The 288,358-nt window shown below is 39.2% G+C and overlaps 3 protein-coding genes, 1 long non-coding RNA gene and 1 pseudogene across 8 annotated transcripts; 2 read left to right on the top strand and 3 right to left on the bottom strand.

The window, feature by feature from the left end:
- Positions 1 to 1,604: 1,604 nt before the first annotated feature.
- Positions 1,605 to 3,926, top strand: Polr2k (RNA polymerase II, I and III subunit K). 5 transcript variants are annotated; one of them, XM_046464933.2, is made up of 4 exons: positions 1,605 to 1,726; positions 2,354 to 2,420; positions 2,823 to 2,915; positions 3,528 to 3,926. In XM_046464933.2, exons 1-4 carry the CDS (start codon positions 1,610 to 1,612, stop codon positions 3,548 to 3,550), a joined length of 300 nt encoding a protein of 99 aa, XP_046320889.1. In that variant the 5' UTR covers positions 1,605 to 1,609; the 3' UTR covers positions 3,551 to 3,926. The 5 variants fall into 5 exon arrangements, with proteins under 5 accessions (XP_046320889.1, XP_058441625.1, XP_058441626.1 ...); XM_058585642.1 differs by having other exon boundaries at positions 1,671 to 1,722; XM_058585643.1 differs by having other exon boundaries at positions 1,684 to 1,730.
- A 3,314-nt stretch (positions 3,927 to 7,240) lies between these two features.
- Positions 7,241 to 70,045, top strand: Spag1 (sperm associated antigen 1). Its single transcript, XM_046464768.2, has 19 exons — positions 7,241 to 7,337; positions 9,763 to 9,904; positions 11,462 to 11,621; positions 15,846 to 15,971; positions 19,681 to 19,745; positions 20,720 to 20,829; positions 21,695 to 21,800; positions 25,076 to 25,206; positions 26,557 to 26,663; positions 32,856 to 33,015; positions 48,121 to 48,480; positions 48,862 to 48,961; positions 52,911 to 53,063; positions 58,015 to 58,181; positions 59,883 to 60,024; positions 61,921 to 62,047; positions 67,343 to 67,507; positions 68,561 to 68,932; positions 69,013 to 70,045. The coding sequence occupies exons 2-19, from the start codon at positions 9,765 to 9,767 to the stop codon at positions 69,142 to 69,144; spliced, it is 2,823 nt and encodes a 940-aa protein (XP_046320724.1). The 5' UTR covers positions 7,241 to 7,337; positions 9,763 to 9,764; the 3' UTR covers positions 69,145 to 70,045.
- Positions 70,046 to 78,114: 8,069 nt separating this feature from the next.
- Positions 78,115 to 120,181, bottom strand: Rnf19a (ring finger protein 19A, RBR E3 ubiquitin protein ligase). The gene is made up of 10 exons (XM_046464674.2): positions 120,043 to 120,181; positions 100,923 to 101,690; positions 95,089 to 95,297; positions 90,523 to 90,667; positions 89,567 to 89,729; positions 85,269 to 85,383; positions 84,656 to 84,817; positions 82,528 to 82,741; positions 80,897 to 81,040; positions 78,115 to 80,285 (listed from the first exon to the last, which is right to left on the bottom strand). Exons 2-10 carry the CDS (start codon positions 101,594 to 101,596, stop codon positions 79,595 to 79,597), a joined length of 2,517 nt encoding a protein of 838 aa, XP_046320630.1. The 5' UTR covers positions 101,597 to 101,690; positions 120,043 to 120,181; the 3' UTR covers positions 78,115 to 79,594.
- A 71,570-nt stretch (positions 120,182 to 191,751) lies between these two features.
- On the bottom strand, positions 191,752 to 197,608 carry LOC131424950 (uncharacterized). Its single transcript, XR_009228651.1, has 3 exons — positions 197,528 to 197,608; positions 196,598 to 196,766; positions 191,752 to 193,882 (listed from the first exon to the last, which is right to left on the bottom strand). It is a non-coding gene; the product is annotated as an uncharacterized LOC131424950 (long non-coding RNA).
- A 24,397-nt stretch (positions 197,609 to 222,005) lies between these two features.
- LOC124107032 (60 kDa heat shock protein, mitochondrial-like) lies at positions 222,006 to 226,580 on the bottom strand (annotated as a pseudogene).
- Positions 226,581 to 288,358: the final 61,778 nt, after the last annotated feature.

Genomic DNA, 288,358 nt, shown 5'->3' on the forward strand with positions numbered 1-288,358 from the left:
TATTACTACTTCTCCTATTAATATTATTATTAATTGCAGTGCTGGGGGTTTGAACCTAGGGCTTCACACATGCCAGGCAAGCACTATACTATTAAGCTACACTTCAAGTCCTGGAAAATTTTAAATTAGCATCTAGGAAGACTATAAAGATCAAGTTAAATCTCTCAAGCTGTTCTGTGGAGATGCAACCACTGGAAGTAAAAAGTGAAGCTCAAAGTTCTTAAGATGCTGGATGGAGAACTGGAAAGGAACATAGCCTGCTTAATAAGATAATAAAAACATGGTGCATGTCAGGAGAAAAAAAGCCTACAACTTTGATTAACTTTATAATGGTTTTTAACAACTGATTAAGATACTTGTGGCCAGGCGCAGTGGGTACGCCTGTATTCCCAGGACTCCGCGAGGCTGAGGCAGGAGGATCGGGAGTTCAAAGCCAGTCTCCGCAATGGTGAGGGACTAAGCAACTCAGTGAGACCCAGTCTCTAAATAAAATACAAAAAAAAAAAAAAAAAAGGCCTGGGGATGAGGCTCAGTGGTCTAGTGCCCCCGAGTTCAATCTCCAGTACAAAAAAAAAAAAAAAAAAAAAAATCTCAATTCGAATTAACTTCATTTTCTTTGCCCTACTAACAAGTATAAACAGAATTTTCAGTGAGAACTTTTATTTTTGAAAGAATGCACCTCCACTTAACAATTTTGTTATTCTGTGGATGAACACAAGGGAGGGAGAAAGAGAAACTAAGGTGATCAATATCTCTTAGATTAGAGAAACAGCTGAGAGAAATAGCTGCCCTCATGGGGTCTTTGCTTTAAAAGGGGCCTGAGACAAAGCAGGAAACCAAAAACAAAACCAGGCGAAGGATGGGAAGCTGCTGCAGCACTGCCCGAGCACAGGTCTCCAACATCTGAAAAACGTAACTGGAAAGTGTTAGGTCGGTGGTGGCCACTTGGTGGCAACTTAGAACAAAGCAGCCCACACCGGAATGCTGGCGGAAATGCCTGTCAATCAGCCAGATCTCCTGACTAAGGCCTGTCAATCAGCAGGACCCCCTGGCCAATCCTGGAGTTCAGCCAACTCCCCTGACCAACTCCAAGGGGGCAAGGGACCCTAAAAACACCTTTTCCTGTCCCAAGCCCTTCCCTTCCTGCTGTAAGCCCAATAAAAGTCCAGTCCGGTCGAGCTTCCACGGGGTTTCTCCTCAGATCCTTCTCCTGTCCCCTCTGTGGGTCTGATCGAGTTCCACCAGGGAGTGATATCTCAATAAAGCCTGTTCAGCGGCCCTTTTAAATCTACCTCCTTGGGTCGCTGCCTGCCCCGCCTGATCTGACAGAAAGTGCTTTTATATGTGAAAAATACTGGTAGTTCTTTCTAAGTAAACTAGAATAAAGGCTAGGTTGGGTTCCACCCGCATTCGTCATTTTCTCTTCTATCCCTCTGCCCTTCTAGAAGTTTTACTTCCCTACCAACTTCCTTAGTCGGAAACACAAACCTCTTCGGCTTGTAAAGCCATTAAAATGCTTTGTTTCCTTCAAAGACGAAAATAGCTACAAGCGAAACACATCTCCATCAACGCTTTACCGCCTTTGCGCAATGCGTGTTCCCAGGCCTCTATGAGGCGGAAGAGGCAGAGACACCTCTTTACGTCATTCGCCGGCGCCGGAACTTGGCTGAGACGCCCCGACGATAGATGTTCTGTTTGGAAACGCGGGGAAAAGTCTGCGTGGTGTGTAAGTATGTTTCTTGGGGTTTTGGGGGTAGGTATTTGGGCCAAAAGTTTTTGGTGTCTATATGCTAAAAAGATCTCGGGTGGGATCAGTTTTGGGCGGGGTGCAGAATAAAGTCGATGCTGCCGTCATTTCTCTAGTTTCTTTTAGTTAGCTGTTGGGAGTTATTGTTTTCTCCCTTCGGTTAGACTGTTTCTCTGTTGACAGTTTTTTTTTTTTTTTTTTGGTTTTCTTCCAGCTAAAATTGAAAATATGGAACGTATGTCAAATGAAAAACGCGAGCTTTCAGTCAGCTGAAGCTCTTTGCCGTTTTGTAGCTGAGTGATGGATTCTGCGCAAATTAATTTTCTAAACGGCAACTTTTTCATCTCTAAAACAAGAGGGATACATACTAGCATTATTGTGAGGATTATAATGAAATAACATGCATAAAGTGTTTATTAACGTGTGAGTTTTGGGTGACGTTCAATACTTTGTGTGTTTCATCCTTTAGACCTAATCTGTAGTATTTAGGAAAGAAGCAGAGATTAGTAATTGACATCATCTTTTTAGCTTCAGGGAAAAATGGGGATTGGTTGTTTTTTTGAGAAGCCCCTTTGAGATATTTAATATTTGAGTTTGTGATTTCAGGTAGGAATGGACACTCAGAAGGACGTTCAACCCCCAAAGCAGCAGCCAATGATCTATATCTGTGGAGGTAAGAGTAGCATTTAGATAAAGTAAGAGTGTTTTCCTTATTTTTTTCCTTGAAATTATTGCATTTATTATTTCCTTAAATGGATTACTGGTCTTTAAAGTTATAAAGTAGAACACTTTTTATTAATCCTATTATCTTTTGGTGGGGGATGAGAGAAAAAGAAGGAGAAAAAAAAAAAAAAACCCCAAACCTCCTGTTAAGACTTCATGTTTTCACCTGGAAAAAGTGCATTGCCCACAACTCTTCTTACCTACTTACTATATTTAGTAATAGCAGCCTACTCTTCAGTTTTAGTATATCTTAGTTTTTTGGGTTGCCTTGGATAAAAAATAGAGTTAAGATCATTTTCTTGTTTGCAATGTTTTCCTTTTAGGCATTGATTAAGTGTGTTTTCTTTTCTAGAATGTCACACAGAAAATGAAATAAAATCCAGGGATCCAATCAGATGCAGAGAATGCGGATACAGAATAATGTACAAGAAAAGAACTAAAAGATGTATCCTTTTAACTATGGTTTATAAATATGGTGAGGAAATTAATAATGTTGGGGTTGGTACATACTAAGTTCTGCTAACATAGTAATAACTTTTGGATTACTTCGAAAACAAACACAAGTAACTTTTTTTATACCATTGTATAGACTCACAGTATTCAAATACCAGTTGATTTTGGTTCTCATAAATATTTTTCAGGGATTCTAGTGTTTATAGAAGTTCTCGAGCTTGAGTTTATGGGCAAACTAAATTATACAAGGATAATAGAATTATTGTATGGAAAAAGTGGAACATACAAATTAGCCCAAATACTGAGAGTGAACTATTAATGTAATAATGAACCAGTTCTTAAAAATCAATGTTATCACCTTTAATGTTGCTTTAGTATTTTTTGATGTATTAGTCTTTTACATGGAAGAAGTACTCATAAAAATTGAAGAAAAAATTTAGATAATTTTCTGTTGTCATAGTAATTACTAAATTCCGTTTTATTTTTGGTATATTTTACATTAAACAACAAATAAGCTTATTGCAAAGAAAAAGTGATTTTCTTGGAAGCCTGAATCTTATATAACTTTTAAGTATCCTTTTGTCCTTAACTTACTTTCACACAGTGGTGGTTTTTGATGCTCGATGAAACATGGGAATTCAGAGGAGTGTCTTCCTTTGTATCTGGATTTGACCCTTGAATGTTTCTCGTTATTATACAGCTTTTCATTTAGCACACTTATCTTATGAATACAACTGTATACATATAATTTCATTTTATTTCATTTTCCAAGTCAAATTGTGTTTAGGTATCAGTAATTTGTGTAAAGATTGTGTAAATTAAATGACTTAATTTTATTTTATTGTATTATGTGATCAGACACAAAATGAAAAATTAAAATTGCTTCCCCAAATCACACTTTTAATTAAACACTTTTAGAAATGCAAGTTTCTAAAGTCCTGTAAAATTCTGATGAAAGAAGTTCCTTGGAAACCATAATTATATGTTGTGAACTGTTGGTAAACTCTCTAGCATTATTTGGTACAGATTAAATTAGTCTACTTGCTCTCAGTATAAAGATATAAAAAAATTCAAAACTAGTAGGTAAAATCAGAAATGAATAGACATAAAGGAATAGCTGAGAATATGTAAAAACAAGTTGCTTCTTCACATATACAGGGTCATATGCATGCCTACCCTTCTGAAATAAGTTCTGTATAGAAAATTAGTCAAAGTGGAATAGATACTTGAGTAGAAGACTGAAAGATTAGAAGGAGCATTCCTGGAATAGGGGAAAGAGCCAGTGTAAAAGCTATGGGGCAAACTGTGAACTTACTTTGTTCCCACTTCAAAATGAAGCGCATGTGACTTACACTTCATGAACAGTGAGATAGTGGAAAAAGGTGAGGTTGCGTTTTTGTCACTGGATGCCACCAAGAAAGCATTGTTAGAGTCTTCCTACTACCATCATCTCTAAATCAGAGTCCCCAGAGCACCTGAACATCTGCAGAAGCTATTCATCAAAGGACTGAGCTTTGAAACAACTGATGAGAGTCTGAGATGCTATTTTGAGTAATCAGGAACACTCACGGACTGTGTGGTAATGAGAGACCCAAACATCAAGTGCTCCAGGAGCTTTGGGTTTGTCACTTATGCCACTGTGGAGGAAGTGGACACAGCCATGAGTGCAGGACCACACAAGATACATGAAAGAGATGTGGAACCAAAGAGAGCTGTCCCAAGAGAAGATTTTCAAAGACCATGGGCATACTTAACTGTGTAAAAGACCTTTGTTGGTGGCATTAAAGAAGTCACTGAAGAACATCACATGAGATTATTGTGAACAGTTTGAGAAAACTGAAGTTATTGAAATCACGACTGACTGAGACAGTGAAAAGACGAGGGCCTTTGCTTTTGTACCTTTGGATGACCTCTGTGGATAAGATTGTCGTTCAGAAATACCATACTGTTAATGGCCACAACTGAAGTGATGAAAGCCCTGTCAAAGCAAAAGATGGCTAGTGTTTAATTTAGCCAAAGAAGTCCAAGTCTTGGAAACTTTGGTGGTTATAGAGGTGTAGAAATGACAGTTTTGGTCTTGGAGAAAACTTGAGTGGTTGTGTTGATTTTGGTGGCAGTGGGGATGGCTACAATGGATTTGGTAATGATGGAACCAATTTTGGAGGTGGTGGAAGCTCATTTAATTATTTTGGCAATTACAACAATGAGTTATCAAATTTTGGACCCACCAAGGGTGGAAACTGGAGGCAGAATCTCTGGACTCCTTGGTTTTAGAGGCCAATAGTTTGCTAAATCACAAAACCAAGGTGGCTATGGTGGTTCCAGCAATAGCAGGAGCTATGACAGTGGTAGAAGGTTTTACTACTGCCAGGAAACAGCAGGACAGGAGAGCCAGAGAAGTGACAGGGAAGCTACAGCTACAGATTTGTGAACTTATCTAAGCACAGTGGTAACAGGGCCTAGCTGCAACAAAGAAGAAATGATTTAGACAGTACTCATATGTATAGACAAAAAAACTTGACTGTATTTGTGATAAATTGTATAACAGGTCATCTTAGTTTCTGTTCTGTGGAAAGTGTATTCTATCAAAGATTTTAATGTAGACTTTTTTCCCCCGCCCATGCTGTTGATTGCTAAATGTTAGTCTGATCATGATACTGAATAAATGTGTCTTTAAAAAAAAAAATGAGGTTGCAGAGGTGGGCAGAGGCCAGTTCATTTAGGGCGTTGTGATAGGAATCCGCTGGGACAACAAGCAGAAGAGTGACACGAGACTTAAAAAATCATACATACTTGGGCTGGGGTTGTAGCTCAGAGGTGAGCACTAACCTTGCACGTGCAAGGCCCTGGGTTCGATCCTCAGCACCACATAAAAATAAACAAAACAAAGATATTGTGTCCAACTGCAAATAAAAATAATATTATTAAAAAATTATACATGCTGTTGTGAGAATGGACTGCATTAGGACATTTGGCAGCGAAGAAAACTGGGCTGGGGTGTTAGCTGTAGGGAGTGAGAAGTAGCTGTGGGACATGCTTTGACGTTGAGTAATAGAACACATTGATGGATTGGATAGTAAAGACCTCAATATGGGAATTTGTGTAAGGCTTTGGGTACAAATACTCATACTACCCTGTTAGCTGGCTATATCAGGCATATCTGTCTCCTTGTTTCTTGGATATAATATTTTAATCTCTAAAGATTGTAATGGTAATTTTCATTTTCTTACCTAGTCCATTTTCTTCAAGTTGCTTGTTTACTCAGCATGCATCTATACATAATTATAACCAGAATAAAACATTAAATATGAATGAAAAGAAAATTAGAAGGCATGTGAATTAAAACCATTCCTCAAATCTTAAAAGGATTTTTTTTTCTCTGCTGGAAATACAATAATATGAAGTTGCAGTGGGCTGAGTAAGATTTAGAGCATAAATTTTTGTTTCATTTGTTTTTTGGTTTTGGTAACAGAGATTGAACCCAGGGGCACTTAACCACTAAGCTACATCCCTGCTTCTTTTTATTTTTTGAGTTTGCTGGCTGGAGTGAGGTATGAAATGACTTCACAGGACCTGGAACATGTGATGTGTTCATGACAAATAATTTAATAAATGAGCCTGCAAATTATTGTAAAGTTGGAAGCTATGTCTATAAACATGCAAATTTAAGATTCTCCAGCACTACCAATGGAAACAATTTAAAAAAATCAAAGATTTAGTATTAGAATTTTTACCACTAACAGTCTCTGCTATGTCTTTAAGTGCAAAAGGAAAAAAGATTTTTTTTTGAATTTCTGTAATATGCTACACATTGTACATTTTCCAACCATTTTAACTAGTCTGAAATTTATTTTTTAACATTTCTCCACGCGATTTCTATTGTTTTATTAATATGACTCGTATTATGTCTTATTGACCTTTGTATACCAGCACTCAGTGCCCTACTCAGCCGGCACTCAGAAAATGTGAAATGCATAAAAAGGGAATCTAGTCTTTCATTTATTCTTTAAAAGAGAGGATATAATAGGTTGCAATGCAGACTCTAAATTTTTAGTTACGTTTTTATAGTTAAGTAGGAGTAGATACCGATTTAACGTAGGAGTATAGTAGTCCAGGATAACAGCAGTAACAGCGTTTTAACTCAAAGGAGGTGGGGGAAATAACCTCACATTTCAACTTGAGCTCTAATGGTCCTTTTCCCCATGAGGAGTATGAAGCTGGGAGCTGTAAGGCCAATCGTCGGGATGGCAGGTGCAGGGCAGCCAATCATACTGCAGAGGTCCTGCCGATGGCCCGCCCCTCGCCTCTCGCCGTTGGGTCCGGGCGCCAGCTACGCCCCCCTTTTGTAGCTCTGGCTTGGCATGGCTGCAGTGTCCGCCGCAAAGTGCTGGATCTGAGACCCGGTTGAATGCTGGTGAGTACCTGCCCATCAGGAATAACGTACATCTTATCACAGCCCTTCCTCCGGGAGCGGGACTGAAAGGTCGAAGCAGAGAACAAAATCCCCCCTCGCACTGGAGTAAGGAGCGTGAGGAGAGATGAACGTCCTTCCTGGTGGGGGGAACAAACCCGAGCGCTTTCCAGGTCACCAAGCGTGATGGGGGATGTTGGGTCGGGGTCTCAGGACGGGAGTTCCTGGAGTTGGCCAGGCACTTCAACCCTGATGGTCAAAGCCAGGGGCTAGACAGCAACTTCAGAGGGTTTGCAGGTTGTAAAGCTCCAGGACCAGCCCCTAATCCGGCTGTGCCTCCGGCCGCGCGTACATAGAAACCGTTGTCATGGCTGGAGGATGCCGTTTACTTTTGGTCTCCGGCTGCAGGGGGCGCTCAGCCTGGTGAAGGCTGAAAAGATCGTGCCTCGGTGGAAGATGCCCAGGTTTTCGCGTTGCTAGGGTTACCACCAATCCATAGTTGTTTGCGCTGGAGGTATTACACATAAACTCATTAGGAAATGTGGAAAGTGGATGTGGGTCATAAATTAAATGGATGTGGGTCAAAAATTAAATCCAGCTAGGACCAAAGATTTTCCTAATCGAAGACAAAAACTGCAAAGATGTGCAAGTTCTTAAGAGAGCAAATAAAGTATCATGCTTTTCAGAACTTGAGAACATTTAGTAATCCTGAGAACATGTATCCTACAGAAAAAAATTGAAAAAGCATGTAAGACACAGAGGAAAGTCACACTGAAAGAAATACTTATATAAATTAAAACTACTTGTTTTTAAAATGGTCACTCAGTAGGTTTTAGTGCAGTGGTTTTTTTTAAAAAGTGACCTCTAATATATTTTGCTTTGCAACCATAGGCATTTATATGTGCACATAATTTTCATTTCATAGACATGAATTAAAAATTTTTATAAAACAATACTTAAATGTTGTAGTCCAGGTAGTACTTTTAAAAATTCAATTCTATCTCATGTATCAATACTGATTATTACTCATTAATTTCATGAGTTGACACCTGCAATTTGAAAAGCACTAATAGGATGGTATGTGGGCTCAGTAGTTAGCCTACTTGTATTCATATCCTCAGTTCACTTGTCAACTTGTTTATCTGTAAAAGGGGAGCAATTATTATTATTATTTTATTTATTCTTGGTAGTTTTGGGGATTGAATCTGGGCCTTCACATATGCTGGGCAAACACGACCATTGAGCTGTCACATCCCCAGCTCTGGGAGTAGTTATTATCGTCCATCATGAGAGTAATTTTGAAGATTAAGTAAGATAATCTAGGGTACATGGTAATTTAACCCCATAAATGTTAACTGTTATTATTGCTCTTTACTTCAAACCTATCTGACATAGTAGTTGAAGGACTAAATAAGGTAATATATGTAGAACATGTCCATATACCTAGCATGTTGCCCAACACATTAAGAACTAAGTATTTGGGCTGGGATTGTAGATCAGTTGGTAGAGTGCTTGCCTGGTATGTGTGAGGCACTGGTTTCCATCCTCAACACCACATAAAAATGAAATAAAAGTATATAAAAAGGAACTAAATATTTGTTGCTATTTTAGCAACACTATAATAGCAGCACTATTATCAGTGAAAGTGTCCAAGAACTCCTTATTTCCAATTCAATTCAGAAAGTCTTTCTTAAGGGTATACAGCACTACTTGTATTAGTCCTAAAGCTATGAGGATGGGTAAGTTCCCTTACAATTTGGGTGGGAAGATAAAGAAACATAATTAAACTATGTGCAATGTTCTGTAAGAGTAATATAAAGAGTATTTTAGAACACAATACTGGGAGCTGTTTATTGACAGAAGTGAGTGGTAGTGGTGGAGAATGTAAAGAGGAAAGGAATGGAAAAGGAAAAAAACTACAGAAAGGATATTATTTATGTTTGCACTGAGTCACAAACAATGATTGGGATGTTAACAAACAGTATTTACTTTGAGCACCAACATCTGCTTTGTCATTGTGTCCTAGCTTTACTTAAGATAAAGTGAGAGAATCCATGTATGGCACATAGTAATTTGGCTCTGTAAATATTAGCTATTGTTATAAAGAAGAGAGAATTCAAAATGAGTAACCTTCCTCTTTGGAAAAAAACATTCCACCTCCACTGGCTGTGGTGGTGAATGCCTATAATCCCAGCAGCTCAGGAGACAGAGGCAGGAGGATCGCAAGTTCAAAGCCAGCCTCAGCAAAAGTGAGGTGCTAAGCAACTCGGTGAGACCCTGTCTCTAAATAAAACACAAAATAGGGCTGGGATGTGGCTCAGTGGCCCAGTGCCCTTTTCTCTCGGAGTGTCCAGATGGTTACTACTATCCAAATTGAGCATTATTACATATGTTAGGTTCACATTTGTTTTCCTATGCTATATTTTAGCCATGACTGCCAAAGATTATCCGTCATTGTGGGGCTTTGGAACAACGAAAACATTTAAAATTCCCATTGAACATTTGGATTTCAAATATATTGAAAAATGTTCAGATGTTAAATACCTGGAAAAAATTCTTTGTGTGCTCAGGTAAGCATTTAAAAACCATATCATGCTTTATTATGCCAGTTTTAACTATGCTGTGGCCTTCTAAAAGTTAAAGCAACAATAAAAATATTGAGGAAAGTTTTCAAATATTGAGATGATTGTTTTTGCCTATGGTGGTTTTGACCCTTTGGTTAGTTTGGAGGGTTCCGGTGAGGTCTACTTACAGCATGAGACTTAGCTAATTGGTATCCAAGGGGGCATTTTTTCTTGCTTCCTCCACATCTACTAGGGAAAGGTAAGGCAGTTGTGAAAGTAGCCATTAGGAGGTAAGTTGTCTCACCAGCCGCCGCTGACACTTGGTACTTTCCACTTCTGTTCTCTGACAGCAAAGGAAGGTGACTCACTGTAAGCTGAGGATGGTGGGGAGGTCCAAAGGTGAGATCAGAAAACAGAGTTATGGTCTTCCTAGAATAGATGATTTATCAAATTTTAATATACATACATGTGGTTGTCAAAAATTATAAGTTTGAGGGTCTTGTTCCCAAAGATTTTTTTTTTTTTTTAAAGAGAGAGAGAGAGAGAATTTTTTAATATTTATTTTTTAGTTTTCGGCGGACACAACATCTTTGTTTGTGGTGCTGAGGCTCGAACCCGGGTCGCACGCATGCCAGGTGAGCGCGCTACCGCTTGAGCCACATCCCCAGCCCAACAAAGATTTTGTTTTAGGAAATCAGGGGTGGAACACAGAACTAAGCGAGCCGATTGATTGTCAGGCAGTGGTCAAGGAACCCACTTCTAGAAACACTGCCCTGTGGAGTAGGAACCTGGGACACCTATTTGAATTTCTTGAGGTGTTTTCATTTGGCGAGCAGAGCTCTGTTGCAGAAGGCACCTGTGGAGCATGAAACCTCCTGTTCAGGACTCAGTAGTATTCTTATGGCTCTAGAGTGGTTCTTGTATTTCTTGCCTCTGACTCTCATCCTTCACTGTTCGTTCCTTTTCCTCCTTCATCACCTTTAGCTTCCTGTCCTCCCTGTCAGAGTTGATGTAATAACCTTATCATTTTTTAAGTAAAAAGATGAAAAATCATATTGTTTTCCCCTTTGTTTTTCTAGGTAGAATATTGTCATATTTGCCTAAATATAAATATAAATATTTGAGCAAATAAGACAATAAGAAACTTATGAGATGAGGAAATTTGAAAGCTACAATTGTAAAGTTCTAAGAAATTCTGTGAATAGCCCACATTCTTCCTCTGCTTGTTTCTAGTATTGAATTTACATGTATGTTTAAAATTGCTTCATATACAAAATGAACATGTGTATTAAATAGGGGAGAAAATGTTATGTATTCAGCTTACAAAGTGTGTGATGGAATTGGCTTTCTTTGGAGTTCCTTTTTTCCTCTCTGAGTCACTCCGAAGATCAACAAATAAAACGTGGAGCTTTTACTAGTTGAGATAGCAGACCAGCCTTCAGCCTTGTACAGCTCCTGAGATCTCCGCAGAACATCTGGGCTCCACAGAACCCAGCTTGAAAACCACTTGTCTAGAGGATCTTTAAATAAAGTCTAACTCTAAAATTATAAATATTTTTAAAGGTCTGGTGAGGAAGGATATTATCCTGAACTTACAGAATTTTGTGAAAAGCGCCTTAAAGGCTTGGCTCCTAAAAGCAGAGCTTTGAGGAAAGATAAGCCTGCAGCAACAGCATCCAGTTTTACAGAAGAAGAATGGGAAAAAATTGATGGTGATATAAAGGTATAGAATAACACCAGTGTTTGGTAAATATTGTGGTTGGCATTGTCTATATGTCAGATATACTTATCTGAAGTCCTAGGCTTATTGTTTATCAGTAAAGGTCTTTTAATGGTAATTATGTAGAAAGTATTGTTTACTTCTTAAAACCAGAAAATACTTTTTTGTATGTGTACAAATGCAATTTAAATGGCTGGGTAATATTCTATACTATAAAAGAATCATAATTTAATCAGTTTCTCTAGATAGTGCCATGTAGACATGTTTGTTTATGGTGTTTTTGAACATTCCTGATGAAATTGTAAATTGTTACAATTCAAATTGCTTAAACAAAAGATTTGAAGATTTTTAAGGCTTTTGAATTAAATTTCTATGTTATCAGAAAAGTTTTACCTTCATACTGCCCCACCAGCAGTGTATTATAAGAATGCCCATTTTCAGGTATCTTTCACTGGATACTGTAACGATTTTTAATCAGTTTCATGATTGAACAATTATAGGAGTTTACTTTTTTCCCTTTTGGGGGGGAATGCTGGGGATTGAACTCAGGGCATTGTGCAAGAGAGGCAAGCACTCTACCAACTGAGCTATATTCCCAACCTGGGGGAGTTCACTTTATGATTAATAGTAAAATGGAATTTTTTCACCTGTCACTTGAATTTTCTTTTATTAATGGCCAGTTTGCATCTTTGCTGATTTATTTTAATCAGTTTTATTGAGTATAATTTATATTCAATTACCAACTTTGGGGCAGGGGAAGTAACTTGATGGTAGAGCACTTGCTAGTAGCACAAGGCCCTAGGTTCGATCCCCGGCACTGCCAAAAAGAAAAAAAAAACAAAACACCTATATAGTGTACATTTCTCTGAGTTCTTACCAATGTATATGATACATAATGTTTCCATCACTCCAAAAAAGTTTCCTTCTGCCCTTTTGCAGTCCGCAGATCCCATACCCTCTCCTCTGATATCACTGAATTGCTGTCAGCATATTTTGCTTTTTCTAGACTTTTAGATAAGGGTAATCACACAGAACGTTGTCTTTCGTGTCTGTCTTCTTTTACTTAACATTATGCTTCTAAGGTTCATCTATATTGTTACAGGCGAATATTGAGTAATATTGAATTTTATGGATATCCCCACAGTTTGTTTATCCATTTAACCTATTGATGAAGATACTGCCAACATGTTTTCCAAAGTGGCTGAACCATTGTGCAATCCTGTCAACAATATTTATAATTTCTAGTTATTTAACATCCTGATCAACATTATTTAATATTGTCAGTGTTAACCTTTCTATTAGGTATTTAATGGTGTCTCATTGTGATTTTAATTTGCATATCTCTAATGACTAATGGTATTGTTTCTTCATTAGTTATTTTCCATCCATCTATTTTCTTATTTGAAATATTTTTAAATTCTTTGCCCATTAAAAAAAATTGGAGCCAGATGTGATAGTGCATATCTGTAATCCCAGAAACACAGGAGGCTGAGGCAGGAGACTGCAAATTAGAGGCCAGCTTGGGCAATTTAGCGAGACTCAGAAACTTAGTAAGACTTTCACTCAAAATAAAATGTAGCTCAGAGATGAGTGTCCCTGGGTTGAGTCCCCAGTACCAATAAATAAATAAATAAATAGATAGATAAAAATTCAACAATTAGGTTGTTTGTGTTTTTATTACTGAATTATAAAGTATGTGTCCTTTATTAGATATATGTTTTGCAAATATTTTCTTCCAAATATTTGATTGCCTTTTTAAAAAATATTTATTTTTTAGTTTTAAGTGGACACAATATCTTTATTTTTTTATGTGATGCTGAAGATCAAACCCAGTGCCTCATTCATGCTAGGTGAGCACTTTACCACTGAGTCACAACCCTAGCCCAGCTTGCCTTTTTATTTTTATTTTTAAATAGTGTATTTGGAAGAGCAAACGTTTTTAATTTTGGTGAGATCATTTTATAGTTTGGGATTTTGTTCTATTTAAGGAATCTTTGTTTATACCAAGATCCTTAAAATTTTTCCTAGAAAGTTCAGAGTTTTAACTCTTATATTTAGGTCTATGATCTTTTTTATTTGGCAGGTAATGTATATTCAAGCACCATTTAATAAAGATTATCCTTTCCACATGGGGCTTGTTGGTACTATTGTTAAAGGTCAGGTGGGGGCTGGAGTTGTGGCTCAGCGGTAGAGCACTCGCCTAGTGTGAGTGAGGCCCTGGGTTCAATCCTCAGGACCACATAAAAATAAAAATAAAGGTATTGTGTCCAGCTACAACTAAATAAACAAAATATTTTTTAAAAAGTCAGTTGACCTTGTGTGGGTTTATTTCTGACTCCTTATGTTTTGCTATTCTAAATGTCCATCTTTATTTCAGTACTTCATTGTCTTGAATGTAGTATTTTTACAGTAAGTCTTGAAATTCCAGCTGGGTCCTCTTTCTAAGTTGTTTTGGCTAGTCTAGGTCTTTTGCTTATCAGTTTATATAAAATAACTTTCTTCTGTTTGGGTTGAGATTGTATTGAATCTGCGGATCAAGTGTGGAAGAACTGACAAAACCATTGAGGTTTCTGATCCATGAACGTTGCATATTTCTCCATTCCTTTTTCTTTTGTCTTTATTTATTTATTTTGTGGTGCTGGGGATTGAGCCCAGGTCCTTAAAAATGCTAAGCACTTGTTCTGCCACCGAGCTACACCCCAGTCCAGGTCTTTAATTTTTTACAGAAATGTCTTTTAATCTTGCATGTAGAATTCTTGAAATTTTTGTTAAATTTATTCTTAAATATTTTCTTTTATGTCATTAATTTTAATATTTTATTTCACTTCTTTTGCTCCATGAATATCACCCCAGTTATGAAATTTTATTCTTTTTTTTATTTGTAGAACAGGGCATATAACATGAAATTGATCATCTTGGTTTTTTTTTTTTTTTTTTGATTGTCATGATCCTGGGGATTGAACCCAGGGCCTCACACATGCTAAGCAAGTGCACTGCCTCTGAGCTACATCCCCAGCCGATCTTAACCATTTTTAAATGTAGCCCAGCAAATACATTGTTGTGGGTCCACTCTCCAGAATTTTTCCTCTTGCTAACCTAAAACCCTGTGCCCATTAAACAACTCCCCATTTTCCTTTGCCCCAGTGTGTCCTTTCTCTTCTTGACCACTTCTGGAGTTGTCACCTTCTCTCCTAATTTCTCCCATGCTTTTTTGGCCACTTTCCTCATTGCATCTTAGTCTCCTCCTCCTTCATAATTCCCCTTCTTTTTAAATTGCTTTTATTTTTCTCCTCATATTTCTCCTCTTTGCCCCTTTCTCATTCTCCTGTTCTCCTGTATGGTTTGGACAGATAGCATAGTTCATTGCTGAATCCCAGTGTTTATGAGTGTCTGACAAATATAAGAACCTTTGGTAAATATATATATATATATATATATATATATATATATATATATATATGTATATATATATGAATAATAAATAATAGGCTTTCACAGATAATTTCTTCTTCAGTTTTCTTCCTGGCACCTTGATAATTCAGTTTAGTAAATATTGTTAAGAACCTAATATGTGCCAGACACTGAATCACAAAGATGAAGTTAAGACTAAGATTCTGCCCTCAGGGAGCTTACAGTATGGAGAAAAAAACTGACAACAAATATATGACATGTAATCTTTATGCTAATAAGTAGAATAGGAGCACTTTTAAACCAACCAGGAAGTTCAGGGAAAGCTTGCTGGAAGGGATGATAATAGGATCTTGAAAGATAAATAAGGTAAGACAGACAACAACTATGTGATATTCTTAATAAGACTGTACAGTACACTTAAAATGGTTAAGAAGATAAATTTAATGTTATGTGTATTTACCATAATTATAAAGAAAAAGTAGAAAAGGTGTTCCATACACTTGTAATCCCAGGGGTATGGAAGGCTGAGGCAGGAGGATTGCAAGTTCAAAAGCCAGCCTCAGCAACTTAGCAAGGCCTTGTCTCAAAAAAAAAAAAAAAAAGGAGCTGTGGATGTGACTAGTGGTTGATTCTCCCTGGATTCAATCCTGGTACAGGCCAAAAAAGAAAGAAAGAAAGCTATTCCACATAGAATGGCATAATAAAATTGTCATCTAAAAATTGAAGTCCTAAAAAACTATGATGTATAGTTCTTTATAATGCTTGGTTAATTATTTCAAACTGTACATTTACCCTCTTTTTCTCCATCCTTATCAGAGTTGGGTGTCAGAAATTAAAAGAGAAGAAAGTAGAATGCACTTTCATGAAACTGAAACATTTCCAGGAATGAAAGATCATTTGCCTCCAGTTCGTGGTTCCAACAGCTATCTTCACGTTGGCCAGGTAAACATTTTTGTTGTGGGGCGGGGCTGGTAGGTGGAGGCAGTAGTGGCCATTGCTTAAGGAGCTATCCAGTCCAAGCAGAGTTGCCAGAGAGTGATGTCCTTCAGGAGAATTGGAGTTGTTTCAGCTGGTGTGTCTGTTACCTTCAGTTTTCCGTATCTCATTACTTGAAGATGAAACCAAAGTAGCATTCTCCCTTGAGGATTTGCATCTTGGATTTACTGCCTTTCCTCTTTTCTTTTGCTGTCTTCTGTTTTACTGTGACCAGTTTTTACTAGCTTAATAAGGTCCCATTCAGTGTGTGAGATTTTCAGGGAAGAATTGAATTTATCCAGTTGAGGTACAGAGGATTATCTTGTGTCATTTAATTAACTAGCAATTTAAAATAATAGCAGGTACTTTCAAGTTTGTAGATGTCATTCCTGTTTAATGCTTCTCTGTTTTTTTCTTTTATCCCACTTTCTCTTTGGTTGGTCCTTGCTTTGTCATGTACATCTCTCCTTTTTAACCCATGGTTTCATAAAGAAGGAGCTTTTGGGGGTTCTGATTGCATCTACCCAAGCTCAGGTTGAAACTGGGCCTCTTGGGATACAGCTGACCTTGTTGTTTCTGAAAGGATGGCTATCCGAGTCTTTTCATTCCAGGTTAACTCATTTTTGCTATTTTTGTCTTTGAAACCTTGATTTTATTTAAAAAACATCCATAGCTCTTTATCATTATGCTCTCTGATAATTTACCTTTCTGGACTTTACTCCATATTTAAAATTAATCTATATCAATTAATTCATATTTATTTTCATCATTTTTTATTTTTGTATAATGTTTTATGGGAGTATTTTTATTTAAATTTGGAAACAGGACAAAAGGTTATAATATCTTAGTTTCATCTGGATCTTTAGCATAAATTACTCCATTTTGTTTTGGTTTCTTGGAGCCTAGTGTAGGAGCTAATTCCAAGTCAATGGCTACCTATTAAAGTTTTTTTATTTTTAAAAATAAATTTATTTTTAATTGGTACAAAAAAACGTAAAAATTGTACATATTAATGGAGTAATGTAATGTTTTGATGCATGTATATATTGTGTAATATTTAAATGGGCGTAAAAATATCTCTCCTCACTTACCATTTCCTTATGGAAAACTCTTTCTCTAGCTTTTTGAAATATACAGATTATTTTTATCTATGATCATCCTAGTATGCAGCAGCACACAGAGCTGTTCTTAGCTGTAACTTAGTACCCATGAATCACCCTTTCCCTATCTCTTCCTCTTCCCACTTTTCCCAATCTCTGATAACCACATTCTACTCTAAAACTGAGTTTAAATTGTACCTGTGATACAAAGACTTCACCAAACAACTTTTAAAGTATTATAGCTGGCATAATATTTTAAACAATCTTCTATTTTTTTCCTCACTGTTTTCCCTCCATTTTCTTCTCCCTATTCAAGCAAGCAGTCAATTTTAGGCTCATTGTCTCAGAGGAGGGATGTAGCAGGATGGGAAATAGATGGGTTGCGAATGTCTCCAATATTCACAGAGATTCAAAGAGAGCCATAAAAATGGAAGGGACCATGTTATCAGATAATGAATGCCATATGAACAACCCAATTGTGTGAACTGGACCACTCCTTGTTAAACATACCCCCATAAGTCCACAGAGCCTTGGCATTTCACTAACTTTGGGAAAAGGTAAAACTAAGATTGAGTGTTTTCTACTAGTCCATAGAATGAGGGCTTGAGGTAAAAAATTGTAGTAGAAGATGTATATTTCTTATAATTCTGAATGTATGGATTGGATTTCCATTTCTCCTCTGCTGGGAGTTCTTTTCTCTGTCTTGGTATATTGGAATTTTCCTCATCCTTCCCATCCTGGCTTCAGCAAGAAATGTAAAAATTGCTTGATATTATTTTATTATTATTAAACATTTTCAGGGATCATTTTAGATCTCTCTCTTTCTCTCTCTCTTTATATTTTTATGTATATATGCTCTTTAAATAAATAAGGCCCTAGCATGCATGCATGATATTACATGTGTCATATTGTACATCATATATAATTAATTGTTACATAAATAAGGCCCTGGCCTACATTCTTTTTCTTTCACTCATTAACATATGGTTAATATCAATAAAGAGAATTTCTACATAGTTTCCAATTGCAGCATAGAATTCCATCATGTCCTGATTTATTTATATCATACCCTTTTCTTATGATTCATACTAACTTATGTTAGTAGATCTCAACATTTAGCTGATAAAGCCTTACCCCACCTATAAGTTTTACTTAACATATTCCAAAGACTTATGACCTATGTGGGTATTAAAAATGTGATTTTTAAATTACATAATGAAATTTGTGATTGTTTAAAAAATCTGCATAACTCCAAATGACCATAAGTGTGAAAGTGTCATGATTCCAAAAAGTTTGAACCCCACTGATAGCATGATATGAATGAGGATGGTAATTATTGGGTGCTGTGGGAATATGTGGAAGGAGTACATGTTCTAATCTTTCAGAGCCAAAGTGCTTTGCCTCTTTGTATAATATATTAATATGATACTGTTCAATATGTGGTATTCCATGTACCTAGTTTGTGTCTTGAGACTCTTATTGATGTCCATTCTTTTTACTTATTAAATTATTTTCTTTATTGAGTTATGTTTGGAAAATGCATATTGTACATTTAATATGATACTTATACATAGTAATGACTGCCACAATTAAATCAATTTATGTTTATTTTTAAAAAATTCCTCAAGAGGGATTGATTCTTTGTCAAAGGTATGTCACAGAGCCACATTGAATTTAAATACCCTTTCTAATCAGTGTTAAAATTAAGTTGTCCTACCTGTATTAGTTTCCTTGGGCTGCTATAATAAAATAACACAACATGACTTAAAACAAGAGAAATATATTCTTTCATAGTTCTGGAGGCTAGAAGTCAGTCTAAAATGAAGGTATGGGCAGGACCATGCTCCCTTTAAAACCTATGGGGGAGGATCCCTCCCTCCTCTTAATTGTAGGTACAGGGAAGAGTCTCTCTTTTTCTTCTTTGATGAGGAGGCCTGTAAGATTATAATTCCAAACTGATGTGGCTAAGTTTCCTACTACATAGAGAATGTAAGTTGCTATAGAGAAAAATGAAATTAGCAGGCAGAAAGAAGCAGAGGTAAAGGCAGGAGAGAGAGAGAGGACGCTGGAGAAAGGGCCCAGGAATCCCTTTATCTAGAAGTACCCTACCTTTTCTTAAGTTTGTTTATATATGCCAGTAATTTATTCTTTTAAAACTGAATTAGTCCAAAGTGGGTATCTGTCATTACAACCAAACAATAGAGCAAACTAGTGATTCTTGTTTCTCCAATGCCTAGATTTTGCAAGAACGCATCAGAGTTTAGTATCTTTTTATTATAAGAAAATAATTAATGATCATGTGTGAGTTTTCAAGTTATGTGTGTGTGTGTGTGTGTGTATGTGTGTATGTACGCTTAAATGTCTATAGATTTTCTCAGAATTAACTAAGAATTTTAAATCCTTTCTTTTGAGTGCTGTATATTATTGTATTAGGATACCATAACTTCAGGGGTACTATTTTTCTGATCCCTTCCATTTGCGTATCTTAATCTAAGACTTCACATTATATTTACACTAAAACCTGCTAATTTTAGATAACATACGTCTCATAAAATATGAGTTTTTTTTTCTTTTAGGAAAAACATTCTAAAAATAGACCAGCTAAAAAGAAAATTCCAAGAGATTATGCAGAATGGGATAAGTATGTTTTATATTTTATCTTTGAAAAATTCTTTTCCAATCAATACTGTAACTTAAGACAAATATTATGTACCTAAATATCTCAAGGGTACCAAATTATTTTAGTAGACTACAAAGAATATCTAGCCTAAGCACTTCTGATCTTGTTTTTCAAAGGAAAATAAAAAAGACTACATCCTTTTGTGTATAAAATCAACCAAAAATAAATAATGCTGTTTTTATACTCATCAAAAAAAGTACAAACGTTTTAAATTGAGAGAAATTACTCACAATTTTAATTACAAGGTTCCAAACATATTTCATCTGATTAATATTTAAATCCTTACTTAATAGCATGTTTTCTTAAGAAGGAATGTAAATGACTTGAAAAACAAACCTATTATGCATTTTTTGCATATGTATCAAAAAGACACAAGCATCCCTAATGTGAAAAGCTCCCAAATCTGAACATTTTAGCACTGACATGATGACTCACATAGAAAATTCTACATTGTAATACTGAGTGTCATGCACAAAATTATTAAAAATATTATATTAAGCGGGGTGCAGTGGCTGAGGCATGAGGATCTCGAGTTCAAAGGCAGCCTCAGCAATTTAGCAAGGCCCTAAGCAACTCAGTGAGACCCTCTCTCTAAATAAAATACAAAATAGGGCTGGGGATGTGGTTCAGAAGTTAAGTGCCTCTGGGTTCAGTTCCTGGTACCAAAATAAAAAAAAAATTATGTTCAGGCTATGTGTATGAGGTGTATATATAAAACATAAATAAATTTTGTGTTTTTTCTTGGGCCCCATCCCCAAAATAATTCCATTATGTATATGCAAATACTTCAAAATCTGAAAAAAAAATTTGAGATATGAAACACTTCTGGTCCAAAGAGATATTTAGCCTGTAATACAAATAAAGAATATCAATAACAATTTTATTTTCTTACTTGTATTGTTATTTTCTCAGTTTTGTTTTTTTTCCCATTTAAGATTTGATGTGGAAAAAGAATGCTCAAAAATTGATGAAGATGACAAAGAAAAGACTATAATTGACAACAAGTCACATTTGTCTAAAATTGAAAGAAAAGTAGACACAGCAGGTAATGGGGAAACATAAGAATAATTTAGTAGTCTTCAATTTTTTTAATTATAATAAAAACTGTTCCCCTGGAAGATATTGTCTTTGAGTGCTACACAGATTTTCATTAAAAATTTGTGGATTTTCTTTATCAAGTTTATTTCTATCTTTTAACTACTTTATGTGAATAATAGTTATAATAAATAAATGTAGTAAGACTTCAAAATATAAATGTATTTTTCTTACTGCAATTTTTTTTTTGTTTGTTTGTTTTTAGTTACAGATGGACCCAATACCTTTATTTAATTTATTTATTTTTATGTGGTGCTGAGGATCAAACACGCCAGGCAAGCGCTTTATCACGGAGCCACAACCCCAGCCCTCTGCAATTTGTTTTTGTTCCTTTTTTTATCCTCTCTTTCCCAGAAATTTCTCACATTTTTCTTATTTGCCCCAAACAAAAAGATAAAAGAGTTTTCATTTAAAGTCCATAGATGACTTTTAATGAAACCAATTATAAAAATAGGGGCTGGGGATATAGTTTAGTCGATACAGTGCTTGCCTTGCATGCACAAGGCCCTGGGTTCAATCCCCAGCACCATAAAAACAAAAACAAAAAAACCTCTAAATCCTCAAAAATGCTGAATTTCTAATTAAAAAAGGGAAAATATCCTGAAATTTAGGAAACCTTTTATTTTATTTTATTTACTGTTTCTACTTCAGTTAGAATAAGCACTCTTGGTGGCCAGGGGTAGTTCTGTGGTAGAGCACTTACCTGCTATGTGTGAGGCTCTGGATTTGATCCCCAGCACTGCAAAAAAAGTATTCATGGATTTAAACCTTAAAACATTATACTTTCACATGTAGCACTTAATATTTATTTCTAGGTCTAAGTGAGAAGGACAGGGGTTTACTTGCTATTCGTGAAAAAGAAAAAGGAAATGAAGCTTTCAACTCGGGCGATTATGAGGAGGCTGTGATGTATTATACTAGGTTGGTTGTGGTTTAAACTTACCATTTTAAAAAATGCTAATGTTTTAATTATTAAAACAACATAAATAAGCTAATTCTATTTCAGAATTGCTCAAGGTATTGTACTTGTGCCTTATCATACATTTACTTTTGTTTGTCTTGTTTTTTCAATATTTCCTCAAACCTCTCTCACTCTCACTCCATTCCCACCTTTGACAGATCACCTGGCTTTCCTATTTTACAGAGAGAATAGAAACTACCTGAAAGGAACTTTGCAGAAGGTCCACTCAGCATAAATGTTAAGAACTTGTGTTCTGTAGTCAGACTGCCTGGACCTAATCCTGGAACTTATGATATTCCCTCTGACCACAGGGGCTTTGCACATTCTGAGTCTTCTATTTAGAATGGCCTTCCCTCTTCTCCTTATCTATTACATTCCAACTTATCCTTTAAGACTTAGCCTTTGCCTTACTTCTTTGAAAAAGTCTTCTCTGAACTCCCAAACTAGGTTAAATCTCTACCCTACTCTATGCCACCCCCCCCCCAAGTTTATAGGCCTTTATAACAGTCTTACCTCTCATTTGTAGTACTTGTTAAAGGAACAGTGTATGATTTTTTTAAAACTTTTTTTTAGTTGTAGATGGACACAATACCTTTGTTTTATTCATTTATTTATTTTTATGTGGTGCTGATGATTGAACCCAGTGCCTCACACATGCCAGGCAGGTGCTCTACCACTGAGCCTCAACCCCAGCTCCAGTGTGTGATTTGATACTAACTGAACTGTCAGCTTGTACGAGCAGAGCCTACTTGTCCAATTTTTTTTTAAACACCATTGTATCCTTATTTCCTAGCAAAGTTTCTGGTTCATAGCAGAGTTCAATAAATATGCATATGAGCTTTTGAATTTCTTATATTCCATTAAAAGTTGATGAAGATCCTAAAGTACTGTTACAAACAGTACTCAGAATCTTTAAAGCTACCTTCAAATTAATTTCTGACCAATCTTCCTTCCAATTGTAATGAGAAATTGGTTTTCAGTGTTGTGTCTCTAAAGAAGTTTGTCTTTGTTGAAATGGGTACAAGACAAAAAGGATATTTGATGGGTGGTTCATTCAGTGCAGCCTCCCTTGTTCAGTTCTGACACCTTTTTCTTGTTTATTTCCATCCGTGGAGATTCTCTTGTCCATATGGGGAACAACATTTTCCTTACCTTCCTTTAAGGAGTCATATAGTGAAAGAGTTAAAGTGGTGTGGTATGATGGTTAGGGAACTCAGGCTGCCACCTCTGACTTTATAGCCTGTCTTGCCTTGGTTTCCCCAGTGTGAGACAGTTACAATAGTGCCAACTTCAGAGCAGCTTGAAGATGACATAAGACAAGTGTCATGAAGGCAGGATAGCCCCGCAGTAACAAGAGCAGACAGGTGCGAGTCTTGCCTGTACCCTTTACTAGCTGTGGACGTGGAACTTCACAGAGCCACTCCATTTCGTCTGCTTTCTCATCTGCAAATTGGAAGGAGCAGCAATACCTCCTCTATGGATTGTAATGGGGGTTCAATGACCTGTGTGTGTAGTGTGCTCAGTGGCTGGCCAGTGGGGAATGCTCCGTGTCAGGCCTTCCTGTTGTTTACCCTTACATGTATTTTCCATGTCTGCTGTCTGTCCTACCATGTAATGCCTCTATATTCATCCTTAATGATCTTGTTAAATTGACCCTGTTTATGACGTTTCCATTTTCACATTCTATTTCTCTTCTGGATTTAGTAAATTCAATGTACTGATACCCTTATGTTTCCCATATCTGGGTATTCATTATTTCACAGCCTTCTATACCCACTTTTGAAGCAACAGCAGATAGATTTTTAAGTTTTTCCTTTTCATTTCTACTTCATTTTGCACTGATATCCTTAATCTAGCAAAGTTTGTTTTCTTATGTTTGTATTCTTCATCCCACTAACTACTCTCCTGTTCCTTCAATTAAATTTCCTCAATTAAATTACTTTATGATCATCCTTAGAATTAAATCTGTTTTAGTTACAAACTGATTTGTTTCTGTTAACACGATAATAGTTGAATAAAGACTATCAATTGTGATTGATTACTTCATTTTGTTTTGTTCTATGAAATTGTTTCCAAGAATTCAAAAAGTGCATTTGATATTTAATGTTAACTGACCTACTTTTGAAAGTGACCTATGGGTATTTAAATTCCTATGTCACCTCTAAAGTCTGAGTTTACTTTAAGCTTTAATTAGATTTTTAAGCATTTGTCTAAATGTGGATTTTATATATTAAATTTTATTTTATTATATTTGATGATTTAGGCTGTGTCAGTTTGCTAAGGTTGCCATCCCAAAGTACCACAGAGAGAGTAGCTAAAACATGAGTAATTTGTTTTCTCACAGTTTTTTAATATTAATTTTTTAAATTTATATATGACAGTGGAATATATTATAATTCATATTACACATATAGAGTACAAATTTTTCATATCTCTGGTTATATACAAAGTATATTCACACATGTATGTCTTCATACATGTACTTTGGATAATGATGTCCATCACATTCCACCATCATTTCTAACCCCAAGCCCCCTCCCTTCCCCTCCCACTCCTCTGCTCTATCTAGAGTTCATCTATTCCTCCCCCAAGCTTCCCCTCCCTACCCCACTATGAATCAGCCTCCTTATATCAGAGAAAACATTTGGCATTTGGTTTTTGAGATTGGCTAACTTCACTTAGCATTATCTTCTCTAACTCCATCCCTTTACCTGCAAATGCCATGATTTTATTCTCTTTTATTGCTGAGTAATATTCCATTGTGTATATATGCCACATTTTTTTTTATCCATTCATCTATTGAAGGGCATCTAGGTTGGCTCCACAGTTTAGCTATAAACATTGAAGAAGTCTGAGATCAAGGTGTTGGTGGAGTTGATTTCTTCTGCAGCCTCTTTCCTTGGCTTGCAGGTGGCTGCCTTCTCCTATATGTTCACGGGTGTGTGCGTGTTCTGATTTCTTCCATAAGGGCACCAATTTATTGGAATAGGGCCTACATCACTTATCTCATTCTCACTTAATTACCTTCTTGAAGTCCCTATCTTGAAGAATATTCATATTCTGAGGTACTGTGGGGGTCAGGACTTCAATGTAGAAATTTTTGAGAAACAGTTCAGCCCACGCATGGGTTATAAAATTGTTTAATCTACAACTTTAGCTGAAGTGGTTTTTTTTGTGTGTGTGTTCTTAGGTTTACTTTAGGCCTACTTGTTACCAACAATTGTTTCTCTTATAGGAGTATCTCAGCGCTTCCCACTGTAGCTGCCTATAACAATCGAGCTCAAGCAGAAATCAAATTGCAGAACTGGAATAGTGCTTTTCAGGATTGTGAAAAGGTCTTGCAGTTAGAACCTGGAAACATAAAGGGTAAATATTCTCTGATGCTTTTAAATTTATAGCTGGGTCTGTTAAAGACCATTTGTAGATACTTAATATATACATTAAAAATATTTCAGATAAACTCAGATTTCCATATGTGAGTCATCCCCTCTGTAGAGTTACTTTTAATTTTTACTTGAATTTAAGTCCCTGATTATTTGTTTTGAAGTATTTAATAATCCCAAAAGATTGAATAAGATTTTCGCATTAGGGGAATCTGAGTGAAGATACACAGGGACTCTCTGTACTACCTTTGCAACTTTTCTGTAACTTTCAAATTTTTCAAAATGAAAAAGTTACCAAAAAAAGATAATTGTTACAACCTGGATATTTGAATCTGAATAGCAGTGGCAGTAGCTAAAGCATGCTTAAAGCACAATGCTACAATTTTGATTAAATTTATGGCACAATAATTTATCTCTTTAGGTTTTCATGGCTAATTCTAAGACTAAAATCTAACTTCTTAGATTTATATTTTTTAAAAGAGGCATATTAAAATATGTCAGATATAAATTTCTCACTTTTTAGATTACTAAGCCTGATATTTTTCAAAATATTGAATTATTACATTAAGTTCTCTCAGTAGTTAATGGATAATTATGAGACTAGAAAGGCATTCGTTGTTGCAGTAAATAATTATAAAATTATCCATTGAAGCTTACCAAAAAAATCTAATGCAGACTACCAAAGGGCTCAATTTTTTTCTTTTTTTTAAATTTATTTTTAGTTTTTTTTTAAGGTGGACACAATATCTTTATTTTTATTTTTTTAACGTGATGCTGAGAATCGAACCCAGTGCCTCATGCATACTATGCGAGCATGCTACACTTGAGCCACATCCCCAGCCCCCAAAGGACTCAATTTCTGAAGCTAGCTGACTTAAATCATCAGATACTCTCAGTTCCCTGTGCTAAGTAACTCTAATCATTTTAGAGATGTCTAAAATAGATTTTACTAGTGTGCCATATTCTGAACATTTAATAGTATACTAAATTTCAATAAGGAAATTTAAAAATTTTTAGAAAATGATAAGAAAATATTAATGGTGTTTATAAGAAGGAAAGCATTGTTTAGTGAAAACTTTCCCAGTACTGCAACATAGGGTGTTGCTTTTGAAGGTATGCTAAAGTATGGAGTCTTTCAGCCTGTGGAAGAGCTGGCCAGGACCTTTTTTTTTGTTTTTTTTAAATGTGTTCAACATGAAAATGGGTGTATGTAAGCTTTGCATAATTATGTCTTAAAGTGTCCAGTGCTACCTGTTTTTTTCAACTTGCCAAATAGTTGTAACTACAATATGATATGTTAAAACATATAACTTTTATTTTGGTAAATTTTCAGCTCTTCTCCGCCGTGCCACTACATATAAACATCAAAACAAGCTCCAGGAAGCTATAGAAGATTTGAGAAAAGTACTGGATGTTGAGCCTGATAATGATTTGGCTAAAGTAAGTGTAGGAAGTGATTTCTCACCTAATTCTATAATATGCTATTTCTGAATTTATTTTAAAATGGTATCAGGGGCTGGGGCTGTAACTCAGTGGTAGTGGACTTGCCTAGACATGTGAGGCACTGGCTTTAATCCTTCGTACCACATAAAAGTAAATAAATAAAAAATAAAGGTATTAAAAAATGGTATCAGTTTTGCTGAATAAATTATGTTGAGGATTAGGTCCCAGCTTTAAAAGAGATATCCCAGACATCCCAAAATGTTAACATCTCTTTTTTTTTTTTTTTTGCTACTGAGGATTTAACCCAGGGGTACTTTACCACTGAGCTACATCCCCATCCTTTTATTTATTTATTTATTTATTTTTGAGACAGAGGTTCACTAAGTTGCTGAGGGCCTTGCTAAGTTGCTGAGGCTGGCCTCCAACTTTCAGTTCTCCTTTCTCAGCCTCCTGAGCCACTGGGATTACAAGAGTGCATCACCATGCCCAACTTGAAAACAGGTTCATAAGAAAAAATTGTGTAAAGGTATAAGCCTATCTCTCAGCAGATGCAGGCAGTACTTTTCTCTGGGGTAATCTCAGTTTATCATGCAGCATCTGTATTAAGGCCTAAACGGTAGAGGTAAGTGTTAGGAACTGGGAAGGGTCTGAGATTTTACTCTACTTGTAAATTAACAAGGTAGCTCAGCAAAGGATACCAGATATCCTGGATCAGACAGAAAGGTCTACTCATGGTACACCGTGCGGATGAGCTGCACATTCAGGTCAGGTCCCTTTGTTCCTGAGCCCCACAAGAGTGATGTGGAGTGACCCAGATGGATGCTGCACTTCAGTGGGTGTGTGGGAAGATTGAGGAACTGAAAATAGGGGAAAGCTCATTTTTTTTTTTTTATGATGGGCTGTAAACAAACTGCCTATCTTTGCTTCAGAGAGAAATATTGTCTTCATTATATTGCAGAGTAAATAGACTTGCCCTGTCATTTTCAGGGAAATGCTATTTTTGTTTTACAAGCCTGTTCGCTGTACAAACATCCTTAAATATAATCCGGAACAAAGGTGATTTAGTGCTTCTGTTCGCAGTATGCCCAGAAATAGGATAAAATTGTGGAGAATTGCCTTTCCACAATAAATTGTCCCTAAATTTCCACACACACCTATTGGATAACCTGTTGTACTCTCTCTATGTCCTTTGTATAATGGTTATAGTGATTAAATGTTAATTTAACAGTATTATAAAATAAAAATTTGAAAAAGAAAAACCACCTATGATATTACTATCCAACATGATTTCATGTTTACACATTAACTTTAAGTCCTTATCCAAATACATTTTTATCTTAACCACATGGAATTAACTCAAATGGACCATCTACCTTAATGTAAGACCTAAAATAAAAGTTCTAGAAGAAAACATAGGAGAAAATCTTTATGATGTTGGATCAGACAAGTATTCTTCAAGTGACATGAAAAGCACAATCCATAAAAGAAAAAACTGATAAGTTGGATTTCATCAAAATTAATAATTCCTGCTCTTAGAAAGGCACTATTAAAAGAGCGAAAAGATGGCTAGGCACAATACAACAAGACTGTAATCCCAGTGGCTTGGGAGGCTGAGGCAGGAGAATCGAAAGTTCAAAACCAGCTTTAGCAACTTGGTGAGTCCCTAAGCAAGTTAGTGAGACCCTGTCTCAAAATAAAAAAATAAAAAGGGCTGGGGATGTGACTCAGTGGATGAATGCTCCTGGGTTCAATTCTTGTGTCAAAAAAAAAAAAGAGAAAGAGGGAGAAGAATAAGAAGAAAAAGATAAGCAAGTTACATACTGGGAGAAGATATTTTTAAATCATATATTCGACAAAGGATTTGTATCAAAAATATGTAAAGAACTTTCAAAACTCAGTAATAAGAAAATAGGCAGCTAATTAAAAATAACCTCCTCCCCGCAAGGATGGGGATCTTATCCAGGGCCTTTTGCTGGCTAGGCAAGCTCTCTACCACTCTGCTGTATCCCTGGCCCCAAGCAAAATATTTGATCTGACACCAACCAAAAGAGACACATAGATGGAAAATAAGCACATGAAAAGATGCCCAATAACATTGGTCATCACTGAAATGTAAATTTAAAATCACAAGAGATAAAAAGAGTGAGATTGGAACTGGTTTCCCTCTATATGTAATCTGATATTTTTCTCTCACAGTCTTTAAAATTCTATCCTTATTCTGTATGTTAGGCATTTTCATTATAATGTACATTGGGTCTGTTGTAATTTTGTACATGTGGGGTCCTATATTTGATTTTCCATTCCATTCTTTAGGTTTGGGAAATTTTCTGATATTATTTCATTGAAAAGATTGTGCATTCCTTTGGTTTTTATCTCTGTGCCTTTATCTATCTGAATAAATCTCAAATTTGGATTTTTCATGTTATCAATAGTTCTTGAAAGTTCTATTCATAGTTTCTTAACATCTTCTCTCTGTGGTCAACTCTGTTTTCAAGATTATGTATTTTATCTTCATTGCCTGAGGTTCTTCCAAGTGGTCTGGTCTGTTGGTGGTGCTTTCTTTTTTCTTTTTTTTTTTTTGGTACCGGGAATTGAACTCAGGAGCACTCAGCCACTGAGCCACATCTCCAGCCCTATTTTTGTATTTTATTTAGAGATAGGGTCTTAGTGAGTTGCTAAGTGCCTCACTATTGCTGAGGCTGGCTTTGAACTCGCAATCCTCTGTCTCAGCCTCCTAAGCCACTGGGATTACAGGTGTGTGCCACTGTGCTTGGCCTGTTGGTGGTGCTTTCTATTTATGTATTTATATTTGCAGTGCTGGGGATTGCACCCAGGGCTTCATGCATGCTTGTTAAACATTCTGCTACTGAGCTACATCCCCAGCGCTCTGCTAAATTTTTAATTTGATTTATTGTTTTTTTCATTTTGAGGATTTCTACTTGTTTTTTTTTTACATTTATTTTTTTCGTAGTTGTACACAATAACTTTATTTTATTTATTTATTTATTTTTATGTGGTGCTGAGGATGGAACCAAGAGCCTTGTAAAGCGAGTGCTCTACTGTTGAGCCATAACCCCAGCTCTGTTTTGTTTTTTTTTAATAGATTTTCCACCTCTTTATTGAAGTGATCTTTCTCTTCTTGTATTTACTCTCTGATTTCACTTCTTATTCCATCTTTTAATTTGCAGATTAGTTTAACTATGTACATTGTAAACTCCTTTTCTGACATTTCTTCCACTGTGGTGTTGATGGATTCTTGGTTTGGGGTGATTTTTTTCACTTGCTTTTTCATGTTGTTTGTGTGTCTACCCATTTAGCACTATTGATCTGAGGCATCAGAGTTTCTACCCGCTGGACTTATAGTGTCCCTGAAGGTTTCCAGTATCTCACTGTTTAGGGGGAGACAATAATAACAACAGCCAATACAAACAATATATAGCATTTAACCAAATAGTTCCTACAGTGTTAATTATCACAATAAACAGAGATGATATGACCTGTTATTGCCTACAATAAAACCAGCAAGTTTGCAAATGGGTTTATAATTTCAAATGGTGCCAGCAAGAGAACAGAAATTATATAGGATGTGATGATTATGAGGGAGGAAGAAAGAAGAAGAAGTAAAGAAATTAAAGGAAGAGTGAAAGAACAAGAGAGATTGGCTGTTAGTGAAAGAAAAGAGGATCAAGGGAAACAGGTAGGATAAAAATATACATAAAGTAAAAATTTTAAAAAACTAAAAATAAACAATTATGAAACAAAACCAAAATATATTAATTAAACATCCTAGTTCACAGAAAACTAATGCATGAAAAATAACTGGCTTCAAAAATGCTTAGAAATGAGAGAAAAAAAATATGAATACATATAAATGTTCATGTACCATTAAGGTCACAATTAAACAGAATAATAATAATAATAATAATAATAAAGATCCCCATAAAAAGTTAAGGAATTCTTTCTGTTGGATTCAAAAGATTCTCAGTAGTTTTAAGTGGAGTCATCAGGAGTGTGATGCTCCACCCTCTGGATTGCTGGAGTGAGAGAGGGTAATCCCTTAGGCAGAATTCCTGGTGGCAGGGTTTAGGCTTAAGTGGGCTCTACACTCTTTACTGAATACTAATTGGTCTGAAGATTTTAAATCAGGGCACCTCCAGGGCCCAGTACTTGCTGGTCCACATTGAAAGACTATACCCCAGGGATCTTCCCTGGGTTTCACTCATGTGGTGGAGAAGCCAACTTTTAGTACCCTACATCACCTCTGGACCCCACGTTTTCTGGACTCTGGTTCAGTCTCCAATCTCTTCTACCTCCTGCCTTTCTGCGTTCCCAGCCAGATGTCTCTCCCAGCTGGTCCTACAAGCAGCAGGATTGGAGGGGGAGAGGTTGAGCTGGGTGGGTTTCCATGACCAGTTGTCCCCTGGGTAAAGCTCTCTCCATGTTTGATTTTCTCTTGGTCACTTAAGCACACTCTATGTCATGCAGTGTATGTTTACTGGGCCTGTATTTTGAGCCAAACTTGGGTTTGCCAGGAATTGGCCCCCTCAGCTGCCAGCCCCTTTGCATTGGCTGAAGAATGGTTCCTTCCTTTGTCCTCTGCACAGTGCTGGGAGAAATGGTGCCCACCCCCCCCCCACCAACACCAGTGCAGCATGTCTTTCAAGTTTGTTGGGCAATGTCCTTGATTTCTAAATGCTCTGTATCCAGACATGCCACGGGCCTCCTAAAAATGCGGGTTACTTTAATTCCTTTATCCCTCTACTGTGCTCTTGGAGGGACCACTCTGTCTGGAGCTTCTGGCCCAGTCGTGGCCATGGCTATGTTGCTGGGGATGTCTTTCTTATTTTATTATATCCAACCTCCTGTGTCCCTGATCTGCTTTGAATGGCCAGTTTTAAATTCCAGTAAAGTTCCCCGCTTTTTTTTGTTGTTCATCAACCTTGTGGAAAGGCTGCCTATGTGCTTTCTTTGTTTCACTGGCATAAAGCATTTTAGAACGTCCAACGTTATTCATTAAAAAAAGCACATGTGCACAGTAAGAGACTAATAGTGTAAGGGTCCGGCGAATGACAGAGGAAGAGACCACCAAGAAACCGACTCATGCAACCACAGAAGGGGGTTTATTGAGAATCCAGCACGCTGGGGCTCCATGCTCACTCAACAAGGGAGAGTGGCCCAGAGCCCCGAGCAGGGGTTGAGCAGTGCTTAAGTACACTTTTTGGGGAGGGCGGGGGCTCTGCATACATCAGAGCAAATCATCATGAGGTGTGGGAAAATCAAACAACAACTCTCAAACATGATTAGTTCATTCATTGGCGGGAACAGGTCGGGCAGGAGTGATAGGTGAGTTCTAAGGAGGGCGGGTACATTCAAACTGATTGGTTTGGGCCCTGAATGCCTACGTGCCAAACTGCACAGGGTCCAGGTTATTTATCTACTGGACAGTCCCGGGAATTGTTTTAACAGCTACAGGAATTTCAGGTTTTGGGTGTAGCATAGGAACTTAACAATACCTGGTCCTTTACATTTTAACTCAGGCTTTGCAGCTTAGAAACTTTACAATACCCAGTCTTTTACACTTTAACTTCAATTTCTTTTACTCTTACAATAGCAATAATTAATAATAAAATATGACAGTACAGCAATATGCTATATATGCAAATGTCCTCTCTCTTTCGCTCGCTCTCTCTCTCTCTCTCTTTCTCCCTTTCTCTCTCTAGTTGAATGGATCTTCAGTTAACTGAAACAGCAGACATCAAAATGCTGGATAAGAAAGTTTTGTGATTGTTAGAAAATATGAACAGGAGATAAATAAATAAATATTTATGTAATTTTTACTAGATAAAAAATTTAAAAAGCACATATAGCATGATTTTATTTGTGCAGAACTATACATTTTTGTATGTCTGTATGCCTAGAAACATCTGGGGAGATTATAAAAAATGTCAGTGGTATTACTTGAGTGGCAGGATTTCAGGTGATTTTTTTTCCTTCCTTTTTTATACTGTTACTCTAAGCTTTTTACAGTATATATAGTTATAATCAGATAAAGCAATGAAGTAGTTTTGAAAAAAATCATCATAAAAAGCCTTGTGTTTTATTAATTTCTTAATATTTTCTTTTTCTTATCTGAAAGAATGGTTGTTTTTTATTAAAGAAAAACATTGTCATTAATGTTGTGATTTACAGAAAACCTTATCAGAAGTCGAAAGAGATGTGAAAAATTCTGAACCTGCATCTAAGACCCAAACTAAAGGGAAAAGGATGGTTATTGAGGAAGTAGAAAACTCAGAAGATGAAGATGAAAAGGGAAGTGGAAGAAAACATGAAGATGGCAGTGGAGATAAAAGTAAAATGTCTTCTCTATTTTGGTTATGCAGAAAACTACCTGCTTATATAATGAGCTAGCTCAGTTTTTCTGTTTGTACAGAAATTTTAAGTCTGCCAGACTTTTTCTGGCTTTACCGTGCAAATCTACAAGCAAATTTAGCTTATCTTTTTCTTGATACATTTTAGTATAATCTTCCCAATGCTTTTTTCCTCTTAGTCTGGCACTTTTTTCCTAGTGCTCAATTTAATTCCTAATTATCACCTTTTAATGTAAACGGCTGTGTCTATATGACAGTAATCATTTGCAAATTGACCTTAAATCTGTCTCTTAGGTGATTGTGTGTAATCCACTGGGTTGCAAACAAATGTATTGGCTTCAAGTAAGGACTTGGGTGGACTTGTTTATATACCTAAAATGAATACATTTTTGGGAAATTCTTCTGTCTCTCTCAAAAAATTTAAATATGCAAAACAAATGTTTCAAAAAATGAATATAGACTATATAAAATTTCATGGTTATAAGATAAAACAATGAATGGGAAAAGATTTGTGTACACGTGCATTAATATGCCATTGTTCTTTGTTCCATAATTTTACCTTTTCTAGAATGAAATCAGAGTGTGTGTAATGTTTTGAGATTAGCTTCTTTCACTGTACATTGTCCCTGAGATTTGCTGATGTAGTTGCATGTATCATTGGTTCATTCCTCTTTTTTTTTTTTTTTTAGTTAAAATTCCTTAATTTTTTATTCCTGGTACCACACCACAATTTATAGGGCAATATATTTGATATAAGGGAAAAAAAAGACTATGATTCAACAGATAAAAGACCTCAGGAATGTACATCTGATTGACACTGTATTAACCAGTAACTACATTGCATTAACCAATAGCTACACTTTTTGCAAACTGTGGCTATGACATCACAAGAAGGGTTTCCTGTTTAAGCTGCAATAACTCTGACTATGGATCATCATTTCTTCTGTGTCAGATTTTTGCAGTTATTCTAATGTTTTTGTGATGATTGTCTCAAAGTAACCTGTAGCTTTTCTGACAACTCCTCATTCTCTCTCTTACTAAGAACTGTAGCCTTTTTATACTGTTTTAAAAACCTTCTTCCACATTCCACCATAGTCTCCACCAGATCCATACCCACCAACACAGGGACTGCCAGAGCTGCTCTTATCAAAACTGCCTGCCTTCATGGGTTTATAATTTGATTTCTGTTGTTCACTGTAATTTCCAAAATTATTATAGCTCCAACCACCACGGTGGTTAGTAATACCAAAAATTTCTCCTTCATGTTATGATGACAATGAGGCATTGTAACCATATGACTTCCTTCACTACCACCATATCCACCAATTTGGTTTCCATATCCCAGTCTGCCACCACCACTTCTCTACTATACCCAGAACTGCTACCATAATTGTTGTCATTACCTCCAAATCCACCTCCACCACCACCACCGTAGCCTCCTTTTCTGATAGAGTTTCCACCATGGCCAAAATTACTTTTGCCACCTCCAAAGTTTCCTTCATGATCCATAAAGTGCCAAATCTACCCCAAGTTGCTGCATCTATGTCTTCAACACACAAGTCACAAGACCTTGGAACATTTACCATTATCAAATAATTTGTGAGTGTGCCCTTTCTCAATATGTTCTCTTTAACTATCATCTGTAGTTTCAGACTTCAGACCACTAACAAACAGCTTCCTCAATTGTTGTGATTCCCTTGGATCATGCTCCCCACAGTAAGCCCACAGAGGCAATGATGGTCAGAGTTCACTTCATTCCTCTTTATTGCTGAGTAACATTCCACTATATGGGTGTACCAAATTTGTTTATCCAGTTTGTTCAAGGATATTTAGGCTGTTTCTGGTATTTGATAATTATGATTATAGCTGCTATAAACTTTCATGTGCAAGTTTTTGCATGAAGGGTAAATGTCTAAGTAGGCTTGCCAGCTCATATGGCAAGTGTATCTATAACTTTATCAGAAATTGCCAGACTCTTTTCCAGAGTAACTGTACCATTTTTTCATTGCTATATGAGAGTTTACGTCACATTCTCATCAATATTTGGTAAGACCAGGTTTTGTTAATCCATTCTATTAAGTATATAGTGGCTTCTCATTATGTTTTTTTTTTTTTTTCTTGGTACTGGGGATTGAACTCGGGGGCACTTGACCACTGAGCCACATCCCCAGCCCTATTTTGTATTTTATTTAGAAACAGGGTCACACTGAGTTGCTTCAAAGCTAAGGCTGGCTTTGAACCTGAGATCCTCCTGTCCCAGCCTCCCGAGCTGCTGGGATTACAGGCATGTGCCACCATGCCTGGCTCATTATGGTTTTAATTTGCACTTTTCCTAATGGCAAATGATGTTGAACATCTTTTCATGTGCTCATTTGCCATCTCTATATCATTTTTAGCAAAAGGTCTGTTTAAATCATTTCACTAATTTTTTAAAGTGGGTTGTTTTCTCACTGTTGGTTTTTTGTTGTTATTGTTGTTGTTGTTGCTGCTGCTGCTGTTGTTGTTATTTGGTACCAGGGATGGAACTTAGAGGTACTCCACCACTGAAACACATCCCCAGCCCTATTTTGTATTCTATTTAGAGACAGGGTCTCACTGAATTGCTTAGGGCCTCACAGTTGCTGAAGCTGGTTTTGAACTTGCGATTCTCCTGTCTCTGCCTCCCAAGGTGCTGGGATTACAGGTGTGTGCCACCCCGCCCGGCCTTACTGTTCAGTTTTGAGAAATCTTTTTGTATTTTTGATGTCTTGTTGCAATCCTTTGTTAGCTATGAGAGTTGCAAATATTTTTCCCTGTCTCTAGCTTTTTAAATTTCTTTAAACATTGTTTTCAACAGAGCAAAAGTTTTTAGTTTTGTTGGAGTCAAATTTACACATTTTTTATTTTTCTGTTTTTTAATTTTTTTTGTACCAGGGATTGAACTCAGGGGCACTCAACCACTGAGCCACATCCCCAGCCCTATTTTTTATTTTATTTAGAGACAAGTTCTCACTGAGTTGCCTAACACGTTGCTCTTGCTGAGGCTGGCTTTGAATTTGGGATCCTCCTGCCTCAGTCCTCAGCCACTGGGATTACAGGCTTGCCTGGCAAACTTACACACTTTTTTAAAATGAACTGTGCTTTTGACCTAAGGATACTTTGCCTAACTCAAAGTCCTGAAGAATTTTCTCCTGTGTTGTTTCCTTTTCAAAATTTATATTTTGCAAACATATTTATCAATTATGGGCTGATTTTTATATGGAATGTGAGAATTAGATTGAGTTTCAATTTTTTTTTTGCATATTGATGGCTAGTTGTTTATTGGAAACTATCCTTACTTCTTTGAATTGCCCTTGCACCTGGCAACATTGGCAGATTTATACATTTCAACTTTTGGGAGTTATTATACATAGTATTTTTTTAATTTTACAAAATTAAAAATTCATGTGTTCATTTTAGCCTATAGAAAAAAAATCAATTGGCGGGGCTGAGGCTGTAGCTCAGTGGTAAAGTGCTGGCCTCGAATGTGTGAGGCACTGAGTTCAATCCTCAGCACCACATAAAAATAAATAAAGGTACTTTGTGTTCATCTACAACTAAATAAATATTAAAAAAATCAATTGGCCATGTTTGTGTGGCCAGTAGAATCTAATTTTGGCTGCCATTCTGTTGCATTGACTTAAGTGTCAATCCTTTCATCAGTACCATACTGTCTTGATTCAGATTGCTTTAGAGTTAAATCTTAAAATCAGGTTGTGTGATTCTTTCTGCTTTATTTTTCTCTTACAAAATTATTTGACTATTCTAGCCTCTCTGCCTTTACATACAGTTTTAAAGTCAAAATTTTTGGAGGTTTATTTTATTTTTTCATGGTCTGCAATTCTTTCATTTAATATTCAGTTATATTTCTTTTTTCAGTTATATTTATTTATTGTATAAAATTACTGAACAGTCAATCAATTAACAATAAGATCACCTAACATTTGATGATTGTTTTACCACAAGTCTTTATTATACTACTAAAATGTACTATCTATATGCTCATTGCAAAATAGAAGTGATTTTCTCTTGTCCATCATTGTAATAAATAGTAGAGTATAATAAAAGGATGGCAAATATGAAGCAGTAAAATCTGTTTCTCTAGATATAAAAAAAATCATACTGAGAATTTGATTGGATATTGAATTTATAGATAGATCAATTTGGGGGAGAAGTGACATTACAATCATATGGAATTTTCTAATCCATGAACATAATTTGTCCTTCCATTTGTTTAGATCTTCTTTGATTTTTTTCATTAGCATTGTATGGTTTTCTACAACATTGGCAGATTTATACATTTCAACTTTTGGGAGTTATTATACAAAGTATTTTTTAATTTTACAAAATTAAAAATTCATGTGTTCATTTTAGCCTATAGAAATGTGATTTATTTATTTATTTATTTTTGTACATTGACTTTGCATTGTGCGATCTTGCTAATTCACACATTCAAGGATCCTTGGAATTTTCTTCATGGACAAATATGTTGTCTGCAAATAAGGACAGTTTTATTTTTTATTACAATTTGTACATCTCTTTTTCCCTCTTATTGTACTGGCTAAAAAGTAAAATGCTGAACAAATGGTGAATCTTAGAAGGCATGCATTTGGTCTTTGATAATCAGACTGAATGTTACCTTTTGGTATCTAATTGGTTCCCTTTGTCAATTTAAGGAAATGGCTTTCTAGTTATAGTTAGTTGAGCTTTTATTTTTAACTGATGTTGAATTATTTCGAATGCTTTTCTGCATCACTAGATTTGATCATATAAATTTTCTTCTGTAGTAAGTTACTGTATTAGGTTACATTCTTTGGCTGAGGTTTGAATGTTGAGCAGGACTTGAATTTTGAGATAAACCAATTTATCATCATATATTATTATTTTTATTTATTGGTGGATTTTATTCATTAATATGTTATTGAAGATTTTTTGCATCTATTTTCATAAGAGACATTCTAGCCTTGAGAGATTGATTATAGTCTTCTTATCTTTCTTTGATTTTCATTCATTCACTCATAACTGTACTTTTCTGGATTTTGATTTATCAGGGCAATGCTAGCCTCATAAAATTTGTTGGGATGTTCATCCTTCACTTCTATTCTCTGAAAGAGATTGTGCAGAATTGATGTTATTTCTTCTTTAAACGTTTGATCAAACTTGTCACTGGAACTATCTGGCCCTGGAGGTGGGGGCAGGTAGAGGTAGGTGTGTGTGGGGAGTGTGGGTGTGTGTATGATTCTAAATTAAAAATTCATTTTCTTTAATAGATCTACAACTCTCCAGGCTATTTTATTTCTTAAGTGAATCCTGGTAGTTTGGTAGTTTCAAAGAATTGGTCCATTTCACTTAAGTTGTTGGGTTTCTCTTCATAGAATTGTTCATAGCACTCCCCAAGTGTTAATCAGTTTTTCATTGCTGTGACCAAAAATACTTGACAAGAACAACTTAGAAGAGGAAAAGTTTATTTTGGCTCAGTTTCACAGGTTTCAGCCCTTGATCTGCTGACTCCATTGCTGTGAGCCAGAGGTGAGGCAGATCATTATGGTGAAGGAAGTTGCTCAACACTCATGGCAGCAGGAAGAAGGGGTGGTGAGGGCGGACAGATACACCCTTCCAGTGCACGCCTCCAGTGACCTAATTCCTTCAATTTGATCCCACCTCCCAGCAGTCTATTCAGCTATCAATGGCTTTAATCCAGCAAATGGATTAATCTACTGATGAGGCCAGAGCCTTAATCCTTGCCTAAAAGCCCCACCTCTGAATCTAGCTGTATTGGGGATCATGCTTCCAACCTATGAGCTTTTGGGGATATCCCCATCCAAACTGTAACATCTTGATTATTGTTTTAATGTTTAGTAGGTCTGTAGTAATCTCCTTCTTTTCCTGTTGTTGGTAATTTGTGTGTTTTCTCTTTTTTTCTTTGCCAGTCTGGCTAGAGATTGATTATTGTTACTGATCTTGGCAACATACCAGCTTTTGTTTCACTTATCTTTTTTTCTGCTTTATTTTTCTTTTTCAGTTTCATTGATTTCTGCTCTTTGACGTTTCCTTCCTTCTACTTGTTTTGAGTTCACTTTACTCCCCTTTTTCTGAGGTAGTTTCTCAAACTAGAAGCTTAGACTATTGACTCCAGTCTTTTTCCCCTTATAAACATCTGATGCTGTAAGTTTTCCTTTGATCACTGTTTTAGCTGCACCCCAAACATTTTAATATGTTGTACTTTCATTGTCATTTATTTGAAGGTATTTTATGATTTCTTGTGAGGCTCTTCTTTGATCTCCATAAGGCATACTGAATTTCCAAAAATTTTGGAGATATATAATTTTTCTATTATTGATTTCTAATTTATTTCCATTAAAGTCACAGAGTATATTTTGTTATTTAAACTTTGTGATGTTTAAATTTTTTAAAGCTTGTTTTATGACACAGGATATTTTCTTTCTTGATGAATATCCTATGTGCACTTAAAACAAATGTGGATTTGGATTTTTTTTGGTAGAGTACAGTATAAATGTCAGTTAGCTCTAGTTGGTGAATGGTGTTTCGAGTTCTTTGTCCCTGCTGATTTTTTGATTGTTTTGTTTGGTTTTGGTGCTGTGGATTGAATACCTGGGCATTTTACTACTGAACTACATCCTCAGTCCTTTTTAATTTTTTATTTTCAGACAGGGTCACACTAAGTCACTGAGGCTATCCTCACACTTGTGACCCTCTTGCTTTGGCCTCCTGAGTTGCTGGAGTTAGAAGTGTGTGTCACCCACCACTCCTGGCTTTCCTTTTATTTCTCTCACTTCTTGCTTCTGGTGTTTTGAGGTTTTGTTTTCACATGTTTTTACATTTAGGATTTCTGTATCTTCTTGGCTAATTGATCTTTTTCAAATTATGTAATGTCCCCTCCTATCTTTGGTAATTTTACTTATTTTTAAAAGTCTACTTTGTCTTATATTAATATATTTACTTCAGATCTTTTGGATTAATATTTGTATAATATGTATTTTTTCCTGTCTTTTCACTTTTAACCTCCTTGTATCAGTAAAGTGTGTTTCTTTTAGACAGCATATGATTACATCTTGTTTTACCTGCTCTTATTAACTCTTATAATTGGTATGTTTTCCCCAACTATTGGTATGTTTATATTTAAGTATAAGTATCGATACTTTAATTTAAACTTTAATGTTTAAATATTATTTGTTTTTATATATATTTTTTTCCTCTGTGTTTTACATACCTTCCACTTTGCTGTTTTCTTTGGAAGGATTTTCATATTTTAATTTTATTATTATTTGTTGTTGTGATAGTGGTGGTGGTGGTGGTACTTGGGATCAAACCCAGGGGTGCACTACTACTGAGCCCTTTTTTTTTAAAAAAGGGTCTTGCTAAATTGCTCAGACTGGCCTGAAACTTGCAATCTTCCTTCCCCAGTCTCCTGAGTAGTTGAGAATACAGGTGTATGCCATCATGCTCAGATAGTTTTTAAATTTTAATTTATTACTTGAGGTCTTTTTTTGAACCATATTTTTAAAAAATATATAGAAATTGTCTCTATAGGCTGTAAACTACACTCTGCTTAGAATTAGTATATAACTACTTAAAGCATATGTAAAAACTTTATTGTTTTTTATTGTCTCTTTACCCTCCCCCTTTATATGGTAGCAATCATATATATATTATACCCACATTCATTGAAAACCCATCAAACAATATTACTTTTACATTCAAATAAATTGAAAATTTCTATATATTTTAAAGAAAATTTTTTTTTTTTTTAAGAGGAGAAAAACAGTCTATCTTATTTACTAAGGCACTTATTTTTGTTTGCACTTCCTTCATTCCTGATGTTCCTAGTTTCTTTCTGGTATTGTTTCCCTTTCAGCTGAAGGATTTTCTTTGGCACTTCTATTTTTCTTTTTGCAGTGTTGGTGATTGAATCAAGGGCCCTTGGTCATGCTAGGCAAGTGCTCTACCATGGAGCTATGCCCTCAATATTATTTAACCTTTCTTTTAAAGAAGGTCTGCTAGAAATGAACTATTTTTGTTTTTCTTGATAGAGGATGTCTTTATTTTATCTTCATTTCTGAGGATAATTTTGTTCTAGATTGAGGGCTGAGGCTGTGGCTCAGTGGTAGAGCGCACGCCTAGCACGTGTGAGGCCCTGGTTCGATTCTCAGCACCACATAAAAATAAAATAAAGATATTGTGTCCACCTAAAACTTAAAAATATATATATTTTTTTAAAAAGAATTCTAGGTTGACAATACCTGGGTTTGACAGTTAGTGGGAAAACAGGGTGCAGTATGTTTACTCCTTACTGTTTTTGTGTTTGAAGGGATGGATAATTAGCACATTTGAAAAACTATGGGTGTGCTTTACATAGATTGTTTTGGTAATCCTCAAGGAAGCTATGATTACCCACACTTTTATAGATAAGGCAACAGAAGTTTAGAGAAGTGAGGTTACTTGCAACATTGTACAGGTTAAGTCACACAGTTGGGATATGGCCCAAGATATGTTTGACTCCAAATCTATATCCTAAAAGTGGTTACTGATATCAACTAAGAGATTATACATTCTACAAAACCTAGGCCAAATATCACCAGACAACCTTGTCCAAGAATAGATAAAATCCACTTTAGGGGTTGGGGTTGTGACTCATTGGTAGAACACTTGCCTAGCAAGTGTGAGGCACTGGGTTTGATCCTCAGCAACACATAAAAATAAATAAATAAAATAAAGGTATTGTGTCCATTTATAACTAAAAATATATACATTTTTTAAAAACCACTTTAATGTTCACTGATGTACCAGAATTCTTATCAATAACAGCACCAGTTGAGGAGCTGATGAGTTAAAGATGAGTGTGATCATTTATGAAACTAAAAGCCTTCCTTCCAAATAGATAAACAAACAGGAAATGGCTAATATGTTTTTTAAAAAATAATTACTTCTAATAATACTTCTGTGATTAGAAATCTGAATCAGGATAGTTATTGTGTATATCTGTTAACCAACTGATGTTTCTCTCTGAGGTAGGCAATTATCTATGAGTGTAATAGAGAAGCAGTGTTCCCATTCAAATCTCCAGAGCTTTAAGGGGATCATTTTTCTATTGTCATTAATATCCTCCCATAATTATTTTATAGACTAAGGAATATATAACATGTATGATTCAGGAAACCAAAATTCTTGATAGAATATAAATTTTATCAGGGAAGCAAATCAACATGAGGTGGATAACTAGCTGGAAACTCCTTTTATTCTTAAGGTGACACACAATCAGTTGAACTAGCTAATGCTCACCTCTGTCAAGATACATTGTTGGATGATATGTAAAAGGAGGTCCTAGAGCCTTGGATGTGAGAGAAGCAATCCAAATCACTTGTAGGAAAATAAATGTTACCCAGAAGGAATTTATCTAGTTGGAATTTTGCATGTTGTTTTCCATCCCACCACATTCTGAGAAAGAATTCCTAGTCATTATGGGGTAATTCCAGGGGGTTGTGAGGATCATGGGAAATGCAGCAATTCATGTTTTGTAACCTTTGCTGATATTGCTTCTCCTTTATAAGCTCCACTTGGATTGATCAGGCCCAATTCATCCAGACTGAAGTACAGCATAACCCATGGATTCAATTAACAACTGACAGTTACTGAGCACCTACTCTGGCAGGTATTGAAATAAGACAGTTGATAGGCTTCCTTCATCTGTTCTTCTAAGGACTAATATTAAGAAACACCTGACTACTTGCCAGGATGATTAGATCTGGGGATTTGAGTTCATGGGCTTTTTCTCAGAACCTCCCCATCTACTTGTGTTTTTTCTTCCCTAATGGGGTCAATAAGAAGAAGTGGATGTCATCATACAATTGTAGCTGTCAGAGACTTTGGTCCTCACTTCCACCTGTCACCTTACAGAGTCTGTGAGAAGCAATCAGAAGAAAGCCAGTTTCCTTTGTGGTGCTGTTGCTCATCTCCCACTTAAAAATGTAATGTAAGAAAATTAAACAGTCCTTCACAAACAGAAGAATCAAATATAAATATTTCCCTTGCTCTAGAATTGGCAGAATCAGGAGAGCAGGGATCTAAGAATTAAAACAATAAACAAAATCATAATTATTTCTGATTAGGTAAGTATGAAAAACCTGTATACATTAGGTGCCATAAATAAAAAAAAAAAAAAAAAAAAACTAACTATAAGGCAAATAACAAACTAGGCAAAGTGGCTGAGGGCTCATACCTTTTAATATAAAGAATTTTTAACAAAACAATAAGAAAATGATGAAGAGCTAGTATAAAAATGGGCAAAACATATGAACAGACATATCACTAATAAAGAAGTATAAATGACTGATAATTTTTTATTCCTAATTAAAAAATAAAAATTAAGGGCCAGGGTTGTGGCTCAGTGGTAGAGCTCTTGCTTAGCATGAGTGAGGCACTGGGTTCCATCCCTGGCACCACATAAAAATAAACAAATAAAATAGAGACATAAAAAAATTAAACATGGGTTATTTTTATTTTACCAAAGTATCCAAGATAGGAGGGAAAAGTACCCTTTGTGGTCAAAAGTGAGGTGAAATCTTTTTTTAAAAAAAATTGAGATGTAATTTGTCCTTTTAAAAGAATGCTTTAGTTGTAGATGGACACAATACCTTTTATTTTATTTATTTTTATGTGGTGCTGAGGATCGATCCAACCCAGTGCTCACACATGCTAGGCAAGGACTCTACCACTGAGCCACAGTTGCAGCCCCTAATTTATCCTTTTTTGAATTCAGTGAATTTTAGTATATTTAGTATATTGTACAGCTAATCCCACTGTCTAATTCCAGGACATTTTTATTACCCCAAAAGAAATCCCATGCCCATTAGTAGTAACTCCTCATTCTTTCTTTTCCCTGGTCCCCTGTGATCATTAATCTTTTTTTTTTCCTCTGGGGATTTGCTAATTCAAATTTTTCATATAAGTAGAATAATATAATCTGTGCCTTTCAAACCTGTCTTATTTTACTTAATATAATGTTTCAGGATTAATCCATGTTACAGCATGTATCAGTACTTCATTCCTTTATTTACAAATACTATGCCATTGTATGGATAATACCACGTTTTCTTTATACATCAGTTGATGGATATTTGGGTTGTTTTTACTTTTTGGCTATTAAAAATAATGCTGTCAGAACATTTATGTACTATTTTTATGTGTGTGCATAGATGTTTTAAGTTTTCTTGGGCATGTACTTGAACCTAGAGTTACTGGGTTATGTGGTAACTATATGTTTAACTTCTTGAGGAACTGTAGACTGTATTTCAAAGTGGCTACATCGTTTACTGTTCCCACTGGTAATATTTAAAGGTTCTAATTTCTCCAAATTTTTGCCGACAGTTCTTTTTTTTAATATTTTTAGTTGTAGTTGGACATAATACCTTTATTTTATTTGTTTGTTTTTATTTGGTACTGAGGATCAAACCCGGGGCCTCACACATGCTAGGCGAGCGCTCTGCCACTGAGCCACAGCCTCAGCCCTGCCGACACTTCTTATTGTCAGCCTTTTTGATTATCCACTCTAAAGGGTATGAAATGGTATCTCCCTATGTTTTTTTTAACTTTTTTTTATACACATGACAGTAGAGTGTATTTTGACATATTATCCTTATGGTTTTGATTTTCATTTCCCTAATGATGATGTTGACCATCATTCTATATGCTTATTGGTTATTTGTTTATCTTATATGGAGAAATGTCCCTTCAAATCCTTTGCCCATTTTTTTTTTTTTTTTTTTTTTGGTACTGGAGCACTTAACCACTGACCCACATCCCCAGCTCCATTTTGTATTTCATTTAGAGACAGGGTCTCACTGAGTTGCTTAGTGCCTCACTTTTGCTGAGGCTGGCTTTGAACTTGGGATCCTCCTGCCTCAGCTTTGCCAGCTGCTGGGATTATAGGCAAACACCACTGTGCCTGGCTCCTTTGCCCATTTTAAAGTGAATGTCCTTTATATATTCTGGATATTAGACCCTTATCAGATAGATACATGATTTGCAAATTTTTTTCCCATTCAGTTGACATTTTACTTGGTTGGTAATTTCTTTTGAGGCATAAAAGCTTTAGTTTTGATGAAGTCCAATTTATCTGCTTTTGTTTGTTTTTGCTTTGGGTGTCATGTATAAGAATCCACAAATTGTACATTATGAAAGTTTGCCCCTATATTTTCTTATAAGATTTTTATGACTTGAGATCTTTTCTTTTTTTGATATTGGAAATTGAACCCAGAGATGCTTTACCACTGAGCTATATCCCCAGCCATTTTTTATTTTTTATTTCAAGACATGATCTTGCTAAATTGCTTAGTGCCTCTCTAAGTTACTAAATCTGGTCTCAAACTTGTGATTCTCCTGCTTCAACTTCCAAAGTCGCGATTAACACGTGTGTACCACCATGCCTAGTTGACTTTAGCTCTTACATAGAGGTCATTGATCCATTTTAATTATTTTTTATATATGGTGTGAGGTGGGAGTCCAACTTAGTTTTTTGTTGTTTTGTTTTTAGCATGTGGAAATTCAGTTGTCCCAGCACCCATTTGAAACTGTTCTTTTCCTATTGAATGGACTTGGCACAATCATCAAGAATCTGTTTGGGGGGCTGGGCTTATGGCTCAGTGGCAGAGCGCTCGCCTAGCACTTGTGAGGCCCTGGGTTCGATCCTCAGCGCCACATAAAAGTAAATAAATAAATACATTAAAGATATTGTGCCCAATTACAACTAAAAAATAAATAAATATTAAAAAAAAGAATCATTTGGCCTTGAAATATGGGCTTATTTTTGAATTCTCAATTGTATTCCATTAGTCTGTGTGGCTGTACTTATGCCAGCACCACACTATTTTGATTACTATAGTATTTAGTAAGTTTTGAAATTAAGAATTGTAAGTCCTTCCATTTTGTTCTTTATTTCTCAAGATTATTTGGCTGTTTTGAACAATAAACACATGTGAATTGAGGGTTGACCCTACCATTTCTGCAAAAAAGTTTGAATAGGGATTGTGTTTAATCTGTACATTGCTTTGGGTAATACTGACTCTTAGAACAGTTTTCTAACATGATCACAGGACACCTTTCTATTTATTTGTCTTTTAATTTCTTTAAAATTTATACTTAGATATTTTACATGCCATTATAAATAGAATTATTTCCTTGATTTCCTTTTTAGATTGTTCCTTGTTGGTATATAGAAACATACTAATTTTTTGAATGTTGATCTTGTATCCTCCAGCTTTGATGAATTTGTTTATTAATTATAGTAGGCTTTCCCCCATCCCCTAGTGGATTCTTTGGGATTTTCTGTATTTATAGGATCATATCATTTATGGATAGAATTTCTGATATTGATGCCTTTTATTTCATTTTCTTGCTTAATTGATTAGGCTACAATGTTTAGTATAGTGTTGAATAATAATGGTGAAATTGGACATCATTGTTGCTGATCTTTGGTGGGAAAGCTTTCATTCTTTCACCATTAAATATGATGTTAGCTGTGGGCTTTTCACAAACATCCTTTATCATGTTGAGAAATTTCTAGTTTTGTGAATATTTCTATCATGAAAGGGTGTTGGATTTTGTCACATGCCATTTCTTTATCAATTGTAATGACCATGTGTTCTCCTTTGGCATTGACTTTCCAATGTTGAACAATCTTTGCATTCCTGGGATAAATCCCACTTGGTCATGGTATATAGTCCTTTAATATGGAGTTGAATCAGTCTTGTTAGTATTTTGTTGAGGATTTTTGCTTCCAACTATTCAAACTACGTTGCTGAAGATCATACTGTTGGCCCTTCCTTCTTTTGATATTTTTTTGTGAATTTTTTTCCCTACCCACGGTTTCTAAGGCAGTACCTACCCTTGGTTCTTCTCTCATTTCTAGGCATTCTTCCATCTACATTGGAGATTCTTCCTGTGCTCATTCTTTGTCAGTATTTCTCATATCCTCTGGAGGCTCTGGTAATCCCATCCATACCCAGACTTGATGATCCTTTATATGCTCCCAAGTCCATGTATCTGGAAAAGGCCATTTCTCCTGAACAGCCCTTCTCCAGTATCCCATGGGATATTGAGCCCCTTTTGATTGGTGATCCAAATGGAATGTTATTCGGTTATATTGAAAACTACTAATTAATATGTTGTTGTTGCTTGCTTTAGAATGATAGGTCATCTACTGATTTTCATTGAGATGGTTGTAGTTTCTGTTCCCTCTGTTTTTGCCCTTCAAATCTTGGCTTTACAATTCATGAAAGAGAATGGAAAATTATAGCTACTAAAAATCATATTAGAACTTGTTAAAAGAGAATGCTTGGAAATCTGAATATGTAAGTGCTTTTCAACAGTATCTTGACATGATTGTTTTGTTTTAAATATTTATGAATATTTAAATTAATGAAATATAAATAATTTTCATTTAAAAATAGATTCAGTAATTATTGTTAAAGTTAATGGCAGAAATCTTTCAATCAAATGCAAAGTAATTTTTAATTTGAATAAGGCATTAGAATGGAAAATTCACTGTTTTTAATGGTCCCTTTAAGTATAAATACTAGGTGCCTGTTTTATCTCATGTGTTTGCTAAATCACTTTGAAATGACTTAATAATCACTTTGACTTTTTATTTTAAATGACCTTTTCCGCTGGTCCTTTAAAATAAAGGGTGCCCCTAACGTTGGGTGCAGTCCTTGTGTTCGTCAAGTTCTAGTTAATTCATCCTTAAGTTGTAAATATGTAAGATGAACTTCAGCAGGTATGGCCTGATTGTGGACACGGTTTTCAAACGGCTAGTTTTCGGCCGCAAGCCCTTGACATTAAAGGGTTAACTGAGGGTCTAGCCTCCTTCGCGCGAGCCCGGGGGCGGGGACTCGGACGCGCCCGGGAGGTCCGGGAACCGCGGCTCCGCCCGTGGGGGCGGCGCCCGGCTCGGCTTCCCCGTGAGCCCGCCCTCGGCACCGGGCACCTCGCGGCCTCCGGGTCGTCGGTGCTGGTGATGCAAATACTCACTTCCCGCATCCACTTCCCCACAGCGGCCGCCCCGCGGGCGCGAGCCCCGCGCACCATGGGCAACATCCAGAAGAAGCTGACCGGCAAAAGCGAGGGCGGCAAGCGGCCGGCGAGGGGCGCGCCGTGGCGGGGCCGGGCGCCCGGGCCCGGCGCAGAGAAGCGGGGCGGACCACTGGCCCCAGCGACGACCGGCGACGGCGCCAACGGGCACTCCAGCGGCGGGCGGGGTGCTGGGGACCCCAATGAGACCGACGCGTCCCCGGCAGGGGCCCGGCTCGGCCCGGACGGCCTGAAGAGTCAGGGCAACGAGCTGTTCAAAAATGGACAGTTCGCTGAGGCCGCCCGCCGGTACTCTGTGGCGATAGCGCAATTGGAGCCTGCAGGTAGGTGAGCTGTTCCCGAGACCGACCCGGGCTACTCGGGCTTTCCCAAACCTAAGGGGACTCGTGTGGGAGTGGTGCAAGCCGCCTGCTAGGTGACAGCCCTTGCCCCCTTGCATTCCTTCCTGGTGACTAAGTGCGCTAAGACTTGACCTATGTGAGCAATACCTTGGAATGTGGAACGTGTGCCCTGCCAGGCACGGTCGCATTGGTCTCTGCTCGGCTTTCCTTTGTGGCCATTGCAGGGGTAGCAGCTCCAAGAGCTCTGCATGATGAGCAGTCTGTAGCACTGCAGTGCCATTGAGACTGCAGTTGTCTTTTAATTCTGGTGAACTGTGATTTTGCTAATGGATTTTAACTGTATTTAATTAAATGTGATTTTAGGAAGTGAAAGTGCAGATGATCTAAGTATCTTATATTCAAATAGAGCAGCATGTTACCTAAAAGAAGGAAACTGCAGTGGCTGCATTCAGGATTGTAACAGGTAAACTGCACGTTTTCAGGTTTGTTAAGAGATTGTTATAATTTCAATGTGGTGAATACATATTCTCCTAAATGTTCTGCATAAAGGTCCAGTTTCTTAAGACAGCTTTAAGGTATGTTAATTGATTAATACTGAAAGGTCCTAATTCTCCACTCATACATGAACTGTTTTTTTTTTAATATTTATTTTTTAGAAGTAGTTGGACACTACTTGGTTATTTATTTATCTATCTATGATTGATTAATTATGAGTTGCTGAAGATCGAACCCAGGACCTCCCACATGCTAGAGGAGCGCTCTATCGCTGAGCCACAATCCCAGCCCCACATGAACTGTTAAACTTTTTTTCATTTTCCTTGCCCCCACCCTAACGGATGCTATTTTCATATCACCTTTAGACTATTGAAGAATCCTAATAACTAGTTCCAGTTCACTGTGGCCACAGAATAACTTCTCCTGAAGCATTATTTTGTTCAGCTTGTTTCCAGAAGGTCTTTAATGGCTCAGTATTGTCTTCCAGACAATTATAACCTACTGTGACACCACAATGCCCCCAAACAAGCTTCCTGTTCCCATTTGGTCAGCTGGACCACTTCCTTACACTCATGGCCCTGTCTCCAAGCCTTTGCCCACTTTGTCCCCAGTGTTAGTAATGTCTTCTCCATATCTTTCCTCCTGAAATCCTTGCTCACCTGTCCTTCTGTCTGCTTTCTTGATCTCCTCAGGCTCTGTTTGTACATCTGTAACACCTAAATTGACACTTGGTCACACCTATAAGTTCCTGTCATTCACTGTAGTGGATTTAAACCGTTTACAATCAGGAAAGCTCTTTTATACAGCTTTGACTCCTTCAACGCACAATATAGTCACCAAGTCACCTTGCCAGGATGGATTAATAGATTACATGAATGAAACATACTGTTTTCTTTTGCCATTAAGTAATAAGCCTACTTCAGAAGCCCTTTAGCAAGAAGTTACTGTTAGTGCATCTGAAAAATAAGTCCTCATTTGACTCACACAGCCCTGGTTTACTTCTATTATCACGTGTAATTGTTAATTGTCACTGCTTTTTACTCTAAGAAGGCTTAGTTTGGACAACAGATTATGTGGGCACCATAATATGAATACTTTATTATTTATTTCATTGACAGTGCCAGTTTATCTATCAATAGGGCAAAATTTGCTAGGATCTGTGCCTACAATATAAAAAAGCCTTAAGGCACTTGGATTTTTTTTTTTTTTTTGCTAGTTTTATATATGTTCAGATTTAACATGAGTATTTATATTTGGCCTGACCCATGAATAGTTGTGCTGGTTTACACCAGCTAATCTAACAGTTTCAGGATTTTGTGAGCTGGTTGATAATAAGTTGGTAGCTTGGACTCTGCCATGGTGTGAGCACTGATACCATGAAAACTGGCAAGTGCCACGTCGCTCGGCTTTCAAACCTTTTTTGTTTTCCTAGAGAGGCCATCCTTAAACATTTAGCACTGCCTGTAATTGACAAGACCATGTGAATTTGTTAGATACCAGGCATGTTGAGATATACAGCTAGCATCCTTCCAAGCTCCGGTGTCTGTTTTTGATACATTCCCTTTCAGGTTAGTCATAGGCCTTCTTAAATGAAGCGAGATCAGGATGTTTTAATTAAAACTTGAGACTCACTTGCCTACTGTGAAACAGTGGATTCACTTTGCCCTTAAGTGAGATTGTTTTAGGAGGCAGGCATTTACTGGCTAAAATTCACGTGTATCAGTGTAACAACCCAGGAGGAAGCCAAAGATGGGACTCCAGCCATGGTGTCCAGGGAGACTAGAATGGGGGCTGGTCCTAGGGGAGAACAGGAGCTGGCCACTGAGGTGTGGTTTTAGGTAGGATGTCCTTAGACAAGAGCTGTGTTCTAGGCCAAGGAATCTGGCTTTGCTGGTCAGTGCTGACCTCCACAAAGGCCTGCCGACCTACTTAGATATTTTCTTTGATAGCTGGTATGTGAGTCCCAGCAGGAGGGGATTGGAGATGATGCCCAGTGGAGAGTGACATCATTCTAAAGCTGTGATTCTCAAACTTGTTTCTATGCCAGAGAAGCCATGCTGTGCCTTTGTGGACATGCTGAAATATGGATGTATTTAAATCTCTGTGAACTAGAAATAATTTATTAACAGACAACATGACTATCTTTTTACCCCCAAAAGACTGCATACATTTTCAAGGAAGCTTCCCTTTTAGTTTTTCAGTTAATTATCTTGCTCATTGAAGATTTCTTTGAGCTATCATTACCAGACAAGTGGTACCATGGGTCAGATATTGACAAAGGAAAACTATGGGGACAGAATTTAAAATATTAAAAATTAAAAATTGACCCGTGAAAATAATGTTTTATGTATCTTAGAGAAAATTTGCTTTTTAATTTTAAGTATCTATGCTCAGGATCTTCATTGTTTCCCAGTGGTATGTTTGAGAATCGCTAGGGGAGTGATGGAGGTGTTTGAGATATATAAGGGGCCCAGAGCCCTGCCCCTCTCCACACCATCTGTCTCCATATTTCTGTATTACGCCCTTGGGTACAAAGACATTTTGATGGCTAAGCAAAGTTTGAGAACCAATATTCTAGAAATTTTTTATTCTCAACATTTTTTAAACACCCCCTCCCACAAAAAAGTTTCCAGTTGGTCAGACAAAACCCTTTGGGGTTATTTAAACCACACCAAAAAAAATCTTTGGGCAACTTTCCATTGAGGATATTTTGACAGACTAAATACAAATGAGTGTTGCCTATATCCTCTGCTTTTGCCTGTCTTTGCTATTTTCTGCCAGACTTGAAATTAGGAGACTCTTTAGGGTCTTAACTGTGTTAACTTGAATGATAGCCTCTTTTGTAAGCTCTGGTTCAGAAGTCCCCTGTATTCATGGTGGTTTTTTTTTTTTTTTTAGAGACAGGGTCTCAATGAGTTGCTTAGCGCCTTGCTAAATTGCTGACACTGGCTTTGAACTTATGATCCTCCTGCTTCTACTGCCCAAGCTACTGAGATTACACTTGTGGGCCACCACACCTGACCTCATATGCAATTTTGAGATTGTGGAAATAAAGAAAGTTGCATTTACCATGCAAAAATGTACTAAAAGTGAAATGCCTTATCAATTATGGAACCTAAGCTTGGCTGTGGGCCATCTTGATCTAATGAACAGCACTGCGAGCACTGGAAGGCTGCTGTGAAATGGATATAGTCAAGTGGTTGCGAGAGGGACACATTTTTAGTCTCTGTTCTCCTAGCAAGGCCCTCAGCAATATACAGTCTTTTATGTTCTATTTCGGAGTAAAATAAAGTACATGAAGTACTGAAGTAGCTTTAAATAGTTATTCAAACAAAACAAAGAACACAGCCTTGAAATACATCTTTAGTGATATTGGAAGCACTTCATAAACTTAAAAGTTCAAGATGAAAAATCATGGCATACAAAAGATCATTTTAAGTGTAGTTCCTTGATTGCCTTAGTCTATCTTTGACACTTTTTTGCAACAAGTAAATCATAATGAAACATAGAAAGTTTTAGAGCGCTGATTTTCAAAATGCTATGCAAGGTTTTGTGATTTCAGACTAAAGTGCCTTATTAAATACAGTTGCACTTAATGATTTTTGTTTTACTCTGTTAGTAACATGAATCTCTTACTCTGTGCATGGGGCCATGCAAGGCTCCCTGAGGGCACTGGGGAGGCTGAGGCATGCTGCAGGGAGCTCCCGCCTCAGTGGGCAAAGAGTAAATGGTAGAGCTTTGGTACAGCTTCAAAGAAAGTAACCACAAATTTGATGGCTCTGCTACTTTGGTTTTGCCTTTCTTTTATGTTACCAGGTCTCCAGAATGAAATATTAGATATGTACATATTTGAGTCTAATACTGTATATTAAGGAGTGGCTTTCAGGATCAATGATATGTAATATTTTTGTCTTTAGGGCTCTGGAACTTCATCCATTCTCAATGAAACCTCTTCTGCGACGAGCAATGGCCTATGAAACTTTAGAGCAGTACGGGAAAGCTTATGTTGATTATAAAACAGTGTTGCAAATAGACTGTGGAATCCAGCTAGCGAATGACAGTATTAACAGGTAATCTAATCTGAGTCAGCTAACTAAAGTCTGTTTGTTTTCTAATGGAATTGATTTTTCCCTTCCCCCCCTTCAAGAATGATGTCGAAGTGCAGATGTGTTCTCAGTTATTTACTTTATTTTTTTTTTTTTTAATTTTTTTTATTGGTTGTTCAAAACATACATGAATGATTGCCTTCTTTAAATTTCATGTCACTTCATTAAACTTCATATCTCTCTGTCTCTCTCTCTCTCTAACTTAATTTCTAACTAACCCTTCATATATATTGTGGTCCTCTCAGACCTTTATATTTGTTTCATGGTCCATTTATTACTATTCTGTGAATTTTTTTAAAGCTAATACAGGGTATAGTTCATACATGCTGCTTAAATAACCTGTGATATTAGGAAGGTGTTTTCATTAGTGTCATAAATACCAGAAATGCATCTTCTCACAGGGTCAAATCTTCTCACAGGATTTCAAGGTGTTTATTGGCACTAGGTCTGTTGGCAGAGGCATCTGTGTGGAGTGTTTTTGCTCAGGAGGGTGGACATCTTCATGACCCAGCTAGATACTTGTCTCAGATCCTTGTAAATTAGGAAGAGTATTATTTTATAATGGTGAAATACCAAAGAGTTTGGATCAAATTGATATTATGATGATCTTACCCTGAGTGAGAATGGGAAGGTAGGAGTTTCCAGACTCAGGCTGGTGCTGAGGCTCAGTGGTTGCACACATGCTCAAAGCTGTGGTTCCAGGTCTGGGGTTGTGGCTCAGTGATAGAGCTCTTGCCTAGCATGTATGAGGCACTGGTTTTGATCCTCAGCACCACATAAAAATAAATAAATAAATAAATAAAGGTATTGTGTTCATCTACAACTAAAAAAAAATTTTTTTAAAAACGCTCTGGTTCTATACCCGGTACCTGCCCCCTGCCTTGGGCACATATAAGAAAATCTCTAGACTTGATAATTACTTTTCAGGTGAAATTTGAAAATTATGAGTTGGATGACATTTCTAGTATGTATAATAATTTCTGATTCCATTTGTCCAAAATATAACTTCTTGAATATTTATGTGCTCACCCTGTACCCTATGCTGGTCTATTAACTAGGTCCCACTCCCCTTAAAAAAGCAAAGAGGCGAGAAATTACTTGGTCTCTGTCTTTCAGTAAATTAGAATATAGAAATTATGGTGGACACTTACATAAGACAGATTATCCCCAGGTGGGACATTTGTTAGATAGTAAGATCAGGGCTGGGTGCAGGCCACAGTCATTGAAGAGTACATTTGAGGAACACCAGGAAAACCTTGAGCAAAACTTAGAAAATGAAAATGGCATGTTTTATGTTAATTCATTTTTGAAGCCATGCCCTGCCTTCCTACATGGCCTTAGCCCACTGTGGAGAAAGCTGTTAGAAAGATCTATCTATATGCAGAGCTGAGAGTCATTCCCTGGAGCTCCCACCTGGTGGTCACATGAAACCTGTCTGATCCCAGCTTGACTAACAGAAAGGGATATACATAGGTTGAGCATCCCTAACTCTGGAAATCTGAAATCCAAGGTGCTCCAAAATCTAAAACTTTCTGAGCACAATACCATGAGTATTCCACACCTGACCTAATATGACCATCACAGTCAAATACAGATGCACCAAAAATATTGTATAGGATTACCTTCGGGCTATGTGTATAAATAAGGCGGCTTATAAAATATAAATGGATTTCATGTTTATGCTTGAGCCCCATCCCCTAAATATCACCTACATATATGGAACTATCCCAAAATCTGGAAATAAAAATCTAAAATCTGAAACACTTGTGGTCTCAAGCATTTAGAGTAGGGGATCTCAGCCTGTATTGGTTGTTTGTGGCAGAGTGGGAAGAGACCCAGCCTCAGCATTGGCAGCCTCCTTGATTGTGAGCTGTTAGGCAATCTTACCTGGTGATGCCCAACCACCTTACTGCCATTTGCCATCTCATATGTGCCTGAAGGCCTTGTCCTCATTTGGTCTGGTAAATTCCAGGTCACCCTTTAGGAGAGGACTTGCTTCCTTATTCTAGGAAATGCCTTTCTCTGACCCACCGACACCCCCTCTAAACCCCCCCCTCCCTCGTTCGTGAACCTTAGCTTCCCTTTCTCAGTGCCCCATAATGCTGGCCTTCTCTCATTACCCACCCATATTGTTTTTATATTCTTTGTGTCTCTTTTTATAAAATTCTTCTGTCATTCTGCTGGGAGCTCCTTGAGGTCAGGAATCATGGTGTTTCCATTTTCATAGCTGCGAGTAGATAGCTGTCCTCAGCAACAACGTGTCGAATGAGGGTGTTCTCCAGCAGGGGAAGCTCAGTGTGCTCCTGAGCTTTGGGGCTCTGTGTTTAGTTGTCTCCATTCTTTGCCTGGCAGTTTTCTGGTTGGAGAAAGGAGGATCTTGTCACAGAAGCTCTTCTGAAATATGGAGTGACATATGACAGAGAGGAGGAGCCTGATAAAAAGATATTTCTGGAAAACTAGTGGTAGTGTCAATGGTTTATGGTAGTAATCTGAATGGTTTGAAGGGAGAACTTGTGTCTGAGATACTGTGATTACTCTTTCGGCATTTAATATTTAATTAAAAATTGAGATAAAATTCACATAGCATAAAATTAACTACCTGCCTTGAAAGTGTGCAATTCAGTCGCATTTGGTGCACTCAGAGTGTGTTGCAACCATTGTTTCCTTCTAGTTCCAACACATTTTCATTATCCCAAAAGGAAACCAGTAGCCATCACTCTTCCTTCTCCCTTTCCCATCCCATACCAATCACCAATCTGCTGTCTTCATCTGCTCTGTATATTTCATATACATAGAGTCATTCACTATGTGACTTTTTGTGTTTGGCTTCTTTCATTTAGTGTAATGTTTTCAAGGTTCATCTATGGTGTAGCATGTATCAGTACTTCATTTCTTTTTATGGCTGAATAATATTCCATTATATGTATGTATATATCATGTATTGTTTATCCATTCACCATTTAATGGACATTGCAGTTGTTTCTACCTTTTGGCTATTGTGAATAATGCTGTTATGAACACTTATGGATAACTTTGTTTACATACCTGTTTTCAGTTCCTTTTGGTATATATGAGCAGAATTGCTGGTTCACATGGCTACATTTAACTTTTTGAGATTTTTTTATATTTTGTATATATGCTCAAGGTTCTTTCATACCAAGTGACTTTTAAGACTATGTTATTTTTTAATTGAATGGTTCTTGTTGGGATACTTTGCTATAACAAAGACGAGAGGAGGCTTTCTCTGGTTTTGCCATATATATTTAATATAAAAGATCCACTTTTAAAATTTTGTTTTTTTTTTTTCATGAATCCCATATTTATGCTTGCTTTTCCATCTGTTTCAGCTCATCATGGAAAAGTAAGCATCAGCAACTTGTTAATTTTTTTTAATTTAAACATTTGTGCTTATTTTGTTTCTGTCTTCCATTAACCATATTCCTCTCTTCCTCTCTAGGAATCTTACTATGTTAGATTTCCCTGCATATACTTATTCACTCCCTGGCAACACATCATCTTTTTTCAGCTGCTTCTTCCTTCCTCTCTACTGGTAATATAAGTTTTGCTTAAAAATTCTTTTTTCAAAAGCTTCTTTTTCCTTCTGCAGTTGTGGGTAGTTATACATTAATTTTCAAGTTTAGTTTTTTACATTCAATGAGACTTAGTCATCATAACCAAAGATTGCTCTTGAAATTTCAGGTTAGAAACTGTAGAAAAAGTGTGTATATTACAGTTGTCTGCATATAATATACAGATTCCTCACACAAAAAGTATTTGAGGGGTTGGGGTTGTGGCTCAGTGGTAGAGCACTTGCCTAGCATGTGTGAGGTACCGGGTTCCATTCTTGGTACCACATATAAATAAAAAAATAAAGTTCCATCAACAACTTAAAAAAAAATCTATTTGAGACTGTAGACTTAGCTGCTAACTTCAGTGCATTCTGTTAATTAATTAGCAATAAACCTTCTCAGTCTTGGGAAGTGCCTTTTTTAAACCAGATTCATCCCAAAGACATAATTCAGTTTTGTTTTTAAATCCGTGTGACATTTTGTTTGTTTAAAACAATGAGAAGGTAATACTTAAGGATGTTAACCTGAATTTTATGATTGTCATTAGTAAGTGTTAATTGTGTAAGGACCTTTATGGTAGACTCCAATATCCTATTTTTTCATCTTTATTCATATGAAAAGAAAATAAATATATGGATAATTTGAAAGTCAAAAATACAAGGTAAGACTATCTTAACCTATGATTTAAGAAGCGGTGTTCCACATGACAGCTAGCCATAATCACTTCTAGCACCAGTCTTGCATACCTGTTGTCAACCACTGTAGTGCAGTTTGTGCCAAGAAATTCTAAAGTACTTCTGATTATTCTCGAGCAATACATTTTCAATTTAGTACTTGCATTAAATATTGGGGAATATTTCTTTTAGGTCTCCTAAATTTTGGTTTCATATTTCACTTTTCAAAAGTTAAAATTTAATTGTGTACATACTAAAAAAATTAAATTAAAAATGCTATTTTTCTTTTGATTAGAAAATGGTCTATCTGGGCACAGTGGTATATACCTGTCATTCAGCTACCCAGGAGACCAAGGCAGAAAGATCTCAAGTTTGAGGCCAGTATGGGCAGCATAAAAACCCTGAATCCAACAAACAAACAACAACAAAAAAAAAAAAAAGAAAAGAAAAGAAAGAAAGAAAAAGAAATGGCCTGAATTTATATCATTAATGGCAGTTTGTAAAAGTTCTTTGAAAACATTTATTTTATGTGGAAAGAAAATAGCTCAAGTTTTATGTTTTCTATAAAGAAATACATATAATTAGATATAGTGTTTGTCAGCCTTACTCTGACTTCAGTAATGTAAAAAGTCAAATTGCATAATAAGTAAAGAACACTCATTTTCTCTTTAGAATAACAAGAATTTTAATGGAGCTGGATGGTCCAAATTGGCGGGAGAAGCTATCACCTATTCCTGCTGTGCCCACTTCTGAGCCCCTTCGAGCTTGGCATCCTGCCACACCCATGACCCCAGACCAAGGGGGAGATCCCAGCGGCCATCACTCACCAAGCATCACAGGTGGGGAAACCTGTACTCATTTCCTCTGAAGTTATCCTGAGCCATGTTCGTATTTCCACAGTGGAGTAGTGAAAAGAGACTGAACTCTGGCATCAGACCTGGGGTTAAGAGACCCTGTTCTGCTTTTTGACTGTGTGGTCTTAAGTTGTTTCACACTTAATTGGATTGGACTTCAAGTTTGGAAGTTTGGATCTGAAGCTTCCGTTTTCCTTAGTGAACTTCAAGTCTGTCTAGGAAGCAGGTTGTTAGAAGAGTACCTGGATACATAATGTGAAATTCTATGGTCTTTCTCAGCCCCTGACTTTCCTGACAGCAAACAGTGTATCACTAGCTGGATATTGTACCAGGTCTGTTTTGTAAAATTTATGTTCAGTGGGCATTCTGTTAGGGAATTTGATTTGGCATATGTCTCATTCCAAACTTCAAACTGTGTTGTTATCCACACTATAATCATACCCAAGATGTCTCTACATGATACTAAAAATGTGAGTATCCACAGAGGTTTGGATACAAATGCTAAGCCTATTGTGATGGATTGGAAATATTCACCATTTCTCATCCTGAAAATAAAATGAACCAGCTGTGCATTGTTTAAAAAAAAAAAAAGAAAGAAAAAGAAGTTGTTTCATACCTCCTATGTCCAAGTGTATAGGAAAGGGGGAAATATGAATATCTCATGAGGTGGTTTCTCAAGAAACAATGAAGATATGTATACATGACATGTACTGAGTGTATAATCGTATAGTATCTGCTTAATAAACATTAAATTAGCATTATTATTGAGAAGAAGAATTAAGCTAACCAGTAGACCATGTATGTGACAGGAATAAAGGAATAAAAGTAATACAGCATAAATATTTAACAGGAAATTTGTCATGCTGGTTAGATATCCACTTCAGGGTTAAGAGGTTTCTTTGCCATTATTTATGAAAATGATTATTGAGCCGAATACTGAAGGTGTTTGTATCCCCATTTCATAGACGGATCTGCCATTTTCACAGCTTAATGAAACGTCTAAGGTGCCCTATACTTTTGTGAAAGTGCCATACAAAGTCTCATGAATTGAGGTTACAGAAATCACCATGAGTCTTGCCAGTTAAGATTAGCAGTTATATTTGCGACTCTAGCTCTTGTCCTTGTTTGGACTATCTGTCAGGTAGTTCTGGCTTGTTAAGGTTTCCATAAACCCAAAAGAAATCATGCCAGTATGGATAGAATGTGTGAAATTACCTGTATTTTATTTTGTGATTTTTTTTGTGTGCGGGGGAGTGGTGCTGGGTTTTACACCTAGGACTGCATTACCTACCACTGAGCCACATCCCCAGCCCTTTTTGTTTTTTATTTTGAGACAGGATATCTATAAGTTCCTGTGGGCCTTGCTAAGTTGCCTTGGACCTTGCTAAGTTACTGAGGCTGGTCTCAAACTTGTGATCGCCCATCCTCAGCCTCCCAAGTCACTGGGTTTACAGTTATGTTCCCCCATGCTCACCTTATTTTGTAATTGAAAAGTTGTAGTTTTATAATTACATAATTATTTTTATTTGTAATCAGATTATCTTTTTAGTTTTGTTCCATTTAGACAAGCTCTGTATTGTGTGTGATCAAATTAATTAGCAACATTAGATTTACCTGTAGTTATACTTAGGATTTTATAGAGATATTTATATGAATATCTCTTTCTTTTTTTTCTTTGTCCCATAGAAGCTATAGAAGAAAAAATGTTTGAAGTGCTTAAGGAAGAAGGAAATGAATATGTAAAGGATAAAAACTATAAAGATGCTCTTAGTAAATACAGTGAATGCTTGAAGATTAATAACAAGGAGTGTGCCATATATACAAACAGGCAAGTTCTTTGTAACTTCATATACTTCTTATGTTAAGATTTCTGATTATTTTAAAAGTAATAATTTTAAAAGTATTCTATTAATTAGTGCAATTAATTTACAATATGGTAATTAGTTGCCAGTGTTTTGGGGTCATGGTTCTAGGAATTTATATGTCAAGTTGTCTTCTGAGTGTTTCTGAAAGAGATGGGACTATAGAGGTTGCAAAGGGATTGGAAATGTGAGGTGTGGGAGTGACGGGTCCCCTTGAGCTACAGTTGCTGCTTGGGCTGGTGCTGTTTTGATTTGGCACTTCCTGACTTCCTGGCCTCTGCAGCTATCTGAGCTTGGCATTGCCTAGCGGGGGAGGAATGGGAGCCAATGACTTTTCAAAACAGTGTCTTATGGAGCAGTGCGCTTTTTCTTCTGCAGTGCTGAGGGAAAGAACCAGTACCTTTATAGTGTGCAATAGGAACAGGAAGACTATTCTAGAATGCTGCTTGGTTGCCATATGTTGTAGACAATCTCTCTCTAATAAGTGGTGATTTGGGGATTTTCAGGGAGCGGTTAGAATCTGGGGTGATAGAGTAGGAGAGGATAGTTGCAGGCTTTCCCCTCTATTTCAGATAACTTTTTGACCTAGCCTATCACCATGTTTTTGAATGTTTTCCTCTGGTGACAATCTTTTAGCCAAAAACCTTATCACTAAATTCTTTGCCCTTCTGTCCATATTATGGGAATGGGCATCACTGGCTGCGCGGTTCTTAGTGAAGACCCTTCCTACCCTGGCTGCAGGGACAGACAGCTTCTCTTCTCCCTCAGCCAGCTTTTCTTATTGTGGTATCTCAGGGTTCAGGAGCTCTCAATCCCTTTTTCAGTTGACTAACTGTTGGGGCCATTTCATCCCCTCTCTCAGTCAGCTCCATTTAGCACTTTGCAAATGTGTCTTTTGAATGTCAGACCCAAACACCCCCTTCCTTCTGTATCAGGGCTGCTCATTACCCCTGACCTCTCTGTTTCAGATGTCAGCAAGCTCAGTGGTCCTACTCTCTACATATCCCTTCAGCGTGACCTGTCTGACCCCTTCAACATCACTCCCCTTCTCTGTGCCTCTGTCGTCTCCTCCAAGATCTCTAACACCCTCCATAGTGTGCCTTCATGTTCATGTTCCTGCTTGTCTTGTTCTCCTAAGTTCTCTTATCTCTGCTCCAGGTAGCTATGGTGATCTTCCTAAAACCTGGCAAACATGTCAGCCCCCATTAAGTCCCTGTAGCAGACCTCTGTTAAGCTCAGAATACAGCTCAGCCTCCTTGCCCTGATTTGTAAGGACCTTGATCTGGCCTGCCCATTCTTCTGGCTCTGCCCTGCACTGCAGCCATGTGGTGCTTTTCTTAATTCATTAGGAGCCTCATGCTCTCTCCCAGCACAGGTGTGTACACATGCTGTACCTTTAGCCTCCACTGTCCCCTACCGTCCCCTTCCGTCACCTTGACTCTCTCAACCTAGTGACTTGGATCATTCTCACTTCATACGCTGCATTTCAATTTAAATGTCACTTATTCCAGGAGGTCTCCGCTGCTGTCCCTCCTGACTCTGCCCTGTGTGATCTGATGTGATTCTTGGCTGTGTGCTCCCAGAACACCTGTGCAGACTTTATTACATTTGCTCAGTTTACTTCTGTCTGCACCTGACTGCACCCTTCTTGAGGGCTTTCTTTGCAGTTGTATTGCCAGTGCTGTAATTTCATGCACTGCAGGAGAGTTTCACAGCTTGGAGTCATGTGTTCAGTTTCAATTGAAACAGCTTTAGTGTAGAAACTGACACATTGAACCGTTCTCTGATTTTTACTAGTTGTCTCAGTTTACAGATATGCTATCTTTCCTTTGCTAATGCTGTGTTCCCTTGCATTACAACAGAGCTCTCTGTTACCTGAAGTTATGCCAGTTTGAAGAAGCAAAGCAGGACTGTGATCAGGCGCTTCAGATAGATGGTGACAATGTGAAAGCATATTATAGGCGGGCACAGGCTCATAAAGGACTCAAGGTGAGGACATCTGCATTTTCATGTGTAAATTTCTGCTTTGAACATATCAGGTGTTTTCCATGAACATAAATCTCAGGATCAGCCTTCACCATGTGGCATGGTGGCACACATCTGTAATCCCAGTGGCTTGGGAGGCGGAGGCAGGAGGATCATATAAGTTCAAGGCCAGCCTTAGCAACTTAGTGAAACACTGTCTCAAAATAAAAAAAAAACAAAAAGTGATAGAGATATTGCTCAGTGGTTAAGTGCCCCTCCCCTGGGTTCAATTTCTGGTACCAAGAAAAAAAAAATCATAGGATCATGGAATGGGAATGAGATGATCTAAGATTTAGTCCTAGAACTATATTAATGAGTCCTAAAGCCTTAGAATAGGTTTCAGATTTCACTCCTAACTATACTATGGATTCCTTCCAACTTTAAGTAAGAATTATCCTCTGCCTTCCTGAGGAGTTTCAGCAGGTTGACTTTAGGAGACCAAAAGGTTGTTACTGAATTACTGAAAACCACCAGCAGTGCCACTGGTTCCTTCAGCAAAGATTGTGGTTGAGGTAGGGTGGGGGAAAGCATCTGAGTGGAAGATGGGTCACCCAGTAACACAATGACATATCAGAGATGTAAAGTACATAGTGATGTGAGCCTGAAGCTGGCTGATGGTCTGTGTGGGCTCATACCAGCATTTGACTCAAAGAAAACCACACCATTAGTTCAGAATAAGGAGGGTGTTGTATAATTACACTTTTCCTTATGCAAATTCTGCATGGAAGCTTAATGAATGAGTGTTCCTATATGTAGAAAATATAGTAACCAGAAATCCCAGAAAATATCAGAAAGCTTCCCGAGCCTCTTTGCTGTCTCTTCCCTTTCCTCTTTATTCAATTTCTATTTTCATAACTTTGCTTGTTTTGACATCACCATAGAGTACACTATTCTTTGGGGTTCTTTTAGTCAATATAACCTGAGATTCATTCATTTTGAGAGTATCAGGAATTGTTTCTTTTATCATTGTTGTGTGAATATCACAAGTTGTTATACATACACCAGTTGTTTCTTGCTTGGGGCTTTTATGAGTGAAACTACTATGACATTCTTATGCACATGAACTTGTTCATGAGCTATACAGCTGAAAGTAAGTGGGAGTGATGATGGATAGAGATGGTCAGATCAAGAGAGGCCAGGCCAAGGAAGTTAGGCTTGATCCTGCAGGTGATGGGATCAACCTTAGGGGATAAATACTACGGTGACAGATCCAATTTCGGGACAACATAGAAGGTAGATCGGAGAGGGGTCTTTTAATAGAATAGGAGTGTAAGTGGGAGGCCACCAAGGTGAGAAGCACATAGCCTAGAGGAAGGAGAGAAGGTATACTTTACAGAGCTTCTGTAACAAAGTGCCACAGATTGAGTGGCTTAAACAACAGAAATTTATTTTCTCACACTCTGGAGGTCTAAGATCATGAAGGGATGGTTTCTTCTGAGGCTTAATCTCCTTAGTATGCAGATGGCCATCTTCTCTACATCTTCACAGTCTTCCCTCCCTGTGTGTCTGTGTCTAACTTTCCATTTCTTTTAAGGGCACCAGTCACATTGGAATAGGGCCCACTCTAACCAACTAGTTTTAACTTAATTACGCTTTTCAAGACTGTCTCCAAATATACTTATATTGTACAGTATTGTGGGTTAGAACTTTAATATACAAATTTTGGAGGAACAGATTCAGACCATAACAGAAGTTGGTTCAAGGTTGTTTGATGATAAAGTTGGCAGGACACAACAGTGAGATGTCTGGGGTTAGAAGGGAGTGCCACCTAGAGACCTAGGAGGTGCAGTGTGATAATGGAGGGTACCCAGGAAGTGGGGACAGGCTTGTGCAGGGAGTAGTTTTGACTTTTTGAGTTAGAGATAGTTCTTTTAATCCCATGCCCATCATTGAAAGGGAAATACCTGGATTTTGCTGGGAGTCATGTTGCTTAGTGTACCAGATGAGTGTCATCTGTGTGCGCAGAGTAACCAGGCATTTCTAGATCGCAGATCAGCTCAGACTGCAGTAGAGCCATGTCTGCGCTTCCTGCCAGGACCAGATGCCTCCTTCTGAGAGAGCCATGCAGCTGCACCATATTTACAGTGCCAGTGTCCAGGTGACCCCGATGACCCCTCCACTTTTTTTTATAGCTTTTTTTATTCATTTACTTTTTATGTGGTGCTGAGGATTGAACCCAGGGCCTCACACGTGCTAGGCAAGTGCTTTCCCACTGAGCCACAACCCTAACCCCCACTCCACTTTTAGTTAGCAAAACTGTTTTGTAAACCTAATGTCAAGATTTCTGGGGCTGGGGTTGTGGCACAGTGGTAGAGCGCTTGCTTTGCATGTGCAAGGCCCTCAGCACTACATAAAAATAAATAAATAAAATAAAGGTATTGTGTCCAACTACAACTACAAAAAATAAATATTAAAAAAAAAACCAGATTTCCTCGATGGTGTGTGGCACCATGAATTAAGAGAGTCCTTCAAAATTTACTTAACTCTTGGAGCTGATGGATTTGGGTAAATGAGGATAAATTTGCTTGACTCATGAATTTATATATGGCCAAACTCTTAGACCAGGTCCACCTTGTACTGGTTGCTTCTTTAAACCTGTTTAGCTGACTCAAGATCAGAAACCACACTTAATAAAGGACTGGAATTTTATCCTTGGAATGAATTTTAGAAATTCTATTATGATGCAGAAAAAAAATCCCATATTTGAGTAATTTTGTCCCACCATATTATGAGACTGGTATCTTGTTCTCTTTTCACTTTTCATAGCTTGATTTATCTGTCCAGTAGGTTGAACTGTGTGCCAAGTGAATTTAATTTTAGAATCTTTAAAGGCTACAATTGCTTATGAAATGTGTCAGATTTCACACCTGGATCAGTTTGCTCAGGGTGAGTGTAACCAGGAATTGGCACAGGTGTCCTGTGCCTCCCACTGCACATTCTGCTTTCTCTGATCTTTTTTTCTTAGCTGACTTTAGTAGTTTGTGTATGTGTGCAGTTTTGAAAAGTATTTACAGTTGCTCTTTACAAAAAAGGTAATCAATATTTTGTTTTTATTTCTCTTATTATGTTTATGTTATGTGGTAGGTTATGTAGTAGGTGTTGTTAGTATAGAGATGAATAAAACAGGGTGCCTACTTAAGGAGTTTACAGCCAATAAGGGATGCTACAAGGCCAAAAATATCAAGGTGAATAATACACTATAAAATAATGATCAATTTTATAGTTTAAAAATGTCTATTAGGGTCTGGGGTTGTGGCTCAGCCGTAGAGCGCTCACCTAGCACATGTGAGGCACTGGGTTTGATCCTCAGCACCACATAAAAATAAATAAATAAATAAATAAATAAAAACAAAGGTATTGTGTCCAACTACAACTAAAAAAATAAATATTAAAAAAATGTCTACTAATAGTAAACATTATCACCAACACATATGATTATACTCTTTTTTTAAAAGGTCTACGGAGGTTCTTAGCAATTTGTAAAGGCCTCCTTTTGGCCAGTGCCACACTTTATATACGCTCTGGTCTTCCCACCACTCTGCATGGCTGCTCTCTCTTCAGGTCTTGTTCTCTGACAACTGTAGCAAAAGGGATCCCCTTCCTCCCTTGTGGGTGTCTGGCACAGCCTTTTCTTATTTATCATGACAGTTGGTAATTATTTTATTTTTTCGTGTTTACTTCTGTTATTGTTCCTTATCATTGGATGTAAGCTCCCACAAGGGCATGACCCAGCTTTGTCCTGCCACAGTATTCCCAGCTGCACACACAGGGTCAGCTGAGTGACCACTTGTAGCAGGGCGTGGACACCCCCCCGCACTACCTCCTTGCCTGGTGCTGTCCTCTCCTTTCTTGCTGCCCTGCCCTCTTCCTGCCTCTGTGTTAGTACTTACCCACATGTTCTCGCATTTCCTCCAACCAAGCAGACTGCTTTTCAGGCAGACTTTCTTGAGTGAGTGAAAATGACCACATCAGCTCCTGTAGGTTGTACTTCCATTTCCACGCTGCAGCTCAGAGCTCACACTGTTTATCACCTACCTTCTAGGCACTGCTGCTGTGATCATCTCTTATTTCCTTACACCAAAGTTTCTTCATTTTTAAAGCAGGAACAATGAAAGTTAATATTAACAGAGGTATTGTGAGAATAAAGTCAGCCTTGAAAAATGCTTAGAATGGTAAAAGTTTGCTGTTACCATATTCACACCCACTTAGGATATAAATACAGTGTCAGTTTTTTTTTCCCCCTAATAGGTTCCATCTGTGCTGTTGCAACACAGTAGCATGGAAATTTATCACTAATAGTATATATTAGTTCGTAAACAATTTACCTTTTTTATAAATTAGAGTGGATTTAAGGTTATCCCTTTCAACATGTTACTCTTGCTCTGGCACATTGCTGAGAGAAGGGGTAGGGCTATGGCATTACAGGAATGTCATATAACCACAAACGGAGCTCATCTGTGGCTCAGTCTCCAGTGCATGCTGTTATTAATGTGTCACATATCATTACAATTCTTTGCCTCCTCACAATTTGGTTTAATTAAAATAGTTTAAAGTTCCAGGACATGGTCTGTCACAGCAGACTGATTTTGTGGCATCTGTATCTGATACCAGAGTCAATGGACACATTTTGTTATTGTCTCTTAGGTTAAAGGTTGACACCTATTTCAAACAGTAAACAATTTTGAAGGGTTTTATGAGATAACAATATAATTACTACCATTTATATATCTTTATTGGTTTAAACTATTATTTATTAATTTATTCTTTGGTATAGCCTTGTGAAAATTAGTATAGAGTTTTTGTTATATTTTAAAGATGAGAAAACTTAAGCTTATCTCACTATGTTGCCCAGGTTGGTCTCAAACTGCTGAGCCTAGGTGATCCTCCTGTCTCAGCCTCTTGAGTAGTAGGACTGTCACCCTGCCCAGCTTAGGGTCTTTTTTTGAGTTTCACTACAAGGAGGTAGCCAACATGAGACTCTTGACTCTTTTGTTTGCTTATCGAGATGGGTGCCTACCAAGTGTGAGAAAGAGGAAAGCTGTAGTGACACAGAATAGCACGTGGATTTACTAATTCCAGATTCTGTGCTCTTTCTTCAATAGAGGGGTTTGCTGTATAGTGGGTTATACTCCTTTAGCTGCAGACTCACACACAGGCGCTTTACAAGACCCCCTAGGTACACAGTTTACTTTGTCACACAGGCTTATGGAAGTTTTGTCTTTTATTTATGAAAATTATTTGTTGTCTTTCTATTTTCAGAATTATCAGAAAAGCTTATCTGATCTCAATCAAGTTCTCCTATTAGACCCAAATATTGTTGAAGCAAAGATGGAATTGGAAGAGGTAACCAGACTCCTCAATATTAAGGATAACACAGCATCATTCAACAAAGGAAAAGAGAGAAGGAAAATTGAAATTCAAGAGGTATTGTATTTGATTATCTTTGAAAGTACTCTTTTGGAGATGTTTTACATAACTAAGGTCATATTCCTTTGACTTCCACAAAATCTTATTCTGATGATCAGGGAAAATTTTAGCCAGTGATAAAGACAAAACTTGTCCTTTGCAGTCATAATTAACCATTGTGATTTCCCAGGGTGGGTCAATGGCTGGCATCGTGTTTCTTCAGTTCTTCCTTTCTTTGCTGGCCAGTCTGGCCTGCTCGTGGCACTGCTAACACTCCATGGCATATTGGAGCCACAGCCCTTAGCCATCAGGCTTTGCTTCAGATTAGACCTGGAGAATCCTGACAGAACTGACTTTAGTTTCTGGACCCTAAAAGCCACACCCCATGGAGATTTTCCAGATTTTCTCAGACCTTTTTTAGCACTCTGAAATAAGATTGGCTCATTGGAGATTTTGGACTATCCCAGGATCAAACATGGCTTTGTGATTTCCAATAATTCAGATGTTTTGCCCTGCCATTAATGAAGAATGCCAGGCCATGAATCCCTGTACCTTCATGAATACCAATTCTTGGTCTTATATTTCCACTAAGAATAAGACGCTAATAGGTGAGAGAAGCCAGAAGTTTTCTTCCCTTTAAAGAAGGAAGAAAAAATCTGTTCTGAGAGATTGAAAAATGTAGTGAACTTCTGTTAAATGTAGTGAACTTCTGTTAAATGTAAGGAAATAAGAATAATGGTAAAATTTATCAAGAAAAAGAGAAAAAATGTTTTAGGTTTTCATTTTGTGCAACATTTTTATTCAAAGAAAGTTCTGAAAATAAAATTAATAATAATTTCAATGTAAAACGATTTTAAAGTAGTATATATAGAATACATTTATGAATTTGGATTCTTAGAACCTAAAATTCTCTTCCTAAAGAAATTATAGATTTTTATTACAAATTACATACTTCTGACTTAAAACTCAAGTACAATCTACTTGTGGTTTTCAATTTCCATTTTCAAAGGCAACAGAGTATGTGTGGTGACTGTTATTCAGTGTCACTGTATAATTTTTTTTCTCATGAAGGTGAATGAAGGCAATGAGGAGCCTGAAAGAACCTCAGGGGACATCTCAACTGAATGCCTGGCTCCTGAGAAGGGAGGTGGAAGCAGTTTTGGGACACTAGAACACTCCGAGAGACTTGAGATTTCCATGCCTACTAATGCCTATGAATTTGGCCAGGTTATAAATGCTATCAATACAAGGAAAGATGAAGAAGCCTGTGCACACCTTTTAGCCATCACTGCACCAAAAGATTTGCCAGTGTTGCTGAGTAACAAACTTGAAGGGGATACATTCCTTCTTCTAGTTCAGTCTCTGAAAAATCATCTTATTGATAAGGATCCCTCCTTGGTGTATCAACATCTTTTGTATCTGAGTAAAGCAGAAAGGTTTAAGGTAAGTGATAAAGTGTTTTATTAATGATATCAGTTCTTTCAGGGTTTCTTAACTAACTTTTTGCCTTTTTTTTTTTTCAGATGATGTTGACATTGATTAGCAAGAGCCAAAAGGAGCAAATTCAACAGCTGTTTGATGATCTTTCAGCCACACCAAACCACCATTTTACTTTAGAAGACGTACAAGCCTTAAAAAGTCAGTATGAGCTTTAACTCAAGGTTACTGTTAGATTTCTTCCATGCATGTGTGCTCCCGTAACACCGACGAATGGTATTGTAATAGAGTTGCATGGATAAAACCTGGCTTAGAAAAGATCCCTTGGTCTGGACTGTAAAACATTTTACTTATTTTTATACACAGAACATGTATATTCTACAATCTGCTTTTTTTTAAGTTGTAAATATTTTCTTATGTGCCAGAGCCAACATCTTTATATTTAAAAAGTATGTTTAGAACATGTTAAAAATACATTTTAATTTATAGTACGCATTTTCTTTTAATAACTTACCTGTTAAAAACTTGAGTTAAACTGCATTTCTCTGAGCTATGAGGAAGTTCTATTAAGTTTGATAGAAATGAATTTCTTTAAAAATTTTTTTTAAAGTTAAAGTTATGATTATTCACTTTATATCTTAAGATACATATAAATCCCATTTTATACTACTAGTGAATTAAAATCAATTAAAATGAAATGCAACACTGAAATCTATGATGAGGTGATTATTAAATAAATTGTGTTTATCAATGAGAGCCATAAGAGAAACTTATTTTTTCTAATAAGGAAGTATTGCCTAATGATTAAGAACAAAAATTGCCAAAAGTTTCTACCACTTTTTACTAGATTTTAAGAAGTGACTTACTCTTATATATATTGCTTATGTAAGCAAAACATCCATTATATAAAAGCAAATTAAGCCTGCATTTATATTTGAATTTTTTCCCATATTTTTCTCAAACATTACATGTTCCCTTCCCCTTTTTTGTTTTCTGCTTTTGTGACTGTATTTATCCCTGTACTATAAAAGGAAAGTGAAGAACTCATCGTATTGAAAACTCTTTGTTAAGAAACACCTTTACTTTGGCCCAATTAACAATAAAACATTCAGGTCTCAATCAATATGTATTGTCATTTGTTCCAGTGTCTACAGTTAATTACCTTTTTGGGGGTGTTTTCTTGTATATTTAAAAGTGAAGATGAAAGATTAATATCACTTTCATTATTTCCATAATCACTGTTACTTTATCTAATCTTTTATAATTGCAGAATATTTTCAAAATCATCAACAGAACCTTTCAAACTGTACTTTTATGAGTGAAAATTTATAACCAAAAAATGTTTCTTCTTTTTTATGTCTAGTTTTTATAAAAGTAAATGATGGACTGTATTACACACTGGTATACGTACACATAACAGTGTATCTCATATCACCTAGGATGTTGTAGATGTTTTAGTTTGTGCAAGGACACTCCATGTTGTTCACACAACAAAATTACCTCCATTTCTTAGGCTATATTCCTATCATTAAGTGTCGGTTGATTAACTGCTTGCTTTCTGTAAGCACAATGATCTCATCTATGTGGTTGGAAAGGATAAAAGAAAACTCTTCAAATACACCTTCATATTTATGCACATTAAGACCCCTCTGGTATTATAGCCAGAAAGCAAGTGGCTGTTCCTTGAGCTCTGGTGGCATCTTCTGGAAATTTGTCGTGTTACAACAGTTGCACAGGACTATTTTTTTTTTTTTTTTTAGGGTGGGGGATACTGGGGATTGAACCCAAGGGCACTTTACCACTGAGCTACTTCCACAACCCCTTTTAAAAATTTTATTTTGAGACAGGGTCTCCTTAAATTGGCAAGGCTGGCCTCAAAGTTGGAATCCTGCCTCAGCCTCCCAAATTGCTGGCATTATAGTATGCATCATAACTATGCCTGGCTTATATAGAAACTACTTGGAATAGCAAGCATCTTTCTTCCCCAATTTGTTTTTGTACTGAAAGTGAGTACTATTGGAGCCTGGCACAAGTAGGTAGATACTTTGTCTTCATTGAATGAATCTAGAGGACACTGCCTTAAATATGCTAAATCCCAGCCAATTCCATGAAACCTCTGATAAGTGGGGTGGGGGTTGGGGGTGTCGGTAGGGAAGAATGAAGGAACTTTGGTTTGTGTAGAGGGGAGTGAGGGAAGGGGAGGGGCTCCAGGGATGGGAAGAATGAGACAGTCATTATTACCCTATATACATGTATGATTACATTGCTGGTGTGACTCTGCACCATGTACAGCCAGAGGAATGAGAAGATGTGCTCCAATTGTGTACAACATGTCAAAATGCATTCTACCATCACTAACACTAAATAAAACAAAATTCCTAAAAAGTGCTCATTTCCAGAGCAGATTAGAAGTTCCTATTATAGAGAAGCTGCTGAACATTTCTCAGTCATTCCTGGTATGTTTGCATAGTCACTTGGGAATCTTAATATCTAAAGTCTAGGAGGTTAGGAACCTAAAAAGAGGAAGCTGAAATTTGTGACCCAGTGGCCTAGAAGCTGGGCTGTGCAGTAACTAATTAATATATGAATTGTATAAGCATTTTAAATAAACTGAAACTATGTATATGGCTCCCTGGGGAGCTCTTACCTTTAATAAACTTATACTTAATTTGGGGAAAATTGTCAGTAACACCAAGCATCAATGAAATGCTCAAAGGTCACAGGTATTAAAAAGGGTGAGATAATAAGAATATTTTCTAAAATCTAAGCCACATCATAAGAACAGCTCAAGAAAACTGGATTACTTTAACTATAGAATTTCCACAAGAAATTACTATTAGCAGGTAGATGGCAGACAAGAGACTAACAAAGCAATTTGAATTGATTTTTTATTTTTCTATAAGGTTTTAATAGTGTCCTAAAGTCACATCCTAAGTATGAAAATTTACTCTTAAAACCTGCCATTTGACCTCTGCAATAGTGCAGCTGCTTTGGGACAGTTTGTCAGTTCCTCAAAAAGTCAGAATTACCATTTCACTCAACAATTTCAAAATTCTTGGTATCATATCCAAGAAAGCTGAAAATGCAGAAATTTGTCCATCAACTGATGAATGCATAAACACAAGTTTGTGAAATCCAAGCAATAGAATACTATTGAGCCATAAAAGAAGGAGGAAGTGATAGTGCTGTTTGTTCCATGGTAAACTTTGAAAGCATTAAGAAGACAAAGCTACATTTTATGATTCCATTTATATGAAATGTTCAGAATGGATGCTATTCATAGAAACAGAAGATAGATCAGTGGTTGCCAGGGACAGAAAGGAGAGAAGAATGGGAACTGACTGCTAATGGGTACTGGTAATGAGGTAGTGAAAATGTTTTAGAATTACATAGTGGTAATGGTTGTACAACCTTGTGAATACACCACATTAGAATTGTATACTTGAGAAAAGTATGAATTTTATGTTATGTGAACCATATGTCAACTTTTTAAAATGAGAAAACAAAAGCAAATTACCTGAGGAAGTGGAAAAGGCAAACTTTGGGTTCTCCAATCAATCCCAAAGGATATTTACTTGAGCCTGTTAAGAAATTTACCAGGAGGAATAAAAGCTAGGGAAGAGTGACAGACTAAATACCTCCACCCTCTATGATTGGAAATGAGGTTAAGGATATCAACTCTTAACTTTCTATTTAACACTAGTGGAGGTTGAGGCCATACAGTAAGGCCCCGAACATTATCAAAGGAAGAAGTAAAACTATTTGCAGACATAAGGATCAAAATCAAGTACCAAATTCAATTAAAAACTAGTCAAAAATGAGACATTTTAAAGATCTGTACACTGAAACTACGAAGCATTATTGAGAGAACTAAAAAAAAAAAGATCTACTGACTGACTGGAAGACTACTGTTAAGATGCAAACTTTCCCCACATTGATAGTCAACGTCCCAGCAGGCTTTTTGGTAGAAATCTACAAGCAAATTGCAGTCTAAAGGTAGTAATCAAGTCGGTGGGAATGGGACAAGTAGTGCCCATCACAAATGGTTTTACATTTGGAAAAATAAAATTGGACCTCTATATTATAACAAACGCCAAGATAAAATTCAAGACAGACTAAAGCAAATATAAGAAATTAAATAAAAATCTAATAAGAAATCCAGAAAGACAAAAGTACCATTTAGGACTAGGAGAGAACTTAAGGTGATTACAAGGTCTGAATATTACAATTAAACATATTAATGATATAGCTTTCACATTGTAAAAAAATAAAAGATAAAACGCATGGGTGAAGATGCGGTGGTGCATGCCTACTAGGCTGAGGCAGGAGGATCACGAGTTCAAAGCCAGCCTCTTAACAGCAAGACCCTGTTTCTAAATAAAATACCAAATAGGACTGGGAATATGGCTCAGTGGTTGAGTGCCCTTGAGTTCAACCTCCAGTACCAAAAAAAAAAAAAAAAAAGGAAAAGAGTATATGGGAACTCCGAACTATCTTTGCAACTTTTCTGTAAGTTCAAAAATATTCCAATAAAAATTTTACTCGAGAATAAAACAGAATGCACACTAAAAACAAAATGGAAGAAAAAAAGCTACTAACAAATAGTCAAATAATAGATTTGGAGAAAAATGTAGTAAGTCAAACTGATAACAGCTGTATTATATACAAAGATCACTTTCAAACTGACAAGAAAACAACCCCAAACAGGGAAAGCATATAATAGCAAATTTAAATACCCATATCCCCCAAAAGACAAATTATGAAGAGATGTACAACTTTACTAGTCAGGAAAATATAAAATCAGGTAATAGATAACTAAACAGTCTTGCAAAAATTACAATTACCTAATTGCTGGTGGAATGCAGAAATAAGGAGACTCATGTAGTACTAAGTAGACTATAAATTATTCTGATGGTCTTTGTTGGAAGAGAATCTGGGAATCTTATTAAAATTTTAAATACATGTACTCAAACATAACCATTTGATTTCCACAAATCTACCACTCATAATTAAAACTATCAGAAAATAAAGGACATATTAGGGCGTTTCCTAGAGGGTTTTCTAATAAGGAAAAAATAAGCAGAAACAAAGTGAATGTTCACCAATATGAGAATGTTTGAATAATTATAGTAAACATTTATACTATATAATTTTAATACAGCCATTAAAAAGAATGAATTGGTGGGCTGGGGTTGTGGCTCAATGGTTGAGTGTTCATCTAGCACACATGAGGCACTGAGTTTGATCCTCAGCACCACACAGAAATAAAATATTGTGTCCACCTAAAACTAAAAAATAAATATTTTTTTAAAAAGGATGAATTGGAGCTATTATAGAAGACTAGGACAGACTTCCTTAACCCATTTTGTCCCATTGTCTCCATGTGAAATAACCTATTAAAACTTTAGTATATATTTATGTAATATAAAATTATATATAATTATATTAATATATAAGGTCTAATTTTAGTTTCCTAACTATTTTAATACCACCTGTGTCAATTTCATTGAAATATTCACAGAACTGAAAACTCAGGATCTAAGATAATATTGGGAAAATAATAAAAGAATATATGCATTGTGTGACTATATAAACATGGAGAGAACTATTGCTTTATAAATATGAGGTCATTTGTGTTGGTTATGGGAGAACTTAATGTGACAAGAGGGGCAGAGCAGAGAAAGGGGAAACCAAAGAGGAGAGGAAAGGGAAAAAGGGGCAAGAGAGAAATAAATTCTTTTGTGTACATTTTATTTAGACTTTCTATAATAACTGCCTCTAAAACATCTGTTTATGTTACCTCTAAGGCAATCATTTCTTTATGTGGTTGAAAGCATTACATTTTATTTAAACAAACAGAACAAAAGTCCCCAAAAAGCAAAGTTAAAATGCCTTGGCTATATCAGCCCTGAAACATTATGTTCCAGTGGCTACCATACATTCTAGAACATTTAAAAACAAATTTGGTATAAAGCCTTGTTAAAAATGACTACTTTTCAGCCACTAGTAAACACCTTATTTAACTGGACAATGTTATGAAAGACACCAGTCACCAACTCTGAGGCAACAACTCAAAAACATCTTCATTCCCTTTGTTCAGTTATTCTGTTGTACCACAGCATATTATCCTTAATTTCCTCTTCAAATATAAAGTGAATACTCCAAGTACAGGAAAAACAAAAAGGAAAGATAAGATCCTTGACTTTAAGAGCCTACAGGTTGTTTTTGTTTGCTTGTTTGTTTAAGATTTGCTTTCCTAGCACCTTGAATTCAGAATTCAGAATCTGGAGGTACCTGTACACAATCTGGCATAGTATCTAAGTTTTACCTCCTTCATACAGGACAAATGGTAGCAGAAATAGGTGCTCCAATGCTATCCAGGAAAAATGCTGGAGAGAAAAAGAAAAAAGTAAAAGCCAGACTATCCTGTTGCCACCCACACACACACATCATAGAATTAGCAAACTCTGTTACAGAGAAAAGAACTTGCCATTTCTTATTGCTCATGTAACATAGATGAAATCAAGCTGGTTACCAATCCTGAAAACCTGGCTCTCCATGGTTAAAAAAGCAAGCAAACAATTTAAACCCTGATGGCCTTAACATCAATTTCTACCAAACATTCAAAGAAGACATGATCCCAATATTACACATTCTGATAACTGAAGTTCACCCTAGGTTAATGTTCAAAAAATCACATTCACCACAGAAGCACATTAAAGGAATAAATCAAATTATGTAACTGATGCCCCTCCCTAAAAAGCAGATAATAAAATTCAACATTTTCCAAAGTAGGAGCTCTTGACACACTAGGAGCTGGAAAAGAACTGACTACATTTGATAAAAAATACCTATAAAATATATGCAATTAATATCATAGTTAAAACAATGAAAGGTTCCCTTTGAAATTATTAAATCAACAATGACTCCTACAACAAATTATATCCTAGGAGTCCTAGACAGTGCTAATGGACCAGAAGAAGAAATGATGCAATGACCTAAGAAACAAAACATCTTGAATCTCAGCCCGGCCACTTAACCAGTTATGCAAACTCCAGGCCAAGTATTCAATATCACTGTTTCTCAGTTACCTTGTCCAGATGTAATATAGTGGGGGATAACATGTACTCCTTTCACAGGGTTGTTCTGAAGAGTAAGTTAATATTTTTAAAATGCTTAGAAAGCATTTGATACTTCAAGGTGCTATAAAAGTGTTTTTTTTTTTTTTTTTTGAAGAGAGACTTTTTTAACATTTATTTTTCAGTTTTCGGTGGACACAACATCTTTATTTTATGTGGTGCTGAGGATCGAACCCAGCGTCGCGTGCATGCCAGGCAAGCATGTTACCGCTTGAGCCACATCCCCAGCCCTTGTAAAAATGTTTTTTAAATAAATAAATTCACAGATGATGATGTATACACAGATATCCCAAAGAATCTGGAGAGAAAATGATTGGAATTAAAAGTGGTTATTTTAAGGGGTTTATGGAAATGTAAAGTGCCAAAACAGCCACGACACCCTCCAAGAAAAATGGGGTGGCAGACTTACCTATTGGATATCAAATTCAAATTCCAAGACTGATGTCTCAGTGGTCCATTAACTTATTTGAAGATTTGTTTCTGAAATGCTCATTCACCAGGTGTATCTACACAGCCCTTCCTAACATCCTTTACATCTTTGTCCTATAAGCAGAGACCTTTCTTGTTTGCTCTATATAAAACAGCACCATTTCCACAAATCCCCAGTAACTCTATTACCCCCTCCTTGCATTTTTCATAGCAACCATCATCTGACATTATTTTAAGCTATGTGTACGTTTTATTATTTTTGTCTTTCTCCCAGCTATAAGCTCTTTGTAGCCAGAATGGATGTTTAGCACCAAGATAAATAACTTCAGCATCTGTTACTTGGTTGAACGACAAAACAGGTAGAAATCACAAAAATTCCGATTAGCATACCAAATACATATAGTGATTCAACTTGAACTAAATTTGCAAACTCACTATTCATCTATTCAACAGTTACTACTCAACCAATGTAACTCTTCTTAAGTTTAGAATACTATTTTTAGCATTCAAAACCAATAAGTAAATACTAGATTTTAACATGATATATTGTACTTAAATGAGGGAAATATATGAAACAACAAATCTACCCAAAGGAACCATATAAAAATATAGTCTTGAAACTCTTTTCAGAGACTGAAAGGAAAGGCAAAACAATCTATGGAGCATGAGTTATTCTGCTCATAGGAATTAAATCCTCTGATGGGTTTCAACATATACTTTATCCTTTAGTGATCCATGTCTATATTTAACCAGACTAATGCTATGGAAATTATTAACATATTTACAAAATTAACCCACTTACAGCAAAAATTAGTTGACAGGTTATGCAAACTTAACAAAGATAATTCAGTGTTCTGAAGCTAAATATTTGTTAACTTACAGAGAATCCAGTTAAACTAGAAGTCTATATAATCAGCAGTAGGGTAGTATACTATTATAATTTTTGTATTTTTTTCCCCTCTGTCAGTACCATGTGATTTTTCCTCCAAGTCTTAAAAGAAAACAAGTGGGGAGGGTGAAATAAGTGCAGGCCCTCCAATGTGTTACCACTTTTGTTGTATTCCTTCAAAGTTCATTTAGCTTTCATCTTTAGCCTTTTACAGAAATGTCAAGGCAGTCACATTCAGATTATTTTCATGAAGTATTAACTATGTGCCAGGAAAACAAAAACAATCTGTGCATTTTATAGAGGCTCAACAGAAAGTACTTGGGAAAAAAAAAAGGAATACTCGATAAACTATTAGCCTGAATTTAAATAGTTCTAGTTTCATAATCTAATGGTTCTTTTAAAGTAGCCAAGATCTTTTTCCTTGTTTAAGATGCATATTTGTATAATGATCCTTTGCCACAACTCAATGATAGATCTACTTATCAAACTCAGTGAATTTATCTTAAGAAATGAAATTATGTTGACAAATCATCTTCCTTTGAGGGGAAATTCCAGGAATTGAAATGAAGAAAGGATAGTTTTTAATCATGGTTTTTTGAAAATTCCAGCAAACTAAACTTTTGAGCTGAGAAAGCAGATTGTCTCAATGGCTTGCGATATTTATGAATATCACCATATATCAAATAACATTCCGTTATAAAAACACATGTACATACACTAAAAGGCAGTAACACATTAGTATTTACATTTATTTCACATATGCAGTTTACACACTCATTACTGAACAAAACTGGAATGCAAACAAATATACAAATACCATTAATAAGCATTATCAAATAAAATAACTGGCACTAGTGTTATAAGCATATTAATGGACCTGGTGAGGAAAAGTGATGGAAGAAGACTGCAGCCCATGACATTTTTCTTTTTTATCAAAGAAAATGCTCAGTAGCACCATAATGGTAATACTTAAAAGAACACATAAGATGGAACTTTTTAACTGTTATCATTGAGGTTAACCTGCTTTATTTAAGTGAATTGTACAAGAAGTATTCTGGCCAACTTCTGCTTATGTCAGCTAAACATCTTCCATAAACAAAAGGAAATAAAGCCAACCATACATGGACCTTTTGTACTTGGTACAAGCTCTGCACCAGTGCTTTGATGTCATCATTGCAAAAGATACATGTTTTAAAAACTGAGGTTACCTAAAGTTATTCTCTAAAGCCTGAGTGTATCTTTGGTAGGCTAATACTTATTCAGTATTGTTATTAATCACATTCATTTTTCTCTATTTCCTGTATTTTTCTATATAATCCAAGGTGACTAAAGAGGACAGTATGGAAAACAACACAGCAAAATCCTCAAATAACTAGGCCCTTAAAACCCAGTCTATCCCAAAGGCACCAAGAATCAATGGGGTGCAAATTACCCCTTAGTAAAAGGGGACATTTTTGTGATACTTATAACCTAATGTGATTTAATTTTGCAGTCATATATATCTTATTGTTGTCAGTACACTTAATTACCTACCTTTACATTTTTCTTCTAAAATGGCATCAACAATATGAGATATACAGAGTACCAGGTGTTTCTATTTCAAAGTTGTACAAAAACTGCCACAATCTTGCTCAAAGTGTCTAAGTATCCAAATGGTTGCAAATGGGCTGCATTAAGCTTTATATATCCACATTGCATGTGAAGAAAAAAATGAAATTCGAGCCCAGTTATGAACAGAAATGTTACAAAGAGTATCATATATCCAGAATAACCTGCCAAGTTATCCCTTAGTGGTTTCAATAAAATATCACTAACCACTGATCCCTAAGCCTCAAGTTTACTTCGTAAGAATGCTGTAGAACTGGAACTGCATTAGTATTTTATATTGATTATAAATTAAGCCAAATTTCTATCTAAATACACAGGTGTGTGCATCAAGCAATGTTTTGTGACAAGCACACAAAACATGCTTTGCTTTTAAGATTTACTATTCTTATAATAATGCACTTTTAAAGCCTTCATTTCATAGTTTGGTAATTAAGATTCACATGAAACACAATGCTTTGCTGAACAGAGAAAATGTTATCTGCATTATGATTATGAAACCTAGCTTTTGCTAGTAACTTGAAACTTAAAAGTAGTCACATATATATAGTTCAACCGGCTCCAAACAAGGTTGTTCAGTGGTAACAGTTTTGCAGCATTTATGGGCTAAATTTCAGTCTGAATTGCAACTTTTAATTCCATTGTCTGATGTGAGTGGTTGTTGTTTGTTTCTTTTAGTGCATCACCAAAATATAAATCAACATTAGGTTTTATTCCACTGTTACCATGTTCTTCAGCAGTCTGATTCAGTTGTGGAACTTCTGAACAGGAACCAGTTTTGGTAAGCAGAGAAATACTACACTGATGTGGAGAATTCTCCAAGCGGTCATTTTCTACCTCAGGAAGAATGTTAACAGTAGCAAATCGGGCATGATAATCACTGGAACCATGACTACAGGAAGTTTTCATGCTTTCTAGATCAGAACAACTAAATTCAGAAAAATGACTAGAGTGCGAATCTGCTACAGATGGCATACTGTCACTGAGGGATGGAGCCTCAAATTCACTTGAGTTCGTGCTCTGTTGTTCTAATAACTGTGCATCCATGTCCTCTCTGGTCTCGTTTATCTTCATGTTACCCTTTTTCCTCAATTTCCCACTTTTTGATTTTTTCCCTGATGTTGCTTCTTTGGACCACTTGGTGGCACTGGATTTACCTTCAGGCAAGCCACTGGATGAACCACCAGCATGGCTTCGGGTGGCACTGCCATCGTCCACACTACTACTTCCACTGTTGTGCCTGAATTTGGATGGTTTTGATTCAATATCTACTTGCACTTCCATACTGTTGCCTTCTCTAAAACATAAAAGTACCAAATATTAAAAATATTTTTAGTTTCCTTTTTATATTTACTCAAATAGTAAAGGGGAAGGGTTTTGTATGAAAAATCCAAATACTATATATAAAAGCTATCAGAATATATTAATGCAAGACACATTCTACTAAAATAGAACTATTTGAAATAAGAGGTCTGTCTCTATAATGCTTCAATTTTTAAAAATTGTAGACATATTGTGCTGTTCTAGGCATTATGCTACTGTCCCCCTTTTAAGAATAGCTTTCCTGAGATACAATTTACATATCACGAAATTCACCCACTTAGAATACACAATTCAGTGTTTTTGAGTATCTTAGGAATTGTATAGCCATCATCACCATTGAACTTATCATCCCCAAAAGAAACCCTGTACCCATTAGCAGTCAGTTCCCATTCTTCTCTCCTTTCATCTCCTGGAAGCCACTAATCTACTTTCTATCTGTGTGGATTTGCCTTCTCTGGACATCTCACCATTTTCTTTCCCTAGAGAATATAATAATTCATCATCATTACTTCCTGACATTTTTGCCCAATGATAGGGATAAACTGATTTTAAATACTTTTGAATTTATAACTAGTTTTTCCTTACTTGTCCAGTGGGATGTAGGAATTCAGAATGGATCCCGCCATTGCTTTGGTGCTGGCATTGTCACTAACTGTTCCCAAGCTGACTGTACCAGATTCTCCACTTAGACTGTACCGTTCTTTCTGTACATCTGCTTGTACTTCCAACCTTAAAGAGGAGGGTATGACATAAAAACCAAAACACTACTGTAAATATGTATCATTAAACAATTCAATTGAGAGCCTTAGTGAAAATATGTGCTATGGTCCACGCATATAATTTCAGCTACACAGAAGGCTGAGGCAGGAGGATATCAAGTTCAAGGTCAGTCTGGGCAACTTGGTGAGACCCTGTCTTAAAATACAAAAAATAAAAAAGGTTGGGTTGTAGCTTAGTGCCCCTGGGTTCAATTGTTGGTCCAAAAATAACAACAACAAAAAAAACCCTTCATAATGAGATGTTATTTTAGACACCATTATCTTTTTAGTTTCCTCTTACTTGATTTTTCAAATTCTACGGAACCAGCACACTAAACAGTACCAGATATCCAAATGGACTGTGAAAAATGGCTGTATGACAAGTAAGGTTTTAAGAGAAAAAAATAAAAAAAGGATACAACAGATTTTAACTTAAATATGCTCTATTACTTTCACTCAGAATGTGGCACTCCTGCAATGTTTCAACACAAAAGTTAGAATACATTATTATCAACCATTAATCATGATAGATCAGTGGGTCAAAAAAATCCTATAATAAAGATAATTCTACATATAACATCTGAAATCATTTATCTATAAATCTACTTATTTTTACAGTGCTGGGGATTGAGCCCAGGGTTTTGCACATGCTAGCCTTTGTGCCATCCCCAGCCTGCATCTGACTTTTAAAATAACAGATAATAACATACAACACAACTTGAGTTTTTGTTCAAATGCAAACCTCCTAAAAATAAGATAAATATGACTGATTTATCCTTTAATTCATATATTGTCCTCTATATTAAAAGAAACAAGGTTAGGGCTGAGGTTGTGGCTCAGTGGCCGAGCGCTTGCCTTGTACATGTGAGGCACCAGGTTCAATCCTCAGCACCACATGAAAATAAATAAAGATATTTGTCTATGTATAACTAAAAATATATTTTAAAAACCCAAGGCTAACAAAAAGAAATAAAGAATACTGAATATGGCTATTGGTGAGAAGTGACCACTATTAACACCTTAGGACCCAGGCAGACCATCTGGCCCCAGTTCATCATCCCTGGATATCCTGACTCAACCTGTTCCCCAAACCTCAGCCAAAATCATGTCCTAACACCTAGTTGTTGTTACTCCCAGAATAAAGTTCTAGGCTAAGCACAGCCTATTCTCTAGTATACACTTAAGTAACTCCAGCATTACTTTATAATATAAAATCTGACCAGTGCATTGAAAAATAGGCAGAATGCTATTTCTTAGATTTAATTTTATACCCACATTATGGGTATACTGTGACAGAAAATTCAAATACAATAAAAATCCCTTTTCTGTGTGCAACTAACTTTTATTTAACATCACTACTAGCATAATCACCATGCTCTGTGTTCAAATTTCTCCTCATATGCTTGATATCTCATACTTAACAGAAGGCAAAAACAAATCAAAACAGTTATTTCTTACCGGTTGAAACAGTTTACCATGGCACTTCCTGACAGACTCCCTGTTATACTAGCTCCAGCTAGTGCCATGGTGCTAGCTGTTTCACTCAGGTTGTCTCGAATGGCTCCTATTCGATCCATGTGGCTTCCACTTGCACTCAAACTGCCAGTCAGACCACCGACACTTCCCTCCCCTATGCTAGGATTGTGTCTTGCTTCTGCCACTGATGTTGTGTCTAAATGCAAATAATAAAATAAATAAGTATGATTATTAATTTCCCCCTTCTTGAATTTCTCCATGAAATTCAAATTCAAATTCTTTCAAATTATATGGAGTATAAAAAACACACAGGAATAGAAAAGATGTCTGCAGTCAAGGACATGTAATTATGGGAAACATCTGAGAAAGTATAGCTGGCTCAGGGACTAGCCCTCAATTTTAAATGGTCACCAATTTTTCAAGAAATCCAAAAGATTCAGAAATTCTATAAGGAACTGATTATTGACAAAATTAGCTGACTTTGGAGGAAAATGATCCAAAAGTTTTCATTAAGGTTGTCATCTGAAGAGTTTAAAGAATGGGCCAAAAGTTGATTTCTAGATATAGGTCACAGTTCTTATTATAAGCTATTATCAGATCTGATAACACTATATTCTAATCTCATAGTACTTTCACATGTTTTTTATTGAAGGGTTCACTTATTCACAGGATATGAGTTCTTATAACACATCTAACCATATGGTGATGAAAGTTATATGAAAAAGAGGTAAAGGAAGTGAGAATGATTAAGAAGTGCATGTCTATATTTCTGGGCACCATTTTATATAATGTGATCAGAGAAGACCTGTTTGATAAGGGAACACTCACAGAGACTCAAAATAAGTGTAGTAACCCATGAAATTATCTATAGGAATTATAATCCAGGCAGAGTGAACTGAAAGTTTAAAAGCCCAGAAGCAGGACCATGTATGGCATCCTCAAAAGTCATGGATAGATGGCTTAAAAAAGGACAGTGAAAAGAGATGAGTTCAGAGACAAAGTCAGGGAAGATAATGTGGGGCCTTTTATGGGCCAAGATAAGAGGCTCCTTGAACCAACAGAATTAGAAGTTAGTGGGGAAGTTTTGAGCACAACAAAGGAATGATAAAAGGTGTGACCATGGCTGCACTATGGGATAGTGAGAGGAAGCTGAGAAGCTGACAATAGTTAAAGAAAGGTTAATAGTTTGGACTAATGCAATAGCAGAGTAACAAGTGGTTAGATTATGGCCGAACAATGAAAGAAGCATCTTAATTTGCTGATAAATCAGATGTAGGGTAGGAAGGGGTTAACAGGAGTCATCATAAGTAAATGTTTTTGAACCAAGCAACAGGAAGAATAGAGAAGCTAATTCATGTGGTTAGTGTGACAGAGGGAAGAATAGGTTTTCAAAGCAAAGAGTTTAGTTACAGACTAATGGAGCTTGAAATTCTTGTTTAATATCCAAGTGCAGAGTAAAGAGAAGAGTTAGATAAACAAGTTTGAAGTTCAGGGGAGAGTTCTAGCCTAGACATAAATTTACAGAGGTCAGTGTATGTATTTTTTAATAGATGACCTAGAGAGTGAGCGTAGATAAATAAGCTAAGTCTTAGAACTGGGCCCTAGGAAACTCAAACATTTAGAGGTTAGGAGAGGAAAATGATGGATAAGAGGGGCTGGGCATTATTTTTCACCTATTTGCCTAATTATTTCCCTGTGACAAATTTATATAACAAAAATTTCTGGAATATGAAACATGTGCTTTAAAGTTCATTAATTTATACTACTTTTGATAACCTACAAAGGCCTTTTTCTTCATCTCACCACTACTTTAATTTATATTTCTTTGAATAACACTGGGTTAAAGATATTTTTGACATTCTGACATCTTTTAACTGCATTTCTCTTCATATCTTTTTCTTAATGATTTGTAATAGGCAAAACATACGATGAAAAATGTAAGATTTTTAAGGCACTATATATATTCCTGCTAGAAGTTAGGCATCCAGAACTATTCCACCCTCTTTCATCCATATACATTCCACAAATGGACTTCTGACTTGCCTCTTATCTTTGGCTCCCCCTACTTAAAACTATTAATAAGCCCATTTTCTTTGTTTAAAGGACTTACCTACAGCTGTGTTAGTTCCACCAACATTTATATCATTTTCGTCATCAAATTCAATCCTGACTCCTTTTCCATTGCCTGTTGAGACTCCACACCCTCCACTTCGGCAGAGAGAAATTGGAACAACGCCATAGACATAAGCTAACATAATGGGTACACCAATACCTAAAGAAGAATTATATTAGACATTAGAAATAAAAAAAAATCACATAAATACGAAATTTAGAGAAAATCTTTTCGAGAGAAAAATCACAAGAAAAAAATGCTAGGATTCTGAAGATTTGGGTGGAACACTTTTGTCAAACATGGATTTATCCAGCTCTTAAAGGATATAAGCAAATTCAAGGCTTTCAGATGACACAGAAGAGCCAGGTCTCTGAATTATATTTTGGGGAAGGGGCTACCAGTCACTAATACTTTATCAACTACCCAAAGGGTGGGCTCCTGAGTCTATTCAGTCTATTACTGAATGAGAGACTTTCTTTGGTTCAACTTAATTGTATTTAAAGGTGAATTTAAAAAGTACCCCTCAGATCTTCAACTGTAATACTTTGTTTTAAAAACCCCTGTCATAAAACACAAAATTTAAGTAGATAGCATTTTAGCATTTTCTTACCTACAGTCACAGCAGCTACTACTGGAGATACGATTACAGATAATGTTACACCACCTGCTATGGCCAGATTCCGTTTGTGCTTTGAAACATCCTTGCCTTCGTAACGATTGTGAATCTTGAATTTAAAATAAAAATGGGGTTGGGGGATTAAAAACAAAAACACATTATATACATATATGTGTGTGTGTGTGTGTCTGTGTGTGTTTGTGCACGCGCCGTGTGTATAGTATTTATATACTTATCTATATACACATATATACATACACACATATATGAATATGTGTGTATGCATGTATATGTATATATGTGTATATATATGTACATATATATGTGTGTATATGTATATATATATATATCCTAATTCAAAGTAAAGCTATATATTGTTCTTAAGCCATATGCTCACAAATAATTTACTCTGTTTTAATAATGTGCTGAAATAAGAAGCCAGTGATTTGGTAGATTTTGTGTTTATTTTAAAAACAGTCTTTGAGTAAAAATAGCCTTTATAAAGTTTTATTCAAGAGTGGTATAATCATGTATTAAGGAAAGAAGAAATTAAGAATATTAACTTCCATCATAGTTATGAGTTGATTTAACTTAATAGGATATTTCTAATAAATTTAGTATTTTGAATGTTTCTTTCTAAATAAGATTCCCTAAATGGTAAAAATCAGCACCCAGGGGAGATTTCTACAGTTTTTTAAAAATGCTGACCTTAAAAAGTAGTTCCATTATTAAATATCACTAAGTATTATGTTATTGTCAGATCCCCTTTTATAAAAGAAGAAAAGCATTAATAGATGACAAAGCTATGCCTGGCTCAACTCCTCAACATGTAGGAGTTGAGCCAGGCATGGTGGTGCACGCCTGTAATCCAAGCAGCTTGGGAGACTGAGACAGGAGGATCTCAAGTTCAAAGCCAGCCTCAGCAACAGCAAGTCCCTAAGCAACTCAGTGAGACCCTGTTTCTAAATAAAATACAAAATTGGGCTGAGGGTGTGGCTCACTGGTTGAGTGTTTCTAAATTCAATCCAAGTACCCGCCCCTCCCCCGCCAAAGTAGGAATCGAGAAAAACAAGAATAAATAATTGCAACCAGCAGACAGGAGTTGGATCTACTTAGCATCTTTATATAGTTATCAGAGTTAATAAATAAAACTTAATAATTACCATGAAAAGTGGCTTGTAAGGTATTATATAAACTTTGGCAATAGCTCAGTATTTCTGTTCTCAGGGTTTGCAAGACCTAATGAAAATAAAGTACATTTCCCCCTCTGTTTCAAGACACATTCAAAACAGCCTCAAATGTTCACAGGTGGTCTCTTAACATAAAATACTTAGCCTATAAGCAATATTTATAGATAAAGAGTAACAAAATAGCATATTATGTGGTTATTTGGAAGACTACAAAGCACAATGAATCTTGTGAGACAGATTTAACAGTGAGAAGGCTGGGAGAGAGGTGGGGAAAACATATATGAGACCAGGATCATTTCTGCTTCTTAGCATCAATTCTGGGAAATGGGATTCTCACTATGTTCCTGGGGAATGGACTTCGTACCTCTCTACAGAGACCACACAGATGGCAGACCTTCCTAAGATCCTTTTAATCATCCTTCAGTATGGCAGCTAAATTTTTGTTCCTTCTTACTCTCATTCCTGGGAAACAGCACTGAAGTAGGGCAAAGTCAAAGCTACAAATGGATAGAGTAGATTTGCAAAGGCAGACTGCCAATAAAAATGAGTGTTCCTGAAAATTCTACAACCTCAAGCAACAATGTTCAATTACAGTACTCATATCATCCCACTATTTCTGATTCAACTTCATTTTTTCTGGTTGCTGTTTTTTGCCACTCTTTCTAGTTTTTATTATAAATATAGGCTAAGCTTTTGGGTACTTCATCAACCTAACAGGTTTTCCTGCACTGGTTTGGATTGCTAAATACCACAGAACACTGCTAACATGCAAAACTAATTCATTAACTTGCAATCCTTTTGGTACATGTTTGAGAAAAGGAATCTTATAATAGCACCTAAGACTTGAAGCATGCAGCAAATATTCTCCCCTCTATAAATTATTTGTAGGTATGTGCAGTGTTAGCAGTCTCTCTTTCTCTTCTTGTAAGTATGTAAAAAAAAATGGTTTTGTTTAAAAAAAAATCTTACTTTGAATACCACACGAAAAATTATTATACTCAGGGCCTATACTGGAGAAGTTTTAAAGTTTAGGTTTATTTACTTGAGCCCTTCTGGGATAAATATCTGGTTTATAAACATTTGTTATCAGTTCCAAAACTAAATTTGTGTGTGTGTGTGTGTGTGTGTGTGTGTGTGTGTTGTGTGTGTGGTGCTGGGCATCTAACCCAGGTCCATCTGCATGCTAGGCAAAGCACTCTATCACTGAACATATATATACCCTCAGCCCCCCAAACTAACTTTAAAAAAATTAGCCTATTTTTTTTCCTGATTATAAAACACATGTTCAATGAAAAACATTGGGGGGTTATGTGGAATAGGATCAACCTTACACCGAGTTGGTCCCAGAAATCAGAAACAGAATGAAGGAAATAGTTTTTGACTCAAAACACAAGAATTCTCTAACAATTTATAGCCATTTGATAACAGAATGGGCGGCCTCATAAGCTGATGGTTTCCTCATCATTGAAGGGCCCAAATGGTTACAGTGACACTTCTCAGAGATTTTTACATAAAGAATCCATTTGGATTTAAATCCCAAGTCTATTTCTTTCTGTGTAGCTAATGATAAATTACATGAACTTTAAAAAATCTCAACATTCTATCATATAAATCAAGAGACTAAAATAAGGTTGTTACAGAGTTAGAATGAGTTAAAGTACATAAAACATCTTTCACACAGACTCAACAACTGTTAGTTTCCTTTTTAGAAATTACTATCCTTTTAAAGGAAATGTGTATATATACACAATGAATATTAGACATAAAAAATAACAAAATTATGGCAGTTGATGGTAAGTAGATGGAACTGGAGACTTTTGTGCTAAGTTAAAAAAAAAAAAAAAAAAAAAAACAGACCAAAAAGTCAGAGGGTAAATATTTTCTCTGATATGAGAAGCTAGTCCGAAATAAGCAGAGGGGTGAGGATTCCCATTTAAAAAAAAAAAAAAAAATCCCTGGAGTAAATGAAGGGGGGGACTGAAGGGAAGGGAAGAAGGACAGGATAGGGGAAGAATAGTGGAATGAATCTGACCTAACTTTCCTATGTACATACATGAATATACCATTAAGACTAAGACATTAAATTTTAAAAATCTCTAATAGCAGAAAGATAAAGTAAAGTGGAGGGAAGGAAGGAAAAGGGGAAGTACCAGGGACTAAATTAGAGCAAATAATATTCCATGTTTTTATAATTATGTCAAAATGAATCCTAATGTTATGTATAACTAAAGAGAATCAATAAATAGAAAAAAAGTGGAAATTGCTATTCTTTGTTCTGCTTGGGAACAGGGTTGGGATTAGATAATTTCTACAGTTATTTTTCATTTCTGAGGTTCTATTAATTAAGACTGCAGCAGACTTCTTAGTATTTCATGAATGATCCCATTAACTCTTCAAAAAATAATTATTTGCTGAGCTAATGAGGTATAATTCAACAATCACAGGCCAGTGGTAGTAATTAATAAATGTGTTTAGACTTCTACCAGATTATTATAATCTACAGAAGAATGTATTTACTAATAGCAGTAATTCAAGAGGTGGAACTCTGAACTGAAGTACAAAGGAGCAAACAATTGGCTAATTATCCTATGCCTGAGGGCATTTATTATTTAGCTACTTTTATTAAAAAAAAATCTCACCTGATTTTACAAGGATACACTCATAAGAAAAATGTCAGATATGTACCCCTAAATACTTTATATTCAAAGTTAGCTTGAGGACTGGGACTATGGCTCAGTGGTAGCACACTTGCCTGGCACGTGTGAGGCACTGGGTTCGATTCTCAACACCACATATAAATAAATAAAGGTCTATCAACAACTAAAATTTTTTTAAAAACCCCCAAGGTTAGCTTGACAATGCAAATGTACTAAAGCTTTCAGAATCCAAGAATTTTAAAGAAAGACTGCTTTTTATGCATGTTACTATCTTAACACTGAAAGTGTTTTTTGAAAAACGGTAACTGTTTTACATTGAAGAAAATAAAAATAACTTTTTATCTGAAAACAAACAAAAAACAAAGCAAAAAATTTTTGCCAATACTAAAGATCCACCTAAAGATTTAGAATAAACTAATACACTGAGAAGGAAGTATGCATTTACCTTACGGCCCACATATACAGGAATGCCAATAATCATTGCTGGGATAGCAATGCCAGCTATTAAAGCAATTCCTACAGGAGCACCAACAAGGGTTCCCAGCTGCCACAAGATTTTCTTCTTTCGACTCCAGGGTTTTTTCCCCCAAAAAGTACATCCTGATGGACTAGTAGGAAAAATTATAATGTAAATAACTACTGCAAAATATCACAGCAAATTACTATTAACACATTAAAGCAATGACTATATTAGGAAACTTCTCATATTTATTTTCCTCCTTTTTTTGAATTCTGATCTTTCATATAAAAGCCAAAAAAAAAAAAATTAAGGGACGATTCACCATAAAATACATTAGCAGGATGTTGAAAAACAGATTTAAAATTTATTCATAGTCCTCTATAACTCCCAAATCTTTAATTTTTGAAGACTAAATTAACACAAAGAATTTATCCTACTTGAGGCATATCATTATCTGATTATAGTTTGTGGCCTAAATGAGGAAATTTGTATATGAGAAAATTAGAAAGCAATATTTATGATCTAGTATAATGACAAACAAGGCATTAAATACTAACATTCTAGTTCAACAAAAAACAAAACAAAAAGAAATAAAATCTCCCTTTCCTATTTTGGACTAGTTATTAATTCCAAACAGCTAGTATAAATTGGGCATGGTGGCACATGCTCATAATCCCAGCATTCAGGGGACTGAGATGGGAGGATCACTTAAATTCAGGAATGCTTGACTAGCCTGGACAAAATATTGAGACTCCCGCAGCATGTTTCAAAACAAAAATATAAAACTCATAAATAACCCTCTAAATTTATGTAACTAGAAGAAACCCACCCCTTTAAATATCTTATAAATCCCATGTTTAAAAATGTTTAGTATATTTTCAAAAAAATTTTTGTCTTATAAAATCATATTTACAAATAAATAGCTCCCTCTAAAAGCTTACCTTAGATAATGTAAATCAGAGATTTCTTTCATACACAACCAACAAAACTCACAACCACAGACAGCACATGTCATGTGATTACAGCTCCCATCATTCATCTTTATTATATAAGCAGCACAACGTGGACATGGCTTTATATCATCAGCTATTAGAAACACAGAGATACCTGTTAAGTATATAAAACTGGTCTAAAAATAATTTCTAGTACATTATCATTTGTAGGTCTACCAAAAAAAATCTTAGCGTTTATTAACTGATACCTTAATGCTATCTACAAAGCATCTTTCTTCCCTTTTGAGAGGGAACGTATCTTTCATGAAAATTTCAAGTTGTAAACATTTTTCAAACATAGTAGTCAAATAATGAGAATAAAAAAAAGGAGAATCAAGGACAGCATTAGACAAGCTGCAAACTACAAGAAGTTTGTCTTGTCTAGATACCATAGCTGTCTTCTGAATGGTACTTCTTGTTCTAGAACTTCTTTAAACATCTCCACTTAACTCAAATGTAGATAGTCTGTATGCTATTCCTATAGTAAATAAATGCTAATAGGAAGTGACAACTATTAATAATAGGCACTATATCCTAAGTACTGGGAATTCACTTCTAATAACATCAACTGCAAACACTATAAAAATGACAGCATCTTTAGAAAAGCAGGGTTTTCCCTTGTACCACATACAAAAGATAGATGGACCACACAAAGAATCAGTAACCAAAATAAAAGGGAAAAGATAAGAGATAAAGTTATGGTTATAAACACTAAATACCCTGGGAAAATATCAGTACAAAAGCAACCATTGTCAATCATACTCATGACTTTTTTGAGTTGTCTTTGTCCTTTTTATTCATTTACAAATGTTGGTATATGCTCCTACTATAGAAATATGATTATAACTGGTAGTGGTACCAATTTAAAATCAAGTGGTATATAACTTCAGGAATCAAGGACAGAATAAGAGTAATCTTAAATGCTACAACTATTTTGACGTTTTGCAGCTATTTAAATAGCAACCTGTGATTATTTCACTTTTACTATTGGCCAATTACATTTTCTAGATATAGATAACATATATGCATATTACATATATACATTAATATATATAAATGCACACATACATACACCCAGTTTAGAAAAGATATTTATTTATAGGGTTAACCACTAAATTTAAGTATTTGTTCCAATTTCTTATATTATAAATATTAAGCTAAATTCTATTTTCCTTTCTACAAATTTTATGGTCAAATTTTACCTGTGCTTTATCAGAGAATTCAGGGTTCCTTAGTGTTTCTTCTAGGGCAAAATTGTTTTTTAACTTAAGAACTGGTCAATGTTCATAATTAGTATTTTAATGATTCAAGCAATTTTGAGCAAACTGATAACTCTATGTAGCCAGATCAAGATAAATGAAAATTACTAGAATATAAAAATTAAAAATATCCATAAGTTATAATCCAGAGAACATAAAGCCTATATTAAAAATTTATAAACACTGGGACACAAAAGAAAAAAACTGGCTTTTATACCTCATTCAATATTTAGTATATCAAAGAAAAGAAAGGCTAATCCTATCTTGTTTAAGTGGCATATTAATTGATAGGCTTCCTTATACCAGAGAATACTCAATAGCAGATATCTCAATTAAAGGTGGGAATAAAGAGACTCAAATTTTGGCTCTAATCCATGCAACCTTTGGAACAAACTGAAAGTTATCAAAGGTAACATTTCTTTATTCTTACAGTTCCCAAACAACAAAAACCAGCCTTTTAATATGCTGAAGTTAGAGAATTAACATCACAGGTCATGTGTTTTTGGTATATCTGTTCTCACATTTTCATTTTCTATACATATTTATGAAAAGCTGTTTTGTTTCCTCAAACCAAAAAATTCGAACAAGAATTTGCTGTTCACATTATATACTGGTATGTTTCTCTCAAAATGGTCTTATAATGCAAAAATCCTAAATGAAATTGTATTACTGATTAGATGGGTCAACTGAGTCTCCATTCCACAAGCATTAAGCCACAGTTGAATGACATTAGGAGAAAAAAAGTTTCCCATACCTTTTAAAAGAGTTTGGTAAGACTTTCATCTTTATTGACTATTATATTTATTTTTACTATTAAAATATAGGCCACTGTCCTATTAAGAAAAAACATTACAAAACACTACGTTCTCAAATGTTTTCAGAGGTTATGTCTTAGAATGGTAGTAGTATGGAATAGAGGTGGGGGTGGTAGTTATATTTTTATAAAGAGGAAAATAAATAGCAAAAATAAAAAAATATAAGTAGTTCATTGAAAATACAACTCCAAGCATATGAACCTTCAATAGCTATAAAGAAAAGTCTCACAGACTTTTCATAATAGACTTCATCTGTCACGGTTTAAAGACAAATATAAACATTACAAGTTATTTAATGAACCTTGTGATTAAGCACATATTTATCTTCAGTGATTGATTAGAAATAACTAACCAATAAATTATTATACCAATCATACAAATTTTTCACTGTATCATGATGGCAGGAAACAAAGAATACCATGATATCTAGGGTAAAAGTAATTTTAAAAAACTAGTTTATATAGTAACTCCATTTCTTTTTTCTCTTTCCACAGGTCTATGAGAAGCTAACTTGGGCTTTTTTAAAAAAATAGATTAAATCAAAAGAAATGATCACACACACATTTGTTTCGAGAGCTTTGATTTTTAAGTAGTATATGTAAAAGTAGTATTTTTAAGTAGTATATGTAAAAATGCAGGTACTTTAAATTTTCAGAACTATAATTTTAAACATGGAGTAAGTTCCAAATGAAGTTTATTTTTTTAATAATCATATTGAGAGGTGATATTTATTCCAACAATGCTACTATTTGGCTCAAATCATTGGGAGATTTTCTTTCAAAATTGTCTTCACAGTTACTTTATATACTTTACATATAAAAAAAAAAACCATTCTTGTTACCATACAGTCACATCTTACTTTTGACAAGCCCTAAACCAGTATCTATGATTCAACTCTGTATGATACCGTTATCTTAGGGTTAGCTCTGAAGGCACTTTTGATTATTCCCTGATACCATATTGTCAAATCAAACTGACATTAAATTAGCAAAATCTAAAAAGTTTATGCCAGTAAGCCATTCTGAGCTAGCACTGCTGAAATAAACATAAACTCTCTACTGGTTACTACTCTGAGGAAGACCAATACTTGTTTGCATAATTAATTCATAATGCTTTTTAAAAATATAACAAAAGTTATTGCCACATTATCTTTTATGTAATGATGGCCCAGATATGCTCAAATCTTTAGCAGGTGACTATGGTTTCTGTTTCCCTATCTCATATACTCAGAGCCAGGGAATATTTCAACACTGTAAACATAAGCATTGTTATATCTTTACTTTAAAAGATGAAATAAGTAACTTGCTCAAGGTCAAAGAGAAAGTGGAGAATCTGAGATCTGAATCTAGGCAGTCTGATTCTAAACTCCATTCACTCTTGTTCTATATGACTGTGTCTTATGACCAAAAAACAAATAAATACCCACTCCTGCTTAGTTAGAGGAGAGGGAGATTATTTCCAAGGGAACAGGACAATGACATCTTCCTTTGGGGATAGTTTAGGTATATTCAGGCCCCAATTGCTTCTGGACCCAATTTGTAGATATCTATAAATTAAAACTAGTACTTTTGAGTCGCACCCTAAATCTTTAGGAGAGGAAACAAGTCAGTAAGCAAACAAGAATGAAAATCCATGCACATTAAATAAAGTATTAAATGTTTAATATTCCATGTTAAATTTTAAATGAGACCTTTTTCTTCTAGTAGCACAAAGTACATGGCAATCTTCATATACAACTGGTAGGAATGTACATTGTTTTCTTAATTAATTCCTGCATTTTCCATGTTTTTCCTCTATTACAACTAATTAGAAAAATATTTTTCTAAAACGGATTGGAATTCCAATAAACAATGAAAATTTTGTCAACTGGAAATATTAAACTTTTTGAATATTTACTCCAAGAACATTAAGATGCTCAGGTTTTTGTTGTTGTTGTTGTTTTAGTATCTGAGATAAATACATTGCTCATATGCAAATCCCTGGGTAGTTTTTAAATTCCTGGCCAAAGACACCTTAAAATTCTTAATATCCTTTTATTACCTGGGACTGAATGAGATAGCTAACTTAAAATGCATTTCACCAAATATTAAATGGAACTGATTCCAAGAACAACATCTTAAATTTTTAATCTTGTGATATTTACATAATTAGAAATAATCTAAAGGTGATACATTCAAAATTGTTATTTTATTGGAAATATAAAAATAATTATGAGTTTTGTTTTCTTTTTTAACAATAACAATCTTTTTGATCTCAGAGTCACTTTCTTCCACAGGAAAGAAGGAGTCCTTTTGGGACAGAAATGCACTTAAAACCTAAAACACTTTTAAAAAGTGAAGGGAGAACAAGTGTAATAGTAGCTATGATTACTTTTTATTAAAACGAGTAGGTATTCTGTATATGTCAAGTATCTTATTAGAAAAAAAATCGAACATAAATACCTGCTGCTCCAGACTCTTGACTGTAACTAATGGATGAAGAACGTATAGTTCTCAAACGTAAACTCTGGGCTCTCTCCTGTCTAGCAGCATCACAGGTTTGGTTGGGGTGCCAAATCTGTTTACAGTGGTAGCAAAATTCTGTTCCACAGCCTTCTCGCCCACAAGTTAATTTTGGACAGCTGGCACATCCAAATGCTATCACAGCATAACTTGAAAGAACAAGAAATACAATTTAAAATATGACATAAAACAAGAACTAGGAAGTAAAAAAAAAAAACTATCCAAATAAAATGTTATTCCTGAAACAATTTTCCATTTATGTGTTCGCAAACAGCTATAACTCTAATACCATCTATCTCACCAATATAAAAATGAAAGAAAAGGGGGCTGAGGTTGTGGCTCAGTGGTAGAGCCCTTGCCTAGCACATGTGAGGCTCTAGGTTTGATTCTCAGCACTTCATATAAATAAATAAAACAAAGGTCTACTGACTACTAAAAAATGTTAAAAGAATTAAAAAAAAATGAAAAAAGGATGAGTAGATCATAAATGAAGACAGTTTAAAAACATTTTAAAAGTTCAATCTTAACTTTTTAAACTTTTCACTGTGATACAGGATATCAAGTTATATTTAGCCTAATCCCAATTCTATTTTTAAAATCTGTATTAAATCAGTATTGTATGTTCACAGAAAAGACTTAGAAAGAAATACACCAAAAATTTTAACATTGGTTTTTCAGGTATTGAGGTTTTCATTTTCTTCTTTACGTATTTCTGGTTTCCTACAATTATTTGTTACTTTTAAAATCAGAAAAGTTAAAAAGAAAATGATTATCTTAAAATGTAGTGAATATGAAAGAACTATACCTGATAGTGGCATACTGTGCCAATTTATACATTGTTATCTTGTAATTTATGCATAAAGTCTCACTTTTTTTTTTCTGTGCTATGGTAAAAATCAGTCGGTACCAATCTCCTTCCAAAAAGCACATAAACCAGAATTTTTCAATCAAGAAGTAGTTTGGATAGTTTTGCTTCAGAGAAAAGGAAAAACTGAGAACAACATATTTGTGTATAGCACTAATATCTATTCTCTGAATAAATATGTTTGGCACTTTAAAATCTTTTGACTTAATTTCTGAGCATTTATCCCAGGATAATGGAAGATTTTGTCCATGAATATCCAATAGTTGCTTTATTCATAATAGTCAAAAACTATAAAGAGTTCAAATGTCCTTCAACAAGTAAATGGTGCATATATGTACACCATGGAACATTACTTAACAAGAGAGAAGCTAATACAGGTAACAACTTGGATGAATCTCTGGGGAACTATACTGACTGAAAAAAAGTAAATTTAAAAAGTTACAAACCACATGCTTCTATTTCTACATTTTTAAAAATATATATTTATTTTATAGTTATAGGTGGATACAATATCTCTATTTTTTATTTTTATGTGGTGCTGAGGATCAAACCCAGTGCCTCATGCATGCTAGGAGAACACTCTATCTCTGAGCCACAACTCCAGCCCCTATTTATACATTTTTAAAATGGCAAAATTTTAGAAATGAAAAATTGTTAGTAACTACCAGGGAAAAGGGTTATTAAGTGGGAGGGAGGGAGGTGGATATTGTTATGAAACATGAGCAATGAGGGATCTTTGTGATGGAACTGCAGTAACCTTGACTATGGTGGCAGACTCACAAATCTACACATGATATTGAAATCTGGTAAAATCTCAGTTATAATCATTATTTAAATTTTATTTTTAGTACTTTACCCTTTAAACTGAAGATTGAATTCTATTTAACTAAATGCACATGCACACAATTTTTAAGCCTAAGTAAAACCAGGGAAAGTGAGTAAAATGAGATTGTATCTTTGCCAACATCCTCATTTATCTTAAGTGATGATTATATTCTAATAATGTTCTGCTTTACCAAAGGGTTTCGTAGGGGGACAAGTAGTGGGAAGTGTACAAAGGATCTCTGTATATTATTTCTTAAAATGTGCATCTACAATTATCTCAATGAAACTTTCAATTAAGAAATTTTGGCAATGATACAAATGTATGAATTGCCAAGATCATTGTAATGTCATGTGTAGCTAATAAAAAAAAATAAAATTTAAAAAAAAAAGAAATTTTGGGCTGGGAGTGTAGCTCAGCAGAAGGCTTGCCTAGCATCTGTGAAGCCCTGGGTTCAATCTTCAGTTTAAAGGGTAAAGTACTAAAAATAAAATTTAAATAATAATTATAACTGAGATTTTACCAAATTTCAAGATTATAGATATAAGATTCTGCAAGATTTAAAGAAACAGCAAGTTCTTCTATTTCTGGACCTATTACTCCCTTAAGTACCTTACCCTTTAAACTACATCTTAAATTCATTTTACTTCCAATAGATGAATTCTCTCACTATCGTCATCACAGATAAGTTCAAACACATGGATTAAACACAATTCAATCAACAAGCATGATTTGGCAAAGCTTCATTTCCTTCAGCTTTAAGACAGCTTAATCACTGTACTTACAGTAAAAAATACTGTACACTTAACTTTCTATTAATTATGAATCTATAGTATCTATGACAAAGTAAAATATTTATATAAAATAGTAAATTGAATGGAAAAGAAATGCCATTGTTTTCTAACCCTCTTCTCTAATCTACTTTTTATTGAAGGAAGGAGAGACAGAATGGAGAGATCTGTCTTAATACAGGGGACAAAGCTAAAATCAATTATTTTTTTCAACTCAGTCACAATTTACAAAGCCAGAAGAGAGATGTAGGATAGCTGGTACAAATTCAACTTCCCACACTTATTATCTGTGTAATTTTAATGTCTTAATGTTAGGGATATATAATCAAACTGGTTCACTCAACAATTTTTCATAGAGCATGAGGTTTACCTATGGTTACAAAGAAAAAATACTTTTTTCCCTCCTTAAGGGGCTGGCTCACAGACATTTAAATTAATTTCATTCTAGAATAATAAATGTCCTGTACATTCAAAGGTCTCCAGAAAAGAAAGAGGTACTCACATAAGATGACAGGAATCATGTAGCCGCTGGCAGGATTTTAGTCAATTGAAACAGGCAATGATAGAAACTAAAAACACCATTTTTTGCTTTCTGACTAGACAACATACAAATAAGGCCTACTAAAAACAGAAGGTAATTGAGTACTTTTATCCAACACAGATTCTATGCTTCCTCTCCTCTTATATTTCCTTCATCCCAGTTCTTCTCCATAGCCATTGACCAAATTTTTTTCTTTGAAATCTGAGGACTGGTATGTTCTACAAGAAGACCAGAAAGCTTCACTCTAGTTAAATCACAGTACTCAGCTTTCTCGGTCCTTTGCGGATAAAGCTCTAAACCTCTTCTCAAGAGGGGTTTGTTAGAAATACCATCCTTTAAACAAGTTTAAAGGGAAGCCTGGCCCTCAGAAGAGCAGAAATAATATTAGGCCAGAAACCTCAAGAGATATCAAATAGAAACCAGGTCAACGTTCTTTTCTACTCTGAAGCAAAGACAGTATTTCTTAAAGTGTGTTAAACAACTTGTGTAAATAAAATTAAAGACAGATACAAAAAATAGCCATATTGATAAATATCAAATGCAAAAGGGAAAATTTATAATTTCACATCTGACATTTCTAAAAGGCAAAAAATAAAAAAATAAAAAAACTTTTCAAGCGTGTTGAATAATGAGGGGTTAAATGCCACATTATACACCTGTGGTCCTGGTGCTCTGGTGAAGCATTTGTATAAATGACCACCAAATATTCAGATATTTACCTGTATTCCTTACTCTATATTTAAATGATAAATGGAATTTTAATCTTTTAAAGTCCCTCTGTGGGTTCCAAAGGTTTTAATACGCTCCAAAAAGGCAGGGACTTTTGTCTTTTATCCATTATTAAACCTCCAGTACCTGGCACATCGGTCCATTAAACTTTTGACTGACTGATTTAAAAAAAATAAGAACAGAGTCCTGAGTGTGTAGCTCAGTGGTAGAGTCCTTGCCTAGCAAGCATAAGGATCTGGGTTCAATCCCTGGCATTGCCAAAAAACAAAACACTTAGGAAATGAAGGTAAAGAATAACAAAAGTTATGAGAAGCTTAGTGTGTACTAGGAATTTTGCTACTAATAGCTTTAAAGATGGAGCTCAATCCTTGTAACATGATGGGATAGGGATTCAAAATCAGGTTTCTACATGCTCATGATAAAACTAACTTTAATCAGGACTCATGTATATTTTGTTTTCAAAGTACACATTCAAGTTTTATGCTACTGGTGAGGTTTTCCATATACCACCAACAAAAAGTCTGAAACATCATCGAGTATATAAAATATACTCTTGGGCTGGGGCTAGGGCTCAGTGGCAGAGTGCTTGCCTTGCACACATGAGGCCTGGAGTTCGATCCTTAGCACCACATAAAAATAAATAAAGACATGCTGTCCATCTACAACTACAAAAAAATATTTAAAAAATATGCTCTTCACCTACAGAACCAGCATAAACCAAAATATACTTAAAAATTAATCTCTGTGACATGTTTTCTCTGTCCTTTGTGAATAAAGTTACTGACAACTGGCTATACAAAATTACTATATAGTCAAATTAATGAAGGATAATTCTTTATTAAACGTACATATCCAATGGTTGTTTTCATAACTGAAGTTTCTATTACTTATATTTTATACTTAACATTTATCTTCTTCAAGTATTTAAAATACTAAGCCATTTTAAACAATGAAGTCTTAATGAGAAAAATGTTCAAAAACATCCAAAAGTGTCCATTTTGAAAAAATTTAAATGTTACTAATAAATATTATCATATGAAATCTTTATGACTTTTGTCATTTAAAATTATAAAATATAGAAATATAGGTTAAATACAATTTGAAAATTGACTATACAACAAGCTTTTAAAAATAGGTTTGAGGGGTTGGAATTGTGGCTCAGTGGTATAGCACAGGTGAGGTACTGGGTTCGATCCTCAGCACCACATTAAAAATAAATAAATAAAGATATTGTGTCCATTTACAACTAAAAAATATTTTTTAAAAATGGGTTTGATTCAGAGAAGAATCCTCAAGTTATAAGGCTCACATTCCAGCCTTGCCTGAGACTACACCCAAATAAACTGAAAATTGGAGGTTTTCATAAACTGTTATTATAATGTATACTGTACTAATGTATGCTAAACCTCACTATTGGTAGTTTTTACTATTCTTAAAGAGCATATGACTGTTTTCTCCTGGTTCTAACAACTAAACATAATAAACACATTATATAAATAGAGACTATTGTTAACGTAATAATCAAATATACTAAAAAATATTTTATTTTAAATGTGGGGAAAATGGATTTGTAATTCAAAAACTTGAGGCAAATGAAGCATTATATAAACCCTATATGTAGAACACATCATTCTGTAGCATAGTTGAGGTATTTTCGAAAGGTTATTAATTGATGATCACAAAGAACCTGGTCCTTTCATCTGTTATTCCAAAATAAAAATTCTCGAAATGAATGGTGGGGAAATTTTCTGTTTTGCATACCACTAGATCCTGTTCTCTTCCATCTTACTCTTTTCTTCCAAAATGCTTTCACGTGAAAATATAACACAGTGACAACATATGATAGGATTCCTGCCTTTAGTACCTAACATTGTGCCTAACCTGGTATGTGCTGAACATACTTGTTGAATCAATGAATTCTTGGACATGTTAAGATTGTTCTTTTCAGTAACAGTCAACAAATTCTTTTATCCCCACAGAAAAAAAATGATGTAACTTAGGAAAAGTCAAACAATATCTTCTTACCCACAGTCTGGAGCTGGACACCACCTACAATCAGGATCTGCTACAAGCCACCGTCTAAGCATAAATTCTTCATATTTTTCCATCAAGACATCATCACTTAATATCAAACGAATGTCATGGGGATTAAACCGTTCAGTACATTCTGGGCAACTGATATTAACTCTACTTTCAGAAATTTCTATCCTTAGGTATTGTCGTAAGCAATCCACACAAGATCTATGATGACAAGTCATTATATCAGGAAATCTGTCTTTAGAATGCCGCAAAAGGCACAAAGGGCACTCTATAAAGTCTCCAATTTGTTTGCTGATAGAAGTTAATCCATTGTCAGAAGAGGTATTTGTAGAGAAAATGGAGTTCTTATCAGTACACATTTCAGAATGTATACTTTCAATACTTGCAATTCCATCCACCCCGCCATTTAGCTCCCTTGATTTACGTTTGTTATCCTTTTTCCTCCGAAACAAAGAGCCTATTGAAATTCTTCGTTTTTTGGGTGCCTTTTTGACAGAAGGCAAGCTCACAGATGAAGCAGAAGACTGAAGATCTCGATCTGAACCCATTTGCCGGTGTAAACTCATGTCTAAAATGCTCATTAGAATTGTGTTGGGGTCAGTGTTTATACACAGCCCTTCATTATATTTACAGATAAAACCTATTTCTTGTTCTTGCATTCAGACTAAGTCATGATGTAAAAAAATCCTACTTGGTTCCTGAACAGAATTCTTGAAGAAGTTTGATTTACTGAAGACTGTTATCATAGATGTCCTGAAAAGCAAACAAAAACCAAGATCACTTAATTGTATTTTTAGTCTGCATGCTTTTGTAAACTTATAAACTCTAAGAAATACTAAATGAGTGTATTCTTTAGCCATTAGTTTTACATAAGGCCAACTTATTAAATAGTATAATAGAAGAATATAAAATTAATGCTGAAATAGATACGAAGACATTCTTTAATCTTAAAAGATTCTTTACATTTGAACTAACCTAATCATTCTTAAAATCTTACATAAACTTCTGATCATTATCATACTGAACTTAATGACTCTTCACTGCCTTTTTGAGTTTTTATTTTTAATTGACAATAAATGTATGCAAATACAAATGGCTAAGAACTAACTTACACAATCTGGAAGAAAAATACTGTAGGGTAGGGGCTCTTACAGTGCCAGAAAAATTACTTATTATAAAAAGTTACAGTAATTACCATGGGGTGCTATGTCACAAAGATAAGATACAAACCAATAAAACAGAATATAGTCTTAAAAGTCCCATATATCGGGCACGTGATTTATGACAAAGGTGAATGACATTGCTGAGCACTAAGAATGAATGGTCTTTAAACAAACAAACAAAAGTACCATGTCTATAAATTATTCATCTGAGGAAAAAAACTTGACCTATGGCTCACCTCGTGTAAAAATCAATTCCAAATGGTTCACAGATCTAATTGTGAAAAGTAAAACTAAGAAGCTTCTAGAAGACAAGAGAATATTTCAATGAAAGATTTCGTTAAAAGTATAGAAGTGCTAAGACAATCCAACAGAAAAAGGGGCAGAGGACTTAACAGGCACTTCAAAAAGGGGTATAAAAAATGCTCAATACCATTAATTATCAAGTAATAAAACATTAAAGCTACATTGAGAGACCACTACACACCCAGACTAATATTTCCAAATATGGACAAGGATCTGGAAGAACAGGAACTTTCTTCAGGAGGTGTAAAAAGGTGTACCTACTTTGGAAACTGTTTGGCAGTATCTACCAAACTTGAACATATAATACTCTATTACAACAGCAATTTTACTCCTAGAAATGAGTATACAAATTAATGCATCAAAAGATATACATAACAATTATCATAGTATTAATTATCATAGTCAAACCCTGGAAATAACCCACATTTCCATCAACAGAATAAATAAATTGTGGTATAATCATACTCAACCATAAAGCAATGAAAATCCTGTTACATATAAAACAAGAAAGAATCCCACCCCAAAGAATATGTGTGATAAGAGTGTACCTTCATACATTGCTGGTGGGAATGCAAATTGGCAAAATCATTATGGAAAGCGGTATGGAGATTTCTCAGAAAACTTGGAATTTGACCCAGCTGTTCCACTCCTCAGTTTATACCCAAAGGACTTAAAATCAGCATATTACAGTGATACAGCCATATCAATGTTTATAGCAGCTCAACTCACGATAGCTGAACTATGGAACCAACCTAGGTGCCCTTCAACAGATGAATGGATAAAGAAAGTGCATGTGTGTGTGTGTGTGTGTGTATGTGTGTGTGTGTGTGTGTGTGTGTGTGATGGAATATTACCCAATCTTAAAGAAAAATGAAATTATGACATTTGCCAGTAAATGGATGGTGTTATGGTTTGGATGTGAGGTATCTCCCAAAAGCTCACATGAGAGACAACAGAAGACAGTTCAAAGGAGAAAGGATTGGGTTGTGAGAGTCTTAACCCAATCAGTGAATTAATCCCCTGATAGAGATTAGCTAAGTGGTAAATAAAGTGGTAGGGTGTGGCTAGAGGAGGTGGGAATTAGGGCATGTCTTTGGTGTATATATTTGTATCTGGAGAATGAAGTGTGTGTGTGTGTGTGTGTGTTCAGGCCTGCAGTGGATAGAACAGTACCCACATTAGTAAGTTTTTCTACTTATTCAAATGGTTCAGATGCTGATCTCTTCTAGAAACATCCTGAGACACATGCAGAAATAATGTTTTATCAGCTCTCAGGGTATACCTCTTTGCCTAATCATGATGATACATAAAATCACATATTGCAGAAGCTAACCTAAAGTTACCATTTCCTCTTCACTGCTTTTCTTCCTGTTATCACTGCATTTTATCTTGATAAATCCTTGTAATAGTAACAATAAACATATAAAGAGCTGCTGGAGGGCTGAGGCTATAGGTTAGTGGTACAGCACTTGCCTTGCATGTGTGAGGCACTGGGTTCAATCCTCAGCACCAAATAAATGAATAAATAAATAAGGGCTGGGGATGTGGCTCAAGCAATAGCGCCCTCGCCTGGCATGCACAAGGCGCTGGGTTCAATCCTCAACACCACATAAAAATAAAACTAAAAAAGTAAATATTTTTTTAAAAATTTTAAAAATAAATAAATAAATAATGAAGATTTCACTACATAGTTTTAAATGATATAAATCACCTGTAGCTAAAAAATAAATAAGTCCCACAACAACAACAACAACAAAAATTCTTCCCTAAAGGTGTACAATCAGAATTTCTGTAAATGAGGTCTAGAGCTTTTGTATTTTGAAAATGTTCCTCAGTAATTCGGGTGTACACTCTGATTAAGTACCACTAATACTAAAGAGACTTTGTTACATACTCTTTCCCTTAAAAACAAAATCCTATAGGCTTGGCCTCCAAAACAAGGATCCTTATGTAGATTGATTCTATTTTGAACTTGATATGAATAGAATTAATACAGCACATTTTTTGTTTTAATTAGTTATACATGATAGTAGAATGCACTTTGATACATCACACATAAATGGAATATAATTTCTCATTCTTCTGGTTGTACATGATGTAGAATCCCACCCATGATATTTAGTTATGTATGTACATAGGGTAATAATGTCTGGTTCATTCTACTATCTTCTGACTCCCTGACTGTCTCCCCTCTCTTCACTCCCTTCTACCTAAACACTATTCTTCCCTAGTCCCCCCACCCCTTATTGTGAATTAGCATCCGCATATCAGAGTAAACCTTTGGCCTTTGGCTTTTGGGGATTGCTTATTTTGTTTATCATGATATTTTCCACCTCCATCTGTTTTATTCAGCTTTTTTGCTGCTGTGACTTAAAGACCCAACCACAACAATGTAGAGGAGGAAAAGTTTATTTGAGGGCTCATGGTTTCAGAGGTCTTAGTCCATAGAAGGCCGGCTCCATTCCTTAGGGCTCTAGATGAGGCAGGACATCTTGGCAAAAGAGTGTGGCAGAAGGAAACAGTTCACATGTTGATCAGAAAGCACAGAGAGAGAGAGAGAGAGAGAGAGAGAGAGAGAGAGAGAGATAGATTGATTACTCCCTGCTTGGGCTAGGATATCCATCTTTCTCCTACCCTTGCATATGAGTACTTTCGGCTTTTTAGGCCTTTGGACTCAGACCAGAACTTACACCATTGGTTCCTTGTGGTTCACAAGCCTTTGGGTTTGGACTGAAATTACACCAGCTTTCCTGGGCCTCCAGGTTGAAGACAGCAGATCATGGGACTTCTCTGCCTCCATAATCATGTGAGCCAACCCTTCATAATAAAGCTCTTTCTCTATATCTATCTATCTATCTCCCTGCCTCCCTCCCTCCCTCCTATTGATTTGTTTCTCTGGAGAACCCTGACTAATGCAGCCTCCATGATGTTGTTATTACAGCTGTTTAGTAGGATGCCTCTTCCCCACAACAAAAGTATGGCTCTCTAATAAAAGATGCTAGAAGAGTTATTAAAATAAAATAAAACACAAGTAAAACACAAGTAAATCTTATTTATGTATTTTCCAATCAAGCATCTAAAATCATAAGAGGCACTTCTCTAACACCTATAAATTCTAATTTCCCTTTCTTTTTCAGATGTCTGATATCCAGATATATAGTATCTCTAAAACATGCACACTGTTGTGTTCCAAATTATACTTCTGTCAGTCAGAAAGGTGCTATTTCCCTGAATTCTCACCAACATCCTTTATTTTTTTAAAATATTTTTAGTTGCAGATGGACACAATACCTTTATTTTATTTATTTATTTTATGTGGTGCTGAGGATCAAACCCAGTGCCTCACACGTGAAAAGCAAGCGCTCTACCACTGAACCACAATCCCAGCCCCCAACATCGTTTATTATGCCAAGAGTTTATTATGTCAATAGTGTTCTCTGAATAGCAAAAAAAAAAGAGAGGTATTTCAATTTATTTGATTACTAAATGAATATCTATTAACACATACCATCCTCTACTACTTTTTTTAATGGGTTCTTTTTAGTTATACATGACAGTAGAATCCATTTTGACGTAATTAAAAAAGCATGGAATATATCTTGTTCTAATTCAGTCCCCAGGACATTTCCGTCCCCTTTCTTCGCCCCACTCGCTTCTCACTTCCCTCTACTGATCTTTCTGCTATTTACCCATAGTGATTTTTTAAATTAATTTCTTGCACCATCCTACTTACTTCTATTTTATCTGTTCATTCTTTAAACCATTTTTACATTGGAACAATAATGTTTCCCTTTGGTTTTAAACCTTCAACATTTACTTTATCCAAATACCTATCCTTTAATTTTTATATTTTAAAGAGTGAGGTATAAATGTTTAATTCATACCTACAAAGCTCTTCTGTAAATTACTCTACTGCTTTATATGCTTATGAAATCCTTTCAGAGGAAACCTATTTTTTGCAATATTTCTGGTTCCCTTTATTTCTTCTTGTGAATCCATGTTTCTTTCCATTTGTATCATTTTCCTATAACCACAAGAACTTCATTTAGCATTTCTCAGTGTGAAGGTCTCCTAGCAATGAATTCTCTTAACCTTTTATCTGAAATATGAAATATGTCCTTATTTCACTTTTTTAACAGATACATTTGCTGAATATAGAATTCCAGGTGATAGCTTTATCTTTTGGAGACTTTAAATAGGTCATTATACAGTCTTCTGGCCTCTATTATTTCTGGTAAGTCATCTTTCATTGATATTTTAATTCCCCTGTTACTCTTTTCCCTTTGGCTACACTCAATAATTTCTACCTCTGACTTCTAGTAGTCTGATGAAGATGTGCCTAGACATAGATTTCTTTGTATTTACCTCACTTGGGATTCACCAAAATTCTTGGATTTGAAGTTCATTCAAATAAATAAGGAAATTTCAGGGAGATAACTTATTTTAATATTTTTAACCCTCTTGTCTTCTCTCCTCTCCTTCTGGAATTCCAATTATCTATAAGTTGGACAATTTAATTTTGTCCAGTGGCCACTAGGGCTCTGCTCATTTTTTGAAATCTCTTTTTTTTTCCTCTATCTTTAGATTAGCAAATTTTTACTGATCTACCTTCAATTTCACTAGCTTTTTCCTCTGATGTACTATTTCAATGTACTATTAAATCCATCCAATGAAATTCTCATTTTAAAAATGTACTTTTTGAGTTGTAGACTAATTTTATATAGTTTCTATTTCTCCATTGAGATTGTCCATATGTCAGTCATTATGATCACATTCTCCCCATTAACTCCTTAAAAATATTAGACTACTTTAAAAGTTTGCTCATTCTGCTACATATAGGAACGTCTTTACAGTGAGCCGTACGTTCCTCCTATTTCACATGACTAGTAATTGCTTATTATAAACTGCATATTGTGGATGATATGTTTTAAAGGCTCTACAATCTCTTATCTCTGAAGAGTGATATTTTTATTACACCTGGCAGTTAAATCACTGGCTCATCAACTTTAACTTGTGGAGGTTTGGCTTTATGCTTTTTTAGAGTGGGTCTGAGAAAGCACAAATGTTTACTAAGCTGCACTATCCTGGTGGGAACCAAATATCAAATTCTGTCTCCTGGGTAAAGGGTAGTAGCTGTGATTTCTATGCAGCTTTTTCTGTCTTCCAGCTATTACTTTCTTTTGAGGTCCTTGAATTTCCCATGCATAGTTCAGGAGACAACTAGGTATTGGAGGAGAGTTTATTCACAACTTTTAGGGACACTTTATAATAACTCCCTCCTTTCTGGGATTTATTCACTCAATTCCAGCCACTCTGGCAATCCCAAACTCCACCCCCACAACTCAAGGCAATTAAGACTAACTTTTTGCTTGAATTCTACCTCTCCTGGGCTATATATATATATATATATATATATATATATAGACTTAGACATCTGGCAGTTTACTAAAGGATACCTTCCTCTGAGCTCCGAAATATAATATTCTTGAATCTGCATGATACTGTCATAGGAAATTTTAGCCTAAGTATATATCTGTAATCTTCACAATGTAACCATTTATGGGACTGCTTCTTTTGCTGGGCAGTGAGGCAACAGGACAACACTACTAGGTATTGAACTCAGGGGCACTCAACCACTGAGCCACATCTCCAGCCCTGTTTTGTATTTTATTTAGAGACAGGATCTCACTGAGTTGCTTAGTGCCTTGCTAAATTGCTGAGGCTGGCTTTGAACTGTGATCCTACTCCTCAGCCTCCTGAGCCGCTGGGATTAAAGGCATGGGACACCACACCTGGCTTATTGGACTGCTTCTTAATAACAATCTTTAAAAAGGTTTTCTTGCATTATCCAACACCTGCAATTGTAAGGTGTCCTAAAAATAACTTAATGTGTTTAAAATGTTTTTGCCTTTTTGCTCCAAGTAACCTGCCTACATTTCATTCGTTTTCTTTTTTCGACAAACATCTTCAGAGCCTATTATGTGCCAGATACTCTACTAAGCGCTGTATATACAATGCTGAACAAAACAGAAGAGGCCCATGTTTTGTGGAACTTTCATTCTACTGCATCTAAACATTAAGCAGACATTTCAGACTAATCCTCCTTAAAAAGTACAGTACCATGAAAGACTCTGCAAGGACCTATTTTTTTGTCCCTCCCACCAACATCTAAATTTTAATAGTGTATCTTTCTGAAGCATAAGTTTTAAATAAGAAAAACCTGATTTATACTTGGGCATATGATAGTCTCATAATCTAAACAAATATTTATTAAAATCCATTCTAAAACTTTCTTCTAATAGACTATAAAAACATTGGATAGCACTGTATCATTCAATGACAATGGTTTTATAACACCCTGACACTCAGTTACACAAAAAGGAATCTCTATGTAATTGAACCAAATAATCTAATATAAAAAGATACTTATTCAGCTCACTGTGCCTAACTTCAGAAACCAATATTAGTACATAAAACAGTAGGAAAATCCTCAAAACTTGATTCACATTTATTAAAGACAAAAAAAATCATACACATAAAGGTTAATCAATATTGTGTGTTCAACGGGCAGTTATAAATATGTATATAATAATTTTATAGTGTTATGTCACTTTCACCTAAAATGGCAATCACCACTGGGAAAAAAATTAATTAAGTTTATTATGCTTTATAAGGTAAGCCAACTAACAACATCTCTAAATAATATGTAACAAACACAAAGAGGTAAAACACTTAAATGCCCAATGTGAAAGGCAGCTATGGTGCTAGAGATACAATCTATATGCCTTTCAGTTATTTCAATGTCTCTTCGGAAATATGAACATATTATATGCTGATGTAAGGAAATCCGGGTACTTTGGATCTCTAACCAAGTGTTTTGTGGCTGTAGGTCAATAACAACCTCTCTATACCATCTGAAAACAGGGAAAACACTATTGTGGCAGAGATGATGCTATTTGCTCATCTGTTTCTCTTTTCTCCTGAGCACAAAGGAGGAGGCCATTTTCCATTCCACTTGTAGCAAGCACCTGACTAGTCCTGGCCAATGCAATTTAAGTGCAATGATGCATGCCCTTTCAAGGATGGGCCCTCAAAGGCATTCCTTCAAACATCCTTAAGCTTTCTTTCTTCACTCAATGGTGGTTAAATATAGTAACTCCAGTGGATGACTCCAAGTCGAACTTAACAGACAGCAGAGACATGAGACTGAAGGATACGTGAGTCATCCATGTGGTTCTCTGTATGAGAATCAAACTTTTACTGTGTTCCACCAAATGATTTTGGAGTTGTCTGTTTTGACACAATTACTTACCTTATCACCTTAAATTGGGAGATAAAATGAGGTAATAAAATTTAGACTATCTTGGGAGAGGATTTAATTTTTATATTTCTTGAAGTACACTGAGTGTTGAACTCAGGACCTTGCAACATGTTAGGCAAGCTCTACCACTTAGCTATATGCCCAGCCTTTTTATTTTATTTTGATACAGGGTCTCACTAAGTTGCTCAGGCTGGCCTCAACTTGGGATCATGCTGCCTCATCTCCTGCCTCAGTCTCCTGAGTAGCTCGGTTTATAGGCATGTATCAGCATGCCCAATTGGTAAAATTTTAAAAATGTTATATAAAAATAAGCTAACAATGGAGCATGTATTCAGAGTAAAGCATGGACTTTGGAGTCAGTGTGTCCTGGGTTAAAGTTCAGCCTCTGAGATTCATAGTAGCTAGATGTGTGACACTGGGTTACTAAAAATAGGAATAATAGTACTTGTAGTCCATGATTATTATAACAACATACAAAGAATTCAGCAAAGGGTATGGTGCATATTAATCACTTAATAAGTATTAGCTATAACTATTATAAATATCTGAAAAGTTGGCACAAGTCTATCTAAACCATTTACTAGATAAAACTGTTGAAAGATTAATAGAAAAAAGATTAGAAATAAAATGAAAAAATGGTTGACTCTAAAATGGTTTTTCTAATGTAATCAGTATAGTTAGATAATTATAAGTTTGAAATACATTATTACAGCAAATTAATTTCTTGTAAATTAAGTTTTGTTTTCTTACATTTATATAGCTACAAATCTAACTCTAGTTGTCTAATATTAAAAATGCAATATTTTCCATTTAACTACTTATAAGTAGGATATAGGATAAACAGAAAGTTATCAATTTCCAGCAATCAGTTTCCACTTTTGAAAAGTGCATGCTTACCAAGACCCATATACACTACCTTGAGTTCTATCCTTAAGACAGTTTCTATGATCTCCCAGAAACAGAAATTTAAAGTTGAGAATAAACTATTACCATATGCCACAAAACCTCCCAAAAGAGATATTTCTTAAAGAGCTTCACAAACATGCATCTGCTACCTTTACCTATATAAACCTACTTTTGACTGAGAGAACAGAATGGTGCATTGTGGCTTTAATAATACTCATCACTCTATCCATTACAAAAAATAAGCTGCTGCAGAAAGGAAAAAGCATTATTTATTCCATTTTCCAAATTAAAAAAGATGAAAAACATTTTGGCTGCTCATTGCAGAGTGCAAAATGCCAGGTACATTTAAATGTCCAAAACAATGTAATTTTTCAAGTGGGTTTTTAAAAAGTTAACTAGCTGTCAAAAAACTTCAACTACTTAAAATATACAGTGCTGCAAAAACAGAAAGGAAATGTTAAACCTAGTATGAGACCTTAGCCAAGTCTATTTACTTTGAATTTCTATTTCCTTATCTGAAAGCTAAGGATTTAAAATCAGATGATGTCTAGGTTGCTCAATTCTAAAAGACTACTCTAACATACAAATTTACAGATGGCTTTAATAAAAAGAATACTACAGGATTAACACTGGATAAGTTTTTTTTCAGATAAAGAATTCTTCTCTTCTTTAAAATATCTTCAAAATTTCTCAAGTATTAGTACATTCTTCCACCCTAAATACTTTTTGGGGAGTTACACACACACACACACACACACACACACACACACACACACACACACATAAACTAGTAACAGCAGCATCTCATTTCTCTAATTTTATTTTATTTATTATTATTAGTAGTAGTACTAATAGTAGTCCCATCTCCACTTGGGATTGAACCAACAGGTGCTTAACCATTGAGCCACATCCCCAGCCCTTTTTATTTTTTTTATTTGAGACAGAGTCTTACTAAGTTGCTTAGAGCTGGCCTTCAACTTGCAATTGTCCTACTTCAACATCCTGAGATGCTGGGATTACAGGCATGCACCACCACACATGGCTTCACTTCTCAATTTTAGAAGCAGTTTCCTTTTTCTCCTAAAGGAAGTCCTTGAGTTAGCTCGATGACTGTTTGTATATAATTTTGTGATATGTGTACACAGGAGGTAGAGTACAGACTACAAGAGGTATTTGGTAGAGGTCCTAGAAGATATTTAAAAATTTTCCTTCAGAGTATAAAGAAAGAAATGATATCCCTTGGGAAACAAGAGGCACAATTAAGCAAAATGTGTCAGTTTTCCTTTGGATATGCAACATTGAAATGTTCCCTGAAATGAGATTAAAAACTCAAAAACACAAAGGAAATATTAAATATATAAAGAAAGAAAACAAGCAGGGGAGTATTTTCTAACAAAAACATAAGTATGTAGGTAAGAATTACACAGACAGCAATCATAAACATTGTAATAGTTTTCTTTTAATGAAAATTTGAAAGAAACAAAATTAGTTTAATTATAATTCTAAAACACACCTTTAAATTAGATGTGTTAGATATTTAACTACTGAATTTAGGGAGGCAGCAATCTAAAGACCAATTTGAAAAGGCAGCCATCAAAAAAATTGAATGGGTTTCTTAAGACTTGGGAGATAAGAAGAGTGAAAAGGTACAAACCATGGAACTATTGCACAAATACTAGTCATGTAAAGGTGCATCTTCTCAAACACTCACTCTTCTTAGAAGATAGCACTCAATTTGGCTGCAGAACTTATCTTCCTGGTGACACTAGTATTCTAATCTCTTCAGCTTATAAGTGAAAAAACTGAAGTCTACAGATACTCGGTCCAATACATCTCCACCAGCCACATGAGGCTATTTTAATTATTTTATTTTAATCCCTCAATTTCACTAGTAACATTTCAAATGTTCTACAGCCATATATAGCTACTTGTTATCATTATGAGCAGCACAGATCTAGAACATTTCCTTCACTGAGGAAAGTTCCAGTGGACACTTTAGTCTAGAAAGTGTCTAGACCAAATGGAGCTAATGTGGCAGAGTCCCCCCTGTTCTTTCTCTATCATCTTAGACAAGGTCTTCATTAATCACCTGATATGTGAACTACCTCCATTACCCTGTGTTAAGGCTTGCTTACAAATTTTCACTGATTTTCATAGATAATGAATAAAAATTTCAAACTTCACATTGAATTCAAAGCCCTCCCACAGTCTAACCTTAAGTCTCTCATGGTTCTCCCACATAAGAATCCACATTCTAGTTAATTGACCTACTTGTTAAATAACTCAATGAAACATAACATAGTATCAACTCCACAACTTTCATAACTATGCCTTTGTCTCTGCCTCCTTCTCCTCTGCTCTTTTTTAAAGTCTGACTTCTCTTTCAAGCCCCAACTCCTATCTTATTTCTACAAATCACTGCAGGTCAGTACTCATAAACCTTACTAAAAAATACTCCATGTTTTTATATAGAAGGTTACAATTTTCTAAACACTTCACCTCAATATTTTAATTTGATTCGCCGCTAGGAGGTGGAGAAAAGGTGAGTGTATGTATGATGTTGATTACCATTTTAAATAGGGTAATCAGAGTCTCATTTAAAAAGTGATATTTAAGCAAATGCCCAAAGGAAGTAAAGGAGCTAGCCACATGGAAATTTGGGGAAAGAATGTTCAAGGCAGAGGAAATAGATACTACAAAGGCCCTAAAAAGAAGAATATGTCTGGTATGCCCCCCAAACAGCCAACAGGCTAGAATCAGGCTAGAATGTGACTGAAAGGGAATGCACAAGGCAAAGAATATACGAGATAGACTAGAATGTAATGGAGCCAGGCTGTGTGGCGTTATAGACCAATGTAAAAACTTGGCCTTTTATTCTAAGATGGGGAAACTTAAAATCTAAACAGTTTAAAATCCAAATAGTGTAAAAGGATTATTCTGCTGTTATTAATAGGTGGAGGAACAAGGATGATGGTATGGACAACAGTTTAAAGACTACAACAAGAATCTAGAAGCGATGATGATGACTCATCAGTAGAAGTGATGAGGATATGTTTTGATGCATGTTGTGAAAAAAGAACTGTTAGGATTTTCTGACAGACAGTGGATTTTGAGAGGATTTGAGCTCAATTAATTGAGACTGAAACTGTGATTAACTGAACCAGGGGAAGATGTGAAAAGAACAAGTTTAAGGATGAAGCCCAAACTAGTTCATTTTCAGGCATTTATATCTAGGTGGAGATGTATACACAAATACCTGTTCGACAAGCCTGGAGCTCAGGAAAAAAAAAAAAAAATCTAGCCTAGAAGTGTATGGATGGTATGTAAGATTCTAAGTATGGATGAGATCACTAAGGAAGTAAATGTAGAAAGGGAGGGAATGAGACCTGCTGCATTCCAATATTAAGTTATAAGGGAGAAGAGGAGGATCCAGTAAGAGATAGAAAAGGCAAGAGGGGGACCATTCACTTTAAAAAGACAAAATATATTAGTCTATCCCTATACTCATTCCCCTCACCCAAATGTGAACTTTCTTAAAAAGTAAAGAGCAAAGAATGGACAAGCTAGGAAAGAGAGAAAAGAAATGACAGTAGTGAAAGTAACAATACATCTTATTAAAAGAAATGATCTATTTCTTAAACCTGTTAAGACTGGAGAGTATTAACACACTTCCTCTAATAGTTCTAAGAAAGGATTAGAATTCTAAAGAGAGAACTGTTTAATTTCTGGTACTCCCCATACATGGTTTACTAAAGATTTCTGACTATATATTAGTTTCCTACAGCTACTGTAACAAATTGCCACCAACTGAGTAGCTGAAGACAACAGAGATTTATTCTCTTGCAGCTCTGGATGTTAGAGGTCCAAAATCCAACAGGACCATATTCTTTTCTGGGGCTAGAGGTGAATCTATTCTTTGCCTCTTTCAGCTTCTGGTGACCATGAACATGGCCACATCACTCCATTGTCTCCTCTCCATAGCTATATTGCCTCCTTTTCTTCTGTATGTCTTTCTCTCAATGACCCCCACCCCCCGCCAGCCATGTACTTTTCCCTTATAAGGACATTTGTCACTGGATTTTGAGGCTACCTGGATATCTCAGGATGATCTCATCTCAATATCCTTAATTACAAATGCAACCAAATAAGGTAACATTCACAGGTTCTGGGGATTAGAATGTGAACACTTATCTTCTGGGGTGCTACCTTTCAATCCACTATACCATGAATCCAGAAATTTTTGCTAGGGGCATTGGTAAAGTGTGCTATATTTATGCAATAAGCCAAAAGATATTTCATGTTTCTCCGTATTTAAAAAAAAAGTGTATGCTTATCTTGAAATTAAAAGATATGAATATAAAGAGACATCTACTTAATCTGGCTCTATAAAAATAGAAATCTGCAACTGCTTGCTGGGGAACCACTACCACCCCTGGTTTGGATAAAAGATTACTGTCACTATGTTATACACCATATATCCTGAAATGACAGGCTTTTCTAAATGGTTGCTTTACTTTCCCTATCTAGTCACACTACTTACTAGTCACAGTGCTCCCTTTCCAAAGGACCTTTATTCATGACTTCTTTAAGGATGCCTATGCAAGACTCCCAGTTATTCATACAAACACAAAGTGAAGGCCAGATGGGTTTAGGCCACATAAATAGATGAGAGGTTTAAATTTTGGTGTTCAAACAAACCTACTCATCACTCCTGATTCTATGTGTTACAAGAACACCGTGTATTGATTTATTCATTGTAACTGAGTCCAAAATGGGAGGTAACAGGACGCTCCATATGCAGTAGTCTCATGGGGACTTCTTCCTTTTGTTTTTATATTGAGCCTTGCTATGACAAGTTACTACTAATAAAAAAACTTTTAAAAATAGTCTTGTCTGAGCAGTTCAGAGTGTTGCAAATACATGATTAATTTATACTAATCCAATAAAATGTGTATGAAATCATTGTAGGGGAGGTGTAAAATGGAGAACAGAAAACAGGTACCCTGACTTGCATTTCAACTCAATAATTTTAGTATAATGGCATATACAGTTTTGTATTTGCCCTCAAACATCAATTGGTTAGAAAAAAGACTATCAAAAAGATGAAGAATCTCTTGTGGAAAAGAAGATGTTATATAAAATATTCTTGGAGCTACACTGTCCAAGACTGTAAAATCACTCATTAATACAAGTTGAAATAATATTTTGGATGTGTTGGGTTAAATTATGAAAATTAATTTCACCTGTTACTTTTTACTTCTTTTAATGTGGCCCTAGAAAATCTTAAAATTATATTTGTGACTCACTTTATATTTCTATTGGAAAGCACTGCTACAGAGAAAGTTATGAAATAGATACCTTACACTGTAGATAATTTATTCAGTCAGCAAATACTTATTCAACACCTATTACATTAGATTTATGCCAAATGCTTAAGAGTGAACACAGAATAGTCTCACTGTCTCCTATACTATCTCATTTGTGATCTTGCTTAAGAGTAATTTAGAAAAGCATTTTGGGGGCAAATGTCAATACTTGATTTAAAAATTACAAAATATAAATCCATAGAGTCAGACTATTAACCATCTATTTTTGTGATACAATATTTATAATATTATGCTATATCATATTTTTCTAGGAGCCTAATACTATCAGACTCCTAATAGCCTGTCCAGGTTTCCTTCTCCTTCCCTTTAACTAGTTTGCTCCTTTTTTACAATTCATTTTTAGAAAAGTTCCTCTTCAACTGGCAGCTAGCTATTCACATTACAACAGGGCTATTTTCACTCTCAGGTGTCTCCAGAGTAGAACAGAGGCTAAGAATGTTAAGTGTACATAAATGTTAAGCCAACTCCAGTTGTGTGGATCAAAGAATCAGTTCTGAATTTTTTTTTATCCTTTTCTTTCTTTCCTTTTTTCTTTTTCTTTTTTTAGAACTTAAAACTATGGTGCCTTCTGAAGAAAATTTGGCTTCAAAATTCAGTGCACAAACTTCTTTGTATGCTAAAACAACTCCTCATCAGTTGTGTCCTATTGAGACTTTCACTTAACAAAACTTTCTCAAATAGGACTTCTAAAATCAACAACTAGTAATTTTCCAGCAAATGATTTTTAAAATAAAATACCAGATAACAACAGGACAAGATTTTAAAGGTAATAGCATAGCTTTAAAAATAATATGAAAAATAAAAATAATTCTTCAAGTATTATTAAACAAGAGCAATACAGCAAAAACTAAGAAAACTACTATAACAAAATGTGCTTCTCTTTTTCATTTTAATATAGAAAGAGTCAGTGACATATGATAGCTATTGAGAAACAAATAAAGTACCCAAGTTTTAAACCCCAAATGATTTCACTGCTTTTGGATTGAAGCCTACCACCATCTAAAATACAGATGTTTAGCAAATATTATCTTTTAGTCTTTAGCTATGAAGATATGCTTATGCATGTATACTGTTTTGATGTTATGCATCTCTGTCATATTGTGACAAAAAATAAACACAACAACAACAGAAAACATCAAAGAAAAATAATTACTCCTAGTTGGAGGGGGAAAAAAAGCCTAAGTAAGGAAAATTTAGCTAGTCTCCATAGTAATCAGATTAACATTTTGCTAAACAGGAATCAAACTAAAGCCTTATAGCTAAAGTATTCTATATATGATCCCAGAGCCTCAGAGACAATCATTAAAGTATTACTTTGCTCTTATGTGCAGTGAAGCACTAGATTGCCAAACACAATATAATATTCAATCAAATATAAATTTATAAAGTCAACTCTATTTTGGCCTTTAGCCCAAGATGGCCTAATTTTTATCTGGGCCTCAACAGTGTAAAAAAACAAAAACAAAAAAAATTATAAAAGAGCCTAAGCTGAGATAGTAAGAATCAGCCTGCATTTGACAAAGACTGCTTATTAGTACTATCAGAAAAACAAATAACAATTCTCTATTATTTTCTAGACTACCTAAGTAGAGCAGATATAAGTGAACAATTTTGATGTGAACTTAACAAAATGTATTACCAGCTTCCTTTATGACAAGCACTTGACTAGGGATTTTTACAGGGTATTACAAATATTTTGCCTTTTTCCACCTCTTGGAAATTTCAGAAAACTACAGTTCTCAATTCTCAGTGCCTGCAGATTAAACAAAAAATAATTTAAAGCATATGTGAGATGGATGATCAGAAACTAAAGAATTTCTGTGACAAATCTAAATGAATAAATAAACGTTTACAATAAAACCAGAACCTGTCATAATATACAAAAGATTCTTTCAAATGTTAAAAAAAATTTGACTCAAATTACCCATATTTAATTTTATCTAATGACTCCTTATCAAATATACCTATATTCTTTTCTAGTATACCTCCATCTGATTCCATTGAAAAGAGATTAAACCCCAAGTACTTGTCATTCACAAATTAAAAAATGTTGTTTTATGACTTCACTTATGTTCAAATATGGGAAGTTCATTTACTTTTCACTAAGACGCTTACTTAAGTATTTTTTAAAAGATATTAATCTTAGTGCCTTTCCTGTTTGACAGAAAATAATATGGTTTCATTTAGTTAAGTAAAAAGGCTCCAAAAATCCAACAAATCCCACTAATAGGTAAAAAAAACCAAAATCTAACACTAGATTCTTTATATAAATAAAGAATAAAAGTGGACGACTCTTTTTGTTCCTCAGAAAGACACCTTGCGATATTAAAATATTTCCCATGGAATATAAAATTTAAACTTCAGTTATACTGTACACAGTAATTTTTAAAAGAACATTATGAAGCATAATATTAACAACATTCAGAATTTTTTGCATAATTTGGTTTATTAAATCCCAACACTTAATTCTAAATCCTTACCTTCTAACTGCATATAGCAAGGAAAGGCAATTTAAAAATAAGGTCATAGCTATTTTCTAAACAGAGGAAGTATTTACATTTTAATTCAATCCAGACTGCCCAGGGTTAAAGAAGCATAAGCAGGCAAATATGGCAATGACTTGAATTATAAGAAGAAGTGGTAAGGGGTTTAATGGCAAAAATGAAAATAAAACTTAGGCACACCGTCAGGTTTCACACACCAAGGGTAAATGGATCTAGGTTAAAATAAGAAACAAAAAACAATTTTTTAAAAGCCCCGTTCTTACCAAAACACACAAACAACAACAAAACAACTCCGCAGAATGGAAAGGAAACACCACAAATATTTTAAGGCAACCGATCAAGGGAAAAGATTGCTTTATGTCTCCACGGTTTACTAATATTTAAAACTAGCTTTTCCAGCCAACACCTAGATTTGAAAATTGCAGCGACAATTGAAGGCCATCCTTTCCAACGTCAACCTAATAGAGCATTCTGCAACATTTTAAATAGTAACTATTAAGCAGAGTAAAAGCATCATTCATTTATTCCTTCCTCCAAGGGACTAATGGACAAAAAAGAAACCTTTCTCTCTCCCACGTATATAGCCTTACCCACTCTTCCCAGTTTCATTTACTGTCCTTGCATCGGAGTTAATGAACCCTAACTTCCTTTTCTTCTTCCCATTAATGGAAATGGGGATAAAAAAAGAGCAAGTGCAGAATGAAAACCTAATCACAGGAAAATCTGTATATTAAAAAGTAGCGGCAAAAAAAAAAATAAAAATAATAAAAGTAGTGGCATTACTTGCTGGGTGAGGGCTGGGAACACCTTGAGGGTTTATCATGGGGGGCAACACTCGGGAAGAAACCGCCCCCCCTCCCCTATACAGACGTTTCCCAAGGCTACATCATCTTTCTTGCGTTTGTGATTTTCGTTTTTGAAGAGTGTACTAATTCTCCTAGATGAACATTCCCTTGCTACATGGCTCTCCTACCCTATGGGCCCCAAGCAGCTGGGGCTGGGGGATGAAGTCCCGTCCCTGAATGTGCAGCAAGGCCCGGAAACGGTCCCGTTAGAGCCGATATCACCCGTCAGGAATGCGCTCCGCCCCCGCCGCCTCCCCACCGCAGCCGCCCTCAGGTCGCGCCCGCTTTGGGGGCTGGAGGAGTGCTCGGGGAGCGCCTTCTCGGCCCGTCACAACATTGCGGAGCCGCCGCCCGCCCCGCAGACAGCCCAACCAGGTCAAGGCTTGAGGCGGAGCCCACGCCCGGCCTCGGCCCGCTCCCAGGAGAAGCCCGCGCTGGGCCCCCGCAGTGGACCCGGACCCAGCCCAAGGCCTGAACCCCGAGGCCTGACTCGGGGCCGCCCCGAGTGGACACGGAGGGGGTGCCTTTTCTGAGGGACTTCCGAATCCATATCCGTTCTGGGAGGGGCGCGAGGGCAGCGCTCTGGCCAGAGCTCTTCGGGTTTCAGAAACGGGAGCCGCCCGTGCCCTCCCTACACCCCCATTCCCGGAGTAACCTCCTCGGGTGCCCGCTGTACCTTCAAGCCCTCAGAGCGGCGGCGGCGCAAGGTTGCGGGAGAGCAGGCCCATCTCTTGGGGTCGACGGCAAAAGCCGGAGGAAGCGCGGAGGAGGGTCCTTAGACCCGCCGCGGTGCCTCTCAGCTGGGGCAGGGGTAACGGAGGGAAGGGGTCCGGACTGCTGCTTTCCCGAGCGCCTCCTCCGCAGTTCTGGCTGGACCGCAGCTCCCGGGAACCAGTGCCGCAACTGCCATTCTCCCCCACCCTCAGCCCCGCTTTCCCCGCCTCCTCCTCCCACTCCTTCCTCCCTCCCCTCTCCTCCCCGCCCCGCCCCGCCCGGCGCACCGCTCCGCCCGCGTGCCGTGCGTCATGGCGTCGCGCCCACCCGGCCCGCCGCGGGCGTCTCTGGGACGCGGCTGTTCGTCGCCCAAGTTCTCCGGGTTCTGGAGGTCCCTGGCTGCACCCGGGCGGCGTGGGGCCTAGGGCTGTCACTGTCGCAGGGCTTCGCCTGGAATGGGCCGGACTATGGGGCGAGTGTCTGCCGCCCGCCTCTCCGAAGCCCTGAGAGTCCTCTTTCTGGGGCTGGTGGGGGTGGCGGGAACCTTGCCCGCTGTGAAAGGAGGTGCGGGACCGGGGGACCCTGCCTCCTGGTGTTTCGCACATTATTTATTCCCTTGTGTTCTCTTGGTTCACCTGCTTGATAGGCAGCCCTAGGGAGAGCAGAGCTTGCTGCAGTGCGTCCTTGCAACTCTTGGCCACAATAAATATATGTCCTTATTGATCTCCGTACATTCAGAATTCCTTTAATCTGGCTTTGTCTGTTCCACCTCCTTGTGTCTTTTAAATCAGCCATACCATACCTCCTTTGAATTGTTTAACCTACACAGGACCTGGTATAAATTATTCTTGGTTGAATAAACATACATTCCAGTCCTGGTCCATTCCCTCCCAGTTACTTCTCTTCAAGATGTAGATAACTTTTCCGTGGAATGCTGAAAAACGAATGTAATAGATGCTGGACAAAATGTCCATTCGCCATCTGCTACTCATCTGCTACTTAACTAAATATATTACTCTTTCCTTATTTTAGTGTGTCTGTCTAATTTAAATTAGAAACAAACCAAAGAGCCATGGTCTTTTCAGGCTGTACTTGGTTTCTTTGGCAACCCAGTAAATATTTACCAATTAGAAAACTGAACAAGCTAGTCAGTTTTTAAGTCTACTTGTCTGTGACCACAAATCTTAAAGGAAGTGATTATAGATATATTTGTTTTCATTTATTGGAAGTTTTAGAGCTGTTTTATATGTATACCTTTAAATGCCACTTGAAGGCTGTCAGCAATTTAATCTATGGGAAACTCTAAGCCTACAGATAGTATAAGAATAGTAAATTAAATGGATTTATGGAATAGTACTCATACATAATCCTTCTTGAAAATACATCAACGTGTTAAACATTTTAGCACAGATGGAGATTTGGCTTGGAGGGAGTTTTTGAGTAAAGTTGTGCAGAAAGATGGTCTTGTACTCTGTACAATTGTCATGTTTTCCAGAGATGCCTTTTCTTGTCTTCCTGAAAATTAGAGGGATTTCCTACTCTTTAGAACTAGACCAACATTAATCTATAAGGAAAGATATACCTATTGAAAATCTCCACTAGAATTTCTATAGGCACCTCAAACTCAGCCAGTCCACAGTGGGATTTGTTATCTTTTCCTTAAAGCTTGCCTTTTTCATCCCAAGCTAGAAATCTAGGATTCTTCCCAGGCACTCTCCTTTCTGTAACCTCCACCAAGACCTGTTTATTAAACCTCTAAATATCCCCCATGCTCTTCTATATTCCCTTCTGCCTTTGGAGTGATGCTTTCAAGTTTGACTGCATGTTAGAATTCACTAGGGAGCTTTCAAAAATTCTGATGCCCAGGCTGCACTCATCATTAAGACAGAATCCCTGAGGTGATCCCTAGTATTAGTATTTTTTTAAACTCTCTAAGTGATTCCAGTGCCCAGCCAAGACCACTGTTAGGGCTTCATCGTTTCTCAATGGATTAATACAAAATAATAATAATTGGCCCCTAGGATCTTAATTTTTAGCCATTTTCTCATTTCATTTCTCTTTTCTAATTCAGCATCAATAAATATTTGCCTTCAATGTTGGGGGGGATAAATTTTCCTCAGTAACATGAGAGAAAACAGGGAGGCTATTACTTTATTTTGGTCTCTCAAATTAAAGTCCTTCTATTTGACAACTGGTTCTATAAGGCAAGAAGGAGACAAACAAGTTAACAGGTGGGAAAGGCAGAGAGAACAATAGGTGGAAAGGTTCTAGCAAGAAAAAACATGTCATGTTTAAGATAACTAGAGGCTGAAGCATAGTAAGAGGGAAGAGTGTATGGAGATGGAGTTTAGAGACGTAGATGGGAGCCAGATTAAGAACTTTTAGGATGTGATAAGGAGAATTCTAAATGATTGTTAATGATGTGGTATGAAGCAAAAGATATTTAAGCAAAGCAATATCTGATTTACCTGTGATGGCTTTATCTTTGATCACTCTGGCTATTTTGTGGATCAGATTGTGCAGATGGAGAGTGGAAGCGGGGAGACCAATAGGAGGTTATTTTAATAATTCAATAAAGATATCATAGTTATTTAAAACAAAATGGAGACTGAAGACAAATGGATAGTTTGACTGTTTGTCTTAGAATTATAACTGGTAAGACCTGCAAGGAACAGAATAATAATAGTGGGAAATGAGAGAGAACCATGGGGTTACTATAATAGCTACTCCTTATTGTGTACATACTACATGACAGGCCTTGTTCTGATTGTTTTATGAGTATTAAGCTACTTAATTATCATGAGCTCCCAAAGGTAGGTACTGTTGTTATCCCATTAACAAATTAGGCCTGAGAGCTTAAGTAATTTGTTCAGTTACATAGCTAGTAAGTGGCAGAGCTGGGATTTGGGCCATTCAGGCGATCTGGTTCCAGAACTCATAACCCTCTCCCACACCTACCCCAGCCCCCTCCAATGGTCTCATAGTCCAAGTGAAAATTTCTTTAGTTACACTTAAGTTCCCTGCAGTGGCACAGATCCTCTCTATTCTCCCTTCCTTTCTTCCTTCTTTTTTCTCTCTCTTATTTAACTTTTTTTTAAAAAAATATTTTTAGTTGTAAATGGATCATTTTATTTATTTATTTATTTATATGTGGTGCTGAGGATCAAACCTAGGGCCTCACACATGCCAGGCAATTGCTCTACCACTGAGCCACAACTCCAGCCTTTTTTTTTTTAATGCCGCCTAACTTTGTAGGAGGCACTTTGCCTACTCTATAATTTTCTATATAGAGCACTATATTATTACTTATAGGTCTTTCCCACCAAACTTTGAAGGCATAGAGCTTAGTGCATGACACCTAAGAGAGAAGAAGAAAGCAACCAAAGAAGTCTAGTTACGCACACATGACATGCCTTCCTTAGGTAGTGGGAGATACACACATAGTAAACATTGTCTTTGCCTTCAAGCACCTCATAAACTTGTCAGGGAAACTGACATGAAGAAAATCACAGTAATATGAGGGCCAAAAGTGATATAAATGACAAAGTAACATTAATTTAGTTTGTGGTTATCAGAGGCAGGAAACTTGACCTTAGGGTAATTTCACTGGGAGAAAAATACAATCAGGAATGGCAGATTGGGTCTTTATTCTCTGTTGTCATCCACATGGTTTAGGAAGAAGTCTTGGGTATCTTCTTTGCCCAGGAAGACTTTGGAGATTGTCATATGGATGACTGGAATGTGCTACTTCCTTCTCTTCTTCCTCCTCCTCCTTCTTCTTCTCCTTCCTTTCTTCCCTTCTCTTTCTCCCCCTCTCTCTCCTCCTTCTTCTTCTTCACCAGGGACTGACCCCAGAGGTACTTAAACATTTCAAAACCTTTGTATTTTTTATTTTCAGAAAGGCTCTTGCTAAGTTGCATAGGGCCTCACTAAGTTGCTGAGACTGGCTTTGAATTTGTAATCCCCAGCCTCCCGATTTGTTGGGATTACAGGCATGCACCACCACACCTGGTGGAATGTACTACTTTTTAACTTCTCACCATTACCTATCCTTTTGTGACTACATACATTGATTTCTAGGTTGGTTCAATTCCGTTCCCAGTAGGGTCATAGGAATTTCTTCTTATACAATTACCTCCTTTTTCTCATCTATGAGGTTTCAGAGTTTCAGTTCTAGTTGTAGTACCCTGGGAAAGTTACAGAATTTCTATGACCCAAATGCCAGAAACAGTGTGTAAGACTGTGAATATTGTGCTGTGTTACTGTGTGCCATGGACATATACCACACTGTGCCAAAGCCCCATGGGTGTATACCACAGTGGTCCAGCTCAATGTTCTCTGCCATAAAATGGGGATAAAAATAGTATTTAGCCCTAGGGTTGTTCTCAGGACTAAATGAATACAAACACAAGCCTGAAGGCTTGGTATGTTGTGAATCATCAGTAAATGTTAGCTGCTCTTACTGGGTAAAGGGTAGCTTGCTAGAGTAAGATTATTCCAACTAGAATTTTTAAAATAGGGTTGCCTGTATCCCTACGTGGGCCAGGACCATACTGTGAACCTGGGGAGGAGAGGCCTTTTTGTCTTCCAAATTGAGAACCTATGTCACTTGCTGGAAAAGTCCTTCTAGTACCTAAAAGCTGAACTTCTGTGATCATTTATCCATCCCTCCTACAGTCCCAGCTTTCTCCCACTGTCCACCTTCTACAGGGAAAATAGATATTATACTCGTCACTAAATCTGGCCCAAGGTGCTCTTTCTTGGGGGAGGGTTAGACTCCGTGAAGGGCCACTTAAGCAGTCTTCAGGGTAATGTTTTCCAAATCATAAGCTAGAATCATGGAGTACCTGTTAAAATAGATTCTTGGGTTTCATCTCAGACTAATACAATCATTATCCATGGGCTGGGAGCCTGGGATCTAATTTTTAACAAGTTCTTTAGGTAATTCATACTAAATGTTTGAGAACCACAGCTGAAGAGGGTCAGCCATTATGATAGTACCCAACTTCAAGAAGTTTTCTTCCAGTATATCTCCCACTGGGCCTTTCACAGAGTACTAGGGGAAAGGAAGGTGTTCTTTTCTCTTCATGGGACCTATGCTATCAGAGGCACCTTATTTATCTCCCCCTCACACATTCTCTGAACATTTCCCCTAATCTTTTCTTGATGGAACCTGAATCCTCAGGCCACTGTTCCCAATTTCTTACTTCAGTACTTCTCAATTACTTTCCCTGTTTGGGTGACAAGCTCACTCTGTGCTGGTGACCTGAACTGGAAATTCCCAGAGTCCCCTATAACTAGAGCAGGTTAGACTCACTCTGTGCTGAACAGACTGAATTGGCTCACTAGATCCACAGTGGCAGGTTGCGCTGGGAGCAGGATGTCAGTGGGTGTTAAGCAATGACTTACAGTGACCATATGTCTCAGTTTGCTCAGGACAGCCAATGACTTATGCCTGATGTGGGGGCTTAATTATAAATAGTATCCCCTTTCACTCTCCTGAGGCTAGATTAGACAACAGATTTCATGATCTTCCTGGTAATGCATGTCATATCATGGCCAACAGTTGCAATGTTGTAGTTCCTGGATTGTGCCTAAACCATCCTCTTTCCTCCCTCTACAGCTCCCAGTTCATTGCCACAGCTTCTTCATGCTCTTGAGATTTCCTTAATGAATTCACTTTGATATAATTCTCTGGGACTAAGTTAAGGGATTTATAAGAAAGAATCATGAAACTTGTTGCCATATTTATTGTCTCTCTGAAAATATCTTTTTTTTAAGCACCTGGTATAGTGTTTCCCTTGTTTATTATCCCATTTGTTTTTGTCTTCTGGATACTAATTGTGGAACTGACAGTATTTCCCTTGGCTGTGAGAAAGGTTGGTGCCATATATGTCGTCTCCTGCTGGCCTGTGTATAAAATCTTACAGGATATATTTTATATACTTAACTCACTCCTGGATTAAGTCATCTGTTTGCATTTCCTCAATAATTTCAGATTAAATTTTCAGGTACTATATTATATGTATTTGTAATTCATTCTTTATCATTTTTTTTTAAATTTTTTATTGTGGGTTGTTCAAAACATTACAAATTTCTTGACATATCATATTCCACACTTGATTCAAGTGGGTTATAAACTCCCACCTTCACCCCATATCTTTATCATTTTTGAAATGAGATATTTTTACATTGTTTATACATACCTACAAACTGGTACTGATAGCCAATTATATAATTGAAAGAGACTGAAGTTAAATATATACAAAGAATACTTTCCTCACTTAGAAAATATGAATAGCATTTTAGGTAATGCTGGCTTTAACCTTCTTCAACCACATAATAAACTAGAGAATGAAAAGATTTCCAAACAAAAGCAAACAAACACGGGATTACATTAACTTTCAAGCTGGAACATTTTTAGATATGACCCAGAACCCTAATACCAAATAATGCAATGAAGACCATTCACTACCAGAATTGCATTAGACTAATTAGATAGTGTCCAGGGTGTTCACAGTGAAATTCTGCACTGTTGGAGAAGAAAAGAAGAGGAAAAGAAATGGTTAGGGGAATCAGATTTGGGAATGCATAGTCCAAGTGAATAATGATGACCCATGAGGAGTCTTTGTCAGAAGCACATGGCCTGTGACAGTCCCCTAGGGCGGAAGAATGACTACTCTTCCTGTTGCCCTTGATAATGTTGTGGAAGCCTGGAAGACTGGCACCCTGTGGTTTGCAGCTAATATAAAGCTGAATAAAGAAATTTACCACAATCAAATCACTGAGGAATATATTTACAACTGATTTATTTTGGAGGACACACTGAGTTTACAAGACTCAAAGATGGATAGTCTCTGGACTATTTGTTGAGTTATTTTATGGTTGAATTAGGAATCTAGCTAAATGTGCTTCAAACATTTTTTTAATTAAAAAAAATTACTGAGACTGTGCTAAATGTGGTGGTTCTTATTTTTTTCCAGAATAAATATATATGTTTTACTTTCTTGGGATAGAAGTCTTTTTTTGGGGGGGGGGATGGAAATCTTACTTAAAATTAAAAAAAATTAAATACTTTAGGGGAAGTAATAAATAAAAGCATTTTGCACAATGCCTGATACTTAGTAATAGTTCAGGAAATACTAACTATTACCAATTGTGTTATTTTAAGATAAGTGAATATTAGATTGAATGGCTTTTATTTGAAGACAATATATTATAGAAAGTTTTTATGAAAGGGAAAAACATCATTTTTAGGAGTTCTATTTCACAGTTTTCTTTTCCTTTAAAATTTATGTTTAATATTTGTGTTTAATATTTGAGCACTGAATTGGTAAGAAGATCCAGGCATTTAAGGAGGGAGAAACCATCAGAGAAAGGCAACTAAGTAGAAAAAAACCTCTGCTGGAGCTGGACAATATTTTTTTTTTTTCCAGAGTGACCATCTTTCACCCTTTTTTTTCTGCCATCCATTCTGCTCAATGGAACTGTCACTTTAGTTCCATATGTGCTAGCCAGGAAACTCATCAGCAATTATCAAAAACAATTCTGTTTCTAGTATGGCTCTAATAAAAATCCCATCTACCTTTGCCAGGGGAATATTAAAAATATGTTAAAGGAAGACATATTTAAACAGTTATTTCTTAGAAAATGTGGTCAGAACCCAAAATGGCTAATTGAAAGTCTGTGTGATATTAAAAAATAGGCAAGATAGGACATATAATACCTTGAATACATCGGCTGATAGGTATTTAAGACCAGAGGGGATAATTTGGGACCCTTTGTTAACTTGTTGAAGTTTATATTCGGGTGTTTTCAAAAAGCATCACAAGTTTGGAGCTAAAATGACTGTGCCAAGCCAACATTCCTATCAATGATCAAAGAGATTTTAAAATAGTTGGATATCTAAGCAAGGGAGAAAAATATCTAAAGTCTCAGGGCCAGAGATCTGTATTCAATTTCAAATTGTTTCTAGAGTTTTAATATCCTGTGATAAAAGTGAAACTTGGCACAATTGATCCCAAGAACATGAAGGGAAAACTGAACTATAGAGCTGTAACTTTGAAATGGCGTAGTTCAAATAAAAATTCCCCTACATGAAAGTTGCTACTATAATTTATTTTTTTACCAGGAGGAAGAGGATACTCAATCTAGATTTTATATAATATTAGTTCCATACAGGCACAAGTTCTACTAAATTATCTTCTCTATGTTCAATGTTGAATAGAAAAAGAATAAACTGATAGCAAACATTTTGGGGATTCAGAAACCATACTTAAAGATGATCTGTTTTCAGAAATACAACTTTGCAACACAAATTCAAGAATTTTAATGACTAAAGGAGATGATGGATCATAAAGAGATATTTCTTTTGTTTCTACCTTAATACTTCACTGATTTATGGACCTAATAGGAAAACAAGTGAGGAATTCTTGTTTTCCTTTAAAGTAAACAGCGGACTCCCCTGATATTTTACATATTGAAGCCTTCGGAAATCTGAAGTAGAGTAGAAGTTCTTTGTAATCCTTTTTGTGGTACGGGGATTGAACTCAGTGCTTTACCACTGAGCTATGTCTATAGCCCTTTTAGTGTTATTGTTATTATTTATTTTAAGACAAGGTCTTGCTAATCTGCCTAGGCTGGCCTCAAACTAACAATCTTCCTGCTGTAGCCTATAAGGTCACAGTCATGCACCACAGTGCTCATGCTCTTCTTTCTCCAACCCCTACTCCTACCTCATGTCCATCTAACAATGATAACTAACTACTCTTTTTTAAAAAAATTTTTTAGTTGCCAATGGACCTTTATTATTTATTTATTTATATAATAATATATAAAGAATATTGCTGAGAATCGAACCCAAAGCCTCACACATGCTAGGCAGGAGTTCTCCCAACTGAGCCACACACCCAGCCCTACTATTTACTCATAATTATACATCTATTGTATATTTGTATTCATTTTTTAAGAAGCAATTTCCAAACTGAAACACCTAAGTATGTGAGTCTATGTGTTTACATTAAAAAACCTTAAATAAACAGAACTTCATAAGAGGATATTTTAACAGGAGGTAATAATAACATTAATTCAAAAAATTCATTTTTTAAAAAGAACATCCTAGAAGGGTAACCATGTATAATACTAAAGGCAGAGCACTTAAGTAGGTAATGGTGGCACACACCTGTAATCCCAGTGGCTGGGGAGGCTGAGACAGGAGGATCATAAGTCCAAAGCCAGCCTCAGCAACTCAGCAAGGCCCTGAGCAATGCAGTGAGACCCTGTCTCTAAATAAAATACAAAAAAAAAAAAATGGACTGGGGATGTGGCTCAGTGGTTAAGTGCCCCTGAGTTCAATCCCTGGTACCAAAAGGAAAAAAGAAAAAAGAAAAGAAAAAGGGCGAGAACTTAAAAAGCTATCTTAGAGAGTTTGACTTTGGAGTTTTGCAAATAGACAAACATACAGTAATAATTCTAGCTATGCCTGTATTGTGACTTCTAATTTGTCCCTCTGTTTGACCTGGCCAGTCCCATCCCTGATCCTGCTCAGATTGTGTCAACTCTATGCCCTTGCCTTTCAATAACTGACCTTTGGACAAGATGTTTGTCAGTACTCAGGAATCTGGTTCTAGTTCTTAGCCATCAGTGGTTCCCTACCTCTAGTCCTCTTACCCACCCTCTGGCCTCAATTTTACCCTGTATTGATGGGTTCTTGGCCCCATCCCACAACTCAGAGAACATAGAATATACAACTAAATGATAGATTTTCTAATCATTGTTATCAAACCCAATATTGCAGAATATCTGTGGACATTTAATAAGGATAAGTATTTGTGTATATTTATTATGCACACATATATATTCCTACATATCCATATACATTAATATACACAAAAATCTAAATAGTTTACAATTTTGATAGATATAACATAAATCAAGCATGTCTTTAACTCATCTCAATCTAAATAGTTCACAATTTTGATATATATAACATAAATCAAGCATGTCTTTAACTCATCTCTTCCTTCTGTCCTCCCCACCTTGTTTTAAAGTAGGAGATTGATATTTGTTTATTTATTCTCTTCCCCCCTGTTGTATTCATTTAATTAACAAGTCAGACCACAGGAGAAAACAAATCAGATACAGTCCATGTCTGAACACTCACAGAATTTAGAGTAAGACCTTGAGTTGGATACTTGGCCTATTACAAATCTATATACTGCAAAGATATATGCCATACTGGCCTAGAGCCCTCAAAGTTACCTGTAATTTCATGACTTCGCCAGTATGTTGCTGCTCCCAGTCTGTCTCCACCCTTGATCCCATTTCCAGCTGGGTCTCCATCACCCTCCCACAAATACTGTGTTCTTTTATCCCTTTTCCATTCTACACTGCTAGTCATATCAATTCCCATCAGACTTCTTTTTCTGTTCTTTCTTCTAAACTTGAGAAAAAATGATGATCCAGTACTCTGTAATTGCGTACTACTGCATAACCTCAGATTAGCAATCCTGTTATTCATTTGTTCTTGATTCCAAGGTACAGTTCCTACCATAGCTATTCCCAGTATTTCTCACTCTTCTAAGTCCTGATGGTCTACATTCTTTCTTGCATTTTATTTAACAATATTAATTTAGAGTCAACAATATGCTATGCACTATGCTAGACAGTGGGTATTACAATAGGGAACAAAAGCAAATTCAGTCCCTGCCAGTGTTGGTTAATTTTTGGTTAACACACACACACACACACACACACAAACACACATGCATGATGTAACCAATTTATAAATTAAAAAAGGTTTATTTTGACTCACAGTTTTGGAGGTTACAAGCCATAATTGGTTGGCACTGTTGATTTGGGCCTGTGGTGATGTAGCACATTATGGAGGGAGCATGTGGTGAAGCAAAACTGCTCATCTCATGGCTGAGAAACAAGGAGAAATAGAGAGACAAAGGGGCCAGAGACCCACAATCCCCTTCAGGGGCATGCCCCCAACAACCTAAAGACCTCCCATTAGGCCTCACCTCTCAAAGGTTCTACCACCTCTCAATAACAGTACCGTGGGACCATGCCTTTAATACATGGGCGTTTGGGGGATGCTTATCTAAACCACAGCACTGCCCTCACAAATGTTATGGTCTAATAAGGGAAGCTGGGGTAGCTCCTCCCACTTCCTGTTTTACTGAGAACCTCTAGCCCTCTGCCTCTCGGCTCTTTCTCCCTGGCATGTCACTCCGCCTCCTCTTCAAGTCTGTCTGTCTTCCTTTTTCAAAGGGAGAACCAATCTTATTTTCTCATGAGGCTTTGAATTCATTTCCCTTCCCTCTTCCAAGTTCTAACTGCTTATGGTTCTCAATATTTTCTTTCTTTTTAAAAGAAATGTTTATTTTTTAGTTGTAGGTGCACTCAATACCTTTATTTTATTTTCATGTGGTGCTGGGGCTCCAACCCAGTTCCTCACACATGCTAGGTGAGCGCTCTACCCCAGCCCGGTTCTCAATATTTTCTATTCTGAAATAATTGATATTTTATTTATCTTACACCCTTTAAACAGAATGTATTAAACACAAAACTGTATTTTGACTCTATTTGATGAAAGAAAGAAATACTGAGTACATTTGCTAATATCTTCAAACTTCAATTTGGCAGTTTCTTTAAGTGATATTTTATATTTTTATCCTTTTGAAAATTGTGTCCTTTCCTCAAATGATCAGGATGTGAGCCAATCAACTGACATCCCTGGATGTAGATTAAACATTCTGTGAGTGGCTCTTCAGCAGATATGTCAGCATCATTTCTTTTTAAATGATTTTATTTGGATTGTGTTCCAGGTACTTTTTATTTTGCTATGGAAAATCCCACACATCTAAGTTTGGTTTTTAGGTGTTTAATCTTAGCCTAACTAAGAACTGTAAAGAAAAAATTCTTCCATTTTCTGGCCTACTAATTTTGGGTTGGTAAGGAAAAATGTTTTAGTATCTAGGAATCTTTATATAAAATATCCTGTTAGATACAGCAGCTACTACTTATACTTGAAAAGCTCTCTCACTATAGGTGATGTCATCCATGACTTTATTCGGGTTATAACCTGGGAAATCCTGAGTGGATGGTTCCTTAGTTCCAGCATCTTATTTTTCAGAAAGAGGGTGTTAGAAATTTCCCCTTAGGAAAACATCTGGTTCCTCTTTTTAAAATAATGCAAAAAGGGCATCACGGAAAACAATTTTGGGAAGGTGATGAGAACATCCCTGATAGTTCTGCTTCATTGCTGCTTTTCAAGGCAGCATTTCTTCTTCAGAATAGGTGAACAAGAAGCTCAAATATATCATTTCTCTATAGCTTTCAACACAGTCTGACAATGAGCTATTATAGAGATTTGTGGGAAAACTGAGAAATCAATCCTAGCAAACAGGTAAGCCCTGAAAATGGTTAAGGTCTGAGTTCTGCACTACAGTGAGAGTCCAAGAGCTCAGTTCTGTTAAAGAAGGCTGTCTTCATTCTTGAAGGTATGTGTTATGGTAGGTGGAAGTTGGTGTCTGCTGCAGGTACAATACACCTCCCTTTCTTTGGGTCAGAGGAGAGCCTTCACTTTTGACCCCACCTCTGCCATATACTCAGCGCCCCAGTTGTACCTTCTCTTTCTTCTTCATAGGTGGCAATTTCCCAGAGCTTCAAAGTACTGAGGACCTCCCAGTGGGAAGCAGGTTCAGGTGGGGTAGGAGGCAGTGTTGGAACTGAGAGAGCCATAGAGACTAACTAAAGCAGAGGAGTTAGCTTCTGTCAGAGACAGAGCAACAGTGGTAAGTTTCTAGTCTAGGTGGCAGTGTATAGAAAAGTGCTTTTAGATACCAATATTAACATTTCAAGATGGCAAATGCTTGTGCAAAGCTTACATCAGGAAGGCCCTTTCATTCTGGAAGCTAGTTATAGCCCCATAGCCTCACCCAGGTGAGGGTGTCATAAGGGACTAAAGACCCCAGATGATATAATTATACTGCAGAGGGCTTTAGTTCTGGTAAGGGCATGGGCAAAAAGTGTGTGAGGTAAATGTAGGAATCTGGTATTTGGGTGAAAAACTCTTGGATCGCTTGATTATGGAGCAATAGTTGGTTAGGATGCTGAGAACCCTTTCCTAAAGCACAGGATAGATATGACTAACTCCAAATTCCTCTAGAGCTGTCCTGGCTGCTACTTTTTCATTGGCCATGGGAGGAGGGTAGAACTGCTTACAGGTACTGAAGTACCCATTCATCCAGAACAACCAGCACAAAACAAAGTGGGAACAAAGGTTGATAGTTTTTATTTTTACAAAAGGGAACGATCACCAATATACATTTTATTAGATATGAAAAAAGGGAATAATCACCTTTTGATATTTTTGTCTTTGTTCACAGTGAGCTGTCATTAATGGTTTACCTGTTCAGCATCTTTGTGCTTAGAAGCAGAATCTGATTTATTTAGGACTATATTTCCCTCCCTCACTCTTGATTAAAGTTATGACCTAAAGGGGTGATCATCTGACCTTTGCCTGGCTTATGAGTGCTGCATACAGTGATTATTTCAGGGATGGGTATAGGACCTAACTTGTCCATTACAAGTTAGTTCTAAGATTTTCACTGGAACAACTAGGAAACTCCTGGTACCTCTTATTAATGGTAAAACTGAAGTTGCTAGAAGCCAGTATGTAGAAAAAGTCTGTAAGAAAAGGAAACCAACACAGAAAAGTGGGTGTGGTGGAATGGAAAAAAAGTATCTTGATGACATTGGGTAAGTCTCTGGACTTCCCAATAACACAAAACAATAAATTTCCCCTTTGATTTCTATCTCTCTGGCTTGTGAAGTCAAAGCGAGCTGAATAGTATGTTTGCCCTTTCAGTTTCTAACTCTCATTCTTCTTACTCCTTTCCACAGCTCCTACAGCCCATTGAAACTTGACCTCTGCCCAGCTCTCCACCTTCATTTCTCTCCACAGTTCTGCTGAGACTTTCTCTATAGACACACACACAAACGTGAAAGGGGCAAGCTGGCTCTGAAGCTCTGAAGACGACTCCCTTGCAGATTCTCCCCTCTCCCCAGGGAACCTTCCTTTCACTTCTAAATGCTTTAGTCTCTGAGTCTTCCTTTCACGTCAATCTGTCTATCTCCATCTGTGGCTTCTCCATTTTTCTACTCTTTAGAATCCTGGTGGTCATCTAAGACAGGTTTATGAAGCACCTCCTGAATAGGCTAAGTGCTGGTATTCATTGGGGATGCCCACATTCACAGCCCCTACCACCTTGGACTCACAGTCCAGGAGAGAACACAGACTCATGTAGTTTTATCAAATCACAATTTGGAGAGACTCCAAGCAGCTGCCCATTTGACCTTTGATTTCACATAATGAAGTCATCATCATTTGTGTATTAGCTTTGTGTCACAATAATGAGATAAGCACATTATAAGGAGAAAAGATTTCCATTAGTCACAGTTTTGGAGGTTCCAGTCCATAATAGGTTGGGCTTGTGACAAGGCAGCACATCATGGCAGGGACACAGAGCAAAACCACTCACCTCAAGCCCAGGGAGAAAAAAAGTGAGGAGAATTAAAATACCAGGATCCTACTCTCCCTTTTGAGAGCATACCCCAGTGACCTAAAGACCTCTATTAGGCCATACCTCTTAAAGTTTCCACCACCTCCCCATAGCAGCACACTGGGGACCAAACCGTAACACATGAGCCTTTGGGGGACATTGAAGATCCAAACTAACAATTCTCCTCATAGTCACATTTTCCCATTGCAACTGCTTTCAAGATATCTTTTTTTAGAATATATATATATATATATATATATATATATATATATATATATATATATATATATATATTGCAAAATTTGTAAGGAACAGAAGGGTAGGGTGAAAAGTCTCTGTTTTACTCCCATTGCTCAGTTCCCATCCCTTCACCCCATATCTCCTAGTAACTACTATTACCAGTTTCTTATGTATTGATCTAAAGCAACTTTGCACAAATATATGTGTGTACATATATGTAAATATGTGTATGTGTATGCATGTCATATCTACATCTAACTCTATCTCTATATTTATATCTATATCTATGTATCTCTCTATATATATCTTTCCCAGTTCTCTCCTCTCTTCTTATTCAGTGCTAGTCTTTGCATGTTGCTTTTTCACTCAGGAATATATCTAGAACAATATATGAGTACCTATACAGTCACCCTGTTATTTTTAATGTCTGCAAATATTTAACTGTACAGACATGCTATATATTACTTAATCTGTTAGTTCACCTTGTTTCCAATATTATGCTTCTACAAACATATTTGCAATAATTTTCTGTTATATATTATTTCATAGACTTTTTAAATTTTCTGTAGAATAAATTCCTCAAAGTAGAATTGCTGAGTCAAAGGCTATGCCCATTTTCTATATTGATATCTATTATCAAATTATCTTCCAAAATGACCACATACATCACTTTGATAAGAGAGTCTCACAGTGTATGAGTGTGTGTTTTCTAATATCCTCTTTAATAACATATATAAATTAAACATTTTGATCTTTCCAAATCTATTAGGTGAAAATGCTATCTCATGGTCATTTTTACTTGGAACACTATGAGTGTATCTTTTTGTTTTTAAAACTCATTTGAATTTGCTTTCCTGAAACTCTGCATGGCCTTTGGCCATTTTTCTATTAGATTGGTGACCTTTATTGATTGATGTAAGTTGTTTATATTTTATGGAATTTAGCCTCTTTTCTGCAGCAATGTATTACACTTCTTTTCTGGATAACTATTTATTTTTTTAACTTTGTTTATATATTTTTTAACTTCCTCTGTCTTGTGTATATTTTCCAAGAACATCATACTTTTTAATCTTTTCTTTTTCATTTTCAGTATATTGCCAATTCTTAAAATTTGTTCCTTCTTATTATTTCTATGATGGGTAAGTAAAACCAAATAGGCCCTTAATAAAAAATATAAGCAGCTAATAATGATATAAAAAATTCAACCTCACAGATAATTAGATTTTATTTCTTATTCCACCAAATTAACAAGTAAAAGAAACCAGCAGTTAAACTGTTGGCAGGAGTGCAAATTGGATCAATACTTTGGAAAGCAATTCCTTGGTAAATAGCAAGAGCTTTAAGATTTTTAAATCTTTATTCAGGAATGGCATGGCCACAAATTCATTCTATGGATGTAACCCTCAAAATGAGTAAAGAGTAATGTATAGAGATGTTCCCACACAGTACTGGTTTTAGCAGGGGAAAAATGAAAGCAATTTGAAAGTTGCCCTTTGAGTAAATCACAGTGTCTCTCACCAAGGAAGTTCACATAGCTACAAAAATAAAGGTTAACACTATTAATGATGTAAGAAAATGCTCACAGTGTAACTTAAAAGGCAGGACCCAAAATTGTTTATACAGCAAGATTACAACCATATAAGATATACTAAAAACTGGATATATGTCAAAGCAGTAGTCACTTTAGACAGATTATGCCTATTTTCTGTGATTTCTCCAATTTTATGATGTTTACGTGTTACAGTGTCAAAAACCCAGAAATCAAAATAACACATACAAAAAGAATGTAAACCTATTGCTAGGATTTACCCTTTTTTTCCCTTACCTGTTTCTATTGTGATCATGCAAGCCTTCTTCTTCTTTTTTTTTTCTCCATATTGGGATTATTGTAACAATATATCACCCAATCTGGCTTCCTTCAATATTCTGTTATATTATTCACACTGAAGATCTCTTGACTGGAGACCCCACAATGGCTTCCTAGTCTCTATCACATACTGTTTAAATCACTCAGTCTAGTACATCAGCCCTCTATAGTTTGGTTCCACTCTTCTGAAATTATAAAAGTGTATTTCCCACTGCCTAAGAAACATCCTGAACCCTAGTAGTCTTGTCACCCAGTGTGCCCACACCAGGCCCTTTCTTTTACTTTACTTATTCTCCTTACACTTCTTCATGCTCCCTATTCTACTCATCTTCAGGATGTGCCACCTCCTCCATGTTGACTCTCACCCTGTCCTCTGCTGATCTCTCAGAGCATGTCCTTCTTATCATAGCCACCAGATAATAATAGATCATGGTCCTGCCACCTTGTCTTATGTGCTAATTTCAGCTTGCCTGATGAACAGCTTTGATGAGCAGGTTTTGGGGCCATATCTTTTCTCCTTTCCTGTGTTCTTTTCTGGTAATATCTCTTCTGTGTAGTGCCCAGTGACAGAAGCAAAATAGAGAGATCCTAGAACAGTGGGGTTCTCAACCTTTGTTGTGTGTAATGAACATTTAGGGAGCTTTGAATGATATGGCTGCTTGCCCTTTCCCTTCCCTTGCCCCACCCCAAATGTTAGAATTTATTTGGTCTACGGTGAGACCAGCTTTGGTGTGTTTTCTAAAGCTCCCTAGATGACTTTGGTGGTTTCACTGAGTACTGTTCCTTTCAGGCCTCAGCCCATGTACTCATTCATCACTTTCCTGTCTTATTTCCAGGCAGGAAGTCATCCTAGAACTGGCCAGAGACTCCAAAGGGACTGTCTTCAGATTAGTCCTTTGGCATCAGTTAAAGACTTTGTTGTTTTTCAAAGGTGTTTACTTTTAAATGTCTGCATTGGAGGCTGTCCTGAAGGTTGTCTTTCTGTTTATGGACCAAGATAAGTAAATAGATAAATAGAAAACATCATGAAGTTAGAACAAGTTCAGGTCCCCCTAAACAAGACACTATTGTTATATAATAAAACAGTCTGATTGGAGCAATTTGTTTTGTTTGGAAATTCAGTACAAGACTTGTATGAGAGTTACAACACAATGTCAGAGAGAAGATGAAGATCTAAACCATTATTGACCATTGTAAAAATTTTACTAATGTAATATGGCAACAAAAACCAAAGGCAATAATGACACCAATATTTAGCAATTTTTAGCACTTAACTATGAACCAGGTACCTGTTCTATCTGGATTTTCTCATTTAATCTGACAACCCTGTGAGGTAGGTACTATTATTATCCTCATTGTACAGATGGGAAATTGAGGAACCAAATTACTAAGGAAATTGCTAATGGTAAATGGCAGGGCTGAGATTAGAAAACATTCAGAGGTTATATTCCTGGTAACTTTCTAGTACTAATTCCTATTTCAAAGGGAAAGGAGACTTTCAAAATATCAAAAGAGTCCCAAATATTTGAGTACATATTAGATACTTTTTAGTATTTTTACTTTTATCATTTTCAATGGAAATTATTCCAAAATATATATTATACACATCTCTGCTTCCTTAAAAAGTGGAAACTGAACACAATTTAACATTTCCTTAGAGACTCCATGCTAACATCAGAGGTGTTAATTATTTGGGGAGGCAACATGGAGCCTGATTCTCAGACGTTCTTCAGGTTTGCAGAGTTAGGTCTTTCCCTTCCATTGCACTGGAAACCCGTCTTGGTCATCATTCCCTCAGTCCCTTCTATAGGTGACTACAAGGTCCCTAGACAGTGCATTGCCCTAGACAGTTGTGCAGTTCCAGGTGGGCCTAGCTGCTCCTGGGGCACAGCTGACTGGGCAGAGTGAACACGTGACCTAAAGCAGCTGCTCCATAGGTTGACCAGCTTTCTACAGTGTGAACCAGTGGGAAAAGCTTAGCCCCTAACGGGAGATGTGGTCCAGAGTCTCCCTTTGGGGAATTTAAAGTAGGAATTAGAAGTTAGCCGTGGGAACTAAAAACAGACAGAGGAGTCAATGGGGTAGAACAAGCAAAACTCAAGAAGGAAACTCGATATGATGATAAACAGAAGCTGTGAGGTGGAAGGGTCACACACTCGAATTCCTTCAGCAGTCAGGCAGGCAGTGTCAAGGAGAGGAGAGGTAATGGGGCGTGGCAGAGATTCTGGGACTGCCAAGTTCATGCCACGCCCAGAGACTTTGGAATTCCAAGCAACGCGGAGGCACCAGTGGAGCCAAACGTCACGTCTGCCGGTTAAAATAGGTCATGAGCTGCCAGTCTGCCAATTCCAAAGAAAGAATAAGGAAGCCAGTTAGTGGGCAGGCAGAGAAAACTCTGAAAGGCTCTGACAGGCGCAGAGGTCTCTAGAGAAAAGCTGAGTCACAAAAAAAGTTCCTCCTGCGGTGAATCCTGATGCTGAGGTGCAGGGGTCACCCTGGCTTCTAGGTGGTTTTTGAGGTTCTGTCTCAAGGAGCTCCTGTTCTTTCCAAGGGTGCGGGTTCTTTGGCCTTCCACGGTTCCCACGAAGCCCTGTGGGGCTGAGGTCCCTTCCTTCCTTATAATTTCTTCCCTAATATTAGATGTAATTGGAGCTGTTCCTCAGAACCAAACGAGTTTTAGGAAAACAGTAAATGGCCCCAGATTGCTTTTTTTTTCCCTTTCCTTTGAAATCGTTGTGTTCCTATTTATAGCATTTATTTCCTCCTTTGAGGCTCGCTGTCAACTGTCACTTTTTATTGCTGTAGTGTAGCTTGCTTCTACTAGTTGTTCTCTCTTTGTTAATAAAGCTGCTCATCGACTTGCATGCTGGATCTGGAAGCCTGATGGAATTAAAAAATTTTAAAGTAAAAAGACAATGAAAGAAGGGTCGAGTTTTTTCTAGTAAGGAAATTATTTCAATACAGCAGTTACAAAAAAATAAGATAAGTAATGAAAGATTTTTAGTGTCCTGTGAGATTTAATATATAATGTTTTGGAAATGCAGTGTGACTGTTCAGATAGATGTCTTTCTTGTTTACTTTTTAAATTTTGGCTCTTGTCCAGTTGGTGAATGTCTTATTAAACACACTGGAGCCAGCACAAATAAAGAAAAGGAGATTTAATCTAAGGTATCAGACAGAATCCAAGTGCAGAAAGCATATATGATTGGGCAGTTTCTCTCTCTCTCTTGCTCTTTCCTTCTCTTCCCTCCCTTTCTTCTTGATTTCCTAATCTCTCTTTGCCCTTGTTTCACATCTGTTCCGTTTTCCTTCGGTCAGACTCATTATTCTGTATCTCTGCACCGTTTGTTGGTTCTTTTTTCTCCTAACACTGGCTTGCACACAGATTTGGGCTGCCATGCTGCCAATTTTGGCAACTCTTCATGACCTTGTGTCTTCAATGCCAATATCATCCAACACTATGTCTTTGAGAATATGGTTCACCCAGTTTGAGCCAAGTGTCTACCCCTGGTGAGATTTGCTGGTCAGAAAGCAGGGCAGGGCCCTACTACTTTAGGAAGCTTCTTCCAGCATGCAGGGAGTCTGCAGGGTCTGTGAGGAGATTTCCGGCAGGAACCAAATGACTGGCATTTTGACCAGAGTGCAATGTCTAAATTTATGAGCTGTGATAGATAAAATGTTATTCCACATTTATATTATTATTTCTCCTCCTCCTCCTCCTCCTCCTCCTCCTCCTCCTTCTTCTTCCTCTTTTCTTCTTCTTCTTCTTTTGTCAAATATAAACAATAAAAAACTTACTACTCCAAGTCCTCAAGGCTGGAAATCAAGATCGGGTGCCACTCTATTTGAGTTTGGTAAGGACCCTCTTCCAGGTTGCAGCTGTTGTCTTCTCATTGTGTCTTTTTTAACTGGTGCATATTAATTATACAGAATGGTGGGTTTCATTATGCTATATTTTTATATACATAAAAATGTAATTTGATTAATTTCACTCCCCAATATTTCCCCAACTTCTTCTACCTCCTCCTCTATCCTCTTTCCCTACCCTAATGGTCTCCTCCTACTTTCTTTTTTTTCCCTTCTAGTTTCATGTTGTAATTTTTTTTCTGTTTCTTTCCCCCCTCTTCAGCTTCCGCATATGAGAGAAAACATGGGATACTTTTCTTTCTGAGTTTCACTTCTTTTGCTCAAAATTATTATATTTCCTTTTCTTGTCATTCTTCATTGAATACTTATGGTCCTGCTAACAATAAACACATCATTTGTTGGTGATGTACCTACGCCCATTAGAAGTTAGATAATGGGGTCTGGGCAATAATAACCATCTTGGTTGTCATTCATGTAAAACCACAAAATTACTGAGGTCAATTTTTCCTTTTCATTCTTTTGTGTCATTTCTCAGGACTTTATTATTTGATTTTCTTTGTAAAACTTTAGTTCTTGTTAAAACATAATGCAAATCTAATTTTTTACAGCATACTTAAGAGCTGTGTTTGGTGTTTTGGTGAAAAGCCACTTTAAACTCTACATTTCATCTGCACACAAATTCTTTCCTGACCAAAAAGTCTTCACTAATGTAGGGGTGATTTGACAATTTGTCTAAAATCACTACTTACTGGTATGTTTCTGTCCCTTCACAGAACTATGCAATAATTATAAGTCAACCACAGGTGAAAGAGTTTATTTTCAGTTTTTCAAAAGCAACCAAGTGTTAGACCAAAATTTTCTCCTAAGCCAAGACAAGAACAGTTCTATTTTTAAAATTTATTATTATTTTTAGTAGTAGTAGTACAAGGAATTGAACCTAGCAGTGCCTAACCACTGAGCTACATCCCTAGCCCTTTTTATTTTGAGACAGGGAACAGCTAAGTTGCTTAGGGCCTTGTTAAATTGCTGAGGCTGTCTCAGTCTGTTGAGCTGCTGGGATTACAGTCATGTGCCACCATGACCAGCAAGAACAGTTCTATTTTTAAAACAATAAATTGCAAATTAAATGTTCACATTTTTTAGGCTTGTGTTTGAATGGTACTGAACAGTTTACATTTAGTATTCAAAGTAATATTCTGAGGTTAGTAATGTCATTTTGTAGCTGAAAAACAGGCTCAGAGACATGACATGTCTGGAGTCACAGTGCTATTTGTACCAGATAAAAACTAAAGTCATCTAACTCTAAATTTTGTGGGGTTTGCATGGCATTTGTTCTCCTTTTGTTTTATCCCTATGATATTTGAATCCAAGGGATGGAATCACATACATTCTGTATCTACACGATTTAAAATCTACAAATTCTCAGAATAAACTTTCAGTTCAATCTTGATTTGTTTTTCTAACTCCAAGGTCTATACATATACATTATGATATAACCAATGACTATCTAGTTATTTATGACAAATTAAGAGTAATAGATTGAGGGTTACCGCAGCCTAAGAAAACATTTGACTGTGTCCCTCAAAGCTGAAATCACATACAGTATTCTAATTCAATGTATCCATTTCTAACCCTTTCTAAATTTGTCAGGCATATAACTCTAATTATCAAGATTAAAATAACTTAAAATGCAACTCTCTAGCAGAACCATTCTTGAAAAGCTAACTCTCACTGTTCTTTAAAAGGAATGAAGGTTAGAGATGTACCTTTTGCCTAGCATGTGAGGCTCTGGTTTGCATCCCAGCAACACACACACACACACACACACACACACACATATGAACACACACCAAAATAAAAAGAGCAAATTAGTCTCCTAAGTGAGAACGACATTGTTCAGTTGTGATATTAAGATGATATCCTACTTACAAGGAGAAATGGTTTTTAAGAAGATAAGTGCATTTGCTATTTATGTATAAGTGGATCCTACTGACTATCAAAGTGTTATTCAATCATTAAAGTAGGCAACTGGTACTTCTGCTTAGAAACCTCTCCTTACCAGTTGAAGATACTATAAGTATCCAAAAGTAATACAATGATTTAGTTTAAAAAAATGGCCTGTAATTCAGAGTCCTCATAAATTTAGATTTGTTTTTCTGCTACATCTAAAAGGAGCAATATTTTGCTGTGTTGATTGTCATACAGAGGGCTGACAGTAGGTTGGAACTGAGGTGCTTTGTGTGTGCTGTTCACCTCATATGGTTTGTTAGTGCTGTATTTGGTGCTCATAAGAGGATATTCAGGACTTTGTCAAACAGAGGAATTCTAATAGTTCTTATAGTCTACATACTAAGAGCAAGAAATAACTCACCTAGAATAAATACCAAGAAAGAGGGCGCTTGCCCACAGGATTTATTTTTATTTCTAAATCTTACTTCTTTATGTTGACTACATTCCCAATCCCTTTGCTTTAAAGTAATTTAGGACTGCTTTGGGAAGAGAAATAATCTAGACATTTGGCCAGTATTTTAGGAAAAAGGAAACAATATGACCAGTGTGAAGTTCTGAAGGAGGGTTGCAGTGCAGCACAGAGAGAGATAGAGATAAACAGGAGAGGAGCAGTAGGGCTGTTAAGAGTAAAAGGATTAAGGTGGGTGTTAGGAAGAAATAACAGATGATGTTTCAATAAGATTAGAAGATTGGAGATTTTTGAATATAAAGAGGTTAACAGTCCCTTTTCATATGAGTTTGTGAAAATGTGAATTTAAATCAAAAGTGTGAAAGTTGAGCAAAAAAAATGATATAAGGGAAGATTTTATTGCAGAGTATAAAAAATTGTGTGTGTGTGTGTGTGTGTGTGTGAGAGAGAGAGAGAGAGAGAGAGCACATTTGTGTTGTTATAACAAAATATCAGAGACTGGTGGTTCATAAATTTATTTGGCTTATAATTCTGGTGTCTGTAAAACAACCTGGCTATAGCTTTTGGTGATGGGCCCCTGGCTGCATGACAATATGGTAGATGGCATAGGTGGCATCACATGCACAAGACAGAAAAAGAGAAAGAAAAAGGTGTCACAAGGAAAGGGAAGACGTCAAAGAGTGGGAGGGGCCAGGTTCTCTACATTATAACAACCTTCTTTCTTGAGAACTAATTTACTTCTGTGAGGCCTCCTCTTCACTAGACTGCACTAGCCTATGCATGAGGGTGGAGCCCCTATGACTTAGTCACCTACCACTAGGCCCTGTGTCCTAAGGTTCCACAACCTTGACACTGTGTCACACTGGGGACCATTTCCAGCACATGAAACTTTGGGAGACAAACCATATCCAAAAATAAAATAATATAAAAAGATACATATATATTCATATTCTTAATTTTGTAATCTTCCATCATGAAAGAACAAAAATTAACCAATTTTTATCTAAAAAAAGCATCTGAGGAGTTTGAAGATTCTCTCCTTTCTGTCATAGTTGCATTAGATTTATAAGATTAATGTTTATAATTCCCATTATTAACATTTTTATTTTATATTTTATACTATTTTAAAGACAAAATGCATGTAGAGACAATTTAGGGACATTATCTAACGTGACTGTGAACTGAAGGAAGTCAAGTACTTAGAAGGCTGAAATTGTTTTTGCTTACAAATATTTGTGATGTATTTGGCTATAAATAAGGAAAAGAAGAAAGCAGGTAGAAGAAAGGTATTTTAAAAGTAAAGGGAAAAGATAGTAGAATTTCTGCTATTCTGAAAAAATCAAAAGTTTTAGTAATAGTTAAGTGAAATAGTTAACTGTTTAATAGTTAAGTTGTGCATTTTCATTATAATCTCTAACAGGCTAAGTGCCTTTCATTCAGGAAGGCCTGGAATTCCTTTCATGGATGTGGGTTTTCTGTCATATTAAGGTCATCAATGTTTTCTAAGGGCATGTTGTGATGGACAGTGCTAGTTGTTGTACTTGCTTTCAAAGCCATCACTTACTACAGGATAGGAAGCCAAGTTACTTGCTTTTCTAGTCTTCAGTAAAGTATAGAATGAGCATGTGACTCAGTCTTGGCCTATTGAGAAGACTTCTGGGAAGATTTTCCCCATATTACAAGAGAGACACAAGAGGATAAATCCCTTTTGTCTTTCTTACCACTGAATATTCCATTAAAAGATGTGATGTTGGAGTTTTGGTGGTCATTTTTTAATTATGAAGATAGACCAAGTGAAAAGCAGAGATATTACCCCAGAACCCTGATATGATTGTGCCACCTCTTAAACCATTCCCAGAGCTTCCTACTTTTAGGCTCCTTGGCATGGAAAAAACCAGAAAATGGAGAAAAACAGACAACAACAACAACAAAAATCCAAACCTCTATGGATTAAGTGATTTTATTTGGGTAGACCAATTTTTTTTTTTTTTACTTGCAACCAGATACATAATAACTGATACACAGAATATGCAATTTGTTCCTAGGAACAAAGAGCTCAGAGTAATCTTTAAATTTGGGGTTTGCTCTTTAACTTTACCCAGGCCTCTAGTCCCCACAGCACTTTCTTTTTCTCTCATCCTGTCAGTCCCTGCTGGACTTATTTCCTGTTCTGTCTAACCAGGATATAATTTCTCATCGATCTCTCAATGAATTCACCCACCTTTTCCTTCTGTTGGCCTTCGTCACTCCTATGCTAATGATGTAGATCAATACAACTAAGGAAAATGCCTAACTGTGAAAGGGAGCAATTACAAATTCTAGGTCCCCAGACTTACGGGAGTCCTTAGCATTATTTAGCTTCTGTGTGATTTGTAATTGGTTACCTCTCCTCCTCATTCTCCATAGCATGTATTCCAGATCTCAGCTATTCTTCTCCAACCAATTTCCAAGTCTTGTCTCCCTCCTTTCTCAGAAGATCTTGTCTCCTTATAACAGAGAAAAGAGAGGTCATTCTTCTATAAACATTCTCCCATAGAGAGAAGATTCTGATCTTCTGTCCTCTCTGTGTACAAAACCATAACTCAAAAGGAACCACAAACCTAAAGATAAACCTATACATCTTTTAGAAGAAAATATAGGACCTTTAATTACACAGATTTCTGAGATAGAATATAAAAGTGTAAACCATAAAAGATGAAATGAGTAAATTAGACTTCATCAAAATGTAAAACTTCTTGTTCTTCAAAATATACCTGAGAGGGGCTGGGGATGTGGCTCAAGCGGTAGCATGCTTGCCTGGCATGCGTGCGGCCCGGGTTCGATCCTCAGCACCACATACAAACAAAGATGTTGTGTCCGCCGAAATCTAAAAAATAAATAAATATTAAAATTCTCTCTCTACCTCTCTCTCTGTCTCTCTCTTTCTTTAAAAAAAAATACCTGAGAAAAGACAAGCCCAGACTTTGAGAAAATATCTGAAAAACACATAGGGATAAAGAATTTTGATCTGGAATATGTAAAGACTTTCACAATTCAGTAATAATAAGATGAACAACCCAATTTTTAAAGTGAACTAAACATTTGAACAGACACTTCATCCAAGGAGAGGTTCAAATGGCAAATGAAAATGCAGTAAAAAAATGTAGATGAAAACAATAATGATATAGCACTGTTTAGATGCTCCTCCATTTACAATGAGGTTAAGTCCCTACACGATGTCCTAGGTCCAAATGCATTTAATACATGGGATCTACTGAATATCACAGTTTAGCCAAGCCTACTTTAAACAGTCAAATAACAGATTAGCCTACAGCTGGGCAAAATCATCTAACACCAAGCCTATTTTATAATAAAATACAGAATATCTCATGTAATTTATTGAATACTTGTATCCAAAAACACTGGCTACATGGTATAGGTATTGGGTATTTCCCTTGTTATGTTGTAGCCATCTGGGCACTGTGGCTCCCTGCCATTACCCAGCATCATGACAGGGCATCATGTTGCTTTTGTTAGCCTGAAAGAAGATTTATATTCAGAATTCAAAGTTTAATTTCTACTAAAAGTTTAATTTCTCACCATCATGAAGTTGAAAAAAAAATGACAAGTCAAAGCACGCTAAGTTAGGGACCATCTGAACACACATAGAATAGCTGAACTTTATAAAGCTGACATCAAGTTCTGGTGAAATTGCAAAACAATAGCAGTCTCATACAAAATGGTTGTTGGTATGCAAAATGGTATACCCTTGAGAAAAGCTAGACAGTTTTCTTAGGAAGTTAAAAATACACACAGTAATACCACTCCCAAGGACTTATTAAGAGAAATGAAAATGTATGCCCACACAAAGACCTGTGTGCAAATAATAATAGAAGTGTTCTTTATAATTGCCCTAAACTGAAACCAAATATCCATCAACTGAGAAACAGACAAACTGAAATGTAGCCATGTAATGGAATACTACTCACCAATCCAAAAGAATGAACTACTATATGAAATAAACAACTAAATTCAAAAGGCATTGGTTGGCTTGTTAAACAAACAAACTCTTATTTTAGAATCATTTACCCAACCTTCTGAAAAAGTCAAAGCTATGGGAACAGAAATCATATCAGTGGTTGCCAAAGCCTGGAGGGTAAGGGAAGGGGACATGAGGGAAGTTTGGGGGGTGATGAAAATACTTATTGTGGTTGTACATGACTACTTGTTCATCTAAACTCATAGAGCTGCATGTCTAATATAACAAGCTTTAAAAATTATGTCTCTTATCCTAAAAATCCACCCCTCAACTGTGCAACCTACTCTATTCATTCATTTACTTGCTTGAGTGGGAGGTCTCCGAGGGAGGGGACTTTTTCTGTCTACTTTGCATTCAGCTACTATTTATTCATTGTTTGCTATGTGCCAAGCATGCATTAATTGCTGGAAATTCGAGATGAACAAGGCGGTTTGTCTCTGCCCTCAATATATAGTCTGGGAATTAATTATAGCCTAATCTCATTCCTTTCCTTTTCTGGTAAGCTTTGTGGAAGTCATCTAAACATAATGCTTATATTTTATCTTCTGTTTGGTCTTTAACTCGCTGAAGTCCATATTTTCCCTCCATTTTAATGATAGTCCTCTTGGTAGACCGCCAAATTCAATAGAGGCCGTTCAGTCCTTGTTTCATTTTACCTTCTTATGATATATGAACTGTTCATTCTTTTGCTTAAACTTCTTTCTTGCCTTGATTGTCTTGATGCTTGATTTTTCACAGACCTCTACACTGTAATTTTTTTTTTTTTTTGGTTATCCAGAAACTATTGATGTTCCTCGGGGTTCTAATTCTTACCATTTTCTGTTTTTAACTATGATCTTTCTTGGAGGGAGGAAGAAGCGTAACTACCCTCTCTCTGATGGAAGTCAATTCTTCCAAGGAGACTTCTTGGAAGTCCCCACAGCACACTTCTATTAGAATTCAAACACAAAACCACAAATGGATTTCAATATGTAGTCCCTTATTTCAGACAGTGCAATGATTTGATTCTGTCCCCCAAAGTTCATGTGTTGGAAACTTAATCTCCAATACAACAGTGTTGACAGGTGGGACTTTTGAGAGGTAATTAGGTCAACAGGGCTTTGCTTTTAGAAATGAGTTAATGCTATTACCGTGGGAGTGACTTAGTTATCATGGGAGTGATTTCTGATAGAAGGATGAGCCAGCACCCCTCCCCAGGCCCTCTTTCCCCTCCACCTTCTGCCATGGAATGATGCAGCGAGAAGGCCTTTGCTAGATGCAGCCCCCTTGACCTTGGACTTCCCTTGTTCCAGAACTGTGAGAAACAGTTTCTTTTCTTTACAAGATGTTCTGTTATAACAGCACAAAACGGATTAAGATAGGTAGAAGTGTGTCCAATTAAAAATGGAAGTTCTGGGGCTGGGATGGTGGCTCAGCCGTAGAGCACTTACCTTACACATGTGAGGCACTGGGTTTGATCCTCAGCACCACATACAAATAAATAAACAAAACAAAGGTATTTGCCACCACAACTTAAAAAAATATGAAAAAAATAAAGTTCTGGTGGAATGTAGAAGTGGGGGAAAAAATCACCATTTTGCAAACATTGTGATAAAAATGGATTTGGATAATAATCATCAAAGACTGCTCCATCTAAGGAGGAAGGTTTGCCAAAGAACAGGACATTTATATGGTCTTAAAGAATTTGCCCACAGATTGCTTGGTAACCAGGGAGAAAATAGTAACTGTACAGTGGAGAAACCAGACAACATTCTGACTGGATAATCAAGATTGACATAGCCAATGAGGAGCAGGTGGGTGTCGTGTGGCCTCCAGATGTGACCTAAGAAGGACACAACATTGCTTATGTGGTATTCCATCTGGAAATGCACAACCTGAATCTAATCATGAGAAAACACCAGACAAACCAAAATTAAGAAACAGTTTATAAAATAACTGACCTGTATTTTTCAAAAATGTCAATGTCATGAAAGATAATGAAAAGCTGATGAATTATTCCAGATTAAAGGAAACTGAAGAGCTTAATCAAATGCAATATGTGACCCTGGTCAGGATCCTTAACTAGAGGAAAACAAAATGCTCTAAAGGACATTATTAAAACATTTGACCAAATTGGCCAAGAAGTTTCAGAGAGAGAGAGAGAGAGAGAGAGAGAGAGAGAGAGAGAGAGAGAATAGGGCCCCATGACTAAGTGTTGAATCTGTTTTCTCTTCTCCCTCCCTAGAGCCACTGTGCACTGTGTTAGTTTAGGTTTTCATCATTTCTTCCTTCAGCCTATTTCTAGAATCTTCCAAGTGATATTGCCAAATTCGTTGTCTTTCCCTTCCAACCTGACCTTCATATTGTCACCAGAATGATTTCTTTTCTTTTCTTTTCTTTTTTTTTTTTGGAAGCACAGATCTGATCATGCCTTACTGCTAGTTAGGAAACATCTGGGACTTGCTATTGCTTCTTCCTCATCTGGCATTCTAGACCCTTCTCCACACAGATCCAGAGTTCCTTGCTGGCCATTTCCCTCCTGCGCTCACACCCCAAAAGGCTCCAGTTCTCAATTGGTTCCTCCACCTTCAGCAGTCATGACAATGCCCAGCAAGAAACCACCAGGAAAAGGATGGAGTGGAATAAGCCAGCAGGAAAGGTGGTTAAATAAAGCTTCCTACCTGGTTTGAAATAAACTGGACTATTGTGTGAAATAACTTCTCTAAACTTTTTATAAGAATTAATTTTTTAGAGAAATAAATAAATGTCTGTGGTGTGTGCCTACTAAAAGGAAAGAGCAAGTGAAGATTGGTTTGTTGGCTGACTTCCATCCTAAAAGTTCCTGTGAAGCTATTAAATGCAGCCAGCGAAGGATCTCATTATCTGAGTCAGAATTATTCTATCAACAGCCCTTTTTCCTTGTCACGGCTGGTGCTGAGAGCCATATGTCATAAGACTCCCTCTACCCCCAAAGTTTGGAACACTCACTAAATGGAAAATAAATCACTGCTGTTGAATCAAGTGACCCATGGGGTTCCCAAGAGAATTTTCCTTTATATTTTAGTTATGTGGTGAAAACTCATGATTTTTCTTGCCCGTGTGGCTTTTCTCCCGTTTCCCATCTGCTTACTCCCTATAATTTTGCCAAAATATGATTCCATCATTCCGTTCAATAAACAGAGTGCTTCCTTGCTTGTTCTCAGGAATAAGAAAGCCTCACGGGAATTGCATTTAGTGGTGAAGTGATATGACTCATTTACTCTGGACTTATCAAATAAGATCAGGAGCAAATACCTGTCTAGAATTCAAGATAGAGGACCCCATTATTATATATTAAAATCTACTCTGTGAATCCATACATGCATACATTACTGTACCAGTTTTAACTGTTGTCAAACATTCCCTTAAAGGTCAAGGTTATATTAACACTGTGAAAAGTGAGAGAAGATTGTGGGTATTATTTGGGAGTATAATTGCAAATTTCCAGAGTGAAGATTATTTTTTTCTGCACTAGGCATTCTATAAAGTCACGTGGAATTCTAATTTGTGATTAAATAACCATACTAATCTCTACATGGGAATGATGATCTATTTAGCTCCTTATAATTTTGTATTTTTTTAAATATTTATTTTTTGGGTGTAGATGGACACAACACAATATCTTTATTTATTTATTTTTTTAAATGTGGTGCTGAGGATCTAACTCGGGCTGGCCCTTGCTAGGAGAGTACCCTACCACTGAGCCACAATCTCAGCCCCATAATTTGTATTTCTGAGGGATGCTGCTATGTCATTTTATACCTAATCTGTGTATTTATGTCTGTATTTCTATTTTGCACTACAAACTACAAGTCATTACCTTACATTCTTGAAATAAGAGAAGTAATACATTATTTGTATCAGCAGCAATTTCTAAGCTAAAGATTCGTTTAGTATAAGTCATTATCCTCAGATTCAAAATCACTCATGATTTACAATTAGAGTCCAGGAAATTGATGAAGAAAATCTGAGTTACTTTCTTACCTTCCAAGACAATACTACTGGTTCAACAATGTAAGTGTCCAGAGCATTGTCAAATCTATATGTGTTAATCTCAAATACAATACATTAATGATTACTCTTTTAATGGGGTCAACACTGTTTTACCCACTCACAAGCTAGTAAGAATCTTGCAAAACCATTTACAGGAAAAAGTATCACGTGCCATTATAATATTAGGTGCTATTATTAAGAACAACAAACACCCAGACAGGCCCTTGAGGCTCCGCCCTCCTCACTCAGACACACCCCGGAGGCTCCACCCTCCACACCAAACTCGCCCCAGAGGCTCCCCACTTGTGTGATTTGCCTGGGGTCCTAGGCCTATCTAATCACTGAAGGAGTCAAGTGCTGTGCTAGGTGCCGAGGAGATAGACATGACAGTTCACATGGCCTGCATTCAAAAAAGTGATATTTTAGCTAGAAAAACATACATAGAAAAAAAAATCAAAATTAAGAAATAGACAAAAATACTATAAAAGAGACATGAACAAAATGTGTAAGAACCCTGAGACTTCCCTGGGAGAGTCCCTGCAAGCTTTCCGGAGGAGGCAGCATTTTAGCGATTTCTTAAAAGATGAATAGAGGTTTGCCAGATGGAGAAGGGGAGAAAGATCATTCCAGGTAATCCAGCTGGTTGGTGGATGAGTGAAAACAAAACCCCCTGTATCCCGACTCAGTCCGGCACCCATTGCTCTACAACTGCCAAGGAAAGAAGTCTTGGGTCTGGGCAAGCATTCTTGACAGGAACATTCCAGATTACTGGAGAATGCATGTCAGGAAAATACACAGGTCAATGGTAAATGAAAATTTTAAATCCTTTCTACGCTTTCATACAAGGATTTCACATCTCTTAGTACTGACTTAATTATTCCTCTCAGCCGTACTTAAATTACATGCAGAACATATTTCAGTGTATCTGTTTTCTGTTTGTTGTAAAATAACGGAGATAATATATTGTTCAACTGCCTTAGATTAATCTTATGAGTTTTTGCACAAGAAGTTCGAGAGGACAGTTGGTTTATTACCATTCTTTTAAGCCTCATACAGGACTAGTAAGATAGCCACTATTTTCAAATTCCAAAGCATTTAACACTTCCTTCAAAAACCCGTCATAGATTTTGCTCTCTGCTAGGAACCTGATTCTCTTAAGGAAGTAAGACTAGCCAGAGCTTCTAGGATTAAGCCTCTCTGGCTTTGAATAGTTATAAAAATTTAAGTGGAATTCGTGGGCTTTGTAATTTTTGAATTAAATGACATTTTTCCCCCAAGTTTTTTTTTTTTTTAATTCTAGACTAAAACAACAACAACAACAACAACAAAAACCTTGATTGGTTAAGTGTGTTCTGAGTGTTTATGTTCAAGTTAGGGCTTGTGGCCAAGTTGGTGGTGAACTGGGAGCAAATCCAGCCTGAGCCTTATCAGGCTCAGAGCAGGAAGCCTTTTCCTGATGGTACACAAGTGCCCATTGAGCTAGCTGCAGTCCCCTCAGTTCCCCACACTCAGATTTGGTCTGCTTAGGAGTTTAGAAAATTCCCAATTTCAGTTCATTTCTGAGCTTTTAGAAGAAGGCGCAGTACTCAGCCATGGGTTTTAGTTACATGGTTGGGTTAGCACTGACTCTGTAGGAAAGGCAGGTTGTGAACTAGATGGCATGACCCCAGAGTCCTTGCTCCTAACCTTGGGGGTACGTTAACTTCCAATGTGTCCCTCTGACTCCATAGTCTAAACGTACAAGTCAAGCCGTGCTGTGGTTTGAATATGATTTCTTTCGTCTGAAGATCATGCTGAAATGTTATTGCCATCACGGTGGGTTGAAAGGTGGGGCCTGCTGGGAGGTGTTTGAGGTGGGGTGCAGCCCTTGTGACTGAATTAATGCACTTCTCATGGGAATGGGTTAGTTACCAGGTGAATTAGGACCTCTTTTTCCATACATGCTGGCTTACCCTCCCTTTTTCCACCATGAATTTGAACTGCCATGAGGTTTTCACCAGAAGCCAAGATACAGGCACCTTGCTCTTGGACCTTCCAGCCTCCAGAACCTCTTTTCTTTATAAATTATACAGTCTCGTATATTCTGTTACAGCAACAGAAAACAGATTCAGACAAGGCACATAATAACATTGGTGTCTGGAAGTCCTGGTGCTTATTGTTCTGCTGTTCCCTAAGCCTCCTGTCCCCTATTAAGAACCCTTCTTCTCAGGCTATTCCTAGGAATTTGCTGAGGTAGGGGATGGGAAGTCAAAAGTACTTTCACATTTGCTTATTGGCAGCAGCCATCCTGTTTCTCTCCTCTATTCTTGTTCCTTCATGAATATTTACTCTTTAGGAAGCTGCTCCAAGGGGCTGCGCAATTGCCTTGGACAATGACATCCTTCCAAAGGTGGTTATAATAAATTGGCAAATACTTGTGCAGCTCTTGCTATGTCACTGTTCCAAGGTCTGTATACATTACCTATTTGATCCTTTAAAAAGCCTTGTGATGAAGAAACTGAGGCACCCAGAGAGGTCTAGTAACTTGCCCAAGGTCAAGCAGCAGGTAATCATGAGTGTAGCAGGTAATCCTGTTTATCAGTTTGCTGCTGTTTCATGACACAGTCCCAATGCTTCTAATATTAAGATAAGAGAATGGTCTGAGTTCCTCTTACATGTGATAAGAAGGGCCTCCTCCCAACTGGGGCAGCACTTGGTCCACCTTTTCTTCTCAGATTCTCTCAAACGTTTTATATGGCTTAGAGATGGTTTGTCCCCTTGCAACCTCCAAAGCTCATGTTGGGGCTTCTAGTCCTTAGTGTGGCGGTGTTGAGAGATGGAGCATAGTGGGAGGTATTTGGGTCATGGAGGCACAGCCCTCATGATGGACTAACTGTTTTTCATGGGAAATGGTTAGCTATCATGGGAATGCCCCTTTTTCTCTCTTCAAAATGCACTTGCTTGCCCTTCTGATTCCTGTTATGAATCGATCTGCTATGAAGCCCTCACCAGAAGCTGAGCAGATGTTGGTACTATGTTCTTGAACCTTCAGAACCATGAGTCAAAATAAACCTCTTTTCTTTATAAATCACCCAGATTCAGGTATTGTATCAGAGCAACCAAAAAAATGAACAAAGATATATTTTGATGCAAACAACTCTGGTTTTCTCAAATAAATACTTGGAGTATTCATTCCAGCATAGACAACAGTTTACCTGCACTTGAGGGCTAGTTTCCTGCATAGAAAAATGAAATAATACATAAAATCTTTCATGAGGCAGCATCCTACTACAGATAATTTATTTTATGCTTGTTTACTCACTTTTCCCCCAATAAATATTTATTGAGTATGTACTCTGTACCCAGATAATTTGATGATAAGTCAAACAATCCAAATTTCTGTTCTTACAGAGGTGTTATTTTCAAACAGAGCAGTTTAGATCTTTGGGGTCTGGCTTCACCATTTCTACATTAGAAACAGGTCTATACTCCATGGTTGAATCACTAAATGGCCTCAACACCAACTTTTTGTGTGTGTGTGTGTGTGTTGCTAGGGATTGAACCCAGGGCCTTGTGCATGCGAGGCAAGCACTCTACCAACTGAGCTATATTCCCAACCCTGAACACCAAATTTATGGGCTTACCAACAGTGAGGTTCCACAAGGCCCCACACTTGGAAGGACTGTTTGCTCTAATGCTCTGCTGCCATCATTCTGAAATGATCCTGAATTTTAATTTTGTATTGGGCCTCACAGATTATGTAACTGGTTCGAATTTGTCCTGTAGAGTCTCCTTACTTATAAGACTGAAATCACCTGATGTCTTGAACTGGCTGCTTTTCTATCCACATTTCAGAAATCTCTGGGCCACGTTTATACCAAAATAGTCAAACTCAAGATTCCCAGAGAATGGCCTCAGGGTAACTTCCATCTCACTCCAAGAATTAATTGCCTTTTGCTGTGCATCAATGGGTTCTTGTAACTCTGACAGAAAAGACCACTGACAATGTGAACTTGAATTGATCATTGGCTAAACATTAAAATAAGGCTGAACTCAAGAAATGGCACTCGCCCAAGCCACTGACTCAGTCTTGTTTTGCTGGCTTTGGCTCCCGACTTGCAACTCACTTCCTCTTTCTTCCTCCCATCCTCCAGATCATGATGGGTGTGGTGAGCTGTTTGGCTCTTTGATGCCATGTGTGGCTGAGGTGATGTGGAAGAACTGGAGATAGGAACACCCATGACTTGCTTTTGGCTAGATTGTAAGGCAGGCGGCTGGACTATAGATCCTTCCAAGACCTTTATATCCTCCTCAGGGTCTACAAACCTTTCTCAAAATTTGCTCTGTGGCCAGGCATGGTGGCACACACCTGTAATCCCAGTGGCTCAGAAGACTGAGGCAGGATGATCGTGAGTTCAAAGCCAGCCTCAACAACTTAGCAAGACCCTGTCTCTAAATAAAATATGAAGCCTGGGGATGTGGCTCAGTGGTTAAGCACCCCTGGGTTCAATTCCCAGTACCAAAAATATTGTTCTGTGAAGAGTGAAAAGAGATACAAGCAACTAAATTTCTTCAAAATGCAGATGACTGGCAGGACTTAACGTGTACCTCTCTTCATGATATTTCAATATTATTTTTCCCACACTGGGGACTGAATCTAGGGGCACTCTAGTATAGCCCCAGTCCTTGCTAAGTTGCCCAACTGGCCTCTAACTTATGATCCTTCTGTCTCAGCCTCCTGAGTAGCTGGGATTATGAGCCATATTTCAATTTTAACTTAGTACAAAACTCATTTGCTTGAGGGTGAAGAGCTTATAAAAGAATTCTAGACCAGTCAGTAGGAGCTGCAGGCTGTGTGTGTGGAGGGACAGGGAGGAGAAGAGAGGAAGGAAGAGGAAAAGATCTTTCCACTGTTTCTGATTCTTGTTCCTGATTTCAGTAGGTCTGAAACACCACGTATACCTGAAATAAAATGAAATGGCTTCATCCATTTGAACCAGGAGGCCACGTACAGAAGGTAAACTGGAAACTAGGTCATAGGCCTCAAAGTCTCCCTAAGAAAATGTTTCAAATGGTAAATGGGGTGTAAACATCTTTGTGAACTGGTATGGAAGGAGACTTATCCTGTCAGTGTCCTAGTTCACGCTCGTGAGTGTCTTTTCTGACTTAGATGATTCTTGAATTAGGTCAAGTCTATCTACAGGTCTTTCTTTTCCTTGATTGTTCATCTGCCCATCCTATGAGCCTCTTTGTTGCCTGCAACTTTAAATAAAAAGCCAGCACAAGGGTGTTGACTATATGGACCAATAGTCTAAGAATATATATGTATATATCACCGAGGGACAGGCATCTTTAGTTAACTCAACAGAGGCAGCTTGCTGGAGAGAACTCCTGGAGGAAATGTGACATTTTTCTTTTGCTGTTTGAGCTTAGGCAAAGTGCAACTGGAATGAAAGACTGGAGAGGGGGAGGGGTAAATGTCATGGGGATGAATTTGTTCATTGATTGATCTTAGGAAGATCCTTTTGGGGAACAGAGGAAGCAGCTGGAGGAGATAAGGGAGCAGTACATAGTAGATGGTGGAATTGACTTGGGGGATGGCAAGGGTAGAGAAGCAGGTGCTTAACAACTGTGAGAAGCCTCACCCCAGTTCAGGCACAGTTTGTAAGGTGTGGCCTGGACTTCCCATGAAGAATGGTGTGGCCTCCTGAGGACAGGGTAGGGTGTCAGGGATGAGGGACCTTGAAACAGGATTTTATCATTTGTTGGGCACATTAATAATAAAAAAGGCTGTATGATTTAACTTTTAATGCTATAAAAGGAGGCAAATGTTAAAATATGAATACTATCCCAAAAGACAGACTCAAAATGACTGTATCAAAAAATTCTGTATTCCTTGAGGGGCATCCTAAGTTGTAGTCCTTCTTAGAAAGGCAGAGAGCAGGAGTTTGATGGCATTAGTGACAACTAGAAAGTATGGCAGCAACACAGCAGAGAAAATAATCATGTTGCATTGGCAGTAAAAGAAGAAATGCTTCACTGTGTTCCTTAGGCAGAGGCACTGGGGTGGGGTAGAATAGGCATCTGGGCATCAGTTGCCAAGGAAGGTTCCAGATCCCCAAACATGTAGAAGTGAAGTTAACCCCCTTTTCAAGACCTGGACATGTAGAGTCTTATTTTGAGGCAAGAATCAATTAGGATTGGGCAGAAGTTTGCAAAACTGGAAAAACTGTGTCATTAATATTTAGGGGGACATAGTACCATATTATCCCTGGTTTAATTGATCTGAGAAACACCTATTATATCATCTTCTACTTCATTCTTTTTTTTTTAATGTCACAGCGGAATGCATTACAATTCTTATTACAAATATAGAGCACAATTTTTTATATCTCTGGTTGTATACAAAATATATTCACACCAATTTGGGTCTTCCTACATGTACTTTGGATAATAATGTCCATCACATTCCACCATCATTTCTAACCCCAGGCCCCCTCCCTTCCCCTCCCAACCCTCTGCCCTATATAGAGTTCATCTATTCCTCCCATGTTCCCTCTCCCTACTCCACTTTGAATCATTCTCCTATGTCAGAGAAAACATTTGGTATTTGGCTTTTGGGGATTGGCTAACTTCACTTAGCATTATCTTGTTTAATTCCATCCATTTACCTGCAAATGCCATGATTTTATTCTCTTTTATTGCTGAGTAACATTCCATTGTGTACATATGTCATTTTTTTTATCCATTCATCTATTGAAGGGCATCTAGATTGGTTCTACAGTTTAGCTATTGTGAATTGTGCTGCTGTAAACAGTGATGTGGCTGTGTCCCTGTAGTATGCTGTTTTTAAGTCCTTTGGGTATAGACCGAGGAGAGGGGTAGCTGGGTTAAATGGTGGTTCCATTCCCAATTTTCCAAGAAATCTCCATACTGCTTTCCATATTGGCTGCACCAATTTGCAGTCCCATCAGCAGTGTATGAGTCTTTTACTAGCAAATGAGAATAATAAAGTCAAACCCTTTACCTGAGTCAGTATAAACACTTAGCAGAAATTTATACTTAAGAAATTTTTTTTTCATAAAGCTTAGGGTAATTGTGTCATTAAACCACAAAGCACAACTTGCACTGCCATCTTTTGTCATTGAGAAAACCCCACCAGATAGGTAGGTAGATGCAGAACTAGTCTCATAGCTCTCTGTGCAGCAATGAGGACTTGGGCAAGGTGTTGCAAAAGAGAACTTCCGGAATTGGGTAGCTAACTACAAAGGAGGGATAAGGAGAGAGAAAGCAGGAAGAAGAGTCGGTGGGGGAGAGGTGGTAAGTTTAGTTTTAGATATGACATGGTCAAGCTGGTGATAGGTCATCCATGTTGGGAGCATCCATCAGGCCTGGGGAGAGGATGGGATGAAGCTACATCATCCCATCAAATGAGGGTCATTTGTTTAGCAATGGATCACTGAAGTCCTGAGGGTAGGCAAGTCCATGAAGGGAGGATGGGGAGTGAAAGATGAGAACAGCAGGGGTCAGAACACTGGAGACTGCCCCAATAGAGGTCGGAGGAGTAAGCATAGATGAAGTATACTGGGAAGGGGATCTAAGGAGTGGGAGAAAAATCAACTATTGCTATGTCCTGGAAGTGGCACTATTCATTATCTCTCTCTCTCTAATTCTATGACATAACTAGGCATTACTTGTCAAAGATGTGGAATTAGGTTTAGGAAGGCTCTGGGGGTCTTTCTGAAAGACATTAACCCAATATTTTTTGTAAGCTTTTGTAATGTTCAGAGGACTTTCTTATACAGTCTTTTATTCTATCCTCACAAGAAGCTTCTGAAGGCTAGTGTCTATCCTACCAATAGGACATGAAACTTCCAAGAAGTTGTGACTTGCCCAGTGTTGGATGTCAGTGTTGGAATTCCAATCCTGTCTCTCTTTCCACTGAGTTCTGGGATTTGGTTTAAACTCAGAGTTAATAAGCAGTCTTATAGGTAATATATTAGGATTTGGGGATTGAGTGTTTCTGCTTTGGGTGAAAGTTGAATGAGATACATGATTAGCTCTTGGAGATAAATATTTGGTCAAGAGGATGGAAGAAGGAGGATGGATCAAAAGTCAGGTGGATAGTGTGGCTCGGAAATGGGAGAAAAAGTACATTTACTTTCTCTTACTAGAGTAAGGTAACAGTAGCTGTTCTTGGCAGCTTCAGCCTCCATGCAGGTCGACAAGACTTGACTGGGCACCAATTGTGTGCCTGAGACAAGTGTTTGTGGATACAAAGATCAGGCAAGACCCCATCTAGTAGCAACAGGACGGAGATTGAGAGTTTTCATGTTATATGTACATTCGCTATCATAACTGGAAAATTGCTTGAAATGATTATGTAGAGGTTGTTCTGTAGCATTTGGCACACAGTTTTGTTCCAAATGAGTGGCTGTGATTGAATAAAATTATTAAATGAATGAGGGAAAGATAGTTGATGAAAATTTCTTGGAATTAAATGGATTCTATGGAGAGTTAAAGAAGAAAAAGCCTAGAATGTGTATGTTGGGGGCAGCAATGGGAGAGAGGTAGGATTTGGTAGAAAGTGGAAGGTGTCTTCAGGAATCTGGGTAGCGCTGGTCAAGGCTCAGAGGTGGTGGGAATAGAAAAGATCATAGCAAGGCATCTGGAAGATGTGGTGGAGTGGTGCCCAGGCTGGGGTGAGACTTGGAAGACAACATTGCAAGAAGACCCATAACTAGTGAGTTGACACCTTTTCTTCTTTTCCACCTATATGAAAGCAGCTTACAGATACACATCAGGACCCAGATCATGACGACTCTTGTTTGCCATTACAATTCCCATTCAGGCACACTTCCAAGCCAATTAGCCTGGCTTCTCTAATGCAGGCTTTCCTCCACTTCTCTAAACCTTGCCACAGGGCAAGAGAGAAAAGAGCATGTTCTTGTGTGTAGGAGAATTTTAGAGTATCACCATCATTTTCTGAAGTGAATGGTACTTTGTGCAACCAGCAAGGCACAAAGCAAAGTAGGTTTTTGAATGTCAACCAGTACCCTACAGTTTAACTTTAAAAGAAAAGAACAAAGAAATATCACCTATTATAAAACATGAACTTTTATTGCCTTATCCTTTGAGTCCTGCTTTACAGTCGTTTGTTGTCTTTTGTTTCATGAAGACAAATAAATACCTATGAAATCTTCTCTAATCTTCCATATATACTTCAATTTTCCTCAATAGATGAGCTTAATAGAAATAGTGATAAAGAAAAAGAATTTTCTAATGACAAAGAAATTCTAATGAAATTGTACATCAAAGTGGACATTGAAAATACAATTTATTCTAATGTCAAATCACTTTGCTTATACTACATAAGGAAATGTTTGTGGGATGTCTAATATCTAATTTTCTCGGTATTGTTTTTTTTTTGGGGGGGGGGTGGGGCGTGGGGAAGAACCAGGGATTGAACTCAGGGGCACTCAACCACTGAGCCATATCCCCAGACCTATTTTGAATTTTATTTAGAGACAGGGTCTCACTGAGTTGCTTAGCACCTCACTTTTGCTGAAGCTGCTTTGAACTGCAATCCTTCTGCCTCAGCCTCCCGAGACTCTGGGATTATAGATATGCATTCCACTGTGCTCTACTGTATTGTTATTTTATTGATAAAAATTTACAATGGCAAATAATAGACTAACAAATATATGTTGGATTTAGGTAGGAACAGGTTTAAATCCCTAACAATTTTCTTTGTTTTATAACTTCTCATATTTTGGCAAACCAAGCTTGACTATAGGTGGACTCTTCTTGATTATTTTCTTTAGTTGTACAAAATGTAAAGCTGTTTAGAGTGAAATATCCAGTTCCTTTTATGTTATAGTTCTTTGTTTAAATACCTAGTAGCACTTTGATAGGGGTTCCAGAAAACTGTGTCTTGGGAATAGACTCCATATATTTTAGGGAGCAGTGTGGTCTAGTGTAGTGGTAAACAGCATTAATAAAGAGTGGTTAAATGATATGGGCTCTGGGGTTAGATGACCTGAGTTCAGAACCTGGTGTAATTGTTTACCATTATGTGATCATGGGCAAGTCATATATATATATATATCTCAAATGAGTTTATATATATATATATATATATATATATATATATATATATATGAAATAGAAAAATATGATCCTTAATAAGTATTCTTCCAATAAAAACTATTACTGAAGGGTTTGGTCTCACTTAATGACCCTGTGGCTTATCTACCATATGTGGTTCTTTGAATTCTTTAAGAAATAACATCTTCCTTGAGATGTTATCATTCTTATACCATAAGATTCCCTCTTTTAAAGTATATAATTCAATGGGTTTTAGTGTATTCAGAGATCTCCCAAACACTGCTATCATCTAATTTTAAAATAGTTTCATTGTCCCCCAAAGAAACTTGAAATTCTGGCCCTGGTGGTAGGAACAGTGCTAGTTAATATTCCTACCAGTGGTGAATGAGGGTTTCAGTTTCTCCACGTGCTGATCAACACTCGTTATCCTGTGTCTTTCTTTTCTTGGCCATCCTGGTGGGTATGAAGTGATATCTCCTTGGGGTTTGGTTGGAATTTCTCTAATAACTAATGATAATGAATGTTTTTTCATGTGTTTCTTGGCCATTTCTGTATCTAATCTGGGGTAATGTCTATTAAATCCTTTGCCAGTTTTTAAGATGGATGTACATTATTTTAATCCACTGAATTTCCATCATAATTCTTTATATATTCCATTACAATTTATCCATTATAACTCTACCCAATTAAAAATATAATATTTTGAGAAATTGATGCATGTAAATTAACTATTAATCTCTGTGTGACTCTTTTTATTCTTGTTTCATTACTATAAATGATGCTGCAACAAATATGTAGAATAGATTTCTACCAGTGCAATTATACAATTGAAAGATATATATCTAAAAATATTTTATATATATGTGAAATTACCTTCGAAAATATTGTACCAACCTGTACCCCCAATAGCAGTCTGTAAATGTGTTGCTTTCCCCATACCCTTAAGTAGGCTCAGCTTTTAATGGAGTCACAGATGAACTAATTTATTTTTCTCATGAAATGATATATAGGAAACCTTATCAATATGATCTTACCTACTTGGGTAGCTTTAAGCATAAGCTCTGCATTTAGGGAAAGAAAGAATAATTTCATCATATTGTTAAGAAGCTTCCTTATCAGCTAAGAAAAGGATCATGCTTTGCTAATTTTAATATAATTTAAAGGTATTTTTGTCCTCTGGTTTTATGTTATAGGTATTTTGTGTTTCAAAATCTGGCATAAAATTTGGCAATTATATGCTTATATTGTATATGAGGAGTGTTGTTGTTGGAAGGATATAATAAAAATTAAGTAATGTGAAAGTTTATCTGAATTGTTAAAAATGAATAACCGGTTTAAAAAACGTTTACCTGTTTTAGTCAGCTTTTTCACTGCTGTGACTTAAAGACCTGACCAGAACAACTGTAGAGGAAGAAAAATTTATTTGAGGGCTCACGGTTTCAGAGGTCTTAGTCCATAGAAGGCTGGCTCCATTCCTTGGGGCTAGGGGTAAGGCAGAACATCATGGTGGAAGAGTACGGCAGAGGGAAGCAGCTCACAAGGTGATCAGAAAGGAGGGGGAGAGAGAGAGAGAGAGAGAGAGAGAGAGAGAGAGAGACTTCACTCTCCAGATACTCTACTTCCTCCAGCCACATCTCACCTACTTCTAGCTACCACTCAGTTAATCCAATCAGGGGATTAATTCACTGATTAGGTTAAGGCTATAACCCAATCATTTCTCCTCCAAACCTTCTTGCATTATTTCACACATGAGCTTTTAGGGGACACCACCTCACATCTATACCATAACAACATGCTTTTAAAAATTAAACTTCTTGCCTCTTAAGAGTTAGTTTACAGAGAGATTTTCCTTTCTGTGTCATGTAAACTGTGCCCTCTGAAAATTTTAAACATTTCAACTTTAGATATTTACCTTATATATTTGGAGTTTTTAAATATCATTGATAATCAGTATTTCAAATGCCAGTTGTCCTATTTTGATGGTTCAGGAGAACTGATGATGTTAAGTTCTTAATTTGTATGGTAGGCAAAATAATGTCCCACCCCCATATGTTCACATCCTAATTCCTGGAGCCAGTGAATATGGTACATGGTGGATGCTGGGAGCGCAAATGAAGATTGCAGGTGGAATAAAGGTTACTACTCAGTTGGCTTTAAGATAGTGATATTGTCCTGGATTATCCACGTAGGCCTGAGGTAAACACAAGAGTCCTTAAAAAATGGAATAGGGTGGCAGAAATCAGAACCAAAGAAAGAGATACAACATCAGAGATGAGGTTAGAGTGAGCTGATATAAGCAGAACTGTACCTGCTGTGCTTGAAGATGGGGCCAAGGCCACCAGCCAAAGAGTGAAGGCAGCCTTTAGAAACTGAAAAACATGAGGAAAGCCATCCTCCCTGAAGCCTCTAGAAGGGACTCAGCCCTACTGATTCCCAGTGAGACCCAATTTGGGCCTCTGATTCTTAGAACCATAAGATAATACATTTGCATTGTTTAAGCCACTAAGGTCATAGTATTTTTTAAATAGCTGCAAGTAAAAAACGAGTGGAATTTGGTAATGTTCTAACTATGTTCCCAAATGGTCCCATTTTCCCATTAGACACCATTAAAGCCATTAGAATATAAATATCTTCCAAGGTTTATGAATCTACACATGTCCCAGAACCACAGCTGGCAATCTTTTTGATATTTATTTCTTCATCTGATCAAATCTGCTTAATTAAAATATTTTCCCTGGTTTCTAAATGGGTTTAGACATTGGCAAATCTGTATAAGCCATCCAAGGATACTAGATATTAACCTCTTCTTAACTTGTACCAAGTAGTTCAGGATGATTATATCCTCCAGGGGTATCTCTTGGTCCCTTGTTAACATGGAGGTAAAGAACGTCATGTCACAGTCCCTTTCAAAGGCTAAGCTCCTTCCCCTACTGCTATCATGCAGTACTAATGGGCACTTGGCCTCCTCATGGCTGCAGGTCCTGGAACCATTGAGACTCTAATAATCCAGCTCTTCCCTAGTACTTCTGAACCTGGGTTGTGGGAGCAAGTGTGTCAGTTTGTCTTCAGTGGGGGAGCAGAGGAACACCCGGGGTAGGTGTGCATTCTCCTGCCTCCGCCTCCCACGTTACTGGAACAAAAGGCATGCACCACTGCACAGAAGATGGTTCTGATCCAAACCCTCATCTAATACCCTCCAAAAAGCCTGTGCTCTTTCTGTTAAATTTTGTTTCCTTCCTCTATTCTGCTAACGTCTTCTGTTTCATCAACAATCGTTTTTCTGCTACTTTGAATGCATCCCAAGAAAGATATTTCCAATTCTTCTTCAAGGATTGTGTTAAAAGCACTCAGAGGTTGATAAAAATGCTACTGATACATCCCGTAACAAAGCAGTGTTGTCAAGATTCAAGTCTTATCTCTTATCATCTGCTGTATTCTGAAAGAAATTTACAACAAAACTCTGCATGGTCTGAGACTGTTATTATTTTTATTTCAGCTGAAGAGAGACAACTGTCCTCAAGTGATTAAATTAAAATGCAACTTGGACTTAACAAAGTTGCACGTCTCAAATAAGATGAACAGCTTTTCATACTTGGCTTTTAATAATCCAGCTGTTCAAGAGATAGTTGGGTATCTGCAGTTAGTTACAAACTGAATTGTCTTTGTTTCTCAGCATAAGGAGGACTTATTCATCTCTGCATTAACTAATCTCAATCAAATATGCATTGTCCACCCCCAAATTTGTATATCTTTTCAAAAGACTGAGATACAAAAGCCTTTTGTTGAGTGGTGGAAGATGTTGAGTGAGGTTAATGTGAATGATTTCCTCACCCAGTTACATTTAACAGAATACATACTCCATTAGGCTTTTGTTGAAGGCCTTGGGCATCAAATGAGAACTTTACAGCAATTAATTTGGCAGAATTTCTTGCTTTTGAAATCTCTGAAGCAACCAGTTAAAAATCAGTAACAGGGGATTCAATTGTTTTCCTTGTGTTTCTTTCAACTGTACCAAGTGGGGTCCTTCCTTTGGCAGTGTTCAGCTACTCCAGTCCTCTTTTTTTAGATGGCGTAAATCAATGGTTTCCAAAGTATCTTATGGGGGGAAGCTTGTCTTAAGAAGTGTCCTGCAGCTGGGTGCAGTGTGCACACCTGTAATCCCAGTAGCTTGGGAGGCTGAGACAGGAGGATCTCGAGTTCAAAGCTAGCCTCAGCAACTTAGCAAGGCCCTAAACAATTCAGTGAGACCCTGTCTCTAAATAAAATACAAAATAGGGCTGGGGATGTGGCTCAGTGGTCAAGTGCTCCTAAATTCAATCCCCGGTATTAAAAAAAAAAAAAGTGTCCTGCAATGAAAAAGTTTCATAATCAAACAAGGTTGGAAAATGCTGCATTCTACCCCCTTTTTAAAAAAAATATTTATTTTTTAGTTGTAGTTGGACACAATATCTTTACTTTATTTATTTATTTTTATGTGGTGCTGAGGATGGAACCCATGTGCTAGGCAAGCGCTCTACTGCTGAGCCACAACCCCAGCCTTCTACCCCTCTTTTTTAATAGATAGTTTCAGTGTGCTCTGAGAGGTGGAGTAGTAAGGAAAAGTGTAATTAAATGTTAAATCAAGTTTTTCTGAAGATTTTCAAAACCAAGACTGCCCATTTCCCCCCTTCCTTTCTTTTTAATTAAAAAATAAATGCCTAATAAATTTTACAATGTCACTTTGGGAAACACTGGCTTAAGCTACTGCAAGCTCAAGGGACAGTTTGCTTCCGCACCCTAGTTGTAGTGAGTCCACCAGGGCCTGCAGACTTCCTGAAGTATCAGCTTCCAAGTGCAACTCCTGGCGCAGGGACTGAGAGATGGATGGGCACTCACTAAATATTTCCTAAATGAATGACTCTTTCTTTTAAGAAGTGAGTTATACATTTAAAAATTAAAAATGTTTGTATACATTAAGGTGCACAACATGATTTTTTAATATACCTATACGTAGTAGAATGATGAGTACAGTCAAAGATTAACATAATCAGTATTCAGTAACTCTTTTTCTTTCTTTTGGTGGTGGGTGATGAGAGTGTCTGAAGTCTATTTCTTAGCACATTTCTACTGTGCAATACAATGGTAACTATAGCCATCATGCTGTATCTTTTGATCCTTTGACTTGCTACTTTTTGCATGACTGCATTTGGACTAACATCTTCCCATTTCTTCTTCCCCATAAAGAATAGTTGGTTGTTGTTTGTGGCTCTGGGAATAGAGCCCAGGGTGGCACACAGGTCTGGCAAGTGCTCTACCATCAAGCTACACCCTTGGCCCTATTTTTGAATTTACAGAAAAGTTATGAAGCTGGTACAAAGTTCTCATATTATCACCTTCCCTTTCCCCTATAGAGCATCTTCTATCGATATGGTGGATGGGTCACAATTAATGAATCAATATGGATACTTCCTTATTAGCTGAGATTTGTGCTTTATTCAGATCTCTTTAGTGTTTACTGACTATGCTTTCTCTATTTCAGTATCCCATCCGGGGTCCCACATGACGTTTAGCTCATGTCTCTTTAGGGTTCCATTGTCTGTGCCAGTTCCTAAGCCCTGAGACATATTGGCAATTGGCAGTAAGCCACTGGGATGCCCTTCGTGGTTTGTGCATAAACTTATGAATAAACTCTCCCAAATGTGAAGGGTCAAATCCTTGAGCCAGGAACAGAAGCAAAGGTTAAAGGAGCCAGAGTATGGACAGTGCCACAAGGGTTTTACTCTCCTTTTTGCTCACACTGCTTTGCTTTTCTGATTTTTCTTTTTTATGCTGGAAATGAGATTTTTTCCCCCCCCCTCAGCCTTTCACATCTCTCTGTGAGTCCCATTTACATCAGATCTCTCCTCTGTGTCAAGGACACACTTGGAAAAACAAAGTCCAGTGGGACTTGGTTTTAGCAAACACTGTGGCCTTCATCCATGGTCTTTGTCTTAAAATGGAGAAATGCTTTGCTAGGCTTATTCTGGTATTTTACTAATCTCTAAGTCTAGCAATCTTGCTATGAGGTTCCTAGGCAGAGAAGTTTTGCCAGATGTCTGGTATTACCATCACTGGGGCTTTTCTATCATTAAAATCAGGCTTATGCTAATCAAGTGAATGTGCAGACTTTTAAATTTTTTATTTGTTTTAAAATAACACCCATGTCTTTTTTTTTTCTCCCAGGGCATTTCTGGCCGATTTAGCATTAAGGTTTGAATGCTAAAATTGCTCCTTCTTTCTTCTGGAAGGGATTCAGCAACTTCTTTTTGATCATTCTAGCTCTTTAGCTTGATTTGCCAGGACAGCTAAATTTTACCAAGAGTTTTGAGTTCATCTCTGCAACTGGTTGGTTCCTAAGCTGAGTAAGTATTAAAACTTTTCAGCAACAATTGCTTGGTTAAGCATCTACTCTAACTGGCGTTACTGCCCCTTGTTGACATTTTGTCAAAATGGTTAAGATTTCTTGAGAAAAAGATATGATTGTCAATTGCAGAGCAAGCAGGAGTATCTGTAAATTTTTGTTAATCTTTTTTCTTTTTGTGGCTTTTAAATAGATTCGCTTGTTTGGAACAAATTTTATTTCTGATTTTGCTTATCTTATCCCCCGCCCCCCATTGTTTTTATTTTTATATTTTGGTACTAGGGATTTAACTCAGTGGTGCATTACCACTGAGTTACATCCCCAGTCCTATTTTTTATTTTGAGACAGGGTCTTGCCAAGTTGCTTAGGGATTCACTATGTTGCCGAGGCTGGTGTAGGCTGGCCTCCTTCTCTAGACTCCCAGTCACTGGGATTACAGGTATGTGCCACTGCACCCAGCCCTCTTTCTCTTCTTGCTTATTTTCATCTTCTCCTTCTTCCCTCATCTGTGTTGGTCTAAGGCATAGTGAAATGAAATCAAATGGAAGTGTGAAGAATGGCATGCAGTTGCAATCTTCCCAGGAGGTATTTGCAGTTTGTTAACTCCAAAGAATTTTTGAACAGACACTGTGTTTGGAGATGGGGTGGAGAAGAGAAAAGAGGGAGGGATTTGTTTGGGTATTTTTGCATGAGGAATCTTTTCTTATTTGCTTGTACTGGGGCTGGGAATTTTTTTTTTTTTTTTTTTTTGTAAAGGGCTAGATAAAAACTCTTTGGGGTTTTTTGGTCCATACAATCTACTTCAACTCCTCAGATCTGCCATTGGAGTAGCAACTATAAGTGATTCATAAACAAATAAGCATGACTGTGTTTCAATAAAACTTCATTTATGGATTTCATATCATTTTCATGAGTCATGAAATAGTATTCTTTTGAACCCTCTGCACTGCTGACTTCTTTTATTTGCCAATTTAAAGGTATAATGGTAAAGAGCACTTGAACTTGACTCCTGGCTCCAATGTTTATTGCCTGTGTGACTTTGGATAATTCACTTAATTCCCTGAGCCCTCGTTCCCTCGTCTGCAAATTGGGAGTAGACAGAACTGCCCAGCAGGGTCATGAGCATAAAATGAGATATAAGAGCTATTGGCTTGGTGCTAGTCACCACATAGGTGATCAGTCAGTGCTGATGGCCAGCCAGCTGTCATTGTTTGCTCATTCAGTTCTATTAGCTCCTAGAAGCAGCTGTATGTACTGGGCACCATGGAAGCGATGGGAGTCAACAGAAGAGTCAGACGTAGTTCCGGCCTCCACAGAGCTGGCAGTCTTGCGGAGAATTAGGCACATACAAAGACAAGCTTGGAAAAGTGCCACAAGAATAGGCAGGAGGTAGAGTGAGAGCATAAAGGAAGGGGGGACGTTTCTAAGTAGATAGGTGAGGGGCCACAGAGCTGCCTTCAGAGGAGGTAATGGAGTTGGTGTCCAGCTCGCTTAGCTAATCCTGTGCCATTCCCGAGGCCAATTATTCAGCAAAGTAAATCTTACCTCATGGGAAAAAAATTCCTAAAAAGCATAAAAAAAAATATCTATGCAAGGGCTTGGGTTGTAGCTCAGTGGTAGAGCACTTGCCTCACACATGTGAGGCTCTGGGTTTGATCCTCAGCACCATATAAAAATAAATAAACAAAATGAAGGCATAGAGTCCATTTACAACTAAAAAAAAATTAAGAAAAACATATCTATGCAAATTTTGGAGAGCAAAACAAAACAAGAGGCCAAATGATAGGCAAAGGCTGGTACTTCTTCCTTCTCCCCTCTCTTGTGTTTGCTGCAGGCTACTTTCTGTTTCCTGCCAGGAAGTTGACCAGAGAGAGGAGCAGCCTGACCAAAAGTCATTTGTTCCTCATGAGCTTCTTTAAAAAGAAGCTGATTTCATTTTTTCACATTCTCTGCAGCCTTGGGAAACACCTCCCACAAAAATAGAAATATCCAAAAGCAATTCAGGAAGAGCTGATTCCTTCTTCTTGGTCTAAACTTTCCACACATGACCCTGGCATACTGCCGTCGAGTTTGCACAGGGTTGTTATAAACAGCAGGTTGCAGTGTGAGGGTGCTGGGGCAGGCTGCCTGGGTTGGGTTTGGCTCCACTATTTACTAGGTATGTGACTTTGTGGTTACTGGAAGAGAGAAACCACGCAGCGCATGCAAAGTGATTGCCATGGCTTCTGGCCTAAGAAACGAGAACATTTTTCTGTTAGTTCTCACTTGGGGGGGGGGATTGTCCTGGATCTCCTCTACACCCCAACCATATGGTTCTGCAGTTGATGGGGGGAAGGCACTGAAGGGGTCAGACATGGTGGCACCTTTGGCTAAATTGATGGAAGGAAGCTTTGTGACATAACTCAAAATCAGAAAGAAGAGAGACACTTCTGTAGCGTAACAATGTTCAGGTTAGATTGGACACATAAGCAAGTGGGTGCTCATGGCAGAAGACTGATCATAGAGATGCTACTTTCAGTGAAAGCCACCAGGGGAGGGGAAACCTTGCCTGGTGAGGACCTAGACAGAGAAATAATCTCGTTGCCTCCTTGGTGGATATCCCCCTCCCCACTCAGGGGTAATAGACACTCCCTCTATATCAAAGATGGGGAGTAAATCTTGGAATGGTGTGGGGGTGAGGGAGGAGGACACAAAGCAAATGCAACCTTCCATAGACTTGTATTTTGGTAGCTTTGGCCCCATCCTTTCTTTCTAGATTTTCCCGGAACCCACCGATATATCCTGTTCCAGTCCTCTTAATCCTGATGGCTATCCTTCTTTTATATACCAGATCATCACCCTGGAGGGAAACAACAGAGACAGGGAACAGTTCACACGGCCCAGGCCCAGACCCAACTTACATTTTGTTTCAAACAAACAAGACAATTTCTTCTCTACCCAAATTCTCCTGCGGTATACAGAAAAAGTCAACTTAGGCCATCTTGGACATGAAATTTTTAGAATTAGGAAAGGGGAGTGAGAGAGGTACATTCTTTGCCTTGACAGACATTCATCTGAACATCTTTTTGCGTGCTGAATAGTAGGATCATGTGGAAAAAAATCACCATTCCCCCCAAAACACAGCAATTCCCAGATTTTATGTGTTCATGTGAACAAATACTTTGAGGAGTATGAGGTATACAAAAAGCCAAGGGAAAGCTATAAGCCCCTCCTCTCAGGAATAGGAACAATGCTTTAATCTTCTTTCCATCCCTGTGGCCTAACATTGGATTTGGCCCAAGATAATCTGTCAATAGTGGGTTGAACTAAACAGAACTTTGGACATGAAGAGAGTCAACCGGCAGCACTGTGATTTGATGCAGGTTGAATGACTGCCAGGAGCAGCCTTTAGGAACAGTCTGAGCAGAAAATAAGGAAGAACAGATTAGGGAATACAGACTGGAGGTTCATGCTATAGTCTGTAGCATGGATCTGGATGTCCCCCACGTATTAAAGTCTTGGTCTTTAGCTTGGTGCTTTTGGAAGATGGTGGGAACATTTAAGAGGTGGAGCCCAGTGGGCGGTTAGGTCATGTGGCGGGGAGGGTGGGCTCACACAGGGGATTGTGGGACTCTGGTCTCCCTGTTCCTTTCACTCACTTCCTGGTTGCCATGTGGGGAGCCTCTTGTTGAACCCTGCACTCCTGCCATGATGTGCTGCCTTGCAATAGGCCCAAAAGCAACCGAGCCAACTCCACATGGCCTGAAATCTCCAAACTGTGAGCCAAGTGAACTTTTTCTCTTTATAAGTTTATTGACCTCAGGAGTTTGTTATAGTCATAGAAAGCTGACTGATACAATTTACAAAAAGGGGGAAGTTTGGGGGGAATTTATGTGAAAAAGAAACTAGAGGAGGATCACCACTCCAATCCCAGGGCTTTGTGGGGCATAGCCTGGTCTGACTGTATGGGCATGACCCACAGACCCAGATAGTAGAGCCTTATTCCTCAATGACAGAAAAAAAAAAATCAGGCAAAGGACTCTTGGTTGCCTGGGTGGAAGAATGAAATTAAGAAGTAAATTTGGTGTCACTCATAAAACGTGAACTGTAAAAAACTCTAAGAAAGTAGTTGAAGTAATAAGACCATGTACTTCTGGCGATTCTCACCCACTGAGTATGCTTGGATCAGACAATACACCATTAATGAGGGGTGCCAGAGAAAGTAAATGGAGACAGCTGTGTTAGGAAACAGTGTAGTCTTCAGAAAAGTCTACCGACTATTGACATTTCTGCAGTAGGTGCTGTCCTGGGTTCATTCCCAACTCCATGTTCCTTGGGGGTAATTTGCAAGCTTGAAATAAAATAATGAACAGATCTTAATCTGCCTTAATTCCAATTTGAAAAGTTATAGGAGAAATTCATACAGAAAACAAGCAAGAGCAAACTTGGTTGGCTGTGGAAGCGATCTTTATCGTAGAGTGTTGCCTGTGTAGCATCAGACTTGTTGGCCTCATGGCAGTTTTTAATTTAAACACATTTATGCTGATATCTAAAAGCTTTGTGCTGTGATCACATCCTTTAAGAATTCAGCATCTCGAGCCTTTGGTACTGTACCAGATTTTCATTGTATGGAGACTAAAGGAAGGCTCTTTGGATTTCTGAGAACTCTGGGAAAAGCTGAGAATGATCTCTCATAAATCATGCCTGGGAAACTGAACAGAAGAAAGTTGAGAAAGTCAGAATGAACAGCAGGCCCTGCAGATGGAAAAGAAAAATAAATAGTTGAAATAAATAGTTGGAAAAGAAAATGTGAATAGAGTAAAAAAAAATGAGTTACCTTGATTTCGTTCATTCATTATTTCAACTAGTATTATAAGTAGTTCAGTGAATGTGTCATTGAGCTAACTATAGGAGGTTGGGGGGAAAGGAAATAGAAAATAACTTTAAAACATAGTCCCTGATATCAAGGGTGTCCAATTTAACAAGAGAAAACAAAATCCCCACTGCCAAGGGCTTTGTTTCAAGAGGAACTGGAAGAAATTGGAGAAACTGAACAATAAAATCTGAAACAAACTAATTAGCATTGAGCTATATTGGTATCTTTCTGTGCCAAGAAGCCTTGTCCATTCAATTCCACAAATCACTGTTAATCATCTAAACAGGAATTATGTAAGGGTGATGGAGATTACATCAGTGAAGAACTATCTGTTTTTATAAAACTTGCTGTGTAGGATGGCAGTAAAATAAGAAATAATAAAGGGCACTATGGAATATAATCTCAGGTGAAAGATACATATACCATGGATGTGGCATAGAGAGAGGGAACCCATCCTGTTAAGGGGAAGGAGGAAAATCTTTGTGGGAAAAATGACATGTGATATGGGTCTTGAAAGATGTGGAAAACTTTGACAGGCAAAGTTTCCCAGCCTGACCTTGAACTTGTTATCCTCCTGCCTCAGCCTCCTGGGTAACTGGGATTACAGGCTATCCCACCATGCTCAGCTCATAATTTTTTTTTAACTTACTGAGGATTAATTTTGATTGCAAGTAAAAGAACACCACCCCTCCCCTCCAAAAAAAAGAGACTTACACAAAACATGGAATTTTTTTTTGTTGTTGTCATTGAAGGCCCAGTTAAGCTGTCCAGGGCTGATGTGCAGCTCTGCCAAGTCCTCATGGCCCCAGGCCCTTTAAGCTCCCCCTTCTGTCATGCCTAGGCCTGGGATGACCACATCTGGGTCCTAGAAAAGAATATGGAAGAGTATTGAAGAAAAGAGAAGGACAAAGGGAAGACACAGGGTCCCTTTTAAGGAAAGTTCCCAGAAATTTACTCCTGATAATGTTTCCCTATCTCAGAATTTAGCAACAGGGCCACATCTAGCAAGGAAAGTTGGGAAGTAAGTTGTGTTGTCTGGTATCCCTATTCCCAGATGAACTTCCAGGGATTCTGTTACTGGGGAGAAAGGAAGGATGGATACTGGAGATTTGCTGGATTCTTCTGCCCTCACAGAATAAAAATTTAAAAAGAGAGGATAAGAGATTGTAACTTCATTATAGCAGAAAACTCTTCTCTGAATCTTACTGAAGATTCTATCCTAGAATCTTGCCTTAAAACTGAGACAAAATAAACCCGGAAAGTTTTGGAATTTTATCAGCACACTTAGCTACTTTTCCACTGCTATTACTACCCACTTATTCATTTGTTTATTCATCCATTGAAGCATTACTTCTCCAGTGCTGCTCAGGGGTGCTGGAGATACTTGATGGGTAAAGTTCCAGTTTTCATAGAGCTTCTGTGCTAAGGCACTGGTCCTCGTCCACAGATGATTCAGTACCTGGGGAACATTTGGCAATGTCTGAGATTGAGAGTTCTGCATTGAGGTGGGGAGCATTACTGTCACACAGAGGGTAGAGGCTCAGGATACTGTTTGTGTTGCCCATTTCTTGCCTCTTCCTTTTCCATCCCTTAGACTGCAGCCATATTCTTCCCCACCATCTTGCTCAGCACAGTGCTCTCCCCACTGTGCCTTAGAACTTTGCATTGTCTGCTCCTGTCCTTCTTCACCTAGTTCACAGTTAAGATGCTGATAATTATTACAACAGATGTTAAGGCATCAGGACACCAAGTGTTTAGTCCATCTGTTCTTATAGAGCATCCACTGCCCCACAGGCCTTTCTGTCCCTTCTGCTGCCCCTTAGTTGGTGGGGGTGCTGATTATATTTAGTATCTGTTCTGCTCTAAATCTCAGCACCAAGTGGCCAGACATTTCCCTTGTGGTATAGCCACTCCCCTGTCCTTTCTGTGCTTCCAGAGTTGCTCTGTCATCATAGGGCCCTTGGGTCCATCTTGAATCTTGGACAGACCCAAGGCACTGCCCCTGCTCTCCTTTCCGCTGCTCTGAACAGAATTGGTGGAATGGTCCTGATTCTCCCTGTCAGTTCCACTGCTGCTGCCACATATGCCTCAACACCCTACTTCTTGTGGGGAAATGGGTTTCCAAAGCACAGTCCTTCCTCTGGGGACCCCAGCCCAGAATGGGTTTCCTGGATCCTCTCAGTTTCCTCCTCACTCCTGCTGCCCCTCAGCCTCCTTAGTGCTCCCAGCCAGGCCAGCAGGGTTTCCTCTCTTCTGTAGGCAAAACACAGCTACATGGAGGCTCAGGCTGGTGGTCACTTGGGCAGGGTCTCGCCTTCTTGTTAGAGTCTAAAGTCAATCTCTGAGGCAAAGTTATCCTCAAAACTTCTCTGAAGCTTTAGGAGGCCTTAGTAAAATGACATATAATTAGCTTCCTTTGTCGTAACCAACTTTGTAAAGTTGACTTTGTGAGAATTTGATATGTATATTATGTATGTGTATATAATCCCCTGTACCTGTTTTTAAATTTCCAAATTGTAAGCACTGCAGTTGCAGCTCAGTGGTAGAGCACTTGCCTAGTATGTGAGGTCCTGGGTTTGATCCTCGACACCACATAAAAGTAAATAAATAAATAAAGGTATTGTGTCCACTTACAACCAAAAAAATTTTTTTTTAATTTTCCAAATTATAGTATGGATGTCTGAAAAGTGTACTCTTCTTTCCCTACAAGCACCATTAGCCAAAATTTCTAGCCCTATACCACATCTAGAAAGAAACTAATTTGTTAAATATTAAATATCATTCTTTCTGCTATTTATTGAATTTCTGTTGCTCTCCCTCTTCCCCTTTCATCCCTCCTGACAATTAACTATTTAATTTGTGAGCAAAACAAACTACTTATACCGGCTTTAAATAATATTCAATTTACTTTGAATATTCAGTTATTAAAGTTAAACATCTTAAAATTCAGTTTTAAGTCTTCAAGCTTAACCTGTAAATCTAATTATTTTATTTGTAAATATAGTTATTTTTATATGAAAGAATAATTGCTTTTCCTTGTTGTTTGATTAATGTTCAAATAACTTAAAATTTAAAAAGATAAAATTTCCTCAAACAACTGTCCCCCTTTATATGTGCATTTAAATTTCCTAAAATATTTCCAACCACCTTTACAAATCTAATAAATTTGATTTTCTGAAATACTTCAAATGCACATGGAACAACATTTACAAACCTAGCAAGAAAAATCTTTCTATATTTCAATTAACTCCTATAATAAAACTACTTTATATAAGTAGTAAATTAGATTCTCTAACACTGAAATGCTATTTAATAGCAAATTCAATCATTTTATAGCTTTCAAGAAAAAAATACAAATCTGGTATTGATCTATCAATCAAAATAACGTCACAAGGTTAATAAATCAGAGTCTCTTAAATATTTCAGACATCTTAAATAACAAACACAGATCACAATAATTAAGTAACTTATCCCTAAAACTGAACACAAAAGTAATAACGCTGCGAGTTTGATGGGCTTCTACATCTATTTTCTGCACCTCTTGCATGGAAGGAAAGTAACTTTTATGAGTCAAGGGGACAGGAAGTCATTTCAGGCAGGAGGAGTTATGTGGAATTAGGATACAGATGATCAGTTAGGTATGTTAAAGTGGGAGTCTTTCCAGGATGGTTCTATCTGAACAACAGGTTAACCCGCTGAGCTTCTTTTTATGGTTAGGTTGGTTCTGCCTACTATGTCACTAGGGGAGGAGTTTGCCATGTCTCTGTCCCCAGGGTGTCTTTCAAATATTACCTTTATTCTATTTTTTTCATAGCTTCTTTCACTTTTTAACACATGATTTTGGTAGATAGAATTCTGCAGTCTCCATGGGCGTGTAGCCTATCTTTTCATTAATTGAATTTCCTATTCCCCTTCAGATTGTAAACTCTTTTTCATTTCTTTGATTATGTCTTTCATTGTTGCAGAGATTGACTAGGTCTTCCTCAAAACTTTCCTCTGCTTCTTGGGCACAGACTGGACTTCATTTCCCAGCTTCCCTTGCAGTTAGCATGACCATGTGACTGAGTCTTGACCAATGAAATATAAGTAGACCAACCCCACCTACCTCCCAGCTTTATCTTCCATTCAGCTGCTTCTGCGGGCTTGATTTAGAGCAGTATGACAATCTTGGAAGCTACCAATTTGAGGTTGATGGAGCCATGATTTAGAAGGAGTCTGGGTTGGAGGAGAACTATGGACTGATCAGGAACACCCATTTTGGACTTGCCCTGAGTGAAAAACTGTGATGTCAAAGTACTTATACATTAAAAAGCCTGTTGGTCTCTCTTTTGTAATTTCAACAACAAAAAAAATCCTTCAAGCTAATAATAAAACTAAATAAAATTTGAAAAATTCACATGTGAGTTACCACTGTATATTCTATGTCAATGCTCAAAACTGTCAGTTGAAGGCAGAGATTGTATTATGGCCAGAGTCACTGAGAAGTTGACCAACTCACTCATTTTTTTTTAGTTTGTACGAATGCCATGAGACTCATGTATCTTTTTAAGTAAGTTTTTTTTTTAAATCACATGAAAAATCAGTAGCTCCCTGACAATTAAATAAGCCATAATATGCATAAGATAAAAATAAATCTATTGCTCAGATACAAATATTCAAGCTTCTGTGATCAGCCAGAAAGTTTTCCCCAAGGTCCTAATAAACAGGAAGCTGCCTGATACAATGGACCATGTCCTTAACAGACAAAACAATGTCAACTGAACAGACCACAGGTACATGTTCAAGGGATTGATTTTAAAATTCAACATCATAGATGTCTTTTTTTTTTTCTAAAAAGTATAAACTTCTTTAAAAATTTAAAGGTAGATGAGTGAAGTTAAGATCAGTAATAAGGCCTCCAGTTTTTTTTTATTCTGGTTATTTCACACTCTGCTTTTGGCACTTGCTAAAGGTTATGGGTTTCTAAAAGTCTTGTCTTCGTGCACAAACTGGCCTATCATCCAACAGCTTTGTACATAGAGAGGCAGTCACAATTTCCCTTTCTCCCACGTTGACCAGTTCTGCCGCATGTGGGTGGCCACTGCCCCAGGAAACATTTTTATCTATACAGAGTGGCATGTGTTCAATTTTGAAAATGAAACTTATGACTATATTTCTTTCAAAATGAATTTAGCAGATCTTTTTTTTCTGCAAATTTAAAACTTAAACCTCTATTAAGTTTCCATGAAATGAACCTGTGAAGATAATGAAAATAGACTTTGTACAGTACTGAAATACACAGGAGAGGGAGAAGAGGGAAGTGGTGGATATTTCAGCAGAAGTATTAGAGTAAACATGTATTAACAAATCAATGTATGGGGATGTAATAAAGTTCTTTTCCTAAACCGCTTATATTGGTTGGCATTAGCAAAAATCTATCTAAACAAATAGGGTTTTATATTTCTCAAATAACCTAAAGGCTAGAAGTAGGCTGTCAGAGGTGTTGCTTCCTCAGCTCGACAATGTGATGTTAGCACTAACATCTCTGCAATTCTCTTCATCTTTCCTGATCATAACAAAAGGACTGCTATAAGAAGGCTGCTGTAGTTCCAGACATCACACCACATGCAGTGAAGAAAGAGAAGGAGGCCACAATGACAATATTTCCCCTTTATCAGAAAAGCAAAAGCTTTCTTTGTGAACTGTGCCTTTTCTAGGTACCAGCTAAGAGAATATTTAACTATTGGAGCTCAGCCAGTGAGAATGAAAGGGCACGACTAGTGTGTGAATCCAACAATAGTAGATGGCTTCCACAAGAGAGGATGGCTAGCAATAATCATGCCTTGTTGATCTCTTCTCAGTGAGTCCTTGAAGCCAAGTAATACTATACAACATGCTTTTCTCAGTCCATGTTCATATAAAAGTTGTGAATAGAACTTCATGTTTTATATAAAAGTCATGCTCAGCATAATTCCTTAATTCCATGACTATTCTCCTTATCCCCTTCCTCCCTATCTCAAACCTTCCAACCCTCCCAATTAAATGCTCCCTAAACTTTCCAAGAAAGCATGCCAAAGTATCCCTGAACTGAGATGAGGGAGAAAACTCCTGGGTTTGTGACTATTTATCTATTCCAAGGAAGAACCCTGAAAATCAGGCACAAAGAAACTTCTAGAGAGCAGCAAATATATAAAAGAAAACCACACAGAATCTCCTGATTGTGAATACCCAGTGTAATCTCTTAGAAGAAATTTGAGCTTTAAAAAATATGGCGATCTTCCTTACACATTTATACTAAGATAAATAATGGCTAAAGTGGACCAAACCAGACCACTGCTTTCCCAGCCAAAAAACTTCCATGCATGGGATGATTTTACTATAATCCAAGAAAAGTGCATCAATACCCTGCTGAAAAAGAACAGCAGCCCACCCTCCCCACCGGATTGGTTCCCCCTGCTTTGCAACAGACCAGGAAGTGGCATGTCACTGAGTCTTGCACAAGTCTTGTTTACCTGCTATCCCGAGCCGCATGTGCTGTAGGGCATGCTACCAAGTGAACTGTGCTTGTCTGGTTTTCAGGGCTACATCCAGTTATAATTAGCAAAATGTCCAACAGAATTTCTTCTCTGCGATATCTCATATTTAAGCCAGGGAATTAATTACAGAGCCGCTGGCGCCATGACACCTCTGAGTTATGTTACTACTGAAAGTCCTGAGGAGGGGCCCTGGTATCCTGGCTGGGTTTGAAAGCAGTCCCCCACTGTTTCTGGGGCCTCTCGAGCTGAATGGAGGAAAGGAAGTGCATATGGAGAGGCAGAAAATTAAGTCCATGTGGCCAGCTGTGTACAATGAAGCTTTCTAGAAAAGGCTGCGTGCTCCCCAGCTCAGATGCCAGAGTTCTACACCCAAGAAAAATCTGCAGAGGGAATCACCCTCTGTCTCTGGTAGGCTGGAGCCCATTTTTGAAAGCCCATGTACGTAGCCATGAAAGGAAATGAAGTACTGAAACATGCTGCAAAAGAGAAGAAACTTGAAAGCATTATGCTAAATGAAGGAAGCCAGGCACGAAAGGCCGCGCATCCATCATGTGATTGCATTTATCCGAAATGTCCAGAACAGGCAAATCTGAAGAGACAGAAAGTGGATGATTAGTGGCTGCCAGGGGCTGGGGGGAGGGGAGGATGGAGAGTAATTGACAATAGATATGATTTCTTTAAAAAAGAAAATACTTGGCGTATTTTAAATGTTTACATTTAACAAATGAAAACTATTTGCACAAACAATGCAATATACATCTCTAATCACAAAAGAATACTACAATTTTTTTTCCTTTTTTTTTTTTTTACCGTGGTAAAATACACGTAACATTTACTATCCCAACCTTTTCTAAATATACAGTTCAGTGGTATTAAGTATCTTCATAATGTAGTAGAGCCTTCACCACCATCATCTGAGAAAATCTTTGCAGAATCTGATGAAAGAGAAACTCTAAACAGCTCCCCCTTCCCCTCTCCCCTCATCATGGCAGCACCCTTCTGTCTCATGGACCTAGATGACTCCAAGAGCCTCACGCAATTGGAATCACACACTATTTTTCTTTTTGTGACTGGTTTATTTCACTTAGCATATGGGTGTTTTTTTGGGGGGTGGGGGTGGAGGTGGGGCGGTGATGGAAATGTTCTGGAATTGGAGAGTGGTGGCAGTTGTACAACATAACAAATATACTTAAAACCACCTTTAAACGGTGGATTTTGCCGGGCTCTATAGCGCATGCCTGTAATCCCAGAGACTTGGGAGGCTGAGACAGGAGGATTGCAAGTTCAAGGTCAACCTCAGTAACTTAATGGGACCCTAGACACAGCAAGATCTTGTCTCAAAATAAAAGATAAAAAGAGATGAGGATATGGCTCAAGTGTAAAGCACCCCTGGGTTAAATCTCTAGTACCAATAAATAAATAAATGGTGGATTTTATGCTACATGGCATCAATCTCAATAAAAACGCTTTTAAAAGCCTATAAAGGGGAGGATGCTTGTTGAAAAGTGACCATCAGATTCACAAGATAGGAGAGCACAGAATTAGGGAGGTGAGGGGCGTGGTAGCAACGTCAGCTGATTGGGAATCAGGAGAGGAGTAACTCTTTAGATCAACCTGGTCTCTCTTTCCTTTGCTGCAAGTAGGGTATGTGTGGATGGGAGAAACCACTTTTTGTGTTTGATGATTCTGATATTTTCTCTTAGGTTTCGATCACTTGGGGGCCTTGCCTTGTCCCAATTTGGGGAAATATCACAACGGGGTGGGCGAGCCTTCTCTCAGCGAATCTCCTGCATTGGAATTGGGACTCCTTTGAGTTTTCATAGGAGTAGAAATTTGGTCTGCTCCCAGAAAGGCCACAGACACTGTTCCTTGCTGAGAACCTAAGGCTTCTCACAGCTGTTGGATGAATGCTGCATTAGTTCACATTGAGACAAATGGAAATATGTCAGAGTGTGCAGGGTGGAAGTTGGCTGCTATTTTTGCTCATGATCTTGAACTTACTTGGGTTAGCTATCTGCCAGTGTTTTAACTTTATTTCATTTGTGGATATGAGGAATGTCTTTAAAAAAATATCCAGGAGAAATGAGTTTCCTTTTAATTCTTAGATTATGTGTGTTTCCATTTTATTTTGCACTTTTAGTCAAACACCCAAGCAAGGACTGTATCAGTGACCCGTAAGGAAGTGCAATGCCATAAAAATCAGAACGATTAGAGTTCTGGGTTGAGAGTCTGGGGAGCTAGCCTATAGCTTTGTGTCTGACAAGAGCTATTTAAAAATTCATTCACTGTTATGCAATTGATTTGCTCATATGTTAGAAAAACTGACCTTTCAGAGGTCTTTGTGAATGTGTGAGAATATATCTGAAGTAGTGAGCAACGAAGAAAAGTCTGCTTAATATCCATCTGATTATTTTATTATTCATGTAATAATTAAAAAAAAACCACTCTTCAAAACCCAAATACCTTCCAGGGCTTCCCACTGGCTACAGAACAAAGCCCAGAGTCTGTGGGATGCCATTCAAGACCATCAAGAAGAAGGCTCCACTAGGCTACTTGGTGTCTTTGTGAAATCGGAAAGGAGGCTCCCTGGAGGGCTGGAGATCTGGACTTCACCTTGGCCCCCACCAATTTATGTGGCAGGATTCGTTAGTGCAGCTATGGACTGTTAGTTGAGATGATTCCAAACCCTCTTGTTGGTCTTGCCTTGGGTCTCTGTTCCTTGATAGGATTTTCCTCCCTCTGGGGCTTTCTTGACATATAGAGCATCCTCCCTATTCTCTACCAAATTTCTTCTCATTCTTCAAGGCTGGCTCATTGCTCCTTCCTCTCTGAAGCCCAATCTTCCCCACAGTCAGAGATACCCTGTGTGAGATTCATCCCATTTTAAGTGGTCACATTCTGGTTTGTGTTCTAGGCTGAGGTTTGCACATGTTTCTTCTTTTTTCCCTAGATTATAAAGTCAGTGGATTTAGGATGTACATTTAATTCACATCTCTAATCCTTACAAGGCCTAACAGAAGGCTAAATCTTGGTAAGTGCTTCATTTCTGTTGATTGAATAGAAATGAAAGTATAAATGACTATCCAAAACAAAACATGTAGAACCACATGAAACACAGAAGGAAACCTGAAATGTTGCTCTCATCCCTTCTGGGCAGGTGCCTTCAGGTTTTTCTCCTGAGTTTTTGATTAGAAGTGTGATTCCAACAAGGTGTGGCTGTAACATGCCAGCTGTGATTATTGAAGAGACTGATGGTTTTCTAACAGTGAAAACAATTACATATGTGATCCCTGGTGCCTTGGGAGAATAAATGTCATACTCTTTTAATTGATAAAATCAAATGAAATCTGATTTCTTCCTTATCAGTGTTGGCACGTGTGCTGAAATGACCTCAGCCAATTTGGATATTCACAACTACTAATTGTTATGGGTAGTTTTCACAGTCTTCAATAGTTAAAGTAGGTGACAGTCACAATTACACCTTCTTCTTATAATGAATGAGAGTTTCACACTAGATTCTGACACACACAGAGACATTTATTACCAAGCAAGTCCAAACCAGACATACACAACAGGATAAGTGAAAGACCTAAGTTTCCGACTTTTAAGGTGTGTGTGTGTGTGTGTGTGTGTGTGTGTTACTAGGAACTGAACCCAGGGCTTCACACATGCCTTATATATCAGTTAAACTGTATCCCAAGACCATTTAAGACTCTTGAAAATGACTTGTTTGAAAGTTTTGACAGAGCCAGGGACCCTCACAAAAATCAGGACCCTTCAGGACTAGGAGTGAACACCTTTCAGGAAGTAAGACAGTCAAGCTAGCTCTCAGTTTTACTAGACTTATTAGACTTACATACTATATGATGTATATGTGATATATATATAGTCATATGAACAAATGAACATAAATAAATTATATATATAGACTTACATACTTACAGACTTATATACTATATGATATATATGACATATACATATATGTATATATGGTATATATATGATGTATATATGATAATCTTACTAGACTAGTACTTTAGTATAATAGCATAGTATAAGACTAGTACTAAAGACTAGTCTAGTAAGACTATCATATATATCATATATACATCATATGGTATAGCTCTCAACCATACTAGAAAATTAGGAGTTAAAAGAGTACAGCAGTCTCAAGGCTATGGGAGGGCAGTAACACACCAGGAGATGGGAGGCTGGGATCTGGCTCAGCCTTTTGAGACTATATGGTCAGCAGAAATGCCAAGTAAACACAAGCAGGATCTGCCTTAGTATGAAAAATATAATAATGTTAGAGACTTTCCTAACTGATAAGGATAAATTTCAGGTGGTGAGGGGCAAATGCATGCATAGAATAGTCGCCGAAGTAACCCAGTTACCTTTGCCTTATTAGCCATGCCATGGTGGAGACATAATATGATAATCAAACAAGCAGCATGTGAAAAGGCATAATGAAAAGGGGTGCAAGCATGACTAAAATCCCACCTCTACATGTGATGACGTCAAGAGAAAAGGCTCCTGCCTACCCTATAGATGCCTCCTGTCAGCGTGTGATTCCTAACCCCTAGCTGCAGTCACCTCTGGCTTGAGCAGAAGTCCCTAATAAAGTCTTTCCTGTTTTTAAATTCTTTGGGGGTTCAACGTTTATTTCTATAATTCTGGATCCAAGAATTTGAGTCCAGGAATCGTTTCACCAGAGGTAGATGTGACAGTATTTTGTGGTGGGGATCAGCTAACCTGCTTAGAGTCCCCAATAAGCATGGTACCCAAATCCTAAACTGCCTGTCATTTTGAAGGGAATGGAAATAGATTGCTGGCTCTCTGGACCTTCAGACTTTATTCTTTCAAGGACAGATGGGCTTGTGCAATATTTCCGGCTGGTCCACAAAACTTGCTCATCATTCATTTCTCCAAAGGGCAATTCTTTCCAATATCTATTTTGCCAATTATAAAAAGCTTTGGGTGTTCTGAGACAAGGCTGATGGGAATGTGAGTTTCTAGTTACAGTCTTTCAAAGGCTAACAAACTACCTTGGATATCATAGTATGATTCATCGACTTCAAACGTCAGCTAACTGCCCCTAGAATTTACAATAAAACTGATACACACTGTCTAGGCTGAACAGTTTGAAAGCAACTGAGACACAATATGACAGAAGTTAGCAGGGAAATCCAATCTCGATCATGTGGTGGAAGGAAGGGCCAGTGGAGATTGTACCTCTCCTTTCTCTTTTGATGCTGAAGTTTATGGCACCCAGGGAACTTGAAAAGGGTTTCTGGATCTTGAGTCCATCCTGGTCAGCATCGAGATGCTCATTGGCAGAGTTGCTTTGCTCATTTGAAGGCCACTGCTCATGGCACCCATACCCTCTGTGCCAAACCTTCACAGAAGTTCCTGGTTCCCAGGCATCATGCGGACAGTTATGGCAGAGATTCTGCCTTTGAAGTGTTAGATGGGAGGGGCTGGCCCCCTCTCTGCAGGGTGCAGTTCCTTGGAGTCTAGTGCTTCCAGAAGTCTCTCTTTTTTTTCTCACAGCTTCTGTTCACTTCCCTCAGGACAACCTAATTCTATGTCTCTGTGAGCCTCCACCAGGAGCAGCAAACCTGAGGCTAGTGTTTGGACCTATGATTCACATACAAGGTTTCAAACATTTTGAATTTAATGACAATGTATTAAAAATTGGAAGATTTCACAAACAAACAATTTGAATTTCTGGCTCCCCACCCCCTAACACGTTGAAAGCTCGGCAATGTTAGTCTTAAAGATGGTGTTGGTTGGAGCTGAACAGTGGCTGCCCCTATTTAGATGTGGTATGAACTCTGTTTACTAGTCTCTACCAATCCCTAGGCCCCTTAAACTGAGGCTGGCTATTCATTGGTGTTATTTATCACATGTGTCCTATTTCTTATCTTACACTAAACAAGAAAAAGAAATATTTTTATATCTGCATCAATAAAAAACTTTAAAAAAAAAGTCTTGTTTCTTTCACTAATGTAAATTATGTGCTTGCCCTCAGAGCATCGGGACTGAGACCCTTGGTCTAGACTTGTGAAAGTAAAAGCCTATTGCTTAGGGCTGGGGTTGTGGCTCAGTGGTGGAGCACTTGCCTAGCATGTGTGAGGCACTGGGTTCAATTCTCAATTCTGCATATAAATAAAATAAAGGTCCATTGATAACTAAAAAAAAAAAAATAGCCTATGGCTTTGAGGAAGGGGAGACCAAACTTCCAGGACACCAAGTCCTGGGTCAGAGAGCAGTGGGTCTCAAATAGGGACAGTTATAATCTCCAGAGCACTTTTGGAATTGTCTGGAGACCATTTCAACTGCCATGACCAAGGAGTTATGGCTGGTGACTAGTGGGCAGCAGTTAGGAATGATGCTAAATGTCCTGCAGCACACATGACCGCTCTCACAAAGAATCATCCAGCCCCAATGTCAAACGTGACAAGCTTGCAAAACCATGTTCCAGGGGGTGGATTAGAGTTGCAAGACGGAGAGTAAAAAGGTTCTCAGCCATTCCTGGGAAACAAGACCCCATTATTTTTTCATTCAGTTTAGATCACAAGTAAATAAATGCCCAGACTATGGGCTTCTTTGTAGGACAACTGTCATTTAAATACATAAATTCTGACAGTTTAAAGAAAAGATCCCCCACCCCCCAAAATCAACAAACTATTACTTCATAGTGTGAAACACTTTGATCTTGAAAAAAGACTGATATGTTGCCCAGACAGACTGATCGCTGCTCCCTTCTCAGAGCCATCAGACTTGGCTTCATATAATTCCCAGAAATCAAATTGCTTTCAAAACCAATGATTTGCAATGATTTGCCATCACTGAGGATATTTAAAGTAATATGATACATATTGTAGTGAAAACTTCAACTTTAATGGGGATTTTCAGTATGAAAGGCTAACTAACATAAAACTGCAATAACTTTAATTCACTGAGATTGGTTAGATAAGGAAAGCATTTGTATTATTGTAAGACAAGAATTACCAATTATTTCTAGTTCTCGCTCTCTCTCTCTTATTTTATTTTATTTTTTTGGCGGGTGGGGGGTGGCGCAGGGAACAAGGATTGAACTCAGGGGTCATATTCGTAGCCCTATTTTGTATTTTATTTAGAGACAGGGTCTCACTGAGTTGCTTAGTGCCTAGTGTTTGCTGAGGCTGCCTTTGACCTGGTGATCCTTCTGTCTCAGCCTCCTGAGCCACTAGGATTACAGCTGTGCACTGCTGTTCCTGGATTAGTTCTTATTTATTTATTTACTTGTAGATGGACACAATACCTTTATTTTATTTATTTATTTTTATGTGGTGCTGAGGATTTAACCCAGTGCCTCATACATGAGAGGCAAGTGCTCTGCCACTGAGCCACAACTCCAGCCCCTAGTTCTTATTTTTAATCACAGAGTTTCTTATTTTTTGTACAAGCATATAAAAACAGACATTTTGTTATATAAATTTGATCCTGCTCATGTTTTGATTAATTTTTAGATATTTATCTGTGTTCAATTAAATAAAAGTTATTACATTAACAAAGAAGAAATGTGAAATAATCACTGAAAATTTTTTCAAGTTACTGTAGCATTGTCAGAACAAATGTATAAATTTCTCAGATAAGCAGGTTGAAAAGAACAATAAATGTTTGTTTTAATGTTGTTATGGTTAGGGCCTTAAATGTCCTCCTAAGGCCCATGAACTAAAGACTTGGTCATGAGCCTGAAGAGCTGTTGGGAGGTGGTGGAAACTTGGGGAGATGGGGCCTGGTGGAAAGAAATAAGGTCATGGGGCGGGGGTTGGGGTACCTGGCTTCTTCCCCCTACCCTCTCTCTTTTTTTTTTTTTTTTTTGCCTCCTGGCCACCATGGGGTAAGTAGACCTCTTCCATCATGAACTCCCTACCATGATGTTCTGCCCAGCACAGGCCCAAAGACAACATGGCCAGGCAACCATGGAATGAAACCTCTGAACCCCTGAGCCAAAATACACCTTTCCTCCTTATAATTATCTCAGGTATTTGTCACAGAGATGGAAACCTGCCTAACACAACCGTGTAAGTTTCTGATGCATTTCTCAGTTTCTAAGCACAAGATCTAAATTCCATCAAAAAGTCAATTGAACAAATTAATTAATGACTTCCTACAAAAATAGACTTAAGGACACTTTTAATTTTCACAATATACTTTTTCACCGTGCTTTCATGTAGATTGTATCACTTAATTTGGCAACTCTTTAGACAACTCTTCTGCGAGAATAAGACATAATGAATAAGCCAAATCCCCAAAAACAAAGGCCAAATGTTTTCTTTGACAAGCAGATGCTGATCCATAATGGGGCAGGGAGAGGGAGGGAAAATGAAGGAACTTTGGATTGTGCAGAGGGGAGTGAGGGTAGGGGTGGGACTGTGGGATGGGAAGGACGGTGGCTTGAGACAGACATTATTACCCTATATACATGTATGACTACACTACTGGAGTGACTCTGCACCATGGACAGCCAGAGGAATGAGAAGTTGTGCTCCATTTGTGTACAATATGTCAAATACTTCTAATGTCATATATAACTAATTAGAAGAAATTAATAATAATAAAAAAAGACATAACAAAGCCCAAAGCCTGCCTGACTTCAAGGGGCAGAGCTTGGGAGTGGGGTGCTAGCCGTTTTAGTGTGCTAACTTTTTTATTTTAGCATTTTTTTTCTTTTTATTAGTGCATTATAATGACACATGGTAATGGTATTCATCGTTATATGTTCCTATAGCAATCAGTATAACAGTATAACAATATAACAATTTCATTCCTAAGTACCTCCCTTTCCCTTCTCTCCTCCCTCCCCCAGGTCCTCTTCCTTTACTCTCCTGGTCTCCCTTCTATTTTCCTGAGAGCCCCCCTGCCCCACCGCTTTTCTCTGCAGCTTCCACATATGAGAGAAAACATGTGACCCTTAATCTCAGTTTGGCTTATTTTGCTTAACATAATGGTCTCAAGATCCATCCATTTTCCTGAAAATGACATAATTTCATTTTTCTTTATGGATGAATAAAACTCCATTGTGTATATATTATATATACTACATTTTCTTTATCCAATCATCTACTAATGGACACCTAGGCTGGTTCCATAATTTGGCTATTGTGACTTGCGCTGCTATAAATATGGGTATGCACGGGGCCTCAAAGAAGCCCAAAGCCTTGCTGACTTCAAGTGGCAGGGCTTGGGGGTGCTAACCTTTTTCAGTTTGCTAACTTTTAAAAATATTTTTTCTGTACTGCCACATTGATCTACAGGCTCAAAATCCTAGCTGCCTTTTTGTAGATATTGACAAGATGATCTTAAAATTCAAAGGGCCCAGAATAGTCAGAACAATCTTGGAAAAGAAGAAAAAAGTTGGAGGAATCACACTTTCCAATTTCAAGCCTTCTTAAAAAGCTATAGTATCAAGGCAGTGCGGTGCTGGCATAAGAATAGATCATTGGAACAGAATTGAGAGTCTTAAAATAAACTCTAACATTTATACTCAATTAGTTCCAAGGCAATTCAATGGAGGTGGGGTAGTTTTTTCAACAAATGGTCAGGGACAACCAGATAATCACATGCAAAGGAGTGCCCCTACCTCATGCCATACATAAAAATTCACTTAAAAATGGATCAAATACCAAATGGTATGAGCTAAAACTGTGAAACTCTGTGAAGAAACTATAGCCATAAATCTTCATGATCTTGAATTGGAAATGAGTTCTTTGATATGTCACTTAAAGGATAAGTACCCAAATCAAGAATAGAATATTTTAGGAGCCTTTCTTCAACAATATAAGTTAGCATTTTCTGCCTATCTGTTATTTTAGTCTTAAATACCTTTTTAGGTATGATAAAGTAATGCTTCAGTTAGCATCTCTGCTTAGGGCACAGGGACCTAGGAGGTTAATGTCATAGGCTCATTTCTGTATGAACCAGTAAGCTATGCTGCTCAGCCCATTCTCAGACCATGCTCAGCCCAGATGCCCTAACAGAGATCAAAACTTGGCAAGCCTCTTTTAGATGGTGGTATCACAGTGTTCTGTCCTCTGGGTTCTCTAGGTATCACCTCTTTGGGCTCCAGCAAAATCCCCATTCCTACTCTTTCACTCCCAAGGAATGCTAGAGACGCTTCCAAAGAGCTTTGCCAATATTTGGCAGATGAAAATAATAAATGCCAGCCAGGACTCCATTTCGCATGAACTCAGACTTGAGATTAATTTTATCATCTCAACACTATTGCTTTGTGTGTGTGTGTGTGTGTTTTCTAATTAGTGCTTTTCTATTGCCTGTTCTTCCCTGTTTTCTTGTACAGCCAGGAAGCTGAGCAGGGCAGCCTGAAGGAAGTCCCACTTCCTGCCTTGAGTGCTTTTGGTAAGGAAAAACCTTGTTCCCAAGTTCCTGAGTGCCTTGGGGGCTTCCAAAGGAGAGTCTGTGAGAGAATGACTGCTTGGTGATTGAGCCAGCAGATGTTCTCCAGCGCAGGAAAGACCCTGTCCGGAGCTTTGTCACCTTGTTAAGAGGCAGCTGTCTGGTGAGGGACAGAAGGAAGGAAGGAACACTGTTCTCCTTCCCCAACTGCACCACAACGTGTCCCAGGCAGGGCTTTCTCCCGATGTCCAGAGGTCCAGAGTGACCTGATTTCAGGAGTCAAATGCATTTATCTCATGCTTGTTAATTTCAAATTAGACAAATGATTATGGAGAGAGGAATACTTTTCTCATCAATAATATTGATTAGGAATGTAATGTCCTAAACTACAATGCAGGTGTTTATAAAATAGCAGCTAGAGTTGGAGGCACCAATGATGTTTGACATAGTTCCAAGGCAGACACACCTGGATTTAAGTCTAATGTTACATGAAAGCACACAACGTGGACTCTGGCACATATTAGATTTGGAATAAATAACAACTCAAACATGGTACTAACTGTGGATCTAGTGTTTTGCTTGTATCAATTTATTTAATTCTCACAATAACTCAGTGATGCAGGGAGTACTATGATCCTCAATGTGCAGATGAGGAACTAAGGCACAAAACCATTAAAGAAGTATGCTGAGGTTCCACAGCCCTGAGTGGCAGACAGGTTTGAGCCTGGGATAACTGGTCTGAGACTGTGCTGTTAACCATTGTTCATGCACTTCTGATACGTGTTTTCTTCCTAATCTTCACCTTTGCCCAAGTGACTACAAAATGCAAATTTTCAGGCCCTTTCAGGACACAAAAAAGCAGATGCTGTCTCATGAGCATATCTTTTGCTCACATGTTCTATAACTCTGACAGTATGTCACACAGCCATTTGGCGGCAGCAGGAGCCCCAGGATGAATGAACCATTTGTTCTGGTCTGTATGTATCTGGTCAGGTCAAATGGCCAAGGTCAAGATGATATAGCCCAAGATAAAGGAAGCTCTTGTTCTCCTGTTTGGGGCTTCAGACTCTGCCCATTTGCCTTCCCCATACCTGTTTCAGGCTACCCTCTTGAAAAGTATAGTCCTTAATCACAAAGGTACAGTAGTGTATGGATGGGTTCATTCAGACTCCTCAGCACCAGAGACTTCTCTATGAATCGAGAACTCCATAATCTTGGTAAGATATCCTAACTCCAACCTCTGCTTACAAAGAAGGGTTTCAGGAAAAGCTCTGACTACCTCATCTTCTGATTTCCTGTTATTTTGTTTTGATGTGTGTGTTTTTTTCCTGTTCCTGCCCCTCTATTATAATTTTTGTTTAGGGATTTGGCATCTGTGTCTATGATTTATGAAATGGTGAAGAAAACTCCGGTGTTTATTCCAAGGTTACATAATGGCTATCAGAATCCAGTGGGGATAAAACAGGAAAGGACTTAGCAACTCAAAAGACAGCACGTCTGAGTATTCCTGACTTGGTGTCTAAAATTAGGTGTCATGAAAAGCTTCCTCCTTTGTAAAATGTTATTATAGAAAATTATCCTAATACAGAAATCTCCTGGGGAATGGACAGGACTGAAACAAAGCATGTCAGAATCAGGCAACTATAAACTTCTCAAGTTGTATTGTGAAAGTAATCCCACGATCTGAAATTCAATGATAGAAAATAATAATATGCATACAATACTTATAACAACTGTTTAATGTCTAAGCCTTTGAGCGTTGTATAGACAAAAACCTGACTCTAAGGGAAAATTCTGACTAATGCCAGGTTCGAGTATGATAAAGTGTCTTCACTAGCTGCCTAAGTTCTTAAAACTTAAATTTAATCTATGAATCTCTGACTATATTTTTATCTTACATAGCATGAGTAGGGAATTTCTCTACTCATGCTATGTAAGATAAAAATGAATTTTTGTTTTATTTTATATTTTCCTATTTGTACACATAGGAAATTATAAAAACAAATTGATGAAGTTTTAGTTTGTAAAATAGGGCTTACAGTTTTTGTAAAACTAAAATTTATAGTTTCCAGATGGAAATTCTACGATTGTTTTTAAAAATCTTTTTACTCCCTGAGGTCTTGGTCTTCTAGGCCGTGCCTCTGTGATGTTTTTGCCCTAACTCACTGTTGGCTCCTGAAGGATGGCACTGAGCTTCACTCTGCCCCATTATTAAAGGGACTGGATTTCCTGAAGTGCCAAAATCCATCTTCTCTGAAATGCCCTAATGGATATTACTGGGAATGAATCCATTTCTTTAGAACACTTTAAAAAGCATTTGCAGGATCCAGCAGAACTCTTATCTCACTGAGCAACAAATTGTTTGCAATTTGTTGCTCAGTGAGATAAGGAGGAGATGCTCTTATGCAGAACACCAGCAGGGTCTATGAAGGTGGGAAAGCAGATAGAGTAAGCATCAGATCTCAGTTTTTAAAAATCCTTCATGTGTCAATGATCCTATATACAAAATGAACTGCCCCCATGATATTTTCTAGGAATGGAAAACAGAAGAACATGTATTTTCTTTGATCACACTTGCATATTTTTCAAAGAATTTCTTCCAAGGAAATTATCAAGTCAAATTCATTCACAAAGGGATTCTCCATTCAAATCTGAATCTGCGGTAGGCCTGAGATTCCTTAAACTTGAGTTATAAACCTATTTCTTAATTTCTAGTTTTGGGAATCATGATAAACCTTTTCTTTTTTATCCTTCCAGCTGGAACTAAACAATTATTCTCTTCATACTAAGATTCTAGACCCTGCCAAGGTGGTTGGATGAGGTGTTGGGGAGATGGAGGCAGGAGGACCAAATCAAATAGGTTGCAAGTGGTCCAGCGAGGATGTCCCAACTAAATTACTGCTGTTAGGCAACACCATTGGGAGACAATGAGATTTACTTACATCTCAGATACTTACATCTTGCTATCTTTCTGCTTCATGCAGGAAAAGAAAAGAAAAGAAAAGAAAAAAGCCAATACTCAGAGCCAGGCCCTGAAAGATGGCCTATGAATAAAATATATTCACTTAAGTGCATAAAGTCGATGCTGTGTGTACTTTAGCTGTCTTTACAGGACTTCCTGGTACTTGGCACCACTCTGGATTCTCCAAGCTACTGCCTAAGTGTTGGGCAAATAGCCTTGGGTGTAGTTAGATAAAGGTCAGCCCTGTTTCGGATGTCATGGAGGGAGCTGGGGTGAGTTTCTTCTTATCAATATCTTTCCTGTACACTTGGGATGGTGAGATTGTAGCTACAGACCCTGCTGGTGGGCTGTGTGGATTTCACAAGACACCATATGGGGAAGTACAGGGAATCTCAACCCTCCTCCCAGCGTTATTTTACCTGAACAAATGCGGTAAACACGTGTTTGAAGTCCAGATGCAAAGAAGCTGATTGACAAAAGGCTACAATTGGTGTTAACATACCCACACTGGTGCTTGTTTTTCCCTATTCAGTCAGGTTTACAACAGAGGCAAAGGCCAGGTAGTGTCCATTCCTGAACTGCAGTAGGCTAGTCACTGTGCAAATATGAATGTCCACCTGCTTCGGTCCCTCTCTCCCACCCGGGCAGAGCACAGCTGGAGATGCAGTTTGGAGTTCTGAGACGTGTCCCTTCGTCTTTCACCTAACTTGCATGGGTGGCCTGGAGAAGTCATCAGAACCTTCTTCCCTGGGGTGGACACTGGGGGGACAGAGTTGCAGGAATAAAACCCTGAAGATCGTCCCATAGACCCTCAGGGGTATTCACTATGTATCCACCCACCACTACCACAGGGTGAGAGACTTCCTGACCTTATGTCACTCAAGTCATTCTCTCAAGAATTATTTGGGGAGCCAGGAGCGGTAGCATTGAAATCCCAGTGTCTTGGCAGGAGGATCAGGAGTTCAAAGCCAGCCTCTGCAACTTAGCAAGGTCCTAAGCAACTCAGTGAGACCCTGTTTCTAAATAATGTGTGGAAAAAAAAAAAGGCTGGGGATGTGGCTCAGTGGTTAAATGCCCCTGAATTCAATCCCCAGTTGAAGAACCCTCTGGAGAAGGTGGGTTCAGAAACTTCCAGTAATTTTTTCATTGTCCCTAATAAGTAAGTGGGTTCCAGGTCTGAGCTGGCTGATTCTAGGAGGCTGCGCTCTTGACGAAAGAACTGGAAGAATCAAGGAGTGCCATGCGAAAGCTTTCCATAGCTTCCCTCTGCTGTATTCATTTCTTTTCCTTTTTTTCTCCCTTGTTTGGCTGTCTTCTCATTTTGCATCTATCAAAGTACTCTGCATTTTGGTACCTTTATTATTTGTTCATATTTTTTTCTCAAAACCATCTGCTGGATTTTTGGACAGCCAGAATCCATGCACAGTATCAGTTATTTAGGCAACTTACACAAATGCATTTTTTTTCCTTGTGTTAAGAAGAACTTGACTGGCAGGGTGTGATGTTGTGCATCTGTAATCCCAGCTACTCAGGAGGTTGAGGCAGGAAGATTGCAAGTTCAAGGCAGGAGGATTGCAGGTTCAAGGGCAGCCTGCGCAACTGAAGGAGACTGTTTCAAAATAAAATAATAATAATAATAAAAAGGTCTGGAGATGTAGCTGAGTGATAGAGTTCTTACCTAGCATATGTAAGGCCCTGGGCACCAATTCCCCAGTACAAGATATGTGTGAAAACATACACACACACACACACACACACACACCCTACACAATTTTTTTTTCCTACTGTAAGAACATTATCAGTTTATTGCAGAAATTTTGGAAAACTCAAGGAAGAAAAAAAAATCATCCAGATTTTTACCCTCCTGAGAAAGACACTGTTATCAGTTGGGGAATTTCTTGACAGTTTTTGCATAATATATTATAACAAAATATGAATCATACTGCAAACATGGCCTTGCAGACAGCTGATGCAGTATTTTTAGGTAACTAAGCTCATCTCTGGTAGACACAGTACAGATGTTCTACTACACTAGATGGAGAGCTCCATCCTGGGGGTTTGGACAGGAGAAGGGAAAGCTGAAGCATCCAGTCAAGGTCTTTGATCCCAGTCTAAACAAGACCTTCTCTGGGTGACTTCACATTTATGGTATAACTCAAGTTCCCCAGAAGTGGCAGTGGTTTTAGAAAGGATAAGAGCTGACTTGAAAAAAGAGCTCCAAGGAATAGATAATAACAAACATTTTAGCTCATACAGACCCATGGGAAAACCAGATCCCTTCCTGCCAGATGCTGGGATGCAATCTACAGAGCCTCTTCTCAGAGGCTGATATAGCCTTTCAGCACTGAGGGCTGAGTTGAGAAAAATTGAACATTATGTGGTTTGGAACTCGTGTCTCTGAAATGCACACTGTTGACAATGGTTTCTTCCCACAGTCGACAGAAATAAGCTTGTACAAAGAAGCGGCTGGCCTAGTTTATTAAGTGCAAGGTTGGAAGCCAGAAGCTGGGATGGACGCCTCTCCTGAGTCTGCTTTTGCCTTCCTCACTTAGCCTGTTCCCAGTCTCCTTTCCAGGAAAGCTGTAAGAGTTGATAAAATGATCCCCCGTGGGTGGCTTGGCTCTGGGAAGGTAAAGTTCTGTGAGGGGGTTCAGAATCCTACGGCATGGGTTCCTCAAGGCTGTGTCCAGATGGTGTGTGGTTTTGCACTAACACAAGATCTGGACAAATGAAGCCCGTGGCTGTGCCTTGGAGGTGGTTTTGGCCAAGGCCTAAGTCATAAGACTGCTAAGGTTCAACGCAGCAGCCCTCAGCTTTCTGGAGCCTTTCTCTGAGAAATCCGTACTCAGTGTTATCTCGAGGGGAGGGTTTGCATAAACAAAAAGGCCCCTGGAGCCCCAGCCCATGAGCAGTTCCTATAAGCAAAGGGGGAAGAATTCTCTTGGGTCCTGCCAACTCCTCCACTTGCTGGTGGAGACCTCAGAGTCTCCTTTCCCAGTGATTGCTTGAAGCAATGTCCACAGATGAGAAACGCAAGAAAAGCATCTGCCCCGAGCCAGCCTTTCAGTCAGTTACCGATGATGGAAAATGTGCTTGAGGTTTAAAGCTGGGGAAATGTGTTTTCGTTCCCATGATAACCACATCTGTTATCAGCGGGGCGGGCTGTGTATTAATAGGCACAACTTTCCTGCGTCTTGAGTGTGATGTGTGAGAGCATTAAACAGAGAAGGCTGAGAAAAGCCAAGTCTCTGGGCCTGCTGATCCTGCCCCTTGTATTCTTCTAGAAGGCCTGACTCTGGGGCCTAAGTGTGTTTATATTCTCTCCACTTTGGAAGCTAATCTGAATCAGGAAAAAGAGCTGTCTTATCTTTTGTTCCTGGCTTCTCAGAAACACTACCAAGTTTGATCTGTTCAAGATGCCCCACTTTTTAAACTTCTTTCTCCCCAGATGAGCTGAGGGTTCCTTTGACGTTTCTTTCTCTAGCATTTTATGGCCCAGTGCAATACGATCATCTGGTGTGAGAGCTGGACAAGACCCCAGGGATCCTCCAGATTGTGTCTGTCACACTCTGTTTTTTGGAGGAAGTGACTCTGGGGCCACCAGGGGAGGGGAACATGAGAATGAACCAAAAGCCCAGACCTATCACAACACACCAGGCACCTCCACTCAGCCACCTTAGGCGTTGAACTTCCAAGTAGTGCTTCATTTGCACAAGAGGCGATATGGCTAAATAAACTTTGAAACCCTAACAAAACTGACCCCTTAATTTTACTGGTTAAGAACTAAATCCCAGGGAGTTTAACTGACCTGCCTAAGGCACTTGGTTACCTTTGTGAAAAGCCAAGACCAGAACTCAAAGTATCTGCACTAATTTTGAGTCAATGATTTCATTGATTCACCAGAGTTCCCTGCCCAGCCTCTGAGGAAATTGCTATACTCCCCTCCCCAAGAATCTTATTTAATGATTTAAATAAGTCATATCTATTTGAAAAAAAAATTGCTTTCCACTAACTTGAGCATTAGGTTACATAAAACCTTGTCTTCCATCAACTTATTGAAAGGCCTTTCCTCATTAAATATCACTTTTCTTCTGATTGCAACAGAGGAATTTGTGGTCAAGTCATATTGCCATTTAAAATATGTGGGATATATTAACATTTGCAAGTTGCATTCATTTTTGTAGTTTATGTTAATGGGGCTCTGGTTGGCATATATTCAACTGTATAATACTGTTTGGTATTAAGTTTCTTTCAATAAGAACCACATTAAAAAAATTTCTTTTCTGACCCTTTTTGCTTTTCTGGGTTCATATCTTATACTCACCCTGTTTCACGAATGCGCATCCCATGGCCACAGTATCTTACAACTATTTATGTCTATTTCTCCCAGTTAGATATGAGCTACTCGAGGGTGGTGACAGGGTCTCACACATCTCTGTCTTTCCAGAACAACTCAGAACAGGTCCTCAATAAATGCTGGAGAACAGGGGGTCCTGGGGGTTGGGGAAAGAATAAATTGTGTATGGTGCCTCTCTATGGAGAGATTTTTTTTTTTCTAACAAGGAAAACTTTATGACAGATTGAAGCCCTGTTGAAGCCAATCCTTTTAAAGTTCTTGAACAAAAGAGTCTTATAATTAGCTCTTTTAGATGGAGATCAACCTTGTGAGCCAAGCCTGTTAGCTTAGGGGGAGAAGAGGGAAGGAGCCTCCAGAGGGTTCTCTTCCCCCTTCCTCTGTGCTCCAGGCATTCCAACCTCAAAAAAGAGAATGTAGCAGTCTGTTCTCCTCTCAAAAAGCGATAATATATACATAAAAGCCTTTTTATGGTGGCTATATTTAAACAGGCACAGAAGTAGAGATAATAGTATAATGAATCCCCTTGTACATACGACTTCGACAATTATCAACCATTCAACAACTTCGCCACCCTGACTTCACCCCTCCCCCTCCACTGCTTAAAAATGCCAAATTAATGTGATAGAATATCAAGTGGATATGAAAAACTACAAACATGTGAATGAGGGCTGAATATGGCCATGCTTATTAGATATAGACTTTAATTACTTCCACTCAAATAGCAAATGGACATTATTCCTACCACTATAAAATGATACATTTAACATACAGGAAGAAGACTTGGAATATTTAAATTTGTTAAATTGTTCAGGATTTATTTGGTCTGTGTCTGGTATTCTTTATTCTCTTTCTCTCTTTTTTTTAATCTCTTGTCTCTGGGTGTGTGGCATTACATACCTGTAATCCCAGCGACTCAAGAGACTGAGGCAGGGGATTGCTGGGGTTGGAGGCCAGTCTTAGCAACATAGTGAGGCCCTGTTTCAAAAAAAAAAAAAAGAAAGAAAGAAAAAAGGTTGGGGATGTGGCTTAGTGGTTAAGTGCCCTTGGGTTCGATCCTCAGTATCAAAAAAAAAAATTTTGTCAAGATATTTCAATGTTTCAATCTTATTATAATATGAAGCTTTCCAATTATCTGTGGTGCTAAGATTTCCATTTGCTCCCAATTTCCTTCCTTCTTTCCTTTATTCTTCCTTCTTTTCACCCTCCCTTTTTTTCTTTCTTCCTCAAATAGCCCACAATTTTCAACTGCTTAAAAAGCCACCAGTCTGCATTTCCCTGCTTCTCTTGCTGATATATGTGGACACATAATTAAGTTTTGGTCAACAGAACATAAATGAAGTATCATGTATAAATTTCAGGAAATGTTCTTATAGTGCAGAAGCAGGTACTTTGCCCTTCCTCCTTCCGGATAGCTATAATGCAGATATGATGGCTGAAGGTGAAGCAGCCATTTTGGACCAGGAGGCAGAATATGCCAAGAATAAAAAAGCAGTGATAAGGGGTGATTCCTGAAGCCTTTGTGAAGACATTTTTTTCAGCTCTGAGCTACATTCCCTGAGATCTCTTCTGCATGAAAGAGAAATGAGCATCTATCTTGTTTCTTAGGCCTTTAGTCTTTTTTTTTTAATTTGAAGAAAAACACTAACTAGGATACATAGTGTCATTTGAAACTAAGATAATTAAATGGTTCGTTTCTTTGTTTAGCTCTGCTTGTAGACTCTTTATTGGACCACTTTCTATTCTTCCACATTTGATTTTTAAAAGAAGCAATCCTTTAGACAATAGCATTAAAAAATACTTAACAAAGCTGGGGAAATCCCTGGATGTGAGTAAAACTCAGGTTAAACACTAACAGCATCCTGAGCCATTTGCCATTGCAAATGATTCACAGAAAAGCCATCTGGTGGGCCACGAGTCCCTGCGTCACTGGACATTCTGAAAATCTTTCCTATCAGCAGGGTCACGTGATATTGAAGTTGTATATTCATTCTACCAACAGGCATGTGGTGCAATAGGTAGGAAGTGAGAAGAGCTTAGCTGCTAACTCTGGGAGCAATGGATGGCCCCAGGTGGATGAGCTATTCGAGAAGGGGATGCCTTCCTCTGTGCTGCCTCTGTCCTGCCATCTGCGCCCTCTCACCAGTCCCTGCGCTCATTCGGTGTGAGTAGAGAATGCGCACTGCTGGCCTTCCCACTTCCTGTTCTTCATCAGTGTCTCGCAGGTCCACCTGTGGCCTCTCATCCATGTGGTCTGGGTGGCAGGTGGCCCTTGGGTGTGCATCTGGGTCCTGCCTAAGCCAATCAGTGCATCTCACTTCCTTGGCCACAAGTTTTGGTTGGGTGCTGGCTAAGCCACCAAAGCTGATCTCATCGGAGTGAAACTTCATCGTTTTGTGGGAGAATTGGGAAAAACAACTCTTCCTGCTTTGCCAACTCAGGCTTTAAAGAACACGGGGCTGGAGGCTGCAGCCACCCTGTCAGCTGAACCTCATCTAAGAATACAGGCAATCCAGAGGAGGCTGACCAGATGCAGGGAAGGAGGGAGTCCTGTTCTTGGCCACAGTACTTGGGCCCCAGCGTCAGGTGTGCCGACGCCAGTCCAGCCTGCACAAGTCTCAGACACCTGTCAATAAGTTGCAGTTGATTGTTGTCGTCACTGTGTGCTGTAGATAAGTTCTGAGGATGTGTTCCATACATACAAAGTTTAGTCATTGCTGATCTGAAATTGAAATTCAACTGGATGGTTGTATTTTTATTTGCTAAATCTGGCAATCCTCCTTTTAAAAAACTTGTTCTTTTTAGTGATACATGACAGTAAAATGTATTTTGACATATTAAAAATACTTGGAATATAGCTTCCCATTCTCGAGGTTGTGCATGATGTGGAGTTACACTGGTTGTGTATTCATATAAGAACATAGGGAAGTTATGTATGATTCATTCCACTGTCTTTCCTATTCTCATCCCCCCTCCCTTCCCTTCCTTCCCCTTTGTCTAATCCAATGAACTTCTTCTTTTTTTTTTTTAAAGAGAGAGAGAGAGAGAAAGAGATAATTTTTAATATTTATATTTTAGTTTTCGGCGGACACAACATCTTTCTTTGTATGTGGTGCTGAGGATCGAACCCGGGCTGCACTCGCGCAGGCAAGTGCACTACCGCTTGAGCCACATCCCAAGCCCAAAGAGAAAACATTCAGCCTTTGCTTTGATTGGCTTATTTCACTTAGAATGATAGTCTCCAGTTCCATCCATTTACCAGCAAATGCCATAATTTCATTCTTTTCTATGGCTGGCTAAAATTCCATTGTATATATTCCATTGTATATATATATATATATATATATATATATATATATATATACACAATGGAATATATATATTGTATATATATACACAATGGAATATATATATTGTATATATATACACAATGGAATATATATATTGTATATATATACACCATATTTTGCTTATCCATTCATCTGTTGTAAGGCACCTAGTTTAGTTCAATAGTTTAGCTATTGTGAATTGAGCCACATTGATGTGGCTGTGTCACTTTAGTATGCTGATTTTAACTCCTTTGGGTATAGACCAAGGCATGGGATAGCTGGGTCAAATGGTGGTTCTATTTCTAGTTTTCTGAGGAATCTCCATACTGCTTTCCAGATTGGTTGCACCAATTTTACATTCCCACCAGTAATGTATGAGTGTGCCTTTCCCCCCACATCCTTGCCAACATTTATTGTTACTTGTATTCTTGATAATTGCCATTTTGACTTGACTGTGATAGAATCTCAGTGTGGTTTTAATTTACCTTTCTCTAGTTGTTAGTGACGTTGAATATTTTTTTTGATATATTTGTTGAGTGATTGTATTTCTTCTTCTGTGAAGTGCCTGTTCAGCTCCTTTGGCGACCCTACTAGTAAACAAAATGTATCAGTGATTGATAGTAAAGTACAGTGTCCATGAGAGGATCAGAAAATTCATCCAGGTAGATGGGAGATTGAGTCCTCGGCTGGGCCCAGATGGGACAGAATGACAAAGCCTAGGGATGTTTCTGCTATCAAAGTTTCCAAAACAGGGAGCCACATCTGGGTGTTAACTGTGCAGAGAGCGGGTGGCCGAATGGTTAGAACAATTGCTTATCCATTCAGCTCAAGGTCTGAGCTGAACTAAGAATCAGCAACCTGAATACCACAGGGGTAAAAAGATAAGGTGAAATTTAGGGCAAACACACCCAAAGTGTACTTAATGTACTCTGTATTCTGTAGTGTAGTCAAGGAAGGGGGTGGGGAGAAGGAGAGAGAACAATAAACAGGAAAAACACTTGAAGTAATGTGGGTGATGGCAAAGTGAGAGGTCCTGATTCGAATTTACAGGGTGGCCTGAGTGACCTGGTCCCTCACTGACTTTCACACAGTGAGCATCCCTCTGGGGTGAGTGTGATTCAAAGGTCACCGGGGTGATGGTCAAAATGTTTAACAACCAGTACCAGCAGACTGATGTGGACCCACCAAATATGAGCTCAGGCTTTTGGTCTGAGCAACTGACATCAGCGCTTCACTTGGGCACAAAGTTCACACCACTTGGGAGTCTACAGAGAGCAGAGGTCACACAACCTAGCAGCATGGGAGGGCCAGGAAGGCAATGTCCAAGTGCAGGGTCTGGCACTCTCACAGGGCTGGGCCGACGGGCACTCTTTGGCAGTGATGTGCCCACCCACATTGCCTTCCCTGTCACAATCTGGCACAGCTCTCTGAGCGAGCTCCTGGGGGCCTGGGGACGTCTCCTTAGCATGAATGTTCCTGCTGTGCCAAGTGTCCCTGCCCCAGCTCTGGTTCCTGGGCACCTTGGCTCAGGTGGCTCCCTTCGCTGCCCAGCCCTGTCAGCACTGTTAACACCCTACGTGAGCCACCCTGCCTTGGAAGCTCAAGTGTGATCAACCCTTTCATTATAGTTGTGGATTCCCTCACCAAAAACCCTTTCCAAACCCTCCATGTCATGCTGGGTGAGAAAACCCATCTCGCTCTTCAGAAGTAAACTGAGAACTTTATGAAGAAATCATAAAGCAAGCCTGTTGCTTGTGCCCAAAGCACAACTGTGGAGTGGACCCCCAGTTGCTGCTCATCGCTGAGTGGCAGATGGTTGTCAGCAGTGAACCGCGATGGTGACGGGTTGAACCTGGCAAGCCTGGCACTGAGGCTCCCGGAGCAGAGGGGTTCACATCCGCAAGTGTGGGCGGAGGGACAGCAAGGTGACTGCTTGCCAGGCTGGGCTCTTACCCTGGTGTGTGTGTGAGGTGTGTGCAGGCTGCAAAAGATCAGGGAACACGCTTCAGGTTGTAAAATAGCAAGGCAAAGTCATGCGTATTTAGGTTTGGTGTGTTACCTAATGTCCCCAGACCTCGCTAGCCTGTGGGTACCAAAGAGCCCACAGGAACAGCAGACCTAGAACACTCCTAGGCTTGAGAAGGGTGTGGCTGGGAGGACAGGAGGGTCTTGGCTACATGGAGCCAATATTCCTAAGAAGTCCCTGGTGTCTGATGACGCTGAAGTGCTGGAGCCTGACAGAGACTTATGCAAGAAGGACCTGGCAGGGTTACCGCAGCAGCAATGGTGGCCTCCCTCCTCTCTGGCTTTCAGAGGCATGAGGCATTCTTTCTGGAGAACCTTTTTATTGGTGCTGGGGGATTGAATCCAGGTGCTGGGGGATTGAATCCAGGAGCACTTAACCACTGAGCCCCATCCCCAGACCTTTTAATATTTTATTTACAGTTCGGGTCTCACTGAGTTGCTTAGGCCTTGCTAAATTGCTGAGGCTGGCTTTGAACTTGTGATACTCCTGCCTCAGCCTCCCAAGCTGCTGGAGATTACAGGCGTGCCCCACCATGCCCGGCCTGGCTGGAGCACCTTCTTCACCTAGCTAACTCTCTATCTCCTTCAGAGAGGAATGGCCACTTTCCCAGAAGTATTGTTCCAATACACTATAAGTGTGTGTGTGTGTGTGTGTGTGTGTGTGTGTGTGTGAGCGCGCACATAGGGTTTCCTGGATAAGGAAAATGTGGCAGTAGATGTCTTACCCACCAGTGTCCACTGCCACTGCCCTCCTCCGGAATCCCACACACCCGGAGACCCCTGTTGGAATTCACCATCAGGAATTCTTCAGGGCTAACAATTATGCTTTATTTGGGGGCATGATATACTTCCTGGGTAAGAGATAAGTCTACAGACTGTTCTTCCTTGATCTCATTATCCTTCATCACACCTCAGCTGAGCACAGAGGAGGGAGACAGGAAATGAAGAAGTGGAGAAAGAAGAAGAGAAGGAGGTGTCAAGAGAGCCAACGCCATGCGACCGTGAGGGAGCCCCGTTCCTTTCTCAGGGGTGTCTTCTTTCCCTCCACATCTAGCCTCTCTCCATTTAGGATGAATTCTGGAAAAATCCCTACTCACAGTGTTCCTTCCTGATGGCAGAACAGACAAGCTCTCTGGCTTGAGATTCATTTCAGACTTTTGTCACCATCTCGGGTTGGAATTTCTTGTCCCCCAGTCCAGTCTGTCTGGCTCTTTTTCTCTCTGTAGTCTCTCTTGCCAAGGCAACCTGACTCCTCCTGAGGTGTCCCAGCCACAGCCCACACATCTTGGGCTCTAGATTACCTTCTTCCCAGTTCTACTGCACCTCTCTCCTGGGTGCCTCGCCTGATGAGTCCTGGGTCAGGATTATGAGCACATTAGAAGGTGATGAGTAAGGTTGAAAACACACAGAGAAAGGGGGGTGTCCAGATGAGGGGGACTGTTAAAACTTAAGATCACGGTCTCCCTAGAGAACTGGGTGTCAACTCTCTCCTCTTCGAGTTCCTTCCCTAGAAAAAAACCCAGTTTGCAAATGCAGAAATGAACACAGGAGACTTTCTGTCTAGGTCAAAGAGGAGAGCATTTAGGCCCTCTAACTCCAGAGTCATATATGGTGTATGATTCCCAACACCTTTCCCAGTGTTTCTTCCCTGTCTCCCTGGCACCCACCTGCTACCAGACATGCCACCTGTTCAGTTTTGTGCCAGCTCCCATTTTTAAAAAATTATTTATTTATTCTAATTTGTTATACATGACAGCAGAATGCATTTCAATTCATACTACCACATAGAGCACAATTTTTTTATGTGTCTGGTTGTACACAAAATAGTCACACCATTCATGTCTTCATATACGTACTTAGGGTAATGATGTCCATCCCAATCTACCATCTTTCCACGCCCCCTCCCCTTGTCCTATCTAAAGTTCCTCCATTCCTCCCATGCTTTCCCCCAGCCCCCAGCCCCATTATGGATCAGCATCCACATATCAGAGAAAACATTTGGCATTTGATTTTGGGGGATTGGCTTACTTCATTTAGCATAATATTCTCCAACATCCATTTACCTGCAAACACCATGATTTTATTCTCTTTTATGGTCAGCTCCCATTTTTAAACAGATCCTCATCCCTCCTGACAATGCCCCAGAAGACAAAGTCCCGCATGTTACATTTCAGATGTGTTGAAAAGTAGTGGTTGTTTAAAAGCAGAAGTTCTGGACCCAGTTTGCCTGGAACAAGTCCTAGTTCAAATACTAAGTAGCTGGATGAATTTAGACAACTGTTTAACCTCTCTGTTTTCTCATCATTAAAATGAAGATAATAGTATCTGCCTTAGAGCATTGATCAAAGGAGATAATATCAAAAACTGAAGGCAGAGCTTGGCACATGGTAAATGCCACATACAATACATATTGAGTGTCCATTATTTGAAATGCTGGAGACCACAAGTGTTTCAGATTTTTTTTTCGGGTTTGCAGATATTTGCATATTCATACTAAGGCATCTTGAGTATGGAACCCAAGTCTAACCACCACAGTCACTTGCGTTTCATAGATTCCTTATACAGAGCAAGAAGGTAATTTTATAGCATAATTTTAATAATCTTGTGCATGAAACAAAGTTTTATGGTGTAGAATTTTCCACTTGTAAGTAAATGTTGGTGCTCGAAACATATTCTGTATTTTGTATATTCGGATTAAGGATACTCAACATGCAGTAGAGTTCTTCCTTCAAGGTCTCTTGGGAAATAGCTTAGAAACCGTCTTTGTTCTTTTGAGCACACCCTTTCGGGTTGAACCTCCTCTGGAACACATTCCTTCTAAGAAGAGTTATAATGAATAAAATTTTCTTTATTGCAATATCTTTAAGTCAACCTTAGTTCATTTATTAACTAATTCATTTGCTCATTTAGGGTTAGAGATTCTTCCTCACCACGACTTCTTAATTTTTTTTTAACCTTACTAACTTCAATTCAATTAAAATACTCTGTTTGGGCTGCCCTAAAGCCCTTCACCAGCATCAAATCATAGCACGTCATTCCATGGTTTTTCCATACAACTTCCCCAATTTTTTTTTCAGCACAACCCCCAGATCAATTGACGCATCGTTGATCTAGTTCCTGGCTCACACTGAGTTCCCTCCTGACAAATGATGGTGACATCAGCACATCACAAAAAGCACATTTACAATTTTTTTAAAAAAAATCTACGGGGAAACAGGCACAATACAACACATAATAAATTGTAAAGCCAGATTGTTCTAAAGATAGATCTCAACCTACGTCTCCAAGGCCCAGTTGTAGGGTTTCGTCAAGCTTTTATGTTCCCATGGCAACCAACATACGTGCAAAGCTTATGAACATATATTCAGGGAGGCTGTGAGTGGAAAATGTGCTGTGCTGGTGAGAGCCAGGTCTGACCCCAGCTCTGTGGCCCATCAGCTGGGTGGGCTGGGCCAGCTATTTATATCTGAGCCATTGTTTTGACTAAATGTGTGCTTCAGCTCACCTGCATCAAAATCAACAGTTATGTATTTCTGAAGCATATATTCTTGGGCTCCCTCAAGGACTACTGAATCAGAATCTCTGGATCAGGGAACCAAGAGCTGTATTTTTAACAAGATTCCCCAGGTGATTCTTGAACACTCAGAAGCCTGAGAATCACAGGGCTCCCTGATCCCCCTCTAACATGTTGTGGTTTCCTGCTTATTCATACAGGTCAGAATTTGGTTTCTTTGGACACAAATAATAATTGCAAAAATCTTTGAGAAATACCAATACCCTGGCCAGAATATATTCATCAGAATCCTCTTTCATCCAACAAATATTTACCCAGTACTTTCTACATGTCAGGCACTATTCTAGGGATACATCAGGTAAAGTAAATCAGGTAAAAATGCCTGCCCTCACAGGGCTTATATACTAATGTGTAGGAGAAGAGATAATAAAGTGTTGACCAACATAAAAATAGGCCAATTATTAGCATTTGAGAAGGTAATGGATGTGGTAGGAAGAAAAAAAAGTCAGAATAGAGAGTTGGTAAATTTCTCTTAAATTATATGCACCCACAGAAATCAGCTTGTACATTTTTTTATTTTTATTTTTATTTTTTAGAGAGAGAGAGAGAGAGAGAGAGAGAGAGAGAATTTTTTAATATTTATTTTTTAGTTTTCGGTGGACACAACATCTTTTTATTTTATTTATTTTTTATGTGGTGCTGAGGATCGAACCCAGCACCCGGCGCATGCCAGTGAGCGCGATACCGCTTGAGCCACATCCCCAGCCCAGCTTGTACATTAATTGCAGAGGCCTGACTGGCAGGCCCAACTGCATCTTGAAGTGGACTTAAGAATATAGTAGGAGCTTCTGGTGAGCTGGCCAAATCTCCATGAGGCTTGTACATGGCCCTTCATTCCCCTTCAAACTTCAAATTCCCCTCACCCTTCCACCTCCTGCCCTGGCTCAATGCCTGGTCACTGATGGCCCCTTGCCTCATGGTGAAGTCAACTCAGTTGACTAGGTCGACTCGGTGGTATCATTTATGCTCTTGGAGCTCTCAGGGAGGCCACATCCCTGCTTGTTTTTCCTGTTTCCTTCCCTCCCCTTGTCCTGGTAGCCCTCTCTTAAAAAAAAAAAAAAAATCACTTGAATAAGAATAGAGAGTTCTGTTCTCCAGTTCTGTTCTTCTAAGGAATCCAGCCTCAGATGTGTCCCTAGCAAAAGGAGAGGATCCTTCAGGGTGGTCTACAGACCAGGAGGACTGAAGGGTGAATTCTCACCCAAGTCTTCATTGTTCCATTTTTATCCTCGATTTCTTTTTAACTCTTCTGGGGCAACTGACATTACCCCACAGAAGAAAGCGGACAGGCAAGGCCCTCTGAGAGCCACCTGCTATCTTGTTTGATATTCCTCTTTCCTTTCTCCTTCGGCCACAGCCATTTCCATAGTGCCTATTAGGTAGATAAGTGGCCACCCCCAAAACATGTTTCTTTGGCATAATTTGTGTTGGTTCTTTGGAAACTCTGCAGGCCTCTGCAGACACAGCAATGGCCCCCAAAAGCTGCCCTTTTGTAAAAATGAATGTACATTCAACTACGCTAGTAAACAGCAGACATGGGCACCGGACTTTCTACCCATGTACCTAGAATCTCTCTTTTCAAGGAGAGAAGAGATGGGGCGGTCTGACATCTGGCCCAAGCAGAGATGACAACAGGTGGCCTGATGGCTGTTACCTGGGCGACATATCTGCATCATGGAACATTTGCCTCCCCTCACACTCCCAGAACCTGTCTTCCACCTCCCTCTAGGAGACCCATATTTCCTTCTGTAGGGTCACAAGCTTCAACTCTCTGCCTTTTTCCTGAGGCTAGTCCTATTTTGTGTAGGTCTCCCTGTTTCTTCATATTAATTAATTTTTATGCTTCCCTGTCCCCACCATTATTCATTTCATATGCTAAAATATCAGACCTTCAGAGGGTCTGATAAATAAGCTCCTCAACATCATACCCGAGTACACACCTGATTTTCTGTCTAAATCTGTTAATATCTAACACTCGGAAATGACCTCACTTTGTGAGTAATCAGATTAGCTGCTGAAAGATAATGATTGTGTAACTTCCTTATCGGAATTACTTTTTTATTAAAAAAAAAAACAAAAAAACATTTGACACATCTTTGCTCAAAGAAGTGAACAAGCAATCTTGGTGGCCTCCTAGAAGCACTAAGAGAAGGGCAGCTGGGGGCAGAAGCAACGGGGACCAGAACATGTTCTATAGTAACAGGAGATGAATATGCATACCCCATGGTTGTTTATCACAAAGAGAGATGCTGTCCTTTTCCTTAATATGCTCGATTTTGCTCCCCACGTCAGAGATTGATGGATTTCTTTCATCATGCTGATGGATGCTGAAGCAGACATCCTTCATGGGCTTGACAGCTCACATTCTTGAAATATTTGCAAGATTAAGAAGAAAATGCTTGGGAGGTTTCTCTTTCAAATAAATTTTGTAATGCAATCTTTCTGTGCTTCTAGCATCTGGTGTTGGGGTGGAGGGCATCATGGGAAATATTAAATGGGGCCCATCTGTGGAAGTTGCCAAGGCTTCTCAGTGCTCAAGGCCACCCTGCCTGCTAGTCCTGGGGAGTGCCTGAGCTGCTCTAAAGAGGACTAAGCTTTAGAGGAACTTTTTAGACTTCACCGTGAGGCAAGGGGCCATCAGTGGTCAGGCATTGAGCCAGGGCAGGAGGTGGAATGGTGAGGGGAATTTGAAGTTTGAAGGGGAATGAAGGGCCATGTACAAGTCTCATGGAGGTCTGGCCAGCTCACCAGAAGCTCCTACTATATTCTTAAGGCCACTTCGAGATGCAGTTGGGCCTGCCAGTCAGGCCTCTGCAATAAATGTACAAGCTGATTTCTGTGGGTGCATATAATAATGCCTGAGCTGCCCTAAAGAGGGCTGAGCTCTCTCGCTTTGATGCTGTCATAGGCTCCATGAGCGCTTGACAGACTTGGTTGCCAACAGGCAAAAGAGAATCAGCCGTTTTCATAGATAGGGGGTGAGGCCATTGCACCCTGCTGTTTTACCTGTCTGGAGGGAGGAGGGACCCAGTGGAACTTAGAAGAGACAAGTGACAGTGACTCACTGCTGAAGGTTCCCAGCAGGCAGGAAGAGCTGATTATTACTCACTTTCCCCCTGGGCTATTCACAGGCCCACAAAAGAAAGTGGTGGCTCCTCTCCTGGGTCTGTACCCCACATCTCTCTCCTCACAACCTAGAGGGAGGCCTGGGCCGCCCACTCAGCCGGCTTTGCAGAATCACCAGGGGAGGGTGTTAACATGCAGACTGTGGCACAGTAGCTCCCTGGAGGGACCCCCCAGTCTGCATTTCTAGTAAGCTCCAGGCTACTCCAATGCTAACTCTTGGATAGCAGTGGCTTAGCTGATTCAGAACCACCTCACGCAGAGGGGAGGAGAGTTGGCTCCTGAGCTGTTAAATTGATAAAGGTGGAGTATTTTCCTGGTGACAGCAAATCTCCAATCTTATTTCTGGAAACGATTCCAGGGATGAGAACTGCAATCAAATGTCTCTTTCTCCATCCCCTCTCCATCTCGTTGCTCCCTTTCTTTGCACACAGGAGGCAATAACTGATGCTCCTATGGGCATCCTTCCCACTCCAGTGGCTGAGCTCAGGGTAGGCCCCAGGAAGAAAACATTCCAGAAACACACAGAAGAAAATGCAATCTTGCATTCATCAGGGACGCTGGGCTCCTTCCCTCCTCCGCCTCCAGCTGCTTTTAGGAGAGGGCCCAGCCAGGCAGCCTTTGCTCTGCAGCTGCTACAGAGCTCACTCCTTACTGGAGCCCGCTGGCCCCTCCCAGGCAGAGTGTGCTTTTCATTAGACAGCCACTCCAGATGAAAGGGCCATTTGCTTTTAAATTGCATAAATTGCTATTTCTTTATTGCTCTCCTAACAGGGGCTGCCCTAAACTCCCCGTGAAGGGCTTCCAGTTTGCAGCTTTTCTCATTTCCCAAGCACCCCCGCCCAGTTCTCAACTCTCCCTGTCAGCCCTAGCCTGCCTGAGTAGGTGGCAGAACTGAGACTGGGTGGGGGTGGAGGGTGCTAATTAACACTGGCTAAGAGCAGCCTTGGCAAGAAGCCAGGAGGGGAGGCCTGGTGGGGTGGAGCTGGCACCCGGCTTATGCAGAAGATGCCCCAGGGACCGGAAAGAACCCGAGTAGGATATAGTTTAGGTAGCAACAAATATCTGATTTGAGTCATGGATGGATGTTTACCTACTATTTGGAAGGAAAGTTGGAGCCATATGATTCTTAACTAGGGAAAGCTATCTTGATGCAGACAAGTCAGAATAGGCGACCCTGCCAGGTAACTTGCCATCTGGCTTTTTAGTCCTTTAATTCATGCCACAGAGGATGCAGCAGTACACAGACTGATGCCCAGAAGCATCCTAGCATCAAGGGACTTGGAGAGTGAGCTACTGGATGTGGAGGGGAGAAGGCCAATTGCTTTGAGAGGAGTAATGACATTCTCCCCCTCTTTGAAGCCACCTCATCTCACTAGCACTGCTTTGGACCTGAATTCTGAGGTAGAGCTAGGTGGGGCTTACAGGTCCTTCAAGAAACTGGGATAAGCCTCATTTTCTTAACTGGATCCTGCAGGATATCTTGGGAGCATTCTCAGGAGAACAGGTTTGGACTGGGATCTGTCCAGGGAACAGGGCTCTATGAGTAGATGGGGGAGTTAATTATTTAAAGAGCTTAGCTCATCATCCATGATGGGTATCCATCCATATGGTTAACCCTATAAAAACAGGAGCTATTAGCCTGGTATGGTGGCACATGTCTGTAATCCCAGTGGCTTGGGAAACTGAGGCAGGAGGAGCACAAGTTCAAAGCCAGCCACAGCTACTTAGCAAGGCCCTAAGCAACTCAGTGAGACACTATCTCTAAATAAAATACAAAATAGGGCTAGGGATATGGCTCAGTTGTTGAGTGCCCCTGGGTTTAATCCCCAGTACCCACCCCCAACAACAAAAATCCCCCAAACCCAGCAGCCATTATTGTTAGGCAATTTGATTCACCCCAGAGGTGCTCTACAACATACCCGGAATTGAACAGCATTAGCTGGTCAGAAGTAGGCATCTGTAGCTCAGTGTGTGAGTTCTTACCTAGCATGTGCAAGGCCTTGAGTTTAATCTCCAGTATCACAAAAACAAAAACAAAACCCAAGTATCCTTCTTGAGACGTCTTCATAGTCTCTGCCAGCCTATCATGATCAATGTCATTTATGCTGCAACAATTTTTTTCCTGATGAAAGAATAAACATTTTGCATTAATTTATGCCTTTTAACAAAATGATTAAGTTAGGATGGATTTAAAGTTCTCTCTGAATGGTAGAAAAATTCATCTTAGCTGACTCTCTGGGAATTACCCATTTGCCAGTTATAGTTTGCAGAGTGTTTTTCTCAGAACACGCACTGAAGCCACACCACCTGGGTTTTGCTTCTGAATCCACCAGTTTCTCTCTGTGACCTTGGGAAACCAACTTTACCTTCTTGACCTCAGTTTCCTTATTGAGGGAATGAGTGCCTCCCTTGATGGTGGACTAAACTGGTTCGTGAGTGTAGAGTGCTTACCACAATGTCTGGGAAATCATTAGTGCTACTAGACCAGCACACTGCTAGGGGTGTTAGGTGTCACTTGTTGTGTGTCTACCAGTAGAAAGACCAGGAACCACTGCATTAGAATGTATATAGGTCATTCAAGCACACATTGGTCAGTATATATCCAGGACTTTCTTGATGAAAACTCTGTTTTTCTTCTAGGAAACTAATTCTTCATCTTCAGGCTTTCAAAGATAATGATTTGGGGATTAAATGGGTACCAAAGGCTTATCCGCTCATTTTACAAAGATGTAATGTCCTTTCTAAATCCAGCTCTTATGCATTCTAAATGTAACTCAATTAAAGCATTGACTTCATGGAATGCACACAAGTATCCCCAAAATCTATTCTTTCTTTTCCCCATAAACTAAATTTCAGAGCAATCAAACCCTAGGCAGATAAAGGAGAAGTTCTTCTGTATCAACATTATGGATAAATGTGAATTATGGAGGAAATGACAGTATTGGAAAATTGCCATTTTGCCATCCTTTATGAAAAGGCTAGAATAGGTAGTTACTAATGAAGGATGAAACCATATGACCTCATTACAAGGGAGAGAACAGGCTTTTGGCATCGAAAGCTGCTGGTCAATCTTAGCATGAACTAAAATGCACCCAGATGTATCTCCAGATATGATGCCAAATGAAGTAATCATCATCATCAATGAAGTATGCTGGGAGAAAAGCTGAACTTGAATCAAGTCAAAGTATTAATTCTAATTTCTGGTCTGCAGAAAATATAGCAGAGAGAGGTCCTTGCCAAAGGACATCACATAAAGGAATCAGGGAAAATTCAGCTGTGGGCATTCTATAGAAACTGACTTGTAAGAGGAAAATTTAAGAAAGACACTTCTAGATTAAAGGAGACTTATAGAAGACATAAGAAGATGTAACAGCCGAACAATGAATGGACCATTTGGATCCTGATTTATACAAAAAATAGTGAAAATAATTTTACTATGGACTGGCATTAGACATTCCTGAAGAATTTTTAATTTAGGTAGGTGGGATAGTGGCATTAGAGTTATAAAAGAAAATGTTATCTTTTTTTGGAGGTACGCGTTGAAGTTTTTAGGGCTAGAATGACATGATTCTGGAAACTCTTGAAAACATATTCTAGCAGCAAATAAAACACAGAGAAGGCAGGCAGAAGGCAAATGTATTATGAGACTGGGTTTTGTTTGTTTTTTACTTTTGAACAGGTTTAGAAATTTCCATAATAAAGAATATATCCCAAAATTAACAGTAATAAGACAAAATTAGATAGAATTGTGACATCTGATTCTCTTGTGCTTCCTCTTCCTATTATGGGTTGAATTTTGTCCCGCTGCAATTCATATGTCAAAGTCCTGACCCCCAGAACCTCAGATGGGCCCTTTTAAGAGGTAACTGAAGTAAAATGAGGTTATACGGTTGGGCCACAATCCAATATGACTGGTGAAGAAGAGATTAGGACATGACACATAAAGGGACATCGGCTGGCTCTCCAACACCTGTAACAGGGCCTGACCATGGATCATTGTGCTACGTACATCCATGTGAGAACCTGATTCTCAGGTACTTCATGAACACCGCACTAGGTGGACAATATCCAGGGTAAGATTGTCATCCAGCTCACCCCATTTCTGTTACTCCATGCTATGGTCTGTCCCAAGTGTCAGAACTTTACCATGGGATTAAGCATCAGAGGAGTTTGTCCACTCTGTGTTCTGATTCTCTTCCAGCCAAAGTGAGCCTCATATGCCTCTGTGCATCTAGACATAGAGAAATTTGTGGGAGGCTCCAAACTGTTCTGGTGTCTAAAGAAGTGTGGCGTAAATGGAGCTTTGGAGAAGAAAAATGTGACTAGGAGGAAAAAAGGAAGGAGCAAAATCAGGGAGTATCCATAGGGGACATTTGTCATATTTCCTGGCTGCATGGTACCTACTGAAAATGCTTCCTGTGTTTGGAGAAAGCCCTGTCTGGCCCCCTAAGATAGAACAGATTGACGGATAAAGAATCTGTGGTATATATACACAATGGGATATTACTCAGCATTAAAAGAGAATAAAACTATGGCATTTGCAGGTAAATGGATGGAGTTGGAAAATATCATGCTAAGTATGCCAATCCCAAAAAAACAAAGGCTGAATATTCTCTCTAATAAGTAGATGCTGATCCATAATGGAGTGGGGGTGGGTATGGGGAGAATGGAGAAACTTTGATTGGGTAAAGGGGAAGGGGCATAGGAGCAGGAAAGATGGTGGAATGAGATGAACATCATTACCGTAGGTACTGCACATATGCATTGTACACAACCAGAGAAATAAAAAGTTGTGCTCCATTTGTGTGCAATGAATAGAAGTGCATTCTGCTGTCATAACTAATTGGAACAGAGAGAGAGAGAGAGAGAACGAACAAACTAACTCTGAACACATTTTCCAAGACTCCCAGACTAGGTGCCTGATCTGGGCTGCACCAATCTAATTCACTCACATAAGATCTCAAGAAAGAGACTTAATACTGAAAGTGCACACTGTAAGCCACTAAAAGTGACACTGTAAGAATACCAGTGCTATCCAGAATCTATTTGCTGGTGAGGAGATTTTTGGCAGTGGCTGTAGCTAAAAGGTCAAGTTCTTATGCAGAAGTACTACTGGTGCTGAGGGCAGCAACAATTATGGTAAAGTAAGATACTGATTTAAGTAGGGAATTGCAAACTGTAGCATCTGGTGACTGGTGGCAATGGTGACAAAGTACTTCTGTAGCATGGTTGTAAATATTATTTCTCAAAACGCAGCCCTTGGCCTATTTCTCTATCTTCATTACCGTAGGTACTAATAATTCTGTGGGTTAATCAACACGCTTTACATAAACTTCTTTTCTACTTAGCCAAATAGGTTTTTTTAAAAAAAATATTTATTTATTTATTTTTCGGTGGACACAACATCTTTGTTTGTATGTGGTGCTGAGGATCGAACCCAGGCCGCACGCATGCCAGGTGAGCGCGCTACCACTTGAGCCACATCCCCAGCCCCCCAAATAGGTTTTAGTGAAAGAGGTGCAGGTTGGTGAATCACAAAATATATATTTAAGGAAAGAGAATGAAAGCAAAGTTTTTGTGTAGTAATATATACATAAAATTTACCAATTTAACCATTTTTAAGTGTATAATTTAATAGCACTAAGTACAGTCACAATGCTGCACAGCCATCCCACTACCCATTTCTAGAACTTAAAGAAAAATTTAGCATGGTTCATATCTTTGAAGATTTTAGGTTTCTTGGTCAAATTTCTTTTTTTTTAGGGGGGGGGGAGAAGTGGTTTACCAGGGATTGAACTCAGGGGCACTCAACCACTGAACCACATCCCCAGCCCTATTTTGTATTTTATTTGAAGACAGGATCTCACTGAGTTGCTTAGGGCCTTCCTTTTGCTGAGGCTGGCTTTGAACTTGTGGTCCTCCTGCCTGAGCTCCTGAGCTGCTGGGATTACAGGTGTGTGCCACTGTACCCGGCTCTAGGTCAATTTTAATGCCAACAAATAAACATAAAAAATTATAGTTTTTTAAATTTTTACAATGTTATTTTTTATGATTTTTACAATGTCAAGAAACACTTTTTTTGTTTATTGCTGCATAGCCGGAATAATACATTAGGTGCCTGAAAAATATATTTTTGATATTGAATGATCAAGTGTAATATTCTTAAAAAAAAACAAACCCTAAACTGTAGGGAATTGAACCAAGGATCTTACACATGCTAGGCAAGTGCTCTACCACTGAGCTGCATCCCCTGGCCCTTTTTAAAATTTTTATTTTGAGACAGGTTCTCGCTAAGTTGCCAAACTGGCCTGGAACTTGTGATCCTTCTGCTTCAACCTCCCATGATATGGAACATTCTTGAGTCCAGTACTTGGGCAGTGCCTGAGCATCTGGATGGGTGTCCACAGGTGTATACATACATCATGTGTGAATACATGCTCCTTTAGGGAAGAAGTGGTTGAAGAAGACTCCAAGAAGCAAAGTCTCAATTGTCTCACACTTGTACCCTGTGTGGGGGCTGGAAAGACTAATGTAAATTAAATGTCTACTTTAGATGACACTAACAAGGGTCAGTGTAAAGACCCCTGTGGCTGGAATTGCAAGAAGTTAGTGAGGGGACATGGTATAGTTCAGACTGGCTTTCAGTGATATAATAAGAGTGTCTTAAGGTTTCAGGTACAAAAATTAATAATAAAACAAAATTTGTTGGTGAAAGAATTGATGAACCATTCAATCATTCCTTCAACAATATTTGTTGAACATCTGTTTTGGGTCAAGTTCTTTTCTGGATACTGGGGTCTCTGCAGCAAAGAAAATAGTCATTTGCCTGTTGTCTAGACTTGATATAATGGGAAGAGACAGAAAATAAACCTTAGATATGTCTTGGTGGGGAAAGTGCTAGAAAGGGAAATTAGGTTGGGTAAAGTTGTAGCAAGTAACTAGAGATATATGTTAGTTTTGATAGGGTCTTCATGGAAGATCCCTGAGAAGGTGACATTTGAGTAGGGACCCCAGGGAAGAAAGGGAGGATGCCACATGGATATCTGGAGTGATCCAGACAAAAAGAGCAGAAGGTGCAGAGTTCTAGGGTAGGAATGTACTTGGCAAATCCCAGCATCAGCAAGGAAGCCCATGTGGCCAGAGCCAATGGAAGAGAGTCATGGGCAAGAAGATCAGGGAGGAAGCAGAAGAGACCCTGGACTCTGAAATATCCTGAATGAGTCCTGTGTGGCAGACATACCTCCAGGTCTCAGATGAGACATTTTCCAGAAAGCGTTCACCATCATCATATTGGATGAGGGGCTTGAGGGGACCACCCACTCTTTCTTCCCAGGCTTTTTGAGTGCTCTCTGTCTTACATCCTAGTTATCATGGTGACTTGCCATTTTCTCAGACACAATTTGGCTTTTTCATTCTCTGGACTCCCGGATACAATCTGTTTTTTCCACAGTGAGATGGGCGTCATTTGTCTATCTGTAGCAAGCCCTGAGCAGAATCCGACCCTCTCCTCAGTGAGTAGGATGGGAGTCTTATCCTTCAGGCAAAGATGGGCAGAAAAAGAAAGATCCAAGGTGGAAGGACATAGGGAGCGGGGAAAACTGCAGAATAGAAAGGCCACGAGAATGTGAGAAAGGAAAACAGAACTGCATCCCGCACCACCTCCCAACAGCGTTGGGCCTCGTGAAAATGATCACTTTTATTTCCGCCTCATAGCTTCCCACTAATTTTCCTGATATGAAGAGAAAACACTGCTGGGGCTGAGTGGGGAGTCTAATAAACACAGCGGTGCCCTGTATTCCTTCCTAGGTCGCCCAGGCTGTAGGTTGCTGTAGAATGTGTCAGATTTGAAGCTAGCATGGGAGCGCCAGCTGCAGTCCTGCATACCCGCTGCGCAGCTGAACATCTGATTAAACACAAGCAGATTGTGCTGTTTTCTTTCAGCCTGCTCTCCATTCACACGAATAATTCTTTGATAGAAAATTAAATCTATCAGAATTAGCAGATCCTGGATGGGAAGGGCCATGCATTCTTTCTTTCTAAGATGTGATCTCAGTTCTTTTAATATCCAGCTTTTTAAAAAATGACATGCATTAAAAAAACTTTTTTATATACGTTTTTAGTCGTTGGACCTTTATTTTATTCACTTATTTATATGCAGTGCTGAGAATCGAACCCAGTGCTTCACACATGCTAGGCAAGCGCTCTACACTGAGCCACAATCTTAGCTCTTAACATCCAGCTTTCATAGACCATATCCTTCCTCTGCATGAGTTCAGGACCCTAGTGTCCTCTGGGTGGCTCAGAAGATGTTTGGCAAGTGCTTATATGCCCTGATGTGGCCTGTTACCAACACCCCCCCCCATCTGTTCCAACTGCCCCTTCTCTGTCCCATTTTATATCTCCTCACCCTTTTCCATACTACTGACTTCTCTCTGCTCTGCTTCAGTCCAAGTGTGAACACGGCCTTTTCCTCTATTCCCTGATTACCTCTCAAACCAAGCCGATGTGTTTGAGGCAGCAGTGAGGGCAGAAATATTTAACAGCTACCATGGCCAGAAAATGGCCAATGAATGCTAAAAGATTCCTGCTGGGTCAGGTATAACCTATAAGTGTCTGAGTCACTGGAAAGTAAATGGGTCCTGACATTAGTCTGGGCTACTAGAGGTGATGGTGGGTCACCTAGAAGAAAAAGCCTCAGATCAACCAGAATGAACTGTTTTAATATTTTAATACCTAGAACAACTACACCTAGCATAGCTACACAGTAGGTGCTTACTAACCAGCCTTTTGTAACTATTTGATGCATTGCAGGCACAACTTAAAATGAAACTTCATCATCGTAAGTCTCTCAGTGGTGCCATTAGGAGCCACCTTCCTGCTCCCCATTTGGCCACCATGATTCTATGGTCTTTTCCCTTCTCAAATCTGCATTCACTCTCAAGCCCAACATTCCTCTGGGATCCAACTCAAACCAGACTTTTGTATTTTACATTCGTCAGGGAAAACTGACAGTCCCTTCAAAGACACAACCCAAAACACTGCCTAACAAAGTCATAGTCAAGATTTTACTTCATTTATAAAGAGCAATCTCAGCCCATCTTCCCCTCATTTTCTGTATAGCCAAATTCCATTACATGTTTTCTTAAACAGTAGAGCAGTTTTATCCTCAGGGTGGATTCTGTCCCTTACTCTTTAGAGCAAAGGGGACAACCTGCAGTCATCTTTTAAAACAACATTTCGACTTCTCTCTTTGACATGAAAAGCCCTTATCTGGTTGATAAAAGAGGGTGGATAATGTTTAAAGATATACCCAGGGAGAGACCTAACACAATTTTAGACACATTTTTTTTTACCTTATGCAAGATGGTGCAGAAGATGGTATACAGGCTACATAAGAGATTGCAACATAGTCTTGACTATTGCTGCAAAACCTATGAATATGCAAATTCCTGATCCACAACCATATAATTGTTGTTCACCCACTGCCTTCCTTGTCACTCTGTGGAATGGCTGTTTTGCTGCCTGGCTACTCTGTGTATGGGGTAGCCACTACTAATCAATGCAATAAATGAGTCTTTCAAAAAAAAAAAAAAGAGCTAGGTAAATGATATTTTCCTCCATCACGACTTAGTCTCACCCCTGAGTAGTTTCCAGATAACTTTAAGAAATGGATTCATTCTTTCATCCATCATTCATTCAGTCATCTGTTCAATTAGTATGTGTTGAGAGCCAACTATGTGCTCAGCAATGTGCTCGTTTGAGGAAACAGGAGAAAACAAAAAAGACAAAGACTGTTGTTCTCACGGAGCTTATATTTTAACAGAGCAGACAATGATAACACGATAAATAAGCAGCAGACAGATTATGTGAAATGGCAATGAATTCTAGGAAGATAAAAAGCAGGAAAGACGTACAGGTAGCATGGAGGGGAGTGTGTGATTCAGATAGAGAGCTAGGCAGAGTGCCACAGACAAGGTGACAGATGAGTGAAGACCTGAAGGAGGGCAGGGTGAGCCGTGCTGATACCTGTGAGTAGGGAATAGAAACCCATTACCACATGGTGGACAAAACCAATGACCTTGAGAAAGCCCAGTTTGTAAAAATGGCTAAACTGAAATATGCACAAATGTTTCAGGTAGTCCTTGGCTGTCTTCTTCATTGAATAGGATTTTTTTTTCTTTTATTGGTACCAGGGATTGAACCCAAGGGTACTCAACCACTGAGCCACATCTTCAGCCCTTTTTGTATTTCATTTAGACACAAGAGTCTCATTGAATTGCTTAAGGCCTCGCTAAGTTGCTAAGTCTGGCTTTGAACTCGTGATCCTCCTGCCTCAGCCTCCTGAGCCTCTGGGATTAGAGGCATGAGTCATTGTGCCTGGCAAGATCTAATTTTTTATTTTTATTTTTAAAAGAAGGAACTCCTTTCCTTGCTTAGCAGTGTTTTTGGAAATCATTGCACTTTTCCTTTCCTCTCATTCATCTATAGAAGGACAAATACATCAGTCAAATTAGTGTCAGACTACTGAACTTCTGGTTTGCTTACGGCAGGATATAAAAACTAAGCTTGACATTTACACTCCTAGCGGCCTACATTTTTCCTATAAATGAATCACAGAAGGTAAACTAATTGTGAGCTGCATTTATGGACCTGAACCAGGTACAGCTGTTCCAAATAGGTTCACACTGAAACAACCAAATATGTATGTTTGCTGTCACATTTCCAGAAGTACATCTGCTTTGGGTGGTTTTGTTGGCCCACAGACTCTGTTGCCTCTACAACAGTGTGGAGAGATTTAGTTTGATAGGAACCTGTGAGAGGTGATCAATATTTAGAGAGTTTCAAGGTTGAAAAACAGTCTGTTCTTTTGAGATGTCATTTTGAATGACAGATGCACATGTGTGCCTCTGGCAAAACAGCCCAGTGCCTGTTTGGTGATCTGTGAACACAGCCCTTTGTGGAGAGTGTTGCTCTGTGGAGCTCCCCTTCATGCCTTGTTATTCTGCAGAGGGGGCATCTTCAGAGGGTCTGGTGAGCACATTCCCAACAGCCATGTACCTGGCCCGGCCAGCCAGCCTGCTTCCCTTCTTCTACAGACATGCCCTTCAACAATTTAATTCAGTCATCTGCTGGAGGAAAGTATTGTCTAAATGATTATTTCTGGGGGAAAAGCCAATAAAATTCACTAGTGAACGGGGTTCTAATTCCAGCTTCCCTATGTACTTGGGTGAATCATTTTATCTCCCTGGGCCACAGTTTCCTCATCTGTAAAATGAGAAGAATAATGATACTGACCTCATAGGTCTCTGATGTCAATTAAATGAAATAATGGATATTACATATCTCATATGATAGCTATCTTGGCCCTAAATGATGACCACTGTTATGTCAGTTATTTTGAAAGTCAAATGAGATTGTAGTCATCGAAGTACTTTTTTTCTTCATAATCACCACCATCATCACTGCCATTACCATATCACCACCATCATCACACCACCAGCATCAAGAATTCCTGTCTTCTGCAGAAAATTATAAGCCCCTCCTCAGTTTAACACAGGGCTGAATACACACATACACACACACACACAAAAAAAAAAAACCAATGAATTAAGATTATTTCATGACGGTGATGCAGTCTGTTAATATTCAACTTAAAATAAAATAAGGACATAAGAATAAAATTAGAAATCATACCTTCTAGGTGCCATTTTCTACTAATCTATACATCTGAGAGAAGTCACCTAAATGCTCTGAGCCTCATTTGACCATCTGTAAAATGGAGACATTGGGCCTCAATGTCTCCATTTTACAGATGCTCAAAAAACTTCACAATATCATGCAAAGTGAAGGAAAGAACTGTGGATTTCTGTGAAATGGGGGTTGGCTCCCTTGTTCTCCCATTTTCAGCCTTACCCTAGCCAATTAATTTTCCACATTGGGCCAGAAGGTCTTTCCTTAAGGAGACTCGATTATGTTCACTCACCTGCTTAAAGACAGGAATTGCCCATTGCCCTCGGAATGAAATCTAAATTCTATGGCATAGCGTGCCAATGGCAGCTCACAACCATAAGCATATATGTTCCCTATTGAGGACACAGTAGAAGTTGAGCTGCAATATTTCACTAGATAGAATATTATTTGCTTGTGGAAATAATGTGCAGACTAAGAACACGGAAAGCCAGATGCGGTGGCACATATCTGGAATCCCAGATGCTCCAGAGGCTGAGAAAGAAGGATTGTGAGTTCAAATCCAGTTGGTTAGAGAGGCCCTAACCAACTCAGTGAGACCCTATCTCTAAATAAAATATAAAAAACAGGCTGGGGATGTGACTCAGTGGTAAATCACACTGGGTTCAATTCCTGATTAAGAAGAAAAAAAATCCATATTTAAAAAATGCAAGAAAATACTATGTATATGTAATATGATTATAACTAGGTTAAATAAGACAAAGTAGTTCACTGTTTTAAAAAAAAGCTGCATTTTTTAAAAACTCAAAATGTGAATAGTAATTGATTTGAATAATTTTTCCTTCTTTGTAACTCTACTGTATTTTGCAATATTTTTTCTTTGATGGGAACATATTATTTTCAAATATTGAGTTGGGGGGTATAGCTCAGTAGTAGGACACTTACTTAAGCATGTATGAGGCCTTGGATTCAATCCTCAGTATTGCAAAATATATATATTTATTTCTTTTTTTCAGTGCTGGGGATTGAAATAACATGGCCTTGTGCATGATAGGCAAGCACTGTGGCATTGAGGTCTAACCCCAAGACCCTTTTATTTATTCATTCATTCATTTTAATTTTAAACAAATCTTTATTATACAAAAGTTGCCATATAATTGAATATTTCTCTACTTTATATACAGCCATTTTCCTCAGAAAAGCTGCTTCTGTGCGTCTTATCTGGGGATAGCAAGCACTAAAATTCTGATTTTAGCACATAGTTTTGTAAAGTTTTTGAGTGCTCTGGAAAATTTGAGGTCCAACGTCCCCATTTTATCGTCATTTAGTAGGAATGCCTGTGATTTAAGTTGAAAGTAGTACATTGATACGTGGCTCTTGAACCCCATATCAGAAATGCACAGATGTCTTTTTATTAAATAAAAATTATCTGTAGGCATGGACAATGACAGCAGTAAACCATTATAAACTGTCAACTGAATCCTGTATCTGAGAGTGATAGTGATTTTCTTAAATACCAAATATTATGTATATTACATATACATAATATTTTCTTGCATTTTTTAAATATGGATTTTTTTTCTTCTTAATCAGGGATTGAACCCAGCGTGGTTTACCACTGAGCCACATCCCCAGCCTGTTTTTTATATGATATATATATTTTATATATAATGATCTTTTCTTTGGTCATTTTCTTTAACTGACTTCTCTGAAGCTTTGATGTGGAACCCTGCCTAGAGCTTCCTGTCACTGTTTGCTAATAATGTGCTATTCTGAGAATTAGTACATGTCACCTCCCATCATGCCCATTCCAGGGTCCTTGTCTTCTTAGGTATTTCTGTGACTATAGTGTCTACTGTAGTTAACAGAGAAGTCACCCCAACAACATTCAATTTGTGTGTGTGTGTGTGTGTGTGTGTTGCTACGGATTGAACTCAAGGGCCTTGTGCATGTGAGGCAAGCATTCTATCAACTGAGCTATATCCCCAACTCACCCACTCCAACAGCATTCAATAAAACAGTTTTCATAACATTTGTTGGATCAATATTTTTTTCCACACTCACAAAATCTCCAAGCATAGCACTGTAATTAAATTTTGAGGAACTTTGCAAAATGTTTTCCACTATTAATGATCCTTCAACACCTGCATTCTTAGCTATGGTTATTGCAAGAATTTTGAGTGTTCTTTTAATAATTTCTATACCATTTTTCTTTAAATCTTCATTAGCTGGAGTCAGGGAGTCCAAGCCTGGAAATCCCTGAAGCAGAGTACAACCCCCACCCAGAACAATGCCTTCTTCAAAAGCAGCTCTGCATCACTGAGGGCATCTGCAACTCTGTTTTTCTTTTCATTCACTTCAGACATCTCTTGTCCCCACAATCTGCATCACAGCTAATCCATTTGAAGATTTTGCTGGTTGATCATTCATTTTTTCCCTTTCAAATTCACTAGGTGTGATTTCTAATTGCTGAGTGATTTCTTGAATTTCTTTCAATTTCAGCTTTGTCACCTTTTCCTTTCAAGAGCATGGCATCATCTTTGGTGACAATGACCTCTCCAAATCTTCCTACGTCCTGAAGTTGAACATCTTCAATATCTTCTCCAAACACTGCACCAACAGTGGCAATAGCCACATCTTTAAGTTGGTTCTATTTTTACCCAAAACTGGAACTTTGTCGCAATTTGAAGACAAACTTTTAGCCTATTCAAAACATATATACTTAGAGCCTCAATATCTTCAGCAATTATGACCAAGGGTTTGCAGTGAGGATTGGTAATTTCAAGGGCAGGTACAGTGGCCTGGACATGAGAAATTTTCTTTTCACTCAATTAGAACATAGGCATCCTAGAATTCACACTTTATGATCTTTTGATATATTCATGCAATTGGGAGAAATATAGCCTTGATCCAACATCATGCCTCCTGCAATTTCGAATTCATCATTTAGTGTTTTTCCACTCCTAACTGTGATGACAGCCTTTCTTCTGACCTTCTTTGATGCATCAGAAATGATATTGCCAATTTTTTGGTCTCCATTTGCAGAAATTGTGGCAATTTGAGCCATTTCTTTAGGGATTGTCACAGGTTTAGACAGCTTCTCCCCCCGCCTTTGGTGTGTGTGTGAGTGGTATCAGGGATTGAACTCCGGGGCACTCAACCACTGAGCTACACTCCCAGCCGTTTTTTTTTTTTTTTTGTATTATATTTGAGACAAGGTCTACTGAGTTGCTTAGGGCCTCACTGTTGCTGAGGCTGACTGGCTTTGAACTCGAGATCCTCCTGCCTCAGTCTCCCAAGCCTCTGGGATTATAGGTGTGCATCACTGTGCCTGGCTAAACTGCTTCTTAAATTCAGTAATGGTTACATCCATAGCTAATCTCACACCTCTCCTGATCTCCACAGGATTAGCACATTGAAGCTTTCCTTGGCAAGAGAGCCTGCTAGTACAATCACAGTAGTGGTGCCATTCCCAGCCTTTTCATTGGTTACCAGCAACAAATTTAGTTACAATATTTTTGTATTTGTTCTTTAGTTAATTGACTTTGCAATAGTCACACAATCTTTTGTTACTTTGGGATCTCTCCAACTCTACTCAATAATTGCTGTTCTTCCCTTTGGTTCCATTGTAATGACTACAACATTAGCTAAAAGTTCTACATCTTGAAGCATGAAGGCTCAGGAATCTGCACCAAATTTTATGCCTTTAGCATAAGCCTGAGCCAAGCCCTGGACACTGGTCTCATCTGACAATGGACTGTGGGTATTCAAAGTATTTCTAAGGGGCATTGACATAATGCTCTCAGTGAGGCAGGCCATCAGGGGTGAGTGAAGGCTTACTTTTTATTTTTGAGACAGCGTTTCACTGAGTTGCCCAAATTGACCTCCAATTTTTGATCCTCCTGCCTCAACCTCCTGAACAGCTGGGATTACAGGCACATACCACATACATAGTTGCTTTTTTTTTTTTTCTTATTCCAAAAGTAAAGCATATTTATTAAAGAAACTTCAGAAAATTCAATTAAGAGAAAGAATGAAAACTACCTTTACTCCTTGTCTCTCAGAAATAATCACCGTGAAATCTCAATATTCTTATTTTTGTATAATTTATGTATATGAAAATTTAAAACATAAAAATTCCAGTACTTGGAATGACTCAAACCATGTGAGCAGTACCCTTCATGGATTCTCTCTTCACAAGGCTTACTCCTAGCTGAGTGTTAGATGACTTACCCGAGATCCATTTGGATTTGGGGTTTGTTTGTCTTTTTGTTGTGTTGGGGTTTCTGATAGGGTGGTTCCTGTTGTCCCTAAGGCCGAAGGAAAGAACAGTGAGTGTAGGCTGAGATTCTTCCGTGGACCTGGCCCACATGGCCCATAGCTGGGTAATTGGGGATGTGATTCAAGTACAGTCATTCGTGCCCACAAAGATAGTTTCACCCAAACTGGAACCTAGTAGGGAGACTTTTATAGAAACTCAGCCCACTCACATGGCCTGATCCTACCGGGAACCAAACTGTGGGGCTTGCCAGTCAGCAGTGGAACAAGCTTATGTATTCAACGTCTGCTTGCCTGGAGATGTACCTAGTAGAGACGCTGGCTGTCAGGGTGCAATGGCTACCAAGACAGCAAGATCCCACTTAGGGGTGGAAATGCTCCCTCCTCAATGAAAAAGAGGACTGAGGAGTTGGTTCTGTAATGGGCAACAGGAAGGAATTTCCAGAGAGAGGCTAGAAAAAAATGGTGCAGAGTTTATAATGTTCCAGGGAATGGAATAAGACCAGAGGGACTTCCAAGTAATGAACAGGAAACAGCAAAAGATGGGGTGGAATTCTCAGGGGGTTGAATGCATGGTGAACAAGGCCAATATCATTCCACAGGCAGTGGAGAGACGCAGAGGGAGTTTAAGTAGAGTGGAGATGTTGGGTTGGATTTGGGCAACTCTGGCCTCCCTTTCACCCCTCTCCAAGGTACCCCTACAGTCCCCTTCCCCAACTTTCAGACCCTTTCCTCAGACCCCTAGATTTCTTTATTTTTTTTTACTTGTTGTTAGACCTTTATTTATTTTATTTATTTATATGTGGTGCTGAGAATTGAACCCAGTGCCTCACACATGCTAGGCAAGTGCTCTACCACTGAGCCACAACCCCAGCCCAGACCTTTAGAATTCTAAGGTAACTTTAAATCATAAAGGGTAAATGACAGAAGACAGCCTCAGGATGGTGTGCTGTAATAATAATCAAAACCTCCATCACCAGGGCTAATCATCTGACTATAGAATTATTGATGACGGCCAAGAGGTAGGAGAAAATCAGCCAGACATACTTTAACCATGGATTGTTCTCTCAATGGTCGCACCCACTTCACAAATGACCAGCTTGGTCTCAAAGGAAACTGAACAAGCACCTGGACGCTGTGTTCCACGAACACAGAGCTATTGCCACACAGAGGGACTCAACTATGGAATGAAAGTATCCTTGGGTCACCCAGGCTCTTCTGGAAAGCAAACTAGATTGATTTCCTTTATTCTTATCACATTTTGGCATCTCCTCTTGTCCCTCATCTTATGACCAACTTCTGAGAATGACTAATGATTGGAGAAAGAGCCAGGAGTGTCCAGGTTATTCATAAATTGGACACCGAGTCTTGGTGTCATCAGAAGCGGTCTTTGTTTCATTTTCATGACAAATAGACCTAAACCTTGAACGGCTGAGCAGAAATTCATTGCATTGTCTCTGAGTCTCATCCTGCAGGGCTTCCAGTATTTTTTTTTTTACTCCCCTAAAATATATTTGTCTTCTCCAAATCTTTGAAATCTCATCAATGCAGCTACTATAATAAATCTTTTGAATTATGGAAATGTTAATGCAACAAAGCAATCACTTCTTGCCAAAAGGCAGTGTCAAATATTATCAAGTAAATCTCTGATAACCCAAGAAAGAAATTTCTATTCTTTCTATGCCTTTTCCCCACCAACACACCACCCACACCCTTTCCCTTTGGCCTCCCTGCCACCAACACACACATCACATTTCCCCCTAAACATCGCCTCAACTGGCACCGTGGGACTCCTGAAGGCCCATTTCCTGCAGGGCCAGCACTGTGATGTTCCATGATGTTCTGTTTGCTCTGTAAAAAGTTCAGTGTCATCCTCTGATGTTTGAAGTCCCCCCTGCTATGGTACATGGGCAAACTTACCTGCCTCCGTCATCTCCTCCCCCCCGCTGTTCTGTGGGCAGATGGGCCTCTCTTGTTGTGATTGCTCATTTCTGCCCTCATCTCCTTTCAGTGGTGGGGTTTCTTATTGTTCTAACTAACAAAAATAGCAACAATACTTGCCCGGAACTTAGGGTGAGTGAGGCCCTCTTCTAAGCACATTTGGAGATGTTGACGCACTGAACCCTCCCCACAAACATTGGAGGCTGATAAACCTGACTCACAAACAAGGAAATGGAGGCACTGAAAGTTTAGGTCACCCAGCCACCAAGAGGCAATATCTTGTAATCACCCCCCCCCCAAAATTTTACTTCTTTGAGTCTCATTTTCTTCTCTTCTATTTGGTTCCTATTTAATTGAATTCAACTGAGTTCAAACAACAATTACTACTTTGCTTCAAAAATGCTTTGTCAGGCACTTGGGATTCAAGGGTGAAGGAGTCGAAACCCCATAAGCAAGCACTTGGCAGACCAGAGTGGGTTGGGTGGGGAAGGGGGAGGCTGGACAAGGTGCCTGAGAACTTGGAAGGGCAAGTGAGAGCCGGGGGCGCCTCATCTGTGACATTTCAGTGGGTGTATGTGATAGCACCTGGGAGTCCCCGGCCACTAGTTCCACTAGAATATTATTATTTGGTTTCCTTCCTCTGTTTCTTTCTTTAGTTTTGGTAACTTCGATTTCTTTCCCCTTTGTCCCAGGAGAGCAGTTTTTGAAATTAGCTATGCATTAAAATCATCCTTTGTGGCATTAGCTGGCTGGTTTGCCTCTAGGCTATGGGTCAACCCATTTCTCCACCCGTTATTTAAAGGTGGCATATTAGTGAGTCTGGCTAATGGAATGGGGATGGAAATAGCACCTGTCACCTCCAATCCTGGTCCATAAAAATTCTCTCCAGTCCTTCTCTCCTGCCTCCCCTTTCCTAGCTGAATTCTAGCATTCAGTGGAGGACTCCAGGGGGATTCCAGCACTCATGCCAGTTTGAGAATCATGATCAACACTTCTGCTTTAAGCATGCTGCCTCCCAACCTTTGCAGGCCCACTGGGCTCGATGTTTCTTGGGTAGCTTACCAATGCACATTCTTTAATTCTTTCTCCTTAGGAGACATTCCCTTCACAGAGTTTGCTATTAGCTTTTTTTTTTGAACTCAGGGGCACTTAACCACTGAGCCACATCCCCAGCCCTTTTTTTATATGTGTGTTTAGTTTAGTTAGAGCAAGGGTCTTACTGAGCTGCTTAGGGCTCTCTAAGTTGCTGAGGCTGGCTTTGAATTTGCAATCCTCCTGCCTCAGGGATTACAGATGTGTGCTACCACACCCAACTGCTATTGGCTTTGTAAGGAGTTAAAAGCTGTGGCTGTCTGAGGGTCCTAACATGCACTGGAGCTACCCCTAAAAACATTTTCCTTTCCCTTGGAGTCATATGGTACTATATAAAGGCAGACACTGAGAGTGATTTTGGTGACCTGTGAAATTTGCTATCTGTAAAAAAAAATATAGCTATTATTTTGAAAAAAATACAATAAACATATAGGAATCTAGTAATACATGAGCATCTAATATGTGCCAAGCCTTGTGCAAAGGCCCTGAAATTGCAATAGCTCATTTAATCTTTGCAGCAGCTGTAGGTGGCAGACATTATTATTATTAGTCTATGATATGAATGAAGGACAGGCACAGAGATGTAAAGTTATTCACCCAGGGTCCCCCCTGAGGAGCAGCAGAGCCAGGATTGAAAGGCCATATGACCACTTTGCAGAGAGGCTTTGGCCCTGGGCCCCTGGATCTACCACCTCCCTGTCACATGCACTCTCTTTCCTCTCACTCAGTGGTCTTTTTCCATCCAGACTGCTCCGCATGATTCCGCTCCTTTTGCCCACTGCTCACCACACTTTCTGTAATGAAAATTTAGTCAATTTGAACAAAGCCCCCGACCTGATGATTCTGCCTAGTTTTCTCCAGTTTGAGATTCTTCATCACCATGGCAACCAGATTCTTGGCTGAAACCGGATCCCTGGAGGTAAGAAAATGCTGGAAGGAAGCAAAGTGTGGTGAAGACTCCTAGAGCTGGAACACGATTCCTTCCTGCAGCAGCCGCCATTGCCCTGCTCCCAGTCTGCCTCTCCCTCCCTCATTCAAGACCTGTTTAGCCATTAATGCCCTCATGGGCCTACAGAAATGTTTGTTTGTCAGGAACTCCAAAGTAAGAAGAGAAAACTACACGACTGAAATTAAAGAAGGTTTGATTGAATGCCTACAAAAATGGCATGCTAATTTCATGCATAAATTGGAAATTCATAAAAAATTCATGACGCTTAAAAACAATAAGGCTTGCATTTCTTCCTTTGCAAAGATTTTTGTTTGCATACTGATGGTGTAGAAAGCACAGCCCATTGTAAATTGAATGTATTCCTTGTAGGCGAATTATCTCAAAAGCAGAATTATAAAAGTCATTACCATTTTTTTTACAGCCAAAATACGAACAAATACTACTTGCTCACGTTGGCTAAATACTTACTACATGAGACTTGGATGTTTTTTTAATATGCTTGACATGATGTGAGGTGTAGCCTTTAAAAAGAATTCTGTAAAACACTTGGAATCAGTAAACTCAAGAAAGCTCAGTATGGGCAAGAAGCAGGGCTTGGATACAAGAGGTCAAGGGTGGGCTTTGAGAGGGCACCTCTCAGCCCTGAGCTGGGAGGCCCAAGAGGGAAGACAGCATTCTTGAATGAAATGGCAGCCTTTACCCAGGAGGGTATCTCAGGAGAGGGCGAGTGTCTGAACATGTCCAATGGATTCCAGCTGCCCAACTGGAATGAAGCCAGGAAGGTCTGCTTTCCATTTTCCCTTCGCTGTAGGAGATGGTGAGGCTTTTATTTTTAAAGGGGAATGGAGTAAGAGGGGCTGAAAACATCCAGTTAACCTTTTTGCCCTTCAGTGAGGTGAGAGTGTGACTTCCTTGTCATTCAGGGCTGGCCCAAGAGCTCACTGCACTCGGAGGCACCGCCAATTCACATCTATTTTCTTATCAAAGTCCTGGACTGGAAGGAGACCAAGCAGCAATCACCCCACATCGTCATCCCCACATTGGGGTGGTGCAGGCAGGGCTCTGTGGCTCTGTGATAAAACTTGCCTATGGGAGTTCATCAGGGAGCCGCCTGTCCTTGGTCACAGCCTGCTTCTCTTGATAAAGCAGGAAAGGCACAAGGCTTTCCCCCCCACCCCCGCCCCTTGGGGTCCCAAGACTTAATGTGCCACTGCAAGCCTAGAATTTCATTTTCTCACGTGCAGTGAGGATAATCTATGCCACTTGTTCCTGTCAGAAATTGCCTTCTACAATGGGGTAACAGATACAAGATTGTATTAAGAGATTTAAAGTGTTACAACTCGTCGCATGGTCCTCAGACCTGCAGCCTTCATCACAGAGAGCCTATCAGAAATACAGTCCCACAGGCCCTGTCCCAGCCCTGCTGAATCAGAATCCGCCTGTTAATAAGCTCCCAGGGGATTTGTATGAAAATTAAGGGTTCAGAAGCAATGGCTTTAAAAACTGCACATCAGACCTTGAAAGGTATCATTAGCTAATGATTTGTTGAATGTCTGACTTCTCTGTTAGCTCCTGAGGTCAGGATCCAATGTGGCTTGTGTCCCATTGTTCCCACATTTTGACCCAGTGGCAGACAAATGGTGGGCACTCCATTAATATTTGTTAACTTAATAAGTCTTACATCCTGTGTGACTGACCCCAGAGGGTGGGAAGAATAGACAGGATACTAAACTTCTACCCCAGTGAGAAGTGCCCCCTGCATTTGGTACTTGTAAAAAAGCTTAGCCCTGCGGTACAGAAGCTCTCAAACTTGAGGGTGTATCAGGATTCCCTGGAGGTCTTGTGAAAACGTAGATTGTGGGACCCCGCCCCCAGGGTTTTGGACCAGGAGGGCTGGATCTGGATGAAGAATGTGTATTTCTAAGGAGTTCCAGATGCTGCTGGTCCACTAACCTCACCTGGAGAACACAGCCCCCTACCTCGGTGATGTCTGAATATGTGCCTTTATATTTTAAAGGCAGAATATGAGGCATTCACAGTGACAAAAATATCAACTTGGCAAGAAAAAGCATTTCCAGACCAAGGGATTTGAATGCTATTTCAGGTCCTAGAGTGCTTTTCAGATGGCTGTGCAGTCTGACATGGGGTGTAGATAGATGCACTTGGAGCCCCATCATTTGGGGCTCCAAGATAGGGTCGTACACGAGAGTCACTCATATAACTTTTAAATTTTCCTCCCCATTCCCAGACTCCCGAATCACCAGGGGCAGGCCTCAGGTGTCTGCACCTTGTATTAATCAGACCAGTCCCCTCAGGTTATACTTATCCCAAATAGTAACTATAATAAACCCATTTCCTCCATGTCAGGCCTGAGCTAAGTACTTCACACATGTTATCGTATAAAACTGTCACAATAGCCTGTGAGGTTAGTTTTCTATTGCTGCAATAACAAAATACCAAAAACTTAGGGGCTTAAAGTAACACAAATGGGATAGTTTTCCTCATTTTCTTCTCAGAGGATTTGTCACTGATGTACAGAAATGCCTCTCCTTGGTCTATACCCAAAAGTCTTAAAATCAGCATACTACAGGGACACAGCCACATCAATGTTTATAGCAGTACAATTCACAATAGCTAAACTGTGGAACCAAACTAGATGCCCTTCAGTAGATGAATGCATAAAAAATGTGGCATATTTACACAATGGAATATTACTCAGTAATAAAAGAGAATAAAATCATGGCATTTGCAGGTAAATGGATGGCATTGGAGAAGATAATGCTAAGTGAAGTTAGCCAATCCCCAAAAAACAAATGCCAAATGTTTTCTCTGATGTAAGGAGGCTGACTCATAGTGGGGTAGGGAGGGGGAACATGGGAGGAATAGATGAATTCTAGATAGGGCAGAGGGGTGGGAGGGAAAGGGAGGGGACAGGGGATCTGCAAGGATGGTGGAATGTGATAGACATCATTATTCAACATACATGTATGAAGACACGAATTGGTGTCAACATATTTTATATAGAACTGGAGACATGTAAAATTGTGCTGTATATGCATAATAAGAATTGTAATGCATTATGCTGTCATTGTTTTAAAAAAATCAATAAAAAATAATAACACAAATGTTTTCCTACAGTTTTGAATGTCAGAAGTCTGGCATTGGTCTCATTGGCCTAAATTCATGGTTCTGGCAGAACACCATTCCTCCCCTGGACACTGTATGTGTCTGCTTTGGAGCACTTTCTAGCTTCTAAAGGCTGCTCACCTTCCTTGGTTTCCTTCCTCCTGAAAGCCAGCAAGTAATGCTGCATTTCTCTGGGTCTCTCTTCAGTAGTCACATCTCTCTTCTGATTCCTCCTTCCACTGTTCAGTATTCTTTGATTTTATTGGGCCTACCTGGATGATTCAGAAGATTCCTTCTATTTTCAGATTGACTAATAAACAATCTTAATTCTATCTGCAACTTTAATTTCCCTTTGCCATGAAACCTACATATCTCTAGATTCCAATGATTGGGATGTGGACATCTTTGGGAGTCCACTATTCTACTTACCACAGTAAGAACTCCTATTTTCCACCATTTTGGAGATAAGTATATTGAGATTCAGAGAGATTGGGCATTTTCCTAAGGCCACCACAAGAACTGACTCTCTTTGCCTAGGTTTTCCACAGCAGAGCCTAACAGAAAAGCATAAAAGTGAACCCATTATTGGGGAGTGTGATCTCATGAGTGGGAGACATGGGGGCCAAAGCAAAGGAGGTGGGGGAATTACAATTCAGGGTCCACCTGGCTATCTCCTGGGAGCAGACGGTGAGGTGAGAAAGGGAAGACTTTTGGTAGCAGGTTGCCTCCATGTCCCAGATTGCACTTGCTGAAGCACCAAGAAGGTCTCTCACATTGTGATCTCAGAAGCCCCAGGTGTGGTGCTGTCAGGTTGTACCTGTGTGAAGCTGGTTGGCTCCAGCTTGGTACTGGTCACTAACCCCACCCCACCCTCCCCTGGGAAGGGACTGGAATAAGAGATAGCTGAGGTTGAGAGGCCCTGATGGTTGGTATACTAAACCCACAGAACTCTCCCTGACCCTGGACATCTGAGTTCAAACTGTGTGTCTTAGCCCCATCACAACAGTTATGTGTACTCACCTGTACTAAGGTAAGTGCCATTCATCTGGTAGCCCTGGCCTCCTTGAGAGGGTCAGCTCTATTCCTGATGACACTCTTGAGAGCATGGTGGTATCCGAAAGTTCCTCATTCAAGCATGAGCCCTGGAGCCTTTCTCTGAGACTACTCCCCATCCTAGCCCCCTGGATTTCCCCAACCCTGGGGTAGTGGTAGGGGGTAGGGAGGACCTTCCCCTGAGTACTTTTCATGGTCTACACCTACAGCTTCATAATCAGGCCCAACCATACTGCAATGTGGTGGCAGTGATCAAAAGTCACAAAAAACACAAATATCTGATTTTCTGGGCATTTCTCCAATTGTGTTGATAAGACTTTCATCACCATGCTGAAAATTTGGAGAAGAAAATGTTTATTTCGGGGTTATGGTGTCAGAGGTGCAATCCATGGTCAGCAGATTCCAATGGTCTGGGTTTGAGGTGAAGCAGAACATCAGAGTGGAAGGATGTAGTGGAGAAAAGCTGCTCAGCTCACAGAAGCCAGGAAACAGAGAGAGAAAGAAAGGGGCTGTGACTGATATACTTCAGCAATGTCTCCAGTGACCTATTTCCTTTAGTCATACTCCACCTGACTCTAGTTACCACCCACTAATCCAAATTATTAATCCAGCTAATGGATGAACTCACTTATTAGGTTAGAAAAGCTCATGTCCATTTCATAGTGCAAAATGTATTTAGTTCGTCTCCCAGGATCTCCAATAGTCTCAGTATTTCTTAAAAGTCCAAGTCTAATGTCTCCTCTGAGACTCAAGGCAAATTCTTAGTTGTGAGCCTCTATAAGAATCAACAGTGAGTTATACACATCTAATTTACAATGTCTTATACATTCCCATTCCAAAAGAGTGGATTAGGGACATAAAAAGAAGGGCTGGGACCAAAGCAAGATTAATACCCACCTGGGCAAATATTAGGTCCTATAGCTCCATGTCTACCATCCAGGGCGTATGGTGGTGAGATGTGGGTCTCAAAAAGCTTGAGCATCCTGACCCCTTTGACCTTGCTGGCTATAACCCATGTGGCCTCTTTCTGCTTCCTGCTTGCAACTTTCCTCAACAGATGATCCATATTCCTGGCATCTCTTAATTCCAAGGGTCTCCATTATAGATTTGGCTTCCCTCTCACAGGTTCACACATCACCCTCTCAGGGGCTGCCCACAGGGATACAGACCCTGCTACATTTTTCCTGGACTCTCAGGTCTTCCTTTGAAATCTCAGTGGAAGTTTTCACGAGCACTTAATTCCAGCATCTTACATTCCTGCAGAACCAGCACAACTCTATCAAGGTCTTCTGCCAGCTCAAACAGTAGCTGGGTCCCTTTGGACCATAGATGTAGTGGCTTTAGCATAGTGAAACAAATCCTGGGGAATCAACTTCCTAGGTATCCTTGTGTGTACAGGGTGCCTGGCTTCAAGATCTCTTAAAGGAGTTTTAACTTTTATACCCTTGAGCCTAAGATGTGTGTGACCTGGCTGATTTTTGAGATGCCCTTGAGACATCTTTCCTATTGTCTTAAGTAAACTACTTAACTTCTCTTTAGAGGCTATAATCTCTTTAGCAATCATACCTTCCTTGTCTCAAATTTTACATGTGCTTCTTTTCTGGCCAAATTACAATTTTTTTTTTTATATCTTTCCTCTGTGTTCTTCTGATTCTCATAGTAAACCTGGCTAAAAGCTACCTAATTAATTTTGGCTTACCATTTGATGTCCTGCACAGTGCCCTCCCACCCCAAATTCGTGTTCACCTGGAACCTCAAACTATGAGCTTTTTTTTTTTTTTTTTTTTTAAAATAAGGTCTTTGTAGATGTAATTAGTTAAGATGAGGTCACACTGGATTAGTGTGGGCCTGAAACTAATACTACTGGTGTACTTATAAAAAGAGGGAAATTTTGACACTTAAACATAGACACAGGGGAGAAGGCCATGTGAAGACAGAGGCGAAAACAAGGGAGAGGAATGCCAAGGAATGTCAAGGTTGCTGGCAGCCACTAGAAGCTGAAAGAGGCAAGGAAGAATTCTCCCCTGGAGCCTTTGGAAGGAGTGTGATCCTGCTGTCACTTGATTTCAGCTTCTAGTTTCCAGATTGTGTGAAGATAAATTTCTGTTATTTTAAGCTATCGAGTTAGTGGCCCTATATTAGAAGAGCCACAAGACTTTAAGATCCTTGAGGGCAGGGCCCAGGATTTTTTTGTCCACTACTGAATCTTGGAGTCCAACAGAGTCTCTAATGCATAAATGGTCCTCAATATATTTTTGTTGAAGGAAGGTAACAAGGACCACATTGATCTGCTTGGAGGAGAGCAACAGCAAGAGAGTGAGAAATTGAACTTGGCTCTTTCTTCCCAGTCTCACTCTCAGATGCTGAAATGGCTATTTTGGGTGAATGCAAATTGTGGCTGTGGCCAGTGTCTTCGGTCCAAGGCCACAAATGCACGCACTGAGCCAGGATTATAGTCCCAAGAGTTTATTTTTAAAGTGGCCACGCCTGACCTTCAGGCTCAGAGGACTGTAGGCTCAGACTTTTCCAGTCAGGGTCACCGACTGTCACCCCAGAAAAGCCACATGTTCCAAAATGGAAGAGGCCCTCACCTTCCTCCTCTATAGCTAAGGAATACCTTCCCCTCCCATCTGGCGCCTACACATTGACCACTTTTTGGCGTGGTTTGGACACCCACAAATCACAAGCTGTTGCTCTTGGCTTGAAGCTCTACTTTCTTGAATTAAATTATAAGTTTGAGTGATATGCAGCCCACGGGGTGCGGCAGCTGGGCCAGTGTGCTCTCCCACGAAGGCAGAGGGCTTTCTCTGACCCCTGGATCTTCCTGAGAAGGGACAGGACAACATTCTCCAGAACTGCTAGATCTCTGTTTAATTTTCCTTTAATTGAGCCACAAGACAGCAGCAGTCAGCTGGCCACTGGGGAGACATTGGTTGCCAAGGATCAGGATTCTCTTTGTCTCAGAGGCCTCCCTGGGTTCCACCTTCAAAACACTTCAGCCAGGATCCCAAAAACAATAAGGGAAAATAGTATCAACCCAATGGGACTCCAAGTAACTTTTTTTTTCATTTTCACAAATTATATTTTTCTTATTTATTCTTTGTGTCAATAAAGAATGACTTGACACCCTCTAAACAAACACACACACACACACACACACACACACATATGTTACTGTTTGTCCCCAAGTTGGACTTCCTTGGAAGTCTGCTTACTCACCCTGCACCCACCATGAGAATTACTGCACCTGTCAACTCATGGAAGTAATGAGCTGAAGACGTCACAGGGCTGATTTGGAAAATACCAAGGAACCAAGCAGACTTCCTGAAGTTCCCTAAGGGGGGCAAGGAGGAGGGTGTACACCAAGCCACGGGCGCTAAGTACCTCTGACAATGGCCATTCCTCCTCTCCTTCCTCATTCCCACCTTCCCCATCCCCCTCCTCTCTCTTCTTGCGCTTATAGTCAAAGGCGCTCTCCCGCCAGATCCCTCTTCTCTCAGCCCCTTCTGCTGTATGAGACATATGTGAATCTCCCGTATCTCCCTCACCTTTTCTTAATCAAGGTGATTTTGCCTTTGCCCAGCTTCTCCCTACATCACACTGTACAATCCAATAGCTGAGCCGGCTGAATGAATAAGATGCCCTTCCTCCCCTAGGAAGCACCTGGCTTCCCCATCACAAGCTGAGATCTTTAGCAGCTAGAAATAACCATGCCTTTTGTTGACATACACAATCTCGGAAAGTTCAGGGTTGGCCTCTGTGCCTTCTCCCCACTTCCTGGTGATGCCAGAGAACTAGAAAGCACGTGGTACAGGGGGTGGGAGAAGGCCAGCATTTCAATTCTGGACTGAGGCTGGTTGATTGAATCTGGGCATGTATTTTTTTTTCCCTTGGAGAGAGATATGTGGTGATTGGCACAGGTATAGTAAAACTAAAGTATGTGAGCTGGAGATGGGGTGAGGGGGTGGTGCGGGTTGTGGCAGGTGTCCTTAAGCAAGTAAGAAACTTCATGGAAAATGAAGATTTTTCACATGAGTCATTGAAAAAAAAAAACAACAACATTATAGAAATGTCACATTTCTAAGATGCCCTGTGGGAAGTTGGTGAGAAGTGATCCCAGGACGCCTCAGTGAGAGCTGAGCTCCTGGATGATCCCAGAAGGACTGGTAGTGGACCTGGGCCTCTCTTCCTTGGAGTCCAGGATCAGAGGCATGAGGCCTTCTGGGGCCTCAGCCACTCAGCAGTGGAGAGCCCTGTGGCCTCACAAGTTGGGACCTATGTGTCCAATGTGTTCATGGCGTGGACTTGGCTGAGGTTGAAGGTGGGAGGCTAATCCAGAGGATGGAGCTTAACAGTGAAGATCCAGGTGGGAGGAAAGAAGGAAAGGCAGGCTGGAGGCTGGGGCCTGGTTCTAGGAATTGAGCTTCAGCTGGGCAAGACCTCAGGTAGTGCCTGCTGGGTTTGGAAGTACCATCTAACCCTCCAAACGAAGGGTCTAGAAGAACATGGTATGATGTTGGGTCCTGCAAAGCTGGCTGAGATCCAGAAATAGACCTCAAGCTATGTTAGCAAATTGATGCACAAGTCCAGCTGATCCACTGAGCTGACCCACTGTGGTAGGGTCTAGAAAAGTATGATTTAGATGGTCTGTATATACCCCAAGTCAAACTCCCCGCCTTCTTCCCTCCCTACTTCCCTCCCTCCCTTCCTTTCCCGGATTCATTCACACTCTGTTGCCAAGCCATCTCTTAGGCAATGAGACCACCACTGTAAACACAACTCCTAGCCTCATGGAGCTTATAGTAGACAAGTAAAAAAAAAAAAGTTAAGTACATAATGATATAATTATAGATAGTACCTTCCAAAGAGGTACAGCATTTAACAGCATTAAGAGAGAACCTAATCAGGTCTGGTCGGGGGAGGGCTCAGCAAGGCTTCCCAGAGAATTGACATCTAAGCTGAGATCTAAAGGATAAGAAGTCTGGCAGAAAAGAAGAAGAGTACAGAAGAGGAAGAAGATTCCAGAGAGATGGCAGCACCTGTGTCAAGTCCCCAAGGCAGAAATGGCATGTTCTGGAAACTCTCTGGAGAGAGGGAACCAAAGGGATGGGGTGGGAGACATGGTGGGCTGCAGCTACCAGTGCCTCTGAGTGGAGCAGAGTCTCTGGGTATAAATAATGATGATAATAGTGATAATAACAACTGCCTTGTCTAAGGCACTGTCTAGGAGCTATGTGTTTTATTATTTTTTTTGAGCTATGTGTTTTATATGCCTCTTGTTCAATCCTCATAACCCCCCTAAGGGATTAATACAGTTATAATCCCATTGTACAGACAAGGGAAGCAAGAGAGAAATTCACGAGCACATCTAAGGCCACACACCAGCAAGTAAAGGAACTTAAACATGTTCGGTGGCCTGTCCAATTCCAAGGCCGCTGTTCTGATAACTTTGCTTTGGCATCAGTGGATCTTGCTGAGAGGGGTTGAAGATGGTGTCTTCGATGTGTTAACTCTGAGCCCAGAGAAGGATGGGGAGGAGGAAGTGGGAGGGATAGGGCCCAGGCGGCTCTGGCAGTGGAAGAGCTATTGGGGAGAGCTTGGGCGTCTGGAGGCAATGGGTATGCACCCAGCTCCTTCGTGTGAATGAATCACTGGTAAGTTGAAGATTAGTCAGAGGCCAGCGGTGTTGTTACGGAAGTAGTGGGCTGGTGTGTACTCAACCTGAAGCTGCGAGGGCCGAGTTCTTTCTGTCATGGTAACACTGTGAACAGGGAAGCCAAGTCAATTTTTGACAGTGACTTTTGAATAGAAAAACATCTTTTCCTATGGTGCTTGTGGGTGGCTTTGATGATTGTGGAAGAAAGATACAACTCAGAGGATTTATGAAGACTTTGACCAGATATGCCCAAAGCCAGATGTCTAATTAACAGAAGAAAACTAACTCCCATTTTGCAGACTATTCATACAGATACCAAAGGAGAGTTCTGGGTAGGGAGTAACAAAACTGAAAAGCCATTTCCTGGAGAAGATTGTAAATGACCTGGGGAAGGAATTTATCACCAAGACAACTCAGGGACTTCGTGGCAGGTGTTTATGCTTGTGATTTGGAGAAAACTCTCAAGCTCCTTGAGTGTGGTGGAGTGTGGCTTTGGTAAGACAGACATCAAAATGTGAAAAACAAGAACCATTGTAGAATTTAGGAAAAGCAAAGTAACTGACTCTCCTGGGGTACACCTTAACTGCAGCCTGGTGGTATGTTCCCCTATAATTTTCAGAGTGTCTGAATTTGTGTATGGGATCCTTCCCACACTTGACCTTAACATTAGTGGCCCAGGTTTAATTGCTATTCAAACACCAAGTGGTAGGACAGGGTGGAGCTTTTGACCTGGAAAGAACTTCCATTTATTGGACTACCAAGTTTCTGAGAGCATGTTAGTACCAGGCATTTCTTTAAGCTGGTTATATGTTATCTCTAATGGTCCTTGGAACAGTCCAACCCTTCCAGTTAAGATTAGGAAGTCACTTTGTTCAAGGTGCCCAGTTATTAGCAGCAATTTTTGTGGATGGCAAGAATTGGATCTCCTTCTTTCTTTTGGGAATCATCAGTTCAGCAAGGACTGGGTATAGAATGTTATAGAAGATTCCTATGAGTGAGTCTCACGTAGGTGGTAATTCTTCGGCATCTACAGCTGGAATCTGAGCTGCAAGAGGCAGTGTGGCCTACAGCTTTCTTAGTGCAAATCCACTTCCTAGGTATCATCTCAGTCAAGGTCCTTACTCCCTCTCAGAACCTAGCTTTTCTTGACTGGTCAGAGAAATAATTAGGCCTTCCTTACTCAGTTGTTGTGAAGATCACATGAAATAATAAATAAAAATGAGAGAAAAGTTTTAATTATATATAATTTTTGGTACATTGCAAAATTTCCAAAACATGTAAGTATCAAGAATGACATTAGACTTTTTTTTTAATTAAAAAAAAATGGAAACTTGTATTTTAAAGCTTTGACTCCAATGCCTGGCACACAGCAAGCCAATATAAACCTTCAAACATGAAGGGTTGCGGGACACCCCCTAAGACGCAGACTGTCCAACAGGTCTGGGGAACAGAGATGCTAGCCCACAGTGGCTTTATTTTCTTGACAGTCTGCGGCTCTTCTTAGGAGACAAGTAGTGCTAAAGAAAGAGACTGAAGTTCTCAGTTTTGACCAGTGGCACCTGATCAGTTCTGGAGAGGACGGTTGTGTCTGAGCACAGCTCTGTGTCTGTCACATAGATTGACCCCCAACTCCCTCAATCCACCCTGACCTAGTCCTCATGGATATCAGTGTGAGTTCTGGGGAGGGAGTAACAGAACTAAAAAACCATTTCCTACAATCTCTGCTAGACTTTGAGAACTTTAGGCGTCTAGCTAAGTTTACACAGAGGGGGACAAAAGGGACTTCTCCATTCCAGCTCCCTGGAGGTGTCCCCTGGGGTCTGGAAATCTGGGCACCAGGAACTGAGAAATAGTTGGTGGTATCTTGGTGTAGCCTCCTGTACAACAGCTTTGATTCTAGAGAAGAAAGGAGAGGAGGAACCGAGCAGCCGAGTGGGAGCTAAGGGCATTCCCTTACACACCTGGGGCATTTCCTGTGATGTCAGATGTGTTTAGGAGAAACTTGGAGATCTCAGGGTGTTGCTGCACGGCCATCAGAGGCACAGCCAGCCTGGGGATTGGCAGGCAAGCACGTGGCCTCCTGAGGAGGAGAGGCCTGCCCTTTGGGTTGGTGGGTGAGTGACTGTCTTGCGTACCTCTGTTGGGTTTTCCCTGTGACCTTCACAACAGCCATGTCAACAAGTTACCTTAAAAAAATGTTGTCCAGTCAATTGGGGAAATGTGATCAGGAAAAACAAAAGGTCCCTCTCCTCTATCTTAGCTATACCTCTTATTTTTCTTTCTTTCTGCAGAACTGAGAACTGAACCCATGCTGGGCAAGCACTCTACCACTAAGCCACATCCCTAACCCTCAACTGTACTCTAAAAATTTTATTTTAAAAATTGTGATAAAATATCTGCAACATAAAATGTACCATTTTAATCATTTTTCAATGTATGGTTCAGTAGCATTAACTGTGTTGATAAGGTTGTGCAACAATCAATGTGTTCTGTTTTTTCAAAACTTTTTCATTCCAGATGGAATCTCTATACTATCAGACAGTAATTCCCATCCCCCTTTCACAACCACTGCTAACCTTTAATCTACTTTCTGTCTCTATAAATTTGCCTGTATTGGATATTTCATGTAAGTGGATTCACACAATATTAGTTCTTTCTGTGTCTTTCTTACTTTATGTAGCATATTTTTTTAAAAAAATGTCATTTGTGGGCCTGGGGTTGTGATTCAGTGGTAGAGCGCTTGCCTAGCATGTGTGAGGCACTGGGTTCAATCCTCAGAACCACATAAAAATAAATAAATGAAACAAAGGTATTTCGTTCATCTACAACTAAATTTTTTTTAAATGATGTAATTTGTATTGTAGTATGTATAAGAACTTCATTCTTTTATATGTCTGAATAATATTCCATTTTATGTATGTACTACACTTTTTTTTGTGTGTGGGGGGGGGAGTATTAGGGATTGACTCAGGGGCACTTGAACACCAAAATACATCCCCAGCCCTATTTTGTATTTTATTTAGAGACAGAGTCTCACCAAGTTGTTGGATGCCTTGTTTTTGCTGAGGCTGGCTTTGAACTAAGGATCCTCCTGTTCAGTCTCCCAAGCCACTGGAATTACAGGAGTGCGCCACTGTGTCCAGCCATACTGCCACTTATGAGTGCTTGGATGGCTTGGATTGTTTTCAGCTTTTCACTAATGTGAATAATGCTGCAATAAACACTGGTGTGCAAATATCTGTTTGAATTCTATTTTCAATTTTGGGAGGCTTATATTGAGGAATGGAATTGCTGGGTACTATGGTAATTGTATGTGTAACTTTTAGAGGAACTACGAAACTGTTTTCTACAGCAGCTGCACCATTTTACATTCTACCAGCAGTGTAGAAGGGTTCCAATTCCTCCATATTCTTGTCAATGCTTACTACGTGCTTTAAAAAAAAAATTATTATTGTAGCCATTCTAGTGAATTTGAAGTGGTATCTCATTGGGGTTTTGATTTTCATTTACCTAATCAATGATGTTGAGCCCTTTGAAAATCTTCTTGAAAGAAATGTTGATTTAATCCTTTCCCCAGTTCTGAAATGAACTGATAGTTGTTAATGAGTTATAGGGTTTCTATATATAGTTATAGGGTTTCTATATATAGTCTGAATATTAATTTATTTGTATTTACATTTTTTTATTCTTTTTAGCTATACATGATAGTAGAATCCATTTTGATATAATTAGACAAGTTTGGAATATATATTGAATCTTATTCTAATTAGGACCCCAGTCTTGTGGATGTCCATGATAGTGAGATTTCCTATGGTATATGCATATGTGTACAAATGAAATTGAGGTCAGTTCATCCCACTGTCTTTCCTTTTCCCATTCTCCCTCCCTTCACTTAATTCCCCTTTGTCTAATCATTGAACTCTATCTCCCCCCACCCCTTATCATGGGTTGGCCTTGGCATATCAGAGAAAACATTCCACATTTGGATTTTTTTTGGGGGGGAAAGATTTTATGATGCTGATATTCCATAGGTTTTCCAGAAGACTGTGGAAAATTCTCTGTGAAATTAGAACACATGAAGGTACCTTGGTGTGCAGGGCATGCTATGTGAGCACTCTAGTATTGTCACAGGAAAGCAGGGAGCTGAAACTCTAAACTTCCCTTCTTATGTTCCGAGGAAAGAAAATTTAAAGCCAAGGAAGAGAACGTCATTGAAAGTGAGGTGAAAGTAAAGTAATAGCAAAGTGAGACTCAAGCAGAGAGCACTCTCAAGAGACAGAGTGGGCCATCTCCGAGCAGAGAATGACCAAGGGGACATCACTCTAAGTTTATTACTATTTGATATTTACCAAGAGAACAGGGGACCACCTTCTGTACTCTTTGCCAATAAGGGTTCAACTCCTCCTTCACGTTGGGCAGTGGAGTTTTTGACCTTAGCGGGTCCTCCCTGGAACTATCATGGTGGCCATCCTATTTAGTGGGGCTTCATCTACAAGTCAATCCCATGTTAATGTGGGCACTGGGTCAGTAGCTGGTCAAGAGTTACCCTAGTTCCCCTGCGCTACTAAAGGAATCTTCCTTCCCAGACAATTGGAGACACTTGTAGCCCTAATTCCTAACTTCACATCGACCTCAGTGGATCCTGTCAAGAGTCAGTCCCATTAATCCTTTTCTCTTGATGTGTTTTCCAATTAACTCCCTTGCTTCTGTTTATCTTCTACAAATTAACTGCCACCTTTTGCTTTCTCATCTACTTTGGAAGTAGTTTAAAGAAGATCCTAAAGTAATTTATTTATTTATTTATTTATTGGTTGTTCAACACATTACAAAGCTCTTGACATATCATATTTCATACATTAGATTCAAGTGGGTTATGAACTCCCAATTTTACCCCAAATACAGATTGCAGAATCACATCGGTTACACATCCACATTTTTACATAATGCCATATTAGTAACTGTTGTATTCTGCTACCTTTCCTATCCTCTACTATCCCCCCTCCCCTCCCCTCCCATCTTCTCTCTCTACCCCATCTACTGTAATTCATTTCTCTCCTTGTTTTTTTTCCCATTCCTCTCACAACCTCTTATATGTAATTTTGTATAACAATGAGGGTCTCCTTCCATTTCCATGCAATTTCCCTTTTCTCTCCCTTTCCCTCCCACCTCATGTCTCTGTTTAATGTTAATCTTTTCCTCCTGCTCTTCCTCCCTGCTCTGTTCTTAGTTGCTCTCATTATATCAAAGAAGACATTTGGCATTTGTTTTTTAGGGATTGGCTAGCTTCACTTAGCATAATCTGCTCTAATGCCATCCATTTCCCTGCAAATTCCATGATTTTGTCATTTTTTAGTGCAGAGTAATACTCCATTGTGTATAAACCTAAAGTAATTTAAAGAACACTTGTGAGACCTGGCCTGCATTACACTGCTCATTGCTAGCTACTACCCAACAGTGTGACAGTCTCCAGATCCACTGGATATTAATTTCTTACCAGATATAACTTGTAGATGTTTTCTCACATCCCATAGGCTGTTCTTCATTGTGTTGAAAGCAAAAATTTACAGCACAAAAACTCTTAATTTTGATGAAGTCCTATGTATGTATTTTTCTCTTTTGTTGTCTGTGTGTGTGGAGTTCTCTCTATAAAATTGTTAGCGAATCCATTGTCATGAAGATTTTCCCCAGTGTTCTCTCCTAACAGTTTAATAGTTGTAGCTCTATGTTTGACCAAAATATAATAGTGGGCAACAACTAACTGTCTCATAATTTCTATGGGCCTAACTTTTCATATGTTGATCTTTATTTCTTCCTCCTGACTCATGCTATTGCCTGGTGTTTTCCATTTCAACCCAAAGGAGTCCCTTCAGCAATTCTTGTAGGCTGGTGGCGTGGTGACAGACATTTTGGCTTTTGTTTAGAAGCCCAAGGTGAAAACTTAGGGTCCTCTAATTTCTTTCCTGAGCACACATCCTGCCCTAAGCACGTGCCTAGTTTTCTAGACCTAATTTCACAATAAATTTTCCACAGGCTTCTTCCCGGGAAACCTCTGGTATATCTGTTCCATAATCTTCCCCAGCCTTCCGTGGCTTATTAGTTCACTTTGCAGTGTTTTTAAGCAGTACCCACTCTTTTTCTGACCTAAGGCCCCAAAAAGGTAAACCCAGGCAATTACCTTGCGTCCGTTCTTCAGAGAGCCCCCAAACAGGTGAGAACAGACATGCGTGGTGATTTGGGAATAAGATCTGGAACCAGGGACCAGAGTCCCACATTGGGAAACTGAGATACCACCTCTTCAAGACTTGCTGGCAACCATGGGAGCAAGCAAAAAAGCCACAAATCTTTCCTACCATTTTTAAGCTCCTTTTTTCCTTGATTCAGCATTCACGTGGTTGCTGTAAACCTTTGGCTGTTTTACAAAGTTTCTGCTTGTTTTTTGGTGCTTCTGTGGGGAGTTAGAGCTTGGAACCATTATCCCAGTATTTTGCTGACATAACTCTAGAGTCTTCCATTCCAGTTGAGTAAAGGGGCACTTTCTAAAGCATTTGCTTGAATGTTCTAGTTGGTCTTTTAGATCTGTGCTGGCAAGTGAGTTTCATCTCTCTTGGAGATGACTTCCTAAAGCAAGGTGTGAAGTTTACAAAATCACATCCGGGATCTGGAAATATGATTCCATAATTAATTGGTGTTGTATGTCTCAACACAAGAGAGGGAGTGGCATTGTGTATCTATTGCTGTGTAATGGATTGTCCCAAAACATAATGGTTCACACGGACAATTAACGGTCTCACAATTTCTATGGGCCAGCAGTACAGGAGTAGTTTGGGTGGCTTTGGTTCAGGGATTCCTATGAGATGTTAGCTGGTATTACAATCACCAGAAAGCCTGACCAGGGCTAGGGGTTCCTTTTCCCAGGTCACCCATTCATACAACTGGCAAGACAATGTTAGCTGTTGGCAAAAGGTTCAGCATGTCTCCACCTGGGCCTCCCGCTAGGCCTGCTCGAGGGTCCTCACAACATGGCAGCTGGTTTCCACCAAAGCAAGCAGCCCCAGAGCGAACAGGCAGAGGTGATCAGTGTCGGGGCCTAAACTCAGAGCCACGTAGCATCATTTCTGTAGCCTTCTATTCATTTGAAACAAAGTCACTAAGTCCAGGCACACTTAAGAAAAACGATGGGAATTAGAATCTATCTTTTGAAGGGAGGCATGCCAAGAATTTGTGGACTTATTTTATAACCACTGCACAGAACTATGACAGGTGTTTACTGACTGACTTCATAACACCGAACAACAGAAAGTATTGATTTATTTCATGAAAAAAAATCATTTGGAATTATAGAGTTTCGGGTAGAGGATATGTGTGTATGTAAGAAAGAGAGAGAGAGAGAGAGAGATGGAAGTCGAATGAGAATTTTATGGCTTCTGGAAGAATGACTCAAAAACAGCTTAAGAGAACTCCGATAGTATAACTCACTGTCTCAAAGAATGCAACATTTAAAATCTATCCTTTAGGATAACGGCAAGAGAGGACAGCACGAAAGGGGTCTGATAACACCTTTCCTGCTTCTCTTTCCCTCAGAAGGTTCTGCGGACAGAATTGCGCCATGGGAGGTACATATGCAAATGTGGACACTTGCATTCAGTATTTCTCACTCGGGCTCAAGAGAAAAACAACTACTCAAGCACAAAATGGTGGTGCTGTTTTCTGAACATTTAGTCCTGAGAGTCATATGGCTTGTGCTCTCCTATCTTCAAAGTACACCTCCTCTTATTTTAAGTAGAAGAGTCCTCTTAGCAAGAGAGCACTGTTTACCCTCCACGGCTGGAAACAGTAGATTTTTCAGAGCAGAGTGAAAGTGTTGTGTTGACAGCTCTTTGCTTGCTTGAAGCAGCAGGGTTGTTTACTTGGGCTGGAGCATAGCTTTTTTGAGGCATAGTCAAGATCCCATCATCAGGGTTGCCTAGTTACTGGTGCACACCACACTGCAGAGTTTCAAAATGGGCTGGACCACAGTCGCCCATTTTGGGGGATTTCCAGATGACAGTCTTGCTCTCATTCTGTCATATTGCTCCTGAAATCTGAGTCACATGGTAAGATACAAGATAACTGTTCAGCAAACATTCCCCCTAAATCCTCTTCTTCAAAAAGTTATAAAGAATGGGGCTGGGGCTGTAACTCAGAGGCAGAGCACTTGCCTTGGACGTGGGAGGCACTGGGTTTGATCCTCAGCACCACATTAAAAAATACACAAATAAAATAAAGGGATGCTGTCCATTTACAACTACAAAACAAAACAAAACAAAAAATATATATATATATATATATATATATATATATATATATATAAAGTTACAAAGAATATTTGTTGGTTGAGTGTATTTCTTTAGATACTTCAAAGGGTTGGTCACTCAAGATTATTGAAAATATCTAACCTTAGCTGGAGTATTATCTTGATAAGACAGTTTACTATTCAGAAAATAAGTTAATTTGTACATTCTATCAATAGAGAATGCATTTTGAAAATCTACTTTGTCATTAGAAATGTTATTATCAAGAAAAGAAACCCTGTGCAAACACAAAGATACATTCCATTCAACAACAGATTAGAAGGGTGGAACATGATATGAACATGGAAAAAAACTGAATTTATAATTTGTTCAATTATTAAACAAATATTTATGAAATGACTACTATGCTACAGTCTGTAGTTACAAAAGTTGAGAAAATGTTTGCTACCTGTCTTCCTAAAGCTGTTAGTGGGGTGCGGAGGTAATCAGATATTCCCAAATGTTGTGGGGAAAATTATTTGGGAATCTTACACGTAGAGGGAGAAATTGAGGGAAGTGAGAAAGGGTCTGGAGAGGGCTGGTGCGGAGGTGCAAGCCTGTAATTCCAGCATCTCCGGAGGCTAAGGCAGGAGGATCCCAAGTTCAAAGCCAGCCTCAGCAACTTAGCGAGGCCCTAAGCAACTTAGCCCTGTCTCAAAAGGAGAACTAAAAAGGGCTGGGAACGTGGCTCAGTGGTTAAGCACCCGCGTTTAATTCCTGGTACCAAAAAAAAAAAAAAAGAGAGAGAGAGAGAGAGAGAGAGACAAAAAAATGCCTAGAGTGGTCTTGAGGGGACTCTCCATGCTGGAGGGGTGGGTGGCAAGAGGAGATGCAATATGCTCTCCAGGCACTCCTGAAAGCAGGACTCTATAGCAATACCTCCTTCCCCAACCGATAGAAGCTGGGCCTAGAATGGCATTTTTGTGGTTATAATTATGAACTTGTGGGTCTTTGTGGGAAAATGGCTGATGACATCGACCCTATTTTGCATTATTTATCATTTTTAAAAGCTATATTGATTTCATTATAAAGGCAGTATTCCTCCTTGTTGGATTTGATGATGTACATTTGATGCAGATGAAGTTTTAATGTAGCCACGACTGACTTTGGTCACTGAATCCTTCTACCAAATGTTTTTATTAGCTGCGGTGCTTTGTGTGTTCAGGAACTCAACATTAAGTGGATTAATGTTCAGGTCAGATTGAAAGCTTAGGTTAGAAAGTATGCGTATTTTTTCTATTTTGGTTAGACACTCTTTGTGGTTAAACCCAAGGTTAGCAGGTTAATATCGATTTTTGTTAGTTTGGGCTTTTTACTAGGATATGCACAAAGTAGATAACTGATCTTAAATATTGTTAAATATTGCCTCTTGAAAGCCATAAACTAGATCTTTCCAACTGTCATTTCATAGTAACTTTGATTAAGCCATGCACAGGAGGAGTTGGAAGTATTCTTTTTTGTGTTGATAAGGACACACGTATTGCTGCTAATTGGTGAGCAATGGCTAGCATCAACTAGTTAATTCCAACCAGGTCACATTTACTAGGTAACTTATAATATTTGGAGAAAGTCAGTGGTTCACGTTTTCTGGAATTTTTGGAATGTTTAGTTCAAGAATCATTTCCAATCATAGTTGCTCATTTGTTTTCTGTTATGATTATCTGGGTACTATTTAGCTAGGGTGGATTGAATAGCAAAGGCAGAGAAGAAATGAGAGGTAAACTAGATATCATGTTAAAAATGAAAAAGTTGGATCATTGATAACTGTTCTGAGCAAATAGGAATCTTGAAATAGGTACATGAGATGAAGGAATTAGATAAGATAATCTTGTGTAGGTCCAGCCTGCAATTAAAATGATATGACTTTATATTTAAGATAGAGAGAAATAAACATAGATGCTTCTTACCTACTCCATTTAGTACTTGTTCCGTCTTTATGTAAAGTTCAAATTTCATAGTACAAAATGTGTTCTTGTGATCTGGGGTTTTCTCCAAAATTGATCATCATCATTGGTTTTCTAATGCAATGCCAAGAACATCAATAATAAAATTTAATTATTCATTGCTTTTCTTTTTCTTTAGCTATGTCTTAAAAATATTTCCTAATTGTGAAAGTGGTTATCACCCAGAAATGGCATAAATCGTATTCTTCCTTTAAAATTAGAGTTACCTAAGGCATTATTTCTCTTGAAAAATATTTCACCCGATTTCCCTCAATGAATATGTGCTGAAAGTTAATACATTATTCTTTTTCCTTATTTGCTGGGAAGGGAAATAGTTGCAAGATCCTGTAAAGCTTGGTTCTCTTTGCATCAGACAGACCTGGGTTCACATGTGTTACCCTTTATATTTCTGATCTTCTTCTCCATGCTTGTGTCAACTTGTGCAAGTCACTTCACCTCCTAAAAGCTTCGTCATTAATCTGTGGAATGACAAGATGAGGGTCCCTATTATAGGGGACTATTTTTAAGGTTTAAATTCAAGTTGAGTGTTCAGTTCAATTCCAAACACTTAGTAAAGTCTCCAGAAAGTGTTAGCTGTCACAGCAAACATCATCACTAGCACATATTCTGGGCTAAATTGTGTCCCTGGCCCCATCCCTGCCATTCATACATTGAAGTCCTAGATCCCAGGACCTCAGAATATATTTGGAGGTAAGACCTTTAAAGAGGCAGACCTCAGGGTAAAATGAGGTCACTGGGGGTGGGCCCTGATCTCATACATCCAGTGTCCTTATTAGAAGAGGAGATAGGACACAGGTGTACACAGAGGGGAAAACCCAGTGAAGACTGGGAGAAAGCAAACATTGTAAGCCAAGGAGACTGGCTTCAAATGAAATCAGCATTACCAATGCCTCCATCTTGGGCTCCCAGCCTCTGGAAGTGTGGAAAAAAATTAATTTCTGGTGATTAAACCACCCTGTCTGTTGTACTGTGTTATGGCAACCCCCCCCCCCAAAATTAATATAGTACCGATAACAACAAAAGTATTTTTCAAAATTACATGTTAAAAAGCGTAAGATAAGGCATGTTTCTAAAAGCTACTGTGTTTGGTCTGTTCCTACCATTTTCTTGCATGGAGAAAAAAATAAAACAAAATAAACAGCATGTTCTGTTCTCTGTCCCTAAACTGCCATCTGTGAGATTTGGCTAGCCGGAATCAGGCCTTAGATGGAATACAGATACAAAGATCATGTGGCAGTGTAACCAAGATGCCCTGGAGCATAATATCAACAGCTTAATTATTTAGCATTTGTTATGTCAATATTGGTTAGAGCTGTGGGTCTAGGGCAAGTGAGGCAGAGGTGAATCAGAGAGTGAGTTTATATTTAAACATCACTCTGTTAGAATGGTTTGTGTTTTTCTCCAAGCAAAGCTAAAGATGTTGGTTGTTCATTTAGTGTTATTATGAGAATGAAATCATCAAACACTATAGATTTTATTTTCTTTAAACCAGATGGAATCATGATTCCATTGGAGCTGGGAATGACAATGCCCATATGAATTGCTGATTGCTCTTGGTGGACAACTCCTCTGGACTTCCTTTCTTCTTAGCAATGTGTGCTCTTTTTTCTTCCTATTTCCAAGCCTTGGTGGATGCTCATGCACCCTTCTTTCTGGCTGTCAGTCTAGGCCAGATGCAGGCAAATGAACAGTGCTTAAGGTCGTGGGTTCAAGACCCTTAAATCATAGTGTCCGCCCCTCACTCAGCCCAGGCTCACCGGCCCTGGAGATAGCAAGCAAGGTCTGCCCACCTCACAAATTTCTGCAGCCATGATAAAATCCTGAATGCACCCTCAATGACTAAAAGCTGCTTGTCTACTGTCTTTGGAGGGGCGGGGGAAAGAGACTTAAGCTACTAAAACAGCTATCTTGAAATATTTAGGAAGTTGGCTTTCTATAAGGGAGAACCACGTTCACAATTGCCAATTGTGGAAGGCAAGGGAAACCATTGTGTCTGAATCTTGGGAGCATTTCATGAGGATTTTTTCAAGTGCAGAGTCCACAATTGAGAGTCAGTGCTTCCAAAAATTTTGTTTCCAACACCCTTTGCTTGCTTCACCCTGGTCTGTTACTACTACCCACTTGATATCTAACAGGGAGCCAGCTGGCCAGGGAGGATGGAGGATTACAGAGTCCCAGATCAGGAACACAGAACAGAGGGAGCTTTAGAGCTCCGAAACAAAGTCTCATAGTTGGCACGTTCACCACTTAATTTAAACCTCCGAGAGGTAGAGACTGTCACCAGCATTTACTCAGTTCAGTGATGTGCTGGGGTCTTAGAAGTAGAACTGGGGGCGGGGGTTCCAAGGCTTCTGAGTGTCCTTATGTTCCACTGCCCTCAGATATGCCAAGGGGGAGGCTGCCTGCCCTGGTGATCCATAGCCTGGCTTCATGGTAAGAACTCTCTGTCAAGGGCATTGTGAAATTAGGCCACGTGTGCACCAAACCTGCCTCACAAACAGCCTTAGCCAACCTCTGGCTACATTTTTTTTCCTTGTATCCTACACGAACAATTTCATTTGTAGAGATCATTTATTATTGCTGGATATCTGAGGACTGTCCGGAATGTTCCAATGTACTGCATTTTTCAGATAATGGATTAGCAGGAAGTCCTTTATTTCTTCCAGCAAAAGTCACCTGAATCTTTCTATGGCACAATGACCTCAGTCTCTTGCTCTATCTTGCATCCAGGAAAGGAGTATGAAGAGCACAGGTTGGAGGTACAAGCCTCAAGTCCAGAGTTTCCCCAGTAAGAAGAGTTAAGCCTGGAAATTGTGCCCAGTGTTCTGGAACCAACTATGATGTTGCCTGCCTTTGCTTTGTAGAAATAGCTTGGCCTGACAGAGCTACAAATTAAAAAAAAAAAACTACAATTAACCTTGGGCCTGTTAGGTGATTACACATTGATTTTGTACTTTGGCCAAAACATCATCCATCTTGGCCTGCCTGTTTCCAACTTACACAATCAGATACACTTCTGCATCCTAGGGGTTGACTGGGGCAAAAGTGTTGGGAAAGAAAGCCAAGCAATCCCAGGCGCTTTGTGCTGAGCCTCCCAATCAGTGGGCCTGCATTCTTGAACAATGTCGGAGAAGCCAAGTTCAGACAGCAGGCAGACCATGGGGTTTGGGAATTCCCTGGAGGTACCCACGGGGCCTCTCCTGAGGCAGCTGCTCCCTCTAGCCCCAGGCTTGGAAGGAGCAGGAAATGCTTGGTAACTGAGGAAAGAGGGTTTCAGAGATGGCCATCTTGGAGTTGGGGTGGGTGACCTCAGCACCTGCTTGCTAGGGATGGACCTTGGGAAGAAAAGCTGTTACTTAAAATGTCTGCTGCGAAGAGTGACTTAGGGGGACCCTCTCTAGACCTGAAGGGAGCTTCCCTGGAAGTCGTGCGGGACTCAAAGGAGCAGGATCTACTCTGCAGGTGTGATTTCCTCGTCCCACTCAGAGCCACTCTGTCAGCTCCAGCCACACTCTCTGCTGTGGTCTGGGCTAAAAGTCTGGGCTTGAGTCTCCTGGCTGTGAGACTCAAATGCTTGGACCATTTTGTTGCCAAAATACCCTTTGAGCCTGTTTGTTCTTTATTCATATGTTCAGGTAGAGCTGCCCATACCTACTATGTGTTGGATTGGTTGCCAGACCCAGCGGAAAGGTGAACAGGTCAAAGTCACTGTGGAGCCCAGAGTGAGAATAAGCAAGTTTAATTAGAGTCCAGTGCTGTAAGTGCAACACATTGTGGGGTACACTAAAGAGGAGTGCCGCCTAATTCAGTCCTGCAAGATCATGGAAGGCTTCCTGGAGGAAGAGGCAGCAAAGCTGAGCATTGGACCTGGTTTAAATTGTGGGCATTGTTTGTGCAACCATTTTTTGTCTTTCTGTGCAGCCTGGATTTCCACATGTGCTACTCTGTCTCTTTCCTTTGCTGACCCACAACCCATGCCCACCCTCCACAACAAGCCTCTTACTTCTAAATCTTTACAGTGATGTCCCTGGGCCAGGCACTGAGCTAAGAGCTGTACAAAGACTGCTTCATGGCAACCCTCCGAGATGATGAAGCCAGACTGCCTGGGTTCAAATCCCAGCACAGCCACTTCTAGCCATGAGTTCTTAGGCAAGTAAGTAAACCTCTCTGTGCCTGTTTCTGGAACTACCCTGAGCCTGATGGTAACACATGCTCCGTAGTGTTGGTATGAGGACTCAGCCAGGGAGTATATGCGAAGTCCTGGGGCCAGCATCAGGGACACCTTCAGAGTGTCAGAGGTGTTAGCTAATACTGTAGTACCCTCCTGTGGGAGCTTCTGGATGTGACTGTTCCCACCACAACTTTGCTGAAGACAATTCCTCAGTGCAGCAGTGGGGGGTATGGGAGACTTTGGGAGACGATATGGTCATGGGGCCCCACCCTCATGAAGTGGCTGTCTTGAGAGATGGGGAGGTCTATTAGGACCAAGTGGGTCTTGTGGAATAGATGAGTTACGGAGGCAGTGGGTAGTTATAAAGAAGGCTGCCTCTGGTGTTTTAGTCTTCTCCATACACCCTGCTTGCTGTCCTTGCAAAGGCTACTGCCATATGATGCCACCCGCCATGCAGTGACACAGCATGAGCTCCTCTCCAGAGGTTGCTGGCTGATCTCAAACAGGGTTCCTGGCTCCCTGTCCAGAGTGCCCTTTTCCATGACACCACAGCATGTGTGGGCTATGGCTGCCTCTGGCTCCAGTCCTGGCTCAGAATTCCACCTGCTCTTGGGTCCAAGGTCATGACCTCCTGTTTATCCTCAGCTGTGTCCCACGGATCTGCCTCAGCAGCTGAGCCAGGTCTGGCCCACCACAGCTCCCATCCGGTCTGGAGCACGCAAAAGTCTGGGTTCCCCAAACCACTCTGTGTCTGAGTCCCACCCACTCAGGCTGGCTGTGCTTGTGCAGGAAAGGGCAGGGGTCATCTGGAGAAGCTGAGTGGAGGGAGGAGGCATCCAGAAGATAACTGAGGGAGATGGGTTGCTAACATGAGAGGCACAGGCAGCTGTCAGGTGGAGGAGAGCGGGCAGGTGGTGAGGCTGGCAGCGATGCAAAGATTTCAAATCAAGTTCAACCTCAGCTTTTTGGAAGCTTCTTATGGAATTGTTTAGAGCACTAAGATGGTGAGCACTGATGTCAAATGGGTCCTCAGGGTTCTCCAACAGCTCCCTGGTCTGTATGAGTCTATGCTATGGCACCTTTGGCTGTTGGGGAGGGAAAGTGGCTGCATGAAGGTGAGATTGTCATTGGTGGTAGTGGCAAGTTCTGTGTTCTGTGCTCTCCCTGTGACCTTGGGAGAGATGTTTGTCTTTTCAGAGTCTGTTTCCTCATCTGGAAACTAAGGGAAATTTTGTTCTTTTCTTCTGAGGAGTATTTTGAAGGGTGGTTATAGACCATTTTCCAAGTACACAGTGTCAGATATTTAGAAAGAAAATGTGCACTTTGAATGTTTTCAAATTCACTCTTATTTCCATCTAGGGGCATTTTCCTAAAGAGAGGTCGGATTAGTCCCGATGGACTCAATACTGTATTTATCTACTCCTGAAAAACAGGAACTGAAGACCTTTATTTATTTGAGTTTCATTTGAGGCATTTCGGCCCATTTTCCTGTAGCTGGACTGCTGAACCTACACTCAGAAATGAGAACCAGCTGACTAAATAAATGGTCACAATATGGAAAAAAAGCAGGAAACACCAGTGTAAAACTAGTCATATTAACAAATTTCCAAAGGTACACACAATCCATAATTAATGACAATTTGGGGGAAAAAAACATAAAAACCTGAAATTAGAAATATGACTGAGAACTGCCTGGTGGTTTTTTTCTTTTATTTCCTCAGAATCTGTCCACCCTTTTGCTTGGCCCCCTTTCTCTTCTGACAGTCACATTTATTCAAATTCCTTGTGTAAATGTCTGCAGTCTGCAGATTTAGATCCTGGAATTCAGTACCTTTTGCCTGAACTCCCAGAGTGGCTGCCCAGTCAACAGGAGCTTATTAAAAACCTCCATAAGTCATGTGATCAGAATAACTGATTCTAGCTAAACCCACAGGAAGAATAGCCTTGCCCTCCAGGACCACTCCTCTGGCAAGGTTAAACAGATTCAGCGACATTGAACTATAGGCCAAGGGTCTGATCATTGTGGCGAGGCTAAGATTCAGCAGGCCACAGATGCCTGGGAAATGGGATTGCTATCCTGGATCCACTCCACAAGAGGTGCATCCAGTCTAACTCCCTGGAGCGCCCCACTTCTAATGCAGCCCATATAATCAGAAATTCATGTGCCATTCACCAGACTTGGACAGGCTATCAGATCACCCTCCACTCTTTTTCTCAAGTGTGCTTGTGATAGAAATGTCTAGTTAACCTCTAAAAGGTCATGATCTCCTTGACTCCTTGATCTCCTAAGTACAGAGTTGCTATTGGAAAGCAGATACCTAGCTAGGAACATTTCCCTGTCCCCCAACCCACCCTAAATCATTAATTCTGACCAGTGAAACATGACCCTACGTGATCTGTCACTTTCTGGCTGAGGTGGTTTAGTATCCAGTATGTCTTCCCTCACTTTCTTCCTCTCCTGCTTTCACTAAGAGCAGGGACCTGGATCCCTGTGTCACTGTGTGGAGGGGAAGCCCAGAAGAGCTGCCTGACCGGGAATATCTGATTACAGATTGTGAGTATAGGACATAAACTTTTGTGTTCAGATGTTAATATAGTAGGGTTGTTTGTTGCAACAGTTAGCTTGTGTTGACTGAGATGTACTCATGTAGCATTTCCTAAGAAATGTGTCTTATCATAATGGAACTTCCCCCAGCTCCTATCTTTCTCTGTGCAAAGAGCACAGGCCTTGCCCACATACCTTTAGCCTTGTTCAAGTCTCTCTGTGCTTTCTCCACTCTCCCAAATGGAGTCTCTCCTTGTGCAGAGGCGGTAGAGCATGGGTAGAGGTTAAAGGCATGGTCTCTGAATTAGACTATTCAGGTTCAAATCCCATCTCTACCATTTACTAACATGTGAGGCTTTGAGAAAATGGTTTGATTTATCTGAATTTTAAATTTCCTCTTTGTAACAGAGGAAGATTAACTCTCAGAACTGTTGCGAGGAATAAATGGAACATTCTGTGTAAAGTTACCTGGCAGGCACATAATGGACACGGTAAACATTAGCATTTTTATCATAGTTATTTCCTGAGCCTTCTTTGGTATAACAGATATGTAGACTGCATGCGACCAATCAGCATCTTTGCCACTCTCCTTTCCATGTCAATAACTCCCACCAGTAGCTCACAAGTGCTTTCTTTCACAGATATTGGTGTTTCTTCTACTTCTGTGCCACAAATGCTACTTTCTATTCATTACCTGAGGTATTACAACAAATTAAGAAATTTGTAAGTCTTTTTCAGAATGAGGAAGTAGGAGGACAAAGGCAGTGGACCCACAGGTCTGTTGGTTGAACATCTAGCTAGCTGCATGGGTAGACTGGATCCTGCTAATGAGCAACTGTTCTCATGTGTAAGCGCTGCCTTCCTGCCCTCCCCCTGGGCTCTGTGTCACCAGTCCAGCACTCAGGAGCTTTGGAGATGCAGAATGATCAGGGGGTAGGCAGATACGAAGCACTCAGACTAGAATGGACAGGATTTCCCCAAATTCAGAGGAAAGGAAACCAGAGCACTCATAGGGTAAGAAGGAACAGATGAAAGTGAGAAGGGCCATGGGCTGCAGTGTCCCATTGGCAATATACATTTTTGCATATAAGAACATTCATCTTATAATCAGATGAAAACCTTATTTATAAAAGTGAAATCAACACTTGGATGGAGGAACTTTGGAGACCACGGGTGCAGAGGAGCATCTCTAGGTGAGGTGACAGCCCTGCACTGTGCTTTTAGCTCTGCTGAACATTGAATGGGCGGAGGTGAGTACAGACAGCATGAGACAGACAACCCGAGCCCACGCAGCCTCAGAACCAACACCTCCTAAGCGTCAAAGCCGTGACTGTGCTGGCTTAATTTCAGGTTCTGAGGAGACTTCAGATGAGTTTACAGCTTCCAAGCTTTGAAGCCCTGGCCGATCCTTCCTTTGTGATTCCTTTGCAGATGGCTCCTCGGTGATTGGCCCTCCTCCACTGGGATTCTCTCAGGGTTGGGGCCCAAAGAGCTTTAATGATCATAGAACTCAACTCCCTCCTTTTAGAGACGGGAAACTTGAAATCCTGCAGATTGTCCTCCTCTGACACATGCTTTGCTAACGGCGAGGGTAACAGGAGGCTGAACTTGACCAGCTGGGACTTCCCTGAGCCTTAGGAATGAAAGAGAAACATGCTCACTGTGGCTCTTGGGTGCTGAGACTTCGCAGCTGTGGGAAGTGACCTCCCTTCCTCCAGCTGTGGGTGGAGGGCCTCAGGTGTCCCTCAGAGGGCAGGTGCCAGGTGCTGCCTGCTCTGCTTACTGTACCATTTCTTGTGTGTGGCTTCCCAGGGAAACATTGACCTCCTACTCAGAAGTCCTTAGCACGGGGGCTCCAAGATGACTAACATTTCACAAAGAGGACTCGGTCATTTGGCTTTAGTCTTGGTATTCTATTAAAATGCAAATATTCTGGAACAAGAAGTGCTGTTTGGGGAGAGTGGAGAACTGGATTCTTGTACTAAAAATGGATGTTAATACCAGTTCTGCTACTGGTTTCTGGGAGATGGTGGGCAGCATTCTTGAACTCTGAGTCTCAGCCTGTGGGTCACAGGACACAGTCTCTGAGAGGTCTCCAAGTGCTGCCAGGATTTGAAGGTAAACAGATAAGAATTAATGCCTCTTCACATTTGACTGTGATCCTTTTCCAGGGAGCAGTTTAGAGGGAAAAGGATGCAAAGAGGAGACCGTGGGCCCTGGCAGGGAGTTCCATATTCTGGCTCAGGACTGCTGAGTGCAGTAAAGTCGAGCTTGAGGCCACCAATGCTGCCACCCTGAACAACTACATCTTGAGTCCTTCTGAGGGGGGCAGCCTTGTTCCCAGAATCCAATGCCTCTGTCCCTTGAGAGGAATGGGGAGGTGATTCTGGGATAGCTTTTCTCTCCTGCATGGGGCAGGATGAGAAAAAGAAAAGGTGACCATACCATACTCACTGCCCACCAACTTTCTCTAATAAAAAGTGAGATGGCTTTACTTCGAGTTGGTTTGACTTCTGAGGGGCCACTACTCTTTGCGTCTCGGCTGTCACCATCTCAGGCAGAGGAGGGTTTTTAGCTTGCACAGGGGGAAGCTGAATTGTGTTAGGCAGGACGATGTTGTTGTAGTTGACATTGTGCTTACCCGTGGTGGATGGTGTGTGCTGGTCTTGAGGTTGGCTAAGGGGTGGAGTGAAATAGACAATTGCAATGTTTCCTGGCTAGCCACCAACTTTTTAACTCATTTTTGCTCTATATAAGTAAGTGCCAGCTTTATAAGCCCCATTTTCACCAGGATAAAGCTTCCCTGCCACTAGAGTTCGAGAATGATGAGCGGGTTCCCCCATCAAGCTTCCTGTGCGAGTCTTTGACTTGGGATTGAGACCCTTAAAGCACAGTTTGGCTGGCAAGGCAGATGGCAGAGGTTTCATTTGGAATAAATGGGCCTCAGTGGAATGGTTACACTTGTAGCTTTTTTTGCTTGGTGGAGAAACAGTATCTTCCTTGGGGCAATTCTGTGTAGCACAGATTTTTTTTTTTTTTTTTTGGTACTAGGAATTGAACTTAAGGATACTCAGCCACTGAGCATATCCTCAGCCCTATTTTGTATTTAATTTAGAGACAGGGTCTCACCGAATTACTTATTGCCTCACTTTTGTTGAGGCTGACTTTGAACACAAGATCCTCCTGCCTCAGCCTCCTAAGCCACTGGGATTACAGGGGTGTGCCACTGCACGTGGTTGGATTTGATCATTGTTCCATAAGATTGGTTCTCTCAGCTCCTACTGATTCTGTAAGCTAGCCAATTTCTTTCTAATAAACTCCTTTCTATTAGATTACTAGAACCAGTCTCTGTGGCTTACACTTGAGGGCCCTGAAGCATCCAGCAACCAACTACTCCTGATTGCTTCTTCTCAAAGATACTCTGAGCCCTGAGACTGCTTGCCACAGCAGTAGGAATCTTGGCCAGATCTTTGGAAGTTCCCCTTTCAGAGCTCGTCTCTCCACAATTTTTTTTTTCCTGTCTATTAGGTCCATCCTGCCCTTTCCTCTTGAGTTTGTCCTCTCACAAGGACAAGCTAATGGCCACTATGGGGAAAAGATTGATGATGAGATGGTCTATAAACCTCATGGGCCACCTTAGCTGCCATCAGCCTGGTTTCAGAGAGCCAGCCCATCATGAGAAAAGCACAATCCTTGATTCTGACAATAGGGGTCAAGTGTTCCTCCAGAATGACTGTCCCCATGAAAGCTGTTTAGGAGTCTCCGTGCAGGTTCCAAATACCTGGCCCTCATTCTACCCACAGAGCCTTTTTGCTTAGATAATTCACAATCCCCTGATAGAAACTAAAGAAATCCAGTGAGAAATATTTATGTCATGTAAACTCTCTGAGGACAGAAATGTGTTCACTGCTGTCTCGAAATATTCCTGGCACATAGTGGGTGCTCCATAAACCACTATAAATAAATTATGAATACATGTATGAACTTGTTTATACTTCAAACTTTCTGCCAGATAATGGACCAAAACATATTCTAGGGACTTTGCTTAGTGGCAAAGTGCTTGCCTAACATGTGTCAGGCACTGGATTCCATCCTCAGCACCACATAAAAATAAATAAATAAAATAAAAGTATTCTGTCCATCTACAAAAAAATAAAAATAAAAAATAAACATATTGTGGTAGGAATGAATAATATGACTTTAAAGTTCATATATCATGAGCTTCATTAAAAATGCATTTCTCTATCCATCTGTACTAGAAGTGCGTGGCCATTGAGGGAGAGGCCTGATGTAAGGATTTTGTAGTGAAAGAGTGGTTATTTTCTTGGATAGTTTTGGTGCCACTCACTAAAATATATTAACACTTGAAATAACTTAATTCTAGGCAGCATCTGCTATTTGCAAAGCACCTTGTCTTAAAAAAAAAAAGGAAGGGGTAACTGTGCATATTGACATCTTTTGTTTTAAGTCTACTCGAATGTGATCTTTAATGCTGCTACAAATTAAACACAAGCCTCTTGACCAAGTCGGCATGTGGTTTTTGGGAAATTGTGGCCTTCTTGCATTTGGCCTTTGAGAAAGAGTAGTGAGTCTCATGTCAAGTAGATAAGCCTGTAGCTGATGCCAAGCTAAAGTTTTTCTTGTGTCACCTCCTATCACCTTTATGAGTCTTGTATGATGTAAGTCAATGACAATGTCCATTTGACAGATGAGGAAAGCAAGGTGTAGAAAGGTGAAATTCCTTGCTAGAAGATGGTGGAGCCAAGATTCCAACTCAGTGCAGCTGATGCAAGAACCATAGACTCTCCACAGAGGGTTCTGCAACTGGTAGACCAGAGGTTTCTTGGGCCCTTCCACTGTCCACAAATGGAAGACAATGTTCAAAGGTAATGGTTGTCCCTGGGTGCCCAGTGCCCACTCTGAGTCTCACAGCACCTACAAGAGGCCTGATGGGAGGCACTATGAGAACCCAGAGGACAGTCCCTGTTCTTAGGATATTATTCTAGTCTTATACTCTGGCATGTCATAAATGCAAATCTTTAAAGCCATACATGTCTAGAAAATTCTGAGTGTTCACTAAATAGATTGAAAGACTTGATTTCCCATCATATTTTCAGTTAAATGTCCTATGTTTCTAAGCTTGCTCCAAACACATTGAACCCATTCTGGGAATTTTTTTCATTGGAAATGTTGCTCAGGATCATCAGTGGATCATCAGTGGTAAAGATTTGACAGCAACATTATTTGCTTTAATTTATCAGCAAGAAAATCTTTGTCACCAGTTACTCCATCTATTTCATTTGCTTAAGGAAGTCTTCCAAAATCGTTTAAACACTGGTGGGAAGAACAGTATGAGGAGTGAGGAGGATTCTTCTCTCTGTTTTCCAGTTCTTTCTCCCTTTATCCATCAAAGTAAGAATGAAATTTATAGACCATTTTAAAGATAATAGGTAGCTTCTCAGCCATAGATTTCTTGGACAATGATCTATAAATAAATGGTTCTTCTAGATGCTTCCAACATATTAGCAAGCTTATGGGAAACCTTTTTGTCATTGTGCTGAGGCTCAGGTGTAAGCTGGCCTCTGTTGATGGAGGCTCTTATCTTCTCTTTTTTTTTTTTCCCCATAAGAATAACTTTTATGGACATTTTTTAGTTTAGAACAATGTACTGAAAGCATCACCCAGAAATGAAGCAAATGTTGGCCTGAGCTGATTTGATATTGAAGCTCTCAGCCTGCCTGGGTTTCCTGTGTTCTGTCCTGTCACCCAAAGTCAAACCTAAAAATACAACCTTGGGGTTATAGACAGGGTAAAACAAACAAATAAACCAACAATCCCTCTACAAAAAAAAAATAACAATAATTTTTTTAAACTTCTTTGCCAGAACAGGAAGTAATCTGCAAATAGAGGATATTAATATTTAAGTTTCATGGAAAGACCAATAAAAAGCAGCACAGAGCTGGGGTTGTGGCTCAGTGGTAGAGCACTTGCTTAGCACACGTGAGGCACTGGATTTGATTCTCAGCACCATATATAAGTGAATAAATAAAATAAAGGTCCATTGACCACTAAAATAGTATTTAAAAAAAGAAAGGCAGCCCAGCGGAGCTGAGGCCGTTTGGGGGGAATGGAATATTCATCTCCCATGCTCACAAGGGGTTGCTCAGCAGGGCATCTCATTAAATGCCCAGCAATGGAAACCAGCCAGTCATTCCAGGAAGGGGCTTCCCCATGTCCCCAGCTCCTCTAGGGAAGCAGACCTTAGCCACACTCCTGATTACTTTACCATGTCCTCAACTTAGCATTTTTCCTGCAGTTAAAAAACAGCTGAGGACACTGGGCAAGTCCTTCTTGCTCATATGATTCCCTTATTTTGGTTCTTATCCACTTTTTTTGAAACCTGGGACCTGCTCCAGCCCTTCCTTATGTGGGTGGGGCCTACAAATTTGGTTTCAGTTTGATTTATCCCAGCACCTAACCCAGGATGGAGCTGAACTGAAAATTTTATAAACATTTTTTTGATGTTAACAATATGTGTCTTGCAATCTAGACATCTGGACATAATGTTAAACAAACATTACCCGCCACAAAAACCAGTTGGATCTGTTTGTAGTTACCTCGGCCCTGTTTAGCTCCTTCCTGAATAGTTCCTTCTTTACAGGCTCTGGCCTGAGACCTATGGGAAGTAGCTTTTGACCCCATCAGGCTGCTGGCTCAACAAGGCAAAGCTACCCCTGAATCATTTGTTTCTTTCTTAGTCAGATACTATGAAACTGGATGGATCAAACCTCCCACCACCACCACACTAAACTTACTTGTGATCATTTCCATTGAACTACTTTCCTTTGGGCCAGATTTACAACCAAACAAGGCAGGCTCAAGATATGATTCTCTTCATTCTCTTAGATACCAGGAGACATTTGGCTTTCAGAATTCCATCCTTTCAGGACCTTGCCTCCCATGTGCTCTTGGAAAAGTTTCCCATCCATCTCCATTGACTCTGCATGGAAGATGGAGACAACAGGGCAGTTGGCTCACTTAGATTCTTTAATTTCTGTATGTGGTTCTTATATTACCAACAATTTTATCATTGTTGATAATAACAACATTTATTGATGGCTTGGTAAATATACAAGGAGTTTAAGCCTTGTGCATGCATGATCTCACTTCCTTTCCCTAAGTGACCCTCTGAGGTAGGTGTCACTCACTGTTAGTTCATTTTACAGATGAGAGGAGCATGGGGGACCAGTGTGCTCAAGTGCACACAGTTTATAAATGACAGAGCCACCACTAACTTGGTCTATCTGACTCAAAATCCATGCTTTTAATCAGGGTTGATGATAGAGAAAAGAAACCCATGTTTTATACTGGATGCTAGTTACGTGACAGGCCAGAATCAAGCCTATAGTTGCCATTTATTCCAAGATCCCTCCTTTGTTGTGGTCTTCCTGCTGTGCCCAGCTGGTGAACACAGGATTCCAATGTCATAGGTAACATAGAGAAGGAGACGATTTAACGTATGGAGCAGAGGGAAGAGAGGAAGAAATGGAGTTTCCTTGGAGAGGAACTATACTGGGGTGTGAGAGAAAGACTTTTCAACTGTATACAAAGGGTCCAATTTCTGCAGAAATGGACCCTTCTCTGAGGAATCCTCTTGGAATAAAACTATTGGTGCTTCCATTAGGACCAGTGCTTTGACTGTGAGTTCTAGTATATCCAGCCCCCAGCACCTGGACATGTGACAGGGCAGTGAGAGCAGAGGTGGACCAGTGTACTTCATGGAGGGGCCATTCTGTTCTATACTACCCTGGCATTTGCAATCTCAAAGAGGTGATGCTTTTTGAGAGTTGACTAGACAACCCAGCCTGTTTCTGTTCTTAAACATCCAACAGAAACTCGCAAGACCTCCCCCACCCATTCTACCCTGACCCAACAGCCAGAGGAGTCACCCAAGAAGCACCTGAGCTTGCGGCTAGCAGGTGTGAAGAGCAGACCAAGAGCCCAGTCTCAGTGTACCGAGACTACTTTTCCTCTGTGCCATTCTGTAGGAATGTTTTAGTGGCTTTTAAGTTTTGATATAAATAATTTAAATTAAGTTAACTTTGTCAGAGATAAACACACACAGCTTGTCTTTAGGAAGTATGCATTTTGTGTTTCTTGTGGATTCGTAAACCTTGGTAGTACATTCCAAGGTCACCTTCCATACCTGTTGGTATAAACTGAAAGCACATTACTGTGAAGTTCATTGCTTTCAACCAAATAACTACCTAGACATACGGGCAAGTGGGCACTGCCAGTGTACCCAAGAGTAACTGTGGGTTGGAAAGCTATGGGTCTGAGTTAATGTTTGCTTATGTTTATATCTTCCCCAGAAGGTGGATGGAGTTTGCTAATAATTGTGTTTCCCTGAAAAGTTAATCAATGTCTAGAGAACCAGCCACAGACCACCAGGGAGGTATGGTGAAGCTGGACTTTAAGCGCTTTTACCCAAGGTCTGTGCCCTGGAGCAGGGTAACAGGAAAGTTGTAGTGAGCAGTGCCTGTGACCAGAGGAACCCTGGGGCTCTGCTGCTAGTTGACTGATGAACACTTTGCAAATCTCTAGAGTTCAGCTCTAAGGGACATAACACTAAGGCACCGTGCAACCTGGCCTACCTTGTGTGTCTCGCCACAGCCCTCTATCACTGTGAATAAGGGGCCTCTGTACCCACTTCTTGTGGGCTCGTCACCCCAGAGCTGTCAGTCAGAGTTTGTACCTTCAGTCCTGCAAACATGTGTAATGTAAGCACATACTTGTGTCAGACTTGAGGACACTGAGAGGAAGAAGGTGCACAAAAGCCCAGTGCTCCAGCTGCTAATACTGGTTGAAAGAAAGGAGACAAAGGGCCATTGAGGATAATTGAGGGTGCTGCATGCTACAGTAGGGAGCCTGGCCAGGGAGCAGCCCTAAACATGCCCTTGGGAGCAGGGAGGCTACCCCATGGATAAAAGTTAAGTCTGAGCAAATCCCAAAGGGGAAAATGGCCAGTAGATTGCCAAGTTGGTGAGTGTGGTCAGCTGAATAATGGCCCTCAGAGACACCAATCTTCCTCTGGTCACATCCTTGTCATTGGGACCTATGAATGTTACCTTATGTTGCAAAGAAGATGTGATTAAATGAAGGATCTTGAGATGAAAGCGTGGCCTGGATTATCCTACTAACCCTAAATGTCATCACAAGTGTACCTATAAGGGAGGCAGTAGGAATTCTGACACTAAAGTTGAAGAGAGGGGAATGTGGACTTGGAGGCAGAGCCTGGAGTTATGTGCTCTGAAGAAGGAGGAAGGAAGCACAAGCCAGGAATCCCTCTGACAAGGTGAGGAAATGGGCTCTCTCCTCAGAGCCTCCAGAAGGATCCAGGCCAGCCAGTACTGGGATTTTAGCTCTCAGAAACTGATTCAGACCTCTAGCCTCCAGAACTAACAGAATAAGTTTGTTCTGTTTTACACCATGAGGTTTTGTGGAAATTTATTACAGCAGCAACAGGAAATGAATTCGAGGTAGGAGGGGCTTGGGAGAAGGGAGTGGCCTAGGAGAAGGGAGCAGTGTGGATACAGGCTTGTTATCAAAGAGCCAGAGCAGTGTTAGGGCCAGAGAGTGGAGAGAGAGAGTTGTGGGAAAATTCAAGCTGAAACACTGCTGGGTGTGGTGGCATGTGGCTATATCCCAGCAACTCAGGAGGCTGAGGCGGGAGGATTGCAAGTTTGACGCCAGCCTCAGCAATTTAGGGAAGACATAAACAACCTAGTAAGACCTTGTCTCAAAATAAAAAATAAAAAAGGGTTAGGGATGTGGTTCCATATTAAAACACCCCTAGGTTCAATCCCTAGTTTAAAAAAAAAAAATCCTGACCCACAAGTTCTAAGGGAACTGGGAGCCATTGAAAGCATTTTGAGACATAAACTAAAGGTGCTTGAAGAAGAACTCCTTGATTAGCACCATGGAGTCCCGATTGAAGAAGGGAAAGTGTGTGACTCTTGAAGAGGTTGTGGGGATAGGTTATAGACAACCACAATCCTGAGAGTGTGCCTCTAGGAACTGCCTTTGGATTTCTGTGCTTTCCTCTGAAGTCCTAGGGACCCAGATCAATTCCATTTTACTTAATAAACTCTGGGTTGTTTCTGACTTGGATCCAGATTGGTTCTTTAAGGTAATTGCCTACACATGATGCTGTGTTAGGCTTGAATTTTTGAGATATAAAAGTAGGCAGTTCAGGTGGATTTTTCCCAAGTAGATCTTGTGTAACCATAAAGAGGAACCTAAATAACTTGTGAGAGCAGCTGGGCCTGGAGCTGGTGGGCTGGAACTTGGGCCTTGGGAGTGTATTTCTACATCTTTGGTGGTTATATGCAGACATATCCATTCTCTGGACACTTTCCTCAGGTGCCAAGGGCTGTGCCTATGTGCAGACTCCTTATGCTCTTCTGGTTGCCTATACATAGAACTGGCTACAAGGCCTACACACATACAAGCATACAGGAGCCAGTCAAAAGAGTGGGACCTGAGAGTGCCTGACCTGCCTCAAAGCCTTTGAATTCAAATGTTCAAAAAATAAATACATTTAAGGATTCCAGTCAGCCTCAGGCCATCTTTGAGTCCTGATAAAACTAACACCTCTTCAAAATCACCCTGTTCTTCCAGCCTCATCAGGAAGCAAGAACTTCTAAAAGGGACACCCACACTGTGGAGTTTTGAAGAGCCGATCTGTGGTAGGGTGGTGGCTGGAGTGGGAGAAATTGTGTGGGGCAGGAGTTGGCACTTTCCTAACATAGAGGCTGCAACAATCTGGCAGCACCAGCTCTCCCTCCTGGCCACCTCCAGCTGCACCAGCCACCCGTTAGGCCATGTTTAGATGACAGCTTGAATAAGAAACGAATCCACGGAGAAGAAGTCATTGGTTCAGAATATGAACCCAAGGCTGGGCATGTGACCAAGGAGAAGAGCATTTTAGAGAAAGATCTTTTTCTCTGAGGCAATAGTAATGTTGTGTCCCTTCAAACACAAGTGAAAAATAGGTGAAGCTTATCACAGACTGTCCTTGTTTAACAAGATGTCTGGGGCCTCTCAGCCGAGTGGCTAGAACTCATGATAAACTTGGTAAGGCATGCTCACTTCTCGGAAGGAACAAGGGTGACAAATAGTGAGGGAAAGAGACAACAAAGGAGTCAACTAGCAAAAAGCAAGAGGCCAGGGGACCACAATTTCTGGCTTGTGTTTATAACTTGCCATATTCTGTTTGGCAAACAGACAAACAAACAAACAAGAAAACACCAAGAGATAAAACCCACCAACAAAAACCCAGTAGATAAATTAAAATAAGTGTTTAAAAAAATCAGTTAACTTCAAAGAAAGTAGGAAGAAGGAAAAGGCTAGAGACAGGAAGGGGATCCAGACTGGACAAACTAAAAACAAATAACCACATCAATAATTATGTTAAATGTAAATTGACCAAGAGACTCAGTTGGGATTGTCAGACTAGAAGAAAAAAAAAATCCTAATTTTATCCTGTCTACAAGTAGAGTATAAATATAAAGTCAGAGGAACAGTTTAAGTAAAAGGATGAAAAAGATATTGTACAAATTATTTTATAAAATGGAATTTGGAAATAATGTTCCCAAACTCTTTTTTTATGAAATTATCATAACCCTGGTATCAAAACCAAAGGACACTATAATAAAAGGAAATCACACACCAAAATTTTTCATGAACATGAATGCAAAAACTTTAACTCAATATCAACAAGCTCAGTCTCAAAAATAAGAAGACAAACAATTCCATGAAACTTAGGCAAAAGATGTGAACAGACACTTCACTCGAGAAGATATACTATTGGTCAACAAACCTGTGAAAAAAGTGCTCCCCATCATCAGTCATCTAAGAGATGTATCAATTAAAACTGTAAGAAAAGACTATTACACATCCACCAGAAAAACTAAAATTAGGATTGAAAACATAAATGCTATTAGGATGTCAAGCCACCACACATCCTACAATGTTAGTAAGAATATAAAGTGGTATAATCACTGGAAAAAAGTATCTGGCAGTTTCTATAGAACTAGATACAACTCAGCAATCCCACTCCAAAGTATTTACCTGGGAGAAAGGAAAATGCATAACCCCCCCCCCCAAAAAAAAAAAAAAACTTTGTACAAAAGCATTTGTAGCAGTTTTATTTATAATAGCTAAAAAAATGAGGAAATAGTCCAAATGTCTCTCAACAAGAGTGAGTGAACAAACTATGGCATATCCATATAAATGGAATAAAATCATCAAGAAAAAGTAATTAACTACTAATACATGCAACAAAAAGGGTAAATCTTTACACTATTATGTTGAATGGCAAAAAGCTTTACATAAAAGAAACTATACTGTTTCATTTATATGAAGTTCTTGAATAGGCAAAACTAATATAAGATGAGGAAAAAGTTAGAACAGCAATTGTTTTAGAGATATCAGTAGAGGTTGCATGGGAACAAGAACTCTCCAAGGTATAGGAATAGTCTGTATGCTGATGAGGGTTTGGGTTACACAGGTATGTGGGAAACCAACCTTACACGTGACTGGGTTACACTCCCCGGCTGGGTGCTGAGGCGCTCAGTTGCAGAAATGTGGCAGAGCTTTCCCCACCCTTCTTGGGTTCGAGGGACAGTGTCTCCTGCATGGGTGTGTCTTGCTACAGCCCCATGGGTGAAGCTATGCTCACCTGTTCCTTTGTAATATAACCCCTTGCCCTGTTTAGGATAGAATCTTCCATGGAAGTGCCTTGTGTGTGTCCCCTTCTCTTACTGTGCCCTTGGGTGTGGCCTACCCAGATGTCAGTCAACCTGCTGAGAGTGGAAATCATGAAGATAGACTCAGCCCCCTGAAACCTGACTCCTTGCCTCATTTGAATAGCTTCTCCTCAATAAAAGGGGGTCAGTGCGAGCTCTCACTCTCTCTCTTTCTGCGGACCCTTAAGGTCAGAGGAGCCATCACAGGGACCCCAAACAAAAAGGTATTTGTGTCTCTTGTGTGGTTATTTTGCGCAGCCCAGTTAGTCCAGTTCAACTGGAATGACCCCTGAGCCTTTTAGTCGTGAACAGACACCTGGCACAGGTATATGCATTTGTCAAAACACACTGATTAATGCAATACAAAAGAACCCTATGAGTTGTGCATTATTGTTTTTTTAACTATTTTTTAAATAAAAATCACTATCCACAAATATTGAATTTTCTTTAAGGAGACACAGACTAAGGAGTTCCAGGTAAAGGGCCCTGACCGTACATGTTGGGAACCACTGGGCTAAGAGGCCATAGTTGTTTTTAGATCTTATGAAAAACATTATGTACAAGCAAAAATAATATTTTCATTTTGGGTAACCTCTCTCCACCCCATTAACCTTGAACTTTGAGGACAGTATTACACTGAATAATTAGTAGCAACACATTTCAACTCATTGTTATTCTAAGTGTAATAGAGTTCTACTGTCACAACTGGGCACTTCCCATTTACTGGCTCAAAGGAGTAGTGGAGATGTCACTCTCAGGTAATGACAGGAGGATCCTGGGTGATGCTGAGGAGAATGATGGGTGTCAGTATGTTGGATCTTGAACCTGGAGAGGACTGGCTTCCGAGGAAGGTCAGGCTGTCTCCAATTGCTCCCCCTGTGGCTTCAAGCTAACCCCTCCCTCTGTGTAATTTCCCCAGTCTTGGGGCCCTCCCATCCTTTCCATCCTGCCCCAATCCTCTGTGTTCTTCGAGGTCCCCCTCTTCATTAAGACTTCCCCAACTCCCGTGGAGAAGAATCTCACGGCTGTGCTAACCTGTACAACTGAAATTCTGCAAAGTTCCTTTCTTAGAAAAACAACAACAACAAAAAAAGGAAACGGCTATTCTTTCACATTTGTACTTCCTGTTCCCATACACGATATAGAACCTGTAGCAAACATTTCTCATTTGCTTTGGCTGCCCTGTATCTGAACCTTTTCCTATATTGGGGGAATTCCCCACCCCATGCATGGGTATCTGCGTCCCACCAAAACCAGACGCTCTATTTTCCAACCTCCCTTGCAGCTAGGATGTGGGCATGAGGCCCAGGATTCCTGCCCTGAGCTGGAAGCCAATGGTGCAAAGAAACAGGGATGGCGGAGAAGCTTTCACACTTCAGTGGAACAGGGCAGAGTCTCAAGCCATGGTGCACTGGGTCCAGTGCCAATGGTGTAGGGGGTGCAAGTCTCTGGTGACTGGTGTCCTCATCAGCTTGTCCCTGTGGATTTACCTGGCTGTCTTCCTCTCTCCAGACTCTCATGGTTTCTGCCCTTTTCTGAGGCTGGTCCTTCATCCTCCCAGTCACACTGTTACACAATTTCTTTTCTTCTCAAATCCTCCAGAGCTTGTTTCTGTTGCTTGTAACCAACTATTCTGACAAAGTCAAGCAGATTTAAGTATTTATATATAAGTATTGAAGATACTGGAAAATTGGCAATCTACATTTCCAAGTAAGACCCAGAACATGTTCCTTTGAGAATTTTCCTAACCATTTAGGAAGGTGTTCTTGCTTTTGAGGGCCTCTGTGTTGTTCTTTTTCGAGAGATCTTAGTGTTCCTTCCAGACTGCAACCCCTTAGAACCCAGAAACCACCTGAGAAGCAGCAAGGCTGGGTATAAGCTTCTGTTTCCTCTTCTGTTTTCCATTTGGGGATGTGGCCTGGGTTTGTGACCTCATCCATCAATCTACTGTCAGACATAGATTACTTACTGTGAGCCAGTGGGTGGCCCCAAAGAAACAAAAAACAGGCCCTGCCCTCAAGGGTGCTGTTAGTTCAAATATTTACAGAATGTCCATTTAGGCAAAATGGTATAGGACATGTTGGCAAAACCAGAGGTGAATCTCAATCTAGAGCCATTCTAGATTGAGGACTGTATGGTCCAACAGATCTTTGCTACCAAGGCAGAAGGCCCCAGGACCCCAGGGTTTGCTGCAAGACCCTTGGGGTGGAAAGGCCAGTACATCAGCATCCTGGCCAGATGTCTGATCACGGCTGAACCACTGAGACGGTGCCTGATGAGGATACAGATTCCCAGGCTCCACCATCAGGGCTTTTGGTTCCATAGGTCTATAGGGAGACCAGGAAAATTTTTTATTTTATTTAAGTTGTCAATGGATCTTTATTTAGTTAATTTACTTATATGTGGTGCTAAGGATCAAACCCAGGGCCTCACACATGTCAGGGAAGCATTATACCTCTGAGCCACAACTCCAGCCCCCAGGACAACATTTTTAACAACTGACACTGATGGTCTCATGCAGCTGGTCCAAGGACCATACCTGGAGAAGCTTTCACCTTTAGTGGCATTTGGGGTAAAAATTTCACCTAAACCTCTTAAGGCCACATCATATCCAAAAAGCAAAGGAAGGGATAACTCTTTGTTGTCAACAGTCACTATAATGGATTCACCTGGCATTTCTATACTCCCTACCACAACAAGGACAAGTCCTGCCCCACCCCTCTGTGGCTAAAACTTCTATTGACTACCCAGGAGGGGCAGTTTCGCCATGTGGTGTGGTTTTTCTTCCCTGGGAATCCAATAGTTTTATACTGTAGGAAAATATGGAGCTTTAGTCCCTGTAGAGAATGCTGCTTAGGCCTGCTCAGCTGGGCCTGGTAATCGCCACCCAACACAGTAGTCCTGAACCAGGAAGGACTCCAGAAAGTATTGGAGGAGGCTCCGAGGGAGAGTCCAAACTTGAACCAGGACAAGTTAAGTCTAAGCAGAAAGGAACAGATCAGGAATTCCAGGTGGGAAACAGCCAGGAGGGAGGGTTAGCGCTGGGAGTGACCCTTGTTACCCGTGTGCTCGCCAGCATTAGGCAGTGTATGGGAGTCCCCCAGGTTGGTGGGGAGAGGAGAAGGACAGTGAAGAAGAGCTGAGCTGGAAGAAAGACCTCACTTCAGACTGCTGACCAAGGGAGGGAGCAGGGAGGAGGAGACTGGTGCCACAAGCATCCAGGCCCTCCTGTATTGGCATTCAGACAATAGTCAAGGCACTGGTACTCATGAGGGTCCATTCTGGGAGAAGGGCGGCAGTGCGAGTTTCTTACAGGGAATTGGGAGCAGAGGTCTAGGCTTGGGAACTTTAGAGTAGAGAAGACTGAACCTGGAATTGGAAGACTTATTGAAGCCACATACCAAAGAGCCTAGGTAAGGTCCTTAGCCCTGGGGTAGTGAGGGGATGGGTGCCAGGACAAGCTGAGGTCAGACAATGGGTTAACTGTAGAAGACCAAGATGGAGGCAGGTGAGATGGGGAGTCTAGCAGTAGATCTAGGAAGAGTTAGAAAAGGACTAGGGGCGAGGATGGGATGCTTGCCATTTAGCTTTTGAGTAGGTAGAATTTTACGGGGATGCAGTTCCTACTGAATGCCAAGATTCTGCTGCTATGGGCACAGCTCTGCTGAACCTAGTTACCTGAGAGGTGGCCAGAGCAGGCAGAGGTCCAATAATGAGCTAATGGGCCTGGTTTTAGGGTCAAAGTGAACTCCCAGTGGAAAAGACCAAAGTTGAAGTCTGAGGAAAGAAAGGCTACAGCTCTAGAGGCTTGTGGGAGCCCATGACAGCAAATAGCTCTGGGTGCTTAAAACAGGGAAGGGGAATCCTGTTATCTTACCAATAGTGGTCAAGTTCAGCTCAGAAACCAAGCGAGAAGACAACTATGAGGTGTATGAGAAGAATCCAGGGCTGACTGGAGTACCAGGTTCCTACTGGGAAGCAGGATGGATGAGACCACTTACAGAGACCACCATTTGTTGAAGAGGCTATCTTTTCTCCAATGGTATTGGCACTAAAACAGACTTGTAGACCAATGGTAGAGTTTGTTATGCTGAAGAGACGGGGTTGAAAGCCAAGAGGAAGGGAAGCTCCAGTGGAATCAACTGCCCACATCATGATGCTGCCTCTCTTCTGACTGAGAGTCACTGCTGCCCAGGAGCTCCTGGTGTCACCTAGCTCAATGAGACCAGTCACAATTAAGCCCAAGCTTACGAGGGTAGTGTGACCACCATGGTTTATATGGTTGCTGCCAGCTCTTTGCCCCCAAACAGGCCTTCGGTATGGTCATCCCTGTAACTCCAGGCCAAGACTGGCTTCCTCCCCTTCTTTAGCAATCCTCACTGCTAAGACTACAACAGGCTTCAGCCAGAAAGCTGTCATCTCTTTCCTGGAATCATTTCTCAATAAATAACCATCCTGTGATATGATTCTATATGTAGAAGACCCAAAAAATTCCACCAGAAAACTTCTAGAACTAGTGAATGAATTCAGCAAGGTAGCAGAATATAAAATCAACACCCATAAATCAAAGGCATTTCTGTATATCAGTGACAAATTCTCTGAAAGAGAAATGAAGAAAACTACTCCATTTACAATAGCATAAAAAAAAAAAAACCCTTGGGAATTAACTTAATGAAAGAAGTGAAAGACCTGTACAGTGAAAACTACAGAACGCCAAAGAAAGAAATTAAAGAAGACCTTAGAAGATGGAAAGATCTCCCTTGTTCTTGGATAGGCATAATTAATATTGTCAAAATGACCCTACTACCAAGAGCACTATACAGATTTAATGCAATTCCAATCCTCATAGAAATAGAAAAAGCAGTCAGTCATGAAATTCATCTGGAAAAATAAGAGTCCCAGAATAGCTAAAGCAATCCTTAGCAAGAAGAATGAAGCAGGTGGCATCACTATTCCAGAACTTAAACTATATTATAGAGCTATAGTAACAAAAATGGCATGGTATTGGCACCAAAATAGACTTGTAGACCAATGGTACAGAATAGAGGACACAGAGACAAACCCACACAAATACAGTTATCTTCTATTAGACAAAGGTACCAAAAACATATTGGAGAAAAGATAGCCTCTTCAACAAATGGTGCTGGGGAAACTGGAAATCCATCTACAACAAAGCGAAATTAAACCCCTATCTCTCACCATGCACAAAACTCAACTCAAAGTGGATCAAGGACTTAGAATTAAGCCAGAGACCCTGCACCCAATGGAAGAAAAAGTAGGCCCAAATCTCCATCATGTCAATCAAGAATCAATAAATGCAATGGATTCAAACCCAAGCTTCTTCTCAGCAAAAGAAACAATCTGTGAAGTGAAAAGAGAGCCTAGAGAATGGGAGAAAATTTTTGCAACATGCACATCAGATAGAGCACTAATCTCTAGGATATATAAAGAACTCAAAAATATTGACACCAAAAAAACCCCAAATAATCCAATCAATAAATGGACCAAGGAACTGAACAGACACTTCTCATAAGAGGATATACAATCAATCAACAAATATATGAAAAAATGTTCATCATCTATAGCAATCAGAGAAATGAAAATCAAAACTACTCTAAGATAGCATCTCACTCCAGTCAGAATGGCAGCTATTATGAAGACAAACAACAATAAATGTTGGCGAGGATGTGGGGGAAAAGGTACACTCATACACTGCTGATGGGACTGCAAACTTGTGCCAATATGGAAAGCAGTATGGAGATTCCTTGGAAAACTGGGAATGGAACCACCATTTGACCCAGCTATTCCACTCCTTTGTCTATACCCAAAAGACTTAAAAACAGCGTACTATAGAGACACAGCCACATCAATGTTTATAGCAGCACAGTTCACAATAGCCAAACTGTGGAACCAAACCTAGATGCCCTTCAGTAAATGAATGAATAAAGAAAATGTGACACACACACACACACACACACACACACACACAATGGAATATTACTCAGCCTTAAAAGAGAATAAAATCATGGCATTTGCAAGTAAATGAATGGAGCTGGAGAATATAATGCTAAGTGAAGTTAGCCAATTCCAAAAAACCAAATGCCAAATGTCTTCTCTGATATAAGGAGGCTGATTCATAATGGGGATGGGGCAGGCAGCATGGGAGGATTAGATAAACTTTAGATAGGGCAAAGGGGAGGGTGGGGGGTGGTATTAGTATATCACTAATGCAAATGTGTCTAGATGAGGTTTAAACAACCTACCCTATGATTAATATCACAAGACTTGACATTAAGCTGAAAGCTCTGGAATGTATTTGTGCTCAGGGAAGATGTTTGCTAATACTTGGTTTGTGTTTCCCCTGGAGCTGGTTACACAGAAGTGAGGCCTGAAGATAATGAGTAACAGTACGTATGATAAATTTTAGAACAAACAAAATAAGAACTCCAAGAACGCTAATGCAGAACTCTAATGTAGCACTAGAATGTGGTGTGTGTTTTTAAGACAGCAATGATCACTCCTTGGTGAACAGATTCTATTCCATTATCTGTTCTCAAGAAGCCTTGCGGAGGTGGCTCTCTCTTGATTGGGTTAGTTGCAGAGTCATAAAATTCTCAATACTTTACAATGCAAGGGTGACCCATGGGGCAAATAGAAGGCAAGGGAATGGGGAGGAAGAGGAATGGGGTCTATGGCGAGGCAGTTCACTCCCCACCAAAATTTATTCTCCAGTTCTTGCTGGGTTGAGAGCAGGGCACTATTTCCCAGCTCCTCCTGCAGTTAGAGGTGGCCACAAAACTGAATTCCAGCCAATGGCCTCTGAGGAGCCTTTGACACAGCAGCACAGCAGTGTCTTCCATATTCTTGTTCCCCTGCCACTGGCTTGGGAGAGGATGATGCCATTGCAGAAAGGAGCCCGGGTCACTGAATCACCATCCCTGTGGAATCCCCAGCTCACCTGGAACATTCGTCCCGAGAGGTTTTGTGATCTGGAAATACACTTCTGTAATTAAGTTAATGCATCTTGGGGTCTCTTTGTTAGTGGTTCTGCCTATTGTAAACCAAGCAGGGCCAGCTCGGCATGTCCACCACAGGAATTCTGGGAGGGGAGAGAGGTCTGCAGAAGCCTTGCCTCACATTATCAAGCTCAGTCTAGGGTTTCAGGACACCAGAATCAGGGCTCCTGAACAAATCAGGAAGGGATGGGCTTGTCCCTCCCCTGAGGTAGGAGGGAGGCCTTCCTGAGTAGGGTTTTTCTCAGGCCACACTTGAGTGACAGGAGAGATGTGGAGGGTGTTGTGTCACTCAAAATGCTGTCTGGAAACTTGGGTCTGTTTCTTCAGTGGAGGGCATGAGAAGTTAATCAGACAAACCCACCAACCACAATAGGCTTCCTGTGGGGAGCTGGTGAGAATGGAAACTCCAAGGAGGGCCAATGGTACCCAGAGCAGTAGGAGGCCAGGGCCCAAGTCACAGGGGCTCCTAGGGAAATTGGTGAGAAGCGGGGGCAGGGCTGAGGTGACAGTACCACTGGGTGTGAATGTACAGTCCCTTAGTGGTGTAGCAAGTAGTGAGGCCCCAAGGAACAGTGTGTAAGGAGCCTTGGTGGCTGTGACAATCTCAACTCAGAGCTCATAAGAAAGGCCCAGAATCCCAGGGACAAAAACTCATACCCTTGATTGTCTCCTCTAAGACTCTGTGACCTGGAGGGAAAAAATACTATTTTTAAATACATGTGAAATCAGTATGTTAATGATTCCAATGATGCTCATGGGTTTACACCTGCAAAGATTAAGATCAGTGGAAAGACATTGTCAAACTAAAGGGAAAAGCTGGGTGTGGTGACACACACCTGTAGTTCCAGTTACTCAGGAGGCTGAGGTGGGAGGATCCCGGGAGATCAGCCTGGGCAACAAACAAACAAACAAAACCTCCAGATACTTTTCTCTAAAGCATACACAAGACAAATTAAGGCTTGTCCCCTGTGAGTAAAACATGAGTGTGATTTTCCAAATTTGAGGTATGGATGTTGAGAAGAGGAGAAAGCAACTCGGTAAGAAAAGCAGCATCTGGGGAAGAGAGAGATATGAAAGGTATTAAAATTCAAGAATCTAATAATGTATGTACAATGCATTTGATTGTATTCCAGAATTATTCCCAAATTTTACTTTCAAATTTTATTGACATCCTAAAGTATTCAGCTTGATATAAATGAGATCTTTGTGTACACTCAGCAGGAACGGAATTTTAACTGGTTATAAAACCCCACGCAAGCACTTCCCTGTCTTGGAGAAGATGTAAACCAGGTGGTTTGTGTAGACTCCCAGCCTGGTGGGTCTGTCTGAGAGCAGATGCCACTGCAGCTGGGAGCTGAGAGGAAGGGACAGGAGGGGAGGCTGAACTGGTAGACCTCTGTACTTAGGAAGTCACACCGAAACACAAACTATCCAGAGTGAAACTAAGTTTAAAATTCTATTTACAAAGTTAAACACTGTTGCCATATCCAGCAATCCTCTTCTTGGTATTTATCCAAATAAGACAAAATCTTAACTTCTATACAAAAGCCTGCACACAAGGCTAATATTCATAATTGCCAAATTTTGAAGCAATTAAGATGTCCTGTAGGTAAATGAATAAACAAATTGAGGTACACTTAGATGATGGAAATTATTCTATAATAAAAAAATGAACTATCAAGCCACAAAAAGATCTTACCCACATATTGTCAGATGGTGAAACCAGGCTACTCACATACCTGAGTCTGGCATTCTAGAGAAGGCAAAACCATACAGGCAATGAAAAGATTGGTTGGCGATTGCTGGGGTCAGGAAGGAGAGAAGGATGAACAGGTGGAGTACAAAAAAAAAAATCTATAAAGGCCATGAAACTATTCTGTATGAAACCATAATGGATATATGTCATTATATATACCCATAGAATGTATCACCCCAAGAGTGAATCTCAAGGTAAACCATGGATGGAGTCCATGGCGATGATCACTGTTGGTTCATCATTTGTAAAAAATGTACCACATTAAGACACAAATGTTAAGTCATTCCCATTGTTTCATTTAGGCTACTGGGAGCATGAACATGAATCTGCACTGACTGGCAGAGGCCCGGAGGTTAGAGGGTGGGAAGCCAGTCCTAGATTTCCCGCCTGCCAGGATGCCAGGCAGGTTTGCATTCTGGAGCTTGGCCAGTTTAGCTGCCTGAGTTCAGAAGAGGATCCTCAGCCCCCTGGCCCAGATGGGAGACGAGTGACAAGAAGCAGGACACAGGGAGGAGCAATAGTGTAGCTCATAGCCCGTGGGAGTGGCAGATCCAGGCGTGAGGCCCAGGTCCTCCTTATTCATCTGTGAAACAGGCAATACTAGTTCTTACTTCCCTGGAGGTTCTTGGAGGAAATAAATGAGATGTTAGTTACAAAGCACTGAGTTCAATGTCTGGCACATTGAAAATATTAATAAATATTACCAACTTATTATAACTCCATTCTCATAGATTTGGGGGGGGGGCACTGGGGATCAAACCAAAGGGTGCTTAACCCCTCAGTCTCATCCCCAGCCATTATATTATTATTATTATTATTATTATTATTATTATTATTATTATTATTATCTTGAGACAGGGTCTAGAAAAGTTGCTTAGGGCCCCCCTAAGTTGGTGAAGCTGGCCTTGAACTTGTCATCCTCCTGCCTCTGCCTCCTGAGTTGCTGGTATTACAGATATGTGCCACCATACCCGACCTAATAGATTCTTGATAAGGAATAAATCAAAGAGGAAAACATATATAAAAATACCTGATAGAGATTGGGCATAGTTGACAGACAAGAAATGCTAGCTAGCTTTATGATCCCAATGCTGTGTTATACTGTGCATAGTCATGACACAGCAAGGGATAGGTATAGATGCCCAAATATCCCAAGGACAGGTTTCTGTTGGGTTCTACAAAGGGTGCAATTCTAAAATAAATAAATATACTCATGGATAAAACAGTTACCAGCAAATCCCATTTGGGTTTGCATTCTGTCATGTAGCTTTGATGGGGCAGCAATCACTTAACTGACAGGTCTGGGGCAAGTGCTCTGCAGTGGTCATCTCTCTCTCTCTCTCTCTCTCTCTCTCTCTCTCTCTCTCTCTCTGAAGGAGCATCTTTATGTGATGTCATAGCTATGTGGTCTGGTACTGCTGGTAGCTCTGTGGCCACAGAAGAGAGATGGCTCCCTTTAATACTCACAACGGGGGCCCAGCTGTCACAGCACAGGCACAGGGTCATAGGCCTCCCTGGGTGACCAGCTGTCCTGGCCTTAGCAGATTTGGACTCCAGCAGGCTCTCCCTGGAGGCAGAGATGACCTGGGATCTCTGGGAAGCTGAGCCTTGTGTCCTTGATATCTCTGGCTTTGCAGTGTGGGGGTGCAATAAGCAGAACTGGGGGTGGTGGGAGCTTCATTCAGCTCCTCCAATGGAGGGCTGCTTCCATATCTGAGTGCTCCGGGAAGAACCCTTTGTAAAGAACTGGTCCAAGGAGTGATAAGAGGAGAGAAAGTACCTCAGCCCCCTGATTCAGAATTTGTCTGGACTATGTGCACTACAAACATCACTGGGGTGTTCCTTCCAGAGGTTCAAGGGACCCCCTGCGATGTGTTATTAGTTCCATATTTGCTTGGCCTGTACTATAAAGGCATGCTCAGTGACTGGGCCATTAGGCATTTGGCTCTTATGTTGCTGCATTGAAGATTTGCAATGTTCATGGAGAAAACAGCTTCCACCCCTAGGTCACATAGGAATGTACTATGATTCACGGGACAGGTGAGACCAAGGTCCCATCCCATCCCCAGCACTTCTGTAACTTTCTAGTGAGAAAGGAGGCAAAAAACGGGGAGATGACCCATAGCAAAGGTTGGGGAGAACAAAACCCAGGTTAGCTTTGACCTATCACCTCTTCTGAACATCCCTCCCTGGAGCCAGGCTAGGGGAAGAGGCTTCTCTTAACCTGTTGATGGTCTCTACAACATGCCAGGTGCCACACACCTCTACAGGAGAGGTCAGCAGAGCTGATATTTAGCAATATTTAGTTGACACTCTGGTACTGGCTAGCATCCTTTTGATAGGTCAGTGCTACAGCTGGTTATTAATTATTTTCAATATCATCTCTGGGTGTGAGCACTGGTCCCAGATTGACAGATTAGAAAATTGAGTAGAGAGAGGGGAGCAAATTTGCCTGAGGTTACATAGACTTTTGTGTGGCAGAGCCTTGAATCCAAAGCCAGACCTTTACATGCAGTCTGAACCTTGATGGCATCTGGAACACTCTTGGCAGCCAATGAGCACAACTCTGGCACAGAAGACATGAGGAGGAGTCAGTACCTGAGTGAGTGGGCTGCTTCCTTGCACAGAGAGGGGCCTCCAGTGCCCCCCACACTCTCCTGCTGTGGTGGGAGAATAAGGTTGGTTGGGGGATGGGGGCTTCCTGTCCTCTGCAGGAGTCCACAGGGGTAGGAACACCAGCTCTTCAACAAGAAAAGACCACCTGAGCTAAGGAGGGAAAGAGAATCTACTGGGAAGGAGGAAATCAAGAGCAATGAGGCAAGAGGGATATCAGCCCCAGAGCTTGCTTCCTGGGAAGAAAAAGTCAAGTCTGTGAATCATCTTCTTCCAAGGTCCTGAAGTTGGGATTGTCTGACACACTCCTCCACGCACTGTGACATGGGTTGTCCTTGTCTTATCTCATTTAAACCTGAAAGTGCTAATGTGGGGATGGCTGCTCTGATGTCCACTTTACAAATGAGGAAGTGAGGACGAGAGAAGCAAAAGTATACACCACCCATGAGTGGCAGGGCTGGAACACAAACCACCTCCGACTGCTTCCAAGTCTGTGATGTGTGTAACCTGTTTTCCATACTGGCCCACTTTTAGGAATTTCAAAAACAGAAAAAGGGCGCCTGCATCTTTCACCTAAACTTACATTCATATAGATACATTCATCTAGATTTCCTTGGCACCTGCTATGAACAAGGAGGAACAGGGAATATCTGTGCATTTCTTCCACAGATTTTTTTAAGCCTTTCTATGGTCCAAGCAGGTGCTGGGCACACATTAGTTGAAGAGCTCAGCAGAGGTTCCTAACTCACAGACTGTGTGGCTTTGGGTGGGACGGGGGCAGCAGGAGTAGGAGGCTGATTCACAATGGTGTGAGTTTCTTGTGACCCAAACACTGTGGCTAAATGCTAAATTATTACATCCTTTAACTCTCCCATAAATCCTCAGGGTAGATAGTCCTATCATCTCCATTTTACAGGTGGAGAAAGAAAGCCTTGGAGAAGGTAAATATGTTTCCCCAAGTCTCACAGCCAGGACACAGTGGAGCTGGGATTTCAGCTCCATTACTTGATATCAAAGCTTGTGTTTTTATTTTTCTGCCTAATAGTCCTCCCTTTCACCCCAAGGCTGCAAGGTCGCTTTTCCAGCTCCAATTAACTGACAAAGGAGCCCAGGTTGAGAGGGGACAGTGGTTTGCCCATGTCTCTCTGGGCTAGAATGGGGATCGAACCCAGGCAACCCTATGACAAGTCTAGGGTGGGCTTGTTACTCTACAGCACTTCTCAGTGACACAAGCTTCATCCAGGAACTGATGGGTAGGTGCTCATTCCCAGCATTAATGTCATTGAAGTTGGGTGGCTGAAGACTTTGGCTAATATGTGGAGAACTGGGATCCAAACATTTCTTGAAGCCCTCAAAAAGCCAGACAGGTGCAGACCAATGCCTAGAGGAAGCAGGGCAGGGCTGGGGCAGACAGGGATGTCCTAGATCAGGGAGGCCACTCTTGGGGGCATCTGTGCTGTTCACCTGTACTCCACAGCAATGCACCGTGAGACTGTGAGACTGTTATCGCTTCTCTGTGAGAAGGAAGCAGCTGCTGATTCACAGTGAAAGGAAATGGCCTGTTTTGAAACTTCCTGTTTGTCTGTATCTGCAAAGATATCTGTATTATGCAAAATACCTCTGTTCCCCCAAGATACACACACATTTCATGGCCCCGTGCGGTGGGCCTTCTGTGTACCTAGGAAATGGAAATAGGATCCCACTCACACCAGTGGCTGGAGCACTGGGGAACCTGGTCATGGGAACTTCTTTCATTGAAATAGCAGTTTGCATTTTAGAGCTTACAGAGCTCAAAGAGCTTAGCTGATGTCCCTTCCAGGTGAGTCCTTGCCTCCTGGTTGCTGGCTCAGGGCAGGTTTGGTTCCCACCTGGCAAATCCCAGATGTATGAGGGGGTCTCATCCAGGCTCAGGTCCACTCCAAACCTGGAACTTCATTTCCTCCTGGCTCAGTCCTTTTCCTGTCTGCTGCCCGCAGCTTCCAGGCCAAAAGACAGTGGAGACAATGATAGACATAGACTGTTTCCTGTTGATCCCCTGTGGCCTTTTTGCAGAGTTTTCTTTCAAAATACGTTCAGTTCTGAGACCAAGACTGCAGCTTGCCAAGCTGGCTGAACTGCCACAGGGCGGTGACCCCTGGCACAGACCTGAGAGCCAGCTCACACCTCTGCTGCTGACTGACTGTGCTGGGAAGCTTTCTAAAGAGCTGAATGCAAGCTTCGGTTTTAATAGGTGAAAGTGAAAACAACATGTGACTTCTAGAAAATTCTCATCAGTTCAAAAGAATCGTTCTCCGTGTTAAGTGGCACCCTCGAAACAGTTGAATGCTTTTCTCACAATTAGAGTTGCCTGAATTAGGGGAAATTGACATAAGTTGCTGTAAGAGACAATTTTGTTAGCCAGGCTTTCTTTTTTAATACACTTCTCTCTTTGGTCTTCCTGACCCATCCCAACCCTCGCCTGGTCAGCGAGAGGGTGGCCTTTCCTCCTCCCATGTAGAAAGTAATGTAACTGGGGTTCTAGCAAGGGGATGGTCATCCAGATTCTCAGAACTGGGTTCTCACATTCTGGGCCAGTGCCTACTTCATTATAGGAAGGAGCGGCCAGTGGATGGAGGGTGGGGTTTAAGCCAAGTTCAGTAAAAGCCTTATCTCTGCTGTTTACCAGCTGTCTGACTTTGAGCAAGTTACTTAACTTGGCTGAGCCTCAGTTTCCTCACCTGTATAGCAGGGTCATCATGGGGACAAAATGCATCTAGAATGGCAGATCCAGGATCCATCCAAAATGGAGCCAAGGACAGGGACCATATGTGGGAGGTGTCAAGATGACAATATCTGATTGAGACCCTCACCACACTTTCTAATAGTCTCTTCCTCACAACAGGGCAGGCAGCACATGAAGGCTTTCTGGGGTGTTCCTAGAATCTGTTCTTGTAAAAAGGACTGTGGGGGAAAGGAGAAAGAAATGGAGAAAATTTCTGTGAAAAAGGTTCTCTCCATCCCTGTTTTTGGCAACTGAAGCTGTCTCAGTTTCAATTTCTCTGTCCCATGGTCAGAACTTGACCCATGGTCTCCTCGCCATTTAGGTTCTGTGGATATGAGGGAGAAACCTTGTCCTTCTGCTGTCCTGGAGATCTGAACCAAACCCCCAGAAAAATGGAAACAAATGAACCAGTGCATAGGCCCCACCCCTGCAAAGATGGGGGTCCAGCCCACGTGGCCCCTGAGCACTTGATGTGCCCAGCTGAGTTGGCGCCAGGCCAATATGGTGGAGACTGTTACACTAGCGTGACAGCTCATATTCGTAGAGGCCCTACTTTGTGCCAGGCACCTGCAGGACGCTTTACAAATGGGGCTTCATGTAATCCTCCCAAGAGCCTCTATGGCAGGCACAGTACCTGGTTCATCCACAGGTACAGGGAAGCTCAGGCCTGTAGCCCAGACACAGAGTGGCAGGGGGATCTGAGTGCACAATGTCCTTTCTGCTTGCTTCGAGGCATGTGCTTGTGACCACCACTCTGTAGGAATGTAACACTTGCCTTCCTCCCAGTAGGAACTGAAAGGCCAGGAGGTGAAACACGCAGCCCCAAGTGCTGACACAGGACACAGATGCTGAAGAGCCCAGTGGAAAAATCAGACACAAAAGGAGACAAGCTGGATGCCGAGGTGCACCCCGGTAACCCCAGTTACTGGGGAAGCTGAGGTGGGAGGATCTCAAGTTCAAGGTCAGCCTTGGCAAGTTAGTGAGACCCAGTTTCAAAATAAAAAATAAAAAGGGCTGGGGATGTAACTCAGTGGCAGAATGCCCCTGAGCTCTATCTTCAGAACTGCAAAAAGATAGGAAAAAAGAAAAATGGAGACAGAGCCAGGGAGACATCTTGGAGGAGGCAGAAGTGGGAGGAGAGGCAAGATGGATTGGAATATAACTGAAGAACCAGGAAAGCAAAGGAAATGGGGAAAGCGAGATGGTGGCAGACCTTGAGAAGAACGCACTCAGTTTTGTGGCCTATGGTGTTTAACAGAGGGCCTCTTTGGGGACCTGGGATTGGGAACAGAGGCTAGGGGTATCTATTGCCTGGTTTCAGGGTTCCTGGGAAGGCCTGGTGCTCTGGGGAGTTCTCCCTGCTCCTCTGGCCTTCCGTCTCTTTGGAGGATGGCTGGTATGTTGTGACTGGTTGCCTGGACGGGGCTGATAGTTATTTGGACAGTTTCCAATTTCGAGAGCCAGGTATCTATTCCGTGGTCAGTGCTGCCTCTCACCCTGAGGCCACTGGTGTGCACCCTGGGTTTCTAGGAGCCAAGCTGGCTAGATTTAGTGGGAATAGGGGATGCTGCAGATAAGAGTGGGAACAGCCATACTGGGACCATAGGCATCTGCTCCCCTCTCAGCCCCATGGGGAGACCCCGGCAGTAGAGGGTGAGAGCCGAAGAGGTTTGGACAAAATATGGTCCAGAAGAGGGTGGCATGTTCCTCTCCTTTGCATGGGTCAACTCGTTGCTCAGGCTCTTGTGAGCTTCTCAAAGTCCAAAGTACAGCAATAGGCCTTCCATGACGGCTGCTGTCCAGAGGAAGAATTTCACTGTAGGGAAGAGATATTGGGGTCCCCTCAAAATACAGCATGTGCTGGGCTGTGGGTGGTAGGTAGTTCAGTGGTTGAGAGCACGTGTGCCGCTCTGGGTTTGATCCCCAGTACCAAAAAATTAAAACAAACAATTTTTTTAAAAAGGAAGATCAGAGAAATCTTCTATGATCTACTTCAAGAAGGGTGGGAAGTCAGAGGGACCTTCAGCTTCTGCCGTTTTACCATAAGCTGAGGCGCTGGATCTTGGGATGGTGAGTCCTGAACCCATAATGGGAAATTATTAAGAACACTTAGGGGTAAGGGAAACTCTGACTAAACCCACCAGACAGGGCTCTTGTTGAAGGCAGGCCAGAGATCAGACATCACCTGGAGGATATGGGAGATACTAAGGGTAGGGGGTTCTTGTTAATCTGACGTAGTAAGATTCTACCTCAGAGACAGGCAGACAGCACCACAGCCGGAACCTCAGGCCTCACTGAAAAATAGTCCGGGGACACGGAGCAGAATTTGGTCAATGAGAAAATTTTGCTAGAAGCACAGAACCTTGTGTCTTGGAAGTATTTAGTAAATTTGTGTGAAATGGGACCACGAGCCTGGCAGGTGGCACATGACTACAGAGGCACAGGGGAGACTACGTCCCTTTGGAGCCTCCTGGAAAATGACAGGGACACTCTGAAGGGAGCAAGGGCCTACTTGAGCTGGTGGTTACTGGAAGGAAGGGGAATGAGTCACTGTGATTTGAATGTTTTTATACACAGGCTGGTGGCCTTCACTGTGCTGGCCTACAGAATAAAAGGGAAGCCATGTTCCTTCCTGGCAGCTCTGATGAGCCTGTTTTAAGGGGTCCTCTTCCCACTTCACCTCCCTGTGGGTGGCATAAAACCCGACAGAGCAGACCTGCTCTTCTCCCTTTCTTGCCCCCAAAGCTCTCTGACATGTGGGGCAGCTCATGTTCTGACATCTCCCCTGCTCTCTGAGCAGGGTATGGAATATCTAAGAAGCCAGAATACCTTCCAAGAAGAACTTGCAGACCCTGGAGATAAGATGGCTTTTTTTTTTTTTTTTTTTTTTAACTGCAAACACTCGGCCAGCTCTGGGTGCAGGAATGTTAAGTGCTGATAAAGAAAAAAAGATAAAATCTTGCCACCCTCCAAGACTGGGAATTTCCTCATTCTGGAGGCTTGGCTTCGCTGTCTACCTAACTTGTACTCAACTTTCTCTTCTGCTTCACCAAGAGTACTTGATTTTGGGGAGAGTAGGGACAGCAAATACAACTAGCTGAAGGACTATTTCCCCATTTTATTAAAAACAAGGACACCAGTGAGGTATAAATGCAGGTTGTTGATGGGGAGAGTACTCAAAGCTTTTTAAGGGAATCTGGGAAATTGATCTCTACCCTCCCCACTCCCTTTTATACCCCTGAAACACTAATGTAATGGCTGGAGCTCTAACAACTATATTGGACCACAAGGCAACCTTGAAATAAAGAAGCCACAAACTAAAACATTGACTCTCGACTTTTGACATTGAGGGGGGAAAAAAGCAGCCCCTGATATCTGAGAACTGGCCTGACACTTTCAGCCAGGCTCTAGTCTTCTTAGAAGCTGGCCTGGCAATTCTGTCTGTAGAACATAAACAACCTTACAGAAGCAATATCAGACAAGGTCACTGCAGCTTTGATGAAGTAAGCCAAAGCAGACCACTTTATAACATTGTCTAGACAAAACCCACAAGACACTAAGCATTCCCCTTTCTGGCTAATATGAATGTCAAGGGATATTTTATCAACTGAGCCTCAATCTGATCTGCCCTTGGTATAGATAAGAGTTACTAAGATACACAGTCTTAGTAGGATTGTCCTATTTTCTGACAGCAGCCCACCCAAGCAAACCCTTGCTATCTTGGACCCTCCCCAAACTGATCTAAGCAAAGCCCAAACCCTAAAAATCCTTCCAAACACCCTTTCATGGAAAGGGCCATGGCTTACCCAGCTGTGCAATCTCCCTCACCCCAGTGAGTAAGAGAGCAACTGTTCAACTACAGCGTGTGACTAAGTGACTAGGGATCTGTGAACACGCAGAGCAGGTTCTGTGGGTCTGGAATCCAAGACCCACTGTGTTTCTAACAGGTTCCCTGTGATGCCCTGCTTCACTTTGAGAAGCAAGGCAGTCTGGGATGGTGCATTAGCAAGTGCCTGCCCTTGGCCCCAGGGCCACTGCATGAACCTTGTACTGCTTCATTTAAGCTGCTGCTTTGGGGTTCTCTGTTACTAGGAACCCATGCCAGCACATTGTCATTGACCTTAGACAGATTTGTGGTCCTCTCCAGTGGAGCTGTTGATGGGGTGGATGGTGGCCAGGTGTTAATGCAATGGCCTGAACCAGGCCGGAGTTATTGACGGAATCTGGGATGTTTGAAATGAGACAATGAGGAATCAGACACCCCTCATATAAACTCGGAGACTAAAATCCTCAAATGATCCATGTGGGGCCCACATGGGGCTCGAGGACCAGCGATCTCAGAGGCTCCATTTCCCTCCATCCACAGCTCATAGCACCTCCTCGCCCTTGCGTCTGTTGACCCTTTGGCAGAGATGACCTCTCACCTTTCCTCAAGTGGCTCTGCTTCACAGGTGCCTCCCCAGTCCCTCAGGCTGTACGTGCCTCTTCTCTGTGCTCCCAGGGTGCCCTATGCCTCCCTCTGCCCTGGCACTTTTCAGGCTGGGCAGATTTATCTATTTATTTTGTGTTCATCATCCCACTGGTCCTAGATGGCAGGAAATGTGGTTTGTTTTATTCGTCATTATGTATCCCCGCAGAGTCCCCAACATTCCATAAACATGTTATGGAACTGAAGACCCCACCTTTTTCCAAAGCCTGCTCCTCCACCTCCAACCACATAAAGGAAGGTTCTGAGAAAACCATGGGAAAACCCTCCTCTTAGTCAGAAGAGACCCTCCCTTCCTCACCCAGGTGACTGAAGTGGGGATGCCAATGGCTCAGCTGGAAGCTACAGCTCATAGTGCCTTTGGAAACTTGGCCCCCAAGAAAAATGTAGGTTTCTGGAAAACCACAGGTGCACTAAGTGACTATTAAATGGAAAGTGACACCTCACCAGCTGGCTTCTCAAACTCAACTACGCTTAGGACGCCCTGAACAGCAAATGTGCTCTGTCCCTCGAGGCCCTGCCAGGTTGCTGTGCTGGGAGCTGCTCGTTGGAACTCACCTCAGACTCAGAGTCTCTGGTGGTGGGGCCCAGGCGTCTGTACGAAAACTAAATGTGACAAAAGCCAGGTTGCTGGAAACCATACCAGAGTAGGTAATTGCAGCGAGGCAAGAGCTCCCACCTAACAAGTGTGTTTACATCATTTTGGGTGATTTACTTAGTTGCCATCTTATAACAACTCTACTGGCCATAAGGGAAGCCACTGAAAACAGAGACTGAAAAACCACAGAATGGAAGAAAGAAAGAAAGAAGTGCCAATGACAATCCCCTATGATGATGACCGGGATGGTGAGGATGATAATAGCAGTATGCATTTTGTAGGAATGGGGGCTATGATTATGTAAGTGCACGTGGGGAAACATTTGTCAGAAAATAAATTAACATGTTCACAATAAGTGGATATAAGTAATTTATCCTTTTTCTCTAATTTAAAATAAATATTTGTATGACTTGTATAACAGAAAAATGTACATAGTTAATTTTAAAAATATGTTCTTATTTTATAATTAGGGGAAAAAAAAACAGGTTGTGGGTTTGGATGGTAGCCTCGTGGCACCCCAAAGTGACGCGCATAAGCTTTTCTCAAACAATGTGGGGGACAGGTGGGCATGTGAGGTAGCAATGCCATTAGGGTATTTTTTGGAACAATTCTAGTACCAGAGACAAAAACTAAATTCAAACTGGAAAGAGAGAGAGAAAGAGGGGGAAGGGGAGAGGGGAGAAAAGGAAGTGCCAGAAGTCAAAATTACAGATTTAGTCAAATGATCGAATTGGTTTTTATTTGTGATTCATGAATTAGGGCAGCATTTCCACCAAAAACTTGGAAAACATACTCTGATGAAAAGAACAGAGGAGGTTTTGCTTCTAGGCAGGAAAGGGCTCAAG

This window comes from Marmota monax, unplaced genomic scaffold (assembly GCF_021218885.2).
Source record: "Marmota monax isolate L192 unplaced genomic scaffold, Marmota_monax_Labrador192_F-V1.1 WCK01_AAM20220418_F8-fsc00003, whole genome shotgun sequence".
Classification (NCBI taxonomy): Eukaryota; Metazoa; Chordata; class Mammalia; order Rodentia; family Sciuridae; genus Marmota; species Marmota monax.

Coding starts and splice junctions, on each gene's coding strand:
- Polr2k (XM_046464933.2), top strand. CDS start 1,610: ATGAGGCGGAAGAGGCAGAGACACCTCTTTACGTCATTCGCCGGCGCC. Junction 2,421..2,822: donor AATGATCTATATCTGTGGAG/GTAAGAGTAGCA, acceptor TTTCTTTTCTAG/AATGTCACACAGAAAATGAA. Junction 2,916..3,527: donor CAAGAAAAGAACTAAAAGAT/GTATCCTTTTAA, acceptor ACTTTCACACAG/TGGTGGTTTTTGATGCTCGA.
- Spag1 (XM_046464768.2), top strand. CDS start 9,765: ATGACTGCCAAAGATTATCCGTCATTGTGGGGCTTTGGAACAACGAAA. Junction 33,016..48,120: donor AGATGGCAGTGGAGATAAAA/GTAAAATGTCTT, acceptor ACTTCCCCACAG/CGGCCGCCCCGCGGGCGCGA. Junction 48,481..48,861: donor AGCGCAATTGGAGCCTGCAG/GTAGGTGAGCTG, acceptor ATGTGATTTTAG/GAAGTGAAAGTGCAGATGAT.
- Rnf19a (XM_046464674.2), bottom strand. CDS start 101,596: ATGCAAGAACAAGAAATAGGTTTTATCTGTAAATATAATGAAGGGCTG. Junction 89,730..90,522: donor TCTGATTTACATTATCTAAG/GTAAGCTTTTAG, acceptor TTTTCCTACTAG/TCCATCAGGATGTACTTTTT. Junction 81,041..82,527: donor ATGGTAAACTGTTTCAACCG/GTAAGAAATAAC, acceptor CTCCTCTTTAAG/GTTGGAAGTACAAGCAGATG.